We start from the raw sequence: 243,793 nt of genomic DNA, 5'->3' as shown, positions 1-243,793 counted from the left end.
AAGACAAGGAATCATTAAAATAAAAGAAACCTCAAGTTGAAAGCATTGCAATAAATCCATTAAACACTACATAGCTGCACTGTGTCCTGGAGCAAAATTTCAGATACAACAGAGAAATTACATAGCCTTAAAGAGAAAGAAAGAGAATGTTTTACCTGTGGTATTGCTGAGGTATTGCCTGAAGGCATGTTGAGGTGGCTTCTCACTTGGTACCTGTGGAGACTGTAAACTCCCCACAGGAGCAGGGGGAACAAGTAGATGCTCCCAGCTCTTGCCATCATTCTCAGAGCCTGATCTGTGGGTCAGTGGTCAGGGCTTAAAAGCCTTCCTGGAGTACAAAGTGCTGAGTGGTGGAGGAACTCCTCTGCAGGAGTAAAGATATCTGTGCCTGTGTGTTGCTCCATTAGACCTTATTAAAATGGTGGGTAGGACTGCTGTGGTGTATGGCTGGGCTTTTCTAGCTGGAAACACCAATTGTTGGAGGAGCTTTGGCAGTGGGTCAGCTGATGTGTCACTCAGGACTGGAGCTGGGGCTACTCTATCCCTGGGGGTTCAGCTAGTCTCACATCCCCATGTCTCAGACCCACACAAGAGCTCACACCTCTTTGCCCTTGGATGAAGACCTCAGGAGTCCAAGAGTAATGGGGACGTGCATCAAGGAGAGCTCTTTCATTTGGCCTTGACATTTGAAGGTATGTCCTTTCCAGAGGCTCCAGATCCAGCCCGTGAAGGTAAACCTTTGTCTTGAAACCACTGGTGAAACTCCCATCAATTTCCCCTGGCCTGCGCTTTGCCCTTTGGGAGGAGAGCCACAACCATAGAGAAGAATGACAAGCTTTGAAAGGCCTCTTCCTTCATGTGGGAAAACAGCTCTTGGTGCTCAGTCCCAGGAGCCTCAACTGCTCCAGCCTCGTGCTGGTTCTGTAGCAAGGATGTGCTCAGGGAGGAAGGCACCAAATGTGTTTCCACTGCATTTGATAAAAAAGCAGATTGAAGGTACCCCTGTTTAATACCAGAGGCCAAGCCAGGCGAAGGCTTTGCTGTGCTCACAGACTTTTCAGTGCAGTTTTGTGGGTTTTCTTCTGTTTCTTTTGCTTCCTTCCTCAACTCTCCAACCTCTTGTCTTTATTTCATTTCCACTTCAGGAAGAGGGGGACAGGAAAAGAGGCAAATATAAAAAAGAATAGGGGGAGAGAAAAGGCCATGACATATTTTTAATTTTAAATCAATGACTAAAAAATAACGAACCTTTTTTTTTTAAAGAAGAAAGCCTTGTCATCAAGAAAAATAGTAGCAACTTTTGCTTCCTGCTGCTGCCCCGAGGGTCTCTTCCCAGGTGCTCTGGGGAGTCTTCACCTCGACGGGCTGTCCAGGGGGGCTCTCAGCGCAGCCCGTCTCCGTGGGCGGCGGGACCCGCATCCGAGAGTGGGTAGCAACGCCGGCCGTTCGCAACCCGGCGCGGGGTGCTCTCAGCGGGTCCGGCTTCATGAGATTCCCGCTTCAGGGGCAGCGGGCAGGCGGCAGCGGCGGGGCTCTCCTCCTCGTTGTGGTGGTTTTTTTTGTTGTTTTTTTTCTTTTTTAATTTTCAGACGTTAAATTCTTTTGCAAACATTCATGCCTTAGGAAGGGCTGGAACAAAGCTCAGCTGCTCCAACCGGTCGGACAGGTAAGCAGACTTGTTGACACCGTTATGTTTGCAGCACGCATGCTCCTTCCCAAGTTTCCTGGTGCATTTTTCTATTCCACCTTATGAAACTTTCCTCCCCCCCACTCCCCTACTTTCTTCCCTCTCCTCCCCTCCCCTTTCCCTCCCCGTGCCTCGGCGGCTTTGCCCGGTGCGTGCGGTCCCGCTCCCCGGGACGGCAGCGCAGCGCCCGCGCCCCGCCGGGCTGCGGGCGGGCGGCGGGGTGAAGCCGCCGCTTCGCTTCGTGCCCAGTTGTACCTCCTGCCCTCGCCATGCCCAGAGCGTTCTTGGTGAAGCGCCGGAGCCCGCAGCCGACGGTGCGCAGCTGGGATGGGCTGCCCGACGAGGAGAGAGCCGACACCTACATCCCAGGTACAGCTCCGGCGGGCTGCCTCCTCTCACCGGTCGCCAAAGACAGGGACGGAGGAAGCGGGGTCCCCGCCAGCCCTCGGTCCCCGCGGGCTGCGGACGGGGCGAGTTGGCGAGGAGGGCTTTGCCAGGCCGAGGGAGCCCCGAGGGAGCGGGCTTGCGGTGGTTTGGAGAGCTGTACTAAACGTGGGGAGGGAGGTCATTGACAACACTTGGGGGAAAATTCTCCTCCTACTGGCACGGGTCCTGGCCTCGTCGGGAGATGCCGCCCCCATGCCTGGCACCGTCTGCCACCCCGGGGAGCCCCAGGGTATGGCGGAGCGGGTGGGGGAGTATGTGTGTGTCCAGGAAGGTGGGAAATCTCGTTTGCATGAGAAAGGTGGCGGGAGGAGGAAAAGGAAGGACCCTAGGCCTCCTTATCCTCCTCCTTCTGCCCTTGTTCGGGGTATAACGGGAAGGCGGCGAAGCTGGCTTGTTTGAACTTTGGGACTGTTCGTGTTTGAGTTTCCGATTGTAGCGTGAGCCGGGGATCCTCCCCCGCCGCCCGCGGGCCCGCCCGCAGGTTAAACACCGGGGCCCGGCGGCTCCTGCCTGCCGCTTCCCCTCCTCTGCCCGCGGCTCCGAGGTTTCCCCTCTTTATCGCATTGCCACCCCGCTGCAGGTGGGATCGGCTGCGTGCTGCTGGGCTATGAAGACAGCTGCAGCCTGGAGAGTAGCGGGAGCAGCGGGACCCGGGATGTCGAGCCCAGCGACCCCCCGACGCCCCAACCTGCCCCCAGCGACCTGAGCATGGCCGGGGGGATGCTATTGGACCTGGCTGTCAAGCGACCCGTGGTCAGGTCGAAAATCAAGGTAACCGCCCCCACCTCGGCCATCTCTTCTCTAGTGATTGGGGTGACCCCGACTACTGGTCGGAAACATCAGGTGCCAACAGTCCCTTGCGGTCTCTCTGCTAGAGATGACATGACCTGTCCCACACACTAAGATGGAGGCCTGCGAGAACAGCTGGCCATAGGATGGCAGCGGCAGGGCAAGCTTCTTGAGCGATGTACCATAATCTTGCAGTGCCCTTTGCCTTCTCTTATCCTTGCCTGGGACGTGCTGCCCCTGACCTGCTTGGCTCGGGTCCCACAGGAGCTCTGAACCTAGCCAGGAAGGACCAGCCCTGGCAGCTAGGAGTCATGCCCCATGGTGCGTAGGTGGATCTTGTTCCTTAATGTGGGGCCTCCTTAAAAGCTGCCTTCTAGGTTGTAGTCAAGCCTTCACCAAAGGGGGACTGGGGTGAATCTTGACTTACCAAGATAACAGCTAGTTAAAGGTTCTCCTCTAAAGCTGTGAAAAGCAATTGCTACCTTGAGGTTCACTCGAAGGCCTGGCCAAAATGAAGCAATTATCTATCCACTGACTTTGTTGAGGAGCCTCTCTGCTGCAAGGGCAGAAGCGCTGGCTGTCTGAGTGTTCCTTGGGCAGAACCAGCGAGCAGAGCAGTGACTTCCCTCCCAAGGCTGAGAAGGCAAATTGCTCATGGCGCCTCGGGTCCTTGAGAACTTAACACTGACTTCCCAAACAGCGCTGAACGTCCAGGGTCCCCTAAAGAGGAGTGGAGCCAGGCCAGCCCAGGGCTAGAAAGGAGATGTGTTTACCATTGGTAGTTAACACCTCCTTAAACCCTGGCTGTTGCTTTACCGAATGGAGCTGTAAAAATTCCCATTGTCTCTGCCTTTCGGCCATCGTGTTCTTAGCCTCATGATTAACATTAGGTTTTCGCTTTGGTTATATGTAGCTGCTTGAGGAGGAGTAATACCCCCGTTGCCCAACAGATTTTTCCCAGATGGCTCCTCCTCTAGTTTCACACCTCATAGTTTCACAGCTGCTGGTTTTTTTAATCTTTCTTTACAATTTCAAGTAGCATTGCTTCAGTAGTAAGCGAAGGGGGAGGACCAGGAGAAATAACTGTCCCTTTAGGAAAAAAGAAATCTCAAATGTATTCCTGTCTTTGTGAAGGGCTTGACCTGCTGCTGTTTGATTTTAACATACTTTGTATAATTTAACCTGGATTATGAGCAACTGTCACAACAAAACCTCATTTCAGGAAGGTTGGGTTTTCTCAGCATGCCACAGAAACTGCCCAAAAGCACCACGAGAGCCGATGGATGTGTGCACATAGTGCTGCCTGCTCCACTGGCTTTCCCACATCCCTAGTGTCTATCAGTGAGCATGTCCGTGTGTTCTCCCATGAATAGTCAATAGCAAAGTATTTGCAACTTCCAGACATTAAGTCTTCGCTCTGAGGAATGATCTTCACAAGAGCTGAATCATAGTCAAGCTAGGTCATGGTGTTGGCACAATACTTTTGGTGCTAGGAGTGGGAATGAGATTACACTTTAATGTCATTCTGCAATTAATTAATGAGCCAGGGAGACCAATAGAAGGACATTAGTGCCATTATTTCAGTCTCTGTTGAGTTAGCATAAGGTGCCTTAGGTTTATCTCTCCAAAGCCACCTTTTTTATCACTGCTGGCTGGTTTCTGAGACCTGTAGCAGCTGGAAGCATGATTAATGAAGGCTCTCCATAATACGACTTTCTCATGCCTTGGAGGATTTCCCATCTCCATCCAGGATATTAGCTGAGTGCAGGAGTAAGCACATAGGTGGGCCCATGAAAAGGTGCTTGTAGCCTAAACCCTTGTGCTTATGGATGTAACTGGACAAGGGTTGTTGCCTCTGGAAGATATCCACTACACAGGCTTTGTTTTAACCACTGCTTCCAAGCTGGCCAGAGCTGCATCAGTCCCATTGCACATTAAGAACCCCACTTGATTGCAAGGAAAATGTGAATGTTTCACCCAGCAGGAATTTCCCAAATGTTTTCACTTTCTATTTTTAATATATCCCAAGAATTTTTTAATGCCACAGTAAGCCACCCCTTCTTATTTTGATTTTTTCTTCCTTTGGTCTTCTGGTATTCATCTCAATGCCCACTCACTCAGTCATCTTCCATTCCTCAGTTCACCACCGGCACCTGTAACGATGCTGCATTGCATAGCTGTGAGCTGTGTGGCAAAGGCTTTCGCTTGCAGAGAATGCTCAATCGTCACATCAAGTGCCACAGCCAAGTGAAGAGACACTTGTGTACCTTTTGTGGAAAAGGCTTCAATGACACTTTTGATCTGAAAAGACATGTCCGGACCCATACTGGTGAGAACGCGTTCCCTGGGGACTCACGGGAGGCTCTGAGTAGTAGCAGGTGGGAGGAGGGGTGAGATGGAACAAGGACAAGGAGAGGGTGAGGATAACCTGGCAAGGCTACAGTGCAAAGCCCAGGTTAACAGCATTTGCAAAAAATAGTGATGTTGCTGTGGAGGAAAGGGGAAGACATGAGTGTGGACAGGGAAGAGTCCTGGGAATGATGAAATCTGAGAACTGTTGAAATCTGTGTGAAGTAGTGCAGGTGCATGGCCTGCCATCCAGACCCAGTGAAGATACAGCCACATGCTGCAACACATGGGTCAGTAAGATTGGGGTAACCCACCCAGGATATCCTGCCTGGGATACCCCAGACGGTATAGCAAATCACCGCATGTTACTGTGAAACCAGTGTACAACAGCAAGTGGAGGCAAGAGTGCTTTGCCCTCTAGAGGCAGTGAGCAGCAGTTTCATGGCTTTCTTTTGCTGTTGAGAACTTCTCTGCTGGCTGTTTCACTGGGTGGGGTTGTGGCTTGATTTTGGCACTGTCTGGAGAAACTAGAACGTTGTTCATGATGTGCCTGCAGCTTCTTTAGGGAAACTAGGCAACACACCTGACTTCTTCTAATGATGCATGCTGCATCCCTTCCTGATTCAGGCTACCAACTCTTCCAACTCCCTTTTGGAGCTGTTTCCCTCTGCATGTCGAGCCATCTAGAGCACTTTGGCCATTGGCCTAAACTGTTTTTATTCACTTGTCGTGTGGGTCACAGCATGCACTGAAAATCAGGAGCAGTGGATTGAAAATCACCTGGCAGTGGTTCCTGCTCTTGCTACTGTTTTCCTCCCTCAGGCTGGAGGGATGTGCTTTCTGTGACTACTCTGCTGTGGGTTCAGTTCCTGAGTCCATGCCAAATAGCGGCAGTTGTGTTTCTTTGAACCAGATTTGTTGCCTCAAATTCAGCTCACTGGCACAGCAGTGCTTATCCAGGGCTGGAGCAGGGAGAAGGCTGCCATTTTGATTAGCTTTCTTTTTCTGGTGGAAGCAACAGCTTAAATAACTATCAATGCCCATCCTCACCAAGGGCGATGCTTTCTGGCAGGTCAGGTTGGCTGTGCTCGGTAGTCTTTGGCTTTGCACTGTTGGGCATCCAGAAGATGCCACATCTCACAGGCATGTTCCATCTTTCCAGATGTGTGGTTACCTAATGGAGACAATTTGGGCTTTGACTTAGGCACCATTAACTAGGCAAACTGCTAGAGGTGGCACAAGTGGGCAGGAGCTATTCCTTAGCAACAGACCAGTAGAACTCGCAAAAACGATGCCCATTTCAATGGGAAGGCATTGGCTGGAGCCAATGTTTTGGGCTGTTTTGGTTTGTTTGCAAAGCTTTCATGTGGAAAGTAAAGCTGCTGGCTGCAAGCCACTGGGATATGGCTGGAGTGGGGAGTCAGTGCTTCTAAAAAAATGATTTTTCAACATGTACCCTCATCCTTTGCGACTAAGAAACTAAATCCAAGACAGTTTCTGTTCAGAAGCTGAAGACATATAGATGGATATATCTATATCCATCTATGCTGTCGCAATTAGGGTTGAAATCGCTTTGCAGGAGTGAAACCAATTTTGTGAAACTCTGGAAGGGAAGAAAGATCTTTTACTGGACAGGAATGAAAACCCATCATCCTGGATATGTGAATCTTATGGTTAGATTTTCTAGAAGAAATCTGCTGTCACTTAAAACCAGGATGAACATGCACATACACTGTATTTGCCTGGTGCCTTGGGTGATGGCGGGAATGAGGGCTGGCTGTAGCATTGGTACCAGTAAGGTATTGGTGTGTATCTTTTTCTGGCTGAAATACAGCATCTCTGAAAGCAGTGACCTTCTTTATATCAAAGTTTGTTTTTGTCCAGGAAAGCTGGGCTATATTTGAATATTAAAAAGAAGACAAATAGGCTGGAAGTGGTAGTGTGGACTTTATTTTGTAGCCAAAGGTGATCATCTACATGTGCTTTACTGGGTGTCAGTGTTTTAGTGGAAACCGTCATGCAGCTGCTTGAAATGAGACTGTGCAACAGTAGTGTCGGAGAGAATGAAAGCATCCCAGTCTAGCTTCAGGGAATGAGAAGACTTAAACATTAAGAAGTATCTAAGATACATGGTAAAAGAAAATTTTAAAATGATTCCTAAGTGATGAAGAGGTTCCCACAGCCCTCATGGGCTGTGCCATCCTGGCACTACCCTTTCCGTGCTTGTATTCATACCTGGGGAGCACTGGATCAGGCACCAAGGATGGTGCCTGCAATTTAAACCTAATTACCTTCATATGAGCATAAAACTGCACCTCAGCTATTGTTTGTAAAAAATACATTTTTATGTGTGATCCTGTGAATGTTTGGAGTTTCTCTTCAGTTGCAATTTAATGGAATTGAAGTCGTCTCACAGCAGTAGGAAACTTTTGTCTTGATAGTTAAATCTGATGTGCTGGGATAACCTCTTTTTACATGACTTGCAAAAATGCAGTCGAGATGCTGCTTATTAGAACTTCTAATTAGCTTGGATTTTTGGTAGAAAGATCAGCAACTGAGTGGTAACTTAACACAATGCAATCACAGTTACATCTGTCTGAATGGACACGCGTGCTTTGCCCATTTCTGCCTAGCTCACCATAGGTCTGGCCTTCCAGACCCTTGTGTTTCACCTTCCATAGGGAAAAAAGGGGGTTAGGTAACTCCTTGTATCAGTTTTAAGGCTGGTCTTTGCTTGAAAACTTACTGATCTAGTCTAGTAGGTAAAATTCCGATTGATTTAGGTTTTTTCCAAGTGTTGCTTAATCCTTAGCTATTTAAGTACTGGGGAGTTGTTCTTAAATCAATGTTGATTGGTGGTAAAATGGATATTCTTTACTGCTCAGTATTTTTATAATGTTGGTTGTCTCTACTGAATGAAATTGCCTGGGCATTCAAATCACAAGCCAGCTCCTTCTTCCTCCTCTGGAGACACATTTGTTTCACAGAATTACAGAATATGCTGAGTTGGAAGGGATCCACAAGGATCATTGAGTTCAATCCTTCTTTTATTTACTGTATTTCTCTTCTAGAATTTGAGCTTGTAATCTCAGTCATCAATTCTATATTGTACAAAAGTGGTGTCACTCCTTTGAAGCGCTGGACATTCACACTGGACTGCCATTCACTGAAGCCTTGTTAAGTTTTGCTCACTAAAAGAGAAAAATTGAAATCTTACTGAGATGGTTTTCATTCATTTATAAAACCCAAAATGACAGGTTAGCTGACATTTTTACCTAATCACAGGAGTTCACAGAGTCAGGAGTATAAAAGTAAGTTTCGCAGGAGTTGTTAATGGCTTCCTTGGGACCAAAGCAGAGTTGGGCCCCTGTTATCCTCAGTGCTTATCTACAAGTTTTCAAAACATTTTTAGATTTTCTATGCCTAAATATGTCAACCCATTCCTGAAAATCTTAGCATGAAAGTAGGTAGTTTTTTGGGCTAGTAGCTCCCTGTTGCTAGATATGTGTTCAGTAGCTGCCAGAGCCTTGGTCTTAGCCAGCTGTAAGAAACATAAATTGGAATGGTCTTTTAATGTTGCAGGAATTCGTCCTTACAAATGTGAGGTTTGCAATAAAGCCTTCACCCAGCGCTGTTCCCTGGAGTCCCACCTCAAGAAGATTCATGGTGTGCAGCAGCAATATGCCTACAAACAGAGGCGAGATAAACTTTATGTGTGTGAAGACTGCGGCTACACAGGCCCCACACAAGAGGACCTGTACCTGCACATTAGTAACGTTCACCCCGGAAGTGCTTTCCTGAAAAAAACCTCAAAAAAACTTGCAGCGGTTTTGCAAAACAAACTGAGTCCTGTCCTGCAGAGGAACTCCAAGGGTGATGACAAAGATAAGTAACGCAGTGGACCACAGTGGTCTGCAGGAATGAAGTTTTCATGTAGGACTATATGTATATAATTTTTTTATAAACAGTTGTGAAAAAAATACCTGAAATTAAAGGGATGCTTTAGTTAATGGGACTCTGTTGTTGGTAGAACCTCAACTTGAAAGAAATATTCCCATTTATGATGGAAACCTCAGACTTTTTTTATCTGACCAATAAAAACGGAAAGCTTGGAAAAGGCTGTCACCTCTCCGATGGAGTGTTTACTGAAATGACATTTGGGCAACCTTTCTTCTGTTTCAGCTCTACCACACAACAACTGCCACTGACAAAGAAGTTCACCTTTCCCCAGTGTATTTTGTACAGTTAATTACTTACCTCCCACACAAATTACTTATGAGAGGTTTTGGTGAAAAGTACCAGGTAAGAGCAGCTACTAGTACATTGTTGCATTTAAGTTTAATTCCAGTGTCTTCAGAACAGGAGTACGTTGTATCAGTAAATAAGTTAAAATGAGCAAATAACTTTAACTCTTGCCCCTTATACAGTAACAATTTATGGAAGTGTGATCAAGGTAAGTAGAAACTCTTCTGAAAGGATGCAGAACTTTTTCGTCCAAAACTTTCTCTGCTAGCAAATTACATTATTCCAGGGCAGACTTCTGGTTGTGTGTTAGATACTTTAAGCTGTGAACTTAACTCTTGTCATGTTTACATGCAAGTGGAACCTTAATTCTGATGTTCATGGACTTGTCATACTAACTGAGGAATATTACCACATCCTTTTATCATACATCATTATCAACACAGAAACCCAAAGAAAACACTATAATGACTTGAAGATAAGTATTTTCTGTCATGACAAAATGCAGTTTTGTGCGTATTTTGTGTGTGTGGATTTTTTTCCTCTTTATAATCAAGCGCTTCTTCACTAATACAACAGAACAGTGCAATGCAGAGAAAAGGGGGACTTAGCCTGTCTCAGCTTCGTAAGATCAGTGCAAAACTGCAGGCATGAATCTGGCTCTTCATCTGTATCTACTGTCAGTTTAGAAGGCTCCTAGTGAGACTGATGATACCAGGGAAGGATGTGGCAATGATGATGAGGGACTGGCACTACATCTCTGCACTTTTGGACTTCTATAGTCCAAAACAGGACAATCAAGAGGGTAGTCTGTGGGGACTACTGAATGTGAATTTAGAGATTGAGAAAAAAGGAGAGAGGGTTGCCTATGTGACTCATGTTGCTGAAACCTCCTGGCACTTTAATACTCTTCACAAAGTGCTGCAGCATTTACTGGGCACTTGGGTGTGTCTATTGGAAGTGATTGGAAGGGGATGGTAACTTCCTCAGCACAAGGTACTCTGATCCATGCATGTTATTCATCTCTCTCTTAACTTAATGGACACAGACACTAAACAGGTTTTACATTGATTTAAATGCATAGGAGTAATGGATTTCATTTGTAAATTCAAAAAACCCATTTCATGCTCAAAATAAAGCTGTACATTTGGGAAGGATATGCTCCATTCTATATGTGTTGAAACAACAGCTGAAATTAAGCCACCTAAAATACAGAGTCTGGCATAGCCAGGACTTTCATAGTTCTTTACTGCTAAAATGAGAGATTCTGAGCAATTTTGTAAGAACCGTAGAAAAATCTTTTCAATTTGCTTCAGTTTTATACAGGCATCTACTTTGGTTTTTGTGGTGAAAAGCTTCTAAGGGTTTAAGCACTCCTAATAACATTAACACTTTACTCAGCACACCTGTCAGTGCTTGGAACCTTGAAAGTGAGGATAATAAAGTGATGCTATTGTGTTAAGAACAAACTTATCATCCTATGTAACAGGAAAGTTCACAGAATAATAAATGGGAAGTTGTTAGGAAAAAAGCATCACAGAAGATCCTGGCTTTGCAAAAAGAGCTAAGCTTGTGCACTGATCCCTAGTTCTTTGGATATCATGCCATTATAACTGAACAGTATAAAGTGAAGGTTGCTCACTCTGAGTGAAGTTTGCGTGCTGGCAAATACACTCCCGAAACTGCTGGGCTAAGGAAAGCGTTAACAGCTGGTTCAGCCAGTTGTGCTGGTGAGACTCCTCCATAACCTGCTCAGTGAGGCCTCAGTCATGGAACTGTTGAGTACTGTTCAAGCATGGGACTGTTCAGGACAGTCCATGTGAGCAAAAAGACCTAACTGCAAAGGATCTGTTTGCTCAGCTCTGCTGAAACCTCAGCCCTTACACTGGCGCAACGGAGCCAGGGCTGAACCACTCCCTCTCCAACTGGAGATTCTTTTGTGTGTGTAGGTGTGTGCATGGACTGTTTTTAACACACACACATGCTGCTTCTGATCTCCCTTTAGTATCACTGCCAAAGCACATCCCTGTTGAAAGAATCGTAGGAACATTGAGTTGGTCACAGAAAGCACTTGCAGCAATAGAGAAAGGGAACAGGTAACTGTACGGTAAAAAACCCTCTCTGGATGGAGAGCAAAGCTCTGAGAAGCTGGGTGTTGTAGCTGAAGTAACTGCCCTAACTACTTGGCAGTTTTTTCTGCAGAGGATAATGCCCTAGGTACATAAATTTAACAGTCTGGCAAGTCAGTTTAAACTGGCCACCAAGTGGGTTTGGGTTTGTGTGACACTGGCAACGGCCACCTGCCAGTTCTGTTACAGGACAAACCAGTGCCACTACAGAAATGTTCCAGAGCTCACCTAGAGGTGCCTGAGGCAAGCAGGCTTTCAGAAGTGCCAGACACAAGTGACTTCTACCACTGCTGTCTTTGAGAGCTGTCTGCCTTCTCCTGGCTCTCTGAGGGTACAAACTCAGCCAAGACCTCATAGGTTTACAAACAAACATTGGTGGCAGCCTTCCTCAGACAAGGTGTTTGTAACAAACAAACACAGATGAAGCCAACAGGTCCCCACACTGCCCAGGCTCCAGACTTGTCCTTATTTACTAGAGGGGAGGATGAGGTTCAGAGACATCTAATGGCTGTATGATGCACTGATGAAGAAAGCAATCCCACCAAACACTGCCCAACTGTTCCCCACTAGCCTGATCTATACAATCCCAATCAATACAGATATTTCAGCCTATTTTATCACCTCCTGCTTCTGATCAAGGCATCTTACTTCTTGCTTATGGCCACCCTCTTTGTATCCATGAAGCTATCCTTCACAGATAACTGACAGTGTTCCATGACATTGAACAACCCAGTTGCTTAAATTCTGTGATGTGGGAAGACACTTGTAAAACAGAGAGAACTTCTGAGACCTTGTACTATGTCTTCGTGGTTAGTAATTTCTGAACCCAGTTTTTCAGTCTCCATCGTTTGACTTTTTAGATATAAATCTAATTAAGCACAGAGTAATCATAACATCACTAGACCAGGTTTATTTAAGTAAGTACCACTATAACTGAGTTTCCTTGACACATTTCCATGGATCCGTAAAATGGAGAAGCAGCACTATTGAGGTTTAAGTTTCTTCAGCAGCAAGCCTGTCCATTTTTTTTTAAGTATGGTTCTGGCTGGTTCATTTGAAGCTTATGGGTTGGTCATACTTTTATTTGTAACCTGAAGTGGTATTGTGAAAATTCATACATACAATTCAGAGAAAACAAAGAGAACGAGGAAAAAAAGCTTTCCAGGTGTGCAACACACAAGACCTGACATCATCCAAGCTTATTCTCTGTCTTATAGGCTTGATTCCATAGGCTGAAAAAGCAACTTCTGTTTCAAAACATTTATTCACAAACTTACTTGTAAAAAACCAAAACACAAACACAAACCTACAAAACCCCTACCCTCTATAAACCAACCAGCAGCATTTCATTCCTCAGAATGCCTAACTTTCACAGCCACAAGCCTGCTTTCACATAAAAACTCATTTGCACTGGTGCACACTCTCATTTGACACTGGAGATCATTCAGCATGGGTGGGCTCCTTGTCAGCTCAGACCCATAAGCAAAGTCTGGAGAGCTAAAGGCAGTTGCAGCCTCAGTCTGCACAGAACTTATAACCCAAGGTACAGAGCCCATTTAGCAGTGCTTTTCTGTGGGCTGCACAGACCATGTGTGCTAAGAATCCTGCAGGAGGAGCCAATACCAGTAGCCAAACTTTCCACCTTTCAAAAAACTCGCTGGAAATTTCTAAGAATATTGGTTACAATTCTGCTCCTCTCTTACTGAGTCACTTCTGTTAAATGATCACTTTGCTGTAGTATTTTAAATCAGACCTAATGAGAACTTCCATTATAATCCTTAGCACAGATTTTCCAGTTGTTGCTGTAAGAAAACCCACAAATAGTAACAAGTTTGTTACAAGAAACCTCTGACATGACCAAGAACGAAACTGATTGAAACCCTGTCTACTATATAATTTTCTTTATCATTTGCATTTCTCTCAGCTCAGACAATGCAGATGTTGTTTTGCTTTAGTTCACCAATTTCATTTTCAAAGTCTTAGTTCTGCAACAATTTTTTTTCTCAAAAATTACCAAAGAAGGATGATTTGATTAAACAGTTTTAATTGATAATAGAAACTTTTCTATCAACCTCAGGCTGTATAAATTGTGTGGGGAAAAATAGAGGCTAAATAAATTGATTTTGTCTTGCCCAAACTATTGAAGTCACCTACAACATAAAGAAATACATATTTCCCATTCAAAATTTACTTACCCTATTTTTTAATAAGGTGGAAAAAACCCCCCAGATTGTAAGAAATTAACCAAAGTTACTCAAAAAGAATGTACATTAAAGTGGTATATTTAAATGAAAGATTGTTGCTTTGTCTCTGTGCTCAGACCACTTGCTAGAAGTTTGGGTCAGTTTCTGTCCATGTACTCTTCAAGGCGCAAAAGCCACTTATTCCAGTACTGCAAGCACAAATCAGGATCCATGAAATGTGGATGCGCAGGGGAGCCGTTCTTATAGGCAACCACAATGAGTCCACAGCAAACCTACATTCAAAAATAGAGGGCTGTCAGAAATTCAACATTCATACACAATTCTAAAAACTAAACCTCATGGCAAAACATCATCTTAACACATACATATATTTCTTAAATAAGAAATGGGGAATAAAAAAGGGGAATAATTCACCATAAAATACTTGGAGACTAACATTGAAATGCTCCAAAACCCCAGAGTCCAAAGCTCTGACTAACCTCAGTGAAAACCAGAGAACATGAACTTCAAGTATAAGTGATATTTAAACCTTGGAGATGCTGATAAAATTCCCCTGACTTATGAGGTTTTTCCTGGGGCCATATAACCAGACTGATGTATTCTCCAGCATCAGTCTGAATGGAAACAGTTATTTAGGCATGTTCTGACATCTTTCATACCTGATAAATCCAAAATCCCAAATCCCAAACAGCCAATAGTGGTGGGGCAGAAGGCTAACAGCAGAATTCCAGAATTACTGCCCACATTTCATTCTGTAAGGATTATGTCTGTTAAGGGCTTTTGTTTGCTGAACTCTATAGTATCCTAGAGAGTCCTTTGCACAACCTATGAAATAACCTGCTCTCTTCTGCCTCGTATTTTCCCCCTTCAATATTTTTATTGAAGTAAAAATCTTTCAGGCCAAGTATGCAGGCTAGAATTGCATTTAGGGTCTTTAAAACCATTATTTCACTATCTTCTGATTGATTCATAACATGCTGCTTTCCCCTGATGAAACACTGTACAGCTTCCAAACACCAAGTCCGTCATTTAGTTCATTTGCTAGTGTGATATAGCAACACATGATGCAAGCAAGGCCCTCACACACCATTCTCCTGTTCACAGGCTCTTTTGCTTTATACTTCTCCTGCCCCTTCCTACTCTTTACACAAGCAAAAACCACAAAGAACAAAGCATAGGGGACTGCCCAGATGCCAAGTTACTGTGAGTTCATCTGACCTCCTAAGACTGAGGTTCCCTTAGTTCCACAGAGCAGGTCCTTAAAACCACTGAAAATACACAGCTGACAGCCAAGAGCAGCAAGATTAGCAGGAGTAGCAGAATTATTTTACAGTATGCCATCCTAACCTGATCTAAGACTGTGTTCCTTTGCTACAAATCCTACCAACAATTCCATGATGGATAGCTAGCAGGTTCTAAAGGCAGTAGGCGGGCAGAAATGAAGATGACACAGGTGCTGCTGCTTGTCTTGGCAAGTAGCAGGCCCACTCACCTGGAAATCATAGTTGGCATCATGATTTATGGCTCCAACATATGCTGCAACCTGTAATGGGTTGTCGTAAGTATTCTTCAGAAATGGCTTTGGTTTCTCTGAAGTTTTCCAGTCAATCACACACAACTGGCCTCTGTATAAGAGGACAATGTTTTAAACTTAAGTGTAGTCACAAGTAAGAAATAAGGGATGAGACAGCACATAATCATTATGAGCCTCAGCCTGTTTCACCTTGACGTCACATTGCTGATTATTAGGTCTAAACATTTCTCTTTCACACTGGTAGTTCAGATCTCAAAAACCAATACTTACTGATACCTGCTGCAGTTCCTGGCAAATGCTGACAATCACATAACCATGTCCCACTCACCCTGTTCCAGTAAGGAACTCCCCACAAACAAAAATGGCACTTCTGCCATCAGGTTCAGCCAGGGGCGTTAATCTGTTTTGCCGGTCCTAGAGATCTGTCCCACTTTCCCCCAACCACTCAGCAACATACCAGCTGCAGCCTGGGACACAGCTTCCCAAACATTTGCCACAGGCATTACAGGTGTCAGGGAAGAAGCACCTCACCGATACTTCGCCACGCAGTCTACCAGGCCCAGATACTGAAGGGTCTCATGATAAACTCCACTTTCCAAAGCTTTCACTTCACTGATATCTTCTAAGACATGTTCCACACTTGATAAGTAGCCAGAAATAACACCATCTTTGCTCTTCTCCTTAGTTGCTATCTCTTCACACAGGAATACAGATTCCAAAGCAGAATGAAAGAGTTCTCCTTGGAGGAAAATATCTAAGAAAAACAGGCAAAGACATTCACATTCTACATATTATAAAATGTAGCTCTTAAACCAGTCCTGTGTTTTGTACTAAAAGCCTGAGGATGGGGGGACAAGAAGGTAAAGAGACAGAAAATAAATTGTCAACAGTGAAATTAGTATCTTTTATTATTTTACTTTTTTAGTCTCAGAAACAAAATATGAGTTTTAATTTATTGTTTATTCAAAAGCATTTGTGAATTTCTAGAAATTAAAAATATTATTCTTGGCTGCTTTTGCTGCACTTGCCTATTTGGCTGTATCTGTTCATTTGAATGGAACTAATCTCCTGAAATGAGTGAGCATAGTTCTAGGAATAAGAGCTTATCTCAGAAATTATTCCAAGAAAGATAAATTTTCAACTGTTATATAAGGTTGGTTATGTCACCTTATCCACTGAAATGCTTAGTAATCAAAAAAACATAATCATAGGATATTAGTTTTGGAACACTTGGATATTTATCAGCCTGACCACTTACTATCCCCTAGGTCCATCCAGATAGATCCCTTTCAGTCCTACAGCTTGGAGGAAGTCACCTTTGTATGTCTTATGAAATGAAAACTTCTAAATGCATGGCAATTTCATGGAGGCAGCATACACTGGATAAACTAAATAGGTACCGAAAAACATCACCACAAACAGCAGGACATACCAGTTATTAAAGACTCAAGATTTCAAAATGCCTATTTCATCTTGTTACAAAGTAGCTTTGTATGTGCAAAGAGGATCAGTAATACCAGCTGGAAAATATCTGGCAAATAGAGAAATAAAGTAGAGGCAGACAGGACTAAGCAAAGGATGTCTACAGTCTAATTCTCAATTCTCACAGATTTCTAAATCGATTTTAGTGGTCCTAGAACACAGATTAGAGTTTAGAGTCTGATAACAGGTACACTTACAATATGCTCTTAAAGGACTTCCAAAATGCTTGACCTGTATGTAGAGCCCGATACTACCCATATGTTACAATATACATGCCAGTTATATTGTGCTGTTTATATGTTGCAATAACACTGTGGTTAGACTTACTTTTCGTATACTCTTCAAAACCATCTTTTCCAAGCTCCACTATCATTTTCTGCTTCCATCTTTCTAGATAAAAGACTTGCTGTGGAGAGAGAGTTTGTTGAAGAATACGGGTAACACTGGGCATTTTCATTTTTTGTAACATGATTTTCCTGGGGAGGTTTGAATCACTGTTGAGAGGGGGAATTCTCTTGTTGGGGTTTATTAAAGGAACCCAGTTTTTGGGAGTCTTTGTCCCAGCTTTAACTGGAGGTCTGTCTTTATCTGGTGGCCCATATAACAAATTGTCTTCTTCATATATTGTCTCTGGTGTCTGGGTGCTGGTTTTATAAGATGTAACAGAGTAGACCAAGTTCTTGTATTTTTCTTGGTCAACTTGTGCATAACTGTTTGCTGTTTTCTTTTTACTATAAATACATGCAGAGGTAGCCAGACATGCATATGGGAATTGCTTTTGACAAAATGGTATTTGAAAAAGCATTTCCGGTTTCCTTGGTCTCCTGGACAGTATCTGGAGGAATTGCATTCTGACAAGAAGTGTTTGTGAATAGTTAGAGTTTTCTTTCTTCTGTTAGGAACATCTGGAGGTTACAATATTTTTCCCTGTGGAAAAAGAAATTTGTGATTTCCAGAGTCATAAAACTTTACCACTATCTTATTTTTGCCCTTGGTCAAACAAAGAATTGCTATGGTCAAAGTGTTGGCATTTTATGCCACGAAAACTTCTTCAGATAAAGAAAAGAAGGAATCAATAAGCAACAAAAAGACAAAATGGTCCTGAAAAGAACAGGTGCTGATCTGCAAAATCTGAAAGTGGGCAAGAACATAAGGATGTTGCAAGTAGCAAAAGCTGCAACAAAGGACAGTCCTACAGCAATAGTATTGTAACTGCCATGAAAGTAGATACAAAAACTGGACCTGCCACAAACAACCCTGCAAAAGATCTAGAGGGAAATAAAAGCTATGCAGAAGAGAATGAAGCAAAACCATTGGTATGAGGTATTAAAACTTTTAAGTTTCTAGTGAATGCCCAACTTAAGGGGGTCATGGGGACAAGGTACCTTACGGAGAATAAAACCATGTTTTTCTTTTGTATACCTAGAAAAAAGCAGATGGCAGCAGTATATACAATTGTGAGACCTGACACTAGGAAACCCAAAGAGAAACCAGATGCACTTCAAATATCTTTAGATTCAAATAAATCTTTTAAAGTTCAGAATAAAATATAGAAGTATTTTTCTAAACAGAATTTCAAACATAGTTGTGTTCTTAGACACTTAGGAAATTTAAAAGAAAGAACAGAATACTAGCAATGCTGTACTGCATTTTAACTGCAGTGCTAAGCCCTAGGAAGGTTTTTGCACATGGATAAAAGGTAACACCTGCATAGTGGCATTTCACTCAGTATTAAATACATGTAGAATTGAGGCCCTATTCTCCTACTTGAAGTTTTATCTGCTTCCCATTAAGAAGTTCCCTCCATCCATTGCAAATAAAGAATCCATGTTCACTGCCAGCTACCATCAGCATTCTTTCCAGACAATACTTTCATGTTATTCTTTTCCTTCCCCACACTCCTTACACAGCACTTCACATACTGCCCAAGCTGTGGGCACCACAGGAAATAAAAATGTGTTATGGGGAATTATTTCATATGGACAGATCCTGTGCTCACACACAACTGCTATGAGGCAGCAGGCATGTGTCACACACACTTTCCAAAAATGGGGCTGTATTGGCTGCAGCTGATTAGGTCAATGCATCTAGTAGCAAGAGGTTGAGACCTTGGACTTGGGTTCCATAAATAGTGTTCTTCACCTCTGAAGGACAAAGCCATCCACCCATACAAGTTTAATTAGGAATAGGCAGATACACTGCTTTTTTTTCTTTACTGGCTTTACGTTTTCACACTGACTTTGTATGGTCTGGGCAAATCAGAACTGTTCTGTAACCCAGTGGCATGCAACCTGATACAAAAGTAACCTTGCAAAAGCAAATCCAAACTAGGAAAACACAATTAGAACTCCATGTCACGTAGCCATAGCATTTGTGACTCAGTACTTGGTGCGCTGCAGCCAGATTTGCTATCCTGTTGTCAGATGGTCTCACTCGGTCTTTACTAAGGATTTCCCCTAATTACGATGCATATCAATCAAAACAGTTAATGATTTTAAAACTGCTTCCAAGTCCATAAGAGAATAACAGAGGAAAATAATGAAAGTGCCAACTAGTTAGTTCTGCTACTGATTTTTTATAGTCTGATTAAACATAAAGCAAGCCACCTCACATGGGAAACCTTACCAGTTAAGATACTTTAAATGTGTCACTTCCCTTTTTTAACCCTTGCACTACAGTTAATATTGAAGTAATTCTAAAACTGCTTTCCTCATAGCAGAACGGGGCTGGGTGGAGTTGCACTTGTTCTCTCACTTCCCAGTACTCAACAGCAAGAATGGACATGATCATCTGATCATCCTCTGACCTTCAGGTTTCTGTAAAAACTACTCTCCTGCCTGCACATGAGAAAAGCATAGTCAGGTGTGCTATGAAAGGACAAACCAAACAATTAAAACCATTTTATTGCCATGAAAGTATGCAAGTTCTGCCAAAAATATAGAAAAACCTGCTTTAGATAGTTTATGCAGCAGCAAGAAATTAGACTGTTTGTGTTCTCTAACTGAAGTCCTGTCCTGCTTCACTACGTGGACGTGCGAGAAAGTTTTACAGGTTTTTATGAAACATAACCAAATTTTATGTTTCCTCTATTTTCTTAAATGATGTGATAAGCTGTTTGTACAGCTCAGCTTGCTAGAAATTTTTTACAGTGTAAAAAGGTAGTTTTTATGTTATGCATGTTTCAATTCTTGAGCTTCAGTTTTCAGTCACTGAATTTTGCATGTCTTCACTAATACTACCAATTGTTCCAATAAATATAAGAAGCTCCCCATGTTTTGTCATTTTACTATCATGAAGCAGCTCACTTCTGCAAAACTGCTACACTAGCATTTACAGCAACTCATTCTTCTCAGAGACTATTACATTTTTTAATAATGTTGGAATGGATTGCTTACCTTGCACAATCTGCCCTTTGCTGCAAAAGAAATAATGAATGATGGTATCACATTACAACAGGTGTCAGTTGCTGCAGGAGGTAACCAAAATCAGTAGAAGCAGCAAAGACATACATAAAGGTCAGGCTTTAATATCATAAGAAAATTGCTTCACTGAATTTTTTTCATCAGAAAAGCAGTACAAAAGAATTAATCTCTCCTGTCTTGGGATTTACCTCCAAATAAAGCTGCAATTTAACATAAACCAGGAAAAATATACTCTTATTCCAATATAATACTGTCCAGGCTTGTAGTTTCTTGGGCTGTTGTTTGAAAACATGTCATTGTGTACGTGCACTAATCAGAACAGAAAAAAAGCTGAGTCAATGACTGTGAATTTGTTACATCAGCCACAGCACAAGAGAAAAAGTTTATTCTGGCTCTTTGTCAGCTGCAGGAAGCAAGATTCAACATAAAGTTCACTTGTAGTAAACTGCCCCTCGACATCTTTTAAGGAATACATTTATACTAGATCGGTGTTTTTAATCATGCAATATTAAAATATGGACTATTAGGAGCTCTAATTTACTGCAACACTGATGCAGTGATTCAGTGACTAGTATGAATTTTGATTTAACAGTGTACATTATGTTGGAGTAATACCTGTGGAAATATTTGTGCACTCTATGAACTGAACTATCAGGAAAGGGAGAGTTTGTCATCTGCTGTTCTGTTTTATAAAAGGAAAGAGGTTCTAGGATTGCTAAGAAATTCCAGCTGAATAAAGAATCATGTGTTCTATGCAAATAACTTACTTTTACAAGAAAAAAATGGAGCTGGAGTGGTCTGGATCTACTCTCACCCCCAAATAACAGAATTTAATTGGTATTTCCCTCTGGGAAAATGTCTCCCTTCTCTCTGAAAGGGTTTGTGGTTGAAGGCTGGCAGAATTGCTTGAAGTGTTGAATGATGAGCCACATTGGAGAACTGAACACAAATAAAATAACCTGGAGGAAAAAAAAAAGGAGGACTTAACTTTCCCAAGCAAGTTGGCTTCGCAGCTCCAACTGAGCTAATAAAACTGAGGAAATCTTTTCCCGGATAGGAATGAGTGGCTTAACAGAAGGAAATTAAAAGAATTATTTAAGAAAAAGTTCACATCCATAAAAACCTACCTGTAACTATGGTTTCAGACAATAACCACCATGGTTTTTTCTCCACAGCCACCTATTCAGGAAACAAAAGCACTAGCTTACTTCAGAGATAATAAGAAAGAGCACTACTTAACACAGCTACAGTTCTATTGCCCCATGTCCCTAATCTGAGAACCACTGATGAAGGTATAACTTTAACGTCACAGGTTTTTCTCTTGAAGAAGTATTACTAATTGATGTAGAAAGCCAATAGTACCCTATATTTTCTCTTTCTCCTTTTTTTTTCTGGTTACAACTTAATAAGGCAGGGCTTTGACAGCTGTATCGCTTTTAGAACTTCACACACTTGCCCATTCCCTGCCCCCAACCTCTCTTCCTTGGCTCTCTGCAGTTTGCAAACTAAATTATTGAACCTATCCACGTTAAAAAGACAGCTCCATCTTTTAGGAAGTTTAGAACACAGAGAAAGAAAATTTAGCAACCTAGTTTATAGCATAAGCCTACAGAGCTACTCTGAACCAAAGGGAAAAGAAGCTTCAGTTCCCAGTTCAAGCTTCATTCCCAGTTTAGCACTGGGAATGGAATTAGTGGGAAACAGGGTTGTAGCATGACGTCAGCGTTTTTGGCGACCTGTGAGAGCTAGGCTAACATCGGGTGACAGCCAAGTGCTCTCTAGCAGACAGACCTTTCTACATGGGTACCAGGTGCTTGGAAATGCGACAGTGTCAAATAGACCGTCTTTGTACAGAGCTTCCCTCACGGATAAGTCACTGGACAAGCTCTGCAGGACGCGGTCACGCCCACCCAGGCACGGCAGCCCGGCCACACGGCCCACGCGGTGACTGACTCGGGGCAGGGTTTACCCGCCGGAAGTGCAGGATGGGCCAGCGAAGTCCTAGCCCATTTTCCTTTTCCTTTCCCTCGCCCTCATGACTCGCCGATGCAGCCCCAAGCCCCTCACGACCCCCAACTCCCACATTACCTCACCGGCACTTCGCGCCACCGCCACGGGCACCAGCACGCAAGCACATTCCGCCCGCCGCCGCGCTCACACGGTCACCGCGCTTTGCGCCGCCCTTCGCCTCATGGGAGTTGTAGTTCTCCTGCGCCGCCAGCCCGCAGACGCTTTCTTTTCGTTGGAGCGCCCCGAAAGGTGCGAGAGGAGAGCGTCTACTCTGTCTCTTTCTCTTTAGGTGTTATCTGAAGGGCTCTAAGGAAAACAACCCAAAACTTTTAATGAAAAAGAAAAAAAAATAAAATTAAGCGTTGTGCCGCCATCTTGGATAAAGGCAAGTAGCGTCTTGCCCTCACCCAAGATGGCGGCCGCCAAGCGAGGGGTGTGGCGGCGGCGGCTCCGCCCCGGGGTATATGAGGAGACGGCGGTGGGGAGGAGGACGGGGAGTTTGTGTTCGGAGATATGGCTCTACACTGCGGGGACGTGCAGGACAAGGTGGGGGCTGTGGTCATGGCCTGGGTCTGGCTGAGGCGGGCGGCGGGGGCACAAACGGGCTGGCCCCGCGGAGTGAGAGGGAGCTCCCTGCTTCCTTTGACTCCGGCACAGCTGGGACAGTGATAGGTTTTTATTTCTGCTCCGTTTAGGGTTTGTTTTTAAAGTCTTAGTTACCTGAGACGCACCAAGGTCTCCTGAGGGCAGGTGGTCAGAGTGCCCAGGGAGAGCGTGGGGTGCAGCACCTGAGGGAAGAGGCCCAGGGAAAAATAAGGGGGTGGGGCAGGGTTAAAGCCGGAGTGGGACGGAGGAGGAGGGTAAGGCTGTGCAGCTGCCGTGAAACAGTTCAGGCTGCGCTCCTGGGCTGGGGCAAGAGGAGGGTGACAACCAGGGCCCTGGAGCTGCAAGAACTGGGCCTGGCAAGGGATGCAGGAGCAGGACCTGCTCATAAGGACCTGTCTCTGGGCACTAAAGGTGAAGCGCTGTAGGCAATTGTGCTGCAGGGGGTTCAACTTGCTCTTTGTGGTTCAGCTGCCTAATGTGTCTGTGACCAGCCTTCCTGGTTGTGTGCTCTGGGGTAATTAGTCTGGCAGTTGTCACTTCAGCTGCAGTGGTTCTTTCCTTTGGCTATCACATCAGTAGCTGACTTGGTTTTCCTTTTTCTGTAGTCGTGTTTGCAGCTTTAAGTGCCAAGGAGCCTTTAAAGCAGCATGGTGTGTTAACTAATGTTCTAAGACTCCCGACTTTTCAGAGGAAATGCAAATTAAATGCTAAAGTGGAAACTTTGTGAATTAATGTGTGTGCAATGTAGACAGTGATTTGAATTATTTCTCTGACTGGACAAGCTGCCTGGCTTAATTTACTTAAACTACCTGGTTTAATAACTACTCCTCAACATACCTTGGACAGAAGGTAAGGCAGGCCTGTAACAGTCAGTGAGCTGCCTGTTTGCCTTTCATATTGTTGCATCTTAATGTAGTTTTGCATTGTGACTAAGGTTAATTCACTTGCAGAAAGATGACTGTGTTTTAAGCTGTTAGGTGTCTCTTCAGTCTGTGCTTTCTCCAGTATTTTGGAACATGTGTATCAGCTAACTTGAGGGTTAGAAACAGACTAGCTTGTTCCAGTTTATTAACTTCCTATAGATAGTTTCTTTTTATGTGCCTCTTTCCATATGAATCTTGTTTTGAGACAATCCAGATCCAGTAGAACAGGAAAAAGTTTATACATAAAGTGTTTTCTAGTAGTTTGCTTTGAGCTGGTCGGTGCTTTAACTGTTTTCTGCTGCATGGGAAACTATTTGTATTAAAGTGTCTATCCTTCAAGAATACTGGTTGTGAGTATTAAGCTTGCAGGATCTGCAGGTGAGGCTCCGATGGAGGGGAAGGTCAAATATCAACTTGATTGAAGCAGTTGGTTTTGAGTCTTTATGTGCCTTTTTAACTTAGAAGGAAATTGGGGGGGGGTGGGGGAGGGAAGGCTCCCATGGTGAGGGCTGGAATGGCTTTAAATCCTAATGTTCAACGGACAAATAATTAACTAATTTGTTTCAGGTTGTAGGGCTGTCTTGGGATTACAGCAGCAAGAGGGAGGCTAGAAATACTCCTATCTTGTTTGGTCTGTTTAGGTAGAGAAACAAACAGCAGCATGGAACTGGTGTGTGGCCAGTAGATAAAGCCTATGCTTGTAAAGAAAGCTTCATTAGGTATTAACCTTGAATAGGAGCCACTGGTAAGTATTAACTAAAAACTGACCCTGAGGTGGCAAAACAGTAGAGGATCAGAATATGTGGGGAGGGTAGGATAACGGTGATTGGAAGTGTAGTGGGAAAGAAGGTGTAATCTGTCATGGGGAGGAAAAGGCACTTCAGAATGTGAAGCAAGTAATGGGACTGCCAAGCTAAGCTTGAGTAAATACCCCTCAGTATTTCCTAGTGTCAGTGGTTTGATAGTATTTTAAGGTTTTAGTCTGCAGTTAAAATATTCTAGATCAAAAAACTGAGAGTGAGTATTGTAGCTCCTCTTTCTCAAAGCAGTCAGTGGAAGACAAAGTGCTATGTCATAGCCCAAGACTTGCTGTTACAACTCACAAATGGTGATTCTCCATGCTGGGCAAATTCTGCTACATGGTCTGAAAGGAATGAGGGCATACTAGATCTTGCCTATGCTTAGCAAAAAACTTGCTTCTGCATGCTGCTGGGCCTGAAATCAAGTAGGGAGATGAACTGCTAGGAAAGTGAAAGCTACTGGATAAGGATAATATACTGTCAAGGACATACAGCCTCCATGAAGCTGGCCTAGCAGTTTGGCCTAATGACACAATTTCAAGTCCATTGAAGGTGAAGCCAGTGTGGTGAGGCAGTATTTCTGAGACTCCCTACCACCATCTCTGGCCTTGTGGCTGGAGGGCAGCAAAACATTCTTGTGGATGCTGACTGTAGCTTAGGGGTTTGCTGACTTTGCACAATTTCCATTTTAGTCAGGCGTGCTTTGTGTTACAGATGGCATGTGGGCTTAGCCACAGGCCGTGCTTTATGGGCACATTACTGTAGCATGGTGGATTTGGCCTGCATGACCCCTTAAGATGAGGAATTAGTGGGTTGCATGAAGGTGTCCTGTGTGCTGGGTGGATCCACCTGGGTGGATCAAGGTGGGCTTTTTCTTGGAATATGAGATCCTTGAATGTAAGGAGGCATGTGCTTACTTGGTTTCTCTAGAGAGTGATGCAGAGATCCCTCTGACAGGAGAGCCAAGCGATCAGGCCAGCTTATTGTACAGCCAGAGGCAACAGGTGCTCTGGCTATAGAGACTGCCTTCTTGCTGCTTACTTGGCAAGCATTGCACTTGGTGAGGAATGCTATTTCAATGTGACTAAATTGAACTGTTATTCCCTCTTTATTGGTGCTTTAAACAAAGTAATTAAAAACATTTACATCGCTGGAGTTTTACAGTCTGAAGTCACAAATTTGGGAAAGCAGTTTCTATAGCATAAGTAGCAACATGAATACTGGTTTAATTTTCCTGGTGGTTTGCAACCCAGACTACATAAGTACTATTCAGCTCCATGTTAGAGATAAGAGCAAGTCTGTCACGAAGGCTGCAAAATCAAAACTTCACCTAAACTATTTTGGCTCTTTACTGCTGCATGTGTGCAGTGTACTTTCAGATGTCTTTTTAGTATCTTGATTGAAAGATTGACTATGAGTGAAATGTAGATCCAGCAACTAATGCTGCTGGCCAGATACTCTACAAGTCTGCTGGTTAACTCCTGGGTGTCAAAAAAAGGCCCTCTGGAACTGATTGCTCTGTATAAACTGCCAGAAAATATCCTGATCTTTTACTGCTCTCTGGAGAGCACTTAAACTGGTTTAATTAAAAAGACTGCTCTGTAAAAAGTGATGGATTATGGGTAGTGGCAGATGTAATTACTACTGAAGTCTTGTTTGTGGGCTGTTGCTTGAGTGGCAGCAGGGAGGTGATCAGTAAAGGGAGAAGGTTTTTTATAATGTAGCTGACAAAAAAGCAGAAAGCTTTGACATGTGAACCCTTGTGGAAGGGATCCATACCTTGCCCTTTCCAGGAGTCTGGCTATGTAGAAAATCCCTGGATTAATCTGTCTGTGAGAAAAAATACATATTCTTATTTCAGTTGTCTTGATGATTGTTGCGGGTCCCTTCCAACTCAGAATATTCCCTGAATTCCCCTGAAATCCACTAGCAGTCAGATGTTGAACACAGTTGCTTGCACTTGCAGATTCTTTTGATAGAATGTAGAAGTAACATCAAGTCATCCAGAGCTGATGCTAAAACTGCAAATGGTGTAACTTTAAAAGCAGCAGTTCAGGGCACTCAACAGAATTAAGCAGATTCAGTGGCTGAGGGCATTTCCTCTCAGTGGATGCCTGCAAGCATCAAGATGTGTTTGCATTTGGGTGAGACCTGATGAGAAACTTAATGTCTGTCAGGTAGAAGCCTGGATGGTTGTCACTGGGTTGTACTTAAATGATGCTGTTAATACTTCTGTGTATTTGTTTTGAGGGGTTTGGGGGGTTTTGTTGTTTCTTTTGCTTGGTTTGTTTTGTGGTTTGGGTTTTTTTTGTTTCACCCTCCCTAGCATCTCTAACCAATAGGAAAAAAAGTAAGTGCTGTAAAACTTTACCTGGATTGGGCACGGTAATGCTCTCTGCTGTTTCCTGGTCTTCTAGATCAGATGTTTATCATGGTGTCCTAATTAGTACCATAATATCTGTTTTTAATTTTCTGGTCCTGAAACCTGGAAATATTCATCAATATGATGACTGTATGTTATTCTGCAGGGCTCTGCTTGATGGCTTGTTTTAATTTCCAGGTTAGACAGTTGCGGTGGATGGTGTCTGAATGGAATAGGGAGACGCTTTTCTTGAATCCTCAAGAAACCCCAGGGATCCTGAAACAAGTCACTAATGAGACCTGAGCCTAGAAATGGGAGGCATCCATTTCTGCAGTCACTGCAAACCAGAAGTGGTTTCTGAGAAAGAGAAATGAAAGTGTTCTGGGTTTGGATGAATGTTTCAATTTGCAGCCCAGCCCAGCTATTTCTCCTCTCTTTGGTCACATGGTGCAAGTAAGGAATAATTCCTTCCCAGTTGAGAGTGTGGAGTGGCAGACTGGTTTCTTGTAACTGGGATGGGGAAACTTCAGGTCTCTTGCCCACTGTCTGGAGTGCAGGAAAGAAGGAATGCTGTCCTAGCAAAGAAATGCCTCTGGATATGAAAGAGCTGCCAGACATCGTAGGCCAGAGAGCTAAGATGGAGTGATATCCTGGGAAGGTTGCCTGCTGTGGTAAAAGAACAAGCCTGGGGTCTGGAGATAAAAGTTTAAATTCCTTTGCTCTGCACCAGCCTTCATGTGACCATAAGCAAGTTGGTCCTCATTCCTAATTGTAGGATTGGTGTAGGAGAAATGGTGGCAGGAAAGATCCTGAATGGGAGATTGTTAATGCTTCAGAAGCAGATGCTTGTGTTGATAAAGGGTTGGTGTGGAATATATGCTTTAGTTGCTTACTGAGTTAGTGCTTTATAGAGCTGTGGTGACACGAGGGGGGCATTTTGCTTTCTTGTTCAGTGCCTAAGTGCTACTCCACCACTTTTTATAGAGAAAGAAAGCACTCCCTCCTTCTGAAGTCAGACAGTGTGAATATTCCCTTTGTAGTCTGAGCTTTGCTGCTGGGATGGTGCAATCCAAAAGGTCTCTGGCCTGGAGTTAAAAGCCTGCAGTGATCTTCACAGGACTAGAGAAGACCAGTGATCTTATGTTCCTCAGTTTTGTATAATTCTGTGTCCTTCACTGAAGACCAGCTCCTGATGGGTAGAGGTCAATAATCCTGTGCTGTCTTCATATGTTTAAGACTTTAAGTATGTAAGGCCTTTAAGTCATGTACATTTATAGCAGATGTTTAGGGCAGTAGAAGTAGAAGATTTTTTTAGCAAGTGGCTTCATGCAGTTCTGAGGGGTGGAATCTTACCAAGGTATATAGGGATGTTCTTGACCCTTGTCCTGGTTCTGGGCTGGTCTCTTGCTTTGGGCCCTATATGTAGTACATACTGTTCTGGAGTGCACAGCTGAATGCTGCTGCTGATTCCCAGTTGATTCTGTGTAAATAAGCCCCTGCTGGGACCCTAAACCCATATACAGTATTATTCCTGGGAATCATTGAAGCTGTAGGTTATGTATTCTTGCCCGATCATCTCTGCAGTTTGTGCAGAGCTGGGAAGACATGACACGTCTGTGACTTGTGAACTGCTTTAATCTGACAAAGCAGTACCACCTTGTGTCCATACCTGTTCATCTCTTGTGTAGGCAACTACTAGGCATGGAAAGGTATGCAGACAGCATCTAATCACAGGTGACTTTCTCTACAAGACTTAATAAGAAAGCTTGCAAATTCAGGATTGGCTGATTTGTGTAATCCTTTTCTTAGTTTAGCTGAAAGGAAATGATTTCCTTTGGTTTATCATATTTTCCAGACTCAGCAGTTCATATTATTAGAACTGCTGATCCTGTTTGGACAGTAAAGATAAGTAAGCAGGATGTAAAACACTGAGGTCTGTACCTTGCTGCTTTGCCTGCTGGTGTTTTCTGGCTGTGAAACATTGATCAACTTGCTTTTCATTCATTTGGCAACAGACAGTGGACTGTGCTCCCAGTGAAACTAATGCCTGACTGGTGGTCTTCTAACTGTCTTTCCAGTAGTGCTTGAATGGGGCAGCTTCTGCCCAAACCAGTGTGCTGTTTGGCCTGTGCCTTCCTGTAATGTTTTAGATGCGGATGCCTGTATGGGTGCATCAGTCTGTCCCAAGGTGTGACTGAAGGGAAGTGACTGTACTGTTGGAATCTCTGTAGAGTTTGGAGTCCATTTTGATGTGAGCAGTGCCTGGGGCTGCTTGGAACTGTGTTCCAGGGCATGCTCTGTAAGCATGCCTGTTGCCAGGGCAATACCCAGAATGGGCTTAAAGTCTTTGGGTGCACAGAAGTCAGAATGGAAATGTGCTGTATGCAAGGTCATTTTGTAATAATAAGATTTAAAAGGTTTTATCTCATCTACTTCCTTTTAATTCTGGCTAACAGCAAGGATGCAGCAGGTAGAAGTCTTTCTAACATGGCTAGAGGAATGAGGGTACAGTGACTGGGGTATCCCTCATTTACACATGGCAGTCTGATCATAGGGGGTAGCAGTAACCATCAGGGGCAGGCTGGATAGAGGCAAATGCACACTGGCCTAGCAGCTGTATTCTCTACAGGCACACAAAGAGAATTGTCATCTACCAGATCTGTGCCGCAGATGGCCAGTCTTAGGTGGAGGGAGTTTCCAGAGCCTTTTGGAAGCAAAGCTTCACCTTATAAAGGGCAACGTATCAACAGTTCTTAGGCAGCTTTACAAATGCTTAAGGCAGCATTTAAGCTATCTGTGTTATGACAGGATAGCTCAGATGCTGTCTGAAACCATTTGTTTGTTGGCTTCGTTGCTGAAACTCAGTGTACACAGCAGGTGGCAGGAGCTGTTGTGTGTGTGTGTGTGCACTAGTGTGCTGCAGAGTGGTGAAACAGTATCAGTAATGGTCCATTTCTCCAGCTTGCTTTTCTGGGAAGGCCTTCAGAATTATCTTCAAAGGATACCCTCAGGACTTCTCCAGGCTCTGATGGTCACTCTTCAACAAACTTCCAGTGTTGTGACCTTGACCTCTGGTGGTTTCTACCTTATGCAGAAAATAAGAATGATTTGTTAGGCTGCAGCCTAGTCAAGGGACTACCTCTTAGAAGTCAAACTTCTTATGTGAGCTAAAGAATCCTCAACTGAGAAGGCAATTCCACTGACCTGGAAAAGCTAGTGTAATTGAAGTGATATTCTGGGTCTAGGCTGTTGGAATGAAGAAATAAACCCCCAAAGGAAGATGCTGGCTCAGTTTAAGGCCTCTTTGAAGCACCTGAAAGCCAAGTCTGGTCTTTATTGAACAAGGTGGGCTATGGGTTCTCCTGTAAAATGATGCCTCACATGACATGCTCATAAATCTCAACAGTTCTCTGATCTATTGGTGAGGAAAGAGATCACAAAGCTAGAATCCTGTGGAGGCACAGGATAGTGAAGGGAACTGTTAGGGCTTCTGCATGACATAATAGGCTTTGGCTTGGTGGGCTCCAAGGAAACAAGTGGGAGAAGTACTGAAAGGAGGATGGGAAGGCTTGTTACAGTGATGTGCAGGTAGTGGCAAGTCTGTCATGCTTGGCCATGTGTGCTGTTCCTAAAGGCAGCAGTATAGTGCAGTGTGTTTCTTGTTTACAGCTGATGATCAGTCTAGCTTGATTAAACCTGATGATTGACAAAGGCTTATACTATGAATTTTGTTGCAGCTGAGGTCTGTGTCTGTAGACCTGAATGTTGATCCTTCTCTCCAAATTGATATACCTGATGCCCTAAGTGAAAAGGACAGAGTGAAGTTCACTGTGCATACTAAGGTAAGGTCATAGGGAAAAAGAAGTTATGGAAGTAATATGTGTATTTGCAGTTTACATATCTGTAAGGATGGGCTTGTCAATGAAGGTAATCTAATTAGATGGAGATTTTTCACTTAAAGGTGGCTTGAGGATGTATGTATAAGACTTCAGATTCCCTAAGACTTGAACACGCTATATGGAGATAAGATATCTGATCACTAAGTTGGCTTTATGAAGGAATCCTAGCTAGACAGCAGAAGGCTGGGGGTGTAGGAAAGCAACTACTGGGAAACATCGCAAAATCAACTGCATTAATGCTTTTTCCCAACAGTGCCTTTTTTCCTACAGTCTGCTTAGTGGTACAGCTCTGCAATGAGTGCCAGCTCTGCTGAAAGGGAGGGAGTGGGCAAGGCTCTTACTAGGCAGAATAGCTTCCTTTGGAAATGGACAGAGTTGTTTCCAAAAGCACTGAATTACAAAATAGTAGGGCTTCTATATCTTCTCTTCCAGACTACACTGCCAGATTTTCAAAGCCCTGCATTTTCAGTTACAAGGCAGCATGAAGACTTTATGTGGTTGCATGATACGCTCACTGAAACTGAAGAGTATGCAGGTCTCATTGTGAGTACTTCCTAAAAAACCTAATTCTAACTCAAACTATAGCAATTTAAAGTACATGCTAGTGAGGGCATGAAATATGTTTTATTGTTGTTACTAGTGTTTTATGACTTGGGTATTCTCTATGGGTATGCTTCCTGTTACCTTGTTCCAGGGAAGGTTTGGAGGGATTCTGGGCTGAAACTAGACACTGTTTAAAATTCAGGCAAACAGTGTTTATTGCAGAGAAATAGCAAACAAAAGATAAAACTGAGAAAAGGAAAGAAAGAAACCCCAAGTTAACTCCCACTCACTCATAAACTGCTTACAGTTACTGTACATACTGACCCCAAGGTGCAGCTGCATCCTTGGGGTTCGGTAGGCTCAACACACTTAGCATGCATCCTGCGGGAGGGAACATTGGCCTCTGTGCCAACACACCCCCTACCTGCAGCGGGGTCTGTCTGTCTTATACATTCGGTCTGTGACATCCATCTGGGGGTGTGTGGCCAGCACATGTCCAGATGGAGAACTTCAGTCCCTCGCCCCATTATGTAATTGGAAATCTGCCTGCACGTTACATATTGAGGGTCGGTGGTCATTCCTTCATCATTTTCTTCCTCTTTTCTCCTCCTTCATGTGTCCTTGAAGGGCTGTTGGCAAGCAGCCAAGCTACAAAACAGTCTCAGTGTACACAAGATGTTTCTCTTTCAAGGCCAAAGTCCCAATTATAAGTTCTTGTTTTCTCTAACTTGGCAGGCGGCAAGGCCAGACAACGGACCAAAATAATAGCATCTCACCCACCCGAATACATACCTTAATTCCCAAACAGCTCGAGTGGTATGGCATTTATGTTAACTTTACATATAGGCTGGAGCAGCAAAAAAGTCTTGATGCTCTGAGAGTCCTTTACTCTATGGTGGTATTAATATCTGCCTCAAGATGACACAGTGAAATAAAAATGATCTCTCCTTCCTATCATGATTCTTTAGGAGGTCTTGTGGGCCATAGAAGATTGCTGGCTGTGAGGTGGATTATAAGTCTTTTCCTCTGGGTTGGTTTCTCTCCTGGGTGAGGTATAGCACAGAACTGGGAGGGGCAAACAGGGACCTAGATGTCAACACGCTTCTAGAATTCCTGGTTCACACACTCTTTACCACACTTTCCCATGCAAGACAAAAGAGCCTCCTTCCAGAGAGGCTAGAAGTAAATTGGGAAAACTTCATTTGCTAATATCTATCACTAACCAATTCCTTGTCTAGATACCTCCAGCACCTTCAAAGCCTGACTTTGATGGTCCCAGAGAGAAGATGCAGAAGCTAGGGGAAGGAGAAGTGTCTATGACAAAAGAAGAGTTTGCCAAAATGAAGCAAGAACTAGAAGCGTAAGTAAAATGAGTCTACTGCCAAAGCTGCACTTAGAGAAGCCTCCCAGTAGAGCAACTTTACTTGGTGATAACTGATCTTGAGTATGGCTGTTTTGAAGAGTGTTTTGAAAATCCTGGAGCTGAGGGGTTGCCAAAAGTTTCCTTCAAATTGGAAAGCTTCCTAGCTAAAGAGATAGTGAAACTGTTTTCAATCACTAGCTAGTTATTTCAGAAGCCTGCTGTTGAATATTTTCACCAGATAAACTTACAATATTTCTTTGTATATTGAAGAAGACAGTACAAGAAAGGATCTCAATCTGTTCTTTCTTTTCAGTGAATACCTTGCTGTCTTCAAGAAGACTGTATCATCACATGAAATTTTCCTTCAGCGAATTTCTTCTCATCCTGTGCTCAGCAAAGATCGCAATTTTCATGTTTTTCTGGAGTATGACCAGGATGTAAGACTTTTTTCTTCTTTCCCTCTGCTTTCCAAGTTAGGCAAATTGTTAGAAGAGCTGTTGTTTTTTTTGGGGCACAGTCAATATGCTATGTGAATCTATATCCAGCATCAACAAGTAGATATTGCAAGTACTTCAACGAGATGAAAGTATGAAAGCCTGACCTTTAGACCTTTCTATTATAAATCTTGGTGTTTCTAAATTTTCATCAAATTAGTTAGGAAGCCAACTTTGCACAGCTTTATCTTGGGAACAGGTATGGTTCAGGTGTATCTGTGCTGTGTTGCTTAGTCCTAAAATTGAAGAGTGGAGGTGTATTAAAGTTAGTCCTGAATCTGTTTTATCACACCTAATTATGAATGATAGATGCTAGTCCAAAATGTGTGTCCTGGTTTTGACTAGGACAGAGTTAATTTTCTCATGGTAGCAGTGAGGGAGAGGGGGGAAGGGTCTGGGATGGGGGATGTTGAACATGGGGTGCCTAGGTTGTATTCCATACCACCCACATCATTACTGGGGGGTGGAAGTAATGAATTCTCACTTCTATGAAAAAAGAGGGCATTGGCTTGGGGTGGGTAGAAAAAGTGTGGCCATTTTTTTTGGTCTTGTGCCACGTGGGGTCTTGGTCCATGAGCACCTTGTTTTTTGTAAATCACCCTCTTTTTTGGGTACCTTTTGTTATTAATATTGCTACTATTAATATTTTTACTGTTAGTTTTCTTATTTCATTGCTGCTTTTCAAGTAAATTTTTCTTAACTCAAAAATCTCTGGGTTTGGACTCCTCACTAGGAGAGGATTGAGGGGATGGAAAGGGAACAGCTTGACAGGGATCTAATTTTCGAGCTGTTTTTTAAAACTAGCATATGTAATGAGGAACTGAACTGTTTCTGGGAATGGGTGAAAATCTGTCACAGGATAATTGAACTACTTCTAGATAAGGTTTTTGTTACATGTTACATTTGTTATATGGTTATTATGGAGGGCTTGGAAATCATTCTGCTCTGACATGCTAGGTATAAATGATGCTACTACCTTGCAAGTGTCAAAATAGTTACTTTTTCACCTCTGGGGATAACTTGAAAGCTGTATTGGCCTCTCTGTTGCAGCTGAGTGTCCGGAGGAAAAACACTAAAGAGATGTTTGGTGGCTTTTTAAAAAGTGTGGTAAAGAGTGCTGATGAGGTCCTCTTCTCTGGAGTCAAGGTGAGGCTGTTGGTTTACCTCTTACCCTAATCTTGATTGTTTATGCTTCCTGCTCCAGGGAAGTTACTCATGTCTGCCTCAGGCTTGATGTGCATGAGGCTCAGTTACTAATGTCAACCTGCCTTGTTGCTGCTGTCCTAAGCTGGGTGTAGTAGCCTGTATTAATTTTGACTTCTTTAGAAATAAGACATTGGAGTTACAGGATGTTAAATTTCATTGTATAATTTAAGTTTCTGGTAGATGCAAAAGAGTTGCCTTAACACCTGATACTGGTGGGGAGGAAGGAATTATGTCTTCAGCAAACATGCTTGTGGCTTTTGTCTACTTCAGAGCTCTATATTTATGGGTTCCTGTTTGCGCTAGGCAAGACCAAATAAAAAAGACTCCTGTAACTGGTTCAGCTTCATCTTTTCTGTCATGTTGGCACGGTAGCTCTTCCCAATAAGCTTCCTGTCCTTAACACAATGTCATGAAACATTGCAGTATCTATCATGTTTGATGTGGATGCAAAGCAAGCTTGTAAACGGCTTACTCCTTAGCTGCTGTGTTGCAGCTAGCCTAGGAAATAATATTCCAGCAGTTGGTAGCCCTGAGGGCTGTCCAATAGCAACTTACTGGTTGCTTCAGACAATCTGCATCAATGAGTACTTGAGTGCCAGCTTCATTTTCACTGCACAGTGGAAAAGAAACTTACCAAATGGCTTGGTCTGTTAAACTCTTGTCTCAAGATCTTGTCTTGAGCTCATGTTTTCAATAGGTATTGATGGACCTAATGCTCAGGTCCAGGTTATGGTTGTTTCTTTGGCCCATCCCAAACCGTACTCTGCAGTAACTGACTTAACAGGTCATACTCTTTTTCAGGAAGTAGAAGATTTTTTTGAGCAAGAGAAGACTTTTCTGGTGAACTACTACAACAAAATCAAGGATGCATGTGCAAAAGCAGATAAGATGACAAGATCTCATAAAAGTGAATCTTTTCAAAGACCTTTGAGAAATGATACAGTTTTGCTGATTTCATCCTGAAAACCTTGTCTTGTTCTTGCAGATGTTGCAGATGACTATATTTATACTTCAGCTTGCTTGAACAGCCTGGCATTGGAAGAACCTACAGTTATCAAAAAGTAAGCAGTTCTAACTGTTCATCCACATAACCTGAGTCTGGGAATACCAAGTTTCTCTGTAAAATCAAGAGGATTGAGTCACAGCTGGTTTGAGTTTCTTGAATCGCAAGCTAGTGCCATTAAAACTTTTCTTTTCTCTGGCACTCCTGGTGTGGCAGACCTAATGTTATCAATTGCATCTGACTTGTAACTAGTTGATCTCTTTCCAGTTGTGCCCTAGAGCTGAACTGTGCTTGTTGTCAAAGCTCCTTCTGAACAGAAATTTCCTTGCTTTCCCTCTCCACCTGTCTCGATCACAAACTCCCAGAGACTATTGGAGAAAGGATTTATGCGTATGTGTTCTAATGTGCTGTTAAATATAAACACAGCTTATACAAGGTCTGTACTACATTCTGGAACTTTGCAGGTCCAGAATGGTAGGGGTTTTTTAAGCTGTAGAAACCTAGTTACCTTTTCTGAGTTGAGTTCTTCTGCCTCTCAACTTTTCTGTCAACTTACCAAGACTTTGTTAAAAGAGTATATAGCTGAATAAACAAGCTGGTTCATCCTTCTTCAAGGATAGCAACAGGGAAATTCTCCACAAGACTGCTATGCAAGATCAGCATTGTTACTTTAAATGGCATCTAGCTGCTCACCTGTACTAGTCTGTAGGCTGGAATCCAGCAGATTACACCTTCTGTCCAGGTTTTTCCTAGACCTAAGTTCTCTTCGAGCCCTTGTGTGGATCCGTATGCAGGAGAAAACTCCAGCCTTCAGCTTTTTGGTTTCCTGGCATTTGTCAGACTAAGAAGTATTTAAATCTTCTTTTTTTTCCCCTAGGTACTTGTTGAAAGTTGCAGAGCTCTTTGAGAAACTTAGGGTAAGAGAAGCTTTGGCAGGGGATGGGATGGGATAGGGGGAAGGAATCTGTATGTTGTATACCTGTTACATACAAACTATTTTTTTTCTTCTGCAGAAGGTAGAGAGCAGAGTTTCGTCGGATGAAGACTTAAAGCTCTCTGAACTGTTGAGATATTACATGCTCAATATAGAAGCTGCTAAGGTGTGAAAAGTTTTCTTTTTGAAACTTAGTTTTGTTATGGGCATCAGGACTCACACATGATATTCTTTGTGTTTTAAGAAGACAGGAAGGTTGACCCTTGTTTTTCCTAAGAAATCTAACAGTCTTGAACCACAGCAGAATATAGAAACTGTATGTTATCTAGCTGGAGTCCAGCAGAAGATCTTGGACCCATTTTAATTTGGCAGGTAGTGGAAGAACGCTTTAAATTTCTGTAAGATAGAGCAAACTGAATTTAAGTCTGCAGCAGTGTTCTTTCTCATCCCCTGCCTGAGTACTCATGGACTTGTCATAAAATCAGTGATGACTAGTTAGTAGTTGGGATTTGCTTCAGGATTTTTAAAGCACTTTAGCACAAATATGCAGTAACATGTGAAGGTTATCAGAGCGTGGACTTCCAAGAGAGCTTTGGTAGATTGATTGACTGCAAAAGCCTTGCCAGTAACTCTTCTCTAATCAACACTTGATTTGACAAGGGGGTGTCTATGCTGAAAAAAGATATCTAGGTATAACTTACTGGGCTTCTTTATCTAGTGTCTGAACTGTAATATCACGTATCCTAGGGCATTCACTACAGGCTCCTTGTGTAGTGTACTGTTATTTAGATACCAATACTCCACTGCTGCTAGATTTAACTCAAACCTGCCCTACTTCTCATGCCTAGGTTAGTGTAGTGCCTCAGTCAAACTGTCAGATCTCCAGTAAATTTAATGTCTACTGGAAGCTGATTGAGGCAATTCAGAAAATGCTATTACCCCTTGGTGGAGAAACTCAACTTGTGGTAGGATAAACTACTATAAGGAAAAAAATATGCCTACAGTAGCCCTTGGAATTCTTGATTGTGGCATGAGCAGCTGTCCTGAAAATGTAGTGCTGCAGTGGTGAAAGGCTCCTATTGCTATTCCAAGAGTGTGGCAGGCTATAATAGTTTATTGAAAGGAGCAGCATCTGGTGCTGAAACAAGTGAAACCTTCTGGTGTTAAAGTAGTTGTAACCTCAGTTTGGGAAGTAGTCCTCTTAAAACTTTGGTGTCCTATTTCTGTCTACATTCAGGATCTTCTGTATAGACGAACAAGGGCTCTTGTTGACTATGAAAACTCAAACAAAGCTCTAGATAAAGCCAGACTAAAGAGCAAGGATGTCGAGCTGGCTGAGGCACATCAACAGGATTGTTGTCAGAAGTTTGAAAAGATTTCAGAATCTGCAAGACAAGGTAAACAGGCTTTGCTGTGTTTATGCTTAAAGGAGGTCTTAATGCAGTCCATGTCTCCATCTGACCTTCAGCTACTGAAGGCTTCTGAACAGTTTCCTGAAGTAGTAGCTTGCAGGGCAGTATAGATGCCTGTAAAACTAATGCAGCTAAACATTTTTTAAAACTATTCTGTGTAGCAAGGCAGTGTCAGTACTAGACCAAACTTAAGTCCCCAGTTCTAGGTTGAACTCATGATCTCAGCCTCCACCTGAAGGTAACTACTCAGGCTTCTAATTATCTAAGTCAGAACTGTGCAAACAGGCTTTTGCTCTGTCCCAGTACAGCTAAGTAACTCATATAGTTTCAAACACTGTTTTTTAGGAGAATGAATATATATATATATATGGACAACATAAAGCAGAGGAAACATGATTTCATAGTACATATGCTATTCCTTTAGTGTGTCTAGCTTTTAAATGCTAATGTTCTTACAGGGCATTTGTGACTTTTTACTGTTTTACTCTGGTTGTCTTCCTACAAAGCTTTTATGTCTGAGGCTATCTGATTCCTCACAAAGATGTTGATGTCATGTCATGAATGCATCTCTGGAAAACAGCAAGACTAACTCTTGGACCCTTTTTTTCTTTTGTCAGCTACTGTAATTAGAGCTGCACAAAAAACCTCATGAAACATAAGGGGCATTAATGAAACTTGTCACACTTTGTGTATGTCTTACCTTTGTTCTTTCTTCTCTACAGAACTGATGAGCTTCAAGCAGAAGAGAATAGCAGCATTCCGCAAAAACTTAATTGAAATGGCAGAACTGGAAATAAAACATGCAAAGGTGTGTTATTTTTGGAATTTAGCGGGTGTAGGTTCAGAGAAGAAAGTACTGTGTATCCTAGATGATTTGCTGGGTTCCCTTTAAAACTAGGAAGTGTAAAATAGAACAGCTAGCCTCGTCAGCTGAGATCTTAAGAGGAGAAGCTGTAGGCAGTGTGTACAAAGTGCATAGAAAGAACAAATGCTGACAGTCTTATCTGTCCCATGCAGAAAGTCTGCATTCAACCTGTCACTCCTAAGACAACAGCTTACTGCAGCAAGAGAGAAGTCTGTTTTGCTGGTAATACGCAACAAGGTCACCTGACTTCCCATCAGGCAGCATCATCTGTGGGTTTGACCATGTTTAGAGGCAGCTGCTGCTTCCTGAGTGCTATGAGAGCACATCCTGCATCTTGCAATTCAGCTGTCAATCTTTCTCGCTTGGCTTGTCAGTGAAAGGGGACATTAGCTTTGCAGTAGCCTCTAGCAAGCTTTACTGAGCAGGCTTAAAGTTTGTTGTGAGGACCACAGCACGTACTGCCAGCTTAATCTAGGAAAGTATATACAAGTTACAGGATTTGTTTACTTAGTGTAGAGAACAAAGCAGGAAGAGGTAACTGCATCTTCAGCTTCTTGTGAAGAATGAAAGTCTAATGTCGCACTCCCTAAGAGTACTGGACTTTACCACAGGTACTTCAGTGCTGAACTGGAATGGCTTGACATTACTGGTCAGTTTGGCCCACTTTAAAAGCTTACTGCTGTCTCTTGCCCTTCTCCTTACCACAAACTGAGTCATGGTTACAGGCCTACAGGAAGAGGTGATTGCAAACTATCACCTGGCTTTGATTTTTTTATTGCTTGAATACTTGTCTTTGTGGTAGAAGATCTTTAGCATTGGCACAGGCTGCAGAATCCTGTGATGGACCCACTGCTTTGGAAGCAACTTTATTGTGAAAGGAAGGATTTAAATTACCAGTTATACTCATCTAATTCTCTTCCTTTCCAGAATAACGTTTCTCTCCTGCAAAGCTGTATTGACTTGTTCAAGAGCTAAGGCACCTTGTTCTGAAAATGTGGCAAAAGCATCAACTGCACTCAATGGCCAGGGGCAACTTATTGGCTTGATTTCATTAGCTTGAAATAGATATTACACTGAGATTGTTTGACTAATACTTAAACATGTTGATAGTGATACATTGACTTTATTGGTATAAATGAGAGCTGAATTATGTATGAATTGTCTGGATATAGCTAACATCCTGTTGGCTGATAACTCGAAATGAGTCAAATGTAAGAAATTAATTTGCCGTTGACTGATTTCATCTAACAGAAAAAGTGTCCTGTGAACTCCTTTTTTGCAGGGTCATAATCTGTCTCTTCATGGGTCTGATATATTTAAACCTTGCAAGTGGGAGTGACTTAAGTGTAGTAATTTTATAAAGTAAATACCTTAACATTCCACTTCTCAGACAGATTTCTACTACAATATATTTTGAATTTCTATAACTGCATTCACTGTTTGTACACTTGGGAAATACAGCAAATAAAGATGTCTGATACAACAAGCTGCTGTTGTATGGCAAGAATTTGTGTGGGGTGTAAAATGACAAAACAGTCTTCAGACACAGAACTATCACAAACTACTCATCAACTGGAGCTCTTCAGAGGACTAGAGATGAATATTTGACTCAATAGGATTGTTCTTAGAATGGGTGTTGACATGGAATGTGTAAACTTCCAATTATGTTATTGTTTGAGTGGGTGTCTGCAACTTTTACTTCCAGTGTTTTGCATGTGAGGAAACCAAGCTTTTCAAAAGCACTGATATGTATAGATGGCTTGAACTCCTTTACACTGACAAAATACAAACCATTGTAAAGTAATCTTTACACCTCCTGCTAGCACCAAGAGGCCGTTCAAAACTTTAGGGCTTCTGGAAGCACAGCTGTAGACAGTCATCCATAAGATTAACCTCTTGAAACTTTGCCTGGCCAGCTGGGTGCACACTGCCATAGCTGAGGCAGCTGAGGGTCATCTTTTGACAGTTTGCTATCATTTGCATATGTGGATATAGGTCAGCGAGTCATATCCTTCTAAAGGCAACCTTTTGAGTTAGATGAATATCTCAGCCTTGCTTAATTTCATGTGACTAAACTAAACTTCTAATCCCAGAGTAGGCTCTGTGCTTGTGCTTTGGGCAGAGAAGCTCTGAGGATGGGCAGCTTAGTGTCAGTATCTAAAGACTGTTCAATAGTTTACTTTGTTGTGACCTATTGCTCTTAGCAGGCACACCATGCAGCAGCAGTCCAGCTGGAAAATGTCTGAATTGTCTCCGTTTACCTTTGTTTGACAGGAACAGTTTCAACTTGTGGTTGCTTGTGCATATGTGACCTCTATATAGCTGATAGCTGACATGTCTTATAAGCTCCTAGCCACTTGTCCTGGGGCATTAGTGGTCCCAAACTGGGCAATTTATGCTGGCAAAGCTTTTGCTTTTCTTAAGAGGCACACTGTACCTCATACTCTCACTTCTGGCTGCTTCACCCTAGGCTCTGCTGGTATGCCAACTGTGCCAGGATGAGTTTCTCCTAGTGTGCTCTGACTGTTAGGAGTCATGGCTGCTTCATGTCCTCTTGCACTTACTACCTTTACTTGGGAGAAGTAGCACCTTGCTTATGCTGATTTTCATTAAAATCCTGTTCCCTCCTGGGTCTTTCTGAACCAGCTCCAGTAGCTGGGTGGTCTGTGTGAATCAGTCAGTAGCCTATGCACCTAACTGTCTTCAGCTGAAGAGGTTGAGCTCTGACTTAAGTTTATCCTAAACTACTTCAAGTTGGTTGAAAGGCTTTGCTTACTTTCCCCAAGAAAGGCTGCAGCTGGTTTTGACATAGCAAGCAACACTTCATGTCCCTATTCCTGAAGCAGTCCAGATTATGGTGGGCTTCATGCACTGCCAGTAAAGTGTGTTTGAAGCAAGTGAGACACCCTTTTTCTCTTCCAAATATCCTTTTAGATGTTTTTCATGAGATGTTCGTTCTTGTGTTCTTTGCTCTCTAAATTCTTGACATATCTTGACTTAAAGTATTAATCTGAACAGACTGAAAGTATGTAAAACACCAAGCGGACTTGGATTATGGCTTTATACTGATGTTGCAGTTACTGTTGTGATTGTTAATTTACAATAACTGTAAGAAACTGCAAGAAATGATAGCTATAAAGCAGTCTGTGCCATTATCACTTTCTCTGAAGGAAGCTGTTGTGTCAGCTATTGCCAGCAGAGTGCATTGCAGTCAGCTTCAATGTGTTGACTCAGAAAATAAGTCACAGATCACACTTCTGGAGGCCAGTGATGTTTACTCTCTGACTGAGCCGTAATGAAATCCTGGAAAGGCTGCTGCATACACGAGTTTCTTACCTGGTAGCTGGACATGTGTTGATATATAAGAGAAATCAGCATGGACAGATCAGTGTGATAAGGCAGGTTATTGTCAATATGAAAATAAGTTTTTTAGAAATACTGCTGAGGCTTAGTTTAAAAGGCTGATTGGGGTAGAAGAGAGCAGAGTTTCATAGATGTCCTAGTGTACATTTACTAACCCCATCTCTAAAGCAGTTTACCTTTACAAGCTTGTTGCTCTAGTTTATGGGTTCCAAATTGGCTTCTGAGAACAGGCATAAGCCTTATCACTGTGATGGTAACTGATGTGAAGAGCCACACACCACTGATGTAAGTTCTTCTTCCTCTGTTTGTATGAGGTCTGAGGAAAATCTACTATTTGGTCTAGTTTACTAAGGTTTATTAGACATCTGGCTCTGGTGTTCGTGATGAAGGCAGATGCTGCTGCTGTAGAGTTTAGCATGCCCTGGCCTGCAGCATGAATGCTTGAGTTAGTTCTATGCAATCCCTTCCAGCCATGTTCCCTCCAATTAGTAGCAGGTCTCTGCTAAGCCAGCTAAGCATAGATCTTGAGGAATCATGTCTCTGCTCAGCATGAGAGAGAAAGGAGATGATTTGTGTCTGTGGACAGCAGTGGCATATATCTGCTCTCAGAGAAGCAATGATGACTGTTGTGATGGTTCAGGCAAAGTGGGCTAGAACGAAGTCCTTGGGTGCTGCAGGTGTCTGGCTGCCTTTCTCCAGTGGAGCAGAGCTAGCAGTTAAGATGGGCACAGAGCAGTGGATCTGGATCAGCAGGATAGCTGGATGCAGAAGGCTGCAATCTTAGTAAGATGCTTGCAGCAGGTCAGGCATACTAAAATGAATGTCTTTGGGGTGAGCGGAACAGGTTTTGGATGTACTTTGGGAGTTGGCAGTATCTGGATATTGAAAAACTGCAGATGGGAAGCCAAGGCAGTCACATAAGAGAGGCTCATGAATGTATCCTGTTGCACAAGACTGTGATTCCAGGTGGTGCAATAAAACACGTTTGTAGCCATAGAAAGGGAATGACTAAGGATCTAGTGTACTTCAAGAATGAACTGGTTTGCCCTACATAATTTGGTTCTGTATTTGGTTCTGGGAAGACATATCACTGATGCTAAGGCTGGTAAACTAAACAGAAAATTTTAAATGCCTTTGAGATACAGAAAGCCTGGAAGAGCTGTGGGCATGTACTGTTTATGTGAGTTGTTGCTGGGTCTGTCCTTCCCACAGTGTTTCTGCAGCTATGATTGGCTTTATAAGCTTGAGAAACTCTGCTAACACTCTGGCCTAACTGGGGGCAGAAATTCTGCTGCCATCCAAATTATCATGGGATGATTACGGATGTTTTAATTAGAGATTCCCATGACTAGTTGTCTGGGGGTTTTTCATTGTTGTTTTTCATGTGCTCCCTATTTCCATTCCATCCTCTTTCTTTTGGACTGCACACTCTGTACGGGAGCTCTGATCTGAGACTCTGCCTTGTGCTATGCTTCTGATAACAAATGTGAATTTCTCAAAACATGGAGTTGGGAAAGTTTTCTCAGCAGGTACTGATAGCTTCTGACTTGCCATCTCTTTTGAAAGATTGGGAGAAGCTGCTTGTTTATGCTTTGAAGCAGAAAGCTCTGCAGAATTCCCATTCCTGAATGTAATTTTCAGTCCTGGTCTCCCAGTACTTAATGCTTTGGTTGAGAATACAGTTATGAGTTATTTTAATTTGTACTCCTAAATGGCTGTGTCACTGCTTGGTGACAGTAGAATATCTGAAACGGCTTTCAAATCTACTTGCAGTTCACTGGTTACTAGTGAAGGATTGCAGGCACTGGTGAACCATTTTAATCCCTCAAATTGTTGTCTGGCTCCATCTGCCGACTTTCAGCTCACTGTTTCCCAAAAATTATAGTTCATCTGGAATGAAAATGCTGCCCAGTGGCTGAGCTTTGGTGTGGGCTAAGCCTTGCTTTTTCTTTACTTTTTAACATTGCAAAGCCAGTGAGAAGGCCCAGCTGAGATCAGTCCAGTTCAGCTGGGTTTTTTTGCTTGCATGCTAAAAATAATCCCTGACAGGAGTGCTTTTTAACTTAAATAGACAAGCAGGAAAAATGTCCTGTCCAGGGGAGGAAATTCACGTAGTGTGTGTGAAAGATGACTTGCCTGTTATTCCACAGATAGATTTTGTCAGAGCCAGAAATTTAATTGTAATCTGAAATTCCACTCTAGGGCTTCTGCTGTCTCAATCAGGTGCTCTTGGAAATGATTGAATAAGTGCTTCTGATTTTTAGTTTGGCTGTCCCTTGGCTGCTGTTTACTGCTCTTCTGTGGAGATATGGTAACTGCCAGTGTGACTGTTCTGCCTTTGCTCCAGTGCAGTAAAACATGTACTTTTAAATTACTTTTAGTGCTCTCTTCTGCGCGTCTGTTTTACTTGGCAGTAGAACTGCAAGGTCACTTTATGCAGGATAGGGTAGTGAAGTCCTAGGCAGGTAGAAATGCATTGTGAAAGTTGCTGTGCTGGTGCTTTGGTTTCTTGTCAGCACTCAGAGTGCAGTGGCTGGATCATGTGCAGCACCTTGAATTCTTTGATGTAAGACCATAGAAGTCTTCTATATCAGTTAAGGGATTCTCATTCCCTTTTTGTTCCTTGGGTTTAATCCTGCTTTGCTGCTGCTCAAAAACTTTGCTAAGCCTGTTCTGTGTGGGAAACATGCCCTTGAGAGTCTGACTCACTGATAGAAAATAAGAGTAAGAAAGAACTTTAAGGTTCCAGTTTAATGCTAACCTACTACTTGCTTTGAAAACAATGTATTGCTTTATTATGTCTGGTTTAGTTAGGATCAACTTTGTTCTGCTCCCTCTCCTAGGGATTTTAAAAGAAAAAGTAGAAAGAAGAAAGCCTGACTCTGAAACAGCACAGGTTTAGATTGCACTTGTGGATCTGCCAGAAAATTTACCTCAGGTTTAGTATAATTCAGTCAGGGGCTTCTGTCTCTTTTTGAACTGCCTCTCCTAGAAGGTCTTTTTAAACAAAACTTCTTTAAGAATAAGAGGTTAGTGAGTGGATTAGCAGAAATGTTCCAGTGAAAGTAACATTTGAGACAGCAGTGTATGTAGTTTCATCACAAGCCTGCTGACACTGAAAGGGGATGGCCTCACTTCCCCTCCTATTTTGTTCTTATATTACATCTCTTGGACTGGTCCTGATGTTCATGTGGCCTCATGCCAAGCTGATAATAACTCAATAAAATGGCACAAAGATGGGCCAAAACGAAGGAGGGCTGAAACAGAAAAAGGCTTTTTGCCAAGTCAGTGCACTAAATCTTGTGTTCCTTGAGCTGAGATGCACACAGACCTGTGCAAAGGTGACTTAGAAGGGATGGAGAGGGGACACATTGCTGGGGAGGCTTTGTTTAGTTCAGCTGTGTTTTGGAACTGTTGGATCAGCACTGGTCCAGTGAGTGCTTTCCTTTCAGGAAAGACTGAAGTCATTACTTCCAAACCTGCTGTGGGAAGACCTGGGCATTCCAAATCTAGGGCTCCCTGCATGACAGGGAGGGTCTTTGAACTGGAAACTGTTACTTGTTGAAAAAAGCAAAAAGCTTGTCCTTTGGAAGGTGCATAGACAGCTCTTGCTGCAAGGTGCTGGGTGGCTGGTGACTTCAGAAAGATTTGTATCACGAGTGCTTGAAAAAACTTCCCTTGTGTGGGTAATGTAGCAGGGGAGATTTACCTGCACTTGCAAACCTTTTAAGGATGGTGGCTGAGTGGATTTGGACCAGGGATGTGGAAAACATTTGCAAGTTAAAGCTGGGAGCTAACAGGCAGTGCCACTTTAAATATTTCATTCTGCTCTGGAGATTACTGGCACAGCCTCCTTCAGTAAATGCAAGATTGTTGCCATGGAGGACAGGAAATCCCTGGTCTGCACAGAGAAAGAAAACATTGGAAACTGTCCTACTGAAAAGCACAGCTGCCTCTGGGAGAGGCGAGCTTGCTTCTATGGGGTCCAAAGGTCTCTGGTTTTGTCTGCAAATTTTTGCACATATTTGCTGTGTTTCTTAGTGGGCTGCTTGTGGGTTTAAGAAGAGCTGGACAAAGGAAGTTGAAGCATCTAGTTAGGACTATGTTTAAGTGCCGTGATTAATATTACTGACTTTTGCTTGGAAGTAAGATGCTTCACAAACTTTTAGTATATGCCTCTCCTTTTAACTCCACATCTCCTCTTATTCCTGTTTACTGTTTGCAGAGGTACTTTTCTGTGTTTTCTTCCCTCAGACCTCTTAGAACAGGAGGCCTCTGCTGTGTTGGGTCTGTGTTCTCTACCTGCTAATCTTTAATATATCCTGGCTGCTCTTGCTAGAGTTTGGGCAATGTGTGCAGGTCTAGCAACTGGCCAACTGTTCTGCAAATACGTTAGGGGCTGGCCTGCCCTTACTGGGAAGAGGTAAGACTTGTGGAAGATCTTTCAGGACATGTTGGTCCTAGCTTTCCTAGCAGGCTCTGTGAGAGTATTCACTTCCCTCAGGACCTGAGACCAGACAAGCCTGTAGTGGGTTAAACAGCTTTGTCAAGCCATCACTGGTAACATCATCAAACTGGATAAAGGCTAAGCTGCCTGGTTGCTGCTAACGCATGAATACCTAACCCATCCTCCAGTATTTGTCATTCTTCCTAAGGACTGCTTCAGAGCCAGATGATTACCAGTGATTACTGATCACCTGATAGATACTGATCACCACTTAATCAGAATTTTCCCTTCTTCCAGAGACAGATTCTGTAGTTCAGATCTGGTTCTGTCCCACGGCTGTCATTTGTCCACACTGTTGCAGTCTCGAGTTGTGTTTTGAACAGAAACGGGAAAAGCCATGTCTGACTTGGTGAGCATTAGCCTCTGCTTGGCAATGTTTTCTAGGCCAAATTTTTGATCTGATACTTATGAAGCTGAACTTGTCTCAAGGCTCCAGAGGATATTCCTGCATGGTGTTCTGGGAGGTGTTCTGGATGGAGGGGAAAGGGAGTTGTGGTCTTCACATTCTTGCTTTCAGCATGAAGTGGTACTTCCTTTATGTTTAACTGAGCTGTGTTTTTCCTAAAGCTGTGTGCTGATAAATTGGCAACAGGATCTCTGGGGATAACTCTTGAAATTGGTTGTAGGGATGTTGTGGGTAAATTTAAGGTAACTTTGGCACCCAGCGTGATGGGAACAGTGTCAATATCCCAGAACTTCTGGATCCTTCCTGAAGTTACTCCAGGATTTCCATTGCAGCTGCTCCTGGACTTGTCACAGCCTGGCTTTTATGCAACACAGAATGTTCAAAGAGCTCTCTTGTACTGTTTCTTCTCATGTTGGGAGGCTGCCTTCTGATGTAACCTGGCATCACTGTGTTGACTTGCAAGACTGATTTGCACCAACAGGGATCTCTGGCTGTGTTTGTCTAGCCCTGAATATGGCAGGTTATGACGTCTGTCTGGAGTCAACATGCGGCAATGATGACCTGATCCACATCTTCCTTTTATGAGTGACCACAAAGTGCCACCTCCTTCTTTCTACCACCAGCCCTCCTTAGATATATTTGCACAAGTCCCACCCTTTGTATTGCTTTATTTTCCTATCGGTAGCTGATAGTGTGTATTTTAGATGTCTTTACCTTGATGTGATGTGGTTCCTCTGCCTCTGTGAGGCTGGGCATTTTAATTTTCACATCCATCTTTTGCAGAAAGCCTGCTTAACCCTGGGTCTGGCATTCTGGGTCTGAACTGGCACCAATGGCCCATTGTTGGAAGGTGTGGCTTGTTTCTAGTCCTATGGTCTCTAAAACGTGAAAGGTGATGTGGTAACCACTTACTGATGTCAACAAGGCAAGGTGAAAAAGAAGACCCCTGTCTGTAGCTTATGTGTGTGCAAAAAGAGGAATTAAAGGCAATAAATGAAAACACGGGTGGTCTTGCTGGTCCTCAATTTGATTGTCAATGATGACCATTCTGACAATGGTGTGTTGCATGCAATGGTGTGTTGCATTTTTTAAAGGACCAGGCCATACATTTTTTTAAAAGAAGAAGCTAACAAGGCTCAAGGGTAAACAAATCTCTCACATTAGACCCTAGGACAGCATCTTCTTCCTCTGTGGCATGAATTGGCAAAATGAACATCCAGAGCTTGGTGTTCTGCAGGAAAAAGGTGGGAGGCACTCCAAAGAAAGGATTGGACAATTGTGTGTCTGCCCATCCTCTGCATTATGGATGGACATACCATCTGTTTGTCAGACGCTTTGAGGGGTTCTGGAGAGGGTGACTTAGAAGATCCTGTGGATTGCATTAAATCAAGTGCAAAATGTAATGTGGCATCTGGATGCTGTACATGGCTCAGCCTTCAGGAGAGCAGTAGAAGACGTGAAAATGCATATTTATTTACTGTCCTTGGAACTGTGCATGTAATGTTTGTCTGCTTGAGTGAAATGGCATGCTGGAAAATGTGCACTTAAGGAAGAAACATGATCCTTGGCCGAAAAACTTCCATCAGGCAGGATAATTTAGTCTAAAGAAATTGCTTAATCAACAGAAGCCATGTGGTGTGCAAGTACACAAGCCTTACACTGCCAAAGCTTCTCTGGTGCACACAACAACCAGGTACAATGCAAACAGAGAGTGCTCTGTGTGAGACAAGCATGCCTGTGTCTTAGTGGAGAAATCTTTGTAAGTAAACCAACTGGCTCTGTTTTGTGACAGAGGAGCTAAAAAGGAGCAAGGACACTGGGAGGACAGGCATTCTGTCCAATAGCTGGTGAGAGATAGATTGCTGTAGTGAAAGATGGAGATGGTGACATCTTCCTCCCCTTTTTCTTCCCCCAGGTTCACCCATTGCACAAAGCATAAAGGAATTATGTTCTTCCATGTTAGCATTGTGCTATTGAATATTCCTGCATGGTGTTCAGTAACCTGCTCTAGGGTGGACTGTGCAGGTAGGAAGAGGTCTGCAGCATGGCTTGGGGATCAGGCACAGCAGATAGCCATCTATCTCCCTGGCCCTGGACCAATGGATCTGGGATCTTCTGGCAGCTCCCCTGTGGGCTGGACAGGTAGAGCATTTCTGGGGACATTGCAGGAGGTGTAAAAAGGGACCATTGGGCCAATTCTTTTGAAAGCACAACAGATAGAAGGAAATGAGAGCCTTAAGGGCACCTCCTGCCCTCTGTCATCCCCAGTATGCCACTGTGCCTACCAACTCCACAAGATAAAGCAGTCTTGCAAGGAGATGTGTTTGCTGGGTAAGTGGCTCTGAGCTCTGGGCTGAAATTACACGATCCTTGTTTAAGTGGCTTTCCTACAGCTCTGCAAAGGCAGGACAAAGCAGGCAGGGTACAGATGTGCAGGTGTCTGTCCTGGATGTAGTTGCAGAGCAGGGACCAGCATAGCAGTGCATGACACAGGATGCTGGTCCTCACTAATTTGGCTGGAGGTGTGACAGTACTCCCCAGTGTTGGCACTCACTAACAGCTTGTGACTTTTCAATGCTGATAGATGGTTTCCTTTGCTGTCCCAAGGAGGTGAGGAAGGTGCTGTGTTGGACACGTATTTGAGCTACTTTGCCTAGGGCGTGCTATGGGGAATTGGTCAACAACTCAAATGCCCCAGGCCACACAGTGAGTTTTGTAGGAAGTTGAATCCTGCTGAGTTCTGTTGAAGAGGCATTTTCTGTCCCTGCAAAGTCAGCCTGGATGCGCTGCATAACATGGATACATTGTAGGTACACTGGCTTTACAAAAAGCGCTCTCACTCAACATTCTTAACTGCAAAGCTGCTTGGCCTTCGCTAGTGTTTGTGTAATGCCTCACACAGAGGAGTCCCGATCCCAGCTCTAAGTAATTGCCTTGGGAGTGGGTGCTCTCCAAGCCCTCGGAGCCTTTGGGGCACTTTGCTCTGAAGGAGTCTGTAGCCACATAGTGGTAGTGGAAACAGAGGGCTCTGACAGGGTTTCAGCTGCCTGCAGACAGTGGCTTTGCTAGTTATGGAAGGGACTTTTGCAGAGCTGGACCAGAGAAAATGGGTCTATTCCCTTGGCCTGGAATTGAAGGAAAGCTTAAAAGCAGAAGTTTTAACCTTGTAGTGAACCAGTACAGATTGAAGCGAGGAAAGGGGAGAGGAGAGACAGCTAATGCTGCCCACAATGTTGGAATAAATCAAGGATCTCCTGGTTGCAGGAACAATGTGTCTTAAGCCTTCTCATCCAAGCACATAGAGGTGTATGTCTCCATATCCGTGACTGTCCAGTGAGGACTGCATGTATGTCAGCCACTTGGCTGCCATAGGGAGGACAAGCTTGTGCTGCTTGGTGGGAGGAGAGAGTCAAGAAAATCTTTGCACTGCCCTGGAGCTCCCCATTGGGTTTCACCATGGCCTTGTATCCCTGCCTGGCCACTCAATTAGGCCTCCTGTGCCTCCTGGTTGGGCTGTGCAGGATGTGTTCTTACAGTATGGTTTTTGTTGCCATGAGTGAGTGAGTCCAAAAATCTGATATATGAAGACAATATCATGGCTGACTTCCTGGATTGGTAAGGACAGGAATTGGAGAAATAACTTGGCATGTTTCGGTGAGGTATTTCCTTATAGCACCTATAGCATAGCTTTAGGCTGGGAAATGAAAAGCAGAAAGTAGAGGGTGATGAGATGTGACAAGGACATCGCAGCAGGTAGGACAGTTTTTTTTAATAATGTGCATGTTTTTTAATGTGAGATGTGAGGGGCCCTGCTGTAAATTTGGGGGGAATATGCTCCTTTACTGTGGCAAGACTAAGTGAAATTCTTCCTGTTAATCATCAAAGGCAGGCTCCCCTTCTGTGGCCAACATTGCCCTGATAAGAGCAACTTGCTTTCCAGCCTAGGGAAAAGGAGAAACCCCAGGAAACTGGCCTCATGCTTTGGATGGCTGCAAAGCTTGTATCAAAATAGAATTCAAAAATGAGCCTGCAAAGACTGGAATGTAAGCAAGTCCACCACCCCAGGATGCTTGTCCTTCGTTATTCAAAGGGAGAAATGAGCATGCAGGGGGCTACATTGTTATAAGGAAGTTAAAGAGGTATGCAGGGGTGTTTTGTGGTCAGCTTTGGCCAAGTCTGGATGTTATAAAATTACCTCCAGAACAGCGAAGTCCATGCTGCTGCTGGAAGTGCAGAATCTTGGATACCTAAAGAATAAAGCTATTTGACATAGACTGAAGCTGTATCAGGGACCATCCTAACAGTCATGGTTCCAATTCTCAGCCAACCTAGAAGCTGCCTCCTCCTTGCTTTGATCCAACGGGAGGCTGGTTTGTCCTAGTTAATCTGCATGAGGACAGGGGAATATTCAAGCTCTGTGACTACCTGGATGAGGAAAATACTAAATTTACCTAAAGGAGGATCTTTTGGGCATTTGGTGCTGTTTGGGAGATGGTGGTAGGGCATTCTTGTGGCTGCTCATCTTTCCTGTAGCAGTGCTAGCCTTTCCTGCTGGGCAGCAGGCTTATTGTGGCGCCAATGCCTAATGTGGGATGGTGTGGTGAGCTTGGTGTGCTGGAGAACCTTATGTATCACGAGGACCTGTGTTTACTTGACAGGTTAATGTGATTGATTTCTCACCCCTATGTCAACTTTGTTCAGATCAACATCTCAGCTTTAAACCAAATGTTTTGAAATCAGTCCAAGAAAAAATTATTTGCTGCTGAATCTGGGAATTGCCAGATCTGTCTCTGCAGCAGGCACACACCTCAGCTACTGTGTCAGCCTCATTTGCTGTCCAGCAGCACCCACAAGCACAATGTCTGGCAGAGCTCCCACCATCACCTTGTCTGTAAATATTTGTATCCTTTCCCTGTCAATCAGCAGCCTGGTATTTGCACAGGGAGCAGGTAACAGATGTTTGAAGAATTAATTTTCTCTGCAGTCCATTCACAGGAGCTGTGTAGTGGGACTGTGGTATAACAAAGCAGAGGAAGTGGCATCGATTCCTTCTGCTGTATAATGCTGCCAAAGGGCATGGTCTCAGCAATGTTTGTCTTGTGATCATGGGGCACGGAGCTTATCTAGCACCTGCCTGCAAAACAGGAGGTGCTTTCAGCTTGAAGCACTGGTGTTTGTAGGCCGCTACGAAGAACAGGGCTCTTCGTAAACTAATGAGGCATCTAATCTCTCATCTTTTAGTACTTTCCTGAGTCAAGCCAGTTACAGAGTTACAGTTTCTTTTTTCTAAGCCTCACCATGGGTCTGTGGTAGCCCAGTTGCCCAGCAGCAGGACAAGTGGCCAGGCACCCCTTGTCAGTGCTCTGGCAGAGCCACAGCTCCTCTGGGATTGGCAACATTCTACTCTCATTGCAGGTTTCTGCTGCCATGTGGAGCAAAGGGAGATGATGGGGCTCTAATTTAAGCCTCCTTCTGGGATCTCAGCAGCCTTAACTTCCTGGGCCTAGCTTGGCAGTTCCTGCGTGAATACTATGCTTCCTTTCATGTGGATGGATTCATTAACATTGCTTTGGACCCACAGCATGAGGGTTGTCACCCATGTGACTTCTGCCCAACCTTGCCCCATCAGTGACTGTGTGGTGGATTGGACCAGGGGTCTGCTCCAGCCTAAAACCCTCTTCCCTCCTGATGGATCCTTCATCATCCTCCCAAAACCCAGAGATACCTTGTTCCATCATACCGAAAAAGTGGCTGATAGTTTTTGAACTGTCGTGGTGTCTTGATCCCATTCTCAGGGTGGTAAAAGGGAGAAGGATGGGGAGACAAGCCAGGCACAGTAAAACTCATTAGCTTAATTTCTTCATCTCTAAGCTGGTGTAATCACTGTAGAAGATGTAACTTGCACCTTTAAGGCACATCTACATTGCAGTCTTTGGACAAAACTGCTTTGTGGATTGGTGTGTGGACTGCTAATACCACCCTTGCAGCAGCCTGGAGCATGTCAAGCATCCCAAGCAGGGTGGCTGTTCCCATGCTGATAACTCGGCGAAGCTCTCTGTTACTGCACCCTTCTGAAGTAAAGGGAAGCATCTCTGGGTATTAATGTACTGCTAAAGTCTGCTGGAGTCTGCTTGACAAGATTTCACTTCTAGCCTCTTTCTTGATGCTGCTCAGGAATACGTACTCTCCCTGCTCAAACAAAAGACGCTTTTGGGGAAACATTTGCCAAATTTTCTCTTTGCAGCAACATAGGCTTAACCAATACTCCCTGTTCTTGCTTCCCTCTTTATCTGCAACAGCAGTTTGTGAGACCAGGAGTAATACAGAACAGGAAACTGATCCAAGCTAAAAGTAACCTGGTAAAACTGATGGCTTAGGTGTTGCTGCTGACACTACATGTGGCCATGGTCAGAAACGTTAGGTGGACTTTTCCTGCATGCTGTAATGTGGTGGAGCTACTCAGGCAGAGTTTGATCTTCAGCCTCTATTTAGAACAAAAGGAAGTGTAGAAAACATTGGGAAGAGCTGGAAGTGATACTGCTGTTCTCTAGCAGCAATCTCCTTCCAGAGGAGATTTCAGAGTATGCTGAAAGTAACCTTTCCTCCTGAGGAGGTAGAAATCTCTTCACTACTTCCATCTCATGTCAGTGCTTCGGTGTTTACAGGGACTCATGAAAGAGAAAGTGTGGGGAAACCCCCTTCCCGCAGCTTACTGCCCTTTGGTGTCTCTTCAGAGGAGAGACCGGGGTTTTCCTAAAGACTAGAGGTGAGATAGGTGCCTGAGCCTGACCAACAGGGGCATGTCTGCTTCCCTTTGACCTATTTCTGTAGCTCATCCATTTGGTCTGTGATATATATTGCAAAAACTAGGCCTGTAGCGTGGGTGGAAATTCAGGTCTAACCTTTGGGGGTTTTGCATGTAGCCAGTGACCCACCAGAAATGTGCTTCAGTTACAGGTAAGGAGGTAATTGCTGTGTATTTTCTGCCCTAGTACATGTTTGGTGAATGAGTGTTCTTTGACAAATGAAAACACTGTTGGTTTCTATGCTGAGATATCCTTGGTTGCTTGGGATGTGGTAGCATCTTGCTGTAAGGTGCCATCACCTTCCCCTGCCATGGCTGCGCCTGAGGTCCCTGTAGAAGCATCTGATGTGCTCCTCCCTGGAGGATGAAGTATTTAATTGCTGGGCAGAGCTGCTGTGCTCTGCTGTCCTCTAAAGGCCGACAATTCCTTACTACATAAACCATCTGTTCTCAGTCTCTAAGCTGCTTGAGATAGGGGCTGTCTTTGCATGTGAGCAGTGCTTCAGAAAGGAGTCCTGGCCTTGGGCATGATGACAAACAGAACATTAAATTTCTGGTGAAATGGCTGAGTCCCTGTGCTCCTGTAGGCTGGTGAAGCTGTCACGGGAAATGGACTATTCTTGTCCTTTTGCCCACCTGCAGAAACGATCGCAATTGCAAAAGTATGTCTGGTCAGTTTAGAAATGCTTTGCTCTCCCTTGTGCGGCTGCTATGCTACCATCTTGGGTACTGCTGAACCTTGTAGGTCTTTTTTTCATGCTGTTTCTTTTACTGTCTTAAGTTTTTCAGGGTCTTCTAGAAGCGTGTTAGGGTAGCTGAGATTTATCTGTTCATATATGTGGTCCTCGCATAACTGTGTTTCAAGGCTCAATGCTTCAGAATGAAGTGAGGGCAACAGTGGTGATCATCACTTGGTGAATCCTGTGCTACCTCCTGTCCTTTGCAATGTTTGTTCCCTAGGCTGCAGGCTGTGGTTTCAAAGTTCCTGGTAACAACATCAAACAATATACCAGCCCCTTGACCCAAGGCACTAATGACCAATGCAAACTCACTTTTCTGGTTCAGATTCATTAAATACTTTTGGCAAGCTGATGGGAGAGTCTTGTGCCACATCAGGAGCTGCCTGTCTCTGTGTCCTGATAACTGCATGTTGGACCACATACCGTCTATTTTCCTGCACAGAGACAACATAAACACCATCAACCATGGCTAACTGGGTAGAAATCAGATGCTCTGCTCATCCAAAACTGAGATAAAATGTAGGCTGTTGAGTGGTCAGTCTGGTGCACAGATGCTGCATTACTGATGAGTGCATTACTGTTTAGCCCTAGCACTTGGACACTCTCCCTGTGTCTTGGCATAGCCTGTTGGGGTAGGAGACCAGTTGTAATTGTGTCTCAGTAGGCAGTGCTGCTTCATCTCTGGGTCTTTTCCACTGCTGAGAGTGCAGGTGCAGAGGCTGATGTGGCTCAGCTGAGATGTGATCATTCTTTAAGTAACCCATCAGTTTTAGCATTTCAAATCAGTTGTTTCTTTCACTGTAAAATTGTTGCTACATAACTTCTCTTTGCAGCCTTTCAAACAGACATATCTGTCAGACTTTGACATTTTCAGTGTTTTGTCATGTGGTATTTTCTTTTTTTTAAGAGTGGGGCTTTTACCAAGCAAACATCTCAATCATCATCTCAGTTAAAAAAGCACATCTGAAGGTCATCTTACCTGAAGTAATTTTAGGGAATGTTTTTTCTTAAGGACACCACATAAAAAAGCCAGCGTCCATCACTGTAAAATGTGACCAAAGTTTCGCTACTTTCCAGGCACTGGCAGAGAGAGGATGTGATCTGCTTTGTTTTCATCCTTGAATTTGCCTATATGGATAATTTAATGTCTATTCAAACACCGGGAAAAAACATTATATAGGACATCTTCTGTGTATACATGAAATTGGAGTCCCACAACTGCTGCTCTGACCTTCCCTGTGCTCTCTAGCCCAGATGTCTGGCATGCTAGATCATCCCATGGGAGCATGAGAAGAGGGCAAGGGAATCTCTTAGTAATGTTATGGTCATCAAAGAGTCAGTCCCTGCAGCAAAACTTATCCTAGGGAGCTCATTGCCAGCTGTATGGGCAGGCTTAAAGCCTCGGTCATGTGGTGTGGATGCAAATTTGGTGCACTTGAAAACAGAGTTAAGCTGGAGGGCTGTTCAGTAAGCCTGTGGAGACCAGCTGTTCAGGCAGCAAGTAAATGAGTGGGAAGGGAAAACTCCCTTCTTGTTTCAGAGAGGGAAGAATCTCTGCCTGGGGCTTTGCTGTGCAAGAAGCTGTGGGGCTGCATGTCAGGCTGTGGTTTGTATCACAGGATCAAGATGGGAACAACTTTCTTGGCTATAGACCTGAAAGGATGGGAAACCCCACACTTTCCTTTGCCAGGGTACCTAATATGTGTCCAACGCTTTCAGGCAGTAGACAAAGTGATAGTGAGAGGCTCCAATGCCACCAGAGGAGCAGCTGAGAACTGCTTGGGTAACAGAAGGGTTAAACAGTCTGGACATGAGGAATGAGGTGTGGTGTTCCTTCTGTGATTCAAAGAGGGAAAAATGTGCTCTCCCTCTCAGATGCTTCCTTCTGTCCAAAAAAGGCTAAATAGGCTCCGTGAAAAACCAGCAGAGGCATTCCTCATGTTCTCTGGAGTAACTGTATGTAAAAGCCCAGATTTAAAGGGCTAGCTTGAAGGAAATTAAATGCAACTCTGAAAGGAATTCACCTTCTGCAGGAAAGCCAGCTGTGGTTTTGTTAAGGAAGGACAGGCTGGGTGCTAACTAGAGAAAGGCAAGGCTGTGTACAAGATGGATATTAACAAACACAGGTAAATCATAAGTCATCACAGATTAAACACAGGAGGCCCTGTTGGCCTTCTTTATTTTATTAGGGACACCTTACATGCACAGTAATAACCCAGGACTCAACTGGGCTCAGCAGCTACCAAGTACCCAGATTAATGGTGTTAATCCTGATCCAGTTCATGTCAATGGGGGACTCTCCTGACTTTCAACATGCTTTGGAGCACAACCAAAGTGAGTCGAATGAGCTCTTTTAATATATTCTGTGATCCTTCTGCAGCCAAACACACCGTGTTTTGTTTTCTGGGCCAGGATTGCAGGCACTTACTACATCATTTGCTGGTCGATGACTGCCTGTTGTGAAACACCTGTAAGGGCTGGTTTGCAAAATCAGCTTCACAGAGAGAAAAGCCACCTCTGCAATGAACTAAAAAGTCAACCAGGGGCCTCTGAAGGAGGAGTGGGGGGCAGAAAAATCTTTAAAAGTGAAAGGAAAATTAAGTAAGTAGGAGGAAGGGAGGCTGGAGATGATTGCCAATGTCATTGTGATGGGGAAGGAAAGGATCTCTGGCAGATGGACACTGTGTTGTGGTCCTTTCTTCTCATCTTCTGCCAGCAAGAGATGAGGGCATGTTTTCACAGTGGGTGAATTGCTGTCTTGCCCTCCCATCTGGCTCAGAGCTGGAGAGAGGACCACCTCACTGTGCTCGTTGCCCAAAAGCAAGATTTCAAGGAGGCTGGGCTGTGAACCATCCTTGTCCTAAGGAATGAGCAGGAAGGTCTCTGTAGGCCAAGGAACCTTGTCAGGTGGCACATGCCAGCTACGCTGGAAAAGAGTAAGATGAGGTCTTAGGCTTTGCTACTGGAGAGACATTGGACAATTGTCCCTCCAGCCTCCAACACTTCTGTGGGGGTTTTGGTGGCTTCTTTTCAGATCCCAGTTCTGTTTGAGGTGGAGTTTCCCACTCCTATGAAAGTCTCCAGTGAGCATGGTTGAGACTATGTGAAAAGTGAAGGTTCGAGGATAAAGTGTGGGAAGAAGGAAAACAATTGGTATGGGGGTTGGAGGAGGTGATCTGGAAAAATGTTTGTCACACTGTGTGGTAGTTTCTTGTTTCCCTTGGACAGAATGACTTTCTGGGTGAGATGCAGAAGATCAGGTTTCTTCATCCCTGAAGAGGGCTGCCTTTTCTTGGACCTTTATACCTGGGAAAGAGCTTCAGGAAAGTAACGTGAAGAGACTGGCGAGGCAGGGAGTGGAACAGTGTGTCAATCCTTAGCTGATAGCTGCCTTTGTAGGGTAAGGATTAAACTCTTCACTTTAGTGCCTTCTGCAAATGCCAAGCCTGGGCAGCTCATTCTCCCTTGTGGTGCCTAGACAGAAATCTTAGTTTCTCAAAATCTAACTTGTATCTGTTGGTGACTTTTACCCTGCAAAATTTGCTTGCTTGTGCAGGAAGCCAGCCATGTGGCTGTGAAGCTGTGGGTCCTTCCCCACTACCTGCTGGCAAAGTATCGCTTTTCAAAGTGTTTGACAGAGAAATGTCTTGCTGAAGGGTCCTACTGGAGCATCTCACAAGGGTCACAGTCACTTGGTCACTTTGCATATGGCTTTCCAGACACCTTAGAAGCAGACTGCATCTGCCCAACATGGGGAGTGCTCTCTGTCCTGGCTCCTGCATGCTCCCTAAATTGTCCTGACATCTCGATGAGGACTTTGTGCAAGGCTGTCAGGAGCAGTTACTGATGCTTGGCAGTGCTTCTATGCTGTGTGAAAACTGCAGATCAGGTCCTCTCAGGGAGTTCAGCTGGGTGAGGACTTTCTGCGCATCTGTGCATGGTGGTTCCCTGAGCAGTTTCCCATCTGATTTCTATGTTTGTGTGCCTGGAATGTAATGTATATGCAAGCTCTTTTCTATGTAAAGGTGTTAAAAGTTACTACCATGAGCAGCAGGGTTGGCTTCACTTTTTATTACTGGGTAAAGTAGCTTTTAATATAAACTTGCTGCTCACTTTCAGCAAGCTTAAACCAACTGAGAAACCACCCTCTTCCCCTCTCTCTCACTCTCCCCTGCCAAATGCCTGACTTGAAGAAGCATAGACCACCCCACAAAATCTCACAGATCTCCTATTAGGTGAAGTGGTGTCCAGAGGTGGATCTTCTGTTGGAACACAGCCAGCCCTGACAAGGTTATGAAGTTAAATGTGAGTGTGTTTAAAGGGAGGGAGGGGAGATGGTTTCCCTGGCCTTTTTCTTGCAAGGAAATGCTATTTGAGAGGAGCCTTGGAAGAGGGGTGCCAGGACTCAGGGAGCAGGACACAGTGACTTTCAGGAGCTGCAGAAGGGGAAGGACTGCAGTGAGGTTAATTTGGACCTTGGCAAACTGAGGGTATCAGGGAGCGATTCAGCTGGCTGTTCTCTTGACTGCCTGCAACACTTTGCAGTGCTGTTGAAGGGGCTTATTGAATGGCAAATCCTGGTTGGAAATTATCCAACTTGAATTTGCCAGGTGTATTTCAGGGGAGGCCATTCCTGGCTGGCTGAGATGGGGAGGCTAAGGGATCTTCTGGCAAACTTGCTGGCTTGCCTGCAGCTGGAGATTGCCAGCCAGGACCAGCATCCCCAGGGCTCTGAGCAGAGTTGAGCTGGGGACTGAGTATGGGTGGCTGAGCTAAAAGCTGTGCTGGGAGTCCTGTATGGCCCAGCAGCTTTGCAGCACTTCCTCCCCATTGTGCCTTGATACTCAAGCACTTGCTGGGTGCATGGGCAGAGAGCATCCTACTGTGAGGAGGGAATTGCTGACCCTTGGAAAGTAAAGGGAAGCCTGGTTTAAAATAGCTTTGTTGGTGAGACCTTCTCCAGACCACATACCTGCAAAATCAGTTAGTTCAGTTAAGAATACAAGAAGGGGTGTGTGTGTGTGTGTATGTGACAGCCTGGTTCCCCAGATCTGAGGGTGAGTAGAGGCACAAGGCTACCCCATGTTTGCTGGCTGGGCAGTGGAGAGGCAGTGCCTGGTGCTGCTCCATGTGAAGCTGGCCAGGAGCTGACTCAGACTAGAAACATCTCTGGGATGTCTAGATGTGCCCAAGACACCCATCAAATTTGCAGAGGGAACCAGACAGGCCCAGCAGGGGAAAGGAGCCTGTTCTCTCTGCTTCAGGGTCAGCATGGTTGAAATATGTGACACTGGCCTACCCTGGCCTTGAGCTGTTCCAAGCACTTAGTAAGTCTGCTCATTCCTTCAAAGCCTTCTGCTTGCTGGTTATGACCACAGGCCTTCCTTGAAGAGCAAACACACATTATTTAGCCCCGCATTCATGTAAAAGCTGTAGCTGCTTCACCTCTTGTGACCAGGGAGGTCAATACTAAAATCTCTTACACTTGTAAGAACAGGTCCTACGTCTGAGTCCAGATGGGATCACGACATGATTAACCAGGGTGTCAGAAAAAACACCCATAATATCTATGAAGACAGAAATGGTGTGGATATGGATGGAGCACAGGGCAAAGTGTGGGAAGCCTTCATCAGTTTGTGTAGCACTGATGCCAATTTGTAAAATGGTTCTCAACATTTGCCTTGTGTTCAGACTTTCAGAAGGATATCAGGGTGACACTGGCAGAGGCTCTACTGTCTTGAATAACCTGGAGGAGAAAGGGAGAGGAAAGGAAGAGTCAGGAAGACAAAACACAAATGGAGAGGATGAATTTCCTGCCCACACTGAGTCTCATGCTGTGCTAAAGTTGTTTGCTCTCAACTTGCAGACTTCTAAGCTGCTTAGCTTGTCTTTGCCCTCATGCCCTGCTTCACTCTGAAAAGGCAATTACTAAGTGAAACCAGGCAGCTGGGACTTATTTAGAAGTGTGAATCAGCCTTTACAACAGCAAGAGCCCAAGGCTCCCAGCTGTTGAACTTGCACACCTGGGCACAGGTGAAGTGCTCAAGGGGTTTCTTTTTTTTGCTTACAAGTCTTATTTCCCTCAGTTTAAATTGCTGCTTTTTCCTGCTGGTCCTAACTGGCCTTTAAGAGTGTGTACCTGAATGCAGGCATGGTCAGGGTCAGGAGTATTTCTCTCCAACTCACCTCATATTCCTGCCTCTGAACTAGGACCCTTTTCCCAGCTTTATCCTGCCTTTTATTTAATTTTTATACTTCTATAACTTAATAGACAGTAGACTGAAATCACAGCATGTATCTAGCTCTCCTTCCTGTCTGCTCATGATATGCATCCAATCTCTGCAGGAGGCTTTTATCTCCATTTGCCCTTAGGGAATCAGACTATACTTTTCTGGCTAAAGAGCCAACACCTTGATTCCTTGGGCACCAGTAAAGTCACTGATCTGTGAGCATTGCTTTCCTGCTAGCTAAGAGTTCCATAAAAATCATAGGATCATGAAAGGGCTTTAAAAACTTGAAAGAGTGCTGAGAGCTACCTTCTAGCTACCTTTTCTCCATGGGCAGAAGACTAAGTGTCTGTTTTATTTGCATGGTTTTAGACAGCAGCAGAGATTTACTTGTACTCACAACTTTGGTCCTTGAGGAAGAAGCTTCCATCACAAGAGTCATGAGTGTTGGACTCTGGAAAATATCTTCCACTTTTCCTCCCTTCTCCTGTAAGGGAAGAAACCCTCACTTCTTTTTTTTATGTCAAAAAGAGCATTGAAAAGGGTTTGTGGTGGAAAATAGAAAACCAAGGAAGATTTTTCATGACCACTTCCCCATGACTGACCCTTTACACGTGGCTGCCCTTTTTCCTGTCAGACCTGGGTCCTTTTGCACAATATTTCCTAATCGCATCTCTGGAAAAAAGCAATACTTTGAGGCACACATTTTGGCTGTTGCAACAGTGACCATGGCAGGTTTCTCCCTCTCAGCCACTAGCCCTGGCCCTCTTGACAGTGCTGGGCTGGCAGTCCCATGTCAGGGTGATGACTCAGTGCCTGGCAAGAGGCAGGAAGGGCAGGCAGCAGCCCCCAACCTGCAGCTGAACAGGCTCAGCTTTGTACTGGACATCTTAAAAGAAGCTTTATGACTTCTCTCAGCACAGTGTGAGCCTCAGCTCCTGCACAGGCCCCTCTTTGTAGAGGGGTGACGTGGTCCCTGGAATGGAGGCAATGCCAAGCAGGAGGTGAGGAGCAGCCCTGCTGGTGGGATCCTTCCGAAGGACTGAAACTGGGAGAGGGTGAGAAGCTAGGATAGAGAAGCAAGACCCCAGGATGCTTAATTCTGATTGCTCCCAAGGGGAGGTAAGTGCCCTAAGGGCATGCCAGAGATCTGATCCAGCCCTAAATTGATGGTGGTTCCTGAATGTCACATACAGTCACTGAATGCATTATTAGCTGCTGAAGACAGCAACTCCTGCAAGGTGGTATCAGAGGTCCCAGAAAAAGATAAGGGAATACTTAGAAAGGCACACCTTGCCAAGAGTCTCCTAATTATGTGGAAGTGAGCAAAATCTTGTTTCTGCAAGGTTTTTATTCACACTTCCTTTGCTTCATTTCACGTTAAATAAACCCACCAAACCTCTGCAACTGCCTTCTCTCTTAGTTCCAGAGACAACTGTATGAGCAATTGCTTTTGCATTTTGTCTCTCAAACCAAAATAGCAATTTTTGTTTTTCTTGAACTAAAATGTTTCTGGATCATTCTTTCTGGAGATGGTTTCTCGCTGTTTTCTCATACATTTATATTAGTGGGTAATGAGAACACGAGATGTTCTCAGCTTTTTATTCTTGATGCTTCTGCCTGGGTGACACATGTTCATGCAAGGCACCTTGCTGGGAAACACAGTGGCCAGAGTCACCCTTGCTACCTCTCGCATTGTCTGTAAGCATGTTAATCTCTCCCTCGGTCTCACCTGGCAGACATCTGCTGCTGTTTTTCCAGACAGTGTCATGCTAGGGTGACAGCACAGAGATGGCTTCTACAACTAAGCTGCCTCTTAAGACCACTTAAGACCTAAGCTCACCATCACAGTAATGCTACAAAAACAAACGCTGAGACCCATCATGGAGCCTGCATTATGTAATGCCAGAGGGTCTCCAAGAGGGGAGCCACTCCACACTTCTGCTGGTGGGCTTCTCTTTTTCCTCAAGGGCTGCACTGCATCATGTTAGGGCAATACCCACCTGTTGATGGAGTTTATTTCAGCATAGGGGTGGGAAATGTCCCTTCTGCAGCTGATGTCTGATTTTGCTTGAATTCTACTAAGCTATGCAAGAACTCCCAGGCAAGGAGTTAAAATACAAGAAAGTTAAAACACTTTGCAACCAGGCTACTGCCCACCCTCCCACTCTAGTTTTAGTTCTCCATCTCTTCTGGTGTTACCTCAGTAACTGCAGGGCATTTGCATGGCAGAAGGTGTGGACTGATGCAAGATGAAACTGGCCTACATGTGTGAAACCAGCTGAGATTGAATAATTTGTCTCCTAGGTATGCCACTGACTCCAAAGACAAGGCTTCCAGGTGCTATGACAACACTTGGGTAATAATAGCAACATTTATAGCAGCCATGCTGAGGTCTGCCAGTGCTGGGCTGGTGCCTAGGTGGGTGTGGGAAGCACTGCTGGTCTGCAGGTGGAAAAACCCTGTTTACAAATCCAGACCTTGAGCCAGGTTTCACATCTTCCTTGTGCCCTGTAACTCAGTGTAACAGTGACAGCAGCACAGACTTGGGAATGGGTCTGCAAGAGTGCTCTGAACCAGTGGATGTGGAGCATCCCAGACACCCAGGTTCAAGCATAAGTTGCTCTACCAACCTCATTGGTACTCTTGGATCGGAGTGCATGTCTTCACTCCTGGGCTGGCCTGGATGCTCATGTCTTCATCCAGTTACAGTCACACAGGTGATGTCCCAGTTGGTGAACCTCATCCTCAGAACCAAGAATTTTTCTCAGAGGAAGTATGAATAATGAAGATAATCCTGGTATGACTCAAGGGAGAAAGCTGTGTTCAGGACTCCTGGAGAAGGTAACAAACTACTTTGTGAACACTCCTATCTTCTTATCCTTCATTTGCCACTGTATCCCAGGCAAGAGCAATTTGTGATGGCATTAGGATAGCTGGGATATCCAGCAGCAGAGGAGGGTTAGGACAGGCAGACCATGCCAGGTCTCGGTGCAGCATCTTTATTACCTTGGTGATAGCTCTGTATGTGTACTGGCAGCTTGAGGGGCATTTTCAGGCTCCAGATCACATTTGACAATTAAGGACAGCTCTTGGACCAGGAGAAGTGGGCACAGAGCTAGTCATGCTGCTGTGTGCAGCCGGAAGGGATAGGGGTCTCTGCTTTTCCCTTTGTCCGAGGGGGGCAGAGAAGGGAGGCAGAGACAAGGACTCCAGGCACGTCCAGGTAAATGAGCAAGAAAGTGCTTATTTCAACAATCCCCGAGATTTTGTAAGATCTCTGAGGGAAGATCCCAGATCTGGGGTTGGATTGGGTGAAAACTTAGGAAGGGGCAGGGTCTAAGGTCCATTAACCAATGGATTTAGGGGAGGGGCAGGGCTGGCTGCACTCCGGCCCTGCCCTCCCCAGCCACGAGGCACAGGGGTGCCTCACACGGGGCCTCCAACCCTGGAATAGCAGGGCGGAGAGGGGAGTGGGCACTTGGGGGCCCTCCGATCCTTGGGGTTTGCCGTGGGGGGAGGCTGCTGTGATGTCCTGGTTCCAGGCCCCCCCCCACCCTTCCCCCGCCGCCAGGGAGGGGAGGCTATTGCGCAGCCTGGGAAGAAACAATAACATGCTCAACCTCAGGTTCGATGGCTCGTTTGGGGAACAAAAGGCCTCCGGGAGACACAAAGGAGATAGGAAAGAGTAGATACACTACAAGGCGGGGTGTGGTGTAACAGCCCCGCAGGGGCGCTGCAACAACCCGAGAGAGGTGACACAAGCTTTGCAACTAAAAAACCCATAGCATGTAAGAACATAATTTTAAAACTTCAGAAACAAGCCTCTCAGTATGTATTTTCTCAGGTTCGAGGTGCTTCTCTAGCGCAGCTATTCTCGGGATTCATTTCAGCACTTTCCTACACTGCTGGACTTGCAACAGAGTGGGAGCTGGTACCCATCCATGAGGTGATGTCCAAGTGTGCTTGTGGTTACACAGCTGGGCACAGCACCCACTCTTTTCCCAAGCTGCTACATTACCAAACTTACACATCCTGAGCCTTTTCAGGAGCAAACCCACATGAGCAGATCAGTGCTCATGTGTGCAGGAACGAAACTATACAGCCCTTCTTTAAGGCTTACCTGGGTAACCGTCCCTCGAGTGGCTCCCGAAGGCAATAAGCTTATTGGACCACGCAGTATATACAAGCTGTTACACATAGGGGGAATCCTGGGTATTCCTTCTGTCCCCATTAGTTAGTCCTGATGCTTTTAGACTGGACAGGTTGCATAAATGAAAGGTCACACCCATTTGGAAGCCTGGAAAGACTGGTGCTGGGCATCTTTGAGAAGATTTTAAGAAAAGTGTCTATTATGCATGGGCCTGTGCCCAGAAACCCATGCAGCTATATGGCTGGGAGGAGCTGCATCAGCAAAAAATGCTGCAGAAGAGCATGATGCTTTTTAAAATGGCCCCCTCATTGCAGATTACAAGCTAGTATTTGTAATGGGAAAAGATACAAGATAACATGCCTCTTTAAAGTGGGAAAGAGCTCACTAGAAGACATATGGGGATGCTAAAGCCAGCCAACAGGTAAATAAACACGACTAATAGCCACTTTTTTAGTTTTTGAAAGTGGCAAGGTGTATTTTTAACACCAGAATTTTAGGTGTTTTAGGTCCGAACCCACCTCAAAGGCTATTGAGCCCCACAGCTGTGTTTGGGCAGCTAGGCATTTAAAAAAAAATCCATGTAGCTGGAGAATTCAAACACAACCTGTTGCAAACCTCATTTGCTAGGAAGATAAGGCAGGGCCTGTGAAAAAGTGGTTAAAGGGGTATTTTGCTGCTCTTGTACTTCTCTGTTGAGAAGGGTTTGGGGAGATTTAGTGAATATAAATGCCCAGCTCCTCCAGCAAGGGATATCAGGGTGTTATAGGCACCGAGGCGATGATTTCAGCTAGTGATATCAGCATTTAATTTATTTAATAAAGAAAAAATAAATGAGTGATTTTATTTATAAAATAAGTAATAAGTGATTTCAGCTGGTGAAATCAGCGTCCAGCTCTGTTAGCTCAAGCCCCAGTGACTTCAGCTCTTTGTGAAGGCAGGCAGATGAGCAACACAGCACTTGCCAATTGGCAGAATGCTGGGCGGCCATGGAGTCTCGCTCCCAAAGGCATGCACTGGCTCTGAGCCAGCGCTCGGCTTTTATCCACTTTTTCGGCGTAGGCCATGCCCCTTTGCGCAGACTCAGTTCTGTGTGGGTCGCAGTTCTCAACCAGGTCCAACGGTCTCTCTGCATGTGATACGTAATAGTTGCCGCCTCGTGGCAGTCCCGTGTCTGGGGGAGGGTCAAGGTGCTCCATGCGGCACAGAGAGGCGCAGCGCGGTCCTGGAGCAGCATGGCGGCAGGGCACATTCTGTCTAGAAGCGGCGAGGTGGCGCGGGCACCCTGGGCGGCCGCGAGCCCGTTCCAGGCGGGGGCCGGTTCGCACCGGGTGCCAGGCGTGCTTCTGCCTCGGCATGGGTGTGGGGCGGCTGGGGCTCGCTGGCGTGAGCTGTGGACAGGCTTGGCTTTTGGCTGAGAAAGGGAAGAAGGTGGACGCAGCGCCGTGGCGGGCGCAGTGCCGTACCTAGTGCCGTGGGATGGTGGGGCCACCGCCGTGGCTGGTACGGGGAAGTCGGTCGGCAGCCGGCCCCACACGGGAGCCGGGCGGGGAACGGGATGCACGGGAGGGCACTGGAGCCTCGCGGGGGAAGGACGGGCTGGGGCCGAGAAAAGGGGAGAAGAGCGACAAGTGTGTGCAGCACTGGAGCCGTGCGGCGGGAGAGTAGGACAGGTTGTCGTCAAACCAGGGCCGAGAGCGGCAAGTGTGCGCAGCGCTGGAGCCGCGCAGGCTGCGCGGGACGGGCTGGGGGAAGTGGCGAGCCGCAGGCAGCCTCGGCTTCTAGTGGAGCGGCCAGGCGGGCGGCCGGGGTTTGCCAGTGCGGGCCGATGGCGGGGCCTCGGACAGCATGGTGGGCACTGAACGGGCTCCGCGCAAGAGCCGGGCAGGATGCGGGATGCGCTGTAGCCCCGCGGGGGAAGGATGGACTGGCTGCCGCTGGACGGACTCAGCTTCCGGTGGGGTGGTCAGGCGGGCGTCTGCCGAAGCCAGGTGTGGGCAGCCAGGGTTTCCCGGCGGGAGCCGGTGGCGGGGGCTGGGGGAGCCGGCTGGCGGTGGCGGCACCTCGCCGAAACCAGTGTGGGGGTGTCTTGGTTTGAGTTAGCTAACTGCCACCACCCCCCCCCCCCTCCAAGTACAGAGAGAAAAGCTGCCCGCCGAAGAAAAAAAAAGGAATAGGAAAAAACCTTAAACTACATTTATGCTAAAACTACATATATTTTACAGAAAAGAAGTACAGATACACCCTTACACAAGTTAAAAACAGCAAGGCACAATCTTTCATCTTTCAGTGAACTACAAATCATCATTTTAACTCCAAATCACCTTTGAAGACTCAATCTCCTGAAAGACAGACTCAATAACAAACATTTTACTTCCCTAGGGTTGTATGGTGGTGAGCCGATGCTGTGGGCCCAGGCCTCCCCCGTCTCTCTCAGCACAGCACACTGTCTCAGGAACCACAGCCATGAAGCAAGTGCCCCAAGCCACTCCTACACTGGTTCTTATCCTCTTTGGAAAGGATGTCGTAATATGGTATAGAATACAATACTACTGGCTAGAAGCTATCAGCTGCTTAGCCCAGCCTGATTCCAGTCAGCTGACAGCTCCAGGTCCACTTCTAGATTTAAAGCCTAAATTTAGGCCCACTTAGGTAAACCTATGCCAGGGGGGAAGGGCAGGGGGTTGCCGGCTCAGGCCGCTAGGGGCTCGGCTCTTGAGTGAGTGGGTGGGCTTGCATTCCTCCGTGATAAGCACATGGCTCGCTGACCCCCGGGGCCCCACGCCGGGGGTGTCTGGTGCCAGGCCGGCAAGCAGCGGCTTGTGGCTTGGCTGGATTTAGCAAATTCCTAAGTTTTTAAGCATATCTACCTCTACATTCAGGCGAATAAAATAATTAAATAGCATTTGGTTTGATTTCAGCAAATTTATGAATTCATCTATTACAACGGCATGTACAGTCTGAGTGATGAAAGCTGAACTGTTGAGGAAGGAGGGGAGTTTTCATCTGGTACCATGAAATTACTTGCCTTTGCCAAGCTATTTGAGGGAAATAGCTGACTATTGTGAGAAAGATTTGTGAGCAGGTCTGCCTTAGAGGTTTCTGTTTTCTGGGGAGTGACACTGGGGCTCATTGCTGTCTGTGGCACAGGTATCAGTTAAACTAATCCTGTAAAAAGTCTGCAACATCCTATAAATTAATTTTGAACTGGTCTTTCTCAGGATAACTGCAGCAGAGCCATGAATCTGTGCTGGTTGGATGAGCTGCACTGAGATGCTGAGTGGGGAGGTGGATGGACTGGCGAGTCTCCTGCCTCACTGTGACAGAATTGTAATTTTGGCTGTAGGACCTGTGGGATGGCTGTCACAAGAAAGGGAGGAGAGACAGAAATGCAAAGACTTCTAGTCCCACTTGTATTAATATAAAGTTATTAGCTATAAGCGCCCTCGGGATAATCAAAACTTTTTGAACCCAGCACTGCCTGTCGAACTCTGAACAGAACACAAGCTGGAAAGATTTTTGACTCCCCTATGAGGACCACATTTAAGCCAAGGAAACTTATTAGCAATAAGCGCCTCCAGAAAATTAGAGCCTTATGAACCCAGCACTGCCTGCCGAACTCTGGACAGAACACAGGCTGGAAGGTTTTTTAACCTCTGCTATGAGGACCACACTTAATAGCTAGAAAAGACCTTTCCCCACAACAGCTCCCGAAATAACATTTATTAATACAAATATGTGACAGTTATTGTGGGTTTTGCATTGCTGGTGATAACGTTTAGCTGCAAGATTGTATTTAATTGATAACAAAAGACCCCCAAAGAAACCAACACAAAACACACTTTACAGAGACAAGCATATCAAACTTAAGTTTCAATACAGTAGTGTGTCCCACTCTCATGACAGACAGAAACTAGCAACAAAGAACTACTAACTAGAAACACAGCCACCTAAAACACTTATCTAGATACCTTTTCAATAACATAGGGCAATAAAATAGCTTGTACACCACTCTGTAATACAAAGCAAAAAGAAAGAACAGATCTGCTTCTCATCAACACACGGTGAAAAAAGAAACTGCACACTGCAAAAGAAAGCAATAACTGATATAAAGTAGCAAAGTGTACAGCAAGTTACTATTATTAGTATTAAGGTAGCAAAACACAGTTAGTAAAGGAGGTGGTTATAGAGTAAGCATCAAAAGATGTAAGATGGAATGTAAGAGAGTAGAGTATAAGATATAAAGTATAGAAAGCACATGATGTTCTCACCCCTACATTGTTCCAAGAGGTAGAAGGAGACAGAACAGGCTGCCAGCAGTTACCCCCCCAGAGACATGGCATTTCTCCCCCCTGTTGCAATTTAAACTGCATCTCTTTTTACACCTTTTTTTTTTCCCTTCGGGTGGTTTCATGTGACTGTTGCAGACCAGGCTCTAGTGAGACCGCACACACCAATATGATGTTCAAGCAAGTCCAAAGTTTATTCAAAACATACAGGTATATATCACCTTAAGTGACCCCGCCCCAGGTGCAGAGGTCTGACTCCAATCGGTTGAGGCTGGAAACATGTCCTTTTAAGGCAAAAATGAAACTTGTAAGGTGGTCCTTCAGACCTACCTGATTAGAGGCAGCAACATCTCCCCCTTTTGTTTCAAAGAAAAAAGCAAAAATGCAAACAACATAATACACATAACAACACTGCAATTTTAAATCTTAGCTCCTTTGCTAACTTATCCAACGGGGAAATTGTTACCATCAGGATACTACCCAGATTCATGCATATTGCAACTTGAACAGCAAGGCTGAAAATTTGAAAATTGAGAAAAAACATTTTGAAAATCTTAAATTTTGCTAATTCAAGACTTAACCGGGTATTTTGTGGGTTACACATCCCTACCTCCCCCTCTCTTTTCAAAATAGACTTTTGGAAGGAGGCACAGTAACCTTTGTAAACTAACACAAATTAATACATGACTAACACATGTATGTTTGGAATTTACAAACTTACAACTAGTGCAAAACAAGAAACTTTTCTTTCACATGTGAGGTTGTGGTCTTTTCTGTGCAGTCGTCACCGCACAGACCACTGTAAACAGGACTACAAGTTTTATTAAATTTTGTGCAAAGTGTCCAAGAGTGCAGAGTGACTTTACTTTGCAAAGAAGCAGGTTCAGTCCAGCTGAGCTAAATTTCCTTATGCAATATTTCAAGGTCCATTCTCAGAACTTCTGTGTGGCCACTACAGAGGTTTGAGAATGAAGCTTTGATTTTCAGTCACTTTATACATTCTTGGTAAAGCAGGAAACAAGTGTGAATTCACAGAGAAAATTCACAAAGGAACCACTTACATTCTGCAGAAAATGTTCAGCAGCTGTCCTTACCCCTACAGCCTGCTGGGCAACTTGGCAGTGCAATAATCTTAAAACTGCACTTTAACTGAAAATTAACAGAATTTCAAAATACGGGCTATACAACATGCTCTTGAACTGGACTGTTCTTCTTAGATTGGACAGTTAATGACTAGTCCTAGGCTACCACTGCTTGTGGTTGTGGTTGCCATATGGGGAAGGCAGCCTGGCTCCAGTTTCCATGAGATATTTGACTGGCTGCGCCCCATGGCTTGCAGCCCCTCTGGTTTTCTGGTGGCCCAGCTCTCCACCCCATGTTTGTTAGAGGAGTACCATCCTTTTTATATTTAGAATGACAATCTTGGGCCTTGTGACCAAGCCTGTGACAACGGTTACATTCTCCAGTGAAGCTTTGAGTTGTGCTATATTTTGGTTGTGCTGGACAAGATTTTGTTGTTAAACTCCAGGGTCTTTTCCCCCTTTTTTGGGAAGATTGTTAGCTAAGAGCTGTGGCTAGATGCTTTCCATCTGGCTTGACAATAGCTGTGAAAGCTTCTGAAATGGTCTTTTGAGTTACCAGAGGCTTTCCTGTTCTAGGAAGGTTAGAAAAGGCAGCTAGGGCAGCATTCTTGGATCTTTCAAATCCCTTTTTTACTACATTGTAATTCCCAGCTCCCCCCACCCTGTTCCAAATAGAGGCTTCTTTCTTGCGCCGTTGTTGCTGGGATGCAGCCGGTGGGTGTGGCTGTCGGTGATGAAGGCTGCAGGTACCAGCCTGTCGGCGCGGGGGGTTCCGGTGACGGTGTTGGCGGCTGCGGCAGCGCGCGGCTATCGAGGAGGGGGTTCCCGCTGGCGCTGCAGGGTCTGGGTCCCGCGCGCCCGGCGCCGTGGGAACTTGCTCTCGGGACGCATGCGCTGTGGAGGGCACACAGTGAAGGGGACTCCCAGGGGTGGCTCTGCTGGCTCCGCTCCACTGGGGAGGAGTCTCTCCCCTCTCCATGACGCAGTCGATGGGCGTATCCATCCACGCAGGAGGTGGTGGGAGTGGTGCGAGAACTGATCCGCCCCAGGGGCGGGCTAATTCCTCCCGTACCCCGGCCCCTGTGGGCTGTGGGGGACTCACGCTTTGCACATGCGCCTTGATTGGCAAGCAGTAGGGAGGGGGGTTGGGAAGTCCTGGAGCCACGCTGCTGAATGCGCGTGCAGCCTCTTTGTTTGGCTCAGCCGCATGGTGACTTTTCGCGGGCTTTGCGATCATGTGGTCTCTTTGTTTTCCTGGCCACGCGGTTTCTAGCCCCGCTGAAATGTCTCCCGCGGCAGTTTTCTGCCGCAATGGAACGACTCCGGCGTACCCGCGGGGTGGTGGGGAGCGCGGCGGCAGGGCGACCCCAGCCCCGAGGTACCCGCAGGGCATTGCCAGCAGCGGTGGTGGCGGCGCCGAAGGTGGATGGACAGGAGTAAAGCTGCTTTCCCTCATCTCTCTCTCGGCTGAGGGCACCCCCCATTGATATAAATAAAAGTCACTCACGGTTTGGAATGGCTGGATGTTTTCTGCGGCGTGTCTCCTGGGGTTCCAGGGTTGCTGCTGAGGTCCTGCCACTCCTACAGCGGCAGCCGGTGGTACAGGCAGGTAAAAGGTGGGCTCTGGGCTCATTTGCTGTGCATAGGCTCTTTCTTGGTAGTTATAAGGCGGTGCAAAGACAACTTCTTGGTACTGTTGGGTGTTTGTTCTTTTTGCGGTGACGAACGGCGTGGAAAAGCTTTGATTCCATGGTTGCTGCAATTCCATCTGGTTTTCCGGAGCGGAGGCGGGCGGTGCTGCGTGTGGGTACCGCGGCGGCACAGCGCTGGCTCCGCGGCTCAGGTCCGGGCTCCACGCTTGTGGATAGGGCGGTAGCGATGCCGAAGGGTACTGCGGCGGGGGTTCTGCGAGTGGCACGGGCGGCAGCAGTGTGGCAGAGGGGTACCACGGCGGGGGTCCCGCAGGCGGCGGTGCCAACGGCGGTGCAGAAGGGTGCTCAGGGGAAAGACCGCTCTGCAGAAGGAAACTTTTTTCCTTTTTCTCAGGTAGCTCGAGGTTTTTACGGGTTCGTTCTACCTCAAACAGCATCTGCCTTATAGCTGTATATGACGGAATAAGCGGCAAAAATTCTTCAGGTGCAGTTTGCGCTAAATTCCACAAATCTGCCCCAATATTGCCACATAATTGTATGGAAAATGTGGAATTGGCATCTGTTAAGTGCCCGCGACTAAGGCACCAGTCCAAAAATTTTTGTAATGCTTGTTTTTCAATGTTTGTTTTTGTAACACAAGCTAGTTTTTCAAATTTATCAAGCAATAAGTTTGTCTTAGTTGATTCGGAATTCCCCATGTTTCTTTAACTCACCGGTTTGAAGGTCATGGTTCTTTCAGTCCACGTTCTTCCAGCAGCTCTTAAGGCCACTACAAAAAACTCCCGAGTTTACGGGAGACCGAAGCTCTCGGAGGCTTCTCCACAAAGCCCCCAAAAAACTGGGGCACAGCAGCTCTCGGGGGCCACTCCTTAAGGTTCTAGGCAGGTCTGCAGGTGGCTTCCATGTCCTCAAATCACGTCGAGGTCCACCAAATGTTGCAGACCAGGCTCTAGTGAGACCGCACACACCAATATGATGTTCAAGCAAGTCCAAAGTTTATTCAAAACATACAGGTATGTATCACCTTAAGTGACCCCGCCCCAGGTGCGGAGGTCTGACTCCAATTGGTTGAGGCTGGAAACATGTCCTTTTAAGGTGAAAACGAAACTTGTAAGGTGGTCTTTCAGACCTACCTGATTAGAGGCAGCAACATGTGACTATATTCAATATTCTGGGAGGTGATACAGACGCCTGAGGGGAGTGGCTCCTTGAGTAGTCATAGAAGATATTGCGAAGGAGGGCCATGTCATTCTTTACAACACTCCACCCTTTGTTCTTCTGGGACACCCCCTTGTTGCGGGGGAGAAGCTTGCGTGCCCTCATGAGGCTGAGAGCTACGCTGGAGGTGGTTTGTGCCACCGGTAGGGTCTCCCATGCCAGACAGGTCTCAGCTGAAGGGTCAGACAAAGTGTGTCCACTGGCAGGATGGGCTCACTAGCCCTCTGGCAACCATCCTAGGAAGAAGGACAACTCCAACCCCAAACCCAGGCTGATGGAACTCGCTTAGCCCTGTAAGGCCATCCATCTAAGAGAAGGATACTCTAACCAAACCTACGTCCTTGAAGTACTCACTATCACCGTCCAAGCTCGCTAGGCCGTGGCAGATGAACCTCAGGATTAAAGGGTGGAGCCAGTTCTGTGCATGCTGTGCCTCACCTAAAAAATCCATTGCGCAGGCTCGAAGGGTTCACCCACATTGCAAAGCCCTGTAGCGACAGGCAAGGGTCGAAAACGGCAGGTGATAGGAAGCAGCTGGAAGCCGCAGACCCAACCCTGCATGCAGGCGGTTCAGGATATTGGTCATTTGAGACTTGACCCCGGAGATGACAGTCTCTTGAGGCAGCATCCTGAACGACCAAGCAGCCTTTTCTAGGGACAGCACTGCTAGCTCCACACGGAGAGGGGTCTAGCAATGGTGGCCTAACCAAAGCTCATCTCCACACCCGGTTGGATAACCACAGCCATCCGGCATCTTTCATGTGGTCAAACAAAGACAAAGAGATTTCAAAGGCATACACCTGCCTGCAAAGGTGTTCTCAAACTAACACTCGCATGTTAAGGGTTGGACTCGATGATCTTGGAGGTCTTTTCCAACCCAATCGATTCTATGATTCTATGTTGGAACATCAGAACCATGCTTGATACTGGGGATAGTAGATGTCCTGAGCGTCGTTCTGCCCTAATAGCCCACGAACTGTCACGGCTCAACATCCACATTGCTGCTCTCAGTGAAGTTCATCTTCATGAGGAAGGCAGCCTTAAAGAACATGGTGCTGGCTACACACTACTGGTCAGGCAAACCCAAAACCGAAGACACCTTTCAGGAGTTGGCTTCATGATTAAAAACTCCATTGCCTCCAAACTTGAAAATCTGCCGACAGGTCATTCTGATCACATTATGTCCTTACGCCTCCCTCTACAGAACAAGCAACATGTTGTTCTTTTTAGCGTTTATGCCCCAACTCGCCAAGCTGACCCAGTGGAAAAAGACAAATTCTACACTGACGTTCGCTGCCTCACCCAAAATGTTCCTGCAGATGATAAAATCATAATCCTTGGTGACTTCAACACCAGAGTAGGTAAGAATTCTGAAGCCTGGAAAGGAGTCCTGGGCAAGCATGGCGTTGGAAACTGCAACGACAACGGACGCCTCCTGCTAGAGTTTTGTGCAGAACGGCAGCTCACCATCACCAACACTATCTTTCAACAGAAAGACAGCCTGAAGACAACCTGGATGCATCCTCAATCCAAGCACTGGCACCTCATTGACTATATCTTAGTGCAACAGAGAAATGTCAGCGATGTCCGTCATACTCGAGTGATGCCTAGTGCAGAATGTCAAACAGACCATCGCCTTGTGCGTTGCAAACTTAACCTCCACTTCAAGCCCAAACCTAAAAGAGGCAGCATTCCAAGGAGGAGGCTCCAAGTCAGCAATCTTCAGACAGCCACAGTGAGAGACAGCTTCCAGGGAAACCTTCAAACTAGATTTAAAGATAATCCCATAGATCCGTCTCCTGAAGCACTTTGGCAGCATATGAAAAATTGCATCCTGCAGTCCTCTGAAGAGTCCCTAGGGTTCTCCTTCAAGAAAAACAAAGACTGGTTTGATGAGAACAATCAAGAGATCCAGGAATTGTTGAAGAAGAGAACTGCTCACCAAGCACACCTTGCTCAGCCATCTTGCCATGTAAGAAAAGCCGCCTTTTGTTTTGCATGCAGTAAGCTCCAACAGAAATTTCGAGACATCCAGAACAAATGGTGGCTCGACCCAGCAGAAAAGACACAACTATGCACAGATTTGGGTGACCAAAGAGGATTCTATGAAGCCCTGAAAGCAGTGTACAGACCCACCCACCAGGTTCAAAGTGCACTAATCAGTGCAGATGGTCAAATGCTTCTAACAGATAAAACCTCCATCCTGAACCGATGGTCTGAGCGCTTTCAGACTCTCTTCAGTGCCAACTATGTAGTCCAAGGCTCAGCAATTCAGCACATTACACAACAACCGGTGAAAAATGAATTGGATGCAGCATACAGCAGGTGAAAACTGGCAAGGCAGCTGGGGTTGATGAAATTCCACCTGAAATCTGGAAGCATGGAGGTCAAGCACTCCATGCCAAATTCCACGAGTGTTGGGATTTCATATGCTCTTAGATCTAAAGTGTGAGTTGTGTATTGAACTTGTTTCTGTACTTAGCATGTTGTAGCTTCAAGGACTAGTTAATGAGGTCAGCAGCTCCTGCCACCCTCTCAACAGATGTGTGTAATCGGCCAATTAGAGCAGGCCTTGTCATGCAAACAGCATTGTTAACCAATTATCAGTGCCAAGGTGGCGGAGCTGCGGAGGAATTCAGCTTTTGAAGTGTATAAGAGTTTTGTGAGCGGATGAATAAAGTTGCCTGTTGCAGTAACTTCTGTGAAGTTGTCTCAGCAGGTCACAAAGCCGTCTCCCTTGGTTACAACTGGCGCCCGAAAAGAGGTTGCTAGCCGCTTTTGCTAAATCTGGCTGGACCAGACGTGCGATTTCAGTCCGCGGAATCTGAAGAATTCAGACGTGTGGACCCTGTCCCGCAGAATCCGGTTACTTGGAGGTGCAGGACGCTGCCCGCAAGATCCAGCTCGTCTGGATATGTGAGTGCCCTTGAAAGAGGAAGTAGTGGGAGAAAAGGTCGAACACGCCAAAGGTTTTGTCGACACCCCGAGCGTGGTGGGCTGTAAACGAGTGAAAAATGGAAAAGGATGCAGCCCAGCAATTGTTCTTAGAGTTTCTCGCTGTGCAAGGCGTTGCTGTGTCCACGAAAAAGCTGTTATGTTTGCTCGCGTGGGCTAAGAAAGCAGGACTCTTTAAACTGTCATCACAACTTTTTGATGTGTTGGAGTGGCAAGAAGTAGGTGATAAGCTCCGTGAAAAAGCAATAGATGGAGGCAAAGAGGCGAAAGAACTAGGACCAGCCTGGCGAGAAGTTATGAGCCACCTTAAGCAGTACCAGGCTGAGAAGAAGGTGGCTATGGCAGCTCAACATATGCTAGATGACAATGAGGACCGGCGTGGCCAGTCTGGACTTCTCAAGATGGTTCCTGTAGCCCCTGGCTTGGAAGTACCAGTCCTTCAGAACGCTGGTGAGGTGCAAGAGGCTGCCGCAGCTGCCGAAGCCTCAAATTCCGCTACGTCAACTGCCGATGCTAGGGACGCTGACTGCCGTCTGAAAATGCCAAGGTCGACCCCGCTCCTGCCCAGCGGCTCCAGCGACTCTGATTTCGATGACGACATCAACCGCAAGCGCCGAGATCGGGAGTCTCCGATCCCCTCCGCTCCGCGCTATCGGCCGCCGCCGTGGCCTCCACCACCCCCTCCCCCTGCCGGCATCACGGATAACCTGAGGGCTCTTGACTTCGGGAATGACGTAATGATAGAGTTGGGTGGGGGGTTACTACTGCGTCCTAGGAATGGGGAAAATTGGTCCGGTATAATACAGGATGCCTTGCTGGAGGGTGATTGGTCGGCGGTAGGGGCTTTGGGGTCTCATTGTTGTTTTCCCATACTGCAAACTACCAACCCGCAGGGCCAGGCTGTAGGAACTCATAAGCCTTATGAATGGAAGCTGTTACAGCAGCTACGAGCTACGGTTACTCAATATCAGCTGCATAGTGAACCAGTAAAGCAAATGCTGGGGTATGTCTTTAGCACAGAGCTTTTGTGTCCAAATGACTGCATGGCCTTGGCAAAATTGCTATGCACACCAACTCAATATGTACAGTGGGAAAGGTTATGGGAGGAGGAATGTAGAAAGGTTGTGAATACACCAGTGCCTCAGGGGCATGCATTGCATGGGTTACAGCTCAATATGCTAATGGGGCAAGGCCCATACGCAGCAACTCCCAGACAGCTCCAGTTTCCTGCTGAGTTCCATAGAGCGTCTGCAGAAGCAGCTCATAAGGCGTTGTTGCATATCCCAACAGAGAAAAAGGGGCCAAACTGGGCGAATGTGTGTCAGGGTGAGCGAGAGACTTATGAGACCTTTATTAATCGCTTAGTCAGTGCTTTGGAATCTGACGCGGATTTGCAAGAAGGTATGAGGGAGACTCTCCTTAAGACCTTCACCTTTGAACATGCAAATGGCAAAACTAGATTGCTCTTAAGCACTTTGCCTAAGGAGGCCTCGCTGGTGGATATGCTGGAACGAGTCTCCAGAGCCCAAGCGCAGCAGCAAAGTGTATTTTTAGCTGAAGCTGCGGGGGCAGTGGTAAAAGAGGAGAACAAGGCTATTGCTGACATTCTTGACCAACTCCCTGCGCGGCTTGCAGCTGTAACACAGCCGCATTCCAACTCGCTGTCCACCTTGTGTCAGCTCTATGTAGCGGCTGCGCTAGCTCCACTAAGGCAAACATGGCCACATGTACTAATTTACCAGTACCTAGACGATGTGGTATTCTGTCAACAACAGTCCTTTACTTCTGAACAAACTCAGCAAATCCTTGACACCCTCTCTGCCTTTGGACTTCAAATAGCACAGGAAAAGCTCCAGATTAGCCAGCCTTGGAAGTATTTAGGGTGGGCTATCTCAGATTCAGTGATCCGTCCCCAAAAACTGACCATATCAACAGAGGTTGTTACCCTGCATGATGCTCAGAAACTATTAGGGGATCTGCAATGGGTACGGCCAGTGGTAGGCTTACGGAATGAAGACCTTGCACCTCTGTTGCCGCTGCTGAATGGTACAGACCCTACCCAGCCTGTCTGTGTCTCTGATGCACAACCTATGGCCCTCCAAAACATTGTAGACAAAGTTAATAATAGATGGGCACACCGCAGAATTCTCAATTTTCCATTTTCGGTTTTTGTTCTCCTGTCGACCCCATTCGTGAATGCAGTGATTGCTCAATGGCAAAAGAAAAAGGGGGGAAAACAGAAGGAGAGAGTGTGTTTGATAGAGTGGGTATTTGGTCCAGTTATGCCCAAGAAAAGCATTGTACCACTCATTGAGAGCATGGCAAACCTCATTATAAAGGCTAGAATGAGAACAGTTGCCATTTCAGGGGCAGAACCAGAATATGTCCATCTGCCCATGACACCAACAGAACTTGAATGGGCCTTGAATAACTCAGAGGTGCTCCAACGAAGCTTGCTAGGATGGTCAGGTTCCATAACCACAGAATTTCCTACAGGGAAACTTGGGGCCTTGTTAACCACGCAGAGATGGTCAGGCTCTAGAACACAGCTAGTGGGTGCTGTCACTGTGTTTACTGATGCAGGGAAGTTATCGAAAACTGCTGCCATTGTGTGGAAAACAGATAATCAGTGGCAAAAGAAGGTGCTAAAGGGAACTGCTGAGGATACGTTGCAGACACTAGAACTTACCGCGGTATGTTGGACATTTAATCACTGGATGATGAGTTCATTGAATGTAGTAACAGATTCATTGTACGTTGCAGGTGTGGCCCAGCGCATTGAGGATGCAGCAATAAGAGAAACTGGTAGGCCTCGATCAGTGCGATTGTTCCAACAGCTCCAGCAAGCTATTCGACAGCGCAGCTTGCCGTATTGTGTAATTCACATACGGAGCCATCAGTGGAGTTTGGGTCTGGGACAGGGCAATGCAAAGGCAGATGCACTAGTCTCTGCAGCAATAACGATCCACTGTCTACGTAACAAATTCGAATCTGCCAGGATGGCGCATAATCAATTTCACCAAAATGCTAAAGGTCTGATGAGGGACTTTGAGCTCTCTCAGGCAGAGGCCTCTGGAATTGTGAGAACTTGCCCTCAATGCAGCCACCATGGGCCTGGAATTGGCATGGGAGTAAATCCACGCGGGTTAAAAGCCCTAGAAAAATGGCAAATGGACGTCACACACGTACCTAGTTTTGGGAGGCTTAAGTACGTCCATGTCACAGTTGACACTTACTTGCGGTTTGTATGGGCCACTGCACAAACAGGAGAAAGGGCTTTGCATGTTAAACGGCACCTGACGCAGTGTGTGGCAGTCATGGGGGTTCCAGAAACCATCAAAACAGATAATGGGCCTGCATATGCCAGTCAAAGTGTGAAAAAGTGGTTTCAACATTGGGGAATTAAACATGTAACAGGGATTCCCCACTCCCCTACCGGACAAGCTGTAGTTGAACGAACCAATAAAACCTTAAAGGAATACTTGGATAAATTTAAGGGTGAATTAGATATTCAGGAGAAGCTAAACAAGGCACTCTTTGTAATGAATCATTTATGTATTTTTGGGGATAATGCAGAACCTGCAGCTCTGTTACATGGTAGAGCTCTGCCCAAAATACAGCCCAACTGTACTGTCAAGGTTACTTATAGGGATCCTAAAACAGGTGAATGGAAAGGCCCTGCTGAAGTAATATTCTTTGGGAGAGGCTATAATTGTGTTTTAACACCAACAGGACCTCAATGGATTCCGGCAAAGTGGACCAAGGCAGCCACCAAACAACAAGATAAAGACACACCAGACGACAACAATCAGCATGGTGATGATATCACCTTTCGAGATCAACCTGTTGGACTCTGCCAATTGTTTGGGTCTGCTTAGGTCATATAAGTTGTCACCTGTAATAACGATAGAACTGTGTATGTTTGGTAGTTCTGCTGTTATGAGTGAAGTTAGCCTTACTCTGCTGACAACTCAGGATATTTGGTTTGTCTTTGCCAACGTAACCAGACAGCAAGAGACTTGTATTAGCTAATCTCAAGTAAGAAATCCTTTTATCACATGGTTAAGTAGTATTTTAAGTCTTCTTAACTCTAATCAGTGCCTTACAACTCTTACTATGCCGGCATTTATCTGTTTTAGTGACTAGTGTGGATAAGGTTTCTCTTTTAAGTTTTAGTTTACTTTCTTAAGATTAATAAGTTAGCATTGTAATTCGGTTAAGTTAAGTCTTAATGATATTATTGCTGTGTGTGTTTATATTATACTCTTAGGATGTTAAGTTAGGTATGTTAAGTAAGCCATTCTGCAGACAATTAATCAAACATGGATAGTTAAAAAAAAAATAAACGGGGGAATTGTTGGGATTTCATATGCTCTTAGATCTAAAGTGTGAGTTGTGTATTGAACTTGTTTCTGTACTTAGCGTGTTGTAGCTTCAAGGACTAGTTAATGAGGTCAGCAGCTCCTGCCACCCTCTCAACAGATGTGTGTAATCGGCCAATTAGAGCAGGCCTTGTCATGCAAACAGCATTGTTAACCAATTATCAGTGCCAAGGTGGCGGAGCTGCGGAGGAATTCAGCTTTTGAAATGTATAAGAGTTTTGTGAGCGGATGAATAAAGTTGCCTGTTGCAGTAACTTCTGTGAAGTTGTCTCAGCAGGTCACAAACCCGTCTCCCTCGGTTACACACGAGCTTGTTGTGCGTAGCTGGGAACAAGGGGAACTACCATCAGATCTCCGTGATGCAATCATCATCACCCTGTACAAGAAGAAAGGAGAAAAATCAGACTGCTCAAATTACCAAGGTATTACTTTGCTCTCCATTGCTGGTAAAATCCTTACAAGAATACTTCTGAACAGATTAGTACCCACTATTGCAGAAGATCTTCTACCTGAAAGCCAGTGTGGTTTCAGAGCCAATAGGAGCACCACAGACATGGTGTTTGTTCTGACAACTGCAAGAGAAGTGTAGGGAACAGAACAAAGGTCTGTATGTAACCTTCGTTGACCTCACCAAAGCTTTTGACATTGTGAGCAGAAAAGGCCTGTGGCAGATCCTGGAATGTTTAGGATGTCCCCCCAAGTTCTTCAAAATGATCATCCTGCTACATGAGGATCAGCGTGGACAAGTCAGATATGGCCATGCACTCTCTGAGCCCTTTCCAATAACCAATGGTGTGAAACAAGGTTGTGTTCTTGCACCAACTCTATTCACAATCTTCTTCAGCACGATGCTCCAAAGAGCCACAGCAGACCTCAATGAAGAAAACGGCATCTGCATACGATATCGTACCAATGGAAGCCTATTCAATCCAAGGCAACTGAAGGCCCACACCAAGACCCTGAATCACCTTGTCTGTGAGTTGCTTTTTGCTGACGATGCCGCCCTCGTTGCTCACACAGAAGCAGCTCTGCAGCACTCAACATCCTGCTTTGCAGAGGCTGCTGAGCTTTTTGGGCTGGAAGTCAGCCTGAAGAAGACAGAAGTTCTCTACCAACCTGCACCTCAAGAAGTCTTCCATCATCCTCACATCACCATGGCAATTCAGAGCTTAAGTCAGTCCAGCAGTTCACCTATCTGGGAAGTATCATTTCCTCAGACGGTAAGATTGACAAAGAGATAGACAACAGGCTAGCAAAGGCATACAAAGCCTTTGGAAAACTCCATAAAAGAGTCTGGTCCAGTAAACACCTGAGGAAGAGTACAAAGATCAGTGTCTACAGAGCCGTTGTACTGTCTACTCTTTTATATGGGTCTGAATCATGGGTCATCTACCACCACCACCTGCAGCTTCTCGAACGCTTCCATCAGCGCTGCCTCCATTCAATCCTAAACATCTGCTGGTCTGATTACGTGACCAATGTGTCCGTTCTTGAACAGGCAGGGGTCACCAGTATTGAGGCCGTGCTGATGAGAACGCAGCTGTGCTGGGCAGGGCATGTGTCCAGGATGGAGGATCACCGCCTCCTGAAGATTGTGCTCTATGGTGAACTCGCCACCGGCTGCCGCAAGAGAGGAGCCCCGAAGAAGAGATACAAGGACTCCCTGAAACAACACTTCAGCCTTGGCCATATTGACTGCCATCAATGGTCCACTCTGGCCTCCAATCGGGATTCATGGAGACACACCATTCACGACGCTGCTGCTTCCTTTGAGAACACATGTAGAGTCAGTCTTGAGGAAAAAAGACACCGCAGAAAGAACCGTTCCTCACCAATATCACCTAAAGAGATGTTCCGCTGTGCCTTTTGTGACTGGACCTGCCTATCCCATATCGGCCTTTTTAGCCACCAGCACGCTTGCAGCAAGCATGGGTAGTGCCCTTCCCAAATCTCATTTTCGAAGCCTAGCCATGATGATGATGACCCTTTGTTAATCTTATCAGTTTGAAAACTCTTTGCTGAGAGCATCCCTCCAGGGGGGCTGAGGCGTTTCCCTCAACTCATCAAGGCTTAATCAGGGCTATCACCCCACAGATGGCCAAGCTTTTTTTTCTATATGAAAATTTACAACGACAAGCCAGGGAAAAGCAACCGTAAATCTTCCCTCTCCTAGCTTTCCACAAAACTCCCAGCAGAGCAAGCAGTCACTTGAGGCACATTCACACTTGGCCCCACCCAAGTTTGCTGAGCCAGGAGACAAGATATAAAGTCCATCCCACCAAGTCTCAGGTTTCAGGAAAATGCTTTCTTCTTCTTCTTCATGTCATGAAGGAGGTTTCCCTCATGTGAGAGCACTGTGATGTGCAATTTGCAGGTCTCCCATGACAAAATTTAGACGGCAGGAAAATTCCCCCCATTTTGCAGGCCTTACACCCAAAGTGATGTTTTTCCTGCATTAGGATCCAAGACTGGTAGTTGTCCTTCGAGCTGGGCTGGAAGAAATCCCACAGGAACTGGAAGGAGAAAAGGTAGAGCAGAGGAAAAGTGAAGATGGAGAGAGACAGAGCTGGGTACAAGGAGAGACTGTTTGAGATACTGAACATGTCAAAATTGTGTTTCCTGGTATCCTGTACAAAAATCCCACAACTTACTGGGACAAAATCCATGTTTTTCAGCAACAGCAGCTTAAGTACAACCCTGAGACTGATCTGGACCCTTATGCTCCCCTGAGCAGTCTCATGCATCTGGGGGGAAAAGTCACATGTGTATCAAGCAGAGCAGGTCTATCAAAGTGGGACCGTTGTCCCATCAGTGACCTCATGTTCTGCTGCCATAGGGACCAGGCCTTCCACCCAAATGCTCAGGCCTGAGTCTCTCACTCAGCTGGTTCCTTTGCTCTGCTGTGAGAGCACTAGTCAGAATATGTGTTTTCCCCTCAATGGCCTTCAGATACTTTAAGGAGCTGGGCTGTGACTGGTCAGGCTCAGAAGGAGGGTTGGAAGCAAGATGGCCAGGCAGGTTTCTGGTGGCCATCCTCTGAGTGGGTGAGATGTAGGTCAGACAATCCCAGGAGAAGGTGAGCTGTGGAGGTAAAGGCCACTTAGAGAAACCTAGCAGAAATGTGGCCCCTCCAACTACAGGAGAGACTATAGCAGTATTTGAGATAAACACTTTGTCTCCTAATAATTTATGTAGCTGATTGCTGCTCACTGAGCCCAGAGAGGCTTTTTTCAGGGAAAGTCTAAATGTTAAACAAAGCAAAAGGTTAGCATACTGTGGGGGGTCTCAAACACACAGGGCAGCTCAAACACAGTGTTGGGATACGCTGAAGGGCATTCACACACAGGCATGGCAAAGAGGGGCCCTCCCCGATGCTGGATGTGCAGTGTTCAAGGCTGCTTTGTATTGACTCATCAAATATTTGTTTTCACCTGTGACCTTCAGACTTTCCCATCATGGGGATAATTTCAGCTGCAGGTGTGTTGGCAGTCACTTTGCATTTCAGCATGGGCCAAGAGCAGGGCAGGTTGGAAGAGCTTCTTATGAGCGCTGTTCTTGTCACAAGGTTTAATTCCAGATGTACCCACTGCCAGGCCCTGGTAAAACTCACCTTTACCCTGGGGGCAAGGCTCTTAGCAGCACTCTTTTCCCCCGTAAGTTTTTCTTGAGCAAAGGTGGTCTAGGGGAACTGGAACCTCTGTGCCTGTATGATCCAGGCTTGGCCACCCCTATTACCAGCTGGCCGAAATGACTGTTGCTCTAAACAGCAGTGGTTTATCGCTGCTCGGGACACCCTCTTTTTTCAAGCAAGCAGAAAGTGGACTCTCTTTACTGAAGCCGAAGTCTTCTTTGTCAGTTCAGTGCAAGAAAAGTACAAGCCATCTCATGATGCTTTATGGGCAGGTGAACACCTCTGTTCCTTTCAGACATCTTGTTTGCCCCCGAGGGAGAAGTTGGAGTCACTAGGGTGGAGCTGTTACAGTAAAGGTACTCTTATTGACCCCCTACGAAAAAGGCAACCCTTCTCCTGAAAGGTGGCTTCCCTTCAGACAGATTTTTGTGCTTTTAGAAAGGGAGCTTCAGATATTCACACAGCCTTATGGCTCCATTACATACAGGTTGTGATGAAGCACAGGACAGACTTTTCTCAGCAGTGGCTTCTTAGGGGCTGATTGATTCTCAGTGTGAGTGTGTTTGTTTCCTTTTGTGTTTACCAAATGTAACCTGCAACTCTTATTAATTATGGCAATACCCCCTGCTGCTTATAGCTATTTGGGCAGAACCCTTTATGTGCTTTCCACTAGCTAACTGCTGCATTGCTAACTAGACTATTTCCTGATAATATTTTTTTCTGTGTTTCTGAGGGAGCTTTCCTTTATCCTAAAGTGCTCTTCTTCCTAGCTCCCCAGCCTGGCTTGCTCTTGCCCTTGCTCCTGCTCCTGGCAGGGTGCCCCAGCTCTTTTGCAGGGTGACCTTGCTGATTTGGTAACCTGCTTGTTTGCAGACTTACCTGAACTCAGTCATGTCTTCCTTGGTCACTCTGAGTTTGCCTGTTCCTTTGCAACACAGAAAGGTAACGAGCTAAGCAGCTCTTTATGGGTGCGGCTACCAGCAGTGATGCTGTTTTTGTTCCCTCTTCCCAGAAAGGCAAATTGCTATAACTGAGATGTGAGCAACTGTGGACAGAGGCCAGGATTTGGGCTGGCTGTATGCTTATATGTAGGCTCTTGCTTTATGTGCCATTTGGGAATTACCAGCAACAGTGCTACAATCTCTGATTTTGGCAGTGTTGACAAAAATTCAATTGGTTTTATGCTCTGCTGTTGAAGTGCTGCTTTCATATAAATACCCTTACTAACCCTGGAGGGTGCATCTTTTCCCCAGGATTTATGTCTAATATAGCAACTGGTCAGAGAAATGGGCAGCAATGCTCTGCAGTGTTTTCTGGTATACTTGCAGGAACAAGTGTCCATGCTGGGCTCAAGCTGCATATGGATCAGGAAAACTTGTGACAGGACCTTTGGATGTGATTTGTTTCAGACAACAGCTTAACGTGACTTAACACAGCAAGGAGAAGTCCATATAAAACTAATTGTCTGTATTTGAAAGTGCAGCGCTTCTTCCTGTCTTACTCTCCCTCTTAATCTATGGTGCAGTTTGACCTCAGTCAATGCCTCCTGGACAGGAAGGGGAGAAGCAGCTCTTGCTCTAAGGTAAGCTGCTGCCAAGTGACAGAAGGCATCTTCCTGGCTAGTGCCAGTGTCTTACTAAAAGATTTTACAAAATTATTTTTGATTCAAACTTTTCATGCCTCTCAGGAGTTGTATGGTAGGTGTCTTCTGCATCTTTCAAGGTGACTGAATTGCTCTGGACAACCACATCTCCCATGAGATACTTTCCTTTTATCTCTGGAGAAGGTGCAATGCTACTATGAATTCATTCATAGACATCCATCCTGGGAGGTGAGGTCTCTCTGGGAAGAACAGGATTAAGTGACCATCAGACTACTTATCCTGTAAGTCACTGTTGCAGTGTGTTTTGAATCCACCTGATTGGGAGTATTAGCCAAAATATGTCTGGGGAATTTCCTTTTCCCATCAGAAAACCACTTGAAATATTTATGAAAACAGGTGCAAAAAAAAGTGAGCTGGATATTAAAATCACATTTTCTAGTCCTGCTAGCAGATTTGCATGGCTCTTGTGGGTCACTGCATCCCATTAGGAGTCACAAATGACAATTTTCATCAGTCAGTGTTTCACTCCATGTTCTCTAGCAGTCCCCAACATGCTTTGATATGACTTGGTCAGCAGCCTGACTTTACTGGGCTCTGCTTATTAGGGTGTGATGCACTGGGATGGCAGAATTGCCTGGTTACACAGTCTAGCAGTGGGATTAAAATCGAGCTTTTCACACAGCTGGCACTGACAGTGGGTCTGTTGTTCTGCAGCCTGGGATGTTCGGGATGTACTTTCCCAGGGAATCTGGATGTGCCATATTGGACTCAGGAAGTCTCTCCATGCCACTTCGTTTGCTCAGAGGCACTTCATCTCCATTTCCCTGTGCATCCTTTCATTCCCTGTGTCTGTTTTCATGTCAGCTTAGTTGCTGTCTCTGCATCTGTGTTTGTAACGAACAGGTTATCAGTGCCAATTCAGGTCACAATGTGCTCATTCAAGTGATAATATGCCACACTTCTTTACTGAAGTGGGGAACAATTCCTGAGAAAGTCTAGTGTTTCTTAATGTTGTCTCATTTGGAGACAGTGCTGTGCAGAAACATCTCTGGTGGGGACACTCACTTTTATGTGCTCTGTGAGGCCATTGGTCTATTTTGTTTTAAATGCTGAACACTGCCTGCTTGATGGACATTTAACCTGTGTTTTTAAAGATATCCATGTCAATATGCTGGTCAGTAGAGCTGCTGAACAGTGGCATTCAGAATCATGGAATCATTTTGGTTGGAGAAGACCTTTTAGGATCATCAAGTCCAGCCATAAGGGTGTGAGGACCAGGGCCGTTCAGTATCTTGGTGATCCACCATCAACTCTTGCTTCATCTTACCATTCTCCATAAAGCAGTTGCTTTCTGTTCCACATCCCCAAAACTGCTGGGCAATGCTATCAGTGTAGTGCAGACTGACTGTAGAGAGAGTGGTAGGATGTATTTGGCCCCTCACTGCAACGTCCTGAGGTCTTCTACCTTCATGGCTCTGTTGCTGTTCCCCTCAAGCCTCCTGACTGGACATTTGTGGTAGCTGCTGAGCAGTGTGGTCTAGCTGTGGCAGGACCATGAACCTGTCCTCCAGTGTGGTCCTCATGCTGAGCGTGAGCCTTATGCTGTTGTCTCCTGCTACATCTGCAGGTCAGCACTGCTCTCATTCATCTCTGAAGCCATTTTTATTCAGGGTAGGCCACATGGGGCTTCATTTTCAGGACTAGTATTGCCAGCTGACACAATAGCAAACATTGTGATACCAAGACAGAAATGAGCTTGGTGATGTTTAGGGAGATGTTTGGGTAAGTACTTCTAGCTGCAAAGAAGAAAGATGATGTGCAAGTCTGACATGACACAGTTGGGGTTCCACACAGTGGATCCCTGCAGCTGCTGGGGATGGGTTGAGTGTTTCCTTCTGTGGAAAGCTAGGAAAGGCTGTAAGTTCAGCCTTTCAAAATACTTCCATGCCAGCCAAAAGTCTCTTTCCACATGTTGGAAAGACGAATAAAATATACACCAGGGAGCAGGAAGAACTGGTCTTTTATTGCCAGCTTTTCTTGGCTAGTCAGTGAGGAAGAAAGGATGTTTCCCTCAGACCTTTTTTACATCCCTCTATCTTGATTTTTCCAATAGGATATTATGATCACATGAGTTAAGCAGAGCCCTGGGGAACAGCAATCTCCATACAGATGTGTGGCTGCCAGGATGCAAAGCTAGCAGCTGGGCTTGGATGTGCATATACTCACCACACACTTGGCATCCCTCAGCTGCTTCAACAAATTCCTTCCCCTCCCCTCAACCAAGACTACCTTTCCCCAGTTTCTGTCACTGCAGGCAGGTTGGGAGTAATGCCACCACACTGGCATTACTGGGGAGGGTCCTCCAAAAGTTTATCCCTGCTTCATCTCTCCAGTATTTCTTTACAGCTGGATCCATTCCATGATCAAGTTGCACCCCCAGTCAGGGAAGAGTGAGCCATGGCAGGTGGCCAGGAATGGGGAGGGGGTGTGCTGCCCATGGCTGCGGGGAGCCAGGCAGCACAAGACTGCCTGGCAGATTTGCTACCAAAAGCACTGCCAGGGAGAGTCAAGAAGAGGCTCTCATCTGGTTGGCCCATGAGTCTCTGCACTCCCTCCTGCATCTAGTTGCAGCTACCCTGCTCTGTCCAGGTGGCTATGGCTGGCCCACACTGTCCATATGGGAAGGAAATTGTCTTTCACCCCTGGTATGAGCCCCTAAAATCTCCTGGAAAAATCAGCATCAAAAATATTGACTGGTTCTTTCCAAGCGGTGAAGACTCCTGGAGCTGGCATGTCTGCTGTTGCACACCCTGGATGTCTATGGGAGCCAGAAAACCCTGCAGCATTAGAGGGGCAAGCCCTTGTTAGTATGCCTCGGTGACATGTTGCCCAGTGCTGAACCTGAGAGAGCGTGCTGGCAAATGCATGTCACCACAGAGTCCTTCCAGACTGGCCAGGAAAACCCCAGGAGGTAGAGAGATTGCAAGATTTGTACTGGAAAAATAAGTAAGTGTACTGTCTGTGGTGATCCTGTCTCCAGTGCACTCCTACAAAGCACTTCTCCCCTGCAACTTCTGCCCCAGGATATTAATGCTGAGAGATATCCCATGTTACTTAGCTATCTCCTGACATTGCTGGAAGGAGTAGGAGGGTGAACAGAGCCTGCGCTCTCTCTGCAAAATCAGCAGCTTCAGCCATGATAACTCAGCTGTTGGAGAAAGCAAATCTGGAGCTGGAGGGGACACAGCCTCTGCTGCTCTAGAGAGTATTGACAATAGTTACCAGCTGCTGTGGGATGGGCCGTCAGTTTGGATCAGCTACCCAAGGAGTGAAATATGTCTACCCATGCATCTGGACAGCACCAAGCACAATTGGACCTCCTCCTCATCACAGGTCTGGCTGCAGAGCAGCTAATCCAATATTGTTAATGACAATCAGAAAAGACATGATGTAATTTAGCTCGTTACACTCCTGCCCAAAGATAGTGGGAAAACATTACTTTGTATAAAGAAAAAACCTGACACTTCAAAATGCTATGGGAAGGAGGAAATAACTGTAAGAAAATAGACCAGACTGGGTCCTCCTTCCTCTGATGATCTGAAGGATGAGCAGAAGCACATCAGGTTACAGAGGCAGAGATGTATCTGCAGGTGGTCTGGCCCAAGGCTTTTCGTCATCTAGTGGTGTAGCTTCCTGAAATGCAGCAAGGAGATGGAAACCTCTGTCTTCAAGCAGTAATGTGCACAAAAGTCAAGCCTCAGAAACTGCACAGTGTTGTTCCCTCCCTTTCCCATTAGATCTGCTATCTAGCTCTTGCTGGCAGGGAAGGCACACAGTATTCACAGGAAAACCTTACCATGTGTGTGGATGCCTTATCTGACAGACAAGCTTTTCCTGGGAATGCACAGCCTACTTTGATGAAGGATGGGACGCAAAGGGTGAATATATGCCTGACAGAGAACTGAAAGGTCTCTGTGGTGATTGCAGCTCTTGCTTATAAGTGCAAGAGCTCAAAATCCTGGCCTGATGGAGCCAGCCTTGAGACTTGAATCCTTGCCCCTCCAACATTCCAAGGTATGGATTGCTTTAACCCTCTGTGGTCAGGTTGCTTTGGTGTGAGTATGTTTTGTTTTGGTTTTGGTTTTAAACACTTTTGAGATAGTGGGTGACAACACTCCTCCCTGTCTTTGCAGGTCATCTGCCATCACTGGGATCATGTGCTCCAGAGCACTAAGGTTTTCACTCAGAGAGAACCTGCTCACAGGTCCTCAACTTCACACAGAGTAAGCCCAGGACCCCGCCATGCAGATACGGGCAGTATCAAATCTGAACACCTGTAAGTATAAGCTGCATCTAGTGGTGGTTGCAATAGCAAATACAAGCCTGGAAAGTTGGAGGAGATGCCTTGCTCAGGTTTTCTGGCCAACAGTTGTAGTAATCTCCTTTAGGAATTGGGGCCCTTTGGTCTTGGCCTTCAGAGAAGTTCTGGCACACACCTGCTGGCATGTGACTGCTGAGATGGAAGACTAACAACCGCCTTACTGACATGTGTCTTTGTTGATGGAGAGCTGTCTTTGACTAGGAAATACTGAAACAAACCAGGGATCTTCTCTGACCAGGTCATTACCTGTCCTTTACTGGAGAGATGGCTCTCTATTTCTTATGGGCCATTTTCTTTAGTTCTAAGTGGTTTACTTGCATTTCTCTGCCTGGTTCTGTCTGGAACAATGTAGCTGTGAACTTCACTTGCCTCTAGCGAACATCAGAGGATCTAATTCAATGCCCACTAAAGGCAGGAACAATTTGTTGTTGGAATCAGTGGTCTCTGGAGCAGACACTGTGTAGCTGCTGATTTTTATTCCAGGCAATTGCAGTTAAAAGGAGTGAAGAAAAAAACCCCTACATTTTATTTTAAAAGTAAGGTGCTCAGGCCAGATCCACTCCCTGAGCAGCCAAAACAAGGATCCTAGTTAAACTAGGGTTTTGCTCCAGACGTCCCAAAGAAATGAGAGATAATGAACTGCTTACCTCTTGGGAAAATTGAGGCTGTTCTCTTTAAAAGAGAGATTTTACTTTCTCTCTTTGAATTTTGTCCTCTAAGCAAGTGAAAGGCTTTATAAAGAGAAGGGAGGAAAAAGCAAAACCCAGTGACCTAAAGGAAGTCATGTCAGGAACCTGCAATATAACCAGCCAGTTGTAAACCTCTGAAAGGTCTGGCCATGGCAGCACAACCCATACTGGCCTTACCAGTGAGCAGTAGCTGAGACTGTACCTCCAAGAGAGGGCAGGGGCTTACAGAAATTGCTAAATCTGTCAGCTGGGAGTATTTCTAGGAGGAGGGGTTGTGAGTTATTCCCACCTTTTTGAGTAATTTCTATTGCTTCCAGCAGAGGTGTTTCTGCACCATGCATAGTGCATGTAGACTGGTGCATACCACCAGCGACCAGGTTCAGCAGAGAAAATCGTAGGCAATGTAGGTTAGATCAGTGAACCTCTCCAAAGGATATTTCTACCAAACCCCCAAATTCCTGCTTTGGAGCCCAATATGGTAGTAGAGGGGGAGGCTATGCATCAGATAAACCTCATTTGCCATGTGGCTGTGGGAAATCTGACAGCAAGGACCACCTTAAAGGTGAGCAGCTGATACTTGGAGGAGCTGATGCCTGCCTGCTAGCAACAGGAGCTTAAGCATTTTGGGATGGCTGAAAGCTAGGGTGACTCCCCAAGTGGAGAGGGCCAAACCCAGCATGGCAAAGCATTCAGATATGCAAATATGGATGGGACACTAGGCTCCCACCTCAGCTCAGGATCTGACTCACAGCCACATTGTTGTTTTGGAGGGTGAATGACATGAAATGATTCTCTGTAACCAACTGCTAGCATTTGGCATGGTTGAGTCAGGGCCAGCAGGTGTAAAAACTAGCAAATTTGTTAAATGTTTTTGGAAGAGGGGAGATGTTAGGTTTTCTCCTTTGCTCTGGATTGTGGACCAGCTTGCATGCAATGCTCTTCCCAGCAAACACGAAGCTGGTTGGCAGAGTGTGTAACAAAAGGTCAGTTGGGTCTGTGAAGAGCTGACTTCTGCTGCCTCTCAGAGATGCCTCTGGGCCTGTCTTCGCTTGAGAAAAAAGGGTCTGTGGGAGGCTGGAGGCTTCCATCCTGTGATGGGCACAAAGTGATGGGAAGTGTGTCTTCTTCAACCTGGCAGGTGTTTTGCTGTTTCTGTCATGTGCCCTCCCCATGCTGTGGGATGGTGGTCCCCACTGGGTGACCTGTGGATCCCACACCCTGGATTTGAGCACTGTGAGGTCACATGGAAACCTGATGCTTTTGGGGCTGCTCAGTTTTTGTTTGCTGCCTTTGGAAATCTTTAAATATCCTTGTAACTACTGGAAGCTCAAGGAGAAACACCAAATGCTCAGTCTCATGACAAAGTCACGGACACCAGAGAGCCACCAGGGAAGCAGGACCCGGGAGCAGAACCCAGAAGCAGTTTGTGAGTAAAAAAATATATGTCTGTGTAATTCTCAGTACAAACTGCCAGTATGGGGGCCAAGCTGCAAGTAAGAGCTGCCAGGGAGGAGCATTGGGTGGTGTCCTACTTAAAAAGATAGGGGTGAAATTGTGTTTATTCCACACCACCCACATCAACATGGGAGGATAGGGTTTTCACCAGAAAATGCTGAAGTGCCAGAAGCTGGGAGCATATTTCTGTTCTACCTTGGTCAGGAAGGGGTGGACTGCTCCCTGAAACCTGATAGTGAACTTTCTTTTTCTGTTGCCTGATGGAATTGTGCAAAGTTGTAACTATTTCCAGAGCGAGCGAGGAGTAACTGTGACTGAAGCTGGCAAGCTGTACTTGTTGCTGGGCTCATTGGAAGGGTCAGAACCACCCTAGGACCGAACTGTGCTGGGACGCGCCCCCCCCAGATGGAGCTGCCACAGAGTCACTGCCTGGGACCAGGACTCCAGTGTGCCATTTGCCACTGCCAACTCTGCTGCTGTACCATTGTCCCTGGAGAGAGAGAGCCCCTGCACCCACACCACTTGCAGGCACTGCACCACTATGGGAGTCAGAGACTGTGCCCGCATCGCCATTGCCAGAATCAGCATACCGGCAGTGCAATGCTGATTTGATGACATAGCTTCGCAGGGTTTTGTTCTGCCCCTATTCTCCATGGTTTGTCTGGTCAGGGAGGGTGTTAAACCACAGAAACTTGTTTGCCACATTTTTTTTTTTGTTCTCTCAGCCCACATGATCCAGCACAGGGGCCCTCTGCCACCTTGTCTTTGTTCCCAGGAGTCCGCGTGACATGGCGTACAGGAATGTCCGCCATCTTGCTTTGCTCCAGAGGGGACCAGGCAATATCCTGCTTTTGTTGGTTAAACTATTCTTTCTTTTGAACAAATTTCTTTTTAATGTTGTGTTTATTGCTATTTTCTTCAGTAAATTGTAACTCTAAGTATAATCTTTCTTAGTTTTTTTTCTTTGTTTTCCCTTCCACTATTGAAAGGTGGTGTCTTGAGTGGTCTTAATTTTCCCTAATGAGTTTTTAAAACCACCACAAGTGGCTATTTAATTGTGAAGAATTACAGAGTCACTGGGACTAGATTGCTTATTTGACTTTCCTTAGGCTTTATCCAAAGCCTGCTAAAAGCTAATAAAATTTTCTTTTCCACCAACTTCCATGGGCTTTGGATCTGGATCTTTGTGTCTACAGGTTTATCTCAGTTTCCTGGAACTCATTCACTGTTTGAATTTGCTAAGTATATTTACTGCCAGGCTGCTTTCTTCTTTAACTCCTGCTGGCTGATTGCAAAAGGTTCTCAGCAGCTGCTGGTTACAGAAGCAGCTTTGCTCTTTCAAAATTGGCCATGTATGTCCCTGGGTGTCGCCTTCTCCTGCTGGCTTCATGTAAGGCTTAAAATGTCACAAAATCTTCTATGGACCTGCCTCTTGCAAATTATTTGGTGCAGATAGAGAAGGTTCAGGAGCATTATTCATATTTTTCTTTGGTTTTGAGCCTCAGACAGTCTTTCACAAAAGCATGGGCTCCCTGGGAGTGATGTTTGCTCTGCATTTACTCCCTGTTTATTCACTTGGTCACAGTCAGGCACAGTACCAGCTGCAGCATTCCTGGCACTGTCTGCCTGCCCCTTGATCTCCATGTGAACCTTGCCACTTTCCACAAAATAGGAGATGGAAACACCTGAACATAAAACTCCTTGATCCTGAGCCAGCAGCATGAGTAGGGTAGACCATAATAATATAATAAATGCAGCTTCATTAATACACTCAATTGTTAAACAAGTATACGTAAATAATATGTTCTATTTGGCTTAACTAGATTTTATTTGAATTACTGCAACATGATACAGAACAATTGTGGGGTGACAGTGTACTTTTTGCTAGGTAAATAGGGAAGAAGCATAGTCTTGTGGTCACAAACCTGCCCTTTAGGCTGGGAGATGGGGGGGTTGTGTTGGATCCTCCTATGACATCTTGGTGCTGTGTTTTTCAGCGGCAGTGCAGGCATGAAGACCTGTCTACTGTCTGCTTGAAGTGAATGCTTTTTCATTAGGTGTAAGGGTGAAAAGTCATCTTATTAGCAACAGTCCATACTACAAGCCCTTTCCTCCCTTTTCTAATACTAATATAATACTGTTAAATGAGGAAAATTTTCTAGTGAAAGCCCTGGCTGTAAGCGTTCTGAAGAACAACATGGCCTGACATTTAAAAATAGAGGAACCCAAAATGAGAGGGTAGTTTGGAGAGCAGAGGCTGGTGGAGGAACAGGGCTGAGCCACTGCATTGCCTGAGAGTCCTCATCTTTGAAGCCCTTGCAGATAAGGGAGAGCCATCACTGCAGACAGTTCACCCTGTTGCACCTCCCAAGAGATGTCACTTCTTGGTGTCACTTCCAATCTCCCACCCAGAAGCACAGGTGCTGATGGTTGAACAAGGCTTTGATGATCATAAGAGTTCCCTCAGTAATATCTACAGACTTGCAAGCAAGTATGTTACTTGCTTATCCACTTGAACTAGGGCAGGTTGACAAGTACCTACTCTTGCTTTTTTAGATGTAAGTGGAAATGTGACAGTTTTAGGAAAAAGCATCTCATCCAAGAGTCAAGATAGTCCTTTAAATACAAATAAGTGTAGAGGCAGCAATACAGACAAGCTTTTAATTGTATTCCCTTGAGTACACAGAGTCAAAGTACAGCTTGTAGTATATATATAAATCCAGGGACAATCTGCAGCTTTCCAGTAATGAGTATGCTAGCTTTATTCTGGGTCAGTGGTTGCCCTGTCCTCTTTCGTGCTGGTGGGATCTCCTACCATTCTAGCATAGGTGACTGCCGCTGGGAACTCCAGCTGAATCTGCTCTTCTAACAGGACATGGACACATGAAATTACAGCATGTGTCTAACCAGGACAGCTGAGAAAAAGTCCAAAAAGTATGACCTCTGTAGGATCCCCTGCCCTCTGTTTAGTTTTGCGCATGTGCTACTATATCAGAAAGACCCCAAAATGTGCTATTTGAAAGGATTCAGTGTGGGCGCTTTTTAAGATAATCTTGGTGCTTATGTCACATCTAAATGCTTGGATTTTACATGTTGTTCTGTATAAGTGATTCCCAGGTGGTATGAAGAGATTAATTAACTTCACAAGAGTCACTGCCCCTGGCAGTGGAAATGGGAACCACTTCTGCTGGCTGGGAGAGATCCACACTGCATCGGCAGGTCCAGGTGCTCAGCTCCTGGGAGGTATGAGCATGCCCATTGACCATGGGACAGCTGTGCTGTGTCAGAATGCTTCAAACTGACCAGTGTCATGATGACCTGATTCCCAACTTTCCCACTCAATCTCCTTTCACTCCAGTTTTACTTTTAAGGCCCCTGTCAAATACCAAATAACACTGCCCCTTGCCAAGTCAATCATTGGCCAGAACTCTTTTAAAGCAAACTGCAGGCTTTCCAGTGTTCATGGTCATGCTGGGAGAGCAGAGCCTAAGTGCAAGTGGCTGGGAACGAGCCTCCCTCTCCAGAGCAGATTTTATTTCAGCATACCTGAAAAATAAGGTGATGGCACCAAGATGTCAGGCCAGGTTGGAGTCACTGTTGTGTTAGGTAGCGCACGAATATCCATGGAACTTAAAACTGACTGGATGAGCCAGGCAAATAGCAGGGGATGAGCAATGGTACATCTAAGGGAAGAAGTGTTAAGTGTTCTACAGCTATCCTTCAGAGCTCCCCTTGGAGACACAGGGAGAAGCCTACAGTGCATTTTACAATTTTGAGATGCCTTCCCCTTGCCAGAGTTCAATGGTGCCGTGACAGGGCTGGCACAAGCAGCCACCCTTGTGTGTCAATTCAACGCCAGTCTGTTGTGTTGTGGGGGGAAACAAGTGAGAGACCTCTGGCACACCTGAAACTGGACTTTGAATTTCTCCCACAATTCCCAGCTACCCCCTGCACACCCAAAAATTTTCCCCAAGCCACAAACACATGATGTTTTGACACCTCAACATAAGCCTTCATATTGTGCTGCTGGAGTAAGGTCTGGGGCTTGCATGGTGCTATGCTGCTGACTCACGCATTAGTTCAAGCTCCTCACGTTGTGGAAATGTCAGCCTGGAACCTGGGTGTAATCATATATGTACTTGGAGAGGTCTTTTTTTTTTTTTGGCTAATATAAAAGTCTTTTCTCTGCTAAGAGACAGGATTCTGAATATGAAGTGTTGTGTGCAGGCAGCAAGCACAGTGTGTTCTTGGATAGCAATGTGCGGGTACACAGTTCTGCCCCAAGAAGAGTAATTCAGAGTTAGGATTTACATTAGCATTTTTCAGTGCCACCTCACACATAGATTTAACCCCAAGCCTGAGGTTTTCAGCTATATTTTTTGGAAGGAAAACTGCTTAAAAATATTTTTTAAAATTTTCTTTTCTCTTTTTATTTCTTCTTCTTTCTTCATCTTTTCTTTTCCTCTTACTTCTTCTCATGATCTGCTTCACTGGTGCTGTTAAAGAGTCAGTATGCCAGTTCAACTTCTCTGGATAAATAACCATCCTAGGTGTGACTGGTTTAGAGACCATCTGATACATTTCAATGCTCATGTGGCAGACATCAGGACATGGAAATAAAGAGATTCAACAAAATTCAGGTGGAGGGCTTGTCTGCTTTTTGCTAATGCACAGGAGCAGAGGAATGCGCAGTAAGCTCAGGTGGTGTTGAGCTCAGAGGAGGAAGGTTTCTGTCCCACTCCTCAGACCAGAAGGATGGCAAGGGCAGAAAGGGTGCCTGGGTCCCACACAAAATCTCTCCCAGACACAGCTAGCACCCAGTCACAGGTACAACCTGACTCCTGATGCCACAGCCCATCTGCACACTTGCCTGTTCTGCCCAGGCTGCCCTGGACTGAAAGGGATCCAACCACTGTGTCTTGGTTTGAGGGGAAAAACCAAAATGTTTACCCACAAGCGGGGGAGGGGGCCTTCCCCACAATAATCACGCCACTCTTTATCAATTTTAAGAAAAGGAATTTTAATACAAGAAGGATAACTGTTCTTAACTGATATATATATATATGTGTGTATATATATATATATATATATATATATATATATATATATGTGTGTGTGTGTAAACAGACTAGTGCAAACCGCTTCCCCAACACCACAAGAGGGAGGGAAAAAAAACCAACAACAAAACCCAGCAGGTTTTCCTCCAGGAGGAAAGTTATACTTAGGCAGTGTCAATGTCACAGCCCGGCTGGCTGCAGAGTGAGTTTTCAGTCCCTCTCCAGTGAGACAGACGAGTGGTGAGTTGTCAGATGAACTCTGTCTCTTCCCCCTGTGTTTCTTGTCCAAGAAGCAGAAACACGAGCAGCCAGAAGCAGTCCCGGGGCAGGCAGCAGCAGCAGCGAGCCGGCTTCTCCTCAACCCCACACACACCCCCAACTCCCAGCCGTGTGTAGTCCCCAAGAACAAAAGAGACAAACCTGCCCCCACCCAAGTGATCAGCAGTTAACTACTTTCTTTGTTAACTACTGGCATGGGCAGTTAGTGGAAGGGGAGAGAATTTACATAATAATTCCAAACTATGACATTATCCACCCCAAAATTCTCTTCCATGCCAATACTCTACATCAAACTTAAATTTTATTTCAAATATTTAAATGTTTCCAAATACAGTAATATGAGTCGTTTACCCAGAGATAAGTTCCCCTTGAGGTATACATCGTGTCTCTCCATCTTCCTGCATCACCCACCAGGTGGAACCAGATCCTTGAGCAAAGACAAGCCCACGAATGGGTTTGCCTTTGCCTGAGGCAGGGTTAATCCAGACTGTTTTCCCTAGCATACCTCTCAGGTGTATTACGGGGACTTTATCTCCATCTACTGTGTGAAGGGGTTCTGATTGGGCAGGACCGGCTCGATTGACAGAGCCTCTAATGTTGACTAGCCATGTAGCCTTTGCTAAGTGTTGATCCCAGTGTTTGAAAGTCCCTCCACCCAATGCCTTCAAAGTGGTTTTCAACAGTCCATTACACCGTTCAACTTTCCCGGCAGCTGGTGCATGGTAGGGGATATGATACACCCACTCAATGCTGTGCTCTCTCGCCCAGGTAGCAACTAAGCTGTTCTTGAAATGAGTTCCATTATCTGACTCAATTCGTTCTGGTGTGCCATGTCGCCACAGGACTTGTTTTTCCAGGCCTAGGATGGTGTTCTGGGCAGTGGCAGGAGGCACTGGGTGTGTCTCCAGCCACCCTGTGGTTGCTTCCACCATGGTGAGCACATAGCACTTGCCTTGGCGGGTCTGTGGCAGTGTAATGTAGTCAACCTGCCAGGCCTCCCCGTACTTACACTTATCCCAGCGTCCACCATACCACAGGGGCTTCAGTCTCTTAGCCTGCTTAATGGCAGCACATGTCTCACAGTCATGGATAACCTGAGAGATAATGTCCATGGTTAAATCCACCCCTCGGTCTCGTGCCCATTTATAAGTGGCATCTCTGCCCTGATGGCCCGAGGCATCATGGGCCCATCGAGCCAAGAACAGCTCTCCCTTGTGCTGCCAGTCCAGATCTGTCTGTGATACTTTCACTTGCGCAGCTCGGTCTGCCTGTTGGTTGTTGTGATGTTCCTCATTGGCCCGATTTTTGGGCACGTGTGCGTCTACGTGGCGGACTCTCACAATCAGCTTCTCTACTCAGGTGGCGATGTCTTGTCATATATCGGCAGCCCAGATGGGTTTCCCTCTGCGTTTCCAATTGGTTTTCTTCCATCAGTCTAACCATCCCCAGAGAGCATTGGCCACCATCCATGAGTCAGTGTAGAGGTAAAGCTTTGGCCATTTCTCTCGTTCAGCAATGTCCAGGGCCAACTGCACGGCTTTAAGCTCTGCAAACTGACTTGACCCACCTTCTCCTTCAGTAGCTTCTGCAACTTGTCGTGTGGGACTCCATACAGCTGCTTTCCATTTGCGATTAGTCCCTACAATGCGACAGGAGCCATTAGTGAAGAGGGCGTAGCGTATTTCCTCTTTTGGCAATTGATTGTATAGTGGAGCTTCTTCCGCATGTGTCACCTGCTCTTCCTCTTCATCTGCTAGACCAAAATTTTCACCTTCAGGCCAGTTCCTGATGATTTCCAGGATCCCAGGGCAATTTGGTTTTCCCATACGGGCGCGCTGCATAATCAGGGCAATCCACTTGCTCCAGGTAGCATCAGTGGCGTGATGTGTAGGGACAGCCTATCCTGACAACATCCACTTCAGCACTGGTAGTCGAGGTGCCAGAAAGAGCTGTGCTTCCGTCCCAATCACCTCTGAGGCGGCTTGAACTCCTTCATAGGCAGCTAGGATCTCTTTCTCTATTGGGGTATAGTTGGCTTCAGATCCTCTGTAGCCTCGGCTCCAGAATCCAAGTGGTCGGCCTTGAGTCTCACCAGGCACCTTCTGCCAAACGCTCCAAGACAGGCCATTATTCCTGGCAGTGGAATAGAGCATGTTCTGTATTTCTGGTCCTGTCCTGACTGGTCCAAGGGCTACAGCCTGAGCAATCTCATGCTTGATCTGGTCAAAGGCTTGTTGCTGCTCAGGACCCCAGTGGAAATCATTCTTCTTACGGGTTACCAAGTAGAGAGGGCTTACGATCTGACTGTATGCTGGGATATGCATCCTCCAGAACCCTATGGCACCCAGGAAGGCTTGTGTTTCCTTTTTGCTGGTAGGTGGAGACATTGCTGTGATCTTATTGATGACTTCTGTTGGAATCTGATGGCATCCATCCTGCCACTTCACTCCCAGGAACTGGATCTCTTGGGCTGGTCCCTTAACCTTATTCTGTTTGATGGCAAAGCCAGCTCCCAAAAGGATCTGGATGATTTTCTCTCCTTTCTGAAAAACTTCTTCTGCTGTGTCCCCCCACACAATGATGTCATCAATGTATTGCAGGTGTTCTGGAGCCTCACCCTTCTCCAGTGCAGTCTGGATCAGTCCATGACAGATGGTGGGACCGTGTTTCCATCCCTGGGGTAGTCGGTTCCAGGTATACTGCACGCCCCTCCAGGTAAAAGCAAACTGTGGCCTGCACTCTGGTGCCAGAGGAATGGAGAAGAACGCATTAGCAATGTCAATAGTGGTATACCACTTTGCTACCTTGGACTCCAGCTCATACTGGAGCTCCAGCATGTCCGGCACAGCGGCACTCAGCGGTGGGGTAACTTCATTCAAGCCACGATAGTCCACAGTCAATCTCCATTCTCCATCAGACTTACCTGCAGGCCAGATGGGGCTGCTGAAGGGTGAGTGGGTTTTGCTGACCACCCCTTGGCTCTCCAGTTCACGGATCATCTTATGGATGGGGATCACAGCATCACGGTTCTTTCGGTATTGCCAATGGTGCACTGTTGTGGTGGCGATTGACACCTGCTGTTCCTCAACTTTCAACAGTCCGACAGCAGAAGGACTTTCTGAGAGACCTGGCAATGAGTTCAATTGTTCAATCCCTTCTGTCTCTACAGTGGCTATTCCAAAAGCCCATCTATGCACCTTTGGGTCCTTAAAATATCCATTCCTGAGGTAGTCAATGCCCAGGATATATGGGGCGGCTGGACCAGTCACAATGGGGTGTTTCTGCCAATCTCTCCCTGTCAAGCTCACTTCAGCTTCTAGCACAGTCAACTCTTGAGATCCCCCTGTCACCCCAGAAAAAGAAATAGTTTCTGAGCCCACATGTCCTGATGGCATTAATGTGCATTGAGCGCTGGTATCAACCAAAGCCTTATACTTTTGTGGGTCTGATGTACCAGGCCATCAAATCCACACAATCCAATAGACACGGTTGTCCCGTGCCTCTACCTGGCTAGAGGCAGGGCCCCCCTAACACTGGTCTTGGTCATAGCAGTCGGAACCTTTTCTCGATGAGTACACCTGGGAGGTGCCCTCCTGTGGGTCAGATTCTTGCCCATGGGAAACTGGGACTGCACGTACTCTCACTGACCTTCTTCCATTCTCCTTCAGTTCTTGTACTCGGGCTGCAAGGGCACGGGTGGGTTCCCCACCCCACCGTCCCATGTATTCTCCATGTTTGGCCAGGAAGTACCACATCTCGGTTCGTGAGGTCTGTCCACTTTCTCTGGTTGGGGGGCGTCTGGCTCTGACTTCAGAGGTTTTCATTCACACTGGTGCCACTTGGAGACTGGCCCTAATCTCCGCTCTAATCTCCTCTCTAAGTTTCCTCTGCTTATTCTTTACCTCTGCAACCAATGTCTCTACAGCAGAAATATGGGCCTGCATTGGGCTGTGGGTCATGCCTTCATATATCTGCAGCTCATTTGCTACAGCACCCACTGTTTCTTGGTTCTCTTCCCTATACATGGATGCCAGGAAATCGGTGTATTCAGCTGGCCCCATGTGTGAAAGGTTCCACCACATATGTGGTGTGCATCTGACCTTGTCAGGGTCATTATTGGTTTGCCCACCCCTTCCAAAAAGCACTTCCATCATTGCCATCTCCCTCAGACGTAAAATTCCTTCTTCCATCATCTTCCAAGTCTTCTTAATGTGATGTTCCTGCAGGATTTCTCTATAAACAAACTTCTCTCTTACACTCATTAGAAGTCGTGCCCGGAGTGAAAGGGGCTTTGATTCCCTCACAGACACCTGTTCAGTAGCCACATCCTGGGCCAGAGTCCCCAAAAACCTGGCTTCAGCACCATCCAGTTGTAAGGTTTCACCCATAAGGTCCCAAACTCGGATCAACCAAGTCAGGATGGGCTCGCCCGGGTGTCGAGCAATGTCTTTCCGCAAACCACGGAGGTTATCAAATGATAATGACTCAGTGATGATCTCAGGCTCTGGGTCTGCTTGCTGTGAAGGTGCAGCGGCCCCCTCATCATCTGCTGGACAGTCTGGTTTGGTCTTATATTTCCTTTTCTGGATAGGGGCAACTTCCATAGGCTTGGACTGTCCCCCTGGTTTAGCCTCGTCCTGTGTCACTGTAACATCAGAGGTTTTACCCTCTTCCCCTTTTTTAGCCTTGTCCTGTGTCACTGTGACGTCAGGTGTTTTACTCTCTTGCTTTTCCCCCTTCACTGTGACATCAGGGGTTTTACTCCCTTTCTTTTCCCCCTTCACTGGGCTAGGCTTTGAATGCATTCTCGAAAAATGGCCCTACCTTCAAACATCCTGTAGGCCACAGGGATACAACCTTGCAGAAAAACCATAAAGAGCAAGATATCTCTGGCATCCAAGGAGAATTTAAACATCCCAAAAGCCGTTGTAGCAGACTTGAATGGGGAATGGACAAAGGGTTGGGAGAAAAAACTCCTCTTTGTTCCTTCCCATGGGTCAGTACTATTATCACTAAATCCCCAGAGGTAGCAGCTTAGGTTACGGCGGGAAAACAGCCTTGAGAACAGCATCCAAATGACACCCACAGGCATGGAATTCATAGCACCATAAATCCAGAGTAAGAACTCAATAACAATTGCAGCTATTTGAGTTTTACTTATTGATTTGTTGATAAGACTTAAACCTGCCGCTCCTTTTGGCATGAATTTGTACCAACAAAAAGCCAATATATTATACAGGATGGTCCTGATGAACCCTAAACTCAATACACACATGGTGCCACAAGAACAGTTATCCTTCTTTGTTTACAAGCCCCAAACATTGGGCGCCAAAAATATGTCTTGGTTTGAGGGGAAAAACCAAAATGTTTACCCACAAGTGGGGGAGGAGGCCTTCTCCACAATAATCACGCCACTCTTTATCAAATTTAAGAAAAGGAACTTTAATACAAGAAGGATAACTGTTCTTAACATATATATATATATATATATATGTATATATATGTAAACAGACCAGAGCAAACTGCTTCCCCAACACCACAAGAGAAAAGAAAACAAAACAAAAACCCCCAAAACCAACAGGTTTCCTCCTGGAGGAAAGTTATACTTATGGCAGTATCAGTGTCACAGCCTGGCTGGCAGCAGGGTGAGTTCCCAGATGAACTCTGTCTCTCTGTGTCTCTTGTCCCAGATGAAGAAGGAAAACTGGAAGCGATGAACTGCTGCATGTCCTGGAAAAAAGAGCTGCAAGTTCTCTCTCCCAGGTTGCTGCCCCAGGGCAACAGCAGCAGCGAGCAGCCAGAAGCAGTCCGAGGCAGGCAGCAGCAGCAGCCTGGAGACAGCTTCTCCTCTACCCAGCACACACACACACAACAACTCCCAGCTACTTTTTTGTTAACTACTGGCATGGGCAGTTAGTGGAAGGGGAGAGAATTTACATAATAATTCCAAACTACAACAGCATGCAACTGAGAAGCTGAAATTAGGGGTTGCCATGTCTTTTTGGTGTTAAGCCTTATCCACAGAATATATGTCTGGGGGTCTGAAATCAGATGGTTAACACTCCAACACTCCTGGCTGAGCCACAGGAGGTGGTGTACCTTCACAACCCTCCCTCTGTGGAGATAAATCTGTTTAAATTCTCACACAGAAGAGGTTTAAGTTCTGCTTAAAATATCTTCAAAGAGAAATGAAGGAACTGATAAAGCACACAGATACTTGATATTGTCCCATAAAGCTCATGTCATCATGCACTGAGATGGCCCAGAGCAATCTTCCACCAGATTTCAGATGGCCTTACACAGTGGGAGCCCAGTTATGACCAGGAGGGCAGCAGAAAGGATGCCCCAAGAACACGATGTTCTTGATGAGGCCAGCAGGCAATGTAGCAAGTAGCTGGAACTGAGGAGGAAAGAAAGAGGTTTGCTTCTCAAACCCTTCATCAGTCAATTTAACTCCAAGCTCCTTACAATGCCATCTACTTCTGTAATAGTTCAGTTGTCAGTAGGCCCAAAGACAAAGTCATTGAACTTTTGGCTTCTGGTGACTGCCTGGCTAGTGTTCCTCCTGCCAGCACTTGTGGCATCTCACAGAACAGAGCTTTAGGGATGGGAGAACAGCAGAATAGGAATCTAAGGCATGAACACCATGAGTTTCCTAGAAAAGTGTTATTTTACAACCAGGGCAAAGCCCAGCTGCTGAGACACAGGAATTTAGTGCCCACTGGCAACTGGGCTGTCCCACTACTCTCTGGCTGCTAGTCCACCAAAGTGGGGGTATCCTGCAGGTCTGGGTTCATATTTCATATTCAGGTTGTAATTTACAATCCCATGTGGAGGTAGGTGGAAAGGGGGTTTAGGGAAGGCTGAGCAGGAGGTGTGTCTTGCTCCCAAAGCACATACAGCTGTGGCATGTTGCATTTTCTAATCCAAGCTTCAGCCATGCCATTGCAGAAACCTGAGTGAGGAAGGAGAGGAACAATCTAAAAGCTCTTGCACTGTACTCTGCTGCAGCACCCCCATCTAACTTCTATCACTGGAGCAGGGCTGCTGCTTATCAAACCCAGACAAGCAACTGCTTGGCAAGGCACACAGGCCACCATGGAGCCAAGAGGAGGCCAGACATACTGATTTCTGCTTTTATGAAAAAGGAGGGGCTGCTTTGAGAGTCTTCAAAGGGATCGAGTGTATATGTGGGGCTGCTTGGAGGATTGGCTTGGCTGGTAGACAACACAGGATCACGTTCCTAGTGCAGGCAGCCGCTGCATCTCGAGCGAAGGACTACTCTGTTCTTGTTCCTACCAGTTTTTTTGTGTATTCCTGTAGCAGTAAGTATTCCATCATGGGAGTGAGGGGGGCAGGCACCTCCAGACCTCCACAAGGGCTCAGGATTGAAATGTGCCACCAAGCCCAGGCAGAGCTGACTGCTCTCCTATAAGAAACCACAATCTGTGCCTGTCTGGGCGCTCAGCCACAGCCTGGATACGGATCTCATGGGGATGGGATGAAGCATTTGGTTGCAGTCCCAGTTGGCTCCCCAGGTAGGATTTCATGGTCATCTCTGCACAACTGAGCCTGGACCTTCAGAAGGAGCTGGGCTGGAAGGGACTTCAGAGAGCCCTGCAGACCTTGTGGTAGCATTTGTTTGATGACTGCTGTGCAGAGCTAAAAATACTTCAGCTATGGTTATGAATATAGAATAACTAATACATCCAGTGAAAGATTAGGAGCTGTTCCAGGGCTAAATAGCAGCTTCTTCACCAACAACCAAAGACTTGTGGATGCAAAAATAACTGGGAACTGAAAAACTTGAGCTGGAGCAGGTAATTTTCAAATTGAACTAAAAGAAACTTTCTAGTGGTGAAGATGACCATAGAAAATCACCAGCACTTTGGTTGCTTTAACAACAGACCTCTGGATTTGGGCTGGATACTGCCTCTGGGCAGGAGTTGGGAGAACTATTATTTAGGGAGAATGGCTTCACTATGGTGTAAAGGCAAATTACACTGATAATATGTTATCCCAGTGGCCTGGATCAACAGCATAGTGCAAGAATCAGAGCGAAACACCATGATGGGAGGTATAAACTTCATGTCTTAAAAAGTAGGGGGGAAAGACCTAAGAATAGACCAACCGTGGATGCTGAGTGGAGGGCTGTGGCGTGAGTCAGCTTCCAGCCATGGAGAGGCTGGTAATCAGAGGGCAAGCAAGGTTTTCAGACATCTGTCTACAGACACAAAACACATTTGAGGAAGGAGAAGAGGGAGGCATCCTCGGAGAACATCTGTGCCATGGTGGCAGAGGACACCCAGGCTCACATCCCAGCTCTGGCTGCCTGGAGTTTCACCTCATGCTGTGCATTTCCCCACACAAGTCCCTTGCTCTGTCCTCTCTGTTGTTCTGTACTGAAGTAGACAGTCAATTATTCACCTGGCTGGAGACAGTAAGAGTGAGCCCAGCTCCCTTTGCCCCAGGTGCTTGGCTGGGGCAGTGCATGCCAGTCCCTGCCCCACCAAAAAATACTCAGTGCTTGGCTAAGAGAGCTTGAAAGAGCCCAGCCCCACATTTCTCACATCCAACAGGCATGACAGAACACACTGGACTCCTCACAATGCTCATGGCAAGGCAGGTGGCTGGCTGTCTGCTCCATCATGGCTCCATCCAGGGAAACAGAGGCCTGGGTGTTTAGAACTTCAGTGCTGTTCAGCCGCTGCATTCCTGCTTCCAAGAGCTTTGGTTTGAAGAAGGTCCTTGGTGAGTTTAATGAGCTGATGATCCCAGATGCACTGGGGCAGAGCTGGATCCCAAACCTTTGTGCCTTTTCTTGCAGGCATCATGGCCATCATGGGTCTTCCCAGCCCAGGTCCCTGCCTAAAGTGGTGAACCCTGTCTGCTTTGCCTGCAGTCTGTTGAAACGCTTATGGAAAACCTAAAAGAGCCTTCAAGTTCTCATGAGAACTGAGTAGCGTTTGTGCCTATTTCCAGTCCCTCTGCAGAAGCCATATTACCATGTTCAGTTGAAATGTTTCTCCATTAGTATATTTTTCCTCTTATCCCATCATATCAGCCTGCATGAAAGAGTCTCCCCTTGCCATTGTGTCGAGATGTACCAGGCAGGACCTGCTGCCCTCCCCAGCCTGGCTGCAATGGCACAGCTTTTTCTCTGTGCAAGGGGTGACAATCTGGTGGCAGCTGATATAAATCCCAGGAACACCACTGAAAGCAGCCCCAGTTACCACCCCCTGAGAAGGTCTGGCCACTGAAATGCAATAATGTTGGTCCACCAAGCATCTACGAAAGGATGCAAGGAGAGAGATGGCAGGAGGCTGGAAGATCCTGACAGCCTGCGCTGTGATGTTGAAGTATCACTCTGTCACAGCCACATTTGTAACAGATTCCTTTCTTACTCCCCTATTAGTACCTAGCCAGTGTCAGCTTGGTTGTGTACCACAACGTGGCCAAGGAGAATGCAAAGAAGGGAGAGAGATGGCTCTGAGCTTGGCTGAAGATGTGAAGGCATAGGAGACATATTCCTACCCAAGATAAGACCTTTTGTCCGATTTTGGATGAAAGGTGTAGCCAGTGCCACCTGTATATTAACAGAGTTGGCAGCAAATGTCTGCTCTGTCAGGTTATGGCTCCTGCTTGGTTGGGTGGTTTTGGAGGTACATTGCCAGGAAGATGGGCCTTTAGTCTGGGATGGTTCTTCTGTTATTATTGCACAGACTGGCAGCATGCAGTATCTCCTGAGGATGCCCTTCTCCAGTGGTTCAGCCTAATGATTGGTTCTGATGTGAAGAGAGTCCCTTCTAACCCTTAATTTTTAATTTCCAAGGCACTGGAGCACCCAAGTCACTTCCAGATAATTAACTCCCTCAGGTGCAAACATGCTTGTAATAAACCTTGTATTTCTTCTGCCCTGCCATGCAAGGTCACAACCAGACCAGGAAGCATATAGAGAGGGCACGGCCCGTGCCACGATTTCGTCCACAATATTGGGTGGCATTTGCTATAAGGGGGCATGGCTGTCTCCCTGTCCCGGGGCCCACAAGTGGGTGGATGATGGCCCAGTCCCAGCGCTGTTTACCCACGCAGCATTCGCAAACCTTGAAGAAAGGCTCCCGCTGGGGGCAGCCATCTTTCGGGTCCAATCTGCATCGTGGTGTACACACCCAGCCCTTAAGGAGAGCACACTCAACCCTTCCTCGGAACTCCCCGGATTTTCCAACCATTCTCTCCCCGCTGCGCCTCAGGCAGGCGGGCAGTCACGGCCGGACCGGACCGACTCCTGGCAGCTCAGCCCGGGGACAAGCGTCAGCGGAGCTCCCCCGGCCCAGGACGCTCGGTATCCCCTCCACTGCCCCCCCTCCTCCCGGCGTCCGCTCCAGCCTCGGGTACGTCTCCACGGCGCGTGGCGGGGACAAACGGGGTCCTCTCAAGCCCCCACCCGAGGGAATGACCCCCCCCGCCCCTTCTCGCCACGCCCCGCCCCGCGCCGCTGAGTGGGCCCCGCGGCGCGGAGCGGGGCGGCGGGGCGGGACGCAGCGGCCGAGCCCAGAGAGACAGCGGCGGAAAGTGCCACGACTCCGCACGTCCGCGGCGGCGAGGAGGGACCGCGACCTGGCACGGGTGGGTAGAGACGGCGGCGGCGCAGCCCTTCCCTCATCCCCTTGCCCTGCCATTTCTTCCACGACTTCCCTCCGTCTGCCCCGCGCTGCGAGCAGGACTCCCCGCCCGGCACTTACCCCCTTCCCCAAAAGTCGGCAGACAGGGAGCAGGGTGAGATCCCCCCCTCGCCGACCCGCGGCCCCGCCGTTCCCGGCGCGGGGGGTTGTCCCACGGGGAAGTGGAGCAGGGAGGAAGGTGGAATCCCAATCTCGGGGTCCGGACACGTTTGCGGAGGACTGGGCGGATGAATGGTCCGCGGTGCGTCCAGCGCTGCTTGTCCAGGACTGCGGGGAATGGCGGCGTGTGCGGCCGGGGAGCGAGGGGAGCGAGGCCCGGGCCCCACGCCGCCCTCGGTCCCCGAGGACCGCCGTCCCTGCCCCAGCACCGGCCCGATGACATGCATTAATCCGATTAACTGCGGTTACAGAAGGTCAGGGCGCTCGGGCCGTTGTCCCTTTTTTTTTTTCCCTTGACTAAGCCCCCTCAACAAAACTCTCCTGGCACCGGGAAACCCTCGGCAGTGCAGGGTCCCCGAGCTTTTGGAGAGAGGCGTCGACCCCATAAGCGGAGGCCCCCCGCTTTGCCCTGCTGGGATTTTCCCGTTCTGGACATCACCAGGCTTCCCGCGGGTCTGCCGACAGAATGCCCCTGTCCTCGACCACTGGGGAAGTTGTCCTGGGGGAGAGCGTGTGCTGAACACATGGTTGGACGCGACGGAGGAGCCTCCACGCCTGGAATGTCAGCTCTCCCCTTCCCCTTCCATCATCGGGAAACTGGTAGGAGTTGGGGCTACCTGGAAAGTGAGCCCCAGGGAGGAGCTGATGAGTCCTGGCATCGAAACACTGCTTTGGGCCAGGGAGGGGACAGACAATTTGTAATAGCTACCACAGAGATTAATCAAACTGCAGCTCTGTTATGGTGCTGTTATTTTCATATATATATATATTTGTATTTTCTGCCTGTTTTTTCACTCTGAGGCTTAGGGAGGGAGCTGGCAGCACTGCCAAGCACTGCTGGCAAGCACAAGCCAGCTGGCAGCTGGCTGCTGCTGCAAGACTTAATGGAGCACTAAGACACATTCAATTAACTCAAGCTATAACTGTTGAGGATTGGCTAATCTGGAGTTGTGCGTAGAGTAACGTTTGATGCCAGGAGGCTGTAAGTGCACAGTCACTTACACAGAAAATGTATTTAAACAGAAGGTGCTGGGGACATGGGCAGGATCTGCTCACGGTGTGCAAGCTTTCCTCATTTGTTTTTAGTTTTTGTCTCTACTGCACTAGGGCAGAGATAGAAATTCCAGGAGAAGTATCTGGTGATTGCTTTTTATCTGCTGGCAGTGCTGTTGTTTCTCCTGCTGCTGGGCTGCCCTGCTATTCACAGGATCAGGCCTCCCAGTTCCCTCCTCTATTTTAACCTGCTGGGAGATGCAAAGGAAAAGGAGCTGCAAGTGCTTAACAGGCAGGTGTTGCTGTGGGCTATACAGAGCCCATCTACATAAATCCAGTTCTCTCCCTGCCCTTTGCCCCCCTATTACCTCTTCTGCATTGCTCTGACCTGAGATGCCACCTTGACACCACGACGAAGTGCAAATTTTGGATTGCTGGGGGAATGGAGTCCTGCTTGCAAAGAGTGTCTTTTCCCATCTGCCACACATATCAAGATCAGGAGGAGACAACATAGATTTTCCTTTGGCTGTGAAAAGTAGTTACTGCACAACCTATCTCTTCCTTTGCTCCTGCCCACCTGGCACTTGGCCTGGCTGATTTAAGCCAGGGCTGATGGAGGGCTGTGTTGCAAAGATACTGAATTCCCATGGATTTCCTGTATGGTCTCAGAGGAGGAAAGGCTGAACAGGTGGCAAGGTTCTAGCCTGATTTTTGACTCTTAGATGTCAGTAACAAATGTGACCATAAGACACTGAACATGGTCCTGGTGCTGCCATGTCATGTATCTGTGTGTTGGTTCATCCTGGAAATTGGTGCTCAAAAACCAGCAAGGCCAAGTGCTTTACTTTACTGGTTTTGCTTCCTGCAGGCAAGTGGGACATTTGCTCAGGTCAGACAAAGGTGAGGGCACGTGCAGGGAGGCAAGGGAGGTCTCTTGGGCTGTTATCTAGGATGTTGGGAAATTTGATGGATAACAAGGAAACGCTGCAGGAATGGAAGAATTGGAACACAACATTTCAGCTGGCTACTTTACATGAGAAGGCCAAGTTAAATACTAATTGTACATCTTATTCCCGTTCTTGTGGTGGTGAAAAGCTTTATCTGGACAAGCTATTTAGGGGAAGGAGTTTGCACATGGAAATATTTGATGATTTTCATTGTTTTGGCTTAGTAAGGAATAGAGGATGATTATGCTCAAAAAACTTCATTCAGGTAAATGTGCTCAATATTGCATGTGAACCTGACTTTTTGAGCATGAACTCTGAGAACTGGTGGTGTCTGTGCACCCCTTAGGCACACAGCCTGCTCCCAGAGCAGTCTGGGCATCAGATTGAAAAATGCTACTGCAGGTGCAAAGTCCTGTGAAGGACCAGAAGTTACGGAAGGGAGGGAGGATGCTGAAGTCTTTGAGCCTCTTCAAAACATGGCTATCAAGCTGAATGTACGAGACTACCCTCTAGGCATCTGCGGGCAGAGAAGCAGTGGTACCTGTGGTGCCCTATTTTGCCATGTCCTGGCCAAGGCACTGTGCAGGTGGGAAGTGTGGAGGGCTTTCCGGCCAAAGGGCAAGGCACACACACTCCTGCCACTGTGCTTGAGAGGTAGACTGCTGTCTTGCTGTGCAAATCTAGGGGCAAACTTTCAGCACATCGAAGGGCAAAGGTGACAAGGTCAGGAAATGCCAAAGCAGAACTTTGCTCCTGATGCTAATGCTGTGGCATAAGGCTTCTTGCATCTATGCTTCATTAAGTTCCCAGAGGAAGGCTTTTCCTTATCCCCCAAATGCCAAGCCCACCCTGGTTTGGAATAATCTGTTTGTCCTAATTGGGACCATCCCAAAGTGATGCTACTACTCATAAGGCAGTGACTTAGCACCCGATGTGCTGGGATAGAGCGGGCTGAGGCCATTTAAATATGAAATATCCAGGGTAGATGAGAAATAGCAATGCTTGTAGTATCAGCTGGGATCTTGAGTGGTGCTGTGGGGCAGAAAATTAGCCTTGACAGGGGAAACTGGTTCCAGCTGGTGCTGACAGCCCTCCTGCCTGTCAGCTTCTCTCTTCTGTTTTGCCTGGGATGTTTGGAGAGGTGGGCAGGGAGAGCTGGGCTGCTTGTTAGAACATCCTTCTCCAGCAGATGGGCACTTTGCGTTCCTCCAAGCTCTGCACCCCATTGAGTGGGTTTTGGAGGTGAGTTTTTCATTGCATTGTCCCCCCCTTGCTGCATGAGCATCTTTGAACTGCAGAGTTGGCTGCAAGTTCACTGCTTCAGCTCTTAGAAAGGAAGAGCCTCTGAGATGTCTCCCTGCAAGCACTGAATTTTGAAAAGATGCTCATCTCCTTAGTTTTATTCTTAGTTTTGCCTCTTCTCTTTCCAGCCCCTCCCTCCCTTCTCAACCTACAGCCTTTTAAAGAGGAAATTTGATAATGTCTACAGTTAAGCATGGGGATGAGAATTTCTGATAGCCAAGGACTTTCTGCATTTTTCTCATTGTGTTTTGGGTCACAATGACAAGAAATTGCAGCCTTGGCAACTCCTGGCAAGTGCCCCTTCACAGATTAGCTGTTTGACACCAGCCACCTTAGAGCCACATATAACCGATGACCCCATGGATGAAACACATGAATGGGACAGCAGAGATTAGTTTTGAAACTAGGACAGGGTTCAGTTAGCCATTAAGAAGAGTGAAGGTAATAGCATCTTCCTCCAGCTGTGGCTGTACCCTGCTTACCAGATCTCAGACCAGGCAGTATGGTCTCCGTTGCTGCTCCATGTGTTGTAGGTGGAAAACTGACGCTGGAGAGGAGGATGAGAAAGACCGTGTGCGTGGTTTGCTTGCCAGCTAATAGCAGAGCTGGAAAGAGAAGCACCATCTCCAGCACCCCCTTTGCAAGTTTCACTTCTTCCTGCAGAATCTGTTTGGAAGATCAGATAATTAATGACCATGCTTGACTTTTTTGTTAGCTTGAACTTACGTTTTTTATTGCTGAAAATGGTTGTGAGTAGGTTCTGTGTGTGGTGTCCATGCACACAGCATTGTTGCTGGGGTGGTTCTTGTCACTGGGAGCTGGGAGCAACTATCCAGTGGATGCACTGTGTGTCCTTTGTGCCAGACTGGGCAGAAGTCAGCAGGTGCAGGCGGCAAAGGGAGAAGGGAAGAGCTGCTGCAAAGCTGAAAAAAACCTCTCCTGTACATACTCTTTCCTTCTAGGGGGATATTTTATTCCAAAGTTGAGACCTGGGTGTGCATTTGGGTTCAATGAGAAAGCCAGGTGCTCTAGGGGAAGCTGAGATCATGGTCGACCTGCACTGAACAGTCTAAAAGTGAGCTCTCTTACTGCGGTAGGTATTGCCTAGGGTCATGCAAAACCATCCCATTGGCCACTGAATGAGGCTTGTGGCTGTCTCTGATTGCATCCCTTTTTTTCCTTCTCCCTCTTCAATTCTTCTGGGGATTGCTGCAGCTGGTGCAGTTTAGTCACTGAGGTACTACTGGACTGCTGTGGATGAACAGTGTAGCAGAGGAGCACAAAATTGCAGATGTTATAGGCAGATCACCCTCAGTTGTGTGAATCTTGAGTGTCTTTTCAGTGCATGGTACCGTTTGAAGGCACAGATGTCCATGTGACACTTCCTGCTCAGAGAGACCATTGCTTTCTTTCCTTCCACCCAACTCCTAGCTGTTCTGGTATCTTGCAGGCACAGAAGAATAAGGCAGGATGGATGTGTATGACCCTCAGATGCTGGGTGTTGTTGTCTTCGGAGGTTTTATGGTGATATCAGCCATTGGGATCTTCCTGGTGTCCACCTTCTCCATGAAAGAGACATCTTATGAGGAAGCCTTGGCCAAGCAACGTAAAGAGCTTGAGAAGATCCAGCAGCAGAAAATAGAGAAAAAGAAGAAAGAGAAACCTCTTGAGAAAAAAGGAAAAGCAAAGAAAAAGGAAGAGAAACCTAATGAAAAGATCCCAGAGCAGCAGATGACTCAGGAAGTGACAGACCCTCCCAAGGATGTGGTGCTTGAGCCTGCTGTGGTGCTTGAGCCTCTAACTGTTGAGTCTCCAATTGCAGCGGTGCCAGTTGTCCCCCAGGAAAAGGAGAAACCTGTTCCATCACCTAAAGAGAAGAGGAAAAAGGAGAAGAAGGTGACAAAGGTAGAGCCTACTCCTAGCCCAATGTTGGCTTCATCTCCTGTCAGTGTCCCCAGAAGTTCTTCTGTCCTGGAGGTGACCCCTAAGGAGGTGCCTGTTGTGGCTGTGCCACCAGTTGGCACACAGCAAAGTGCTCCAGTCAACCCTGTCGCCATCAAGAAAACAGATGCTCTTTTGACTCATGAGGAGCAGAAGCATGATGGACCAGTCAAGAAGAAGGCTGCATCCAAGAAGAAGAGTGAACCAGGTAAGGCCAAATTCCTCTGCATATATCCCCATTGAGTAAGGTAGCAGGGCATCTTGCTGCTGTTAAAACAGGTCTGTTCCATTCTGAGATCTCTTCACACTTGACCCTTTGGCCTGGGGCTTGGAACTAGATGATCTTTAAGGTCCCTTCCCCAAACCATTCTGTGATTCTATGATTCTTCAGCATTAGAAACAAGATAGCTGTAGAAAGGCTGTCTCTGCTAAGATGGACCATGTGCACCTGGGTATAGGTGGGCTGAAAGAGCCTGTACTACACTGTAATTCTCTATGGAGCAAAGTAGAGTTGAAGTTTGCTGACTTAGCTTCACTCTGCGATGTGTTGCCTCCTGATCAGATACCTCTAGTTGTTGCTTAGCATCTTGGTCCAGCACACATGTGTTGGAGGGTTACAGGTTCTTTTCAGATTTCCTATTGCATTGCAGATCTCAGATCTGCATATAGGAATGAATGGGAATGTACTTGTCCTGGGAGAGGGACAGCTGCCAAGGTGCTGAACACCTGGGTGGAAAACAAAGATGAGGTATTTTCCACACACACCCATGAATATTAAAACCACAGAGGAGCTGTACCACAATTCTGTGTGGAAGTGGGTCATTGCTAGAGATTCTTCATTCTTCAGCGGAGATGAAGGAAGGATTCTTGAAGGAGAGAGGATTGATGGGATTTTATACTGCAAGGGATTGATCATAGGATAATTAGAGGGAAATGACTTTGGATCTGTCACAGGGAAGGAAAAACTTGCCCATCATCAATCATACCTCACTTGATTGACTCAGAGATGGAAGAGATTAAAGGAGGTGGTGCTGAACTCTCCAGGATATAAATAAGTGTAGAGGGAGAAAATCGACTCTGTAGCGGGGTTCTTGCCTGTCGTAGTACCAATGGGAACAGTTTGGGATTTATTTTTTGCATTAAAAATGTGTGCTCTCAGACCTGTAGAAGTGTTCCCATTTGGACATACGGAGAAATTTCTTAGGTTTTCTCAAAGCTGTGATGTGGTGTGCATAAGTTTCATTTCTTTATTTACAAAAATAACCCCAACAAGCCTACTAAATAAAAAGATATCCCTTCTTATGAGCCTTCTGCAGCACATCCAAACCTAGGCTGCTGTGTAACCTGGCAGTTTCCACACCCATATTTTGGAAGAGGGCCTGCTACTCAGCAGGACATTTGTGGCTGTTGGTTTCCAAGATTGGGTTAAAACCCTTTTATTTGCTCTTCTGAGAAAAGGGTTTTACTAAAGTCCATCTCCACATGGTGATGCGGTTTGAAAGGTTTTGAGAACTGCTTCTGGAGGGTATTGCAGTGATGGTGCTGGGGAAACTGGAGGTGACTGGTTTGTTTGTATGCATCCAGGGATGCACTTCTCTAACAGTGAAAAACATGGCCCTAAATCCAAGCTGTAACAGCTAAGGGAATGTGGATGGGAAATGAACTTTCAGCATTTGTTAAGTTGGGAGTTTTTTTGGCTGCTTCAAACTTAGATTCCCTTGGTTATAAAGTGCCCATCCTGCATGACCTAAAAGCCAAGAGTGATGTCTTAGCTGCTCCTGTGGGATTTTTCAAAAGAAAGTTCTCAGCAATATTTGCGCCCTGACTGCAGTTTGACCAAGGTGTTGTGGGCAGCCTTTTGGCAACTGTGATCTCTCCTTCTCAAAGGCAAAAGCAATGAATTATCATGTGGCAGAAAAAAATTGGTGTTCAGAGTTTCAAAGACACATTCTTGGCCCTGGAATAGATGGCAAACCTGAGGAGAGCAGCTTGGGGTATTTTTCTCTTGTGTGGTTTGTTTCATCCATGTCTCCCAAGTTCCCTTGAGTGAAAGAAGTGGCTTGTCAGATCCCTTGTCCTGCTATGTTTTCCCATGGCAGCTTTGCCACATGGCTGCAGCATGCTTCCTTGCTTCCTCAGCAAGGCACAAGGCTTCTGACTCTGCACATGGGCTTGATGTCAGCATAGGCTTCTTTGTGCCACAGCTTGGCAGACTGCCCAGGCTTCATGTGTCAGCTGCAAGATGGGGTTTGGATTATGTCTGCCTTTGCAAGGTTCTGTTGCATGACACTACCAGGAGATGGGCAGAGTTTTGCTTTGTGGGTCCCTCCACCCTGTGGGACTGAGCCAGGGAATGTGATGCACTGTCCTGCATCTGTGCAGTTGCCAGTGTGAGCCAAGCATTGGGCCCTGGTTGCACTGCTGGAAAGTGGCTGTGGCTGGTGAGATAGGCTCTGCTGCTGCCAGGATTAGTGCTGCCATCTCAAGTGGATCTGCCAGAAGCCAGGAGCAAGTAGTGTATGCTGGGGCTGCTAGACATTCCTGGACTCTGTCTCTCTGGTGCTGTGGTGGGTTGACTCTGACAGGCTACCAGAAGTCCACCTAGCTGCACTGTCACTCCTCAACATGGATGGAGACAAAAATAAGAAGGGGAAGCTCATGAGTCAAGATAAAGACAGGGAGATCACTTGGCAATTACTGTCACTGGCAAAACGACTCAACCTGGATAAAACTAATTTATTTCCAGTTAAAATAGATGAGAAACAGGCAAAATCAAAACCTTCCCCTCCTGCTCTTACTCCCAGGCTCAACTTCAGTCCTTCCCTCCCTGAGTGGTGCAGGGGGATGGGAACTGTGGTCAGTTAATAATGGCCCCTTTCTGTAACTCCTTCGTCCTCACACCTTTCCCCTCCTCCAGTATGGGGCCTATAGTGCTCCAGTATGGGGCTATAGTGCTTCAGGATGAACCTGCTCCATCATGGGCTCTTCTTTGGGAGCTGCAGGAGAATCTCTGCTCCAACACCTGCAGCACCTCCTCCTTCTTCTCAGAACCTTGCTGCTTGGGACATCTAAGGTTTGTATTCAAGAGACCCCTGTGATTTTCTAGGAAAATAATCCCACTGGGCCATAGATACAGTGTAGTAACTCCTAAACCACTGCTCACCACCCTTTATCTATTGTGATGATAGGCATATCCTACAACAGCATCATGGTCCCTGATGCTCCTTGGCTTTCCCAGGTTAGCAAGGGGGTAGGGGAATGGTTGGAGTCGCTTTGTTCCCTTAGCAAACAGCTGGAGCAAACTTGTCTGTGAAAGGTGGGAGATGACCTTGCTGCATTCTGCATCACTGGCACTACTGCATGGGGTGCATCCTTCAGCAAGGTTGTACTGTAGTACAGTCCAGCTTCTGATGCCCAACACATCTGTGCTCTCTGACACTGAAAAAGCATGCCCAGGTCCTGATAAGAAACACTCAGTTTGGTGGCAGGTGATAGCAGTTTGCTGGGACCAGTAGCAGAGCCAGGCAGAGGGGCTCAAGAAGCTTGTGTGTGGTATCATCTCCAGCACTTCTAATACGGCTTTCACTGAGAGAGGTATCAAATGTAACTGGAAATCTGGGTGGATGATGGTTTGACATGGCAGTTGTGGGGTTGAAGCCAACTGAAATGATACTATATCTCTGCCTCTATCCTCAGCAGTCCCAGCCCCTCCTCTATCCACCCTAGCACCTACGGATTCAGATGCGCCCCTCTACCTGCCCTACAAGACACTCCTGTCCACTGTCAGCAGCATGGTGTTCAGTGATGGGGAGGCCCAGCAGCTCATTGAGATCCTGACAGAGAAAGTGGGCATGGACACCTGGCATACGGTAGGGCTGCCAGCGCCATTGTCACCATCCCTTGCCAGGGCTCTGCCAAGCCTCAGAAGGTGGGAGGGGATGGAAGGCACCCCAGTTTTGGGCAGGATGGCCCTAAGGGTCTTGGAGACTGGAGCTGAGTTTTCCACCGGAGCAGAGGGCAGGATCTCGTGCATGTGGGGAAGAGGGGATTGGGTCTGAAGGTGGTGGTCTCCACTGATGTGCCACTCCATGCTGGCAGGCCACTCAGAAGGGTGACCCAGTTGCTGTCCTGAAACGCCAGCTAGAAGAGAAGGAGAAGCAGCTCTCTGCGGAGCAGGAGGATGCAGCTGCTGCCAGAAACAAGCTGCGGGAGCTGAGCAAGGTAAAAGCACTGTGCAGCTTTTCTGGTGTCCCTGGTGTTGCCTCTGTTGGTACCTTCACCTGTTTGCTGTGTTCTTCCCAAAAAGAGGAGATCCCCACCTGATTTCCTGGGCCTGATCCAGACTGGGGAGGTGCCAGCCCAAAGAACTTCAGGGTAGTGCCATTTGTCAGCCATAGGGGAAGCAGGGGAAATCCTTCCTGTAAGAGACTGCAGCTTTCTTCTGCTTCTGGGAGAAAAGCAAATCCTTTCTCATCTCTGCCTAGATCCTCTGAGCTGAGAAGGTGCCTTTGTAAGGAACTGGATTCTATTTATAGTGCCCTTCTCTGACTCAGCCCCCTGCCTTCACCTCTTTTTGGATGTTGGAGGCAGAACAGACCCCCACCACGCTAAACTTGTGGCTGGCAAGTCCATCTGCTTAATTTTCCTGCTTTGCCCAAAATGTTACGTGATGTTGCTGATCCTGGTGGAGGGAGGTAAGGAATAAAATTCCCGGCTGTCTTACTCCTTTCTCTTAGCTGGCCCAATATGGAACAACAGTGGCATCCAGTGGCCACACAGCCCAAATCAAAATGCAGGAGGAAATGCAAGTGCTAAACATGCCTGGGCATGGGGGCAGCAATTGAAAGTGCTAAACTTTTTTGTCTTATGAGCTAGGAGACCACTGGTTTTACCTCCCCTTAAAATGGGGAAACCCATACTCTGCAAAACAACTGGCTGACTTCTTTTCTCAAAGGACCTGGCTGCTGAGCGGGTCAAGGCGGCAGCTGTGGAGGGCAAGTTGAAGGACCAGCTGCTGGCCCGTGAGCGGGAGATCATGGCAGTGCAGGCACGCATGCAGGCCAGCTACCAGGACCATGTCAGCGAAACGCAGCAGCTCCAGGGCAAGGTGAGCCCCATACTGTGTTCTGCAGCTTCTTCCTTTAGCTGCCAGGTAGCTTCTGGGGGCAAATGTGTGGTCTTTTGGAGACAAATGAGCTGTGTGAGGGGACAAGAGCCTCTGGGAAGGGCACAACCGGTGATGATCCCGGACTATGGTACTCAAGGGTGAAGAGGCACATAGGTGCGTCTGCATAGGATGTCATGTCCCTGGGGGCTGTCAGCATCAGTAGACACCCTCCTGCTTTGCCAGTCTCTCTTGCTCAACTCGTGAGCTTCAACAAGGAGAGTGATGGGCCCAGTGGCCCCATTAACCCCTGTTGGGCTCCTCTAGATTCGGAACCTGCAGGAACAGCTGGAGAATGGCCCCAACACACAGCTGGCTCGCCTGCAGCAGGAGAACTCCATCCTGAGGGACGCCCTCAACCAGGCCACCAGCCAGATGGAAAGCAAGTAAGGCTGGGGTGAGGGGCAGAACCTGGATCTTCCCTCTGGCAAACCATGGGGCTGGCTGACCATTGGGCATGGCCACCCCCTTTTCTCAAAGGTGTTTCTTCAGACACCCCCAAGTAGCTGGAGGTAGAGGAGGGAATGAGGGAGGGAGAGCTTGCCAAACGGCTTTTGGGGGCCCCCCATGGGAAACAAGGAAGACAGGTCCTCGCATCCTCTACTTCGTAAGAAAGGAGTGTCTTCTGTGACTGAAATGCAACTTTTCTAAAGTGATTTGACAGCTCCTTCATCCCTCTCCCTTGAAGGACCAGGCGTGTCCTAGAAATAGGCACGTGAAGCCATTGAGGTGTTTCAAGTCCTGTATCAGGCCCACAGGAGGATGCTTTCCCCACTAAGCAACATCAGAGAGGCTTGATGGGCCTGTGGGCTAAAATAACCCTGCTTCTGTTGATGCAGGCAAAATGCTGAGCTGGCCAAGTTACGGCAGGAGTGCAGCAAGCTGATGAGAGAGCTGTCTGAGAAATCGGAGGTGCTGCAGCAAGAGGAGCAGCAGAGGAAGAGCTGGGAGATCAAAGCGGTGGCTTTGGAGAAGCAGATTAAACAGCTTCAGGTCAGGCAGGCGTCAGCAAACCTGCTTCCCTCACAGACATGGGCCAGGTGGCTAAATTGCGGGAATTGCGGGACCATGGGAAAAGCTAGGAGGGAGATGAATGTCCATGTTTGGGAAGGAAGCTGTCTTGCAGGCTTCCTAATTGCTTTCTCCCCCATTAGTTTGTCACATTCAATGTGTGCCTTGCTCAGCACCACTAACAGAGCTCTAGGAGCATGATCTTGAAGCCTTTCTTCTATGGGTGCTCTCCCTCAAACTCAGATGTTCTTAAGCCTATTGCTCTCCCCACTGGTGAAGGAGATGGAGCTTGTGGCTTTTTTTGTTGTCACCAGGTTGTGGCTTAGTTTGGGATTTTTATGGATGTTGAAACGACACCTCCCAAGTAGAGCCTCTGTGCGCACAGTGGTGTGTTGCTGGCAGGCAGGCTGTACTAACACGAGGAAGAGCATCTTCTGAGGAGGTTCACAGTGCTCTTACTGGGATGCTGCTAAACTAGGTACTGGGAGCATTTAATCCCACAGTAGCAGATGGAGTATGTGATGCGATATGTCCCTCGGGCATGTGCTGTGGTCTCTAAATTGCTCTGGCTTCTTTAGGGAGGGGCCATCGTGAAAGGAGACCTTTGTCTGCACATGCCAAATGGTTTTGTAGAGGTGTTTGTAGAACAAGGGGCCTTTGATATCCTTGCTCTTATTTTTTGTGTGCCTGAGGGTGCACGTCTCTATTTGGTGGGCTGCATTTGGCCCTTGCTGCTTTTGCAGGCAGGGAGCAAGAGGGATGATATGGTCATGCAGCTGACGTGAAGGCAGAAGCCGCCTTCCTGGCTCAAAACACCAGCTCCTTGACATGCGAACTTCTCCAGGCCTGTCAGCTTGCTGCACACCTTAATACTAATTAAATAAATCATAATAACTGGAAGACTTTTGAAGTCAAGGATGTGTTTAGAGTACTAGGGAGAATGTAACACAGTAACAGTTGGAGCTCTGAGCTGAGGATATGAAGTCAAATCCTCAAAAATCAGAGAAGTCCCAATTTCTTGGTGTGCTCGAAGCATCACTTGGACAGAGATCGGCCTGCTGGTTTACCTTTCTCTGTCCCCTCTATGCAAAGCAATGTTTCTCCATCTGCAAGGGTGCAATTTATACCTGCAGAGCCGCAACTCATCCTTTTCCCCTGCCTTCCCCCTCAAAATGCCTGCCTTGGCCAGGCCTCTTTCTTGCTGCTTTCTAAGATGGAAAAAAAAATGTATTCCCTGGCCCAAACCACACAGAAAATTTATCCATGTATGGAAACATGTGGTTGGGTGTCTCTGTCCTGCTAAGCACTGTGCCAGTACCTCTCCCTGCTAGGCTGGCACAGTGTGTTCGGTCTGCGGTTTTAAGAGGTTTTTCAGAGCTTAGCTCTCCAGAGGGGAGGGTGGTCTTGGCCCAGAACTGAGACATTTGGGTATTGTCTGCTTCCCAATTTGAGGATTGGCAAATGATAAAATCTGAGAGTGAGGCAAGATGCTTCATGCACACGGGGAGCATGGAGAAAGGGTGACTTAAATCCTCCAACGTACAGCTTAAAAATAACATTATGTGACACGTGGAGCTTAGCTTCAGATTGGCCAGGGTGTCTCTTACACTATGGGAAACCTTCTCTTCCTGCCATGCAGGCTTCCCAACAGGAGGTGGAGGTGATGCTGCAGAAGAGGCTGGATGAAGTCAGTGATGAGCTCCACAAAACCCAGACCAGCTACAAAAGCTTGTTAGCAGATGCAGAAAAGGCCAAAGGACAGCAGCAGAGCATTGCTGGTGAGGCACTGGGATCGGCATGGGGATTGCTGTGGGGCAGACTGGAAACTTTCAGAACTGGGTGCTTGCTGTAGCTGGTCCAAGTAGTCTACAAGTAGACCCAAGGATGAGTTAGGCTGCTTGGTGTTGGTGTGAGCAAGATATGGGCGGGCCCTTGGTTCTATCCTGGGATGTTATTCCAATGTCTCTCTCCTGTGCTGTTCTGCATTCCTTCCTCCCCTTTCTGTGCCTCCTGAAAGCATCCACAGCCAAGGCTTCTTTGGCTATGTTTCTGCTTAGGCAGGGCAGGGGGTGGAGTCTCCAAGTTTGCACCTACCCTACTGTGTTTCTCACCCTTTCCTTCAACAGAACTGCAGGCCAAGCTGCTGAGCTCTGAAACAGAGGTTAAAAGTAAGTTGCTGGAGTTGGACAATGTGAAAGGGAAACTGCAGGATGCCAGCTCGGAGAATACAAAGCTTCTGGAGAGGATCAAATCCATCGAAGCTCTGCTGGAGGCAGGCCAGATGAGGGGGGCAGAAAAAGACAGAGCCGTGCAGGTTGTGTGCTCATTTAATTGGAGTGGGAGAAAGGGAGTGGGTTACACTGCTCACACAGTACCTCTGTTTTCTTTCCTCTGGTGTGCCACAAAAAGGATTGACCTGCATCAGGTGCCTAGGGTAAGTAATGAAAGTGCTTTCTCTCTTCCAGGCAGCCAGTGAAGGAGAAATGAAGCAGCTGCGGTCAAGGTGGGTCTAGCTGCAGATGGAGACTGCTATGGCACTTCCAGGTTGCTGTCCGTATGTCCCAGGCTTCCTCAAGCACTGAGCCTGTGGATGAGGGTTTCCTGCCTTCCAGTCAGACTTGGGGGCTGCCAAGCTGGGAAATCAAGGTCAATAGTGCTGTTTAAAATATTTATTGGCTCCAATGCTGGCCCCAAGTGACAGCCAATCTATTCTAAAGTGGGACTTAATTGCTTGCAGGCACATGGCTTCTGACCAGTCCTACAGAAGAGGAGGTTCTGGTGATGTTGGTGCTGGGTATGGGATTTCTCTGATCCAAGACCCTGCTCAAGGCTAGGCTAACCAGAGGAAGCTTTTTGAAAAACTTTCCAGAATCTCCAAGGATGGAGATTTATCAGATCTCTGGCCCTCTCTTCTAGTGTTTGATAAGCACTTCCCCCATTCCCTGGTGCAGAAAGGTTTCCTGGCATTTAAATGAAGTTTCACAACTCTTGCCTGTTGCTCCTTTTCCATATGATGGGCACCTCTGAGAAGGCTCAGGCTCTACACGGGGCAGGGAGGTTTCTCAGGTGCCCCCATTGCCAGCAAGCATCCAGTATTCCTGTAAAGGAAGGCAGTGGTTCAGTTGTCCTGGGACCACAAGAGACTTCTGTAGTTCTTGTCAAGGACCTGAATCTTCCTTGGTTCTCTCAAGCTAAGGGTCCCTTCAGGGCAGATAGTGGATCTGGGGGAGTGGAAGGAAGCTGCAGGCTCTCTGGTGTCTGGTTGGCAGCCTTGATTTATGGTTACTGAAGGTAGTAGGATGATACTTCCAAAATGCAGAGCTGTGGGTTATCTCAGCCTGATGAGCTGTGGATAGGAGCAGTCTCAGTTGTGGCCTTTGGATCAGTTTTCTTCTTCCTCTTTTAGTGTGTGTACAGCTTGCTTGCTATTGCTCTTAAGATGGTAGAAAACTAGATCCCACTCCAGTATTGTGTTGGCTGTGGTTTTCAGTTCTGCTCCCTCTCCCTCCTGCTGTGTGTAGATCCCGGAGCAGACCGGGATAGGAAGGGCTATCTCAGAAGCTTGCTATCCAGGAGGGAGATGGATGCTGAGACTTACTCCTGCATCCTGCCATTCCAGACTCCAGGAGAACACAAACCAGCTCTTGTCCTTGGAAAGGGAAGCCACAGAGCTGCGAGAGGCAGTGGAGCAACACAAGATGAAAAACAATGTACGTGAGTAAACAACAATCCATTGTAGTTATCTACTGGTGGCTCTGTGGTGTGCCCAGAGACTCTTCCAGCCCCACGGAGCACTAGAGGCATTGCCTTGTTTGCTGGAGAACAGGAAAACCTCTGTCAGGCTATGCAGCTGGAGCTGATGAGCTGTAGCAGGCACTTGCATGTCTGTCCCCTGTTCTCTTGGGAGTTTCAGGACCTGGTAAGCCAGAGAGATCTTATGTGGCAGGGCCGAGGCAATCCCTGCACAGCAGGCTTCTTCACACCTCACTGTTCCTGTGCTCATTCTCCCTCTACTGCAAGGTGGTATCAGTTATGTGGAGGCCACCTTACATCCCTCCACTTGGCCTGTGTCTTCTCCAGGCAGAGGGTGCTTGTGGAGCTCCTGCCCCCTTCCAGCTCTGCCCTGCTCCCTCAAGGCCACTGCCTGAGCGATGCGGTGCATCAAGCCACTGGAAAGATGGAGAAAAAAGGATGCACCTGGGAAGTGGAATAGCAGACTCCTGAACAAAGTGATGAGCTGCTGCCCGATTTCCTAAGTGGAGGCTTTGAAATCCTCCTTACTGCCAACAGGCAAGTTTGTGTCCTTCAGCATGAGGTGTGGCTTATTGCCCTCTGTGTGTGGTCTCTGCAGGACCTTCGTGAAAAGAACTGGAAAGCAGTGGAAGCATTGACCATGATGGAGAAAGTGTGCGAGGAAAAACTACTTGCTGCCACAAAAGCAAAGGTGAACCTGGCATTTTTCTCTCGCAGTGATGCTGGTGTTGGAACAGAAACCAGCAGGGATGCTTGCCCTGGGTTGCCTGCCTACTCTTAGGAGCAGTGCTGGCCCGATCCTCCTGCCAGCTTCTCCAAAGACAAACTTGAGGGCCATGTATCTCTATTTCTGGTTATGGCTGGGGAACCGGATGGGTGGTTGAGCTGGAAATGACGTTTTCATGGTTCTTGGCATCAGCAGTTTTCTGTGTTGACTGGTTTCCCTGTGCGGCTCAGCCCTGAAGGCACAGAAAAGCAGGACCAGTGTTGGAAGCCTGGCTGGCAGCTGCCAAAGACCTCCATCCCATGACAGTTTGTCCCTCTTACAGGAAGAGCTGGCCCAACAACTGGACACACTCCAAACGCGAACTAAGCAGACTCTGCTCTCTGTCTTCCCTGGAGTCGCTGTGTCCTCACAGCAGGTGGGCACAGACTTTTTGAGACCCTCGCAGAGTGTCCACCACATGGGAAGGTGAGATGTCTAAGCATCCTCTTCCTTCCTTGTTCTCTTTTTTCAAACTCAGGATTATGACACATGGCTACAAGAGTTTAAGGAGAAGACCATCGGTATGTTAAAGCAGCAAATGATTACAACAGAGTCCCTGGTAAGTGAAGGGGCTGGAAAGTGAAGGGGCAAGGAAGTGCTGGAGAGTCATGTGTTTGTTTTCCTCACCTCTCTTTCCTTCCCCTCCCTCTCTTTTTAGGATTCAGCTCTTAAATTGAAAGAGGCAATGGAAACACAAAGCATTTTACAAGCAGAATGTGAGCAGTATAGAACTATCCTCGCAGAGACAGTAAGTTGCTGCTCTTTGTGCTGCATTGGCCTTCCACTAGAAATATCTCTTGAGAGATCTCCTGGCAGCCCAGGCTGCCCATGAGCTCGGTGTGGGCATCCCTCGGTATGTTGAAGGGGCTGCCATGTGGAGGAAGACTGTTTGCCACTGAGAGACAGGAATAGGAGAAATGTGAATTTCTAGAACTGTTCTTCAGCCTAATTGTGTTGGAAACCTTCTGGATGGTGATGGGATGTGGCACAGCAAGGGCTCTTATGAGCAGTGTGATTGAGTCAGAATAGGAATTAGATGCTCCCAGCCTCACTTGAGGCATCTAATTCTGTCACACATTCTTTTCCTTGGAGAAGCTTTGGGTATGCCAGGGCTTCCAGCCTTGACACTGCTCAGGTTGGTGGGGGTTTCAGAACGTTTGGGCTAAGCTGAGTTTTTGCCAACAGGAAGGGATGCTGCGAAACCTGCAAAACAGTGTGGAGGAGGAGGAGCAGGTGTGGAAAGCAAAGCTCACTGCCTCTGAAGAGGAGCTCCAAAAGGTGCGTGTTTGCAGCTTACCTGCATTTGTTGCTCCTGGAGCTGGACTGCCAGGAGCAGGGGGGCTTTTGGCTATAAATCAGTTGGTGACCCTAAGTGTTCCTGCCAACTTTGAACCATGTGACATGGGGACTTGCTCTTCTCCCCAAATCTAACCCTCCTGTCACCAAAACAGCTGCCAAAAATCCCATCTCATATAGAATCTGCACCTGTCTTCTTCCCAGATCCCACATCTCTGCCTGGTGTGTGCCTAGACGCTGTCAGTGGAGCTGGAGAAATGGCTTCAGCTCCTCAGTTCAGCCAGGATAGCTGTGAAACCATATCACCTCTTCAGTAATCCAAGCTCTGATGCTGGAAAATGACGCTAGGCCCTTCTGGTGGGCACTGGCTAGACAGGAGGGGAGCATGTGCAGGGCTTTTTGACTCTCATTCTCAGGAGAACTGGCTTGCTCTCAAAACATGGATTGACCTTGGCATTTGTTGAGCCTTGAGAAAGGAGCTGAGGTCCAAGTCATGTACTACACATAGTTTTGGGTCCAGCTGTCTGTCTGGCTCCAGGTACCGCTTTCCTAGTTAAAAAGCCAGCCAGCCAGCAGCTGCCAGAGAGCTGCTGTTGTCCAAGGCGTTGGTGGGGAGCACGTTCCATGAGGTCTTATGACTGAGCTGGAGTCTGTGATAGTGAAAAACGCCTTGAAATAAATAACTACTAAGCAGCAGCTAAGGTATTTATTAACAACGTTGGAGGCAAGCCAGTTCATACTGGGCAAAAACTTGCCTAACTTGTTTGTGTAAAATAAGCCATTTATACAGTCTTGAGTTCATAGTCACACCTTCTAATTTCCATATTAATGACTGGGTGAAATCTTGGGTGGAGCTTTCCTTTTGGCTTGAAATTTGGGTAGTGGTCATCACTGTTGACTTACGTCTTTCCTTTGTTCAATGACATAACCTGTCAAACTTGTAAAATCTTGGCTTTAACTCTACAAAATCTTGGATCTTTACCATTTCATCCTATTGCAGTGTCTATCTTACCTTAATTTATGCCTTCTAATACATGGTACACTGGTCTCTATAATTGCTAGACAGTGCATACCAGAACAAAGCGAATCCATCACTTCATGCTGATTCATGAGTTAAGCGGCCTTGCTATGCAAACAACATTTTGCAAAGCAGAATTACAATTTTCACAAAACTAGGGGTTTTGGTCTCTTTTCTCTTTCAGTCTGGGAGAACTTGGCTGGCCATGCCTTTTTTGCAAAGCAGACTGAAGTTACCTCCTCCCCCTTGAATGCAGAAAGAAAGTTATTTTCCATCGTCTGACTGCTCCCCATCCATCACACGGGGTTTTTAAGTTAACTGGGACTGCAGGGAGGTGGGGGAGCTCTTCTACAAGTGATCTTTGATTTCTCAGTCTCTCACTGGCTCCCTCAGTGGCAGTGCTCCTGAGGGCTGGGGCAGGATTGCACAAGATGAAATGGCTGTTGGTGGTGTTTGTAATGGGATGAATGTCTGGTGGTTAGGGTGGGTTCTAGAGCAGTCCTGCCTCTCAGTGGAGCAAAGGCGAATTCCTCCTTTCCAAAAATTTCAGCATCCGTCGAGTCCTCTTCAAAAGTCAGCCAAGGTTTAAATGCACACCCCATGCTTTTTCTGGTAGATTGGCTTCTCTTAATAGTGAAGTCCATGATGCCTCATTGGAAAGTCTACCTTGCTGCTTCCAAACCAAAAAGCACTTTCAGTAGAAAACTTGTGCAGAGCCTGGTGGCAGTTTCTTTGGTGTTGAAACCTGACTGGAGCCAGCTGAAGTTCTGCAGGCCAAAGCTGTTACTTTGCTTCACTATTTATGGCCTGGCCATGTTACACTCATCCTCCCAGGGAAGAAGAGCTACTTTGCAGGCTGCAAAGCTCCACTTTGGCATCTTTTGCACTTGGGTACAGTATGTACAGCATGAGGAGGGATGGGAGTGAAACACCAGCCAGTTTTTGATTGAACCAAAGGTGCTCACTGTCCACATAAGATACTGTTTACTGACTTTCACTGATCCTTTCTACTTTTAGTCACAGCTCCAACTGAAATCCCTTGAAGGCATGGTGGAGAAGTTGAAAGCAGATCTGCAAAACACAGATCAGGTAAGGTTTTTGGGGTATGGGAGAAGGTCTCTGCACAGGTGCCAGGCAGATGCGTGCTGTGCTTGGGTTGAGTCTGGCTCCATTACCATGGGGAAGGCAGACTTTGACCATGGGATGTTTGGGATGTGTAGGACCTCAAACAATCAACCTCCTCCTGCTTTCCTCTCTTTTATTCCAGCTAAAGGAATATATCTCTGTTCTGGAAACACAACTGGAAAATCACTTGGAGACAGCCAGCTCTGAACGCCAAAACTACACAAAAGAAGTCGAAATCGTAAGTGTGGTGGCTGTTACTTTCTTAACCATGTTTTTCTTCTAATCCATGCATGTTTTGGGGATTTGAGGAGTGCCTTGGGGATCTGGGAAATGCCCTGGGGATCTGCAGCTTTGCAAAACAGGAGAAAGCAGGTGGAGATCCAGTCTGGGTTGTAGACACCAAAAGTCAGGAGATCCATGGGCAAGGTGATGGGTCAGGGAGATCTGTATGGAGATGCTGTGCACTGCTTCTTAGTGGCCTATGTGATTTCTGCGGCTCAGGTGAGACAGAGCTGTCCCATGGCCATCACTCTAAGCAGGCATCAGCAAGTGATGCCATTGTGACTTCTTTGGGAAGACATTGCATCATAAAAATTCTTGCTCAGGCCAAAGGGTTTCAGAACCAAGTGCATAAAAGGACTTTCTTCCTTTCTGTTCCTCCTTGACAGTTGAGACAACTCTTGTCAGAGTCCCAGGAGCAGCTGGAGGCAGCAAAGACTGGAATGCAGAAGCAGAGCAAGGAGCTGGCGCTGGTAAGGGGGTCTCTGGAGCTGCCCTACTGGGCTCTCGACATTCTGCCTGGGGCTGGTTTGCAAACCCAGCTGTGGGGCCAGCATCCTTCCTGTGGGTTCAGAGAGGGGAGGAAGGCACAACCACTGCACTGGGGACCCTGGTGCTGCCAGGCACCAGACTTTGAGAAGGTGATGTTTAAGGTAGAGGAAGAGATTTTTGTCTGTCTTTCCTCCTGTGATGGGGGTGGGAAAGAAGAAAGAGTAACAAGGCTTGTGTAAGCTGGTATGCAGCAGAAAAACCCTGCTGCCCTACCTCTGGACACTGGTTACCCCAACACCACCCTGGAGCGGGGGCTTGGGTGCCTTAAGCATCCATCCATGCACCTCGATGGAGGACACCCATGTGTATGGGTTACTCAGGGAGCTGAAGGATGGGGCTAGGTTTCTGCAGGTAAGTGGTAGGGAGAGGACTGGGATATAGCACTGGGAGAGCTCGCAGACTACTAAAACCATGAGGGCTCTAGTTTTTAAATTCATACTTTGATTGTGAGACACTCAGGAAATTGTTTTTAAAATCCTTGGTAGTACTGCTCACCAATTCTTTAGTGTTGTGACTTTTCCTAGCCTCATGTCCGCTACTGTTTAGCTTGCTCAGCAAGCTGATACACCCCCTTGCTCCCAAGGGGATGTGGCACAGGGTCAACATTAGCCTTAATCTCATTAGATGGGCAGGCAGTTGTAAGTGTGGAACACATTTGTGGTCATCCAGCAGCTTTCCCTTTCTTCTGGCCAAGGCATGCTGTCAGCTTTCAGCTTGGCTGCTGCTGTCATGCAGGATGGAGACCTGGTGGTAGATAGAGTGTGTGGTAAAGTTAGTTGAGGGGGTGGGTAGTGTTCAGGTAACTGCCTTTGCAGCCATCCCAGGTGTGATCTGTGGCAAAATAGGATATGCCACCCTGCCTTGATAAAACATTTAACACCTCAGCTGTGTTAGTGCAAAACCCCTAAGCAGTGATTCTAAATCAAGGTGCAAAGGGATCAAAGCAGAGCAGATGAGGCATGAGCATGTGTTCTGCACCCCTGGTGTCTGTCCTGACTTAGCCTGCCCAGGTTAGATAACCACTGTCCCGCATCTGGCAAAAACTGAGGTGGTTTTCCAAACATTTCAGCTCATGTACAAGTGAAAAAGCTGGCAGGCTTTATCTGTAGGTCATTGTGGGTCGTGTAAAGGCTGCAGCCCAGGGATGTACAACCGAGCCAGGCTTGCTCATTCTCCCTCCAGGTCAGGGCAGCAGTTGAGTGAGATAAAGAGCCATGTACAGGATGGAGAAGTAGGGTTACAAGCTGACCCAAGCAAATCTGCACCCCTCAAGGTTAGGATAGTGAGGCCGCTGCCTGGGGAGGCACTGACCCTTAAGCATATACTGTCTCACTATCTCTAACTACATGGAGTACTGCACATGGCTGTTCTCAGGGCTGTCACAACTTGTGTCATCTCCTGTCCTGTGTGTTGGGGTGAAGCCAGTCCCCCATCCCTTCAGACATGTCCTGTTCCCACTGAGAACATACCACCAACCAACTTTCACCAGGCTGTTCCCCTGGGAGACCCCATCACGCATCAGGCTGGCAAGATTTAGGGGGGATGCAGGCCCTTGGGCCAACATTGCCATGTGACAATGCCCTGTTGGGTTCGGGGCTTGGGTCTCCTTGGAAGAAGGGGCCACCTCAACAGAGCTGTGCCAGGATCCGTTCCCAGCTGGTGGGGATTAGGACTACAGAGGTTCCATAAATCTTGCTGAAGCTGGGCTGAGAGCATTAGCAGTGGCTGTTCCCTTTCAGGCTGATGCCTCTTGACAGTAGCAGTGCTGCCATGAGTTGAGCTCTGTCTTTCCCTAATCCTATTAATCCTATTAACTGTGGAGCCTTCTCCCAGGCATGGGGACCTGCCAGGCACATGGGGTGCCTCTCATCCCATGTCCCAGCTGATGCTGCCTGAGGAGCAAGCAAAATTTGGCTCTGCAAAGCCAAGCCCCAGGCATCACCATCCTCCCAGCTTTTGAGCTGAGGGGGGTGGTGGTACCTATTTGCCCTTTGGTGCCCTGGGGAAAGCTTCCTTTTTTGTTTCTTTTGTATAAGCCCAGCTTTCTTGGTGATGTCCCTGCTATCTCATTTCTTGAGTAATTAAAAAATTTTATTTCTGGGCTTTTTCCCCCATTCTCAACATAGTTGAAAACCCAGCTGGAGCAAAATGAAGCGCTGGTGGAGAAGGAGCAAGTGCTGAGGCAAAAGCTGGCACAGGAGCTGGAGGAGGTAGGTGTGGGCAAGGAGGTTACAAAGGTTTGTAAAGCCTTTATGCGTTCTTGGGTTACTATGAAGCCCAAGAATTAATTTGAAGAATTAGTCTGAAGGTTTTTCCCTATCACTGTCTGCACCTCAGACATCACTGCATTCCCTTACACTTCTTACAGCAGCTGTGCTAAAGCCATGTGGCATCACTGGCCCTTCAAATTGCCCCTCTCCCAGTCTTCCCATGTCTGCCAGCTCTTTCCCTTGAGGGTTAAGGACTCTAGCTGGGTTTCATGCTGCTCTTGATAATAAATGCCTTCTTCCTGGTGGAAGTTGGACAAGCAATGCATTAGGTTCAGCGTCCAACCAACGTGAGCTGTACAACCTAGCTCTTCACCAGGGGCACACCCACTGGGGACTCAGGGTTGTATGGAGCAGGATGCAGGAAATGCCTGCCACTGTTAGCTTCTGTGCTTACTGAGTAGTATGTGTCCCCTTCCAGGCCCAGGGCTCAGCATGCAGATTACAAACAGAGGTGGAAAAGCTGAGACTGTCTGAAAATGCAGCAGCTTCAGACACGGAGGAGGTCCAGCATCTCAAGGTGATTTGGCTATGCCAAGACAGCAAAAGTCACATTTGAGCAGGACATAAGGGGCACAATTTATCATTTTTGAGAATGGGGGGGCAAGGGCAATGATTCCCCTGCAGGGAGATGGCTGAGAACTCCACCATGGCTGAAGGGAGAGCAGGGTGCGAGTCACAGCCACTGCATCCATCTGACCAAGATAAGTGTGATGCCCTGAGCAAACACTCTCACAGCCTGGGCTTTTTATCTCCTGGGAAACTGCCCAGTTCCCATGAGGTCTCAGCCCATGGAATTTCCAGATTAGATGCCTGAGTGAGCTCTAGCTGGTGGGGTGATGCCTGGTCTCTCTGTTGAGTAGGGAACTGGGTGCTCCTCTGGCTTGTGGCTACTGATGCAGCTTGATGCAGACCTGAGGCATTTTGAAGGGGGGAAGGTCACCAGATGAAAGAGATGCTCAGACAGATGCTTTCTTTTGACTCCCACATAGGAAAGACTTGAAAAAGAAAAAAAATTAACAAAGGACCTCGGCCAGGCAGCAGCCAAACTACAGGAGCTACTGAAGGTTACACAGGACCAACTGGCCAAAGAGAGAGAAATGGTGAAGAAATTGAAAGAACAGCTTCAGGAAACGGTACTTGTTGGTGGCCATGGCCATCCCTCCCTTTAATACCAGTGGAGGACCCAGGGAAGTGCACATCAGGCAGTGTTTTAAAACTGGAGGCAAGGTGGTCTTAGCTGCCAGAAATGATTTGGGTGGATTTTGAGAAGGCCTGGGACCCCATGAGTTGATCCTCATGGTTCTCCCTGCCCAAAAGGCAGGACTGGGCCTATTTGTGAAATTCTTTGGGGCTTGAGCTGCTTTGAGAATAAGGATGAGATCCAGTTGAGTAACTCCCTTTTTTTTTTTCTTCTCTAGGGGAAAGCAGACAGTTCAAAGGAAGGGACTTCAGTTTGACAAGTCTGCGACCTAGACCTTACCATTCAACTTACCGAAATGCCTTACACAATCCTAAAAATAAAAATATATTCTAAATTCACTGTAGATAAAAGCCATTAGTGACCCAAAACCTAGTTTTGAAATTAAAGCCCAAAAGCAAACAAACAAACAAACCAAAAATGAACCCGTGAACACTGCAGTTTCTAAGAAAGTCTTCATACTGATTGTACAAACTCCCTTGTTTTCCAGGGAGTCACTCTGGCAATGCTGGGGCAAGTGCCAGGGCTTCACTCTCCTTGTTGCAGCAGAATCCACAAAAACATAAAAAGGGAAGACTCTGTTTGTACATCAACTGGTGCAATTATTACATTTTTTCATTTTTTTTCTCTTTTTGAGATCTACCATGGAAGGATGCCATTCTTTGATGGTGGCTTTTGACACGTATCCTTTTTTGTACTTCTGGATGTTGATGCAATTAAAATGATGTAGTGAAGAGAGCTTGTCCTTGCTTTATATTTTCTGGGGGTTTGTGTTGTTTTTTTAAGTTTGCAAGCCAGGTAAGTCTTTGGGGTCACTGGACTCCACTTTGGTCAGGAGCATATTCTTTATTCCCCCCTTGCTTGCTGTGTCACAAAAACCATTCCGCCTGTTTTCAATACACTTAAAAGCAGAAGAGGGAAACTCTTCCCACTGTGTGTTTTCATGCTGGCAGTTCCCTGTGGGGGTTGGCAGAGGGATTGCCACCCTTGCCATGGCAGGCTGCTCCCTGGCAGTGTGGTCATGCCAAGGTGGGGATGGGCACAGTGGAGTGAGTCACATCAGCCCTTTGGTTTAAACCTTAGTGTGTTCCCCTGTAATCTGTCCCTGTGGAGGTAGCAGCCCTTAGTCACTGTCAGGCTTTCCAGCCCTCTGCTCTCCCCTTGTGGGTTTCTGGTTTTGGTTGTTTTCCTATTTCTTCCTTTTTAAAAAATTGTTCTTTCTTTTATTCTTTTTTTTTTTCTCCTTGCTCTTTTTTTATTTTCAAGCTAGTTTCTTAGGAAATGGCAGAGGCCACGTGACAGCTTGGTGCCTGTCTGCCCACAATGAAGCTGCTGAGCCCAGTACTGACATCAGCAGGAATTTGAGAGAGAGGAGAAAAAAGCTTCCAAAGTGCTCAGTCCCCCAGGGTGTGTGAAGAGCCAAGGCTAGGAAAGAGGATGAGGGACAGACCTGCTTCCATTTTGTTCCAGGGGAAGGCCAGTGTGTGATCACCTCCTATACTGAACACCAGAAACTCCACAGGACTGGGTGGATGACCAGTCCCTCCTTTTCAGCACTATGGCTTTTGAGGCCATGATGGAGAAAGGTGGAGGAGCAGTGTGTGTGACTCATCTTTGACCTTTGATAACTTTTGAAGAAAAAGGGGTCCTGAATGCTGGCTGAGGAAATAGCAGGATAAGAGCCATACATTTGCCCCGAAACCAATCTCCAACCCTTGTGCGTATGCCTCCCCGCCCCTCCAACATGGGGCTGTTGCATATGAATAGGTGGCAAATACGGCAAGCCTCCCCAAACTGTAGGGACAAACTTGGAAAGACTTTTGCCCCACAGCCAGGATTAGCTTTTGGTTTCTGTTTTCTGGACTTGAAAGCATACAGAGAAGAATCCATGAATCAAGGATTACTGGCGACTTCAACATGTCAGCATCATCCATTGCTTGCCACAGACCAGCATGACTGACTTTGGCTTCTAAGTTCCCAAAAAGTGAGGGAATCCCAGCACTTTTTCAGGATTGCACAAAAACTCCACCCAACAAAGCCAGAGGGAGCTGTCAAGCATAGGAAAGTGGCCATCATCCCCAGGGAGCCACTGGGAGGAAGGGCCCCACAGCAGCAGATGAAGTGAAGCAATTCCCTTGTTTTTTCAGTTTTTTGCTTTTGCAACAACTGTTTCCTTTATTACCAGCTTCTGTGCAAACAAGAGCAATACCTAGGCATGCCCACACAAGCAGTAACAAAGACCACTAAACAACCAATGCAAGGAGGGCAGTCATTGTTCCAAACACTCTGTTCAGAATAGGTTGCCTCTGGAGGGCTTCAAAAGCTCACAAGAGCAGATTCAGTGTCCCTAGCACAGAGGGTACATGATGCCCTTCTGGGACACATTCCTGAACTGGCTGTTTTAGGAAGAAAGGGAATGGTCTTGTTAAGCAAAGATAAGAAAAGTCTCTTAAGGGAAAGATGTTTAGCTGTATTTTTACCTGGAGTGGTACCACTGGGATTTTTTCTTCCCTCAGCACCTTGGTCAAAGACATCCTGAATGGCTAGGAGAAACCCATGCCTTGTCTGAGAGCATGCGGGGCTGAGGACTGGCCAGGCCCTGCTCTCCCCACAGCTGATGGGAATTTGCAATGTGTCTGCCCCATTGGGCAACATGCTGAGGGTTATCTCCTTTCCTCCAGGTCACCCAAGCTTCTTGTCAGCCTGTGACTAAAAGCTGATATGATCAGCAACCCCAGCACAGCAGGCAGGAATCTTTATTAATAGAGATCAAGAAATTGCCCAGGTGGAGTGACTTTATAGGAATGCTGAACCTTCTGCTGATTCAGCCATGCTGGAGTTAGCTTTCAGCCTGGGTACTTGACACTGAAGTTAACCTTTGTTGGAGCAGCTAAATTGCATTTACAGTGCCTGCTGTTTACACTTAGGCCTGAATTATCAGTCTCCATCTCTCCCATTTTCTCCCAGGTGTAATGGACAGAAATGGCTTTTGGAAAACCACTGCCTGCATGCAGACTTCAAGATGTTTCTAGCAAGAGCTCTGCTCTTGCTGCAGCTAAGCTATACTATGTGGGCAAGTCCTGCTGAATTTGTGTGGCTCTGAGCTGTTTTCATCATCTGAACCCCCTTCGTTTTTTCTTCCCGTATCCCTCTTAGAAAGTTGTTTCTTCCCTCAGCAACCAGCCAAGCTATAGAGTTCCTCATGTCTCTCTCCTTCGTTGTCTTGCCTTCTCAGAAGGTCTGGGTGATTGGGAGAAATATTAAAAACAGTCACAAGAGTAAACATCTTCCTATTGCCTCTCATGGCCTTCAAAAACAAAAGGATGAACAGCCTTGAGGGGGGTGAAGTTTGGCCCGCAAACTCCACAATGTGGACAAGCCTGAAGCATTATAGCTCTGACAGTTGAGTTACTGCCAGCCCTGGAGTGCAGGACTACTCCTCCAGAGAGGCCAGACTGTAATTTCAGGAGTTGCTATGAGGGTCCTAAAAGCAACCAAAGACTCAAATCGACTTAAACTGTGTCACTACATCTAACCAAGGCCCAAAGTGCTACCTCAGACCTCTTAGCACTCAGATTTCTGTGCCTAAGGCACTTTGAACCCAAGTCCCTGATCTGAGGGCTTTCATGATGTGGTAAATGCTCTCTTATATTACAGGTCTGACATCCTTCCTCAGTTTTCTAACCAAGGAAAGAAATCTCAGGCAGAAGTCCGCCACAGCATCACCAGGGCATCAGCTGGATCTTGGCTAGGAGTTGCCTTTGTTTGTCAGGCAGCACCACTCCCCCTGAGTCACACTAATTTCCTTATCTCAACCTGGACTTTGGACAAAGACCCGTACTACAGACACCTAGGCAAGGAGGAGCTGTTTATGAGGATGATTACCCACTTAGGCAAGCTCCCAGTTGACTGAAAGACAGGCTAAAAGCTCCAGCAGAAATCAGGCCAGTTTGCTTTGCTCAGAATCAGAAAGCTTCACTCCAGTGGATCCTTTTGCATCAGAAAACCTTGCGCTCCCAACCCTGTGACCTGTGTGGGCGCCAAGTTAGAGCTTGCAGTGAATGCATGCCTAATTAAAGGTTTTAACCAATGCAGCATGGCCAGAGAGAGCACATGCTGAGTTAGTAATGGACCATTATTTCCCTGGCCCTGCAGATACACCAGCACAGCACTGGCACTGCTCTGCCAAGGCACTGTACGGACAGTGCAGCTTTCTGTCCCTGCACAGCTGGGAACAGCTTGTGGAGGAAGGGGCAGCCTGTAACTGCCTGGGCTTCATGGGGCTGGCCAGAGAAAGCTCCCTCAATCCTCACAGGGAAAGCAGCGCAGGACAACTGACACATGGATGGGTTTCTGCTGCTCAGACTGCAAACAGGGAAATGGTTCCACGAAAGCTCCCCTGCGCATGGACATTTGAGTCCGAAGCCCAGAAGGCAGAGCAGGTGCTGTTCAGGAGTTAGAGCCTGCAGCAGGCAAGCAGTCACTGGTGAGAAGGGTGCAGGGACAAGGAAGGGAGCACACTTGCAGAGACAAACCTGCTTTACCCCGCAACTCCCTCCACCTTCACCAGCTTTCCTCCAGCCTCTTTCCCCCAATTCCTGCTCCCCAGAGAGCAGCACAGGCCAGTAGCTGCAGGAGGCACACCAGCTCCCCAAGTGCACAGCTTATACAGGGCACTGGTGTGCCCAGCCAGTGGTGCCAGCCCTGCTGCAGGAGGGCTAATCGGAAGCTGGAGAGGAATCAGTCACTGACCCAGGGGAGGGGAAGCCCATTTATTTAGGCTATTTGAATTTGGCACACACGGAACATACCACAGTAATGCACTGGAGGCTAAGGGGTTTTTGTTTTGTTTTTTTTTCTTTTTTACATTTTCTCTACAGACAGACAAGAAAACTCTATGCAACTCCCATGTACACATTACACAAAGGAAACAGCTTTAATCAACCACTGGTGAAACATGGAAGCTTTTAAGATCTTTGTAGCTGGCATAGGAATGTTCTCTACCCCCCCACACAAAAGGCATTTCAGGTCAAACTTTCTAGTAGGTGCTATTTCCATGCATTTCTACGGAATTAAAGAAGCAAACAGACAAAAAGCCCAGATCAAGCCATATCAGTTAGGCTGATTTGTTCTACTAAGTTAAATCAATAGTAATTATGGACAAATGGACCAAGTGACCAAAGACTGGGGCTGAAATGCAACTTTTAAAGTTTTTGTTCCTTCTCATTTTACTATCCATAACTGAAGAGCTTTGATATAAGAATCTGCATTTATAAAAGCCTCAGAAGCATCTGATCCATTAATAAGTGTGTATTAGAGAAAGTAAGGTAGTTCTAAATTAAACTATGTCAACAGAAAAAGCAATTTTTACAGGATCACTCAGGCTGAAAGAGACCTCAAGACACTTTGTAACAAGGAAATTGAACCTACAGAACAAGTGAACCTTAAATATTACTACTGCACCAGGACTTTACAAGGGAGGGTATTAGGACTATTTCTCCAGAAAAGTGTGTTTTATGTCTAGCTTCAGAATTGGGCTTTTTTAGTACAGCTCTGCAACTGCAAGCACTAAGAATGTAGCCCAGTTCTGGTGCCAACAAGTTTCTTTAGCCTAAGTTTAACTACAGATTTTAAGTTTTGTCTTAAATGGTTACAGGGGAAAGGTTTTTGAGTTTGGCAATTTGGCCAGCAGCCTCAAAACAACTGAATGAATTTTGCTTGCTACAATTTAGAAAAGCAAAAACAAGAACCAGATTGTTCTGTCTCCTCCCTTTCATTTCTCTTTTTTGAGACCTTTAGTGTTAATCCATTGGGGACAGTATCGTGATGGACAACCAATGCAAATACTAATACACCAAGATAAATCCTTAGATTTGATTTATTTAGGGTCATTTGTACATACAAGCTACATCTCCAAAATCTACTTTATTCTACAAGACAGCTTCCCTACTGTTAGTGAAACCCTTGCCTAGAATGTTTGCTTTATATAACTGATATATTAAAACATGGAATGCTTGTAGAGTTGTGGCACTGTATGACATCTACACAGGACTTCCTTCAAAAGCTACGACTAGGGAGCCTCCTAGCTTCTCAGCAATGCAAGCTCGGTTGAGGTCCTCTGGCCCATTTGCTTGGCATTCATGCTTTATGCCTAAAAAAAGAGGCAAAACACTCAATAGTGCAGTATGTCAACATGCTGATAATCAAACAAAGAAACATACTTGATAGTAATATTAGAAGAAGCAATCCAGTCACTCAAGCAGGCAAGTCCTGCCTTAGCTTAGGAAATCTGATGTTTTTTCCCTCATACGTCACAGGAGACACCTGGCTACACATCACATGTCAATGCAGGGACATTTGTCACTAGATCAGTGCTCAGACTGTTGGCCTTTCAACACAGGCTCTTGCAAGCAAATCTTTCATGTCTCATGCTGCCCTGGATCTAGCTGGGGAGGGAGCTACACACAAGTACATTGAGAGAGCTGACTCAGCTCCTGCTGGCTCTGCAGAGCTGGGTGACAGTATGTATGGCCAAACTTCGCGAACGAAGATTTGGGAAGGGCTGTCCCCACGTGGGTGTGCCCTTCCAGCCTGCGCAGTGGATTTTAGGTGAGGCTCAGCGTGCGCAGAACTTGGGTGACAGTATCACAAGGAGAACCTGAAAGGCAGAGGCTAGAAAGCCAATCTAAGGAATCAACAGTGGTTTCTTTTTCTGAAGGGTGGGGATCACAACCCATGGCTGTCTTGTGAAGTGAAAGGTAGAATTTCTGCAGGATTTCTTTTTTCGACTTCCATATGTGCAGCACGCAACAGTCTCCCTGGGTACTTCCTATCTCTGGGCAAGCTGTCCTGTGAAGGCTGGCACTGCTGCTCAGTGATCTTCTCAGTCTTGCACACTTCAAGATTTTGGCCCAGTGCAGCACAAGGAACTTAACAGGGGACAGTGCTACCTGGTCAGCTGACTTAGCATAAAACTCCTTGGTTAATGGTGCCTGACAGGCTGAACAGAACTTTGCTACTCTACTTGGAGATGAGTAATCACAATTGCACCTCTGAATCAGGCGAATTCTTAATTGCTACTACTACAGCACAGTAAGTTATGAGACTGTGCTTTTCAAGAGACACAGGCCTGAAAGTCCTCTGCCACTGAGGCACCTCTGCACAAAATCCAGGTTTGAGTTATGAATCTAATGGTTTCTGGCCTGTATGGTACAGATGTGCTACTCTGTACCGTGCATCTACAGCATCATACATTGTAAAACCTGCTCTTGCTCTGAGCACAGTTCTACTGCCTCCTAACATTTCCAGTCTGACAGTGTGAATTTTAGCTAGACCTCGTTCAGCTCTGTCACATGATATTTCACCTCTTGCTAGTATCTCAAAAAACCAACAACAAAACAACATCCAAACCCATTAGCCAGTGGTTAAGCCTTGCTATGCAAGTATTCTAAGGGCATGGCAGAGCTAGGAGCATTAGCTATATTACATACCTTGAAACTTCTTTTTGATTGCATCCTTGGAGCTGGCGTAGATCATCTTACTTTTGAGAGGTGCTTGTTCTGGTGCCCTAGTGGGATATGTCAAAGAGAGTGCAATTAGTGACACTGATTATTCAGCACAGTCAGAAGCAGTATCCTTCCCACCATGAACAAGTGAAATGTCTCATGGCTCAGAACACAGGCAGCAGGCTGCCTGGCTCACTTTAAGCCTGCCTTCTTGCCAGTCTGGGCAATACAAATGCTCAGAGACCTCACTCACAGTATTTGGACTGCATGTTAGGAATGAGTCAGTTGGGAAGACAGCTTACCACAAAAAAAACATCAGCTCTTCTTTTTTGGATTCCTTGGTCTCAAAGCTTGCATCATACAAGGCGTAACGGCAATCCTTCTCAGGAAGCATCTGCACGAAATGCTTGAAAGGGTCAGTAACTGTCACACCAACATCTCCCACCAGAATTTCTTTGCCTTCTTCCACAATAATGCACTTTTTGTCTGGACTGAGGCAGAAGATGACAGCCTTCTTCCTCTTCTTAATTTCCTCAGGTGTAGAGCACTTCCGCACTTTCATGTCATAGAAGATCCGGCATACCTCATCGGCAACTTGTACTCCAGATGCCTGCAAAGACACAAGCAAAGATGTTTAGGGCTACCACAGCAAATTTTTGCAACTCCATTACTGCACTGCCTTACATCTGAGGCTAGAAGACAACAGATACTGAGCACAGTTACTAGTGCTCCAAGCGTCTCCTCAAAAAGGCTGCAGACCCTTTTCCAAAGGCAAGTAAATAACGTGGAGTCTCGCTGCTGCCCACAGCCAGCAGCCAAACAAACTATTTCAAAGAAGGCACCATCCTGCTTACATTAGAACATTGTTTGGGGGAGCTTTACATGCATGTCCACCCCTTGTTCTCTGAGATTCAGTTGCAGCAGATCCTTTGGCATTACAGAAGCTTAATTTTGTTCCCCACTTCAGGCTGCCTAGGCAATCATGCCCACAAAGATCTTCTGTCCAAAATTTCCTAGCCATTTCTAGCATGCTTGCTAGCAGCTTTAGGAACACAAGTAAAAGTGGTCAAATTCCACACCTGTCACGTGGATATAGTTTAGAGATTAAGAAAGATGTAGTGGAGTTCTGGGAGTGCAGCGATACAGTTTTTAGCTGAACAAACCAACTTTCATAAGTTGCTCTGAATTCAGGATTTTAAAGGGAGAACTTGTAAGGTACTCCATCAGTTGTTAAAGCCAGCTGCCTGCCTTCTCAATGTTTTCCCCTCCTTGAAGTCTAAAAGGAAATTGTAGTTAGTAGTATCATATCTTCCTGTGTTTGCTGTAATAGGGGGTGCACATGCAGCATTATCCATCTAACGTTAAAGGCAGTTGCACAGAATGAAGAGGACAAGACCTAACAAGAATGACAGAAGAGTGAACTGCATTTTCAGAGCCTGCTCCTTTTTTGAGAATAAGAAAAAAAAAGGTGGCAGGGTAGAAGCATTTGCATTGGAGTACAGCAAAGTTGGAGAGCTTAAAAGAAGCTGTACAACAGGGAATACTGCAAATATAAAATGTTGTATTCAGTGTAAATGTGAGATTCCTCATACTGCCTCCCTCCTCACTCGTTTTTGGTTTTCCAAATTCAAATGGCATTACCCTCAGATATGATAATTTGTATCTCAGAAGGAAAATTGCCTTCCCCCCTCTGTGTAAACTGCCACGCATCACTGCTGTGAGCATAGTCAGCAGTACTAATAGTCAGGTACAGCACCATGTGAGATAGACTGAAAAAGGCTAAAGCATGTTCTTCATTTTGTTTTTGCTTACCTTCAGCCCCCCCAAATGTGAGCTCAGTAGATTAACTTTGCATCTTAAAGAAACAACAGCGTTCAGCTGCAAAACCAGGAAGACTGTGGGGTGCAGGAAAACTGCTCGGTGCTAGCTTTCAAACAGGCTGTCCCTGGGAGATGGTTACAGATTGGGCAATGACAATGTGTATGTGTGGGGGGGTTAAAGCCTTGACCAGTGCCTACCATGGAGGACCTAAGATGCACCCAGATTCTCCTCCTTCTACCAACATTTCTCCTTCTGAAATTTCAAGTGGATGGCACAGCATTGCTAACCTAGTGAGCAAGGTGGCACAGCTGGCAGAATCTATTACCATGGAGTTTGGTGTCTGCATCTCCCAAGTGCTGGTCACGGAGTATCTCACACAGCAGTGAACCTGAGACAGCAGCTTTTCTCTAGTATAAGAACAGTGCTCCTTCAGGGTCTACCCAAATACAAGGGGCTCCCTGGCAGGCAGCAATCCTTCTGCATATCACCAGTAAGGTGAGGAAAATAAGCAGAGAGAGCCTATACCAGGGTAAATTTGAATAAAAGTGCAAACATCAACTCAAAGTGACTCATTTCTATGTCACCTCATTCATACAGAGAGACTGCACTTGGTCAGAGTGTGACCGAGAGTAAATGAAGAATAAATGTCTTTCCCTTCCTGTCCCTGTGTTTGGTGTAGAGGAGAGTCTTCCCAAAGAGGCTAATAAAGCCCTCAAAGCAAACAGGGCAGGAACTAGAGCTAGTGTATCATTCACTAAGCACAAATCCACAGGGAACTCGAGAACCTTTTTCCTCCGAGGTTTGTAATGGCACCTCAGTAGCTGACAAGAGGCTCTCTTAAGATTTATGTTTTAGTCTCAGAAAATGCACAGAAAGCCTGAGCTAGCATGGAAGGAAGGCTATTAATCACATAAAAGCCTTGTCACTTATCTCTACCTTTGTCTGTTCTTGATTTTTGCTGCAACAACTAACTCCCCTGCACCAATTCATGTTAACTTTGAAAGAAAAAGGTTAATGCTCAGTGGACAGCAGAAGAACAGAAGCAGCAGAAACAGAGCTGCAGGTTGATGCAAACTGTGCAGTCAAGTGCATATGCTTGTGGTACTACACAGCCAGAAACATATCTCCAAGTTGGGAGACAAGCTGTTTCCTTAAAAAGAAACTGAGCACTGCTGGCCAGTCAGTTCAAGTTCCAAAAATGTTGAGTATTTAGTCTGGAAACTCAAAATTCAGTGTTAAACTGCAGCTGATAACTGGGACTGACCAGAAGCTGAAGGGGCAATAGTGAGAACTGGATTTTTTAGCTTTCCAAAACAAAAGACTGTTAGTAGTTGGTGCCACTCCTTTTCATAGCTGCTGTATAACCCCTGGATTCATCACACAGGCTGACACTAGCAGCCATTATGTTGCTATGGACAATGCAGATTTGTTCCATCTGAGAAAACCCTGTAACTGTGTCACAGCAGTAGTGTGTCATCCATAAATTTCCAGTACAATGAACTAACTACTTCCAAAAAGAGGATCTACTATTGCAACTGTAGGACTTCAACCAGCCACAAGTGGCTCTGCAAACACATTTAAAAAGTAAAAAATCCCAAACACTAGACAGCTTTTGTTTTAAGGTATTGGCATGGGAGTCCTGAGGCCATCAGGTGGAGCTGACAGACCTGAGCCAGCAAACCTTGGAGCTTAAACAGGAGTGAAGAGGGACAGCTGGTCCTCAGCGCTTAAGCAAGCGGACATCACACACTGCAGACTGTGTTTGCGTGAGTTTGTTCCCAGTCCGCTCGTTTCCCCCACAGGTTCCCCTGTTTGCTAGGTCTGCACAACACTTACAAGGGGGTCGAAAGCCCTGAGTCATCCCCCCAGGCCTCCCCCCATGTTTGGGAAGTTACCAGCTACCCCGCCCCTCCCTGAGTGGGCAATTACCAGTTGACCTCCCCATTAACATGTTCATCCCCCGGCTTTGAATGTCCCTCCCTGAGTCTATGTATTGTAACCCATTTCAATAAACGCCTTTGCTTGGTTTGAGCTACGGATTGGCGTTGGAGTTCATTCCTGCGGAGACCTATATCCGTCACCACAGTAAGGTGGCTGAAACCATTCTGTACAGAACATCAACAGGATGACTGTTTAAGAGCACTGGAACAAGGAGAAGTGCCATATTCTAAGTACATGTTCTCAATCAACATTTTAACCTCATCTCTGCTGTCTTGTCCAGAAGAAGAGCTGGTGAGACACCTCCACCCCACCAATAATGACAGAGTAAACATTTGTTATTCTGGATTTTCTCTCTTTGGCCAGATACTGCTCTGCTTAGAGGATGCAATACAGCACATTCAATATTCTTTTGTGCATTCTGGCTTGAACGCTGCAGAGCTACAGCAGTTCATCTGGTTCTGTTCCTTTTCCAGCATAAAAGCAGTTATCCAGCTCTGGACTCCCACACAGGCACCTGTTCATTAAGCAGTACATGTTGCAGGTACTTCTGACCCCTGTACATGACCATGAATCAATCAGCTGGTGACGTTTTGTTGTAGGGAACAGAACCTTAACTTCAGGGCCTGCTAACCTCACTGAAGGCAAGCCACCTAATTACCAGATGGGAAGATGCCAGTACAGCATATTCACGGAGACATTCAGGAAAGAGTGGACAGAGTGAGTTTCTCTGAGAATCAGCAAAAATGAGTTCTCCCCCAGCACCTCTATACAACTACTGCTAATGCAGCGTGCCTTGCATGCTGAGCTACTCATACGTTATTCTGGGGCACTTATACAAATATCCCCACTGTACTTTCATATGGACTGCTGTAGGCATGTGAGGTAATGATTGCATTAAATGCTTTGTCAGCATGTGCTGCAACAACACAGCGGCTCTTATTCTCTACACAAAGTCACTGTTCCTGCCTGAAGTGCAAAGCACTGCATAAGTCTTGCAAGAGTAGAATGCCCTCCTTATACAGGGCAGCCCAAAGAGTGAGCCTTCTGTCCAGCACACTTCCTACTGCAAGAGTCATACTCAGCTGTCTCTACTAAGAGCTTCCAAAATTTTGCCTCCATTGCCAAGTACCTGAATTGAAATTTAATCTAAAATGGGCAAGACTGAAGAATAATACAAAGCTTTCTCAAGAAGGCTTTCCACATACAGAAAGCCATTTCAGGAGTGAGACACGTGCCAGACATCTGATAAAACTGGATTTGTAGCAAGCCTGCACTGAAACACAACTCTGACACAGTGAAATTTGCCTTCTTATTTGTTAGAAAGTGTTGTGAACTCCAGTATTTTCCTTGAATATTTTAAATATTTTAGATAAGAAGAGTCTTTGTTTCCTCCTCAAGTGTAAGACAGACAGGAAGACCAAACTAATGACTTGGTTTGCATCAAGACGAGTTTGAAGAACTAAATTTGGTTTTAAATCTTGACAATTTTAGAGTGTTGGGTTTCTCTCCTGTGGATCCAAGAGCTCTCCATAGAGGTGCCTGTGCATGCATTATCTACAAAGACATTTAAAGAACCAGTTCTTAACTTGTTTTGTCTGGGAACTACACAGACATTGTATACACCAGGATAGTACAATTCATATCTACGCAAGTAGAAACGTTTATTTCTTGGAAAAGCATAATCAGTTTTTCCAGAATTTGACACCAAGAACTTTATATTAAAAGTATGCCTTGTTTAATTGCAGATTGTTAATTTGAGAACTCTGTGCTCCCATGTTCGCTAGTCACATTATTGGCATGTATTTGGTTGTTAGTTTCTTCAGCAAACACCACTACCCCTATGCTTGGCATACCATTCCTCCTGTGTGCCTTCAAAATTCTCTGCCATTGCCAGAACTGCTTGTGTAACCATGTGGCAGTTCCATCTGACTCAGTAATGTGTCACAGTACATCGCTGCAACAAATACCTTTTCAGTTTAAACTATTACCACCCAACTGGTCTGGGACAGCACCTTTCACAGAGCTGTCCCTTATAGTGGCCACACAACAGAATGCCCTGGGACATCATGAACAAAGAGACCCTGAAGGAAAAACTAAGCTAAGGTAGTTGTGGGTGCACCTAGCAGAAAGGGAGCGTCACAGCCTTGCTGCACTAACAGACTGAAAAGAAATTTTGCCAAATCAGGCCTCTGAAAAGGGTGCCAGCTAAGGCCAACAAGCCAACTGAAAACGTAGGTGGTCAAAACCACAAAGATTTTAAATACTGCTTTGCTTTTAATCTGTTATTTGAGCACTCCAGAACTAAACACATTGGATATTATCACCCCCACTTTACTGAGTAGGAAAAGTGCAACTAGTTTAACTTCTTCCCAAAGACCAGCAACAGTGTGGGAATACCAGCGACTTCCCGAGGTACCTGAGAGACCCATGTTCCCTGCCACCTATAGCCAGACAGATAGACAACTCTTTACAGGGGACAGCCTGAAAGTCCAAGGCTTCAATTCAGATCTGAAGCATGATAAGAAACATGACTAACTACCTTTTATTGCTGTTGTATTACAAGCTACTATTTGCACACCATAACTCTGTACTTCTTGCTGGCTTATTTGCATATCACTTGTAGACAGATCTTGCCAGCTAGACTCAAGTTTTTTTATTTTGCATTATTTGGTCTCTTTTGGCAAGAGGAGGGGTGGAGGTGGGGGGACAGAATCAAAACTCTATTCAGCTTTTCTTTTTTTTCCCCATCAATAAAAACAGTTACTGACTAGACAAGGGAAGATGAGTAAGAAAGCAATTATTTAAAAAATAAGAAAAAAACTATCCCTTGAATTTCTGGAGGTCATTTCCTCAGCTTTCAGCCAAAGAGGGAATTATCTCCTCTGAGCTACCATGAAGTTCACTCCCAGTTTAATTGTCAAGGTAAGCAGAACAAGCAATACCCACAAAAGGCAATTCCAGCAATACTGCTGAACAACAGCCAGCAGCAGGGCAGAAGTTTTGAGCAGCACCTATTTCTCTGTTGAAACACAAGGTTTTAAGGTAATGCAGGTGGTAAGTTGGTATGCAACAGGACTCTAGCAGAAAAGCAACGCTTCTTAGAAGCATATTCAGCACAGACATCAGCTATTACACGCCCAAACCCCTATAGGAATTTTCTTGTAACCCTCCAGGCACCTACAGTAACCTAAAGCTTAAAAATCACGCTCAAAAACAGACTCTGAAGGCCTGCTCTGGGCATCCCAAATACTCGCTACTGAGGGATCCCTCCTGAATACTGAGCAGCCAGGTGAGCAAAAGGCTCTGAACAGCTTCACACACAAATCCTGGCTGTCTGCGGACTCTCTCCTGCATGGGATTGCTTAGGTCAGCCCTCGCACTCAGCAGGAGCCTCTTGATAGCAATTCTGACAAGGCAAGTAGGAACACACCAGGCACCCACACTACCAATTGTCATGAGGCTGTCATCTGGTACATGAGGCATATGTACCTTGTAATTACACACATTTGGAAACAGTATTGACTAACAACCAAGGAAAATAATTTGTGTGGTCCTCCAAAGACCATGAAGTCATTTAATCCCATAGCAAAGAAACTGAACCTTGTGTCAAGACACGAAAGCTGAAAATCCAGTGTTCTTTTGATACTAAATGATGTCCTCCTGCTAGTATTACTGGATTTTGCCAGAAGGTCTACACTCTGCCCAAAAGCATGTTCATTTCTAGCATCTCAAAAAGGCCAACCCAGACTCTGTTACAAAAAGATCACAGTGAGAAATACTAGTTTTGACTGACTGGGGAATTCTCTGGTTCCCAAGCAAGATGAAGCCTGACACACCGAGTAGTCACTCTAAATTAGGTTTGCATACTGCAGAGGTGGTAGCTTGCTTGTTGAAACAAGCCTGTTTTATACAAAAGCCACAAGTCTCATCAGACTTGTTAACAGCTTCATCTGCAACTCCCATGAGCTCTGCTCCATGTTTCAGATCAACCAGATGCTCTGACTTGGGTGTTAGAGGAAACAGGGAGATTAGTAGTACATTCTGCCTGCCAGCCCTATATGGACTAAAAGTTCGTTTACTGGATATACCACAAGTTCAGTAAATTAATGGGAGTTACCATAGGAAGATCTCAATATGTAACACTTCTAATAAAAGCAAACAACCCAGGTAGGTATGTCAAAACACACAAGTGAAATTGGACAAATACTTGTGCATGACTCAAGCAAAAACATGACAGAAGTTAAAACTGCATGAGCTAATAAATTAAGTGAATTTGCCAGTCTCAGTTGCCACAGTTAAACGTGGATACAAACTTAGAGCATAGGCAAAGCAAATCGATAATGAGCCACCAGGAAGTCGAAAAGGCGTTTGGTCTATTCCGCTCCATTTATGCAAGAGTCCCCTGGCACATTTTTTTTGGAAGCTAGGAAGACAGTGTGTATGCTTGGTATGTTTCTATGTTTCCAGCATTACGTCTAAGATAAAGTGCTTCCAGCACTGTGCGAAGGCGCAAAACAAAAAAACCCAACTAAAACCAAGTCCTTACAGCAAGTATCCTAAAACTTAAGCTTCCTCGAGAGGCCGCCGCGAAACCCTGCTTGTTACGATCAGAGCTTCCCTTCTGCGGGTTCCCCTTCCCCCCTTTTGTCCGCTATCAGCGTCGTCGGCTCCACCTGGGGCCGGCGAGCGGGGTCCCGGCTGGCCCTGGGAGGGCTCGTGCTCGTCCCGGCCACCCGCGGAGCCGCCGCCGTTTTCTAGGCTAGGCCCGAACCCTTCTGCCGTGGGAAGATGGCTCCCGCCGGGACGGCGCCGGGACGGCTGCGGCGGCCGCGCTTCCTCCTGAACAGAACAGCCCCCGGCTCCGGGGAAAGGGAGGGCTGCCACCGCCTTTCTGCCAAGGCTGCAAACCCCTCCCACACAGAGCTTTGCGGGGAGGGACGGGGGCGCTCGCGCCCCTCTCCCCTCCTCGGCCGCGCCCTGCGGCGCGGGGAGGTGCCGGACATCGCCCCCCCACGGGCTCTTCCCGCCTCGCCCGTCCCGTCCCCCACCCCCCCCATCACAGCATGGAATGGACGCGCCCGCGGCAGCGTCTGTGTTGCGGCACAGAACGTACCATCACCTCACGACAGGGTGAGGGAAAGAAGGGAGGACAGTTCCACTGCCTCAAAGAGGGGAGAGTAACCTTCCACCGCCTCATGGCGGGATGGGGGCGGGGGGAGAACAGATTCACCGCTTCAAGTTCATAGGCGAACGGGAAGGAGTGGAGTAAAGGGTGTGCAGGGGAAGGAGGAGTGGGGGAAGGGGGGGCGGGGGGGAGAAAAGGAGAACGAAAGTGGGGCGCGATACCGTCGTGCCGCCGGGCACAGCAGCGATGCCAGCCAGAGGGCCAGCCAACGTGGGGCGGGCGGCACCGCCACCCCCGCTTCCCGCTTTCCCCCAAGGATGAAGGCGGAGGAGGAGACGGGACGGGGGAAAGCCTCATGCCCTCACGGCGGGGCCCGGATCCCTACCATGGTGTCGGCTGGGCGCGGCGGGCGAGTGAGCGACGGAACGCGGTGCGGCGGCGGCGACTCCCCTTGGGTGTCTGGGCGCGGCGCGGTCTCCTGTGGCAGAAAGGGAAGCGGCGAGGGCGCGAGCCGGGCGGAAGCGCTGCCGACGTCACGGCCGCCGTGCCCGGAGGAGGAGGAAGCGGTTGCTATGGCGGGAGTCCCGCGTGGCACAACCCTCACAACACGGGCCCCTCCTGCCGCCCAGCCGAGCTGCCCAATCATAGGGGAGCCGCCGACTGATATCCGCGCCGGCCGGCCAGTGGCCGCGCCCTCTCAAAGATGTGGGGCGGGGTTACCTGTCCCAAGGTGTGCCCGCCAAGGGGTAGAGGTGCTATGGGGAGAGTCGGGGTGCTTAGGGAATCGTGTGGGAAGGGGTGGGGGCAGGTGGAGGGCCGCTGTCAGGGCGGTATAAGGAGTATTTGGGCTGCTGGGAGCGGGGCTGAAAGGGACTGAGATGGGCGTGAGGGGTCGTGGAGGCGTCCAAGGACGGCAGTGGGGCGGGCGGGGAGCCCGCGGGGCGAGGCGGCCGCAGCAGGAGCAGCTAGGAGGGGACGGACGGGCGGGCGGAAGAGCCGGCCCGCCGGAAGTGTGGGACTTTTCCTTTCTCTCGTTCTTTTTTTTTTTTCTTCTTCGAGGGTTTTTACTACCTACTTTGGTGCGATCTCGGTTAGGCACTCCTGATTGGCTCGGGCTGCTGCGGAAAGAGGCCTTGCGCTTTCTGCTGGCGCCCGCGAATCTTCGATCCCGGCGTCGGCTTCATCCAGGTGGCCGAGACGGCGAGCGGTTTGTTTTCGGCACAAAGCTGATCCTGAGAAAACGCTGCTGCGGAGACCGAGACGCTCGGAGAGGTTTATGGCAGTCCTGCTCGCTCTGAACGTGACGAAAAATTCCTTAATGTTCTGAGCAGTGAAGCTCGGGCTCCTTGTAAACAGAATACAATGGCATCTACTGATACTACAAAATGTATAGAAAGTTAGGTTGTATTTCTGAATCCTGACCTCAGTGATGTCCCCGACTTGAACTGATGAGCAAAAAGCCCCCAGCATCAAACTTGTTAAATCTGTGACTACTTGTAAGCAGAAAACAAAAGACTCGATGGCACATTTTCAGGGCTGGGCTATGAGACAACTAGCATGAAGCTTCAAAACTAAAGGTGTGAGCCATGCTTACACACCTTTCAATTTTCATTTGTAATGCTGCTCCAATTAAAGGGCTTTAATTTTATTTTTCCCCTCCTTGCAGCCTACCCTAGTAGACCCTCTTTGTAGATGCTGTTAAGCCCATTTACATTAGATAGAAGTTGCAGAAAGACCCCATACTGAAGATTCATGTGTTGAAAAAGCAGTCTTACTGCATTAGGCTGTTGTGTTGGGTGACTTACTCTAACCAGGGGTTTCTTTTATAAGAGCATTTGCAACAGATTTGTGGTGAAACTAGGAAAAGACCTACCAGCATGACTCAGACTTTAATTTGACTGAGTGGTTATAGTTCTTCCCCAGGGTCTTTTCGGATATTTTTATCAAGGAATGAATAAATTTGAACCTAAATGTTGACTTATTTTGGAAGTATTAGCAAAAATTGAGCAGAGACATGTTTGATTTTTCCTTTTGAAACAAGTCAGATATAATGCCTGTGTAATACGTAGACCTTCAGTCCTAAGAGTATGTTTCTCTGGACAACTTCTGGTTGTGCCTACCTACTGTGAATGTCTTGATGGGGAGAGGAAATCAGGGCAGGATCTGTTTAGCAGTGGGGATCAGTACCATATGGCAGTGCCCTGGGAGCCCTCCATCTCCAGTGGCATGTAGCAGAGCCCTGGGTTAGCTGTGCTTTTTAGTCTTAAATCATGAGAGTAATTTGTCTGTTACTGTTCCAAACTTGCTCTTCTTAGATGAGTTTCACTATGACAGAGGGTTACAGAAGTGAGATGTCCTGGGGAGAAGCGGAAGACATGATGTCAAACCATGAGAACAGAGCTTGGGCTGTTTCATGTTGTATACTTATATGGGAAAATTAGTTGGAACTAGTCTGTTGGCTCACTCTGTTTCAAAAGGTCCTTTTGGAAACACTGCAGAGGGTTGAGAAGGTGTCTAAATGGTCACAGAAACCTCAGTGAGGACAGGAACTCCTTCACCAGCAGAGTAAGAGAATACTCTCTCACTTTTTCCTGTCTCATGAGAAAGATGTGCTTGCTCTGAGAGGAGCACTCGGCAAGAACCACAATGGCTTTTTGAAAGATTTCATTCCGCAAAAGGCAAAACAGCATATAGCCTAGCAAAGCATAAACACAGTGGCTGTGGTGCTTTGAGGAAGCTTGGGGCAGGAGCTGCACAGTAAAGCACACGGACAAGTGTGTGTTAAGCCTGCCTTAGCATAGTCTCCACAGACTCCTCATGCTATACAGGCACAGGCATTGGGAGCTGTCTGCTGGGGATTAGGAGTATGTATGTCATGGTTTGGGAACCCCTGCTGCATGTAAATCCTGTGCTGCTGTTTCTGTAGGAGAAAGGGAGGATTTTCCAGCCCTGTGCTGCACCCTGACACTACAGCCTTCTCACATTTCTGTGACCTAAAGCGTCACCCCAGCTGTTTGCAGTGCTGTGGTTCACCTCAGTGAGGGTTTGCAGCAGGGTCCTCTCACAGCTGCTACATAGCTGTTGTCTTGGTGGCTGCAGTGAGGGGAAGCTCCCTGTTTTGGGAAGGGCAGGAGGAAATTTTGGTTCTATTTACGACCTCCCTTTCCAATGGTCCCATCCTTTTGATGGGGCAGGGACCTGAGCAGAGATGAGGAAGTTGTGCCTTGTGGCTAATTGCCACACTGACACTAACCCTCCCACTGCTTACTGCGCTGCACAACCTGTTACGGCCAACTGTTAATCGGGTATGAGTGCACAAGGCTAAAGGCTTCTTAGGGTGAGACTCCTTTGTCGCCACGTCTCAGTGCAATGCAAGTTTGTCACAAAGACAGACATGAATACTGTGAATTGCTACAGCATTGTGGAGAGGAAGGGGTTTTTTACTAGTTCTTCTGCTTTTCAACATTGAACAAACTTTGTCCTTTTTTTCATAGTGTTAGTGCTATAAATAAGCTAGGCTGAAAGCTCAAGCTGTATGTTTGGGCGAACCGTCTTGAAAGATGAATTCTCCCTTTCTTAAGGTAAATGGTATTTGCAAGTAGCCTGAAACTTCCCCGTCCCCTCCCCGCAAAACCCCATCCCCTAGCCATTGGGGACACTTAGAAATTTCACCAGTCATGTAGCTGGTGGTGACCACTTTGGCTCCAGTTAGAAACACTGGTGTGAATTGCAGTTGACAAGTATCTGTCCAGTGAATAATTGCTTCAAAATCCAGCGAGATCAATATAAAAAGTCATCCATAGACTCCATTTTTGCATGAGACTGCATCAAAAGAAACTCAGGTTCTATATATCTGCCTTACTGATATGTAATGGATAGCACTCTGGACTCTGAATCCCAAGGTCCTAAGTTCGAGTCTCAGTAGGGACTGTCACCTGGCAGTTAAATGCCTCCCTGCCATCCCATCCTGTCAGATCTTGGATGCCAAGCAGGTTCAGCCCCGGCTAGTACTGGGTGCTGTAGACAGTCCTGAGGACTTCCCTGAAACTGTCCAAGCTCGCTCAGCCATGGCAAATGGACCCTTAGGACTTAAACGGTGGGGCTAGTTCTGCGCACGCTGTGCCTCATCTAAAAAATCCACTGTGCAGGCTGGAAGGGCACACCCATGTGGGGAGAGCCCTGCCCAAATCTTCGTTTGCAAAGTCTGGCCATACACTGACTAGCATTTGCTAGAATCATATTTGAGATTGTGACTACTTGCTTACTTTATATGCCTCAGCCATTTGAACTCCCCCTCCCGTCCTCCAAGCTACTGACTCATTTCCTCTAAAACCTTCCTTTTTTAGCCTTTTGCTCTGAAGTATTTGGTGGCTGTTTTGAGCTGCATGCTCCATACCTTACTTAGTCAAACTCCTACGTGACAGCCCTGCAAGCCTTGCTTTTTTACCATGGAAATAATTTGTTTTTCCCCGATCGTTTCAGTTCTGAGGGGCAGTCTTAGCTACTGACTGTGCTCTTTGGCAAAATGCTTCTTTGCTGTTCAAAATCTGGGAGGCAGACAATCTGCAAAGCAGCTGGTGAGCTGAGACTGCCTCTACTTATGCTAATTACTGTTGTCTCCCTCTTAACCCTTTCTTTCCTCATTGGCTTGCATTCATCTGCTGTCTTTTCATACATTTTTTGCCCTCATCTCACAGTTCGAGCAGGGATCACAGAGACTCCTCTTTGGCTGCACAATCATCCCATGAGCGCAGGGCACCCAGATGGCAGGATCAGGCCGACTCTGTGCTCATGCAGCAAAAGAACAGGTGTCTTGTGTGAGGCCTGGCATGGTGGTGGCTTGGAGCTTTTGGGTCATGGCTGATGGATGCTACTGTAACCACACTAGCTGAGTGTGCCTGAAATGTAGTCCCTTTTTCACAGGGCTTATGGAATATTGGTTCTGTGCTTTTGGCATTGCAAGGATCAGGAAAGATAATTTCAGATAGGAACAGAAAGTCTCTGTAAACCTTACATTAATAGACATTTCACTGACAGACAAAGCCACAAGGAGACCATCGCTGTGCATTGCTACAATATTCTGTTTAGTAGGTGCACTGGAGTAAAGATTTAAAGGGAAATTCTGAGAGAGGAAGAGAACCTAAAGGTGATTTCTGGAAACTGCTGTCATGCTCCATTCCTTTTCTGAGGAAGCAGTGGGGTGCAACAAACAGGCAGCATGCAGGAACCCAGAGGCCAGTATCTGGTCCAAAGCTCTGTTCTAGCCCATGGACTGAAGCTGGGCAAGCTGCTTTTCCCCTTTACATTAGTCTTCTGGTTTTGAAGTGTTGGCTTTGTTCCTGTCTTTTCTATATTGCAATTTGAGATTTAGTACAGATCCAAGCTAGATGTTGCTTATAAATACTTTCCATTTTTACAGTAATAAAAAGGCTGTCTAAATTGCTACAGATGAATGCCAGAACTCGTATTCTTTTTCAACTTTCACAATTGCTGCAGGTTGCAATCCTTTTAATTTCCATGTGGTAAAAACTGCAGGCTATGAACAACCAGACCAAAAGCTGACTCTGCTTGCTGCTGGGTTTATTTTCATCAGAAAATGTCTCTCATCAGAACCGTTCTGGATTGAGTGTGATGGGGAGGGTAGCCTAATGCTTCATCACCCCTGGGGCATTTTCTCCACTAGAAGGACAAAGGAGAAAATAACACAAAAAAGCAGCTCAGGAATGGAACAGCTCTGTATTAATTTAAGCATGCAAGAATGTCACCAAGCTACTCACCTACCTGGCTTATCTATTCATTTTGGTTTTTTCCCCTTTGATTTTGTTGCCACCAAAGTGCTTGTCTGAAATACTTTGTATGGTGAGAATGAAATACATCCTGCCCCAGAATCAGCTTAAGAACTAGCTGCTGCTCCCTTAAATCGTCAAAACAGGCAATGGGCAGAATTTAAAATGATGTGTTTTCCCTGTGTACATGTGAATTGGATCTTAAATTCCCATCAGGCTGACAAGAGAGGCTCATGTTAAGCACACTGAGGCCTTGAACTCCTCTTAACCAGTGGGTAAAGCTTTAGGCAGCATCTCTGGCTGCATTACCTAAAGGCTTTGCAGCATTCACTGTGATTATGCTCCTGAACTCTTGCTGTGAGACAAGGCTGTGTGCAGCCTCTTTTACAGAGGGGCGGGCTGAGCTGAGGCTGCACGACTCAGCCTCGGGCAGGAAATCTGTGGTAAGTCAGATGAAGCCTTGCTACCTTTACAGGGTAACACCCTAATCTTCAGGCCATCTCTTTTCTGCACATGTAATGTGATAATGCTGCTACATTGAATGGCTGCAGGAATTTCTAGGAGAATAAACATATTTGGATTACGCGGGCTTTGTTCCAGGAATTGAGGTGGCGGATGCTGATGCCGGTAGCGATTGCTATCTGCAATGCTATTAATAATTATTTTATTTCATGACTAAATTAACCCCCACTCCTGTCACATTGTGACATAGGCAGAAGGCTGTTGTGGCAGTTTGATTTTCTTATGACAAAGTTTGCACTTAGCTGCATCAGAATAACAAAGAAACCTTGTGGAGGCGTATTGCTCCTGCAGGATGGTAGTTCTGGCTTGGGAACTGCCGGTCTGTCTTTTTGTCAGTGCTGTGGCCACTTATTGAACTTGTCTATGTTTGGCTCTCTGGAATCGGGGAAGGTTGGCTCTTGTTAACGAAGTGGTTAAAATTGGCAGTTCATTATAAGGAGGGCTTCTGTGGTTAAGATTAGATGATGTGTGAATTAGCCCTACCTCACGCATCACCAACCGTGCAAGGTGCTATACAGGCATAGACTGGAAAATCCCTACCCTAATCTGCTTACTATCTAACTATAAGAAATACATGGGGTAATGCAAAAGGAAGCAATGAGACTGTATTAGTCAGTATGATGGCTGTTCATCAACAAAAGCCTTATGGCTGTGGAGGATTTGCTAGAGGGTAGCGAAGGCCCTTTCAAACTGTCAAAAGATAATGAAATCACTGAATGTGATTTCTGGCAGTGTAATGGTTTGTGAAGGAAGTGCTTTGAGAATTGAAGGTGGTTACTGGAGGCCTGAATTGCAGAGGCAGGTATGGAGAAGTAAACCCTCGTTTCCAAAGCACAGCCTTCTGGCCATTGTGATGCTGGAGAGAAGCCACAGCACTGCCAGTGCCTGTGGAGCCCAGTTGGGGTGGGCTGCAGCAGAAATCTGTCCACAGCCTGGGATTGGGTGGGTCTAAGCTGGATGTGCCAGCAAGTGTAGTGGTAGGTGCTAGGGAGAGCAAGCATATCAGGGTTTTTTTGCCTTCTAGTGTAATCAGGTAGTCTAAAAAAGGATATTGCTTTCCTGACACACCTGTCACACACATAGATGGACAACTCCTTACCACTTCTGCCACTTGAACTGTGCAAAGTGAGATGGAAGAGCAGGAGGATATTGTGTTTCCGGCAAGTGTGCAGGCAGACAGCACATAGCTATGGATGGGAACCTCTGACAGTATCCCTGAGCTCTCTCTTCTCCGTGTTGTGTGTGCCATCAGCCTCCAGGATGTGGTCTTTATTCATAGATAATGAATTGAGTCAAGTGGCTTGATAGCTATAGCTCTGCTAGCCACCTGGGCTGACAGCTGGGCCCTGGTGAGCTACGTATATGTGCTGTGGTTGGTCTTGTCCAGGGATGTGGCTATGGGGAAGTCTCCCCTGAAAAACAGGGTAGTATGAGTGGAGCATCCCTTTCCCACCACCCTCTTTAGATCTGTTCTCTGGGTTTGCATCTGTGTTGGTGGTCTGTTCTTGGCATGCTGGTTCTTTTCTGGCACATTGAGTGGAGAAAGGCTGGGATGAACCAGTTTAGTGAGCCTGTGTATATGCAGTCTTCAGCACCCAATGGTCTCTTTCTGAGCCTTTGCATTGCTTGAGTGGCACAGCTCAGTTCTCCTGACGGGTTATCATCCAACAAGCTATGTGTGGGTGCTGGCAAGAAGCATGACTGCAGCCACATTTCTGGAGGCCAGGAAGCAGAGGTTGCCAATCAAAGAATATGCTGAGTTGGAAGGGACCCACAAGGACCATCAAGTCCAATTCTTAGCCCTGCACAGGACTATCCCCAAGAGTCACACTATGTGCCTGAGAGTATTGTCCAAATGCTTCTTGAGCTCTGTCAGTCTTAGTGCTGTGACCACTGCCCTGGAGAGCCTGTTCCAGCACACAACCATCCTCTGGGTGCAGACTATTTTTCTAATATCCAACCTAAACCTCCCCTGACACAACTTCAGGCCATTCCCTTGGGTTCTGTCATTGGTCTCCACACAGAAGAGATCAGTGGCTGCCTCTCCTCTTCCTCTCATGAGGAAGTTGTAGACTGCAATAAAATGAAATAAAAGTCTTCAGTTCTCCAGATTGAACAGACCAAGTGCCCTTCATACGGCTGCTCTTCATACGGCTTCTCCTCAAGGCCCTTCACTAATTCCGTTGCCCTCCTCTGGACGTTCTCTAATGGTTTAGTATCTTTCTTATGTTGTGGTGCCCAAAACTGCACACAATATTCAAGGTGAGGCTTCCCCAGTGCAGAGCAGAGTGGGAAGATCACCTCCCTTGACCAGCTGGCAATGCTTTGCCTTAATGCCCCCAAGACACAGTTGACCCTCCTGGCTGCCAGGGCACTGATATTCAACTTGCCATCGACCAGGACCTCCAGGTCCCTTTCTGCAGCACTTCTTTCCAGCATCTGATTCCCCTGTCTGCCTAAATCCTGGGTTGCCCCATCCCAGGTGCAGAATCTGGAACTTTGCCTTGCTGTACTTTATATGGTTGGTGATTGCCCAGTCCTTTAATTTGTCAAGGTCTCTCTGCAGACCCTGCCTTCAAGGCAGTCAGCAACTCCTCCAAGTTTTGTGTCATTTGCAAACTTGTTTAATATCCCTTCCAGTCCTGCATATAGGTTGAATCTGGCCTGCCAGAGCAAGTTCTTGTGCAGGCTACCTTGCTGTGCCACTTCTGCTGATTCAAAAAGACTTGAATCTAACCAAAACACAGCTCTTGGACAGTGCTTCCCCTGTCAGATTGCCCATCACAGAAGTCTTTCTCCCAACATATGATGCTTTGCTGTTGCAGTGCTCAAAAAGGTACTTCTCAACTTCAGCTCCAGGGGCCTCAGCTCTGAGCAGGTAGCTGATTTAGCCTGCTCTCCCAGATCCCAGCTGTCTCGGTCCCAGATTTAGAGTCAGCCTCACCCTAGCTCAGAGTAGAGGTGGTCCTGCAGTTGTGAGATGCCCCGCTGGGAAGCCCAGGCCCTGGGGTAGAGCAAGGCTGCCATTTCCCTCTCCCTGCAGTTTGAGGACAGTGCCCCTCTAATGCAGGTGGAGCAGGGGGTAGAGGGCTGTTGTCCCCAGCCGGACTAGCTGCCCGCTGGTGACTGAAGGCATGGCACCATCTGGTGGCATGAAAGGAATGTGCACGTCTGTCGAAGAGCAGCCTTTGCTTTCTCAACCAGATGCGAACTAGTCGTTTCCAACTATTTTTTTCTCCCTTTTTTTATTTTCCTCTTCTGAGGGCTTAGGTCCCTGCGTGGCTTTACCAATCTGCCTGATGTTTCTTGTTTTTCCCCTGCTGCTGCAACTACTTCTCACAAAGAGGCTTTAACTGCCAAATGTGTCCAGCTCTGGGTCATTCCTGGAGCGTGGTACAATTTCTCAGTCTGGGAAGAAGTGTTACAGAGCTGCAGAGAGAGCTAGAGCTGCCAGCCCAAGGACTGGCTCTGATATGGCCTGAGATGTGACAGCTCTACTCCCATTAGAGATGTCCTGGGTTAGTTCAGTCCTGGGTTAGTCTGTCTAGCTTGCTGTTCTCTTTCTGGCAGGACATGGCTGGGGATAGATGGGCAAAGGCAGTGAGCTGGTTGCTCTAATGTGCAGGGAGGAATGTCTTGAGTTTGGCGTTGTGCCTCTATTTTTAATAACCTTCTGTGGATTTCATCCTTTCTGATTTTGACTCATCACCATCTGAACCCATGAAGACTCCTAGTGCTGCTACACCTCCTGGAGGTGCAGCTAGGCAGGAGACCTCTGCCCTGGGCCAGGAGGTATAAACAGCTGTCCAGGGTTGCATGGACATAGTTCATCTGCATGCTGGGGCTGCAGATCGGATCACATGCCGAAAAGGATTGGTGATGTTTTACTGTTGTTTCTCTTTCCAGGTCCCTTGGAGGGGTCAGGTATGACACATGTGTCCAGATTGTGAATCTGCTAATCTTCAGGCAGAGAGAAGCAGTGGCAAACAACTGAGAACCAGGTGTCAAGGTGGGCAAACCTTGTATGTGAGCTGTCTGTATGAGATGGAGTGGTTTGGGTCCTCCAGATCCCCTGAGACCCCAAATGTTTGAGGGCCACTGGACACTTGATCTTTACTGTTGCCTAAGAAGACAGTGCCAAAAATCAGGTAGGGAAAAGTGGAGGCCTCTTTTTTTGTTAAAATCATGGCAGTCCAAGGTCTTTTTCACTCAAATTCCCTTGTTTTTTCACTGGGTTTTGCTTCTCTTTTGGGGTCTTGTGAAACCTGTATGGTGAGGATTGAGGTGTTTCTCCCTTTAGCTGGCAGATTACACAGCAGCTAGCATTTCTGCAACCAGACCAGTTTCCTGCACTTCCCTTTGATTTTGCGGTTGGTTTCCATTGAGATATCTCATCAGTTTTCCTGTTCTCTTATTAGCATCTCTGATTCCCAGTGCAGTACAGTCCCCTGCTATCTTTGGACTGTAGCCACAACAACTCCTAAAAAACTCATCTGGCTGTTTGCTGTTGATTTTGACATTAATCAACTACAGGTACCTCTTGGCCTTTGAATGTGTGTCTCAGCACAGCCTGTATGCCTGGGCTAGAGAAAAGGGTGCAGGATCATGAAGAGGCTGTAGGTCATGAGCTGGGAGTTATGCCGTGGTCTGAAAAAGGCACTAGAAAGGATGATGTCCATTGTTTAGGTCCGACTGTTCTCAGTGCCTTAGGAGAGGGCAGAGGGGGACTGTTTTCCTGTTATCTCTTGAGACTTCCACATGAGCAGGGAAAAGTATGTGGCCACTGAAAGTCCATCTTCACAGATTCACATTTTGCCACCAGAGAGCTCCCATTCTTCATACCAAGGGTCAGAAAAAAGAGGCCATCATGGCAAAAAAGTCCCTTGGTCTCCACCTCATCCCAACTCTTGTAGTATGGGCTGAACTCTGTGGTGCTTGTTCTGCCTTAAAAAATATTATTTTACTGCTTGAATGAGTTTTGCCCCTTCATTGCAGACCTCTTAGGAGAGGGAGAACATTGATACTGGTTAATGAGAGAAAACACAAAAACACAGTGAGCATGTGGAGATCTGGTAGCAGCAATGCATTTTTTCTGACTCTGGTGATCTTGGACAGTCTTGCTGACAGAATAGCAGGACTTGAGAGGGTCTGCCTGCAGCAGTTGACCTACAGAAGAATGTGGCACTTGTGCTTCTAGAAACAGTGTTGGCACATCCAGTAAGTTTAGTTTACTAATATGAGTTTGTAATCTCCAGTTGTAGTTTTGGATGTTAACAAAATTCTCTCACTCCCACTACAGAATTCAAAGCTAAATGCCCAACCCCCATGAACAAAGAAGTAGCTAACTACTTTGAATTCCAATCTGATAATTTTGAGTTAAGGCTGAAGGGAAGGGGAAGAAAGGCTCACAGTTGCACGGGACTGGTGAAGGGGTTGGCGGTGGAGCTGGGTTGCCCTGTTTTTTTCTTTTTGGCCATCCACAACCCTCGCTCAGCCTCTGCGATCCCAAAGGGAAGCAGCTCGTGCCTGTCTAGCTTCCTTCCTCAGGAGACAAGGGGCCTGGGCATGATTTCTCCAGGCCTGCTGCCTGTGGCTCGGCCCTGGAGCTGGCCTAGCAGACCTGGGCCGGCTGTGTGGGCAGGTGGGCGTGGCAAAGCTCTGTTGCTCTGTGCTGCCCATTGCAGAGAGGACAAGAGCTTTCCATCTGCAAGAGAGAGACTCTGCATTGCCTGCTAGCTTCTTTGGCCTTCATCTCTCCACGTGAGTGATTCAGCGGGGCGAGCGACTGCCGACTGCCTCTTTACCGGAGGAGAACTGAGCCACTTCACCGCCAGCTGAGGTGCAGCAGCGACCCCTGCTTGTCTGCAAATATTGTTGCACCAGATAAGCTGCGGAGACGCCAACTCGGTTTCACCTAAAGGGTTTTATTTTGTTATCTATCTATCTATCTATCTATCTATCTATCTATCTATCTATCTATCTATCTATCTAGAAGAGTTATCCTTCTTATATCCCTTTTCTAATTAAAAGTTCCTTTTCTTAAATTTAATAAGGAGTGAGGTGATTATTGAGTAGGAATCCTCCCCTCTGGTTTTGGTAAACATTTTGGTTTCCCTCAAACTGAGACACCAGTGATACCACTTTTTCTGTTTGATTACAAGGTTGAAGAATTTACTTCTCCAGACAATGTAATTCTGGCCTTTTCCATCTACTCTTCTCCTTTCCAATGCGTGGCTCCTTTCCTGCTCTTACCTGGCACTTTTGCAAACACATATTTCATCCTCTTGCATTTCTGTTTTTCTGAGGAGACAAGTTCTTTCACACTTGGAGGAAAAGACAATTTATATAGTGCATTCAGTATTTTGTTATAGTTTCAAAGTCTCATGGAATTTTTTTTTCTCCCTTACCAGTACAGAGGTTTGGGAGCTAAAGCCCAGCTCCCCACTACCTGCTCCCAGGACCAGCTAATAAAGGGATGACTTATAGCTTTGCATTCCAACTTAATGGCTGGGGAGAGGACTGGGGGAGGTGGGGCAGGGAGAGAGAGTTTTTTCCAGGTTTTTCCTGCAGTTCTCTCCTTTGGCTGCTGTGAGTGCCAGCCACCGTTTGCTGGGCTGGTGGAAGCACTTGGAGGGAGCTCCTCTGGCTCAGCACCCCCCAACTCTCTGCAACACCCTGTGCGTTTCTCCAGAGAGAGAGAAGTTGCCGCTTCCTGGATTCACTGTGGACTCCTCAAGGGGCTAACACCATTTGAAAAGGCATTGCTGCCTCTTTCCCCCCCACAGCCCCGCAATGCTTTTTTTTTTCAGACCCCTGTGGCCGCCATCCTCACATGAGTTTTTGGGGCCAGTGCCTCTCCCTGGTCGCAGTCTTTGCCTGGCTGGAGTCTGTGAGTGACTTTCACAGCTGCTGCCTTCTGAGGCGTGGCATCACCTCCTGCTGTCTGTAAATATAACTGCTTGGAAGGGGCAGAGATAGGACTTGATTTGTGTGAAAGTTTTGGTTACAGTGTTGCTGTTTGTTCTGTTCTGGTTTTGGTTATACAGATATAGATAGATATAGTAGTAAAGAACTGTTATCTTTTTTCTATGTATTTTCCTATTAAAGTCTCTTAATTTCAAAGGTTGTGGTGGTTTTTGGAAAGAGATTCCCTTCCTAGTCCAGATAGACAGTTTTCTTTTTAAGCTGAGACAAAATGGTCACCCAGCATGTGGCTTGAGCAAAGAAGGATAACAGTTCTTGTGTAATCGTGTGTCTTGAATTTAGGGTCCATACACACCATGCTGCACAGTATTTGTATTTTGTTGGTACAGAATCATGCTGAAAGGCCTGGTGGGCTTAATTCATCTTAGCACATCGATCATAAAACTCAGACAGCTGTGATTATTATCTATTTGGATGTATAATGTTGTGAATTCAACACCTGTGGCTCTCATTTAGAATGTGTCCTCAAGATTGTATTCCTTCCCCAAACCTAAGCTGTTTACCTCTGGAGGTTTAGTGATAATGGTACCTATCCTTGGGGAGGAACACAGAGGAATATTTTCTCCCAATGCTTCACCCATTCGCCCTTCAAGTCTACTACAACAGCTTTTGGGAAGCTTAAATTCTCTGTAGATGCCAGGGATACCATAGAATCATAGAATCAAATGGATTGGAAAAGACCTCTGAGATCATCAAGTCCAACACTTGGTCCAACTCCAGTCCATTTACTAGATCATGGCACTCAGTGCCATGTCCAATCTCAATTTAAAAACCTCCAGGGGTGGTGAATCTACCCCCTCCCTGGGCAGCCCATTCCAATGCCTGATTACTCTCTCTGGAAAGAAATTTTTTCTGATATCCAATTTAAATTTCCCCTGGCAGAGCTTAAGCCCTTGCCCCCTTGTCCTATTGCTGAGTGCCTGGGAGAAGAGACCAACCCCCACCTGGCTAGAACTTCCCTTCAGGTAGTTATAGACAGTGAGGAGGTCACTTCTAAGCCTCCTCTTCTCCAGACCAAACAACCCCAGCTCCCTCAGCCTCTCCCCTTAGGACTTATGCTCCAGTCCCTCCACCAGCCTTGTTGCTCTTCTCTGGACCTGCTCCAGCACCTCAATATCTTTCCTGAACTGAGGGTCCCAGAACTGAACACAATACTCAAGGTGTGGTGTTGCAGACCATTCTCTAGTGAGATCGCACACACCAATATGATGTTCAAGCAAATCCCAAGTTTATTCAAAAACACAGGTATATATCACCTTAAGTGACCCCGCCCTAGGTGCAGTGGTCTGCCTTTTAAGGTGAAAATGAAACTTGTAAGGTGGTCCTTCAGACCTACCTGATTAGGGGCTGCAACATCTCCCCCTTTTGTTTCAAAGAACAAAGCAAAAATGCAAACAACATAATACACATAACTCCTTAGCTAACTTATCCAATGGGGAAATTGTAACCATTAGGATCCTACTTAGATTCATGCATATTGCAACTTGAACAGAAAGGCTGAAAATTTTGAAAATTGAGAAATAACATTTTGAAAGTCTTAAATTTTGCTAATTCAAGACTTAAGAGGGTATTTTGCGGGTTACACATCCCTACCTCCCCCTCTCTTTTCGAAATAGACCTTTGGAAGGAGGTACAGTAACCTTTGTAAACTAACACAAATTAATACATGACTAAGACATGTATGTTTGGAATTTGCAAACTTACAACTAGTGCGAAACAAGAAACTTTTCTTTCACGCGTGAAATTGTGGTCTTTCTGTGCAGTCGTCACTGCATAAACCACTGTAAACAAAACTACAAATTTTATTAAATTTTGTGTGAAGTGTCCAATAGTGCAGAGTGACTTTAGTTTGCAAAGAAGCAGGTTCAGTCCAGCTGAGCTAAATCTTCTTATGCAATATTTCAAGGTCAATTCTCAAAACTTCTGTGTGGCCACTACAGAGGTTTGAGAATAGCCTCGAGTCTCAGTCACTTTATACATTCTTGGTAAAGCAGGAAACAAGTGTGAATTCACAGAGAAAATTCACAAAGGCTAAACATAACCACTTACATTCTGCAGAAAATGTTCAGCAGCTGAGGGGACAGGTGTCCTTACCCCTACAGCCTGCTGGGCAATTTGGCTTAAAACTGCACTTTAACTGAAAATTAACAGAATTTCAAAATACAGGCTAAACAACATGCTAACTTGAACTGGACTGTTCTTGTTAGATTGGACAGTTAATGACTAGTCCTAGGCTACCACTGCTTGTGGTTGTGGTTGCCATATGGGGAAGGCAGCCTGGCTCCAGTTTCCATGAGGTATTTGACTGGCTGCGCTCCATGGCCTGCAGCCCCTCTGGTTTTCTGGAGGCCCAGCTCTCCACCCCATGTTTGTTAGAGGAGTACCATCCTTTTTATATTTAGAATGACAATCTTGGGCCTTGGAACCAAGCCTGTGACAACGGTTACATTCTCCAGTGAAGCTTTGAGTTGTGCTATATTTTGGTTGTGCTGGACAAGATTTTGTTGTTAAACTCCAGGGTCTTTTCCCCCTTTTTTGGGCAGGGGTAGTATTTGGAGCAGCATCCAAAGCTTCTGTTACCTTATCTACAAATTCCATGAATGTTTGTTCAGGTTTCTGCATTATTTGCATGTAAGGTAGAGAAGGTTTTCCCTTCTTAGGCAGATTAGAGAATGCGGTCAAAGCAGCATTCTTTGACTGTTGCAAAATATGAAAATGTAATGCAGCTTGTGTTTGTGGGTCTTCGTAAGCTCCTGATCCTATTAGCTGGTCTGAAGATGCTAATCTTAAGGGATGTCCAGTTTCCAAGTGTATATTTTTTTGCCTGTTCCTCTGTTAACTGCTCTTTCCCTTTCTGTAGAAATATCATATAAGCAGTAGAAGGTAGAATAAACTCCATTAAAGCTTTTATATCAGCAGGAACCAAATTTTTATATTTCATAAAAGCAGAAATTTGGTTCTTAACCAAGGCATTATCATAACTATATTGCATTACTACAGATCGTATATTTTGCACAAGCTTCCAATCCAGTGCTTCCCATTTTGGACTCTGGGCAGTGGTAATCACTGGTGCACTTATTGGTAGCTGAATATCTAAATTTATTGCAGCTTCGGCTAAACCTTTATATCTCTGTTGACTATTAAAAGTAAGGTCACGAGGTGGCGCTGTGACTCCAGCTGCAGAATCTGGTACCTGGGTATCAGAAAGCTTTGAAATTAAGTTATTTGCATCGCGATTCCCAGCTCCCCCCACCCTGTTCCAAACAGAGGCTTCTTCTTGCGCCTTTGTTGCCGTGCCTTTAAACGGCTGTGATGTTGCTCTCCATTCTGGGATGCAGCCGGTGGGTGTGGCTGTCGGTGATGGAGGCTGCATATACCAGGTTGGCGGCGCAGGGGAAGTCCCTACCGGCGCGGGGGGTTCCAGTGCCGGTGTTGGCAGCTGCGGGCAGCGCATGGCTATCAAGGAGGGGCTCTCCACCAGCGCTGCAGAGCTTGTGTCTTGCGTGCCCGGTGCCATGGGAACTTGCTCTCGGGACGCATGCGCTGTGGAGGGCACACAGTGAAGGGGACTCCCAGGGGCGGCTCTGCTGGCTCCGCTCCACTGGGGAGGAGTCTCTCCCCTCTCCATGACGCAGTCGATGGGCGTATCCATCCACGCAGGAGTTGGTGGGAGTGGTGCGAGAACTGATCCGCCCCAGGGGCGGGCTAATTCCTCCCGTACCCCGGCCCCTGCCTTGATTGGCAGGCAGTAGGGAGGGGCGGTTGGGCGGTCCTTGCTCCTCGTTGCTGACAGGCGGCACGGGCGGAGAAGGGTACCATGGCGGGGGTCCCGCAGGCGGCGGTGCCCACGGCGGTGCAGAAGGGTGCTCAGGGGAAAAACCACTCTGCAGAAGGAAACTTTTTTCCTTTCTCTCCGGTAGCTCAAGGTTTTTACGGCCTCGTTCTACCTCTAACAGCATTTTCCTTATAGTTGCATATGACGGAATAAGCGGCAAAAATTCTTCCGGTGCAGTTTGCGCTAAATTCCACAAATCTGCCCCAATATTGTCACACAATACTATGGAAAACGTGGAGCTGGCATCGGTTAAGTGCCCCCGACTAACGCACCAGTCCAAAAATTCCTGTAATGCTTGTCTTTCAATGTTTGTTTTTGTAACATAAGCTAGTTTTTCAAATTTATCAAGCAATAAGTTCGTCTTATTCAAATTGGAATTTCCCATGTTTCTTTAACTCACCGGTTTGAAGGTCGTGGTTCTTTCAGTCCACGTTCTTCCAGCAGCTCTCTAGGCCACTACAACAAACTCCCGAGTTTACGGGAGACAGAAGCTCTCGGAGGCTTCTCCACAAAGCCCCCCAAAAAATTGGGGCACAGCAGCTCTCGGGGGCCACTCCTTAAGGTTCTAGGCAGGTCTGCAGGTGGCTTCCATGTCCTCAAATCACGTCGAGGTTCACCAATTGTTGCCGACCATGCTCTAGTGAGATCGCACACACCAATATGATGTTCAAGCAAATCCCAAGTTTATTCGAAAACACAGGTATATATCACCTTAAGTGACCCCGCCCTAGGTGCGGTGGTCTGCCTTTTAAGGTGAAAATGAAACTTGTAAGGTGGTCCTTCAGACCTACCTGATTAGGGGCTGCAACAGTGTGGCCTCACCAACGCAGAGTACAGGGGAAGGATCACTGCCCTGGTCCTGCTAGCCACACTATTTTTGATACAGGACAGGATCCCATTGGCCTTCTTGGCCACCTGGGCACACTGTTGGCTCATGTTGAGCTTCCTATCAATTAGTACCCCAAGGTCCCTTTCTGCCTGGCTGCTCTCCAGGCACTCTGTGCCCAGCCTGTAGCGCTGCGTGGGGTTGTTATGGCCAAAGTGCAGGACCCGGCACTTGGCCTTATTGAACTTCATCCCATTGCAATCAGCCCATCTCTCAAGTCAATCCAGATCCCTCTGCAGAGCCCTCCTGCCTTCCAGCAGGTCGATACTCCTTCCCAACTTGGTGTCATCAGCAAATTTGCTGATGACTTGGTGTCATCAGCAAATTTGCTGATGATGGACTCAATCCCCTCATCTAAATCACCAATAAAGATGTTAAACAGGACTGGATCCAACACTGACACCACTAGTGACTGGCCACCAGCTGGATGCAGGTCCATTCACCAGCACTCTCTGGGCCCGGCCCTCCAGCCAGCTCCTAATCCAGGAGAGGGTACACTTGTCCAAGCCATGGGCTACCAGCTTTTCCAGGAGTATGTTATGGAAGACAGTGTCAAAGGCCTTGCTCAAGTCCAGATAGACCACATCCACAACCTTCCCCTCATCCACCAGGTGGGTCACCTGATCGTAAAAAGAGATCAGGTTGGTCAGACAGGACCTGCCCCTCCTAAACCCGTGCTGGCTGGGTCTAATCCCTTGTCCACCCTGAAGGTGCTGTGTGATTGCACTCAGGATGAACTGCTCCATAACCCTGCCAGACATAGAGGTCAGGCTGACAGGCCTGTAGTTGCCAGGGTCAGCCCTGCAGACGTTTTTGTGGACTGGGGGGACATTTGCCAATTTCCAATCATCTGGGACCTCCCCAGAGAGCCAGGACTGTTGGAAGATGATGGAGAGCGGTTTGGCAAGCTCTTCTGCCAGCTCCCTCATCACCCTGGGATGGATCCTATCTGGTCCCATAGACTTGTGAGGATCCAGCTGGCTCAGTAAGTCACTAACTATTTCCTCCTGGAATACAGGAGGGCTATTCAGCTCCCTCTCTCTGTTTACCAGCTCCAGAGGCCAGTTGTCCTGAGGGCCACCTGTCTTACAGGTAAAAACTGAGGCAAAGTAGGTGTTAAGTACCTCAGCCTTCTCCTCATCTTTGTTAACTATATTTCCCTCCAAGTCCAACAGAGAATGGAGGTTTTCCTTGCCCCTGCTTTTGTTATTAATGTATTTATAGGGCTTTTTGTTATCCCTAACAGAATTGGCCAAATTAACTTCAATTTGCACTTTCCTTTCCCTGATTTTTTTTCTGCATGACCTAGCTGTCTTCATGAATTCTTCATAAGTAGCCAACCCTTTTTTCCACAGTCGGTAAACTTTCTTTTTATCCCTGATTTCTTTCAGAATCTCCCTATTTAACCAAGCTGGCCGTCTTCCCCGCTGGCTAGCCTTTCGTCACACTGGTATAGCCTGTTCTTGTGCACTCAAAACTTCCTGCTTGAAACATGTCCGTCCCTCCTGGACCCCTTTTTTTTTAAGTGTTGTTTCCCAAGGTATGCTCTGAAGTAGTCTTTTGAAGAGGCCAAAGTCTGCCCTCCAGAAGTCCAGTGTAGAGGTTTTCATGATGGCTCTCCTTGCATCTCTGAGTATAGAAAATTCTATTATTTCATGTTTGCTATGCCCCAGGTGGCCTCCAACCACTACATCACCCACCAGCCCCTCTCTGTTTGTAAACAGTAGGTCTAGCGGGGCCTTACCCCTGGTAGGCTCATTTACCAGTTGGTGAAGGCAATTATGCTCTATACACTCTAGGAAATTCCTAGACTGCCTCTTTGTGGTTTCTCTCCAAGTTTGTGTCATTGTGGCCTCTCTTTTGTATGAAGCTAGGGCCAGGGTCTTTCAAAAATGCACCCAGAAGGCCCTGCCAGGGGTGGGAAATCTCAAGTGGCATGGGTTGTGGGAGGACATGGGCAAGTTCTTAGAAAATTGTTTCACTCCAATCCCAGAATCCCAGAATCCCAGACTATTCTGAGTTGGAAGGGACCCACAAGGATCATCGAGTCCAACTCTTAAGTCAATGGCCCAGATAGGGGACTGAACCCATGACCTTGGCATTATGACATGGAAGTTCACCCTTGAACAAGTCCTAAACCCCATGAAAGTAATGAAATATGTGAGGGTGAGATGCCATGGTACATCCATGGAGGGGCAACTCATAGTGGGGCACTGGCCACTGCCTAACAAAAGCTACTTGGTATAGTACAACACCCCCAGGGGGAAACGGAAGAGAGAAAAATGCCTGACGTCATCGTGCTTGGGATGTGGCTAGACCAAGAGTACAGTCCAAGCCAATGGAAGTTGTCCCTATCCAAAAAAGGAAATATAAGACCAAATCAGTTCATCTTGTGGATGACGAGGGGAAGCGGCACCTTCACAGATAGCAGACCCAGAGATCAAAACTGAATCACTGTCATTTGTCAACTTTTGTAGTTTGCAGAAAAACATTACTTGCCACCCAGGCGAGCCCATCCTGACTTGATTGATCTGAGTTTGGGTTTTCTCTTTAAACTGAGACAGATGTGAAACTGATAACTGAAAAATTAGTAGTCTAAACACCACAGTGAGTTTGGAAAAATGACTGAGCTCCATTTTTTGGAGCTGATGTGATTAATGTCTTGCCTTCTTTCTGCACCTTTCCTCTCAGCCTCTTACCCATGCTGAGAGTGTGAGGAAGCCCTGGCTCACTTGGAGCCTGTGAAACATTGGTCACGGAGCAGTGGCCACCCCACTCTCTTGGCAGAGATGAATCAGTAAATTAATACCCTCAGCTACTGGCTCCAGCAGTGGTTGAAGGGGCCATCCTTGCAATTGCTCTCAAATTGCTCAATCTCCTCCATTTTGTTTAGACACCCCTTTTCTGTGGTGCCCTGTGCCTGACAAAAATCTGAAAGAAACTGAGGGCTGAGGAGGACAAGGCACTAGAATTCACAGCAGTCACACCTCATCAGATCTAGTCTCCCTTTTTCTGCTTTAGAGCCTCTTTGACAAAGGACCTGTCTGCCAAGAGTAGCTAAAATACCTTAAAAAGCAGCAGTAGCTGTATATTTACAACAGCCCTTTCCTCTAAAGCCTTTAGCCAGTGTGCATAAGCTGTGCAACTGTGCCCCAAATACCGGCTCCTTCCTCCACTTGCCTTGCTGGCTGGGGATGATGAGAAAAAACCATATTTGGCTGTAGCCATGAGGAAATCCACAGCTCAGTGTTGTGGGAGTTTTTATTGCAACTTATTGTGCTCTGAAAATTGCCTGGTGGAAACCTAGGCTTGTTTTTCTCTTTTCATTTTGCTTCTTGCTTGGAGTCCTGCAGGTTGTCTTGGGAGGTGGGTCTGCCTGCAAGTTTCATTATGCTGACCACTGATAGGCAGTCACAGGGCAGAGGAAGTGGGGCCATAGGTAACTGGAAAACCTTGGTTAGTCTTGAAAGCGTGATCTTCAAGGGAAGGTGGAGGGAACTGGGAGATAAGACTTCAGAGGTTATAGCAATCTCCAAAGTATGTGAAGTCAGCTATGGAAGAATAGTGTGTGCTTTGTGTTCCTGTTAGCTGTTAGTATTAGATCCTAGCAAGGGACATCGGAGTTTGAAATCAGAAAAATATTTTCAAAGATGAGTATAGCAAACCAGTAGACCAAATTACTTGGGAGAGAAATTAATATCCTTTCTTAGAAGTTCTTAAAAAGCAGCATCAAAAATGGTGGAACTCCTATCCATGTCCTCATCTGGTCTGTCAGAGCAAAGGACATTCTCAGCAAATGTTTCTGTAGCATGAAGAGAAAAATGTTGCAGCACACCTCAAGAGACTTGCCTGGCAAGATTTTTCTCCAGGAAACCAAGGACACAGCTCTGGCTTCCTTCTGACTCCAGTTGGAGTTACCTGTCTAGAAATACTATCCTAACCTAGGAAACAAATATGTTCTGCAACATTATCCCAGCTCTGGCTGCACTGGGCAGTAGCATTAAATCAAGCAGGATCTCCCCAAGTGAGAAACAAAAGCTTGTAGCAGTCGTAAGTACAGATTGGCCATGTATGTCCCTGTTTGCAAGAAGAGACTGCAGCAGCTTTAGGGAGTTTGCAAGAGGCTCTCAGGGCATTGGTTTTGTTCTTCTGAGTGCGGGGTTAGGCAGGATTGCCAAGCAAGGCAGAAGCTTTGTGCTGTCTGACATATGCTGTAAGCTCCATCTCGCTGAGAATCAAACCAGCAGAACTGAACAGCCGACTCAGACCTCATCTGCAAAACTCTCTCCCTCCCAGTGTGCTTCCTGCTCTGGGTGCAGAGCCTGATTCTCACTCCAGCATGCCTGAATATTCAGTCGGGTGTGAACTCATGCTGGTGCCATATGAAGAATCCTGTCCTTCTCCTGAACCATTTAAGAGCTCTTCAACATTAATGAATTGGCTTCAGTGCTGCAGTAGTGCAAAATGTCCCACTTTTAGCTGAAATAGGCTACATTTTGACTGAAGAATTTTGGCTCTCCAGATTTTCACTAGAAATTTAGATCTAAAGAATGTATATCTCGTATATTGGTGACCATCAGAACAGCTTCTTAGCCTGGAGGAATCCTGATTTGCAACACAGCTGAGTCACAGCACCAAAACCATGGGTGGAGAGACATGTCCTGGGAAGCTGTCTAACCTGTAAGGGTGCATCAAAGCAGCAAGACTCCTGCAGTAGTAAACCTAGTGCAGGTCAGGGGAAATGTTTCAAGTCAGGGTGAGTTTGGGGACATATACTGGAAGATCAGCATATGCTGGCATGCATCTGTGTGTGAATATCCACAGGCAAAAAAGCCAGGGCTCTTCTAGAGTGGAAGAACTTGCTTCATCATTTTACACACTACAACACTTACATTTTCAGGAAGCTTAGATATTTCATGTGTTTTCCAGAACAAACACAGGAGAGGGCTCTTGTAAGCTGTTGATGGAATCCTTAAGGGGCTTCATGTCTACTTGTGATATTCCACTTCTTCGAGTTTACTTTGAGGTGTGAACATAAGATCTGGCACTCATAGGCACTATGTGAATTTGTGATTATCTTGGGAGCACAGCTTCTCCATAAAACAATGTCTTGATCCTATCCAAGCCCAGATGTTTGTCTGTGACAGCTGTAGAATCAATGATATTTGTTGAGCTATCCAAGTCATGCTTTAATGGCAATTCTTTAAAGAAGTTACAAATGGTTCATTTTACTACACTGATTCAGCAAACATTGCAGTAAACTCATTGGAATAGACTCTGAATTATAAAGAGAATTATGTGTGAAGGGGAAATGGATAACATTATTTTTTATGGCATATTGCAGTGGTTACCAAGCCTTATGGTTTTGTCAGCAGTTTTAGGATGTTGCATATATATTTTTTTTTCTTAAAATCCCAGCTGCTGGAAGGAAGATATTGACTAAGAATTTCCATCTTATCATTTTAAAAAAGTAGGTTTCTATCCTTCATGGTTGCTTAGAAGACATGAAAACATGAGCTGAATGTGCCAGATAAGATGTTGAAATCAAAACCAAGCACAATGGAAAACTGTTCAGAGCTTTGTACTCCAGACAGCAAATAAAGAGGCTTAAATTGGCTTAGAAATTCTGCCATTTGGAAATGTACTGATATCTGCCTTTTGGGGCCTAACTGCTAGCATGAAGGCACATGTGATTTCGGAATCAGAGTTTAGTCCCTTTTTGATTAGACCATAATGACTTCTATAAAAAGTAAATACTTTTGTTAAAGAAAAGATTTCTCTTTTTTAATATTTCTCTGGTGAGAACACTTCTTTTTCAAAGATTTCTTTAATATTGCTTGTGTCCCATTTTGTCTCTTGTTTTGTTTCTCAACTAATTTTGTTCTGTTCTGAGTAGAGGATTTCATCCCAAATCTCTTTTGGTTCATGCTTCTTTCCTTCTGGACTTTAATGTCTGTGTCTAGAGATTTCCATTTGGTTAGGTTTTGATGTTGACCTCAGATTTGGTGTTTCTTTTCTTTTCATTTTGACTTTTTCATCCTGTTCTTTGCTTTCCAGCTTTGTTTTGAACTAGTGCTGTAAAATTCCACCTTGGGTTGTGGGTGATGTTCCACCTGGACATCACATTTTATCAGCTGAGTGCATGATGTTTCCAAGTGGCTTTGTCACATTTGAGCTCATCTTCATGTGACTGGGGAAGTTGTTGGCTTGTTTTGTTTTTCCAGGGGAGATGAATGTATTTTTGGTGAAAGACATGCATGATGCAAGAATTCATGGACAGGGAATTCTCCAGGCAGAACTAGTCCTGAGGGTCTGTAGTGGCAAACTTTGTGGCTGCACTGCTGGTGAAGCCATTGGGTGGTGTGAGAGAAGTTGGAAGATGAAAAACAGAGAGCTCCTCCTCTCTGCTTGCTATACCCCACTCTGTGACACAGGAATGGTGATTGTGTAACTTCATCCATGCTGCAGCTTTCAGATGAGCTTGTTCTTACATTCCACTTCTGGAGCTCACAGGCAAATTCAAGGGCAAATGTTGCCTTTGTCCTAAGTGTAGCACTTTCTGAAAGGTGGAAGACAGATGTCTAGACACACTTTCTGTGGAACTAAGTTCTTGTTTTTAGGAGTTGGCAGAATTGGACAGGGCCTTGTCCACAGCAGTGAATTTGAGCTTAGTCCCTCCATCATGAATATGTAGAGTTCAAGCTAGCAGCCAGCAATGAGAACAAAATCCTGTTGTATCCCAGGCCTTAACCCTACCCTTTGACTTGCAGAAGAGTTCACTTTTCTAACCTAACTAACTCTAGACTTCATGTCCATAAGTACAGAATTAAAATAAATGGTCTGCAAAGCCCTAGTTATTAGAGTCTGAAGGAACAGCAGCAGGAGGATTATGACCTACACAGGAAACTCATGGCAGGAGTATGTGTTGGGGAAGTCCTGGTCCAGAGAGCATGTAGCACTGCCTCAGGCTGCCAGCCCATCTGAAGAGGATCCTGAGGTATGAATGAGAGCTGTGGGTGCATGATCGTGTGAAGTTAGTATGTCTCTGCACAGCCCAACTGCAGATGAAATTTTTTTTTTTGGAGCCAGTACAGCTAGCAGCTCTTTTCGAAAGACAGTCATCCTCTCTAAACCTGTCCTCCACTGTTTTGGAAAAGGTATGGTTTCTCTCCTAGACTGTGGGAAACAGATTGCTTTTATGGGAGAAACCCAGTCAGTGCTTCTACACACTACTGAATTCTGCCAAATGGCTGTGAAAGCTGCCATCTCTCAGCTTTTCCTACAGCCAGGACCCAGCATTAAGGACCATTTCTTCCCTGGGGAAGTTTCATCTAAGTGAAATGTTTTTAACCTGGACAATCCATTGTTTAAGATATAAGAAGTACTATCCCTAGTGTGATTTTTCTTTTCCAAGTGTTTTTTGTTACTGTGAGATTAGAAGTCCACAGAGTAAGATCCACAGCTCTGAGCATCACATACATGAGATGGAAATGTCTTAATCGTAGACAGGCTTGCTAGATCTTATCTCAGAGTCCTTGTCTTCAGAGCCTAAGTGTTTGTATCTATCATCATGTAGTTTATCCTGTAGTAGACCCCTGACTGTCCAAGGCTTCAAGGTCATATGGATAATTGGCAGTCAAGCTCATACATTCCATCTAATTCAGGCCTTTCCTAGTATTATTAACCTCATATGGCCCCATTTGTGCTGGATGCAAGGCAAGGGCCAATCCATACATTAAGCAATTTATGTCAGGCTGCCAGAAGATAGGGACAGGGGTAGCTTTACTCCCATTTTAAACCAACATTCCTTTGGGCTATATGTCATGGCATGCCTCAAAGCATGGACTGACTTATCTGTGTTTGCTAGCCTTTAATAAGTGGTGTGTACACACATTTCAGAGGAAGCTGTTGGGTGGTATATGGTGATTAGAAGCACTTGAGCAGGCAGAGAGATAGAAGTGGTGTGGCCAGGTCTATCAAGATTCTGTGGCACTGGTGGTCTCCAGAGCAACTAGCTACCCCTTTTCAAAACACTGACTTCTGTATTGCTACTTGAAATTCCTAAGTGGGGACTTTGAGAAAGCATGACCTTAGAATGCAGCTTGGTGGGAATTAGCATTCTTGCTGGAGCAAGAGGCAGTATCAGAATGAGTGAAAAATCACAGTTTTAATTTTTCATTTCAGGCTTTCTCAGCCTCTCCTCACACTCCAAACCATGTCGGAATTTGACTATCAAAGCCCAAATCTGTGAGCTGTGGTAGATTTGAGAGGAGTGGTTCCTGACAGATGTGATGCCTTTGATCTTTATTTCTCTTTCCTTCTCTTCACCCAGCCAGGTTGTTACTCCAAGGTGACTACGATGTTTCTAAGCAACACTTGATATTTGCAGTAATGCCTATGCCTGGTTGCTGGGTTTCTTTGGGATTGGCTTGCTGAAATACTCTTACCTGAGTAATGTCTCCTGTGAGATATTTGTTCTCTGCAAGAGTTTGTTTTTTCCTTTTCTTTAAAACCAGGTTTGCTGTGTAAGAGCATGCAGAAAATCTGTATTTTGGTCTTGTTCTGTAATATTTGCTTGAAATTGGTGGGTCTTGTAAACATTCTTGCCAACCAACTTGAAAGTATCAACAGAGAGAGCAAAGTGTAGTAAAAACATTTTTTGCATTGGGTATTAGTGATCTACTAAAATGTCTAGTTTCTTGTTAGAATGTGGGTAGGACAGAGCAGATTAATTACAACTCCTAGATATCGGAGGTGGAAGAGACCCTGAGTGTCCATGTTGTCCATTTCTCTGTCAACAAGCAGGGTGAGCCTAAGTAAAAATAATAGCAGTTTCTCCAGTGGCATGAAGTCTATCTGCTCTCCTGGCAAACTCCACATCTGAACAGATAAAGCAGATGTGCCTATTCCTGCAATGATATTTGGAAATCTGGATCCAATGTTTCATTGCATGCTGAAAGGCATGAATTCATTCCAGAATAAACCAAGCATGCATCTGATTTATTTTGTGTGCATGTTTGTGCTTCAAACCCTTGTCTGAGTGCCTTACAGTGCTGCCTTCTGTCCATGTTCCCAGATGTTTTGGGTTTGTGAACAGCTGTTCTTTGGGGCATCTCTGTTCTAATGAGCTGAGGGAAGGTTTGTCTGACCTGGGTGTTGAGGAACATTACTGCAAGTAGCTGGTGTGCAGCTGCAGTGTAAGCTGTAGATTATGCCTGGTGTGTGGGAAATGGCTAGAGCCCTTGGCAAGAGGCTGACTAGGCACTGACCCTTTGCCTGACAAAGGGCACAGGACCCTGTGGTGCAGGCTGGGGGATAGCTGATCACCCAGAGACTCTGCAAGAGCCAGTGAACAGTGAGATACCCCAGACTAAATATAACCATTGGAATGGATGCACAGGCTGTAAGGGGACAATATCCAGGGAATTTCTTTGTTGGGGGTCCCTCCCTGGAGGCACCAGCTTGGGCTGTTATGGTGTCACTGCACCACAATTATTTAAAGGGACCAGTCATGTGAGACTGTGCTATGGAAAACTGGAGGCTGAGCCGGTGAGGGAACTCTAAGTGTGGTTTGTGGTGGGAGCCAAGCAGGGCACTATTGTGAAGGGGCTTCAGTCCCAGAAGTGAAAATCTGGGATGGTAAGAATGTGACTGCCAGAGTGGTCCTGACTGGCCAGACAGGCAACTTTTCTTAACCTTGGGAATGTGGTAAGAGCTGCAGAATACTTTTAGAGAGCTACTGAATGGTTCGGTAGGGTGTTTTTACTGCAAAGATGCTCTGGTGTAAAGTAATGATGTATCGTCCCAGTATAATGCTCGGAAAATTTACATTTATGTCTCCTTGCCTGGACTGGTTTTTGAAACCCTAGTTCTTGCAAGTTTTGTGCTGCGCAAAATGAGGGAAGATTAGCCCTTTGCTTCCTAAGACTAGGAGCTGCCTTCCTGTATACACGTGATGTCTCCACCACCTTTTCTTCCATCTGTCCCTTGCACCCCCCTCAGCTGTCTACATAGAATCATAGAACCGATTGGGTTGGAAAAGACCTCCAAGATCATCAAGTCCAACCCTTGGTCCAACTCAAGTCCATTTACTAGATCATGGCACTCAGCGCCACGTCCAATCTGCGTTTAAAAATCTCTAGGGATGGTGAATCCACCACCTCTCTGGGCAGCCCATTCCAATGCCTGATTACTCTCTCTGTAAAGAATTTTTTTCTGATATCCAACTTAAATTTCCCCTGGCAGAGCTTAAGCCCATGCCCCCTTGTCCTATTGCTGAGTGCCTGGGAGAAGGTACCAGCCCCCACCTGGCTAGAACTTCCCTTCAGGTAGTTATAGACAGTGATGAGGTCACCTCTGAGCCTTCTCTTCTCCAGGCTAAACACCCCCAGCTCCCTCAGCCTCTCCCCATAGGGCCTGTGCTCCAGTCCCTTCACCAGCCTTGTTGCTCTTCTCTGGACTCGCTCCAGCACCTCAATATCCTTTCTGAACTGAGGGGCCCAGAACTGAACACAGTACTCAAGGTGTGGCCTCACCAACGCAGAGTACAGGGGGTACAGGGGAAGGATCACTGCCCTGGTCCTGCTGGCCACGCTATTTTTGATACAGGACGGGATCCCACTGGCCTTCTTGGCACCTGGGCACACTGTTGGCTCATGTTGAGCTTCCTGTCAATTAGTACCCCAAGGTCCCTTTCTGCCTGGCTGCTCTCCAGCCACTCTGTGCCCAGCCTGTAGCGCTGCATGGGGTTGTTGTGGCCAAAGGGCAGGACCCGGCACTTGGCCTTATTGAACTTCATCCCATTGGAATCAGCCCATCTCTCAAGTCTATCCAGATCCCTCTGCAGAGCCCTCTTGCCTTCCAGCAGGTCGACACTCCTTCCCAGCTTGGTGTCATCAGCAAATTTGCTGATGATGGACTCAATCCCCTCATCTAAATCATCAATAAAGACGTTAAACAGGACTGGACCCAATACAGACCCGTGGGGGAACACCACTGGTGACTGGCCGCCAGCTGGATGCAGCTCTGTTCACCAGCACTCTCTGGGCCCGACCCTCCAGCCAGCTCTTAATCCAGGAGAGGGTACACTTGTCCAGGCCTTGGGCTACCAGCTTTTCCAGGAGTATATTATGGGAGACAGTGTCAAAGGCCTTGCTGAAGTCCAGATAGACCACATCCACAGCCTTCCCCTCATCCACCATCTGCAGTGTGAAGCTCCCAGCAGATATCTGGCAGGTTAAAGTCACCCACAAGAACAAGGGCTGGAGATTTTGAGACATCTGCCAGCTGCTTGTAGAACAATTCATCTCCTTCACCATCCTGGTTGGGCGGTCTGTAACAGACTCCCACAAGGGTGTCAGCCTTGTTGGCCTTGCCCCTGATTCTGGCCCACAGGCACTCAACCTTGTCACTGCTGACCTCAACTTCAACAGAGTCAAGAGACTCTCTAACATATAAAGCCACCCCTCCACCTCTCCTTCCCTGTCTGTTCTTTCTGAAGAGCTTGTAGCCCCCCATAGCAGCACTCCAGTCATGTGATTCATCCCACCACGTGTCTGTGACAGCAACTATGTCATAGTTTTCCTGCTGCACTATGGCTTCCAGCTCCTCTTTGTTTCCCATACTGCGTGCATTGGTGTACGTGCGCTTCAGCTGGGCCATTGATTTCATTCTCAACTTGGGCTCTATGCCCTTAGGCCTATCTGTGGAGACACCAGTTGCCATCCCTTCCCCCTTCAAACCTAGTTTAAAGCCCTCCTAACCAACCCTGCCAACTTATGGGCTACAGTTCTTTTGCCCTTCCTAGATAAATGAAGCCCATCTGCTTTGACAAGACTGGGCAACACGGAGTTTGCCCCATGATCAAAAACCCCAAAATTTTGACGATAGCACCATCCCTTAAGCCACCTATTGGTAAGCTGGACTTTCCTAAACCTCTTCTCATTCATCCCAACTAGCACAGGAACTGAGGCAATTACTACCTGTGCTCCTGCCCCATGAAGAGATCGGGTCAGTGCCTTGAAATCTTTTTTAATTACTCTGGTACTCCTTTTATTAATGTCATCACTTCCAACCTGGACAACCAACAGCGGGTAATAGTCTGAGGGTTGGATAAGCTTAGGAAGTCTTTTGGTAATATCCCTCACTCTGGCCTCGGGAAGGCAGCAAACTTCGCTGTGGGACGGGTCTGGCCGACACAGAGGGCCCTCAGTTCCCCTCAGAAGGGAGTCACTGATTACAACAACCCTTCTCTTTTTCCTCTTACCTGTAGTTGTAACCCGTCCGGTAGACTGGGGGTAACCAGAAGACCTTGTAGACATATCCTCCTCCTGACTGTCCTCCAACAGACTGGCCGAGTTCAGGGCCATATACCTGTTTTTTAAGGGCACCCTGGCAGGTGAAAGGGGTCGAGAGAGGGTGTTTTTGCCTCTACGACCAGGCACCTGTTTCCATTCGTCCCCATCCCTATGGTCTGTTCTGTCTGCCTGATGGCAGGAGGGGCTGGGCTTCACCACCTCCTGCTGGGCTTCCTTAGGAGTGGAAAGGGTGTGACTCCACCAGTCAATTTCCCTTTCACTCTCCATTATGTTTCTGAGCCTATCGACCTCTTCCTTTAGCTCTGCCACCAGACCCAGCAAATCGTTCACCTGCTCACATCGTATGCAGGTGCTTCTCATACTGTCCTCTGGTAGTAGGTCCAGGCTCAAACAGTCTATGCAGCCAGAGGCCTGATTGGCTGCATCCTTTTTAGAGGGTTCTGTCTGTATTGAGACCCCTCTACTGGTAACAGGAGCAACAGCTTTCATTATTTTGGGAGGCATGACTGCCTTGAGCTGTGGGGAAAGGTAGAAAAGAGAAACAAACAAACAAACAGGAAAAAAAAAAGGGCTGCAGAAATACCTAGGCTTCTGCCCTGTCTGTTCGCCCTGCCTGTGCGAACCGCCGTGCAAACTGCCGTGCCACGCCCTCACTGACGTGCCACGCCCCGTTTGCCTGCTCCTGTTCACCGCGCTCCAGGTCGCTTGCGCTGCCTAGAGATGCTTTTAAAGCCTTCTCACTCTCCTGCTAACGAGCAAGCCACGCCTCCAACTCCCCTCTGAGTCACCTGCTGATAGCTGAAGGAGCAGCAAACAAAGCCTGCCAGCTCCTCTTCAGTTCATTAAGCTTAGAGGTTGCTCATGCACTTCCTGGGCCCAAGAAGTGAGTGCTTAGGCTTCTTTATGTCATTGGAATTTCCAAGCTTTTGAAGCTTGGACTTTGTCCTGGGGACAGCAGGTGGGGACTAACTTTGACATTGCAAAATCAGGAGGCTGATGATCTAGAAAACTGCATTTTTAAGTTGCTATAGATCTGGAGATTGTGCGTCACCTAGTGTGAATAGTTGGTGTGCAGGTCTTGTACCCCTGAGCAGAGGCATGAAGTAGTAGAGGGAGGTGGAACCAGGACTTTCTGTCCTCTGCTAAATGAGATGGAATGTAATGATTTTTGCATTCCAGTGCATTTCTCTTGTTCTTCATTATGCATCCATGGATATGAAGATTGTTCTGAATCTTCTAAAGTTTGAGGCAAAACAGGCAGATGGCTTGAGCTGGAGCAGGAAATAAAAAAGTGGGGAAAATGTAACTGTTAGAAATCTATTTTGACCCCTCACCTTCAATAAAATTCTTTGGGATAATATGTAGAAGGTGGAGGTTTGAAAGGCATCTACCTTTGCATGCATCCTGGGATGTGTGTGAATTCAATGACTGAAATGGAAGGAGCCCATTAGGAACACAGGAATACTGCTGAACTTCAGGCCAGGAGATGCGTAAGGCCAGATGAGAAGGAAGCTTGGAAAGAGCAGATGGTTTGCTAATGGTTATATCTCCTGAGAGCCTCCAGTGCACATGTGTTTTTGTAGGTATATCCCTCAAGCATCCAGAAAAATCAAGGCGATACTCCCCAGATGAAGGAGAATTGTCTCTGCTTCCTTGGCTCTGTCTCAGACACAATCTGGGTGTGACCTGTTGGCATCTGGGGAACTTCCAGGCTAGGCTTCTGGCTTTAACAACTTGTATATTTGCCATAAACAAGTGTATATGGCAAATGGACAATAAAAGCTATTTAAGGGGGATGGGAGTGGAGAAGACCTTTCTTTTTCTAAGCCTTGATTAAACAGGCAGTGAGTAGAGTAGTGCTCTGGCATCTGCAATGACTTTATTTACTGCGGGCCATGCTGTTGCAGCATGCTTGTGCCTGGACTTCTGCCCTAGGATAATCATGTGGGTCCTATGTTTCCTAGTTTTCCAACAGGTGTCACAGAGACACTGGGAAAACATTGGCCTTGGCACAGCTGCAGACAGGGCCATGGTTGTGGGGGTTTGCAAGCAGTGTGACCCCAGATGCCTTTACACAATCTGGTGTATCGCTGTACTATCTCCCCTTCTGTGCCTGGTTCATCTTGGTTCATCTGCACTTGGTATTGGGGATGTTATGTTGCAAAATTATCTTAATGGAGAACATTTCTGCACTTCCTCACAGTCTGCCCCAAGTCAGGGTGTGGCTGGTTACCAGACTAGCTCCATGTTTCCTGGTTTGTGCTTCCTTCTAGCTTTGGTTGATGCCACACTTTTCACTCTGGACTTGCAGCTCCATGGAAATAAGAGGCTTCCCTGGGACAGTCTCTGGGGTGGGCTTCTGCTGCCTGATCTCAGCTGAGGGGTGTGCTGAGCTTGGCTGAGCCACAGGGCTTATGTGTGATACTCTAAGTGGCTACTTGCAACAGCCATGGGGATTGCCTGATTGCTAGGGTGGACAAGAAGGGAAAGAAGGAAATTTCGTGGCCAATTTTAGAAGAAAGATACATATGTGGGCTTAGGGAAGAGAGGATGACAGACTTTCATTCAGTGTGACACTTGGGTAGTGGAGTTCCAAGGACCGCTCCCTTCTCATGCAGTCAGAGGAAGTGTGGGATTAACGCCCCACCACAGGGATGAGCAGATTTAAGGCAGGCACTGACCTGGGAGGTTGGCCATTGTGTTTTCATGGTGAGGGAAAGAGAGGGAAAGGAGAGACTCGCCAACTTGTGTGGAGTATATGTACCTGCAAGCAGATGTGAGGTGTCTGCAAAGTTTTATAGGACTGGTCTGGTCTCTTCACAGAGAAGCTAAAGACTAAAAGAGGTCAGGGTCAGAGAGGACTGCAGAGGCCTCTCTCTTCAGTGGAACCTTCCTTGCTGCCACAGTCTTCAACTTAACCCAGCAATGAGTCACATATGGTGACTAAGCTGGTTAAACCCAGGCAGAGAAGGGAGAACAGCAAGGGATCAGAGATGGAGGCATCTCTGGACCTTGCCTGATCCCCAGGCTGGAGTCAGAAGGGGCAGCTTAGAGTTCTCTCATGATTCTTTGGCCACTTTCTCAGCCCCCTCTGTTCTGTGGATTCCCTGCAAACCCACTTCTGCTGTGCTTTCCCTGGTGTTTCTTCTCTCACACTGTGAGAACCCTTGTGCTCTTTCTTCACCATACCCTCTGCTAGGGAACATTCAGTTGCATAGACACTATATTTTAAGGAGACTGATTCACTGATCATCCACCTGCCCTTGACATGATGTGCTTTCACCCAGTTGGCTATGGAAACCCCCTTAGAAGAGTCCCAGTGTTGCTCATGACAAAGCAGATGGGGTTTCTAAGCATCTTAAGCTGTATCTTTGAGGACATGTAGAAGCAGGTTTTAGGGCTCTTGCATTTCAGGCAGCCTAGATATGTTCTGTACATATTTCTGCTATAAATTCTATCATGGTAAGAAGTCTGCGACCTTCTTTTTCTCTCCTAAAGCAGCCTGCAAACTATCATTTATAATACAAAAGGTAAGACTGTTTTAGTTTCCCTTGTGATTCTGGAAACTAGGGTTCTAGCAGGTGTCTTCAGCTGCCTGTGGGGAGAGAATGATGGTTTTCATCTGAATTGGAACACTCCTTAACCTTCTGCAAGGCTGTGTAAGTGAAGGTGGAAATTATATCCAGACTTGAGACTGCTGAGGTGCCCTTGAAATATTGGACCATTTTACAGCCAAATTCCTTTGGGGTGGGGGGAAGCCTGCATTTCTGACATTATTAAAGTGGACATTGTTAATTACATGTGAAGTTGGACTACTGCATGGCATGCAGTGAGTTCTTAACGTTAATCAATCTGAAGTACATGAAACACACCTTTTACCTTATTAGCAGTGACCTCCTGGAGGGACTCACCTCTGGGGTTGAAAGGAAATATGCTGATGGAATAAGTAAATAAATGAATAAATGAATGAATGAATGAATGAATCAATTAATTAATTAATTAAAAATGATTAAATGAGAGGTATTAAGGCATGTTTTCAGTCTTTCCCAATTCTGGACCTTGATTCAAATCTCATTCAATGTATTCAGCTATGTTGGGTGTTATTGGGCAACAACCTTCTTTGTGCTGGTTTTACAAGCTATCAGTTGTACTAGAAGTTTGATTAATAGCCATATTGACAGCACCTCAGGTTTACACTTTACTTCTTCAGAGAGGATCTGAGATTCAAGAAAGATGCAGAAAGATCATACAGGACAGATCTTCACGCAGTATACCCTGACTTCAGTCCTGTGAACTGCAAATGATCTCTGGTTTTGTGGCACTTAAAAACTGAACTCCTTGCAAATGCACCAGCACAGGAAAAGGAAACAGTTCTTACCACTCACAGCTTCAACTTACCGTGTAGCAGGAACAGCAAGATCTAGGCAGAGGGATGCAGTGGCAAGCAGGACAAAAACATGACTTTAATGCATTACCCTCCTGTCCACTGCTTTTGTTTCTCATCAAAATTTTTTGTCCTGGAATTTGAAGGAAAAAGACAAGGTGGCTTTGTAAGTAGTGTAAATGAATAGTTTTGGAGGAAAATGAATTTCTTCCTGGAAAGCTAACAAAGAGACATGTCATCAGATTTGACAGTAAGGATAGCTAAGGTGTTATTCCTGCTTCTGCTGTTTGCATCAAGAAAATATTACTCCACCTGAAAGAATGATGCTATGTGGGTGCCTGTGTTTTCAAGCCCAGAATTGAAGTGCTGAACTGTAATACCTTCAGTCTTCTTCCTTTGTACCCACTTGGCACAGTTGGACTTCTGCTTTGCTCAGCACAGCAGGCAGATAAAGCTGCTTGATGCTGAAGTGGCTGTGGCATACCTGTAATGACTGCCTCAAGGCATGCTTAGCTGTTCTCTATTTTCCTAGTGAAGTGCAGCCATGATAATCACGCCTTTTTGTTGTTGAATGTCGTTCTACCAGGCTTTCTTACCAACTCATGAGGTGGTCCTGAAGTATCTAAGGGCCTAATGGAATACTTCAACCTGACCTGACATAAAATTAGTCAGAATGATTGGAAAGAAAATACCAAGTGTTGATGTGGTTAATTCTGCCTAACTTCTCTTTATTCTGTCCTCTCTGATTTTGTAGGTCCCTGACACTAGAAAAGAGGAAGATTGAACGCACAATGTCAGTGCATTCTCCAAGTGAGAATGCCTACCTGTTTAGAGAGTAATGCTCAAACAGCTGAGTGGCAGTTTGGCTTTTAAAAATCTCTCAGGAATAGAGGATCATGCATAATTCTTATTCCCCTCACTGGTCTCACTCGGATATTGTTTTGTTTATTGGAGAGGTGTCTGTGTGTGTTAATATGGGCATGGTTTTATTGGTTGACTCTTGCATAATAAATTTCTCTGAGTACTACATGCTGGGCTGGTGCAGTGATGTATAATCACAGCCTTGTAAACTCTTATGGATTTTGCTTCTCCTCAGACATCTCATAATAATTGGCAAGTTTTTTCAGGTTCCAGCCCCAGGAATTATGTGAACATATGCAAACCCTGCTACTTCTGTTTGGCTCTGGCTGCCAGTTTGATAGAGGAAAACTGGGAAATCTAACCCTGCCTTATGATTGATGTATTTTAAAAGGCATCAGAAAGCAGATTTAAAAAGCATTTAAAAGTGTTTTGGTTTTGAGATCTTTCAAAGGTAATCTACCTTTAGGGACTGTGATTATTTTTCTGTATGTGAGGTTTGCTGTCTCATTACTCAGTGACGGCAAAAGCTGTTGTCCTTCCTGCAGGCCCTGGTTTCCGTCCTGAGTGCCATGCAGAGATTAGAGCTCTGCAGGCTGGCTTTCAAGGCCCGCAGGAATCAGCTAAATGCAGTTATCTTTAGACAAATGCAGATAGCAAGCCTGGAGTGGAGGTACTCGGATAACGTGCAAGAGGCTGCCACAATGGAGATTTTTCTGGGAAGTGCAACCAAACTCTGAAACTATGTTCAAAAAACAGCTCTGTGTATGTGTTAGGAATTTTCAAAGTGGAGAGCAGGTGACAAAATTTCCCACACTTAAAGATATTCTTTCCCTTAAGAAAATATGCTCCCAAGTTAGTTTTCCTACAATGAAAGCAAACTTGGGGACATGGCCCACAGCAATACTACCCATTGATGTGAGCCATTATACTTTCACCTGCCATTTCTGATCTGTGTCTTTATGGGCTTAATCCTACAATTCTTACTGATGAATTCAATGGGGAATTCTGCCTTTTAGTCTCAGCGAGACAGACCTAACTGGACAGTGGCCTGCCTGTATTTCTTGCAGGATCTCTGTGCCTGTTCAAATGGGAAGAGGCTTTGGCTGGAGGCTGCAGAACATTTATTTGAAGGATTTTCTTCCAATAAGCACATATTGTAATGGCTAGACTTGTAAAAGTAAAGCCTTCATGTGTGAGAAATATATTTTTGAGTGATAGAGATTGATGAAAATGTTACATAATTTATGACTCACTACTTGTATGACTTAATAGTCCGTAGGGTTGTGAACACAGTGGCTGAAGTTAGAGCACTGGGTGCACAGCTCCTGTGTCCCCAGGGCAGTGACTGTAGGGTGTGCAGGTGGGTCAGAGAAAGAGGGAGCAGAATCTGAGCGCTACAGGAGCTGGTGATCAGGTGAGGTGGCCTGGGAGCAAGGGAGTAATTTAGTCTCTGATAGTCAGTTCTGGGAGTCTCTGTGCTGAGAGCAAGGTGGGTCAGCAATGGGACCAGGGGAGTTCTGTCTGGCTGATGGACTGTGGGATGGTCTGTACGCAGAGGAACAAAGGTAACAGCATCTCTGTGGTGACCACCAGGACTTTGTGATCAGAGGCACCTCTGTGCAACCTCCAGGCCTTTGTGCCCTGTGTGTGGTGCCTGCCAGGCCTTTGTGACATGGTTGCATCATGCCCAGAGGCCACTGTGACTTAGGTCTGCACAGTGACAGTGGGAACTCTTATACAGCCAAAGACCTAGAGAGGCCACTCCCAGAAGAGCAGCTCCATGAGAAGGCAGCAGCTCCCCTGGGTGCCCATGGCAGGTGTCCAGCAAAGACCCTCCAAAGATGTGAAAGAAGCAGCAGGCTGCCACTGCTGCAAAAGCACCAACAGTTGAGGTATATGCTGGAGGGAGAGGCTGGAGTGGGATGTGTGGGAGGACTGGGAGAAGAGACAGCCAGCCATGCCTGGCACCAGGCATTTTATGAGGGGAGGGGCCACTGCTGAAATGGCCAAGGCCTGTTTGTCCACACAGCAATGCCCCAGAGGCAGCCAGCAGCTTGGAATGGAGCTCAGCCTGGCTGCTATGGCCGGGAGCTGCCTTGGTGCCAGGGCCAGGCTTGCCAGTACTATGGGGACACTGTTCTGACACAGCTGCCTCCATCCCATGCCTCCTCCTGTTCCCGCAGCACACCTAGGTAATTATCTCATCCCTCCATGGGGACAGGCTGCCGAGGGATCTCACAGAGCCTTCAGAGCCTCTGTTCACAAGCAGACAGCTCGGAGGCCTGGGAGTCACTGCCATAAAGCAGAGTCACACAGCCAGAAAGGCTGTTCATGCCAGGCTTGCCATCTCTCCAAGGTCTTCAAGTGACACTGGCAGCTCCACACTAGCTTGCCCTTGAAGCTCCAGTAACAGACTCTGTAAATATCAAGCTGTCTGCTCTGCCAGCAGCAGCCTCTGGGTCTTCTCCAAGAGGAAGAGCACATGCCATGGGACTCCTGGCCAGTGGCCACCAAAAGCTTGTGTCAGCTGCTCAGTGGGGCACCAGGCACCATGGCTGCTGACAAGGCCTGTGTAACACCTTCCCAGGTTAGGACCAACAGAGGGCTCTGGGAACAGTCAGTGGCAATGCAGAGCCATTGTCTGTCACCCTTGCAACCTTCAGCACACAGGGACCAAGGATGTTTGGAAGCATGTTGTGTGTATCAAGAAGAAGACACTGAAGGAGCTGGAAGAGATTGATGACAAAATGTATGGAGATCTGTTTGGAGAAATCCTATTTTCCATGGTGGAGGAAAGCTCCATTGCAACCACCTGTGTCCTCTGCGATCTGTCAAGTCTCAGCCAGGAGCCAGATGCAGGCCCCCAGATGGTACCCAGCACTCCCAGCTTGATCAGTGACTTTACAGGAGAGACAGACACTCAGACCTTGTGTCTCCTGCCCTGTTTGGAGACCAGCAGTCTGCCTCTGACAACTTGCTGCCCTCAGCCTTTCTTCTAAAGGGGGAGGAGAAAGAGATCCCTAACAGATTGGCTGCAGGAGAGGGGAACAATGCACAGAGCGTATCACTTGCCTTGTTAAAAGAAGAAGAGGCTGAGCCAGCAGCTTCTGCCTTGGCTGGAGATCCCTGGGATGAGAACTGCTTTACCTCTTCATTTTAGAACTTTACTTCTTTATATTACATGTAGTAATGTGACACATTAGGTGACCAATAGTAAATAAATTATATTGATCAGGACTTCCTGGCCTGAGAACACTTTATAGTTTAATTTTTACCAGAAGAGCGATTACCATGTTACTGATTTTGCCATTAAAATAATACATATACAGTAAGAATTAATTCTGTGGTAAAAGAGCCCTGGAAATCAACAGAAAGCATCACCATATGAAATATAACAATTTCAATCCAGTCTTATTTATTAAAAAAAATCAGACATGCAATTTTCAACAAAGATTGGATTTTCACAGAATCACAGAATATATGGATTTGGAAGGGACCCACAAGGATCATCAAGTCCAGTCCTTAACCCTGCACAGGACTATCCCCAAGAGTCACACCATGTGCCTGAGAGTATTGTCCAAATGTGTCTTGAACTCTGTCAGGATTGGTGCTGTGACCACTGCCCGAGGGAGCTTGTTCCAGCACCCTCCCACCCTCTGGGTGCAATTCTGTGCAATGTGCTCTAGGATGACACTATTTGAACAGAGAGGTTGGACCAGGTGACCCACTGGTCTTGTCCAACCTTACCGATTCTGTGATTTTGAACTGGGGTCCACCAACACTATAGCACTGTAGCTGAACTCTTAAAAGGCCTGATCCATGCAGCTATTCCTAGAGGATCTGGATGCTTGACTACCCAGGAAATTACAGTGAAGCTAAAGTTTCCTTGTCCCTGCTCTGCTGTCATGCTCATAAAAGCCTAAATATTATCCAGCTGAGAATCTGAGAAGGGATATGTTCACACAATTTGATTTTTTCTTCCTCATGTTTACCCAGTTTAATTATTCCTGCTCGAATGAATCTAGTGCATTAGATCTGTTATTTACAGAAATATGTGTTACATAGATTGCTGGGAGAAGGTTGTACAAGTCTTTGTGAACAGCTCAAAGGGTAAGTGTTGGCCTCCTAAGTGCTGAGACCTATTTTTTGCTATTTCCTACACCCTCTTAAGATTTCTTTTCAAGGTTTGTGCTGGTGACATTTTATAGCTCTGTGTCATCAGCTGTGTTGCATGCTGTGATCTGGGTTTCTGTTTCCTTGCTTGGACGACTGAAACTTTTTAACTGGAGCGAACTGGCTGCCAGCCACCGAATACGAAGCAGTCACCTAACTTACAAATAACCACACACTTTAAGTAAAAGAACTGCTCTGAAAGTGAGTCTTTACTTGTGCGCTTGAGCTTACTGAAACCTGAAGGATGGCTAGCTATAAATGGGGGATGCGGCACAGCCCATGGATTAACAATGTATTAATTAAACAATGATTAGAGATGCAGTAATCTTATTTATGTGTAACAATATGTACTCTTCTGGGAGGCCCTTTAATGTTTTGGAGTGGGCTGGTATTTTTGCCAAATGTACATGTATAGAGCACAGCTGCCAGGGCGAATTTTGTGGTTATTCACAATTTTACTTCCTTCTTGAGGGAAAAAGTCTTAGTGGCCTAGTGTCCCAGTTTGTCTGGTACAAGTGATTGGTTTCATCTGCAAGCTACCTTGACTTCCTAATGATTTCTCTCTTGCAATGGTTAAAGACAATAAATGTCCCTACCCCTTCCCAATGCTTTGAATCCAACAAGTACAACATAGAAAACAGCTTAAGCCATTCCTAATGAGAAGCAAGGCGGAATCATGCAGGCAAGTTGACCCCTTGGGAACAGGCTGTTCTCTGCACTCAGATGTTTCACAGACCAGAGTTTTGCTTCCTCATCCCCCGCAAAATAGCTTTAACCAGGCAGAGTTTTCTGCTCTGAAATGTGAAGCAGATAGGAATCATAACCACTTCAAAACCTAGCACAGGGGTTGTACCTATATGGGGATTGTGAAAATTATTCAGGCTGTGCACTATTGGTTTGTCTTCCAATGAGAAATCAATGCAGTTACTTGAGAGCACAACAGTTGTCTCTTAAAAACAAAACAACAAAACTAAACAATAAAAAACAACCAAGCAACCAACCAGAAATGACAACACATTCCTCCTCCCCCCCCTCCCCCCCCCCGCCGCCATCCCCATCAGAATAAGAAAAAAACTCTAGGTTGTGTCTCTCTGTGCAGCACCATGCAATCCAGCAGAGTTTGGCATCTGGCTTGGCTCTGCTGGGATCACAGCAGAGGAACTCACTTCAACTGAAAAAACCCTTGAGGTTCCAGTTGGCATTTTAATTGTGTGTCCTTGAAAGGATTATGGATTTATAGTCTTGCTCTTGAGAAAGGGCCTTCATATGTACAATGCAGCCTAAATATGTATAGCTAAAGAATGGTATCATGCTTAGTGAACACTCAGATTTGTGCTATGTACCAAAGCCCTTGGACTTTGAAGAAGGGAAGTTACGCCACAAGCTGTTGCCAAGGAAGGACAGGAGTGATTAGATTTATGGAGTGAACAAAAGTGACGTGACTGGTGAACCACCTTCTGGGGATCTTGGGGGAACCCTGAAGAGACACCATGCTATTGCAGAGGAAGCTCTTTTCCCTCTGGGCTTCCTAAAAGACCTGTGAAATCTCAAAAGTATGAGCTGTAATCTTTGCAGGTTTCTCTGTTAGGCTTTGTTTCTATGCCATGTACAGGCTGTGGCCCAGACTTGAAGAAATATCTTTTGTTGTTGTCTGGTTTTACTCTTACACGAAACTAACTTCTATTGAAACATCTGACCATTTCACTTCTAGTTTAGAGCTTGCTGGAAGAGACAGAAATGAACAGTATCCCAGCAGGCTGTTGGAGGACCATACAGCACACAAACATACACTTCATCTTAGGCTTATTCTTAGTCATGTGAAGTCACTGGTATTCCTCAACAGCTAAGCTTAAACATAGATTCTGTGCTTCAACTGGGGATTGGAGATTAAGGATGGAACTCATTTTCTTGTCAGCTCTGAACCCAACAATTCCCAGGGAAGAAAATAACCATCTAGTAAGAACTAATGAATCCAAGTCTTATGCAGAAAAACTTATTTCTTCTGCAGGCTGAGGCAAACAAATACACAAGAAGAATGAAGAATAAAGAAGAAAAGAGAATGGCCCAATTATTCTTGGTAAATACAAGATAATGCAGCAGTTAAAGGCAGCAAATTGCATAAAATCTCTGGTGATAGTTTTGAATATATGCTATTGCTGTGCTGGCATTTATATTTCTCAGAGTAAAATGGATGCTGGTGCAGAGGTTTTTTTTTGCTAACATCCCAAGTGTACCAGTACTTCACTTAAATCAGCACTCACTATCAGTACCATGGCTTCATTTCTTCAGTTGTGCAATCTGGGGGTAACTAGTTGCTCGCAGTTATTTGAAATGCAGCTTTTCTGCTGGCAATTACTTTATTTACTGTTTGTGTATACAACAATAATGCCTTCCCTTTGGGCACAAAGGCAGATTAACATCAGTAATTACTAAGCAGATGTCTGTATTCGAATACCCATTTCTTAGAGGCAGATTGTCTTCTACATTGCCATACAGGAAAGAGATTCAAAGCAGGTGAAGCTGTCATCCCACAAGTGATGTGAGCAGCATGGGACTCAACAGAGAGCTGAGTTGCTCCTTAAATTGTTGTCTGCAGCGTGATAATCATTGACCTATTTGAGATCAGTGATAACAGTTGTTTGGCATTTAATTCCTAAAAGTGACCACCAGTGACTGAGCAGGGCTCAGTGCTACTTGCATTTACTTTCTGGTTCCTTTTTTTTTCTCTTTCCAAGAAATCTAAGGCTGTACTCTTAAGAGAGCTCAATACCTAGACAGAGGGTTTGTGTTTCCTAATAGTTCTGTTCCCACTGAATTGCCTGAAAGGTGTACTCAGCACTAAGTGCTAAGCTTATTTAGGCAGTCATTGAACTTGAGAGGGGAGGTATTTACTAATCTGGTTGTACTGCCAGGACTGAAATATGTTTAGAGCAATCTTTTGGTGTTTTTGAAGCAATCACCTTGCAGTCTAGCCAGAAAAGCCAATACTGGCTTTTGGCTTCTGGCAAGAGCTTGCCAGCATATGAAGGCCTGTATACATGCAGAAGAGATGTAGCTGTGGACCTGGTTCACTGGGTACTTTCAAGTCAGCCACCTAGATTTCAGAGTACACCAGTTTGAAGCTGAGAGCCAAGATAGGGCCCTGGTTTTATTTGTCTGGAAAAGTCATGGCACTGCCTCCATTCCTGTCCTAAAACAAATGCTTCTGCATGCCAGAGCAAGAAGTGGTGGCCACAATACTCAAAGGAAGGCAGAGATTCCCTGTTTCTTCCACCACCACTGAATAACCAAATGTGGGATGGGCATTTTTCCAGAAGCAGAGGACACTCTTCCACAGCAGTGAAACAGCTTTGCCTTTGGTAATGAATCACTTTCAGCCATGTCTCACAAAATGCTGACTGTCTTGCCCAAGAGACTTTTATTTTGTGAGCCCCAGGGACTCACGTGAACATATGCAAACCCTGCTACTTCTGTTTGGCTCTGGCTGCCAGTTTGATAGAGGAAAACTAGGAAATCTAACCCTGCCTTATGATTGATGTATTTTAAAAGGCATCAGAAAGCAGATTTAAAAAGCATTTAACAGTGTTTTGGTTTTGAGATCTTTCAAAGGTAATCTACCTTTAGGGACTGTGATTATTTTTCTGTATGTGAGGTTTGCTGTCTCATTACTCAGTGACGGCAAAAGCTGTTGTCCTTCCTGCAGGCCCTGGTTTCCGTCCTGAGTGCCATGCAGAGATTAGAGCTCTGCAGGCTGGCTTTCAAGGCCCGCAGGAATCAGCTAAATGCAGTTATCTTTAGACAAATGCAGATAGCAAGCCTGGAGTGGAGGTACTCGGATAACATGCAAGAGGCTGCCACAATGGAGATTTTTCTGGGAAGTGCAACCAAACTCTGAAACTATGTTCAAAAAACAGCTCTGTGTATGTGTTAGGAATTTTCAAAGTGGAGAGCAGGTGACAAAATTTCCCACACTTAAAGATATTCTTTCCCTTAAGAAAATATGCTCCCAAGTTAGTTTTCCTACAATGAAAGCAAACTTGGGGACATGGCCCACAGCAATACTACCCATTGATGTGAGCCATTATACTTTCACCTGCCATTTCTGATCTGTGTCTTTATGGGCTTAATCCTACAATTCTTACTGATGAATTCAATGGGGAATTCTGCCTTTTAGTCTCAGCGAGACAGACCTAACTGGACAGTGGCCTGCCTGTATTTCTTGCAGGATCTCTGTGCCTGTTCAAATGGGAAGAGGCTTTGGCTGGAGGCTGCAGAACATTTATTTGAAGGATTTTCTTCCAATAAGCACATATTGTAATGGCTAGACTTGTAAAAGTAAAGCCTTCATGTGTGAGAAATATATTTTTGAGTGATAGAGATTGATGAAAATGTTACATAATTTAAGACTTATATGACTTAATAGTCATAAACCCAGCAGCATGCTAGAGACAGTGGAGGAATTCTGCAGCATACCTCTGCTACTCTTCCTACAGGAGCCAGGGACTTGATCCTCCAATAAATTGCATGGAAGCTAAAGCTGCTTTGTCCCAGCAGAACCCGCTATCTTGCTGAAGGGGCTTTCAGCCTTCAAAACTGGACCTTTTACAAAACACTTCCCTTCTGTTGCCTTTTGTTAGTTTTGCAGCATGGTGGGAGGAGAAGGGGAACCATGTCATTACCCCACCCTTTGCTGCTCTAGATTCTTTTTACAAGGATGCAAAGCACTGACCCCAGCATAGATTTGGCCCACTGTCCCTCTGTTAAGAGAAGCTGAAATACATATTTAGTGTCTGATCATGCTTTTCCCAGTGTTTCTGTCTCTAACACAGTAGTTATTCTCCCCTGAGGGTCATTCAGAAGTCAGCTATGTGAGGAAACTGTTGCTCTTCATTAAAGGACTAGCTGGTTTTTCAAACATCCTTGTCTAATTGTACTTTGAAAGACATATTACAATATTACAAAGCTTTCAAGGTAACTACTGAGTAGAGACATATATAATTGGCCTTTAGATGGTAAAAGACAGATGAGTGTTGTCAAGGGCATTATAACAACAAATGTAGCAGTTGTTTGGATACCTTAACTCCTGTGAGCTGACCTAAGCAGAGCTAAGGCTTTGCTTGCTTGTTTGCTTGTAAAGTCAATCCCCGAGGCATTGCTTTTCCTTCCCTTGTGCAGTAGTGTGAGGCACAGAACCCTGCATGAGCTGCACAGGGCTGGTAAGCATCTCCTGTGGCTGGGAGCTGGAACACAGCTCAATGGAAGCCTGAACTTGCAGGGCCAGAAGAGGGTGGTGGGAAGAGACCTGGCTGGTTCATTAGAGGTGCGGTGACTGATTTAGACCAGAGCTGGCTGTTCCTGCTTGCAGAAGTCACTGAGAGTGCAAAAGAACACCTTTTCTGTGAAGACACTAGGAAAGCTCTAACCTTGAGTTTTAAACTGCTCCAGTCTAGATCCAAGGTCCATGAGGGAAAAGATAAATGGAGACAGACTCCTGCAGCTGCTAGCTGCTCTGGGTCACCTTCCAATACAAGTCCTGGTTCCCTCTATGGCACTTCGGGTGGTGCTCATGCAAGGCTGCTTTGAGCAGCCTGGTCTAGTGCAAGATGTCCCTGTCTGATGCAGGGGGGTTAGAACAAGATCTTGAGGTCCCTTTCAACCCAAGCCATTCTATGATTCTTTCTCTAGCTATAAAAACAACTCAAATGCCCCTGTTGAATTCTAGTTGTATAGCTTGTTGCCAACTGCAGAGATTTTTCCAGGGGTCACTTGTGCTGGATACTGCTGGCATGCAAACAGTGCTGGATATTGCAGACATGCAGCCTTTCTGGTCAGCACACCAGCCCCTTCCATTACAAGGCATGCTGTGGATTTACCGGTGCAAAACCTCACTCCCTCTTTGCCTAACAACTCCTTGAGGCCTTAAATCTCAGTAGAACTAGGCCACTCATACTATATTAGGTTCTGTCTTTTCAAACCTAGGGCTCCTGACTGGATGGGAGAGATAGGCTGGTGGTTACAGGAGCAGATGGGAGGTGAAACGATCCATCTGGGAAGCAGTCTCTGCCGCTGATGCCTCACGGAGAGTAGATGAGGCAACACCACTGCTGTGGAGGCAGAGATAGGAAATGACATACGGTGTTTTGTGCTAGGAGCCACACTAGTAGCTTAAAATGCTCTGTGGCTTTTATTTTCCCTCCGCAGTAGAGGGAAGTAAGTGCAAGAATAACCCACAAGAACGCAGAGCCTGGAAAAACTCTCCAACTTCCGGTGCCAGTGCGAGAAATCATCCTCCTCTCTCCCCTCGTCCCCCTTCTCCTCCCGGCGAGGATCTCAGGCGGTGCCGCCAGGGCCGAAGGCTCGGGGGTGGGGAGGGGCGGGGAAGGTCGAGGCTCTGCCCAAAATACACCGCCCCGGCCCGCCCCGCCCCTCCGGCTTTAAAACGCCGGTGAACGGGGGAGACCAGCAGAGTGCGTAGCGATGGCGGGGGCAAGTGGGACTGTGGTGCTGCTGGCTGTGGCTTTGCTCTTCGGCGGCGTCGTGTGGGGCGGCGAGTATCGCCCGCGGCTCGTGGGGGCCCCGGAGGTCATCGACAACCCTGAGAACGACGAGGGCCTGCAGCGGGCCTTGCAGTTCGCCATGGCGGCGTACAACAGGGCCAGCAACGACATGTACTCCAGCCGGGTGGTGCGGGTCATCAGCGCCAAGAGGCAGGTCAGCGCCGAGAGGGGGGGAGGGGGCGGGGAGCGCGCCACCCTCTTGCCGGGGGGGCAGCTAAGAATGAGGCCGGTGGGATTCCTTTGAAGCCTGAGGGCTTCAGCAAACTGTTGGGGTTTTTTCCCCACGGAAGGTGAATAAAAGCCCTTTTTTTTATGTAGCTTGTCTCTTCTCGGTCTAAATGACCTTGCGTGCTGCGTGTTACTGAGGAAGCCAGTTGCCTCCCTGTGTTGCTGCTAACACCTGCCTGTTTATTGTTAAGGAAGCTGCTCTGTGAGACATGTTTACTTGGATATTGTTTCCTGTTTCTGAGAGGGTGCCAAGTGCTGCTTTCGTGGAGGTTGCCACATACAATCCCTTCTGATTTCCATCATGTAACAGAAGTACTATCTGCCTCTGCTAGGCTTCTCTCATCAGAGAGCCTTTTTCTGTGTGCTCTAAGTAGCCTCTGACTTGTCTTGTTGCAGATTGTGGCTGGAGTCAAGTACATAATAGAAGCTGAGATTGCCCGGACAACTTGTACAAAGCCAGCAGCTGATCTCCAGCGCTGTGCTTTCCATGACGAGCCACAGATGGCTAAGGTAGGTTCCAGGTTACACAGCTTGCTAACTCCCCGATTTCCAGCCCCTTCCTACTGGCTGACTTAGTACAGACAGCTATGGGCAATGTCCCCTGTCTGCCCCAGTCGAGAAGAGACATTATGCCTTTACCCTTAACAAGCTACTTCTCTTGCAGAACTTGTTTTGCCAGGTGATGTTGTCAGATAAGGCAGGCCTGTTTTATAAGTGGGGTTGTGAGGCTGGAGCAGTGCGTGTGTCTTAGTCCTTTTACCAAACACTTATGGTCTGGGTCAGAAGGATATGTGGAAGAAACTCTGCCAAGCCTACGGGTCTCCTGGCTCTCAGTCCCCGTGCCATTCTCAGCTATTCTTTCCTATGGTGATGTAAACAGGATTGGTTTGGCATGCTTTTCCTGTAGGACTTGTACTGCTGTGAGTACAGCTTTCAGCTAAGCACTGGCCAAAAGAGGCAGATTACACTTGTTCTCTGTGCCTACCAAGCTGTTACACTGGCATTTTGTCTAATAGCAATGCCTTGTAAGGAGTAATTGAGCTTTTTGGTGGGAGCACCAAGTATGGCTGCCTTGATCTGGTCTGAATTTATTTTTTCCATAGCATTTCATTTCTTCTGTTAATGGCAGTCATAGGCTGTATGTGTATGTGCCCTTTGTATCTTTGTGTATGAGAAGTGTAGCTGCACACAAATGATTCACAAAGCACCTCTCTAGAATCTGATGTATACCATTATGGCAGCTGCAGCTATTTGACACAACATATGGATTAGCTATCTGGGTGTGCTTAGCTGTGCCTGGGGACTTATGCTTGAGTATTATCCATGCTGAAAGCTTTCATCTGAATGGATAAAGGAGGTAACCTGATCCTCAGCAGTGCTGACTGCTCAGCTCTACTTGTTAGAATTTGAGACATGACTCATCTTGAGTAGGTACTAATAAGAGTGCTATTTCAGAAGACTTGTCCGGAGAGGGCAGATCTAGAGAGCCACGGAAGTGTAGAACAATGGTAAATGACACTGTTTTATGCTCTTACTCTGCTAACTACTTATTTCTTTCTCTCCTTAGCACACCGTTTGCAACTTCGTAGTGTTGAATGTTCCTTGGCGAAACCAAATTGAGCTACTGGACAGTAAGTGCCAGTGAGCCTACTTTGACTCCAGCAGAAATCAGAACCAGTTGCTCAGATTTAAAAGAAAGAGGCAATAACACAAATAGAGTTGGGCTCTTTCAGTGCCTGTAACTCCACTACTTACGTATGCTTGTGCTATGCAAATTAAACCATGTAATTTTACTTTTAAAGCACATTATGATCTCAACTTTTTCTTCTGTGGAATTATTTTAGAACACCTTTTCTGATCTTCCTGTAGCTTTCCCAATAAAGTCAGTCCAGCATCAGAATTCTGATTAAAACCTATTGGTGTGCCTGTTAAGTGCCTATTGTAAACATAAAAAACCTTAATGATTGTTGTTGTGTTTTTCTTTGATCATCTGCTGTCTTGGAGGGTGGGTTTGCTTTTATTTGTCACCTAAACTCTTCTGTCCAAAGAATGAGATGAGAAGGAATACAGGATCCTGATCACAGAGACAAACCATGTGTCCTTTTCCCTTAACCTGTCCTCTAGTTTTGAGTCAGAGGTGGGAATCTTAGCTGTTTTTACTGCTAAGAAAACACTTTACTGCTTTTGAAAACACTTGATCTTGGGAAGATCAGCCAAAGCTGGTACCGAGGCTGTAATTGTTTTGGGTCCTGGCTGTTGTAGTGTTCTGTTGCAAGGCTGCATTTACAACTGTGCTGTGTATGAATTTAACCACTCTAATTTTTTTTCTGCACTGCCTTTGAGGTGTTTTAGGTACCCTTATTTCCTATGGCAGCTGATCTTTGCAAGCTGTATCCTTAGGTTTTTCTGAGCAGGATTTCATGGTGCTTTTCTTGCAGTCCAATCAGTAGCATGGCTCACTTAAACTATGACTGCTGGGGGAACAGCTTCTTTGGCATGTGTGCCTGACCCATGACAGTTCCTGTTTGTAACCAGAAGTGCCTGGAGTGGATCAGTGATGAGCCTTTCTTTGGGGAGATTGAACTATATCTGGCTGTGTACTGCCTGTGGGTAACTTGAATGTCTGATCTGGGCAAATGCCTTTAAATCTGTAGGCAGAGAGGATAAGCACCCAAGAACTCTTATGAGAACCTGTTCTCTAAGCTATTTCCTGTTAAACTGTGATGAATTTGTATTGAAAGGAAATTGGGGATGCTGGGTCTGCATGGGAAGGAACAGATGACCCTGAAACCCATAACCTATTTAGCCCTGTGAGGAAAGCAAAAAAAAAAGTCAAGTTAGTAGCTGGTGTTAAGCGGGTACTTGATATGAAAGAAGTGTTATCAGCCAGTGTAGTTTTATAGCAAGTGGGTATTATACAAAAACCCAGCTTTGTTCTGTGAGCCTGAATATTCCCCAAAGTGGCCCTCTAAACCCAGGAGAGTGTACAAATTTGGAAATGTCTTTCATTTAGTCAGCACATTGCTGCCAGTTTCTGTAAGTGTGGCACCATATTTGATGTTTCTATTTGCATGATAGGGAGACAGCTTCAGATCTAGTGGGAAAAAAACCTGAAGTAATTTTTCCTTGTCTTGAGATGTGATGTCCCAGATCCCAAGCAAGAGAGACAGGCTTCACTGAGAAGAAGGCAGGTGCGACCGGAGCTTGGGATCATGCATAGGACAGGTCTTTTGGTTTTTACTCTTGGCTGGAAGACTGGAAGGAAGAAGGAGGATCCCCTTAAAAGAAACTTCATTTCAGGTAGCAGGGAAAGGTGCCAGGTTAAGTGAGTCCTGGGAGTTGGTGATCGTGCTGAGGCAAACAGTGGGAATGCTGCTTTTTTTTGCACAGTCCTGATGGTGGATTTCCTACTTGATCTCATGTCTTTGCTTTTCTGTGTTTTGAAGTAAATATATTCCTTTTGGTGTAAATATCACCTGTGGATAAAGTGAATCCAGCTCCCTGGGAGTTCATCTTCTGTGGGTTGCTCCTCCTCCTAAGGGAAATGGCACTTCCTGTGATTGCTGTGGTTTGATGAGCTTGCAGTGAACATAAGGCCAGGTCTTGATTCATCTTGTTGGGAGGGATGAACTGGTTGCCCAACACCAAGGATCTGCATCTGAGTTGTGCTCAGATCCAATAGGAATGAATCCTTCTACTTTCCCACCATCATCGTCCTACTCTCTTTGCTCTGTATGAAGTGGCCTGATATCTCTTGCCAGCCATGTCAGTAACTGTGTGTAACCTTGATCACCTTGGAAGTCCTGGAGTGACCAGCTGCTCAGGAGGCCTCACTTGTCCTTTTCTAACAACTCCATTCATACATGCTTATTCCCTGTTTTCCAATCTATCTATACAAGCACTAGGCAGTGGTGAAGGGGTTCCCTTATGCTTTTGGTGGGTTTGTCTCTGTTTTTGCTGGTTTAAAGGTACACTGGCTGGAGAAATAAACCCAACTCAAAAGAGCAAGTCAGAGTTACAATTTAATAAAAATATTACAATAAATGATACAATAGTACAAAGAGAAATTGGTTTTAACCCGCAAAACCCAGAATGGTGTTCAGAAGCCCCATGTGGTCCCCCCCAGAGTCCAAAGTAAAAGGAAAGTAAAACCTGTTGGTGAGGATGATGGTTGCAGTCTGGTTGAGAGTGGCAGTTGTACTTCTGTTGAGGTTCTGGTCCTCCTTTGGATCCAATGAGTGGTACTAGAAGTATCCAAACCCCAAGATTATATATGCTTAAGGTTAAGGTGGGAATGCCCAGGACCTCCCCCAGGGCAAGGAGTTCCATAATGGGTGATCTAACTCTGTGAGTTATGGGATGTTTTTGGAATCCTTGATGGCCCATTAGTAGACATGACCCATCAGGCTGGGTGTGAAGGTGCTACTGCCTCCCCCGCAAGGAGTTATCACACCTGGGTCATTGGTGTGAAGACCCAATCTCACAGGGTTCTCTTTAACACCCAGCCTGAGGGGTCAGATGTGCCCTGGGCAGCTGCTGCAAATGCTCCATTATTAACAGCTTGTTAGAAAGGACCTACTGGGTTTAGAATACACAGTTTTGATTACACCCACACAGTAATAAGCTGGTCCTGGCTGCTCTAACTAGGGCAATGATCTTGGCTTGAGGCAGGGTTGGGTAATTGCACTGGTCTCATTAGAAAGAGTCTAGGCAACAAATGAGGATGCAGATGGACATAACTAGGCATTTTCACCACTTTGCTGTATTTACTAACCAGCAACTCCAAACAGCATGTGCACAAAAGTGTGGCTGTGCCAGAGAAAATGAGCTCCTGAATCTGGAGGTATTGCATTTTCATGTTAAAATGGCAATGACTGAGGGCATAAATGAATGGCACAGGTTAGCCCATATTAACAAGCTCCTGAGTGTCAGCCTTGGTGATTAGCTCTCCATGCTCTCTCCACTCGGAGGAGTGCCAAGAAAGCCTGACCTAATTTAAATGCCTTCCATTGTGGCCTGTGTAACTTTGTATTTGTAACAGGCTAGGAGCATTAGTTGAAGTTCCCTTGCCAAGAGCATTTTGCTTGGCTGTCTGGCAGTGTCTCAGTTAACTGAACACTGAGCCCTCATTTTTAGCTGCTTTCCCTGCCTAACTTTTTCAAATGTTGATGTCAAATATGAACAAGTGACAGAGAAGTACTTGTTTCATATTATGTTTAGTTATACTTTGCTTGCATCTGATGGATCAATTCTGGGGTCATTCTTCTGAAATTCAGAGAGATTAGAGCTTTGCTGCTGTTACAGCTCGTGAACCCTAGGCTTTTTCCTGGCTCTGGTTCTGAGAGAGAACTAGGGCCAACCATCTGAGAAGTGTAGTGCTACTTGCCTCTTTGCCCATGGTCCAGGACCTCATTTAAACTCCTGCCTGGGTCCTCTGTCCTTGTCAGAGTTATATTAAATATGTCCTTATCTCCTGCCCTGGCTCTGCATGGGTTGTGTGTGAAGTGAGACTAGTGACTGCTGGCATGAAATCTGTTTATTGACCGTTATGGGAGAACATATAAACCCCAGGAAGAGGGTGGTAACATATTTGAATAAGCCTACACAACCTTACACCAATCAGCTTACTCCTTCAGGGGGCATGTGCAGTCAGTCACTCCTCCCTCATGAGCCTCACTTGCTTCTGGGAGCTGTAGTGTTCCTGCCATCCTTCTGCTTCCAGTTATATGTATCTGTACCTGCAAACCTGTGCTTTAAACTGACTCCTATAGTTTCGGACCTGCCTTGTACCTTTGTCTCCGAGCCCTTCTCCTGCTCTGGACTGGACTTCTTGAAGGGACCCTGTTCCTGGTTTATCTTCTGCTGTGTATGGGGCTGTTTATGGAACCTGTCCCAGCCCCCACTCTGCCAGCCATGCTAAGACCCTATGGGACTGTGCCCTATTGGGAAGGGCATGCACAGCACTGGAGTCCCCTCAGCTCCTGGGTCATCCCCTGCTCATGCAGCTACCTGGGACATGGCTCTGCAGGGTTTTTCTGAGATTCTTGAAGCTGTATCAGCACTTTTGGCAGCTATGAACACTTCCCTCTGCACACAGCCTAAATTGCACTTTCCTGTAATAATGAAAGGAAATGACTATGTGAGGGTCCAGGTCATGCTGCAGCTCTCAGTGTGGGCCACTCAGTGCTGTTGCTCATGTTCATGTGCTCAAGATGTACAATATTGCTCAGCCTGAAGCATAGAGACCTCTTAGTGTTTAAAGATGATTGGTTGTTTGTATTCATCATTAATGTGTAATGCCTTAGAATCACTGAAGTGTGGATCCTCTCAGGAGACCAGATTTACCAAACCCCCACATCCTGTTTTGGATCCTGGTGCTTTATGTCAACACCAAAGAGGTAAGACTTCTTCTCTTTCCTTGTGGGTCATCTGAAGATCATTTCTGAAGGGTTGAGCAGAAAAGAGCCTTACCTTACGTCGCTACTGGCAATGCTGAGCCCTTCCATGACTCTTGTCACCCAGCTTGGTGGTGGCCTGTGGGTGAGAAGGTGGAAGGGAAGGTGCTTGGTTCTTCTCTCCAGGCAGCGCAATCCCAGGCTGACCAAGAAAGGGTGAGGAGGACTCAAGATTCTTGAGTGAGAAGAGCAGGTAACCTGCAGGCTCTACAGTGCAAATCCCTCATGAACATCTCCCTGCTGTCCCACTCTGGCACGAGTCATGGCTTATTGGGACAGCAGACCCTGAGGCTGGACCCAGGGCTTGAGGTAACCCATGCTAAAGCCTCTCTTCTGTGTCATCACTCACTTGTATGGCATGACTGAACCTCTGTGAGCTGGTGAGCTCCTGTTATAAGATTTTGCAGCAAGGAAGAAAAGGAGAAGGGCATCTGCTCATCCCCATGATAAGCTGGTGGATGAGTCTTAGGGTGTGTGCTGGGCACTATTTCTAACCTTTCTGGAGGCAGATGTGGGTATGTGTGCACATAGGGCTGATGAAAGGGAAACCTGGAAGAAAGGTAACTGTCTTCATGTGCCAGAAGTAGCGAAAAATTGCTTGAAACCTGCAGTGTTAACATCAGTCAAACTCCATCCTCATCATTCTAAGTAACATTGCCCACCCTTGTTTGTGAGGTTACTGCTGTTGCTGTAAAGGGTCCCATGCCCTCATTAGTGATGAGGGAAGTATGGACCACTTCTCTCTGAATGTCTTCAACCCTCTGTCATCTCCTGATTGAGTTGGTGCAGTGATGAGTTCTGCCAAACTGCGGGTTGCTACCTGGCAGAGAGGAAAATGAAGCACCACCCTCACACTACACAGCAATTACAACAGCTGCGGGGCTGGGGATCATTTCTCTTCACTGCTGTTTTCTCCATCACTGTTGCAGTCCTGGATTTGTCAAGGTGCAAGACAAACCATGCCAGGATCTTTCCTAAGCAGCTACACATGAAAGTTCCTCCCTCTGGGTGTCAAAGGCCAAAAGCACAGTGATTTTCCCCCACAGGAGCACCAGGAGATTTTTGTGATTAGTGAGGCTGGCATTAGCTAGTTGATGGCCAGCCAATCTGGAAGAACGAACTGTGCTAAAGAGGAAAAGGCCAAAGAAAATACTGGCTTGGCTTTATGGGTAACTGTTTTGCAAATGCAGCCATGCAGTTCCGAGCATGTCCAGAGGAGAGGGGGCACCAGAGCCATTGGGAAAGATGCTCTTCATATACCATGTTGCAGCTTGTCTGGATGAAGCTGGATGTACTGAGCTCCCCCTGTGCAGAGGTACAATTTGGTGAGCTTGGGGGTCCCAAGTCTGGTTCCAGAGGGGATGTATGGGATCTCTTCAGGAACAGGCTTCCCTCAAGCAATAGCCTATAAAATGAAATTAGTTTTGGACCTCTGAGCATGGGTTGGCTGGGCAGGTTTTCTAATTATGCTGACCTTCCCTTGATAAAACTCATGAGACTTGTTAAGATGACTACAGATTTTTAAGTACCTATTTTACCTTGCTGAACAGCAGGTCTTTTCACTACTTTCTCTGTTAGCCGGAAAACATAGATCGAAATGTTTTTCCTGTTCAATCTGACATTTTGAGTGTCTCCTGCACAGATGGTTCAGTGAAAATGATTTCTTCTGTGAAGCATTGAGAGAATAATGAAACATGATGTTTCAACAGCTCTAACATGCTTTTTGCCCAGGAGGCTTGCTCAGAGGCTTTTGAACAAAACTCTCTGGCATCTTCAGTTTGACAGGAAATTGGAGAACTGACAAGAAACTTTTTCGTTCTGTGATGTTAAAACTACTCTGTCCCTGTCTTGGGTTGAGCTGGCAAAATGCCAACTGCCCAACACAGTGTGTTAGAGCCCCCTCCCCCTGCTGTGAAAAGGGAGAAAGGAAAAGAACCTCTGGAAACTCAAACTAGGTTTAAACCTAAACTAATTATATATATTTATACAGAAAAGAGAAAACTACAATATAACACACACTTAACACAGATATAACAACAATTTTCTACCTCCCACTGAAAACAGATTTCATTACTCTAGATTCATAAAATACTCTAAAAGACACCCAACAAGGCATAACAATAAAATGTTTCTGCTTCCCTGAAACTAAAACAAAATATGATATAGTGGCAGCAGGAGCAAGGCCCAGGACAGCAGAACATCTGTAGCGTGTCCTGCCTCCACTGCAGACATGATGGAACTGAAAAACTCCTCCTACCTTACTGTATATCTCAGGTTTGTGCAATCTGGTATGAAATATTTCTTTGGTTACTTAAGTCAGGTGATACCTGTCTCTCCTAATCTATGTAGATTCTCTGAGCCTGCTAATTTGAGGCCTAGCTAAAACTACCACAGTCCCAAATGTAGGAAATGCTACTTGCAGATGTTTCTGCTAGTAAAGCAAGGAGCAGAAGAGTTCACATAGACAAAGAGGAGAACGGGCACTGTTTGATCAATCTAACACAAATCCCAGAAAAATCTTGTTTTGACCCCCTGTTTACCACCTCTAATGGGAATAAAGAAGACCCAAACCTGTACCTGCTGGTGGAGGCAGCTGCTGTAGATAAACTCAGTCTGCAGCACAGGAGGGCAGAGCTAAATACTTAATCCCCCATGCAGATCTCATTGGAACCCACTGTGCATGGGGCTGCATGGGGGGAACCAGCATGGTGTATGCCCTCTGTGGGACAGGCTGATGTGCAGTCAGGACTCAGGAGAAGAGGCTGGTCTGTGCTTGTGTCTGGCAGGATATGATTCACCAGAGAAGAGCTGTGGCTGCTGTAAACCAGTTTTTTCCACCTCATCACACATCACATAGTGCCAGCTCAGTACTACTGCAGAGCTTCTCAGCTGATAATGGGGGTGTGGTAGTTTTGGCCTAGGGAGGCCTTAGTTTTAGTTAGGCTTAGATTAGGCCTTAATTTTAGTAGGCCTCAGTTTTAGTAGGCCCTGAGAGTGTTATGTAGATTAGAAGGAACAAGTGTCACCTGACTTAAGCAACCAAAGAGATATTTTATATCATCTGACATCAAAACAGGTATAAAAGGGAGTGAGGGAGGTGCCTTTGTCTCTTTCCTTCATGGCTACTTGACTGGGAAGGATGCGTGTTTTGTTCTGGGGAGCCAGGTCTCACTGCTGCTCACGTCTACTCCATGGCTGTTTTTGGTTCAGGAAAGTAAACATCTTATTGTTGGTTTTCTTCTCCTCTCTTGCCAGGTGTCTTTTGGGAGGTGTGTTTTGGGGTGTTTTGTGACTGGAGTGGTGGAATCTGTATTACTGGGTGGGTGACCCGGTGTGGAGTTATTGTTGTTTCTTTTTACCTTTGTATATGTGTGTTATATTATACTTTGCTTTTCATTTTCCCTCTTTCTATGAACCAGTTAAGTTTCAGAGGGGTTTTTTTCCTCCCTCTTCTCAGTGGGAGGGGGAGCTTTATTGCTTTGGTTTATACTTAGCATTTTGCAAAAGTATTCAAACCAAAACAGGGAGGAAAAGTGGGAGCAAAAACACCCATCAGGTTTTCAAATGCTCCACTGAGTTTTATCTGGCTATCAACAGAACCAATTTGATCAGGATATAGCGAGAGTGAGTAGTGAGTGAGAAATTAAATACTGGGCCCAGACTGACATGTTTTGGTCACATTTCAGATACTTCCTACATTTTATACTCAGTGCACTGTAATTAGACATTTTGTCCTCAGAAAGGGCAAAATGCCCAGTGCTTCACTGTGTCTGGGCTAGGAGGGGAGAAAGGAAGGTGAGGACATCGCCTCTCCAAGTACGAGATGCTGGAGAGCTTCCCCAGTCAGCACTGATGCTTGTTGGACAGGACAAGAAGTGCTGGGACAGTGCAAAGGTGTGGCTCAGGGATAAGTTCCTTTCCTGTTCTGAGGGCAATGCTCATGGCAGAGCCTGGTGTGGAAGAATTTTCAGTCTAAGGCAATACTGTGTGCTAAAGTGACTTGCTTAGGAACAGATCTGCCTCTGAACCTGGGTATAAGCTGTATGCAAGCCTTCATGGGTTTGTTTGTTTTCTTTTCTTTTAGAAGAGGATTGGAGAAATCTGTAACACTCCAATCATCCTGCAAACTACTTTGTATGTATGGCCAAACTTCGCGAACGAAGATTTGGGAAGGGCTGTCCCCACGTGGGTGTGCCCTTCCAGCCTGCGCAGTGGGTTTTAGGTGAGGCTCAGCGTGCGCAGAACTGGCCCCACCGTTTAAGTCCTGAGGTTCATCTGCCACGGCTGAGCGAGCTTGGACGGTGCCAGTGAAGTCCTCAGGACTAGAACCTACAGCACCCGGCATTTCCCAGGAGGTCTCCCATCCAAGTACTAATCCGGGGCTGACCCTGCTTAGCTTCCGAGATCTGACGGGATCGGATGTCAGGAAACTACTTTGAAGTAGAAGCATTTGCCCAGGTGTTGCAGAGAGGAGACCCATCAACGGGCTGCAACATCTGGTGAGTATCCTCTCCTCTCCTGGTGCCAGCAGGGGTATGCTGAGCTGGAGAGCAGAGGCTGGTCTTGAAGATGCCTGTCAGTGAATCCAGTGAGCAGACATAGTTCTGGCATCTGTATCTTTACCTTGACACTGCCCAAAGCACATGCAGCCAATGCAAGAGCTGTGGCAGGACACCTTGCTGTCTATGGGGTTTCAATGCCTTGGACTGGCAGTGCAGACAGCAAAGGGTCTTACACTGTGATGGGCTCCCAAATCCCCCTGAAGTCACAGAAAATTTCTGGGCCTTTCACTGAATCCCGTGTTCGCTATCCACTGCTGGGCCGGGGCATGCCCCATACAAAGGGCTGTATGCATTACTGGTGTACTCCCTCTCAGTACTTTCTTTGTTCAAGCTCCTTTGAAACTTTCCTGTGGAGCCAAAATACCTGCTGCAAGAGGAGCAAAGTACTGTGAAGCCCTGCTTTAGCCAACAGAGAAGCATAGACTGGACCTTGGTCTGAAATACTGACACAGGCAAACAAGGTTTATGTATTTGCTTCTATTTTTCTAAATTTTATTTTTATAGGGAATGTTGAGGCTGTTGTGTGATGGTATCTGAAACAAACACATAAGCTGCAGACATGACCCGATGTCCCTTTGCTGACATTTAGGCTGCTCTTTCCTGGCCTTGATCATTACTATCTGCATTTTACAGCATTTGTGTAGTCTTATGGAAGATACTGTTTCACAAGCCCTCCTGAAACACAGACTGGCCATTGCACTTGTGTCTCCCAGGACTGGAAGAGAGGAAAAGGCACACTGCTGCACATGGCACAGTTAGCAGGAAGCAGCAGGGCAAGTGAAAGTACTGGATGAATTTCCAGCAGGGAAAAGTGGTCCCTGGGCCCCCCATATACCTGGGGCTAAGTAAAGCCTTCCTATCTCTTTTATGTGTAACATGTAACCTAAAAGCTTTCCACAGGGAGTCACCATCTCACAGGAGATAGAGGACTGGTCTATGGATGGAAGACAGACTGGTTTCTTATCCTTAGCAAAAGCAAGGCAGAACCAGGCATCTGCCACAGCCCTGTTCCTTTATCCTTTCAGCTGTCTGCTGGTGGAAGATCTCTCACAGCCTGCCTGGAGCCACATGTTGCTTTGATCACTCAGGCAGAAAGACACTAGAGGGACAGATCAATGTCCCCTAGTCAGTAAAAGGGACTGAGGGGATTACCTCTCTCAATCCCTCAGAATCCTGGATGTCCCAGACGGAGGCTCTCCTGCAGGATCAGCACCTATTTCTGCATCCCTTTGCCTGGGTATTTCCATTGCCAACAGATACCTCTGAGTATCTTGTTTCCAAGTGGTCTGTAAACTGAAGGAAGTTACTTTAATTTTACCTCATCTTCTTGTCCTGCTTCTGAGAATAATTAAGCTTTTTGGGTATGTGTGAAGAGCAAACCCAAATGTATCTGCCCTTAGGTGGGGAGTGTTTCTAGTGCTCTTTGAGATCATGATAAATATTATTGCTATGTGATTTCTACTAATTTTGTAAAAGAAAATGTGTTTTTCTAGATAGCCTAGATGTGATGAAAATAGTTGCAGAGCTTCTGTCAGTTGTGTCCCTGCAAGCAGTCGTCCTGGGCTGTGTAGGCAAATTGTGGGAACTGGGATTACTGAAGTATGTGCATCTTTGACTACCCTCATACCTGGCAGCTGGTTGCAGAAGCATCCTAACACTAAGACTGAAAAATTGTCTACAAATTATACACAAATACCAAGATAAATGTTTGTAAGTAAGGGCTATTAACTTTCCTGAACTCTCCTGAAAATGTTACACTGAAGACTATCTCTTTACATTTAGCTCCTCAGGAAAAACCTCAAGATTATATACCCTCAAGTTCAGGTGGGAATGCCCAGTACCTCCCCCAGGGCGGGGAGTTCCACAATGGGTGATCTAACTCTGTGAGTCATGGGGTATTTTTGGAATTGTTGAAGGCCCATTAGCAGACATGCCCCCTCAGGCTAGGTGTGAAGGCGCTAACGACTTCCAGGAGGAGAGTTATCACAGCTCCTATCTCAGGTTTCTTTAACAGCCCGCTTACATCCTGAGCGGTCAGGTGTGCCCTGGGCAGCAGCTGCAAATGGTTCTTTGTAAACAGTTAATGAGAAATGACATAGAGGGTTTTAGAACACACAGCTATGGTCGCACCCACACAGTGATAAACTGGTCCTAGCTTGCTGAACTAGGACAAAAGGACAGTAGAAAGCTTGTGGCCTTTTACTAGCAATGGCAAAAATCACATTTACTGCGCTGTGCTAGAGCTGAAGTAACATTTCTCTAAACCCCCAGCCCGGCAGTTTTGAACAAAGCATTTTGGCAGGAGCTGAGGGGCTGCAAAGGAAAGATGAATTGCTGATCCCAGAGGAAAATGTGTTCCACATTAATCTGGCTGTTGCAGAGTAACTGGGACAGTGGATGGGTCAGGAGAAAATTGACTGCATGCACAGCAGCATTCATGGAGCAAGACAAATCCTAACCCACCTCTTTTGTGCAGAGGAAGAACTGTTTCCTACGTGTCCCAGGCCATGCACACAGGAGAGGTGGTTGGGCTGGAGCACTTACCCTGTGAGAGTCACCCTGGAGAAGGTATGGTACAAGAGGACCTAAGAGCAAATTCACAGTACTACTGAGAGGTCACTTAAGAGCATGGGTCTGGGCTCTTCACAGCAATGCATGGTCAGAAGATGAGAGAGAGCTGGCATAGATTGGAATGCAATGAGACTGGATTTCCCCATGAGGTCGGTAAAGCACTGCAACAGCTTACCTGTAGAGGCTGGGAAGTCTCCATCCTTGGAGATACTCAGAACCAGACCAGGCAGGTCCATGAGAAACCAAGGTGGCTGTGCTTGGAGCATGGTATGGCGCCAGAGAATTCCATAGAAGTCTGGCAGCTTGTATCCATCTGTGACTCTATCTGTGAATACCATGTTTCCAAAAATGTGATAGTTGGTGGTGTGGTTTTTCTGTTGCAGGCTTCAGGCTGTTCTGTGACTGCCGTGTTCTTTTTCTCCCGCAGAGTCCTAGTGGGTGTTCAGAGTTTATGACCTTCAGGATGAAATTCTGGACACCAACATCCAACTTATTCTCAATTCACCCATAAAACAAGAATGCAGGTTCATGAATCTCCATCTGCTGCAGGTAGAACAGTCAGGTCCACTGGATGTTTTATGAGGTCCCTTGTTGGTGCTGAGGTCTTCACCTTGGCATGGTTGGCCTGTGGGTATTCTCAGCTTAGCAGAGAGCCTTTGTGAAGGCAACAGGGAGCCAAACTGCTTCCCAGGGAACAATGTGTCCCAGAAACCAGAATTGGATCTTAAGACACTTAGTTTAATTTTCTGGCTGGCCTTTTTGGTTATCTTGGGCAAGTTCCTTGATCTTTCTGTGTCTCAGTTTCCCTGTAAAATGGTGATAATAATTCAAAGTCAGACTGGAGGGGGCTCTGAGCAACCTGGTCAGGTTGGAAATGTCCCTACTCATTGCAGAGGGTTGGCCTAGATGGCCTTTTAAAGTCTCTTCCAACCCAAACCATTCTATGATTCTATGGTAATGAGGTGCTCCTCCCCTACTTAAAAATAATAGTCTTAAACCCATTTGACTTACTGATGGATATAAATGTTCACTGCTGTGATTACACAGAAGCTGAGCTCTTATTTGTTAGGGTAGTTTTGTCAATGTGTAACTTTTAATTTGTTCTGGCAACTGTAGAATAAACTGCATCATCATACTGATACAAGCAGTTTTCAGATTTTGCAGAGGAACATTTCCTAACTCTCTCAATCTGACCCTTGTGACACATGGGTTATTTTACTGCTTGGAAAAATTCTGCTTATACAGCATCAGTGTCCTTTCTGCCTATGTACTTTCATGGTAGTGTACAAAATATGATGTTTATGTATGAAGTTCTTGAAAGAAACATTGAAATAAAATAAGTTTCCTGGAAACAAACCCACCTGTATTGATAAGAAATTGTATAAGTAAGACACTTTAGCTTAAATATTTTTTATGTAACTTTGAGGATTTTAGTTATAAGATTTAAGTTTTGATTAGGGGGGGCTTTCTGACTGTACATATGAGAAAAGTTACAAGCTATGGAATTCACTAGTTGAAAATGTATCTTCTTCCAGATGCCCCAAGGCCTAGCAGAAACTAAACTTAATTCAAGGTTATCCAATCAGAATTCAGCTAAAGCAGCTAGAGAACTGGTAAAACAAGCTAGCGGCTTTCCAGGGAAAACGACGGAACAGAGCATGCGTCCAGCAGAGAGGTTAAAAGTTTAAGCGAGGAAGAGCCCCTGAAACGACCACCTGTGAGGCCGAAGAATAGCAAGACCCCTACTCAAGGCAAGCACTGCGCAGGCACAGTTCTAAGCACCACCCCAGTTACGCCCAGCTGTGCATATGTATGAAGAGTTCTTGCGTACTTTATGCATAGGTATGCAGTTCCCACTTGCTTTATGCATATGTATTACATTCCTCAGTCCATGGCTTTGCATATGTAGTAGACTAAGCTATAAAATGTGTAATCTGACACAGCACGGGAGGCGTGGGGCATGCACTGCTAACCCCTTTCTGCCCGCTGGCGTTAATAAAACAGCTACCTGTTTCTTAACAGAGCAAAGCACTTTGAGCAGTTCTTTATCTTCCGGGATTTACTGGGAATTTTGGCATCATTTCAACTGAAATTTCAGGATTGTCTTTTTTAACCAGTGCTTGTTGTGGTTTAGATTTTTCATGACGAATTTCTCCAAAGCCACCATGCGGCTTTGGGGAGGTGGCGTGCATCGGCTGAGCTAAGGTATCTACTGTGGAGGGGCGGGGGTGGCGGCAGAGGTGGGACCCTTGAGGTGAAAACGGTGAAAACTGGGACAAGATCCTTGGAGAGCGAACCCTGCAAGAACTGGAAGGAATAAGAGCTCAACCATTCTGTTCGCTCACCCTCACTCCTGCCACACAGCCCGGAAGGTCTCCAACCGCCACCCGCCGCTCCGACCTGCTGGCTTCCCACCACCTTCCATGACCAGCCGCCGGGGCGGGGGGGAGAGAGCTTGCTTGGCTGCCACTGCCTCAGCACCACACACAGCTACCCGCCGCCCACAAGAGGGCCTGCCAGCTTCCTGCTGCCCACCATCATTGTTGCTTTTGCGTGGTGGCTGCCCCGACATGGAACCACGTGACGACGCCAAGGCTGCCGGTGTTGCTGCCTCCGTGGCGTGGAAGTGAGAGTGATTTAGTGATTTTTTTGGGGGTTACATTTTCTCTGTTATTGTTTGATTGCTGTTTTGTCTGGTTTTGTTCTCTGTTTTAGTAAACTATTACTAATTTCTACATTTTACTGAAATGTCTCATAATTTCACAATTTGGAGGTAGGTGTTTCTATTCCATCAGAGATCCTGCCTCCTGGCACACATTGTCTCTAAAAGCAAGAGAGCACTGCTGATGCCTGGGCAATTGTCCATAAATATCTGACTCTAAATTGCCCCAGATGCTTTCCTTATATCCCAGTTTAAACTTTCTCAGGTCTCAGTGAGTTAAAAATTATTGTAAGATAGGCTTTATTAATTCCCTTTAAAGAAAAATAATAATTTCAGGCAGAGCAGGACCTTTATTTTCCATAAACAGATGCAGGATTTTTTTTATTGCAGTTTTGTTTTATTTAGAAGTTTTCCAGTAAACAAGTTAGGAGCATCTGCTGTGCATATGAGAGTGTGCAATTCATTATCCAAATTCATTATCTCTTTGGTGCTTTTGGAAACTTGTTCTAAGGAGATTTGAATAGTGAAGGAGCAACAAAAAACAGGATTCACCTTCCTCCTGATCTGGCTTGGTTGCTAGTATGGTTTTGGGAACGTCCTTCCAGTCAGGAGATGCTGTTGAAGAGGCTATGAAAGACAGCAAAGCGAGGCTTGGCCACACTAGTTTAGCTGCGCATGCAGATGATTTGGACAGGGCAGACATGGAGAATCACAGAATGGGTCAGTTTGGAAGGGGCCACAGTGGTCTTCTGGTCCAACCTCCCTGCTCAAGCAGGGTTATCCTCTAACAATTGCATATGATTGTGTCCAGATGGTTCTTGAATATTTCAGTGAGGGAGATTTCACAACCTCTCTGGACAATCTCTTTCAGTGCTTGGCCACTTACACAGTAACAAAGATCTTGCTTATGTTCGTGTGGAACTTCTTGAGTTCCAGTTTCTGTTGCCTCTCATCTGATACTTCAGCAGTTCTAAGAAGACCCTGGCTCCATCCTCTTGGCACTCATAGAAGATGTACATAAAATGCATCCATGCAAATATTTCGGGGCATGTGTGAGTGTGAGCGTAATACAAGGATTGATGTCTCTCAGATATTGCAAGTACTTTGTCAGGGATGCAGATCTGCTTTCTGCTGCACAGCTGAGTCTCGCTGGGAGCTGAGGGTTCAGAGTTTAAGGCTGCAGCCGAAAAAAGGGACAGGGACAGTGGCAGCAAGTGCCACAACTCTGGCTACTTTGGGGATGAAGGCAGGAGTGAAAATCAGGGCAAGCCAAAACTGGCATCTCCTGATCCTTTAAGATTTCTTTATGCCTTGTTGGTGCTGTGTGTTGTATTATTTCTGCAATGATATGGTGATTCTCCGGGTCCTGGATTTGTTAGTCCATTAACCTAGGAGAAAATGTGCTCCCTGCTTTTCCTCGAAAAAGCCCCAGAAAAGGGACACACAGAGACCACTGGACAGGGAGAGGAACAAAGAGGAAGTTTATTCATGGTCCAGGGTTTATATGGATTTTGGAGGGATTCAAACTCACCAATAAGGGACAAGAGGGGAAATCTGGCTTTGGGCCAATAGAGAGTAAGGGGATTTACATTCAGTGGAAGAGGGTTTCAAGTAACAGAGGTCACAATCTTTCCCCAGCCCCCTGAGCTTACAGGGGTACTCTGGGAAGAAGAAAATGACTTAGTGAAAAAGACCTTCTGTGCATTTAAACAACATTAAAAACATCAGTTGTTAAAGCGTTATCGGTGGTAGGTTGATTCTCTTCAGAAGCCCATTTCTGACAGGAATTTCTCCATGCCATATATTGTGAATCCATTCCAACAATCTCACGCTGCTTGAGGGGGCTGGTGATCCCCTTACAGCAGAGGCAGTATTACCCTACTCTCATTTTTTGCATCCCTGTTCAGATAGGTAGAGAGGACAGGCTGCTGTTTCCTGCCTGCATCCTCTGTGCTTTCTCCGCATTTGACTATTATTTCTGCCGTGCTTTTCCTTTCACTCCTTTTGTTGGCTCCAAATGCTGGCAACCAAGGCCAGCTGGGAGTGACACCACCCTGACAGGCTGCCGTCGCATTGGATGTTTAATCGGCTGCTTCACCCCAGGATAAATAAACCCTCGGAGCCTCAGCCTCGAGTGTTTAATCAAAGGAGTTAAATTTTTAGGGAATTGGGTTGCTTGATCTCTTTGCTTATAAGTTTTTCTGCTTCTCCTCAATGAGCCAGACATGCTGGCAGTTGGCTGAAATCTTAAAGAGGTTTGTGCAGATGAGAGCTGGGGTTGGAATGTTTTTTCTGATTGATTCTGGAGACTATCAGATGAAGTTCTTGTAAAATGGCAGTGTGGTTCAAACTCTCTGACACTGACTTTTCCTCTTGGATACATCCTGCTCAGCACAGCTGTGCTTCTAGCTTATGGGGAGAAGTTACTTGTCAGTCAGGATTCCTGGAAAACAGAACCCAGCAGGAATTCACAACCTTCACGCCTCTTGATTTTCCCTCTCTACTTCTTTTTGGTTCCATGTCACTTCTGAACAACACCAGCAGGAGTGATATGATCATAAATCACTGCCTTGGAAAAAACCTAGATGTTCCTCTCATGTTGTTCAGGAGGGAAGTTGAGTAATGCCATATGCAAGTGTGGAACTGACCCTGAGTCACCCATATCCCAGAGGAGGGAGCTGTAGCAGAGTTGTGTTGAGATAATCACAAGCCTAAGGTGCCAGTTTTATTGCAAATAGACATCCCATAATTCATAAACTGTTTTACTTTATGAAGGGGAGGAAGAGGCAGGAAGGCTTTGCTGTCTTTCCCACTTCCTTTAATTATTACCTGAACCAGCATTAGCTCATAGAAAATAGACCTATACTGACAAACAGGGAATGAGATTCTTTTCTGCCTCTGGCTGTCATACAACATTCATCCTTCTGAGAGATTTTTGCTCTATCTCTGCAAGCTTCATGCACCAATGCTTACTGGCACAAGCCAGACTTTTTTTGGCAGGACAGAGTCCTTTGGGGCTGTGATCAATGTTGCTGTGGGGAATCCAGTGTGCTGAGGTCACTGCTGAGTGTTCTATACTTTGAGGAACAGTTTTGGCTTCTTGGGTGTCCCTGGGAAAGATCTGCCATTGACCTCCTCAGGCTTAGTTTTCTGTTCCTACTGTGGTGTTGCTTTCATTTCTGGTAGAAAACAATTTGCTTCAACTTTGCAGCTGTTTCATGAGGGCGCACAGTGTAGAAGAGACCACAGACCTATCTTCTTTAGCAGTGCTCTTATTCAAGTGCCTTGGAGCCCTTGGATTTCTCGTGTTCGTAACAGCCTTTTTTTCATTTTGAACGTGTGCTGCTGACTTGACTCGATTTGGCCTACAGAGTCCTGCAGCAGTCAGCTAAGGGTATCCCTGAACTTGCAATATCTGGATTTGAAAAATTGCCTGTGTTCACAGATAAAATTAACAGTCGTAAGGAAAGAAAATCCTACTTGTCTCTTTTGCATCACCTGGCTTATGATAAAATAGTTCCTATAACCTTCAAGTCATTAAGTTCTTTCTATTATTCCTTTAAAATATGAAATAGAAGTCTCCTTTCAAAGAGAAGGTTGGTTGCATATGCATAAAGAAAAAATGAAGTGAAACATCTGAATTACTCTGAGCTACCTATTTCTAATGAACAAATTTCATACAATTTGTGATTCATGTCAGCACTTTCAAACCCACATTATTTCCATCAAATTTATTATGTGTACTTTTTCCTTCCTACATGTAATGAATTACATTCTAATTGCAAATTATATCCTCCAGCCTCCCTCTAGCATGGATGTGTGTGGGGAACTTCCTCAGTCAAATGGAGGCATGAGTTGTTCTGCCCTTGAGGTTTGCCATACAGGCCTGAGCTTCCTCTGGCTTTCCTCTTACAGCTGAGTGACTGTAAGCTTTTGTACCTTCCCTTGCTCCTCTTACCGTTGCTTGCTAATGTCTGATCCCTTATATACTCACCTCTAAGGCTGGCAGTTTCTGTCCTGGTGGAGTGTTTCCAACTGGATGCTGCTTCAGCTTTTTGCACCACTCACTTTCACGGGTGTGTCCATAGTGCATTCCTCCTGCAGCACTGGTAAATAGGGAACAATGTAGCTTCTCTTGAGCTTGTCATAAGGAAGTCCATAACCCCAAGCCAGAGATGTACATTTTGATCTCCTCCACAGGGGAGATTATAGATGTAACAATAACACTCAAAACTGACCTTTTCCTCCTGCAAAGCTCATCAGGAAAACCCAAAGGATGGTGAAGGAGGGAAAGGATGGGTGCAGATAAAACAGCTATAAGTAATGCAGGTCATCTTCTTGTTTTTCAGCTCCAAACTCATTCTTGCAGTAACCCTTTGCTGTGCAGCCATTCTCTGTGAAGATAAAAAAGGCTTTTTTCCATTTAAGATTAGATATAGATCTTCAGATTAAAAAAACTCCAAACCCTGGGTATTCTATTGCCTCATCTATCCAGGGTTTTGAATCATAATCTCACCTCCCACAACTGGCTATGCAATATACAGATTCCTGTTGTCATGCATACGGCATTACCCATACACTGTCTAACGTGTGTATAACACACCAAAACGAGGAGCTGCAGCTGTAAACATTGTGCTACTTCCCATCTGTGGAGCAGCTCCATGTGCTAAAGGTTTGGTTGGTTTTCCCCATCAGCTGGTGGTGTTCTTGTTGCCATGGATAGAGGTTGGCATTGCTGATCTGTGCAATTATGGTTATTCCCATAGCTGCAGTTTTGCAGATCTGATTTGTCCTACCTCTGATGCCCTTCAGGAAGCTGTGGTTCCCTTCAACACTGGACCACAGAGGCTAGACTCAAGTGTGCCAGGGTACTTCTGAGTGGCTCAGCTGCCCCTGATTTCTTCCTGCAAGTGTCCAAAAGCTGAATTTAATTTGAATATATCAAATAATTTTTTGCTCATTTCTTGCAAAAGCTGCCAGCACACTGGGTTGAATATTCACAAAGAGCCAGTTCAAGAATTTGTCCTCAGAAAGCCAGTTATGAGTGATCTGTTTGATTTCAGAGTTCACAGTGCGTGCTGGCCTGCAAAATAGCACTGATTGGAGAGCAGAAGCCAGGCTCTGAGCTGCACATGTCGAGGATGTTTATAGCAGACTGTTTTGAAGCAGCCAGCTATTGAAGGATGTGTCACTGAAGATGTTTGCAGATAATTTGGGATGGAGATGCCTTACTAGTGCTATTTCACTCTTGCTGCAAAGAGAGATGATATTTATCAAAGGAAATGTTGTTTTGCGGAATAAAAACCCCTATAATCCAGTGAGGTTATAGAGAGGTACATTTATTCCAGGCCTGGGCATGGGGAATAACTCCTCCAAACATGCATGCCTGGTTGAGCTAACAATGGGTTTATATGCAAGTAAGTTATACATATTTATTTTTCTTTCATGCATAAACATTATTTCCTTAGAAAAGGCAGGGTTATTATAATGAGTCTCAGGAACTGATTTCCATTTTCTCCGCCCTATGCTGCTCCTTCTTGCGTTTGCAGTGTTCTTCTTGGTAATTCAGGGTGGGGGTCCTAGGTGGTCTTTTGGGATGAAGTAAGACGTCTTCCTCCTGTGAACTTTCTACCTTTTGCTCACAACTGGTTCAAACCAGTCTTGGTAACTTTAGCTGGTCTAATTGGACTTGTTCTTTTGACATGTTTTCTGATTTATCATGGGGTATCCTGGCTGTTTTAATTGGTCCAAGAAGCTATGGGCCTCTTGATATTGCACCTTCAAGGACAGTGTGTGACTTTTGCTGCAGTGAATTTCATACTACTAAGCAAATTTTATGATACGTGTAAAAGCATAAGTAAAATAAGAAAATAAGCATTATCATAAGTCCTAGATAAATAAGCATAAACACAATAGGCATAAACAAAATGAGCATATGTAGAATAAGCATAAATAAAATAAGCATCATAAGCCCTAAGTAAAATAAACATAGGCCCCCTCCTTCCCCTCCCCCCCATCAGTGTTCCCAGCAAGTGACTTCATTATAGAATCACAGAACAGTTTGGGTTGGAAAGGACTTTTAAAGGGCACCCGGCCTAACACCCGTGCAATGAATAGGAACATCTTCAATGAGACCAGGTTGTTCAGAGCCCTGTCCATCCTGACCTTGAAGGTTTCCAGGGATGGGGCACCTACAACCCTCCACCTGTTTTACTGTTTTACCATCCTCATCATAAAAAAATTAATTCTTTCTAATGTAAGTTAACCCTGCTTCAGTTTAAAGCTATTATGTGTCTGCTGGCATTTCCAGCCTCGGGAGGCTTCTTCTGTGCCCTCCCTGCCTGTGAGGGGTGATGAGCACTGGGAAGCATGACTCTGGAGCTGGGTTTTTTGTACTGTGGGTGATGTCAGGACTTCCATGCTGTGGTGCAGAGGTGCTTGGTATGGGCAAGTTCTCCACCTCTTAGACATGTCCTTGTCCTTGCAGAGCTTGGCTGAGTAGTCCCCTTGGACATACTTCCTGGGATGAAGAATGGCAAAGCCCTCTCACCTGAAAATACATGGGTATGTCTTTAACGCGGCACCCTCAACCAAATCCACCCTAAGCTTCTTTGGGACCACCCCTTGGGACCACCCCCTTCTGACAGACCCATCTTTAAGGGACCCTTTTTCTGTCTCTCTTTTTCCAGTAGAATGAGCATTATTTTCCCTCTTTTTTTCTGTTTTCCTGGCTTTATGCAAGTCAAGCACTTTGGCTGAGCAGTGGTGTACCACTTGCCTTTGCTACACTCTGGACAGTACATAGGATGAGGAGATGCCTGGGATGCACATACTTATTAAAAGCTGTCTCAGTTTTATAAGCAAAATTCATCGACTCATCAATCACAACTATAATTAATTAGGGGGTAGTAAGAACTCTCAGGAATGTTCCTATCTGGATATACACAATAATTCAACAGAAAGTCTCTCAACACTTTAAAACTGGTATTCTGTCTGCTTAACTTTGAAATGATGTCTTTTTAAAACAGCACTATGCCCTCCTTCTACAGGTAATTGGAGAATGTGAGTACCAGTAGTACAAACCCATATGACAGCAACTTGCTCACTAGCTTGTCAGTTTATGTCCCCAGTGCAGCCTCGTTGCTACTTAAATTAGCAATGAGAGAGGAACTGTGTTTCAATGTGTTTTCAACTGCAGCAACAATAAACAAGTATTTCTTCTTTGTGCACAGAGCTGTTGGCCCAGCTCTTGACCCGTGATGATCACTCTGTAGGAACCTAGCCACAGGCAGAGAGAAGAACACAGACTCACGCGCGCGCGCACACACACACACACACAAACACAAACACAAAATAAAAAGGAGGAAAAACCAGGAGAGCAGTGAAGTTACCACATCAAACATTCAGATAGATGGAAACCTCTTGAGGTCTATGTTCCAGAACAGGTCAACAGTGTATTCAAACCAGGGTACTTTGGGCTTTGTCCTGTTGGGATTTGAAGTTCTCCATAAACAGAAACTTGACCAACCCATTGCAGTGCTTGACTACCCTTATAAATAGGTATTTTTCCTCAAATCCAGCTAGAATCTATAATTAAGCTTATACCTGTTGCTCCCATGGACCAGCATGAAGTGGGACTGTCTCCTTGACACTTTCCTGGCAAGTCTTGCACATGTGCTGTTACTACCCTTAAGGTGTCTCTTCACCAGGTTGAACAAACCCAGTTCCTTCAGTGTCTCCTCAAAGGCCGAGTGCTCCAGCCCCAGGTAAACTTAATGTCTGGGGGAAAATAGAGTCAAGAACTATATTGGAGAAGAGGGGGGCAGAATCACCTCCCTAGACCTGCTAGCCATGCTTCTTTTGGATGCAGCCCAGGATATGCTTGACTTTCTGGGCTGCAAGCGAACATTGCTTGGTCGTGTCCTGCTTAAGCTGTCACACTGTCTCAGTTCAGCAAGCCGGAACCAGTTTATCACTGTGTGGGTGTGACCAAAGCTGTGTATTCTAAACCCGCTATATCATTGCTCATGAACTGTTAACAATGGACCATTTGCAGCACCTGTCCAAGGCATAACCCAACCCCTCAGGATGTAAGCTGGCTGTTAAGGAAACCTGTGAGATAGCTTGTGATAACTCCCCTCCAGGAATTCGTTAGCACCTCTACACCCAGCCTGAGGGGGCGTCCCTTCTAATGGGCCATCAACAATTCCAAAAGTACCCTATGACTCACAGAGTTAGATCACCCGTTGTGAAACTCCCTGCCCTGGGGGAGGTACTGGGCATTCCCACCTGAACCTGAGGGTATATAATCCTGGGGTTTGGGGACCTTGGGGACCACTCATTGGATCCAGAGGAGGACCAGAACCTCTACAGGAATGCAACCACCACTCTTGACCAGACTGCGACTGTCATCTACATCAACAGGTGTTTTCCCTTCCTTTTATTTTGGCCTCAGGGGAACCATGGGGTGTCTTAGCACAGGGCCTAACACCATTCTGTTTGTGCCCCAGGGTGCTGGGTTATACTTCTGGGTTTTGTGGGGCAAACCCAATTTCTCTGTGTGCCATTGCATTCATTGTAATATTTTTATTTAATTGTAACTGACTTAGAATCTCTTTTGTGTTTGGTTCACTTCTGCTGGTTTACCTTTAAACCCGCACACAATCCTAGAAGGCCACTACGTTTGTCAGGTAGGACTTACTGTCAGTGCAGCCATGCTGGCTGTCTGAAATCACCTTCCTGCCTTCCACTAGCTTCAGCATATCTTCTAGGAGGATCAGTTCCATGATCTTCTGTCCTAGTTCAGCAGGAGGGACCAGCTAAGCCTGTGTGGGGGTGATCAAAGCTGTGTATTCTACCCCTTCTATTCATTCCCCAAGGTCAATGGGCCATTAGCAGCAGCTGCCAAGGGAGCCATTATCACCTTCACACCCAGCCTGAGGGGGGCGGAGCTGCTAATGGGCCATCACCCCCTGGCTCCCAGAGTTAATCACCCATTGTGTGAGTCCCCGCCCAGGGGGAGGGACTGAGAACTCCCTGAGGGTACATAAGGGGTGGGTAAGAAGACCTCGGGAACTTCTCGTCGGATCCAGAGCAGCAGCAGGACCTTGACAGGAGGAGATCACCGCTCTTGCCCAGACCACAGCCCTCACCTGCACCAACAGGTTTTTCTTTTCCTTTTGCTCTGGACTTGGGGGAACCACAGGGGTCTCAGCACAAGGGCAAACAAACCCTCTTGGGTTTGTGCCCCAGGACACTGGGTTATACTGCTGGGGTTTTGTGAGTTGAAAGCAATTTCCCTTGTGTGTCAGTGTTGTTATTGTAATATTATTATTAAATTTTAGCTCTGACTTATAATCTCTCTCGTGGTGAGTTCATTTCCCCTGCTGGTTCACCTTTAAACCAGCACATCTTTCCAGGCATAGAGGTGAAGTTGTTCCCAGGTCAGAGTTCCCAGGGTCCTCCTTTCTACCCTTTATTAAACTGGGTGCAATGTTTCCCTTTTTCCAGTCACCAGGGACTTCACCTGACTGCCAAGACTTTTCAAGTATCATGGAAAGTGGCTTGGCAACTACATCAGCTGATTTCCTCGGGAGTCCTGAATGCCTCTTGTTAGGTTCCATAGGCTTAGGTCTGTTCAGGTTCCTCAGGCATATTCTATCTTGAGTTCTACAATGCATGTTTTAGGAGTTATGAAGATAATCATCCATGCCTATGGAGGACTAAGCATAGACATGATTTGTCTAAAACATTCTGACTGGTGAACAGGAAAGACGATCAGAAGAGGGAGTCCAGCGAAGGTGGGGCATCACTATGTTGAACCAAATTCCTGCTCTGCCTTGACACTCGCACTCAGTTCTCCCCTCCACCCCTCGACTCACATCCTGAAAGGGCTGGCTGTTCATGAATGAACAAAGGTGCAAAAAATCTAGTTTACATAAGAGACGTGCACCAGGTGAACTATACAAGGAAGTGTATTGGGCCCCCTTTGCTCTCTTATTTTCCTCTCTCTTTCACTCTCATTGTTTACCCCAGCTCCAGACCATCCACACTGCAGAACCAACAGTGGATATACAAATTGGTGACATTCTCTGTTCTCTGTCCTCTACCTCTGCCTTTATTTCTCTGGTCCCTTGTTTTACCTGGGCACAGCTATCATGTGCTACTCTGAATTCCATACTGAAGAGTGTTGTGCAAGTGGGAAGCTTGTGGAAGTGTGTTGTGGCTTTTTAGCCAGTACCTTTGAGTAGTGCTGTGTTGTGGCTTGTGAGGCAACACCTTTGGTGTTGTTTGTCTGTGCAGGACAGTCAGCAGCTCCTGCAGGAGATGCAGGAGAGCAGTGACTTGTCTGAGTAGCTGCCTTCCAACAGCAGTGGCTGAGTCCAGAGCTCTGCCCTAGACTAGGTTTCCTTCTCCTGCAAAGGGGCTAGCCTGAGCCACAGGTGAAAAGTCCAATCCCCCATCCCCAGAGCCCCTGCGTACACTCTCTCTGAACCATCTGGAGGGAGAAATGGGGTTTTTCTGGGCACTGCTGAGTTTTGCAACATTGTTAAAACACCCAAGGAGCTGTTTCCAGTTATTGAATCTGACCTGCCACACGTCATGAGTCTTGATGATAATCAAGTCCTGATTACAGCAAGTAGGAGTTTGTGTCTGCAGCAGACTTACCTTCCTGTCCTTCCCCAGGTTTGGAAAAACAAAGAGGACGAACATGCCTCTGATGCCTTGTGCTGTGGTTGGGTGATCAAAGGTGGTCTGGTTTCCTTTTATCACTAGCCTGAAACTAGATGCTGCATGTGAGAAGTGGGGATGCTGGAAAACAGGAGCTTTTTCCAAGGGACCTACTGCTGGAAATCTTAAATATATTCAGCTACCACCTTTGCTCCAGGTGGAAGAACAGTTTCTTGGCAGGGAAGGTGGTCAGCTCCATTGCTGCAGTTCACCAACAACGCTCCTGAACAGGCAGGACCAAACCAGTCTTGGAACAGAAACCTGAATCGTGGTGATTTTAACTCCCCCAGAACTGCGCCTCCCTCCCTGAGCCCTGCAAGCAGGACACCAAGGTACACTGGCTACTCAAGTGTATTCAAGTGGCTACATTTGGAAGAAGGTAGCTATGGCAGTCAGTGGAGACAGAGAAGCATGTCAAGAAAGAGACCAGGTGTACCTAAGATTGGAGGTGTTCCTCCTACCTGCTAGAACTCTTCCTGGCAAACGGCAAACTCTTCTGTGCCCACATTTGCAGAACAGGACAAAGAAAGACACTGGCAATTTAAGCACAACTTTTCTTTCCTCATCTTTCCCCTTGCCAGTCTCTTTCATGACCAGGTAGATCACATCATGCAGGTGGCTATTAATACCGGCACTGGCAACCTGCAGCAGTAAATCACAGAAAACAGGGCTGGAAGAAATCCAGGAGGTCCCTTGCTGTTACCTTGCCTCTGGGCAGCATCAGCCTCATTTCATCCATTTCAGCTAACTTGTTCTTAGAAACCAACAGGAATGGGTAATAAACACTGTCCCAAGGCACTGCAATCTCCTTTACTGTTATAAACTGCTCTGTAATGTAAGCTTGCATAAATCTTATATTTATTTACCTTTTTAAAAACAGGGATTTTTAGGGATTTTTTTTCTGATATTCATACAGAAAAGGACACATGGATCCCAGTTGAATCCCAAATTGAGGATGCAGAACTCTGGCTGTGCAATGAGGATGCTTTGCCACTCCTCCACCCCATGGGGTGGCAGGCAACCACTGGCTGTGCAAACCAGCTCCATGAAAACTTAAGGTGGTCAATACAGCTTCATCAGTTGAGAATCCAGCCTTTTCTCTTTGGCCTTACTTATTTATAAAGGACTTTGATTCTTAAGTTTTCACTACCACTGAGTTTATAAACTAGCTGATCCAGCAAAAAAAAGTCCATTGGCCCCTCCAGTGCTGTTAGGATGGGGGAGTTCAGCTTGCAAATTGTTCAAAATTTGCGCACATAACTACTCCATCACAATAGATTTCTTCCCTAGCAGTACTCCAGCACAAGAAATTTTTTTGTCTTTTTGGTTTTGACTGAACTGAACCAAATCTCTAGAGAATGAATCACCCTCCAGAGTATGGGGAGGGAGAGGTTACCCCTGACCATGAAGAAGCCATAAGCCAATTGATCTCTCCAGGCTCTAGAGTACAGGTTGAGGAGAGAAACTGTTACTGCCAGAGGCACTGGACCTCATCAAGGAGTGTACCACATCTTCACATTGGTGAATGATTTGCCATTGGAGAGAGGTGAGGGATTGGGGCAGGGGGAGGGCGGGGCGGGAGGGGGGGTAGGGAATGTGTCTTACAGTTTTCCCTCTTCTTGCTGTGCTTTGTAGAGACACCAGACTGATCTTTGTTTGCTGGTGTCCTCTGATGGACAAGAAACCTTTTAACTTAGTGCAGGAAGGTGGTACAGAGGGAGGGCAATCATCACATTCAGAATGGGCAGTAGCCCAAATCTCTGATTTGAAGAGGGAACTGCCAACATGGACAGCTTGCTGTGACCTGGGACTGCCACTGGAGAAGGGACTTACAGGCTGCAGCTCCTGGCTGCTCTTATTCCTGGTGCATTAGGCAGATGGAAATGGAGACTAAATGAATGTTGCCATTGAATTGAAGGTTTTCCTGTTTTGATGAGGAGACTGTACCCAGGGAACAGGGAAGAGATTTATGCCTTGGCAAAACAAGCAGGAAGGAAATAATTCTGCTAGGCACAGATTACTTCTTCCGTCTTTACCACTGCTGAGACATCTGGAAATATCAGCTCCCCCAGAAGAAATTTGAGTGCCTCTGAATGAAGCAAGACTCCTCTCTACTACCAGGGTTATTTTACCAGCAGGTAGAATTGCTTCCTTTGCAACATTTATTTTCTCAAGTTACTTTCCTCCACATCCCTAAGTCCACATTAACACATTTCTTTTTATGCTCAGCTAACCAGCTGCTTGATTTCTTGTTAACCATTCTCCCTTCCCTTTTCCCTTTTTTCCCCTGGGGTGGGGCACCACATAGTGTATACAAATTGCATATGTGGTTGCAAATGTTAGACAATATAATTTCTTTTTAATTCAGTTCAGTTTCTTTTGAGTTCTTTTCTTTTCAGTTTCTTTTTCCCTTTGCTGGGAAGACTCTGGAAGGAGGCAGTCCAGGGTTGGTAAAAAAACTAGGCTGACCTGAGACGATATGTCAGAAAACATCTGACAAATTACAGCATTTGTAGGCATTCCCAGCATTTACGTGCACATCTCTGTGCTTATGGAGCAATGCACAGTTATGCAAGCAGATGGTTTGTTAAAAATACCCCCAACAACTTCACTCAGGCAGTCAGGGAGAAGTGACTCAACAGCACAGCTGAAAAGCCTTTAGGAATGTACAGTTCTAAAAAAGATGTGCTTCTTGGGACACAACAGAACTGCCCTGCCTTTGCCTGGGACATTAGACTTAGTAATCTTCAGCAGAACTTTTCAGAAATGCCTCAGTTTTGCCAGAAGGATATTTCTTATTTTTAATGACCTGTACTCCTAAATTATTTAGGTGTCTTTGACAATCTCACGATTAATTCTAATGAAAGCCAAGTCAGGCTCTTTAATAAGCATAATGCTGTGGTCCACACCATTTGTGTCCTTGGTAGAAGTTGTGCTGCTCAAATTATGACAGTGATTAAATTTGTATAGCTCAGTTATGAGACAGCTGGCCTGAATGTTTCTAATTTTCCTTCTGTAAAAGACTTGGTGAATACCTATCAATGAAGAACAAAAATTTGGTGCCTGGCCACACACAGGCAATTCTAACAGCAAATCTGACCAGTTTAGTAATATTTTGTATCAACAAAGTTTGGGGGCAATATTTATCAACACGTGCCCTAGAACTGCAGGTTTAGCATTTCAGTACACATCTCTTAATGCACAGTATTGACCCTTAAGGTCCAACACACACCTGTATGATTCACAGTACATCTGCAGTGTTTGCACCTGGAGGAAAATTAAATTGGAAAAGAGGAAATACAAATTTGGGGCTCAAGAACAAAAGGAAATTACATATGGTCTGAACAGTGGAGCACTTCTGCCCCTTAGTTCTGAGCAGAGAAAAAAAGCAGTATGTACTCCATCAACCTCTCCTGCAAAATATTGACTCTGCAACATAGGTGTTATTATGTCTGCTAAAACTGACAAGTAATCACTGACTGTGAACTGTGAACTTACTGTGTAATCACATACCTCTTCACTACTCTTGAAGGAGTAGCGAAGGCCCTCCTCCTTAGCTAACAAAATCAATAAATAGAATCATCACAGGATTCTTTGAGATTCTCTCTTAAATGATCCCACAGTTCTTGGAAGAGGTCAAACACAGATCAGCATGCTGTATGTATGGGGAAAATGGAGCAGATAACAGATTATTTTCTGTCAGCACTTCCAGAGTGCAGCATCTCACAGTTCATTCCATCTGTAGCTAAACAGGAATCTTTCCAGAGAGCAGGTTTTGCCATCAGAAATTGCCTTTTTTTTTTTAAAGCAAATATTTTTATGAGAACATGGTGGGTTTGATTATATTTTTAATGAGAAAAAAATGTCAGTGAGTTATTTTGAATTAGCCATTTTTCTATAAACAATGCAGTGTGTGCATGCTGTATATTGTGGCCTTAAATTCTTCACAGACGTTAGAATAAAACTAATCCACAATGTGTGGAAGATGGGGCAGGATTAAAATACTATTGCCTGAAGAGACAACAGAAAACAGGAATCCAAGGCAACTTAGTGTATAAGATAAGATAAAAAGAGTAGGTCTTTTAATTCCAGGCCTAAGGCCCACAGGAATACATATCCATGTGCGTGTCAGCACCTTGGTTCTACGGTTTTGATAATAATGTCCATCCAATCCCTGTTCTGCCATCCCCTGGTTCTGCCCTGTCTCTCTCCCTGGCATAGCCTGTCAGGAATTGAGTCTGGGGGAGTTTAGGATCCCCCCCCCCCCTTCATCATCTTCATCTTCCTTGTAGCACGTATGGTTTTTGGAGATCTTCCAACATTCTGGGCTTGGGGGTCACTCTGCCTATGTTTATGTCTCCTGGTGCTGGCCTTAAGATGTTTTTCAGCATTTCTACCTTGAAAAGAAGACTAAACAGCTAATGGAATATGGAGGGATTGATATGAGTATGGGTTGATATGTCTAAATATTGAATTTAAGCTAATAGAAATACTGGTACACTAAAATCTACATTCACTACAACTTCTAAAATTTATAAAAATTAAAAATAAAAAAAATCAAACCCCACTGAGGCATCAATACATGTTAAAAGTTCAAACAAAGGAAGGTGGTGTTGGGAGGAGTCCCTCAGAGAATTTTTCTCACCCTACCAACACAAAAGTTTGGTTGTTGGAGTGCCAGGATTGAGGACAAAAGATGGCTGATGACTTTCAGATTCCAACTGAATGGTGGGGTGGAGGCGAGAAATAGAGCCCCAGCACCTAGGGGTGGGAGAGGTGTGTGCTGACTTTTCTTTCGGTTTTGGGCAGCTGCAGAAAAGGAGCCACTGCTTGCTAAGCTGGTGAGAGCTCTTCTTTCTGGGTCTGCTCCTTGCCTTCCCCTCTCCATCTCTGGGCACACTGAGCTTCAAAGAGAGAGAGAGAGAGAAGAGAGTCACGGCTGCTTCGGGACATGCTGCAGACCTTTTCTTCCTGGGAACCGACTTGGACTGCAAGGAGATTCCTGGGAATTATCACCATTCCTCCACTCCTAGCTTTTCCTTCTTTTTGAATGGAGGACAAGGAGAGAGAGAGAGTCTGCTTTTCCCCCACGAGAAAGGTTCCATCCTGTGCCACTTGAGTTGTCCACCCCCTTGTCTCTGCCTCGCTGGGAAAAGACTGAGAATTCACCTCACAGCCAGCCAAGGTGTGACACTGACACTGTCCATGAATATAACTGCACCAGGAGGAGCCTATTGGGTTTTATGTTTGGTTTGTTCTTTTTTTTTTGGTGTTGGGGGATTAGTTTGCTCTGGTCTGTTTATAGTTATATCTATATCTACATATATATATAGTGGTTAAGAACAGTTATCCTTCTTATATCCATGTTCTAATTAAAGTTCCTATTTCTTAAATTTAATAAGGAATTACGTGGTTGTTGAGGAGGAATCCTCTCTGGTTTTGGTAGACATTTTCGTTTCCCTCAAACTAAGACAATACACCACCGCTTAAGTGAAGTTTTTTCTTCTCAGATGAAAGCAAGGACATCTAACATTTAGGTTTAACAAGAAATTCATTCAGAATTCTCTGCATCATGTAAGTTAAAATCAGTATTTCAGTCCAAAAAATGGAATGAAAAGAAATTTCTACAGATTTGGGCTTTTTTCTCGTCAGGGTGCTCCCAATTTCTAAATGGCAGCTTTCCTTGGGGCAGATTGTGCTCTGCAAGCATTGTGGTCTACTCAGTCTTATATCTGAAATCACCTTTCAAGGCTGCTTACCTTCAGTGAAGTGGTTTTGCTTTTGGCAGCAGAAGTGGTTGCTAGGGTGTTGTCCACCACCCTGCTGCATTATTGAGTGATAGTGAATGATTTTGAATAATATTGAATGATAGTGAATGATATTGAATAAGTGGTGAGCACAGATTTAACCAGCCCAAGCCCCCATAGCAGAAATCTTGTTACTGATGGACAGTTGTTAGAGGCTAGAAGCAGTGACAGAGTTCTTGACAGTCACTGCCAGGCACCACACGGTGGCCACAATTTTCTCAACATTTTCTGGGATCTGAGCAATAGTAAAAGCTAAGCTCTTTAATTCAGCCTCTCCTGCACAGCAGAAGCAGCTCTGCCAGGCATGGAATGGGTGAGCTTAATGTGGGAGGTGGGAGACACAAAGGGAGAGAGAGCTTGTTTTGAGGATTCAGGTATGTGTTTGTGCACTGAAAGAAAGCTGAACAAAGAAGAAGAGAAATCAACAGGTGGGCTACAGTAGCAGGAAGGCTACAAAACAGAGGAATCTGTTCAAATTAATTAATGCTTGCTCATTTGCAGGAGGAGGGAGGGGGACATACCTCAGGCATGTATGTTTTTTGGGGGATTGTTAGGGCTTGTTTCAGAGCATGTCTTGCTTTAGAGTAGCGTCTTTCCTCTGCTGTGAGGGAAATGCTCGAGTGTTCCCTGGTACAGTGTGGCTGCACAGACAGACACAAGTACTGAAGGAGTTGGGCTCCAAATGTGAAATGCTGATGCTGCTTTTCACCATGCATGGTGATGCTGTACAACATCTTGCTGCTTGGTGTGGCAGCCAACATGTGTGTACTTGTTCTCAAAAGTGCTCAGGCAGTAGGGTGAGTTACCCGGGAGCCTGGTGCATGAGCATGTCCCTGACAGTGAGATAAATGGTGGAGTTGACTAGTGGAGAGAGTTTTCCTCAAATCTCAATTGAGCCTCAAGAAATTAATATCATGGGCAGCCTGACTGCACCCTTTTGCTTCCAATTTAATCCCTCAGATTCTAATTCAAAACACCACTGTCACAGTCAAATCTGAAGAAATACCACTTGGTTTATACAAGGGTGTCTTTCTAATTTGTGGTTCCAGAGTGCGGAAAGATGTTCTCACTTTCCGCACTCTTTTCTTAATAAACAAGAAAATTAATTCTTTTTTCCAATCCTTACAGATTGTTAAAGAGTGCCTCCATTCAGAAAAGACAAAAGAGATTCCTAGTTGAAAATTTTAATAGTACACATTACAAGAAGTGAAGACCTAACCTTGGACAATTTGTTTAGTTGAATACATATCTCTAACCTTAGTCCAAGACTGAAGAAAATTGTTGTTTTAGCCTTAAGTGCGATCTCTGTGGTTTTCTGTATTTTGATCAGTGTGTTTTTTCTTGCATTTTATGCTTAGTTCATTGTAACTTTACTGAAGTTTTAATGTTTCATTTCAAAAATAACAACAGGGGAAATGTTGAGATTCATACATTTTCAGGCTGGCAAACCAAAGACAAGTTTGCAGGTGCCAGCTTCTAAGATAAGAATGGAATTTGTCTAGAGACCTTGAGCTGGTGGAGAAGTGAGAGATGAAGCCTGCAGAAGCCCTGCGGAAGAACACATTTCAAGAACTCTTTTATAAAGTTAAAATAAGTTGTATAAGGACTGCTTGGATCCAGCAATTTTGTGAGATATGTGTTACTTAATAATTATCTATAGCCATATGATGCTAGATAGTTTGTGTGGTGTATGTAAGTTTTAGAATTGTGTGTAACTGTGTGAAAAATTAGTTCTACATATAGTCCCTCCTGTAACTTGTTGTCCTAGTTCAGCAGGTGGGACCAGCTAAGCCTGTGTGGGGGTGATCAAAGCTGTGTATTCTACCCCCTCTATTCATTTCCCAAGAACAGTGGACCATTAGCAGCAGCTGCCCAGGGAGTCATTAGCACCTTCACACCCAGCCGGGGGGGGGGGGGGGGGGGGGGGGGGGGGGGGGGGGGGGGGGGGCGTGGCTGCTAATGGGCCATCAACAGTTCAGGGATACCCCATGACTCCCAGAGTTAATCACCCATTGTGTGAGTCCCCGCCCTGGGGGAGGGACTGGGTGCTCACTGAGGGTACATAAGTGGTGGATAAGAAGACCTCAGAATCCACTTGTTGGATCCAGAGGAGCAGCAGGACCTCAACAGGAGGAGACCACCACTCTCGTCCAGATTACGACCGCCACTCTCGACCAGACTACAGCCATCACCTGCACCAACAGGTTTTTCACTTCCTTTTGCTTTGGACTTGGGGGAACCACGCGGATCTCAGCACAAGGGCGAACAAACCCCTTTGGGTTTGTGCCCCAGGACATTGGGTTATACTGCTGGGTTTTGTGAGTTGAAAGCAATTTCTCTTTGTGTCAGTGTATTTATGGTAATATATTTTATTAAATTGTAACTCTGACTTATAATCTCTCTTGTGGTGGGTCCATTTCTCCTGCTGGTTTACCTTTAAACCAGCACACTTTTATACTCCTGTGCAGGAATAGTTAAAAAGCCTTAATGTAAATATAGTTAAGAGTTCTTCTTCCCTTTTAGTAACTACCTAGTAACTGTAACTCATGACAAATAGGACCAAGAAATAAACTACCAGAAAATCCCATAAAACTAGATGTGGTCAAGTGCTTTATTTAATGACAGGGGTAGGAGCCTCTTAAAGTCCTAAAAAGGCTCAGTTGAGAACTGTGTCTGTGGAGATCAGGCATTGTGACAAGTAGGGGCTTCTTGGGGTAAAGCTCTGCCACAGTTTTGCAGCTGGGACTTTTTTCCCCCAGGGTGAAAACCAAATTCATCAATGTCACCATATTTGGTGAACTTCTTTTGGTTCTGCCAAGTTAACATACCAGAAGCAAAACAAGTAAGATAAGAAGAAAATTTCCCTCTTGGTATTTGGAAATGAAACATTCAAATGAGAAAAAATGATCATACAAATTAAATAATCCATTCCCCATGGTTTCAGTGTTTCACTGAACTTAGAGAAACATTTTGGTATTTGCTGGAAATATTAAGACTATTCTGGATAGGGAAGTGTTATGGGTTTATCTAGGTAGGCTTTAAAGTTCAGACCAGGCCTAGGATTGTCAGCTGACTTAAGCTGGGCTGGGCTAGCTAACAACTGACTTCTTCTAGCCAGTAATGTTGTATTCCATACCATATTACATCATCTCAAAAGGGGCAAAATCCAGTGTGTAGGAGTGGCTTGTTCAGTTCCACCATGGCTGCACTAGAAGATGAATGTGCCACAGCTCTTCTACAATGCTAGGCCCCTGCTCCTGCTGCCACTACTGTTTGAGTTCAGAGAAGTAGAAATATTTTGTTGTTATACCTTCTCTTTCTTGCAGTGTGTCTTTTAGAGTACTTAAAGATTTAGAGTAATACATGTTGTATTAACTGGGGAGTGGGAGGTTATTTCTTGTTATATATATATAACTTGTGTAAGTGTGTGTTATATTGTAGTTTTCTCTTAATTTTCTCCTTTATGTATAAATACATATAGTTAGTTTCAGCATAAACCTGGTTTAGAGGGGTTTTTCCTCTCCCTCTTCTTTTTCCCTTAGCTGGTTGGGGGGAGGAGGAACCCTTTCTCTCTGTCTTGGACACTTGGCGTTTTGCCAGCTCAACCCAAGACAGGAAGGATCTGAATACTCTTCTTAATTTGGGATGTAGGCATTGTAAGAAATGCAAAGTGAATATTATGTCATTATTGGTTATGTGTTACTGCTCTGGAAATCCCCCCTCTATCCTGAAGCCAGGTCTGAAAGCAAAACTTCTGGGATGGTCCTTTGAGGGCTGGTAGTGTCCTGGATAAAATGCGGTACAACTGGATTCAAATTGGTATTGGATGAATAACGGGAAGAGAAGTTCCCTGAGGGTGATCAAGCACAAAAATGATACTTCTGGCTCTGGAGGCTAAGCAAGGTTTGTGGAAAGTATTGCTGCATGTTTGTCCTGTTTTTATTCTTCTTATGAGCCATCTGTATTCTCAGTGCCAGAAAGGGTGGTGGATTAGACACACTTTTGGGCTGAATGTGAGGTCACTCTTTCTATTCTAGTCTTAAGCTTTGATGAAGACATAGCAAACAAGTTCCCTCTAGCTTTTAAAAGCTTTTTCCCCCATGCACACAGTGTCCTGCCTTGAGCATATTTCCAGTAATGGTATTAAGCCAATTAACGGTGTGAGTGAGACTGGTGAGAAAATTTGACTGGTTCAAATAGAGTTAATTAAACATTCTGAAGTGAAGTTATGAGTCTGGATTTCCAACATCCACATAAGCACACCAAGGATGAAATGAAAGGGAAGAAATCCTGTAGGTGATATAAAGTTTTGAGAGACACTTTTAAGACACACTGACTACAGGACTTTCTGGGCAGAATATGTGACACAAGCAAGTGAAGCACTGAATAATGTAAACTGGAAAGGACCTCTGGAGGGCCCTCATCTGTACCCCCTGCTCAGAGCAAGACCAGGAGGAGCAGGTTGCTCATGGCTGAATCTGTTCAAATTTTTAATATTTCCAGGGATGGAATTATCTCATGTCTCTAAACTTCTATTTTCATGTTAAACTACTGACTTGATGAAAAAAATGCCAACAAAAGAAGAGAATGAGATAAAATGAGATAAAAAAAGGTCTTGGTCCTGTAATGCGAAGGAGTTGGCACTAAAAACTCCAAGTCCTTGAGAGAAGGAGGTTCCCTTTGTCACCATGAGTTACATTCCTGCCCAGTTTTTTATGAAAAACATCTGTCTTGTAAACTCCAAAGCCACTCTGCAATGTGACCCAAATCTTGGTGAAAGGAACAGCTTGAGTGTTTTATCAGATGTGGACTCCTGCCTTGGATTATAATCCCTGTGTGTATATTCAAAGTCAGATGTACCATCTCCTCTGAAGACGTGTTCAAAACCAGGCTGGATGGGGCCATCAGCAACCTGATCTAGTGAGTGGCATCCCTGTCTGTTGTGAGTTAGAACTGGATGAACCTTCAAACCCAAACAGTTCTAGGATTTTCTTATTCTTTGAGCACCTCACAGAGGTCTGCCCTCTGTGTGCCATCCCTCTTCCTATGCCACCAGACCTGAGGCTTTGCTTTGTTGCAGACTAGTGCGAGATTTTTTTATGTTGGCTTTGCAGATGTGGCAAGTACAGATAGGTTGCTAGGACTGAAGCACTTTCAGAGCAGTACACATCATTAATCCAATCCTCACCAGCACAGAGGTACTTCAGCATCTTAGTAAATGAAAGTAATGAAACCTATTTATTCACATGGTTTCCTATAGAAACAAGGGTATTGTGATTTTTCTTGTATCTGTTGCCCTTACTCTTCTCTCCATCACTTTTTTACTGTTTTTCTAGTTTCCACTAGATTTAACTGTAGGTGAAAGATCTCCAAGATCTATGTTCAAACACCTTTGCAAAGAGATGGCTATGTAGAGGAGACATTGCTAGATTTTCATGCTTCATGTCAAGTGAAACAACATTAATGTGAAGTTAAGCATTCATGGACAATAAAAAATCCTCAGATGAGAGATTAAATCTGTTAGCAAGGTATTAATTTAAAGGCTGTTAGGGATTCTTTTGACCCTCCTTTACACCTTTCAGGGACTTAACTCAGCCTCACACAGCTGAGAACAGGCTGGAAGTGGATCACCAGGGGATTCAGCGTTTTGGGATCAGCCTCACTAGCTGGATTTTCTCATGGATTGCTTAGTAGGTGTGTCTTGGGTTGAGCTGGGAAAATGCCAACTGCCCAACACAGAGTGTCAGAGCCTCCCTTCCCCCGCTGAGAAAAGGGAAGAAAAAACACCTCCGAGACTTAAACTTGAACTTAACTACTTATACCTTTACACAAAAAAGAGAAAATTAAAACAAGACTACAATAGCTACAAATGACCCAAAAGAACTCAATCCCCTGAGGGACAGACCCAAGCAGAGAGAAGACTAAGACTAAACATTTTACTTTCCAAAGATACCATAGCAGCAAGCAATGGTAGGGCCTAGTCCAGGAAAACAACACAATATGTCCTTCCTAGATGAGAAGCCATGAGGAACTGAACTAAGCCCCTCCTACACTTGCTTTTATAGTTGAGATGATGTCAGAATATGGTGCGGAATACCATTGGCCAGTAGAAGTCAGTTGTCAGCTAGCCTGAGCCAGCTTAAGTCAACTGATAGTCTAAGGCCTAAACTGAAAACTAAAACCTAAATTGAGGCCTAGCTAAAACCATAACAAGGTGGAACAATGGTGGAACAACAGTGGGAAAGAACCAAAACCAGCACATATAAATACCATTTGACAATTAATCATTGTTGAGGAATATTTTAATAGCACAGGCCACAGTGTGTTATTAGAAGCCTGTGTGCACAACCCTGCCTATGGAGAGGGAAATGGGGCCCCTGCATCCTTGAGCCTGCTTCAAGAAGAGCAGTAAACAATAAAGTATGCAGCAGCTGCTAGTGAAAGCAGGCAGAAACAGTAATACAGAAGGACATGGTTTAGAAAGAAGTACCAATCAAGTTGTGTTGTAAAGCAAGCAAACCCTAGCTATCAGCCAATAATATTCCTGCACTATTCGTGTATTCAAGAAGTATGTGATGAAGTGTGTGTGTTTTGGTAAATAAAGTTTAGAGCACTGATGATACTTCTGAGAAGGTCACGTCTTTGACTCTCATGGTGAACTCCTGGGCTCTAAAATCAATATTTTTACTTTAAATTATCCCATTTCCTGCAAGTGATAAGAAAATTTGCCTTGTCTATGAGTAATTTGCAATCATTCATGGCAATTTCTAGTATTTAAATACTGAGTAAATTAATTATTTGGCATTGCTTTTAGTTAGCTGATTTATTGTAATTGCAATGACTATGTAAATCAAGCACTTAGAAAAATAGCCCCAGACAAATGTGGTAAATCAGTTACTTAGTATTAAATGGGAACTCCTTGCTGTTACAGGAAACAACATAGAAACAAATCCTTTTATGACATCAACAAAATTCAATCGCTGTCTGGGGAAAAGGGTTTCAGCACAATATTACTTCTATTTAACTCAAGAGATAATGTAATTAAATAATGAGAATGTATGAGAATAGTGAGCCCAGATGAACCACTAGGCACTGGAAAGCAAGGAGATGGGACATGGTCTTCAGAACCATCTCAGAAGCAGGAAATACTGTATTTGGTTAATAGCACCTGTGCCATGGAAGCTGTGACAACAGATGGTGGACACTTGGATAAATACTACCTGTGCTGGAAAACCCAATCTTATATTTGGAATCACTAGAGAAGGATTGAAGAAGATATTGTATTACTATATCACCATCATGGCTGTGGGTGGGGGTTGCTGTTTGCCCACACCTTGGACATGGTCTGCAGCTTCTGTGTGCTTGTTTCAGGAGAGTCTCTTACGAGATGCTTCAACAAATGCTAATGGGGACAAGGAGGAGGCTGTCACAGTTTTCATGCAAGGAAACCATGGATATTGAGGTTAGGACTGATCAGCCTGGAAATACAGTGATGGAGAAATTTTAGGTGTAAGGGAGGTCTGGAGAAGAGAGGGTTACCATGGAGGGATACTGAATGCACAAGGTAAACTGTGTCCAGAATATTCCTCAAAAAACAGCTGAAGGCATGGGCAGTGCACAGGGAAATATCCAAGTTGGCAGAGCCCCTTGGCTATGGTTGTTGTATGTCCTTCCTATCCCGTGCAGCAGACAAGAAACTTAGCCTAGTTTCCCACTGGCTTGAGCATCACCTCAGCAATAACCTTCCCTGCTGACAAGAGGCTGGACCCACACTCCACATGCGTTCAAGGCTCTTGCACCCACAGACCTATCTGCCAGAAAACATGGTAACTCCTGAGGTCTTCCTGGCAATTTCCCCTCAGAGGATGCACTCAGTTTGTATCTCTCTACCCAGCCAGTGACTTTCACACAACTGGAAGGAATTTAATTCCATTATGAAGTTCAAATCATGTCTGATGAGCTTTAAATTGGGCAGCAGCTTCAGTATGAGTCATGAGAAGGTAGACAGGCAGATAAATGGTGCTGTGCAGTGTGAAAACCCTGCCTCATTAGGAAAATGGTGTTAGAGCCTACCAAAACTTGGTTAAATAGGCACATTATTATTTCTAGTCTCCTGTCCACTCTTTTAGTTACTGTTATGACATGTTTTCAAGTTTGTTTGCTTGAGATACTGAAAAGGCAGGCTAGAATCAGAACTTATGAAATGTTTTACCCAAGGCAAATGCTATGTCTGTATTTTTGGATATGTTAAGACCTAGCTTAGCATGAGAACTACCCCCTTGGTGATACAGGAACCATCCCAAAACACTGAAGGAGGAGGGTTACAGGTAGCACAAAAATATCTACAACATCATTATTTGTATTGTGGTTATGTATTTAAAACAAAATGACTCACAGGAAAAAAAAAGAACATTTTTAATGGGATATTCTCTGAAGGAAAGTTCACATCCCAGCTGCCTGGTTTAAGGTACTGCTCCAAGTTATCACATGACTGCCTCTTGGCCCAGTAATCCCATTCATGCATCTTCAGCCTGCTCTAGATGACCCAGGAGCTCAGTGTGAGTGAGAACAATTTCCAGTTTTCCCCCTTAGCCCCTGAGCTACAGCAAGCCCAACCTGAGAGTTGCCACCACACAGAAATCCATGGGAACTGCCTAAAGAAGTAAAAGGAGACTTTAAAAGAGCAGTCTCAGTTTTTTATCCAAAGCAATTAAACCATTTTGGCTGAAGCCTTCTGCAAGACAACTTTCTGAAGAAGGCTCATCAAGCAAAACTTACCTAGGTTATAGAACATTGGGAAAAGCCACAAATAACTGGAATATCTGGTCCCATAATGAAAAGCACCATGTTGTGGGTAGTGGTACAAGGGCCATGGAGGTCATAGTTACATGCAACAGATAAATGTGATTGTCTGAAAAGGGAACAGCTGAATCCTGCTTTATGAGATGTGTGCTGGAGCATCTGCTACAGGCAAGTCTAGAAAAAGTTCAGAAGCAGAGAAGGTTGGATGTGATGCTGACTCACAGAGATTTGCAGGGCCCCCCCCCATGTCCATAGTTGAACATGATCATAAAGATTAAGGTCACTCCCCAGCCCCTGCTGGAGATGGATGTATAGACAGTGTAGCTATTAGCAACTTGAACCTGGCTTTATCTTTAATGCACCCTGACAGGAGCTCTCACAATAAAAGTGAAAAGCTTTCCCTGAGTGCAAGACCTTTCTGAGGAATCAGGATTTAGTCTTTCCACCCTTACTTAAGTACTGTCAGAACTTGTGTTACAGCTTCTAAGCATTTAAAGTGCCTCAGCCGTGTCCGTGATTGTATCAGTGTCTCAGTTTAAAAGAAAACTAAGATGTCTATCTGGACTAGGAGGAAGGGGGCCTCTCCCCAAAACCCACCACAACCTTTGAAATTAAGAGACTTTAATCAGAAAATGTAAAAAAAATTATATCAGTTCTTTACTACAAATACATATATATACATACACATATATATATATAAAAAACAAACAAACAAAAAAGGAACAGAACAAATAGCAACACCATAACTAAAAATTTCAACTGAAACATGTCCTATCTCTGCCCCTTTCAGTGCAGTTATATTTACAGACAGCAGGAGGCAATGCCATGTCTTGGGGAGCAGTGGCTGTGAAAATCACTCACGGGCTCTGCTGAGACAAAGACAGAACCATGGAGAAGTGCAAGTTCCAAAAACACACATGGGAATGGCAGCCACAAGGGGTAGGCTGAAAGCTTTCCCATTGGGCAGTGTCAAGACTCTTTCCTCATCCTTTGTCCGAAAGCATTTGTGGGGGGGTGGGGGCTCAAGGAGTCTGTAGCAAATTCAGCTAGTGGTGACATTCTCCAAAGAACCGAAGAACAGCATAGAGCACGAGGAACTGGGGGGCTGAACCAGGGCAGCTCCCTCCAAATGCTTCCACCAGCCAAGCAAACGGTGGTTGGCACCCACACAGCAGCCAGAGGAGAAAAGTGTGGCAGAAAACCCAGAAAAACCTCTCTCCATTACCACCGCACCTCCCCACACCTCCCCCATTTTCCCTCAGCCATTAAGTTGGAATACAAAGCTATCAGCCACCCCTTTCTTAGCTGTAGCTGGTTCTAGGAGCAGGTAGCAAGGCTTGGGCTTTCAGCTCCCAATCCTCTGTGTTGGTAAGGAAAAGAAAAAAAATTCCATGAAAGATTTTGAAACTGTAACAATCAGTTAACCAGGAATCAACTGAGAAGCCAATTTAGGTTTGAAATAGAGAGACTTAACAAGATGTCTGTGGTGCTTTGTTTGTTTCTTTTTTTAAAAAAACCCCAGCAACTATGATACCTGGAAGGTGGAGGTTAATGCGGAAGTGTACTATTATCTTGTCTTTGTCTTGAAATAGTCCCCTTCACAGTGATGGTAGAGATGTTTACCATGCAGTTAGAGGCCCTGCTACAAAGTCTTTAACCTTGATATATGGCACTGGGATAATTCTTATTTTACGGAAAATAAAGACTGGAGCTACCTACAGAAAACTCAGCATGCTGGGACATAAAAGCACAGAGGGTGGTTGGGATCAAAACTAAGCTATCAGCAGAAAAAGAGCTAACAGGCTTAAAAGCAGCAGGCCTTGGAGCAGCAGGGGCAGGGAAAGAACTCTTCACTCTGAATGCCTGAAACCTCAAGAGATACCACAAAGACTCTACCTATTAATACTTAACCATGTTTAATAGCTCTGTCTTAGCAAGATAGAGAACAACCTTGTAGTGATGTTGTAAGACTGCATAGAAATCCCTTTAGTTTCTCCCTGTACTCAGCCCCATGCTTTGGGGAAGTACTAATCGCCCTTTTTGCATTCTAGGAGAGAATTTGTTTAGCTACCTAATTGACATAACCCATCCTCTTCATTTACATGTCCTGCCCATGAGCCCTTTATATTGCAAAGTGCATGTTTAATAAATGTCTCAGTTGGTTCCCCCCAAGCTGGATCCAAGTAGTTTTTGACCACCATAGAGGATGGCAAAGTTGTCCAGTACTATGGTAACACTGAGTATAAATTAGTGTATCCTATAACAATTTTGGGATGGTTAATTCATAAGCAGACTTGGCAGCAGCTTGTCCTGTCACTAGTGGTTGGCAAGTCTGTGCTCAGGCATGCCTCACTTGGAACTCTTTCTGTTCCTGACAAATACTGCTGATCATGAGATATGAGCAGTGGTGCTGATGAAAGGAGTTCATCTCCCATCTCACCCCCTGAATGCAGTTGGAAGCTTCATTACTATGCAAATGAAAATTGCACACAGACTAATCAAAAACTGTTAGACTGCATGTATTTATAACAAGATTAGCGTAGCTGGGTTTTATAGAGCGAATGGATTTTAATTGAGGCTAGTTGGACTTGTCTCACCATTGGAAACACCAAGGGGTAATTATGCTTCAGTAATTCTGATATCTTTCGGATGAACAATTCCTCTCTAGTTGGAACAAAACCCCATGGTACTAGGAAACTTTTGACCTTGAAATGGTAGAGGATTTCAACAAAGAAATTGCAAAACTAATAAGTAAAGAAGGCATCCTACAATGAATGCAGCCAAGTGAAGGGGGGAAATGATCATCTAACTCAGCTATAATTTTGTAATGGATCAAGTTGTCAGCTGACATGTTGGAGTGAGACTACAAGGACATACCTGTGATCATGCATGCACTGAGATTAAAGACCTAAAGGATGTTATTGGTCTAACTCTGGTCTGGTACGCTCATGACAGATTGTGGAGTGTGATGATGTGGGCACCAACCTGGAAATCCAGAAACAAATGGCTATGTAGCTTGGGCTGTACAGTGGAATTTTTGCCTGGGAAAGCCAGGGGACCCTCAGGATCCAGCAGAAGCAACTGCACTAACTTTAGGTGTTATACTTTTCTTCCTCCATGTGCGGAGCCCACCTCTAGGCACAACTAGCCATGCTTTCGACAGAGTTCCTGAAGAAAGCTGTCATCCTGCTTTGCCAGAGACACCCATACCGAAGGCTGTCTAGCTAAAAGTATTTTTATATCTTTATAAATAATTTTATAACTATAGCTGTGATGGTACACCGGCACCTCCACAGAGTGACTTGTTCTGTGCTGGCAGACAATGCTAAACGCCTCTCTTCATGATCTACAAAGAGACTCTGAGAGGAACATCTCCAGCCAGGTATGCTACCATCAGATGGAGAAAATTACACAGGACAGGTTTTTTTCCTGAATAATGAAGCTTCCTTGGGTAATGGAGTACAAACAGCTTCCTTGAATATTCCCAGTGGGAGAGAAGGGAGTCCCATGCCCAAAGTAAATGAAGTCCATCCCAGGAGCCAGCTGGGTAGGAAACAACATAGTTTTGTTCACAAATGCCCACCTGTAGACCCAGTGTGTCATCTACCTAAATAAGCTTCCTAAATAAGCTTTCTGTAGAAAGTATCTGAGATTGGTGATTACAGGAAAATAATATATTCATATATTAAAATTAACATGTGCACAGTGGCATTTGCCAATGCCTATATAGGGCATTTACTGAGGTAATACTTGCAAGAAGTCAGGAACAGTTAACTTTGCAAAGGGCCTCGAGGGAAAGAGATGAAAACAAATGTTAAATTTATACTAGAAATCACAGGCAAAGCCTGTGTGTGTTTAACCTGAGCCCAGGATATATGTTTCTTGGAAATGTGTAAGTGTGCTCCCAAGTTTTATATCTAAACATTGTTTTGAAACACAACTTGATTATCATGCCTTTTGGACTGTTTATAAGTGGCTAGTGTAAAACGTTACTGCATTGTATTGTAAGGGTTTTCTATACTGCTGTACTACCAATTTTGATGGCTTTTACCTTCCCTGCAAAAGAAAAGCTAAGAGGTGGTAGTCCAGTGACCAAAATGTATGTCTTCACTGGTTAACACTGAAGTGAACCCTGCAGAACTCACAGGAAAATTCTTTAGTTAAGGCATTAGAACTTATTTTAAGAATTAGTTGGTAATTTTTGGTGGAAATAGCTTTTGATTTAATTAGGCTTTCTTATTCATGTTTTTGGATTTTTAGTATCATGGAAAAAGTGTGTAGTGAACACCAAACAATGTGTTTTCATATTGATTGGAGGGTTTTTGGTGGTGTTTTTCTTTTTGCTGTTCATTTTTTCTTGTTGTTTGTTTTGTTTTGTTTGTTTTTTCCAGTACTCCTTCTATTCTTTGCTTCCTGCTCTGCTCAACATGTAGTGAAAAACTGTGTGGATTTCTACCTAAATATATCCTCAAAAAGTATAATTCTCCAATCAATCTATTTGTTGTCCTCTGTGTTTGTTAACAGCAGTGGTGTATTTCTGTGTGAGTTATGTCACATATATTAAAAGTGAGGGAAAAGGATAGCAGGTGTAAATTTTGCATGATAAAGACACTTTAGGACACCTGCCTGTGTCGTATGTGGCATATTGCCAAACAGGCAGCTGGGTCAACAGGCAGTAGACTGCAAATCCAGGTGCATGAACCAGGGAAGAACCACAGTTAAAGTCAGTCCAATGCCTTATCTTCAGTTGTGTCTGTGAGTATTGTCCCCTGCTCCTAATGATGGGCTCACTTGGTATTGCGGTGACTCCTGCTGATGAAACAGGACAAGCAGGTCAGGAGAAATATTTCAATTACTGATAACCAAATCTAGCAGATTTTTTTGTAGATATCCTAAACTCTTGTAGCATATTTTAATAAGAGTTTATATAGCTTTGTTAGCAGCTTGGTCTTTTTAGTATGAAAAGTTTTTGGGATATACTACTTAATCCAAGCAATTTATTATTGTCTGATGTATTTATTTTTCACAGTACAGTCCAGCTGCATCCTTCACAGATAAAAAGGGGAAAAGTAATATCTACATCAATATAAAGCCAAAGCATTTAACTGCACAGTAATGCCCTTTCCTCTTCTTTTCAAGCAGAAGTTTGATTGAGCACGGAAGGCAGCCATGGCTAATTCACTTTGAAAATTCATCCCAAGCCAACATCCTTTCCCCTGCCACAGGAAATCTTGGTTTTGTTAGTGATGCTATTTTCCATTAAGTCTATATAGCTGGAAAATAACACTCCTAAATGTTTGAGTACACCATCTTATATGACGCCGGGGGGGTAGGAGATGGTTCCCACAGGTCCCTCCGAACTGGGGAGCATGAAAGAGATGTGTCCACTCAGAGAGACTGGAGGCAGAAACTGATTTATTGCACAGTCACGAGGGTTTTTTAAGATTCTGAGGGGAAGGTGCTGGAATTTATACAGGATTGGGCAAGGGCTTGGGCAAAAGGAGTGACTTGGGCACTTGGCTAGCCAATAGGGGAAATGGGAAGATCAAACCCAAAAGGAACGCAGGGATTGGGGATAGACAGGGGAGATAACCAATGGGGTTAGGACAGAGGCAGAAGCCAACAGGAGGGGCGGGCGCGCTGCCCACAGCTTCATCGGCATCTCAGGGCAGAGTGATTCTGAAGCAGGGCCCACCCGATTCAGCCTGGCGTGGATAGCCTTTGCAGGTCCCGGCTGCTGCTGTTTGGCAACAGTGGCAATGCAGCATGGAGAGGCAATCCCGAGCCTAATCGGCAGGATGACTCATTGAGAACAAAGCCTCAGGGGGAACACACGGGAGGGGTGGCAACCATGCAGCGGGGGTAATAAAACCTTTTGAACTAAAACCCATACAAGTGAAACATGTAACTTTCAAACTCCCACAACCAAAGTCTTTCAGATTTGTAGCTGTTCCCCAGAACCGTTCTCCATGTGGGTCTGTATCAGAACTTCTTTCCGTATTTCTTAGTCCGGTTTCTTTCCTTCACCATCTAAACTAAGAATTGGTGGTTAGTTAGGAACTGGAATAACTGAGGAGGGGAGCAGACCTGCATGGAGAATTCTTTACTGGAGAAATAAAGCCTGGTAGTTTTGTACTTTTCAAGTGACACTTTATGGAAAGAAGGTACACAGTGATTAATTTTTATGAAGGGCTTGCTCTTCTCAGTTTCTCAGGCACAGATAATTAGCAGAGACGATTGCTAAATGTGTGGGGATCTTCTCACCTGACTATTAAGTGCAGGAGGCAAAACTTCAGCTCTTCTTCAGGATGTAGTAACTCCTTGAAATATTCTTGAACTAAGTATTTTCCTACTTTAGTTTGTAGTGCTACTTCTTTAGTTAAATGTAGTAAGTGCAGGTCTCAGTTTGCCTTTCATTGAGAAGGCTGAAGGAAACAAACCTCTCCTTGCTGCACCAGATATTCTTAGCTCTTATTTTTAATTAAAGAATGCAGCTATAGGCTAGTTGGTCTTTCTTCTAATTCTAGAAAATTTCAAGTTTCTGGTAGTGTTCATTGTCACCTGTAGCCTGTCTGTCTGTGTATTTTTGCATACATATACTCTTCCTTCATCATGTCTCTTTTTTCTAGTTATGTAACTTTCATGAGACTCCCTCTCTGATTTTCCAGCCATAAAAGGACTCTTTGTGTAGCCATCTTAATTTTGCAATGTGTTGTAGTTTGGAGTTATTATGTAAATTCTCTCCCCTGCCACTAACTACCCATGCCGGTAGTTAACAAAAAAAGTAGTTAACTGCTGATCACTTGGGTGGGGGCAGGTTTGTCTCTTTTGTTCTTGGGGACTACACACGGCTGGGAGTTGGGGGTGTGTGTGGGGTTGAGGAGAAGCCGGCTCGCTGCTGCTGCCTGCCCCGGGACTACTTCTGGCCACTTGCTGCTGCTGCCTGCCTGCCCCGGGACTGCTTCTGGCCACTCGCTGCTGCTGCTGCCTGCCCCAGGACTGCTTCTGGCCGCTTGCTGCTGCTGCTGCCTGCCCCAGGACTGCTTCTGGCTGTCTTGCTGCTGCTGCCTGCCCCGGGACTGCTTCTGGCTGCTCGTGTTTCTGCTTCTTAGACAAGGAACACAGGGGGAAGAGACAGAGTTCATCTGAGAGCTCACCACTCGTCTGTCTCGCTGGAGAGGGACTGGAAATTCACTCTGCAGCCAGCCGGGCTGTGACACTGACACTGCCTAAGTATAACTTTCCT

The 243,793-nt window shown here is 45.9% G+C and overlaps 6 protein-coding genes and 2 long non-coding RNA genes across 23 annotated transcripts; 5 read left to right on the top strand and 3 right to left on the bottom strand.

Moving 5' to 3' along the window:
- Positions 1-1,615: 1,615 nt before the first annotated feature.
- OVOL2 (ovo like zinc finger 2) lies at positions 1,616-10,921 on the top strand. 2 transcript variants are annotated; one of them, XM_071581974.1, is made up of 5 exons: positions 1,616-1,666; positions 1,965-2,056; positions 2,715-2,905; positions 5,063-5,252; positions 8,855-10,921. In XM_071581974.1, the coding sequence occupies exons 3-5, from the start codon at positions 2,843-2,845 to the stop codon at positions 9,163-9,165; spliced, it is 564 nt and encodes a 187-aa protein (XP_071438075.1). In that variant the 5' UTR covers positions 1,616-1,666; positions 1,965-2,056; positions 2,715-2,842; the 3' UTR covers positions 9,166-10,921. The 2 variants fall into 2 exon arrangements, with proteins under 2 accessions (XP_071438075.1, XP_071438074.1); XM_071581973.1 differs by lacking the exon at positions 1,616-1,666 and having other exon boundaries at positions 1,726-2,056.
- Positions 10,922-12,537: 1,616 nt separating this feature from the next.
- Positions 12,538-22,467, bottom strand: MGME1 (mitochondrial genome maintenance exonuclease 1). Of its 7 annotated transcripts, XM_071581966.1 has the most exons (8): positions 22,374-22,467; positions 21,413-21,464; positions 21,053-21,244; positions 20,259-20,278; positions 17,191-17,790; positions 15,913-16,135; positions 15,340-15,472; positions 12,538-14,119 (listed from the first exon to the last, which is right to left on the bottom strand). In XM_071581966.1, the coding sequence occupies exons 5-8, from the start codon at positions 17,711-17,713 to the stop codon at positions 13,985-13,987; spliced, it is 1,014 nt and encodes a 337-aa protein (XP_071438067.1). In that variant the 5' UTR covers positions 17,714-17,790; positions 20,259-20,278; positions 21,053-21,244; positions 21,413-21,464; positions 22,374-22,467; the 3' UTR covers positions 12,538-13,984. The 7 variants fall into 7 exon arrangements, with proteins under 7 accessions (XP_071438067.1, XP_071438066.1, XP_071438072.1 ...); XM_071581965.1 differs by lacking the exon at positions 20,259-20,278; XM_071581971.1 differs by lacking the exon at positions 20,259-20,278 and having other exon boundaries at positions 17,191-17,269; positions 22,374-22,465.
- A 267-nt stretch (positions 22,468-22,734) lies between these two features.
- SNX5 (sorting nexin 5) lies at positions 22,735-90,106 on the top strand. 4 transcript variants are annotated; one of them, XR_011700086.1, is made up of 15 exons: positions 23,204-23,312; positions 30,724-30,828; positions 31,318-31,428; positions 32,667-32,788; positions 33,105-33,228; positions 34,336-34,431; positions 35,293-35,398; positions 35,477-35,552; positions 36,372-36,411; positions 36,508-36,594; positions 37,666-37,825; positions 38,563-38,648; positions 78,863-78,904; positions 79,832-80,903; positions 89,909-90,051. XR_011700086.1 is itself a non-coding variant. In XM_071581964.1 (13 exons), the coding sequence occupies exons 1-13, from the start codon at positions 22,809-22,811 to the stop codon at positions 39,678-39,680; spliced, it is 1,194 nt and encodes a 397-aa protein (XP_071438065.1). In that variant the 5' UTR covers positions 22,735-22,808; the 3' UTR covers positions 39,681-40,191. The 4 variants fall into 4 exon arrangements, 2 of the variants coding, with proteins under 2 accessions (XP_071438065.1, XP_071438064.1); XR_011700085.1 differs by having other exon boundaries at positions 78,863-80,903; positions 89,909-90,106; XM_071581964.1 differs by lacking the exons at positions 23,204-23,312; positions 78,863-78,904; positions 79,832-80,903; positions 89,909-90,051 and adding exons at positions 22,735-22,841; positions 39,633-40,191.
- Positions 90,107-108,084: 17,978 nt separating this feature from the next.
- RRBP1 (ribosome binding protein 1) lies at positions 108,085-132,768 on the top strand. Of its 3 annotated transcripts, none has more exons than XM_071581960.1 (23): positions 108,086-108,202; positions 113,110-113,808; positions 117,300-117,469; positions 117,699-117,821; positions 118,555-118,707; positions 119,032-119,150; positions 119,604-119,757; positions 121,415-121,553; positions 121,902-122,089; positions 122,241-122,278; positions 123,395-123,485; positions 124,127-124,219; positions 124,578-124,670; positions 124,773-124,853; positions 124,953-125,042; positions 125,480-125,572; positions 127,626-127,697; positions 127,876-127,971; positions 128,402-128,485; positions 130,691-130,774; positions 131,253-131,351; positions 131,824-131,967; positions 132,253-132,768. In XM_071581960.1, the coding sequence occupies exons 2-23, from the start codon at positions 113,130-113,132 to the stop codon at positions 132,289-132,291; spliced, it is 2,922 nt and encodes a 973-aa protein (XP_071438061.1). In that variant the 5' UTR covers positions 108,086-108,202; positions 113,110-113,129; the 3' UTR covers positions 132,292-132,768. The 3 variants fall into 3 exon arrangements, with proteins under 3 accessions (XP_071438062.1, XP_071438061.1, XP_071438059.1); XM_071581958.1 differs by having other exon boundaries at positions 117,297-117,469; XM_071581961.1 differs by lacking the exon at positions 131,253-131,351 and having other exon boundaries at positions 108,085-108,202; positions 117,297-117,469.
- Positions 132,769-136,943: 4,175 nt separating this feature from the next.
- On the bottom strand, positions 136,944-148,983 carry DSTN (destrin, actin depolymerizing factor). Its single transcript, XM_071581962.1, has 4 exons — positions 148,810-148,983; positions 139,840-140,147; positions 139,523-139,599; positions 136,944-138,183 (listed from the first exon to the last, which is right to left on the bottom strand). The coding sequence occupies exons 1-4, from the start codon at positions 148,810-148,812 to the stop codon at positions 138,074-138,076; spliced, it is 498 nt and encodes a 165-aa protein (XP_071438063.1). The 5' UTR covers positions 148,813-148,983; the 3' UTR covers positions 136,944-138,073.
- Positions 148,984-194,593: 45,610 nt separating this feature from the next.
- LOC139685288 (cystatin-like) lies at positions 194,594-196,763 on the top strand. The gene is made up of 3 exons (XM_071581957.1): positions 194,594-194,883; positions 195,354-195,467; positions 196,525-196,763. The coding sequence occupies exons 1-3, from the start codon at positions 194,650-194,652 to the stop codon at positions 196,600-196,602; spliced, it is 426 nt and encodes a 141-aa protein (XP_071438058.1). The 5' UTR covers positions 194,594-194,649; the 3' UTR covers positions 196,603-196,763.
- Positions 196,764-199,012: 2,249 nt separating this feature from the next.
- On the bottom strand, positions 199,013-209,384 carry LOC139685291 (uncharacterized). The gene is made up of 3 exons (XR_011700084.1): positions 208,721-209,384; positions 201,429-201,491; positions 199,013-199,201 (listed from the first exon to the last, which is right to left on the bottom strand). It is a non-coding gene; the product is annotated as an uncharacterized lncRNA (long non-coding RNA).
- LOC139685289 (uncharacterized) lies at positions 203,802-211,282 on the top strand. 4 transcript variants are annotated; one of them, XR_011700081.1, is made up of 4 exons: positions 203,802-204,488; positions 205,497-209,094; positions 210,081-210,750; positions 210,910-211,282. It is a non-coding gene; the product is annotated as an uncharacterized lncRNA (long non-coding RNA). The 4 variants fall into 4 exon arrangements; XR_011700083.1 differs by lacking the exon at positions 203,802-204,488 and having other exon boundaries at positions 204,501-205,911; positions 208,451-209,094; XR_011700082.1 differs by lacking the exon at positions 203,802-204,488 and having other exon boundaries at positions 204,501-208,542; positions 208,973-209,094.
- The last annotated feature ends 32,511 nt before the right edge of the window (positions 211,283-243,793 follow it).

This window comes from Pithys albifrons, chromosome 2 (genome assembly GCF_047495875.1).
Source record: "Pithys albifrons albifrons isolate INPA30051 chromosome 2, PitAlb_v1, whole genome shotgun sequence".
Taxonomy (NCBI): Eukaryota; Metazoa; Chordata; class Aves; order Passeriformes; family Thamnophilidae; genus Pithys; species Pithys albifrons.
Note: the sequence above shows the minus strand (reverse complement) of the source record. Positions and strands in the feature narration are given on the sequence as shown.

Bases quoted from the DNA above. Each gene is read 5' to 3' on its own strand.
- OVOL2 (XM_071581973.1), top strand. From the start codon at position 1,957: ATGCCCAGAGCGTTCTTGGTGAAGCGCCGGAGCCCGCAGCCGACGGTG. The intron at 2,906-5,062 runs GTAACCGCCCCC...TCCATTCCTCAG, and splicing joins TGGTCAGGTCGAAAATCAAG to TTCACCACCGGCACCTGTAA. The intron at 5,253-8,854 runs GTGAGAACGCGT...TTAATGTTGCAG, and splicing joins ACATGTCCGGACCCATACTG to GAATTCGTCCTTACAAATGT.
- RRBP1 (XM_071581958.1), top strand. From the start codon at position 113,130: ATGGATGTGTATGACCCTCAGATGCTGGGTGTTGTTGTCTTCGGAGGT. The intron at 119,758-121,414 runs GTCAGGCAGGCG...CCTGCCATGCAG, and splicing joins AGCAGATTAAACAGCTTCAG to GCTTCCCAACAGGAGGTGGA. The intron at 124,854-124,952 runs GTAAGTGAAGGG...CTCTCTTTTTAG, and splicing joins TGATTACAACAGAGTCCCTG to GATTCAGCTCTTAAATTGAA.
- MGME1 (XM_071581966.1), bottom strand. From the start codon at position 17,713: ATGCAATTCCTCCAGATACTGTCCAGGAGACCAAGGAAACCGGAAATG. The intron at 15,473-15,912 runs GTGAGGTGCTTC...CCTCTTATACAG, and splicing joins GACTGCGTGGCGAAGTATCG to AGGCCAGTTGTGTGTGATTG. The intron at 14,120-15,339 runs GTGAGTGGGCCT...TTTTGAATGTAG, and splicing joins ATGCCAACTATGATTTCCAG to GTTTGCTGTGGACTCATTGT.
- LOC139685288 (XM_071581957.1), top strand. From the start codon at position 194,650: ATGGCGGGGGCAAGTGGGACTGTGGTGCTGCTGGCTGTGGCTTTGCTC. The intron at 194,884-195,353 runs GTCAGCGCCGAG...GTCTTGTTGCAG, and splicing joins TCATCAGCGCCAAGAGGCAG to ATTGTGGCTGGAGTCAAGTA. The intron at 195,468-196,524 runs GTAGGTTCCAGG...TTCTCTCCTTAG, and splicing joins ACGAGCCACAGATGGCTAAG to CACACCGTTTGCAACTTCGT.
- DSTN (XM_071581962.1), bottom strand. The intron at 139,600-139,839 runs GTAAGCTGTCTT...ATATCCCACTAG, and splicing joins GAGCTGATGTTTTTTTTGTG to GGCACCAGAACAAGCACCTC. The intron at 138,184-139,522 runs GTATGTAATATA...CTCTTTTTTTAG, and splicing joins AATCAAAAAGAAGTTTCAAG to GCATAAAGCATGAATGCCAA.
- SNX5 (XM_071581963.1), top strand. From the start codon at position 23,265: ATGCAGGAGCAGGACCTGCTCATAAGGACCTGTCTCTGGGCACTAAAG. The intron at 23,313-30,723 runs GTGAAGCGCTGT...ATTTTGTTGCAG, and splicing joins CCTGTCTCTGGGCACTAAAG to CTGAGGTCTGTGTCTGTAGA. The intron at 31,429-32,666 runs GTGAGTACTTCC...TTCCTTGTCTAG, and splicing joins AAGAGTATGCAGGTCTCATT to ATACCTCCAGCACCTTCAAA.